The sequence below is a fragment of the Xenopus tropicalis genome, chromosome 2 (assembly GCF_000004195.4).
Source record: "Xenopus tropicalis strain Nigerian chromosome 2, UCB_Xtro_10.0, whole genome shotgun sequence".
Lineage (NCBI taxonomy): Eukaryota > Metazoa > Chordata > Amphibia > Anura > Pipidae > Xenopus > Xenopus tropicalis.
In genome coordinates, this window is record NC_030678.2 from 133,928,088 (window position 1) to 134,167,909 (window position 239,822).

General features: G+C 39.0%; 5 protein-coding genes, 1 non-coding gene and 1 pseudogene across 8 annotated transcripts; 3 read left to right on the top strand and 4 right to left on the bottom strand.

The window, feature by feature from the left end:
- Positions 1 to 6,193: 6,193 nt before the first annotated feature.
- tpt1 (tumor protein, translationally-controlled 1) lies at positions 6,194 to 10,087 on the bottom strand. 2 transcript variants are annotated; one of them, NM_001008073.3, is given in 6 exon segments: positions 6,194 to 6,814; positions 7,187 to 7,303; positions 7,438 to 7,543; positions 7,738 to 7,928; positions 8,170 to 8,243; positions 9,872 to 10,087. In NM_001008073.3, coding segments are annotated over 6 exon segments (519 nt in total). In that variant the 5' UTR covers positions 9,900 to 10,087; the 3' UTR covers positions 6,194 to 6,811.
- LOC116409375 lies at positions 6,884 to 7,014 on the bottom strand. Its single transcript, XR_004221816.1, has one exon. It is a non-coding gene; the product is annotated as a small nucleolar RNA SNORA31 (small nucleolar RNA).
- Positions 10,088 to 20,440: 10,353 nt separating the features above from the next.
- Positions 20,441 to 20,615, bottom strand: LOC116409059 (annotated as a pseudogene).
- Positions 20,616 to 21,945: 1,330 nt separating this feature from the next.
- On the top strand, positions 21,946 to 39,204 carry slc25a30 (solute carrier family 25 member 30). Of its 2 annotated transcripts, XM_012956665.3 has the most exons (11): positions 21,946 to 22,088; positions 22,931 to 23,000; positions 25,339 to 25,428; positions 26,969 to 27,116; positions 29,052 to 29,146; positions 29,896 to 29,981; positions 32,569 to 32,664; positions 33,167 to 33,291; positions 33,727 to 33,865; positions 35,197 to 35,277; positions 36,681 to 39,204. In XM_012956665.3, exons 3-11 carry the CDS (start codon positions 25,365 to 25,367, stop codon positions 36,720 to 36,722), a joined length of 876 nt encoding a protein of 291 aa, XP_012812119.1. In that variant the 5' UTR covers positions 21,946 to 22,088; positions 22,931 to 23,000; positions 25,339 to 25,364; the 3' UTR covers positions 36,723 to 39,204.
- Positions 39,205 to 44,277: 5,073 nt separating this feature from the next.
- cog3 (component of oligomeric golgi complex 3) lies at positions 44,278 to 71,487 on the top strand. The gene is made up of 23 exons (XM_002940967.5): positions 44,278 to 44,619; positions 46,931 to 47,077; positions 47,980 to 48,041; positions 48,998 to 49,163; positions 49,337 to 49,411; positions 50,043 to 50,135; positions 50,314 to 50,439; positions 51,238 to 51,318; positions 52,127 to 52,170; positions 52,600 to 52,726; positions 53,289 to 53,380; positions 54,589 to 54,728; positions 57,191 to 57,351; positions 57,535 to 57,643; positions 58,127 to 58,251; positions 59,159 to 59,248; positions 61,385 to 61,505; positions 64,604 to 64,692; positions 64,783 to 64,917; positions 66,301 to 66,376; positions 66,593 to 66,720; positions 67,387 to 67,485; positions 69,340 to 71,487. The coding sequence occupies exons 1-23, from the start codon at positions 44,470 to 44,472 to the stop codon at positions 69,367 to 69,369; spliced, it is 2,466 nt and encodes an 821-aa protein (XP_002941013.3). The 5' UTR covers positions 44,278 to 44,469; the 3' UTR covers positions 69,370 to 71,487.
- An 8,860-nt stretch (positions 71,488 to 80,347) lies between these two features.
- Positions 80,348 to 141,341, bottom strand: erich6b (glutamate rich 6B). The gene is made up of 14 exons (XM_018091671.2): positions 141,164 to 141,341; positions 128,784 to 129,120; positions 127,870 to 127,939; positions 126,507 to 126,634; positions 122,365 to 122,421; positions 121,093 to 121,163; positions 119,786 to 119,911; positions 115,174 to 115,328; positions 110,564 to 110,628; positions 109,372 to 109,532; positions 96,742 to 96,824; positions 95,279 to 95,434; positions 81,986 to 82,214; positions 80,348 to 81,056 (listed from the first exon to the last, which is right to left on the bottom strand). Exons 1-14 carry the CDS (start codon positions 141,170 to 141,172, stop codon positions 80,781 to 80,783), a joined length of 1,923 nt encoding a protein of 640 aa, XP_017947160.2. The 5' UTR covers positions 141,173 to 141,341; the 3' UTR covers positions 80,348 to 80,780.
- A 23,264-nt stretch (positions 141,342 to 164,605) lies between these two features.
- Positions 164,606 to 166,855, top strand: ttll3 (tubulin tyrosine ligase like 3). Its single transcript, XM_002940966.3, has one exon. The coding sequence runs from the start codon at positions 164,606 to 164,608 to the stop codon at positions 166,853 to 166,855; it is 2,250 nt and encodes a 749-aa protein (XP_002941012.2).
- The last annotated feature ends 72,967 nt before the right edge of the window (positions 166,856 to 239,822 follow it).

Genomic DNA, 239,822 nt, shown 5'->3' on the forward strand with positions numbered 1-239,822 from the left:
CTGACAGCTATAGACTTGGAACAACTGGAGACAATCACACTTACAGGAAAGTCGGGTCGGCATTCAAGCTCTGCCTCGTGGGCCCGGAGTATTTATCTATAAAACAATGTAACATTAGACTTGCTTTCAGCAGGCAGAGCGCAGTCTGAGTGGTGAGCAGACGCAGCTAGAAGCGTTATTGTGACTTGCACTATTCATTCATCTGGAACTGCAGCCAGTGATTATGCAGGCGCTGAAACAAATACTAAATTATATTATTTTTAAAAATAAAGTAAAAAAAAAAAAGCAAGCAGAGTGGGACACTTGGAATGAGAGGCAGGTAAATTGATTGTTGAACATTTAAATGTATTTTTCTTAAACAACTTAGAAACCATTGAATAAAGGCTTCCTTTTTATTACTCTAATCCAATTGGGCTGGTTGACCTGAATGTAGGTTCAGAACATAAAATTCACCCCATGGTAGTAAAAGATCTTCAATTTTTAAGTACCAGAATTTAAGAATATCTTTTGTAAAGGTGAACCATTTTCTCTATTTAAAATATATTCATAATTTATCATTAAGATAGATACCTAGGTAAGTAGCCACTCTCAGCCTTACAGGTCTAAACGCTCTGTCTAAAGTTTGAAACATTGCAGCACAATTAAACAATAACGTACATGCGCTTCATCTTCATGTCTAATTGCGTATCAGTGAACTGATTGGCCAACTCGTCTACTGTTAGCAGCCAATCGGATCAAGGACATGCTAATGAACATGAAGAGAAAGTGTCACAGCATTGCAGGATTGAAGCCATAGACTGGTGTGTGTAACCCACAGGCGGCGGGATCCCTGAATCAGCCAGGGTGTCGCCGGTCCCATACAGCCGGGGGGTGCTGGGATCTGCAGGTTTGCAGACATGCTATGTAATAAGGTATCTAACTTTTTAACTATGCAATTGTTTAATTACAATAAATTGCAAATATGTTTTATATGAGGAAACTAATTGTTTAACAGTTTGTGTTAAAAAGGTGAACATCCCCTTTAATTGTTTTTTTTTTTTTTTTGAGGCTGGACAGCAAATTTGCAAATTAACAAATGAGGTTCAAGGTTCAAAAACTTTTTTTTTAAAGGAGACATATTGGATAAATGGGAAAAACACTAATTTTGTAGGCAATTATGAATAATATAAGGTGCGGGTTTCCCTTTGTGCTAAAAATTAACCCTATCTGTAAAAATGGCCCCTTTACTGGAGCTCCCTATAGATCCTCTCACTTCTCTGTCTGTGTTTGAAATGAAGGGTGGGCGTGTTGTAATGGTCCCTGTCAGAAGCACAGTAGGAGGGAAGAGCCAATCACAGCCCTGCACTCACACAAGCAAAGACAGGATTCAGTTCCCTATCAGGTCAGTCTAGCTGCTGATTGGTTCCTATCCTACAGTGCAGAGTACGGAGGGCCGCCGGCTCCCCAGCTCATCCAGAGAATTCAGCCAGCAGGAAGTGGCACAGATGGGCGGGACTAGTGGGGTTTTTGTGGAATTTCTCAATAAATCAGTCAGAAACACAACTTTTTAAGCACAATCCTTCTATATCTAGAGGAGTATAATTCACTGGTACAGTCTTAATTTTTATAGGATATGTCTCCTTTAAAGACACATTATGGCAGTGATCCCCAACCAGTGGCTCATGAGCAACATGCTCCCCAACCCCTCTGGTGTTACTCCTAGGGGCCTCAAAGTAGGTCCCCATTTTTGCATTTCTGGCTTGGTGTCAAGTTTTGGAGGCATAAAGACTATCTATACAGCCAAATAGAACCTCTTGTAGGCTGCTAGTCCATGCTGGGCTATCATATAGCCAATCACAGCCTTTATCAGTCACCCCCTAGGAACTTTTATTACAGGCATTGCTCCCCAATTTTGTTTTATATTTAAATGTTGCTAACAGGTGAAAAAAAGTTGTGGACCCCTGCATTACAGTTTCAAGGCTGAAGTGGAAGCATAATAGGGGGAGAGAACATTACCAGATGTACTTAGCATTGAATATTCTACTGTGCAGCGCTGCGTACATAAGTAGCGCTTTATAAATAAAGATATACATACATACATACAATATGGACTGCTATACTATTTAGAGTTTAAGTATACTGATAGCAGGGGGTATTTTTTTTCCAATAGAACAGAACAAAAGCCAAAAGTTCACCCCTTCAGACTTAAGCAACAAAATGTTAAGCTGGCGATTTGCGATCTTTCGTGCGACCATCGTTCAATCAGCCACTAACCGTTCAGGGCTGAAACGGCAGATAAGGAGGTAGAAACAATAGGATTTCTACCTCCTTCTGCCGATTCAGCCCTGATGGCAGATTTTGCTCAGGCGCCTTCTATGGCGCCCAATCAAAATCTTTTAACCTGGCCGATCGGTGAGTCGACCTGCGATATTGGTCGACTCGCCATACACGCAACGAATATCATGCAAAACAAGGTTTCGTACGATATTATAGCTGCGCAAATGGCCCGCTTTAGAGTTAAAGCAGCAAAAAGGGTGTAGTTGAATGGCTTGGGTGACTACACTGATCTACAACTGGTTTTCTATATGTATTTGCATTCTCTTAACATGCACAGGGGTTGAACTTCATGGATTGTTGTTTCTGTTCTACTAGAGAGGCTTCAGGTTCCACACAGGGTCGGACTGGGACACCGGAAAAAAACCCCGGTTGCCCCTGTTGGCGGGGGGGGTTAGGGGGGATGTGGCCGGCGGGTCACCTTGAGGGTGTGGGGCCCCTGGTTCCACAGAGGATAGATCAGCCTCTAGTAACTATTCATCTGTAGCTAAATTGTGCTGGAGGATTTGGGAGTGTAGTTTGGCAAGGAAACAAACTCCAGATTCTATAGGACGTAGCATACAGGCGATATGGCCACCTTTCTGTTGTTTCAATCATTGTGCAAAATGTACAAACAATTGGAAGAGGTGGACCTCCACTTCAATTCTTTATCAGCTGATGTATAATACACTGCCCAACATGGTGCATTAGCAGATAAATGTTTCAAATCTGCCCAATCCCTGAACCAATATGTATGGCATAGTGGCACAAGAGCTTATATAGTTTGGCCAATAGTTGGCTAACACCATGTATTTGTTCTATAATGGCCCTGGTGTTTATACACAGTAACACAGAGTACTTCCAAAGCCTTTCCCCTTTAATGTATGACATGGTGGGGGCAGTGATTCCAGAGGGGAGTGTAGCAATGAATAGAGGGCTGTAACTGCTACAGACAGAAAGCGACTGAATGCATCTCATTCAGTATCCAGTGCTGCATATGTGCGGAGAGTGGGAGGTGCACACTGGGGAGGGGGTGATAACATTCATGCAGAGAAGTCCCTGGGGCCTGAGATAAAGACTGCTGTGTAAGGGCAACACTTACCACTACTTGTCTAACACTGATGCCCTATACTCACTAGGGGCATGGCTGAGACTCTATCTACAGACACAGACTGGATCCAAAAAGCTTCTCTCTCTGGCAGTAAAAGGGATGAAAACTAAAAAAATAAAAGGAATAATTTGCATTGATATTACTTCTTTATATCCAATTCTGAGATCCTGCCTACACACCAGCAGTTTTTGTACATTTGATGGGTGTTTTTTAATTGCATCTAAAGCCATGGAGCAATTCATTTGCATTATATTCTGCACTTTCAGCATTTAGATCCATGTTATGGCACAGTCGTATAAGGGCTCATTCACATCCACACAGTCAGTTTCATGTAACATTACTTTCATTAAAGGTACTTGTGTCAAAATGTGTATAATTGTACTCTGTGCTCCTTAGTCCATAATACTTAATCAAGCCTTACTGCACCTATCTTTTGATTTATATAGCACAGATACATAGAGCTTCAGCCCGGCATTTCTCAGGCTCTTAAGTCAAATAAGTGAATGTCTGAAATCAGACCGATTGGAATGCTTGCCCAGGGGGCCAATGATGCTCATTATACAGCGATGCTATGGAGGCTGCCACACTGCACTGTTAGATAGGAACCAATCAGCAGCTAGGCTGACCTGATAGAGGACTGCAGCCTGTCTTTGCTGCCTCCTACTGCCCACCCCTCATTTGAAACACTAAGAGGGATTGAGCGCTCCAATAAAGGGGCCATTTGTAAAGCTCATGATCATTTTAACCCAGAGTGAAACCAGCACCATATATTATTCATTACTGCCTTCATGACAGGGTTTTTTTCACACATGCAATATGTCTCCTTTTTTAAAATTCATAACATAAAGTTTTTGCCCCACGCAGAGTGGTTAGGCTGCTTTGCAACACCCCATGAAGGTTCTCTATTCTCCATCCATACTCCAAAATCTGATCCCTAAATAAATAGGTCTAAATGCATGTATAGATTTTAGTGATTTTTATAAGGTAATGCGTTTGCTTGTAGCATGAGCTGCCACTTAGAAGATAATACAGCAATGTTACCTCCTTATTGCACTCGCCACTTAGCTCTGCTTGTTCCCTCCCTGAGCAACATTATTGGACATCTGGCTGCTCAGCCATTACTTGCTCCTTTAGGTTCACAGCACACTGCTGGGGTTATGTAATAAAAAATGCAAAGTATTTAGGACCCTGTGGGTCTCTGGGAGAACTATGGATTCTGGGGATTTCTTAGTAGTCAAGAAATTAGCATCCAAATTTGGCGCTTTACACTTTTTATAAATGAGCCCTATTATTTCCTCTCTCTGGGCTGTTTTGAGGCAATTGGACACTGGGGATTTCTTAGTAGCCAAGCATGTCATATTCCTCCTAAGGCAATACACCATACAGTGCTTGTAAGTTACTTTCAACCAATTACCAGATTAATGGCTGCCACTCATTTTAGTAGCCCAATGTGCTATTGCCCTTCAATACACACATCGTTTTTGGTGCATCTTAACAGAGCTCTTACCAGAGTGAAATCTCAGAACTCTCTGATTAATAGGATTCTACAAATCCTATACAGGTGAGAGCTGGGGAATTACCCTCTGATGAACTATATATACCCCATTGTGTTCAATTAAAGGATTCAGAGCACACACACATTTATTACAGGAGGGAACATAAATAAAAGGCCATTTTAAAGGGGAAGTAAACCCATATATAAAAAGCTGTATAATGAGAACAATTTTTTGCGCAATCCAATACAAATTTTGAAATATCCCTTGCTATTCCTTCCTCGGCTGGTTCTGCCTATGTGTACTATTTAAACGGTGCAGTACTGAAGTTCCCACAGTCCCTTGTATGCTTCTGTGATTCTCCATTTTTACAGGTAGGGTAATCACAGAACATGTTAATGAAGCCAAGCGAAACCCATACTGAATTTTTTTTTTTTTGAAGCCCTGAGGCGTTTTGCTCTATATGACAAGTAAAACCCATATATAGAAAACCCCTGGTCTCAAGCATTCCATATAACAACATTTCTTATATATTACTAAATCCCATTTTATGATAAATCAGCAACTTAAGCCACTGGAAAGCATTTCTAAGGCTAATGCCACACGAGGCGTAGGGTGGATATTTTCAGCAAGCGGAAAAGTGCTTGCTGAAAGTTTTGCCCTACGCATCATCCTACATGTGCCTGCACCCGAATGAACGAGATACGCTTGGGAGCAGGCACATGTAGCCGATAAACACATACAAATGTGAGAAAATGGGCGGCGTTTTCAGCAAGCGTTTCTCCGCTTGCCAAAAATATCCACCCTAGTTAGGAGGTTTCTGCTGATCCAGTGTCCACTTTCCAAACTTTAATCCATTTATAGAGAATTTGTCAGCTTTATGCATCCTGACATTTTTTTCTTCTAGAATACTCCTAGGATCAGAAAAAATAGCTCACAAATCGCTTTATATTTTATAGGCCAGGGCACAGCACAAACAGACTCCAACCCATTTTGGAAAAAGTCAATAGCTAACTAGAAGTTGCCAGGCTGTGTGTCTGCAGTTAATTAAGCTTGCCTTAGCTGCCAATCTCAGGCTGGCTACGAGCTTCCATTATAAAACTTTTCATTGCCCACCACTTGCATGCTCAGAAGCAAGAAATTGTGGTTTTTAAGTTCTAAAATGTTGCATACAACCTAATAATGATCATTGGTTGAAATGCTGTCCATTAGGTATGAAGTCAGACTTACTGTTTGCAACTGAATTGTAAAGTTAAGAATTTTACCACAGATGAATTGTCATAGAGAGGGCAACGACTCATAGATACATTGTTTAATCTTGTTTTTATTTAGGATCAGTAAGAAAAAAAGGGAAAGATCTTCTGTGATGGTAGAGCCTGTTAACAGGCAACAGTCAATGTTCCAAATCCAAACATGTTCTTGTGCAAACAACCTGCAGTGTAACCAACCCCTTCACAGCCAGAGGTATTTGCAACACTGTTGAAAGGCCTTCTGGCAGTGGAGGAGTCTAAAAACCTGAAGCCGAGAGGCAGATTGAATACTTTGGCTGTTTCCTTAAGTGTGCAGATTGTCCACAAACTGAAGGTCCGCTTCTTACAAAATGTTCTGGCAGTCAGTCTGATAAGTCAAAGCTTTTGCGCAACAAATCTTAAATGCACAAGACCCAGTCTTCAAAAGTAATTGCAGATCAAACCAAGAGGCAATGTCTACAGTGGAGAATTATGGGCTTTTATTTACTCTAAATGACAAACGGATTTCAATTAAAAAAACAAAAAAGCCTCCACTTGAATAATTTAGGGCCATGAAGAAACAAGCTCAATGTATCATCAGTCCTTTAGGAGTCAGTAAGATCTTGCTTAGACCTGGTGTTCATGGATGAAAAGCAGCAGCCAAGATGGAAGAACCAAATTGAATGTTACTGTAAAGGCAAGATTAGAAAAGTTAGTTTCCATCCTACAGCCAGCCAGTTACGGCAGCATAAGGCAGCATTTGTATTCCTCTATTCAATCTGAAAAGCCACATATTAAGACAGACAGAAAGCGCGAGGAATTATTCTATTGCATCTCTGTGCAAACCAAAAAAGCTATTACAGAGCTCACGGTCTATCAATGGATGCGTAAATGCTCACTGCACGGTTTGCCATAAAATAGAATCGGTCGCTTCATCATGAACAAAACACACCCAGGCCCAATTTTAGAAATTAAGCAACCAGAGGCTAAACTGGCCAGTTTACTCTCCCCATGGGTAAAAAAAGCAGCTTGGAATAGTATTGGGCTTCATTTCAACTTACACATTTCTCACTGATCAAGCCATCCTTAAAGAAAATCATAAAAGGTGTTACACCATCCTCACGGTAATCTAGCAGAGCCACCATACCATCTGGGTTCATTCTTTCTCCAGTGTAAAACTAAAGAGTAGAGAAAAGAGTGAAAACATTGCATTCCTAAATGCCACTACTTCTGCACAACCAGCACTAGATAATTAGATTAAGGCTTTGCTTTATTTCAATTCCAACATGAAACCCATCTTTTCAGAAGTTACCTGATAGTTTTTGAAGTTTCCAAGTATGAGTTTTACTCTATCTTGAATTCCTTTCATGAAGGGTTTTACTCTGTCGGGATCAGTCTCCTCAAGTTTGGCCTTGACTCTACAAAAGTAGAGAAGATTTACATTAATCACCATTATAATGCAGCCCTCACATTTATTTCATAGGAACCAGTTCTTCAAAGTTGTTATAAGATGAAAATCAGCAATAGCCAACGGTAATCTAGGCACATTTGCTTTTAAAACAAAGTCAGACATTGCTTACAAAAGGACGGTACTAAGTTTTGCAGAACTTACAGTTTTACATAATCCTTAATGTAATTCTTGTAAGAGTCCTTGGTGAAACCAGTTTCTTGAAGTTTGTGATTAATCACTATGTCCACCCCGCTGACTGTTGTTGCACCACCAATGTCCTCCTCCTGGCACTCAGCTGAAGCATTTCCACCAATAAGCGCATCATCAATTGCACCTTCTACTCTTTGGATGATCTAAAGAAAAAAAAACACCACATTAACAATGCGTGATGGAATGACTGGTAACTTTGCTTGTATAGCGAGCCAGACACTCACTACTCCCATGGGCTACAGAGCAAACCATTTAAGAGGTACAAAAAAACCCCAAACTATTAATTACCAATAGAATTACATCACTAACTGCAGCATTAAACACTACACACACTATCCATAGAGATATACCCTTGCCAAGCAGCAGGCTGGGCGCTGGACTCACCTTCCCTTCCACTTCAAAACACATGCCGTCGGGGGTTTCGGCGATCTTGTAGATATCGGAGAACATTTCATCCTCTGAAAGAACATATATAACTTGAATTAATCGTCAGAACACACAGTACAGCCAAATTACGGAATGCCCGTCTCCCATAGACTCCATGTTAATCAAATAATTTAGAATTTTAAACCAATTTCCTTTTTCTGTGTAGTAATAAAACAGTACCTTGTAATTGATCCCAACTAAGATATAAATAATCTTTATTGAATGCAAAACAATCTCATAGGGTTTAATTAATGTTTTATTGATTCTTTAGTAGACTTAAGGTATGGGGATCCAAATTACGGAAAGACCCCTTATCCGGAAGCATTCTGGATAACGGGTCCTATACCTGTACAACCAAATCCCTGGCATTTTATTAAAGGGAAAGTCAATTAAATGTAATTGTGGTTTTAGTTATGTTCATTTGAAGTGTCTACTTTGCCTTACACCAGCCTAAAAAAACACCCCACTGTGTGACTAGAAGGCATCACTGAGCCCAGGAAAGCCCAAGTATGCATTAGTACTGATAACATCTTTAATCACCTGACATTTTAGCCAGTTCCTATTCCTCTACCAGCCCAGCCCATGGTGCTATGAACTGTGGGACCCTAGCAATCAGATAAAGCCCATTTAGGGCAATAGCACTGAATAAAGACTGAATGTTACTATAACCCCACGGGAATGGCATAAAGCGGCAGTGAGGAGGATATTCACTGAGGACAGTGCCAACTCTGGGCAATATATTCGCCATCACATGAGTGCCAGGGAACAGGGCAGACTGGCAATAGAGTTTATAGGGAAGCGGATGGCGGAAGTGCAGTGATGGGCCCAAGCCTACAGAAGCCTCACACTGGCAGCCGCACCCTTCCCATGCAGGCATACAGCGGCCCGACACGGGGGAGGCGCTTCTACAGAACAGAGGGAAGTCTGGCCGCTCACACGCAGCTGCTGCCGATAAAACAACTGAATGCGGAGCATTAAACGGGCCGCGAAAGGCGCCAATATAACAGCTGGACTCCCCCGTATAGTACGGAATATATATAGTACGGAATATAGTACGGAATATAGTGGCTCAGTCCGGCCCCCTCCCATCCGCATCAATGGGACAGCTGCAGCACCAAGCTCCGCCCCTCCGCCAATAAGTTTGCCTAGCAACACCCCCTCCCCCTGGCTGCAGCCCCAGCCGCCCATGACGCAGTTTGAAGGGGGGGAGTGGGTGGATTTGGGCAAAATTGCGACACGCCGAGCGGCAAGTCCTCGCCTGCCGACTTAGAAGGAACTAGGTGGAAGCAAGAAGGGATACGGTCCCGGAGACTAACTTCCCACCCGTGTAACATACGCTCCTCCTCCAAGTTCCAGGCTACCCGCAGCCTCTCAGCCCAAGCAGTAATAGCCACCCGCCGTAATCGCCAACAATGAGAAGTCTAATACTCCATGCTGAACCCGGCTGCCTTTCGTTCCAGAACTTTGAATGTAGTCCCCCGGGGCCGAACGCGGGGACAGTGCCGGAATGTTCCAAAAGTTGGCGCTCAATCCGCCCCCCCCCCCACACGGACACTACCAATAAATAAAATCGTCCGCCTGCCAGATCTCTTATTTTCCAACAATCTAGTAAAACATGATCTCAGGGGCCGATCGGATTGCAAGGGGAAGCCTAACTCACCAGTGACGGTGTCCTTGTAGATGATCATGTTGGCGGCCTGGGTGTTGTAGTGCCGGAGCACACAGGGAGGATCAGTGCCGGCGGAGGGTGGGGAAAGAAAAGGAGCGAGTCAGCGCCTCACTCGACTCATATAGAGCGTCGCAGCCCCTGTGACGCAATTAGAGCATGCGCGTTGCACCAGGACGAGATCCGTACACGCCATGCTCTGACGTCAATTAGTGTGGGAAATGATGCTGCGGTGTTTCGGGGAGGCGCTATGTGCGGGGGCGGAGCCTGGCTTTTCGTCAGCTGGGCTCTTCTTTGTGCGGCTCTCAATGTAGCAGCGGCCTCTATTGGTCGGTGTGGAAATGACACGTATTGTTTGCACCCAAAACCATTTTTTTTCATAGTGAGAAAATGCCAAGCAACTTTCCAATATACATTCAGTAAATAGGTTCATTGCTTTTATGTTTTAGTCATTTATTCATGTTCACTTTTTTGTAATTGGTGTAATAAGTATTATTTTTTGAAAGGTTACATTCTATACGCTGCTAGGATTGCAGCTTTTTCTGGAAAAAATACTAGCTATCCTGGTTTGTATTTTTCCTGTTGATAGCCTTGGTGGTAAGTACAAGCTTGGTAATCCTATGCACTGCTGGTACTGACTACTGAAATAAGGCTGCTTATTAAAGGAACAGTAACACCAAAAAATGAAAGAGCTTTAAAGTAATAAAAATATAATGCACTGTTGCCCTGCACTGGTAAAACTGGTGTGTTTGCTACAGTAACACTACTATAATTTATATAATAAGCTGCTGTGTAGCCATGGGGGCAGCAAATCAAGCTGGGAAAAAGGAGAAAAGGCACAGGTTACATAGCAGATAACAGATAAGTTCTGTAGAATACAATAGTGTTTTATCTGTTATCTGCTATGTGCCTGTGCCTTTTCTCCTTTGAATGGCTGCCCCCATGGCTACACAGCAGCTTATTTATATAAATTATAGTAGACTTTCTGAAGTAAACACACAGCTTTTACCAGTGCAGGGCAGCAGCACATTATATTTTAGTTACTTTTATACACTTTCATTTTTTGGTGTTACTGTTCCTTTAACAGACCTCAAACACTTTAGAAATGTGTATACTAGAAAGTCCCAAAAACTGTGGGGATTACTCCTATAGGAGCCCCATGTTGGCATCTTCTGCTGGTTTGTTTCTCTAGGGCACCTGTGTTTCCAGCTAATGAAGCAGCAGTCCCAACCATTTTTGCACCACGGACCGGGGGTGGGGAATAGTAAAACAATAAACTAGTGCATAGTATACAATTTAATAAGTACATATATAATGTAAATGTATTTGATAATACCATTTTATTCCTATTATACACAGCTGGTGTCATGGCAATAGGGTTGCCACCTTTTCTGGAAGTAAAAATTACCGGCCTTCCTATAATTTTGCCTTTTTTCCCTATTAATAACAAGCATCATATTTACCAGCCAGGCCTGAAAAATACCGGCCAGGTGGCAACTCTACATGGTAATGATGTGTCATACGTGTGATGCTCTTTAACACATCGGGGAGCTGGGATCGCAGGTTATTGGGGCCATTTTCATTCTCTTTAAAGCTATTATAGGATGCATCTGGGAGCAGAGGCAGCCCGGTTCTGCACAGCCCATGGCGTGGCACAGGTCCACAGGCCGGTGGTTGGGGACCCCTGTAATAAAGGATCCACCAAGAGAAGGTTGATGACATGGCACTCTTACTGTAATAACCTGGGCCGGTGCTGGTATCCAGGGTCTCAGGCATACTTCCCAACTGTCCAAATTTTCGCCGGACAGTCCCTCTTTTGACTGCTCAACCCGCAGTCCTGGATTCTTACTGAAAAGTCCCTTGTTTCCCTTTGAACTCCTGCACTGAAGGTAAAAAAGATACAAATTTAATTTAAAGTAGCTTTTGGAAGAGAGCCCAGATATCTTAACAAGCATCACCTGCACTTAGATACATTGTTTCTCGCTTTTAATTAAATAAGTGGGCTTTTGGCAGAGAGCCCAGAAAGGTAAAAAGCCACACCTGCACTGAGATACAATTGTAACTAATAAGCTAAAAAGGTCTCTGGGGGAAACTGAGACTTTCAACTTAAATTTCACCTTTTTCAGCAAAACTGTAATAACATATAAAACAGGACCCCAAAACCCCCAGAGATGTGTTCAAACTTTAAATAACCTGCCAAATGTAGTCAAATGGGAGTGGTATTTAGGGGGTGTGGTCACAAAAATGGGTGTGGCATTTGTTTTTGTCCCTCATTCCGTTTTCAAAATGTTAGGAGGTATGGTCTTAGGTAACCAATAATAGTTGGGAAGTGCCTAATAATCCCCCAGTGCTATTGAAAGCACTATGTACCTGCCCCCCCATGAACTACAGTTTCTTTGTGCTTTAAACGTTCCACAGAAATAATTTGAGGTCACAGATTCAGGGTCGGACTGGGGTGTGAAGGGCCCACCGGGGCTCCCGTCCCAGGGGCCCTGCAGGTGCACTCATCCGGGCACGTCCTCTAACCACCCCTCCCCCGTAGGGGCCTCCCTAACCCCCCTCGCAGGGCCCCCACCCGACGTCTTCCCCCAAGCGCATAAATTTGATGCATCAGGGGAGGAGAGTTCGGTAGGGGGAGCGCCGGCAAGGGTTGGGTCTGGGCCACCGGGGCCCACCGGGATTTTTCCCGGTGTCCTGGCGGTCCAGTCCGACCCTGCACAGATTTAATTTATGGCAGTGTGTTTGTTAGATATAAACGAACAAAAGACCTTGTTTTCGCACACCCTCAGCTCTCCAAAAAACTTCACAGCTCGGTGCACACTGCTGGAGGGATCGGCACCCTCCCAAACAGCCCAAATAGAAACAACAGCACTGGCACTCAGGAGCTGCATACGGGACTAGCCCTTTAGATATCTTTATTACGGAAATGCAACGTTTCGGGGCAAAAGCGACCCCTTTGTCAAGCATGGGGCTAGTCTCGTATGCAGCTCCTGAGTGCCAGTGCTGTTGTTTCTATTTGTTAGATGAAATACATTGGTAGAATCACCATAAAATTAGAAATATAAATACTAAATATGGCACACACAAGAAGAATAGGGCAGGCAGAGCATGGCACACACAGGCTGCATAGGACAGGCAAAGTATCACACACAGGCAGGGTAGGGCAGGAAGAGTATGGCACACACAGGCAGCATAGGGCAGGCAGAGCATGGCACACACAGGCAGCATTGGGCAGGCAGAGTATGGCACACACAGGCAGCATAGGGCAGACAAAGCATGGCACACAGGCAGGGTAGGGCAGGCAGAGTATGGCACACACAGGCAGCATAGGGCAGTTAGAACATGGCACATACAGGCAGCATAGGTCAGGCAGAGTATGGCAAACACAGGCAGCATAGGGCAGACAAAGCATGGCACACAGGCAGGGTAGGGCAGGCAGAGTATGGCACACACAGGCAGCACAGGGCAGGCAGAGTATGGCACAAACCGGCAGCATAGGGCCCTATGCTGCCTGTGGGAGGTGAACCTGGCAAAGGTATGTTCTGGAAGTTGGTTAGCAGTTGGAAATAGCCTTTGAATTGTCCCTAAGGTGTGTAATTATGTGCTGGGGGTTGCTCTGCTATCCACAGGGGAAGGGGAGGAGGCGGAGGCATATGGATTTAAGGGTGTATCTTAATATGACATAATGTAATTCTTTCACATATGAATGATGGTTTATATCTCTGCAGTGAGGACCAAGAATTTGGGTTTTTGCCCAAACTGGCTCTAATTATCGGCCCTCCACTATGTATGCTAGACAAATTCCGGCCCTCTGCACCACAGAAGTTGGACAGCACTAATCTATTTGATTGCCTCAAATCATCCAAAGAACGGCTTCAGAAGCACACTGAACAGCCAGGAAATATTGTAAAACTTGGTCTTTATTCATATCATTAAAACCTTGACAGCTGACGCACGGTTTAAATAGCCCATTAATTAGTGACATCACACATTATATAAAAACAAAAGAAAAAAGAAAAGGAAAAGGAAAAATGGATTGCCCCCCTCCCTCACTGATGTAATAGTCTTAAAGGCTACAATTCTAGCACTGAGGCATTAGCATACTACTGCAAAAGGAAATGGTGGGTTTAAGGTAGTGTGCTGTGTGCTATATATTCTATGTCATCCAAGGAGGCTTCATATTTATGGATTGTATGCCCAATTTCTAACCTGGCCTCGGGGACATCAGGAAAATCCAGGTAAGGTAGAGTACTTAGGCTTTCTTAAGGTCCCCATACACGGGCCGACTATAGCTGCCGATATCGGTCCCTTGGACCAATTCGGCAGCTAATTGGCCCGTGTATGGGGAGAGCAGAGCGGCCTGGCCGACCGATATCTGGCCTGAAATTGGCCAGATCTCGATCGGCCAGGTTAGAAAATCCGGTCGGATCGGGGACCGCATCGGCTCGTTGATGCGGTCCCCGATCCGACTGCCCCATTGCCGCCCACATAATCCGATCGTTTGGCCCCAGGGCCAAACGATCGGATTATTTTTTTTTTACCTAAATGCTCCCCGATATCACCCACCCGTAGGTGTGGATATCGGGGGAAGATCCGCTCGCTTGGCGACATCGCCAAGCGAGCGGATCTGCTCGTGTATGGCCACCTTTAGTCTTTTAATCCTTTAAATCCATTTAATAAGTTTGGTCCTAGCTGCTCTAAAGAAATGCTTAGCCTGAAAGTTTGTGTCAGTGTGAAAATATCTTTGTGTGTGGAAAGAGAAAGTTATCTATTTATATGCTAATTAACTACTTAACAGAAGTGTAAAGGTCCCCATACACGGGCCGATTCTAGCTGCCGATATCTGTCCCTTAGACCGATTCAGCAGCTAATCGGCCTGTGTATGGGCACTACCGGCGGGCCTGCCCGACCGATATCTGGCCTGAAATCGTGCAGATCTCCATCGAGCAGGTTAAAAAATCTAGTCGGATCGGGGATCGCATCGGCTCTTTAATGTGGTCCCTGGACCGACTTTGCCTATACCCGCTGTAATAATTTGATTGTTTGGCCCCAGGGCCAAATGACTGAATTAGCCTGGATTCTCCCGATATCGCCCACCCGTAGGTGGGGGATATCGGGAGAAGATCTGCTTGCTTGGCGACATCGCCAAGCGAGCGGATCTTAAGGTGTATGGGCACCTTTAGTGACTGTAACTAAACCCTTTGGCTGCTAGAGTAGAGTCTAAGGCTAATGCCACACCATGCGTATGGTGTATATTTTCGGCAAGCCGAAAAATGCTTGCAGAAAATACGTGCCATGCGCTCCTCCTACCTGGCACATGTAGCCGAAATCCGCATAAAAACGCGAGGGAATGCAAAGTCTTGCTTTTTATGTGGATATTGGCTTCATGTGCCTGCATCTGAGCATACTTCAGTGCTATAATAGCATTAGTAAGGATGCAAAATGTATCAAAGGGGACCTGTCACCATAAGAAATATCCAAAATAAACTTTACTTACACTATATAAACTACTTAAATCTTGTCGCCTTCAGTCTTGGAATTCACAATCACAGCAAATAGACAGCTGGCATTTTGTGAAAATTGCTAAGTCAAGTTTTGCATCATTCCAAAATATTGTTTATGCACCATGTTGTGAAGTTTTAACCAGACCCCTTAAAGGAGAATGCAAGTCAAAATTTAAAAAGCATACTGCCCAATAGTCCTCCTATTGTTTAGTAAAAACGCCACACTTTTGGCTCACCTAATCAAATATTTACTCAGTCACACTTACTTCACATTTTCTAGAACAGGCAGCCATCTCTAAAAAGGTATTCTCCCTTCCTTTCCCTCCTTGCTTCATACTGCACATGTGTTTCATTCCCTCCCCCCCCTCCCCTCTGGCAGATCCGCTTCTGATTGGCTGGTGGGCATGTGTAGCTCAGAACAGCAGACAGGATCAAGTTACACACATGCTCAGAGAATAGGAAGGCTGCCGCTGGCACCTACAGGAAGGGGAGAGAGATGCAGTGATGTCACTGTAGTCTTCTGTAGCACGGTGGATTATATTTTGATTTTATAATGATTTACAATAATATATACATCTGCTTTGACATATGAATCAAATCTTAGGTTTGAGTCAAGTAAAAGCAGCAGATTTTGGGACATCTATTGTCCAGGTACAATGTCTTTGTTCTATGTACAGTGGTGTGAAAAACTATTTGCCCCCTTCCTGATTTCTTATTCTTTTGCATGTTTGTCACACAAAATGTTTCTGATCATCAAACACATTTAACTATTAGTCAAAGATAACACAAGAAAATACAAAATGCAGTTTTTAAATGAGGGTTTTTATTATTTAGGGAGAAAAAAATCCAAACCTACATGGCCCTGTGTGAAAAAGTAATTGCCCCCTGAACCTAATAACTGGTTGGGCCACCCTTAGCAGCAATAACTGCAATCAAGCGTTTGCGATAACTTGCAACGAGTCTTTTACAGCGCTCTGGAGGAATTTTGGCCCACTCATCTTTGCAGAATTGTTGTAATTCAGCTTTATTTGAGGTTTTTCTAGCATGAACCGCCTTTTTAAGGTCATGCCACAACATCTCAATAGGATTCAGGTCAGGACTTTGACTAGGCCACTCCAAAGTCTTCATTTTGTTTTTCTTCAGCCATTCAGATGGATTTGCTGGTGTGTTTTGGGTCATTGTCCTGCTGCAGCACCCAAGATCGCTTTAGCTTGAGTTGACGAACAGATGGCCGGACATTCTCCTTCAGGATTTTTTGGTAGACAGTAGAATTCATGGTTCCATCTATCACAGCAAGCCTTCCAGGTCCTGAAGCAGCAAAACAACCCCAGACTATCACACTACCACCACCATATTTTACTGTTGGTATGATGTTCTTTTTCTGTCTCGTCGGTCCACAAGGTATTTTCCCAAAAGTCTTGGCAATCATTGAGATGTTTTTTAGCAAAATTGAGACAAGCTTTAATGTTCTTTTTGCTTAAAAGTGGTTTGCGCCTTGGAAATCTGCCATGCAGGCCGTTTTTGCCCAGTCTCTTTCTTATGGTGGAGTCGTGAACACTGACCTTAATTGAGGCAAGTGAGGCCTGCAGTTCTTTAGATGTTGTCCTGGGGTCTTTTGTGGCCTCTCGGATGAGTTGTCTCTGCGCTCTTGGGGTAATTTTGGTCGGCCGGCCATTCCTGGGAAGGTTCACCACTGTTCCATGTTTTTGCCATTTGTGGATAATGGCTCTCACTGTGGTTCGCTGGAGTCCCAAAGCTTTAGAAATGGCTTAATAACCTTTACCAGACTGATAGATCTCAATTACTTTTGTTCTCATTTGTTCCTCAATTTCTTTGTATCTTGGCATGATGTCTAGCTTTTGAGGTGCTTTTGGTCTACTTCTCTGTGTCAGGTAGCTCCTATTTAAGTGATTTCTTGATTGAAACAGGTGTGGCAGTAGTCAGGCCTGGGGGTGACTACAGAAATTGAACTCAGGTATGATAAACCACAGTTAAGTTATTTTTTAACAAGGGGGGCAATCACTTTTTCACACAGGGCCATGTAGATTTGGAGTTTTTTTTCTCCCTTAATAACGTAAACCTTCATTTAAAAACTGCATTTTGTGTTCAATTATGTTATCTTTGACTAATAGTTAACGGTTTTTGATGATCAGAATCATTTAAGTGTGACAAACATGCAAAAGAATAAGAAATCAGGAAGGGGGCAAATAGTTTTTCACACCACTGTATATTGCTGGGTAAACAGTAAACACAGGTATTGTTACCCAGCAAATATCCTTGGAATAAACAAACAGACAGCATATAGACAATACACTTTATGTACAACTTATTTGAGAAACAAATAAGGCTTTCTACAAAGTAAATTGTCTAGTTAGGTTTTGTTTATGACAAAAGTTTGTACACAATATTGCACAATAAGTCAGCACTTGGTGTAGGGGGTTTGCAAAGACCTCTGGTATAAAAGGGAGCCTCCACCATGTGTCAGTAGCTTGGTTATCGGGAACCTGAAGGTCTTGGACCAAAGGTTGTGGGGCTCCCCAATTGTGCAGAATTGATGCAGAACTGGCTATGCTTGTAACTATAATCATACAAAGATAAGTAAATCTATTTGATTCTATTATTACTTGTGTGTGTGTAAGTTATTGCTCACTAACAGTTTATCAGAAGGTTTAATCATTGATCCTGCATATTTATTAATATTTGTCATTAATGCCAATTAATACAAATTATTAATATTAATAAAGGTTCACCCCCTTTATTACATCTTCACACTGCTGTAGGCTGGCGGCACCATATCTCAGAGAAGCAAGCAGGGATCTGGGAATTTAGATATGCAGTAAGTACTTAAAAAGAATGCCTTTAGCCTTACTTTTAATTTATATTAACCTTTCATTGTCCTTTAAGGACAGAGATGTTGATGTTGCTTTAAAAGAGAAGTTTATTGAAGTTTATGTGGAGAAATGTAGAATATACACTTCACCTTTAATCCTTGAAGGTGTGAGGTTTTATACCCTTTTTATTGTTACTCTGATAAGAGGGGGCTCATATCTCACATGATCCTGTCACTATAATAGTAAACAAAATGGGAACAAAATATGCTTTCTATAACTCACTGACAGTATACTTTCCATGTATGTCTCCATCCAACACATAACAGAGTCCTTTACTAAGTGCCAAATGGATGCTTGCATAAAAAAAATTGCTATACAATGTACTATTAATCCTAATGCACACTGAGCATTCCTTGAGGGGAGGTCTGTCTGTGCTCCATATGCTTCACATGTATTGCTTTTGATTCAATAATATTAGCAAAGGTCACAGGCAAAGCGGTGTTTTGGACAGGTCTGGACTGGGATTCAAAGTAGGCACTGGCATTTCAAGAACATAGAGGCTTAAACAGCCCCCATCAGCCCAATAAATAGTACAGAAGCCCCTCTGGCATTTTCCAGAATCCACAGATTGTCTGGGCCTGGTTTTGATCACCACTGCCCTTTTTTATGCCCTTACAAATACAGGAATGGCATCTCTTTATCTGCAGTTATCCACAGATACTGTATCTAAATTACTGGAAGGCCATCTCCCATAGAATACATTTTAAGCAAATAATTTACATTTGTAAAAATAATTTCCCTTTACCCTGTAATAACAAAACAGTACATTGAACTTAATGGTAGATAAGCTGCATGAATCCATATTGGTGGCAAAATAATCCTCTTGGGTTTATTTAATGTTTAAATGATCTTTAGCAGACTTAAGGTATAGTGATCCAAATTACAGAAGATCTGTTATTTGGAAAGGTCCCAATCATTCTTAATAACAGATCCTATACCTGTGAAATATACTGAGCACCTTTTATGTATACCAGAAACCCCAAACAGTAAAGTAACCAAGATAAAATGTATATATGCAACGTCCCCATCCACACCCACATGCCAATGACTGAAATAGTCAGACAGTGCCAGGGCACAGGATTCAGGTCTTTATTGTGCCCCCTCTTCCGGTCGCAGGGTCTGCTGCTTGCTTGTTACACTACCGCCATCAGTGTGTTATGTGACTTTAACATTTAATAAGGCCTTGCTGCATTAAAAATTCACCGCAACAAAAAATTTGCAGAGAAAACAACCACCCATTGAAAGAGATTTCTCCATAACCTGTGTGGTATGGTCACTATCAGGAAACCTGGGAAAGTTCAGCTTATATATCTCCCAGGTTCCTAACAGAGTGGTTCCGGGACTACTAATCCAGCAGGCATCTCAGGTAGACACAATTGGCAGCTTTAGGCTAAGGGCAGTGGCACACGGGGAGATTAGTCGCCCGCAACCAATCTTCGTTGTCGTGGGCGACTAATCTCCCACAATGCCATCCCACCGGCTAGAATTTAAATCTCGATGTCCCAAAGTCACCTAAAGTCTCAAGAGAACTTCGGGCGACTTCGGGACATTGCAGCAATGCGTATGCCATCCCACCGGTGATTTACATTATAGCTGGTGGGATGGCATTGTGGGGAGATTAGTCGCCCGCAACAATGAAGATTTGTCGCGCGCGACTAATCTCCCCGTGTGCCACTGCCCTTAAGTAGAGAGCTCCAATCTGGGATGTAAAGCCTGGGGCGCTATCTCGGGCTCCAGTCAAGTGCCGCCCCTTTGGCCAGAGGACCAAGTGCCTCTCTACCTCATTCAACAGTTGGAAAATCCTATACCTCCATTAGCTAAGAGGTATCCACCTGCTGATAAAAACAGATCCTATTGAATCATTGCGTGTGAGTCCTACCCGAAGGCATGGGCTCCGATGCTCATGTTTCCAAGGCTGTCGCCAATGAACAGCATGTGCAGGTAGATCCACCTTCGCTAAAGCTAGGGTGAGACCCGCCAAGTCTTGGCCTGGGGTCAAGCCCAGAGGACTATGACACCCATCCAGGGTGCACATATCAAACACAAAAAAGGTGCTGAAGTGTGTGAGTGCAATGCCATTGATTGCCTTGAAAAGGCTGGGGTGGCCGGAAAGAAAAAAAAAAGAAAAATACCTCCTGCCCACCTAATGGCTGGGGCAAAAAAAGTGAAGCATGATTAAGCAGAAGGAGCATGTGCAAAGCCCCTGACTAAAATAAGCCAGCAGCTCTCCCTTATGGCAACACAGCTCCTCCACTTTCATAAAGCTTCCGCTTGGCAACCTAGAACCAAGTGTTTCTAAATTCGATACTACACTTGATCTTAGCCAAAAGGCCAAGACGCGATAAAATAAAAGCATTGCCTTACATACACTTTGCAGACAGAACACCAACACCAAATTTCCTTTTTCCTGCTGTTCCCACACTCTCTTATCTGTCCCCCTTTTCCTGGCTCCTGTACAAAATCCAAGATTACTATGCATTCTATAGCGGAACGCACAGCCATCTTGAAATTTTTTCTCAAGGAGATAAGATTAAAGACAAGCAGGGCAATATGGGACATTTTAACAACTATCTGGGACAGTGGGCTATGAGCAGAAACATGTTGGGAGGTATGCAAAATTCCAGGGGGGAGCACCCTCCTTGCCCCTATTTGCAGCCCATACCAGTAATCAGAGGTGGGCCAAGTCGGTCAGGAACCCTAGGCCAACCGGCCTGCCACCTTGCCCCCAACCGCTCCATCAACCCCCCTCCCCGCGTGTGCTTGCAAGCATGCAGCGGAGATTCCGGTAGTGGAGGGAGCGCTGTACAGGGAGGGAGCACCGATAAATGAATTGTCTGGGTAAGAGATCCCAGACTAGGGGTGGCAACAGAGGTACCTGCCTAGCGCCCCTTCACTGTTGCGCCCTAGGAAGGTGCCACTTCTGCCTGCCCCTAGTCCGGCCCTGCCAGTAATGTACAGTAAGACAGAGGAATATAGGGCTTTGAATATTAGCTGAAGGATTTTGTATGCTATACTTTGTCTTACATTGGGCAGATCTCAATCAGGCAGGTTTGATTTTCCATCGGATTGGTGACCACATCAACTCATTGGTGCAGCCCCCGATCTGATGGCGCCTATGCTCGCCGTTATAATTCGATGGTTTGGCCTTAGGGCTAACTGAACTAATTAGCCCGATATCGCCCACTTTTAGGTCGGCATATTGGGGAAGATCCGTGTGAGAAGATCTGTGTATCTTCCCCTGTATGGCCACCTTAAGGAGAGAGCAGGAGGATTCCAGCAGCAGATGCCTGTGGTATCCCCAATACAGTCTAATCATGCTTTCAGTAACTAACTAGAACTTAAATGAAAGTTCTTATGATGCATTTTGTCAAGAATGGTTGGTAAATAATGGTTTTGTCATTATGCTTTATTTATGTATAAATCGTAAACTGGCCAGTCACGTGATATGGTTTGATTATACTTGATTGTAATTGTCTAATCCGTCTCACTTTGTATCTCAAACAATTCCAAGTACGTCCCACTAGCATCGCGATAGGCGACAGAGCCTTATATAAAACAGTAGCGCTGGGCACCGCCCCCCCACCTCTTAATCATTCGCGCACCACGTGTTCATGCCCATATTCAGCCAATCCTATTATTTAATTGGCGGCGTGGGAGGAGCTAAGCGGGTCGGAGACTGGGAGGTACTATCACAGCCATGGGAGGTCAGACAGTAGGAGGGGAATCCTCAGTGGGTCACCTAATTCTTCGGTGGCACTCCTTCGTCACTTCTTTGTTGCTTGAGCCTTCTGTTTGAAACTGCTCCTCTTCTCAAAGGTAGGTGCTAGCTTCCCCAGTGCTGTGTAGCAGCAGTGGCAGAGAAAATGTCGCTTTGCAGGTTGCTTGCTTATTTCCTACCCCCCATTGAGAATCCGGCTGGCGGACGTTGTATTAAGGAAGGAGTCTCGCTTGTGTGTGCCACATGGGGAGCGTGTGTGGGTTTGCGGTGCAGCGGTGAGCCCGGAGCCTGCGGCAGTGACAGGGGCAGCGTGTAGCCTTATCGTGTGCTCGGCTCTGAGCGCTGACACAACCAGGAGTGCTGCCCTAGCGGAGGCCTTCATGGCTAGGGGTACCGCCACTAGCTCTTCCCCATAGAGCGGCTGCCTGGGCTGGCAGGCTTACACTATCATTCAGATAACATGGCAATGTGTTGCTCTTACCTGCATGTTCCTAACTTGCCTGTCTCCTTGCAGTTAATATTATATGTTACTCACAGCAATGCAAAAAGTGTGTGTGTAATTGTGTCTTTAAAGCTGGGGTGCACAATCTCTTGTACAACTGCAAATCCTATGACTAACACAACTCACACTCATGCTGCTGGTATATTGATGTTATGCAGTTATTATATATTAAATAGTGCAATTAAAATGCACAAAACATTCTCCTGCCTCCTAGCTTCTTCAGAACAATGGTGAAAGGAACTTTTGTTCTAAAGTTAAATCACTATTTGATTTTGTGAGACACTGGTTCTGTTAATGTAATTATCTTTGAACCCCCCATTCTTGTATATTGTCTCCATAGACCTGATTATCATCAGGCAGCAGTTTAATTGGCCATCCCATTCACAACTGTCGCTTTGTCAACAGTCACCTTTATCTGAAATATGTACATACCTACAGGTCCTGCTCTGCCAGTTCTTTGATCTTATTCCTTTACCAAAAGATGGCCTAAAGTAATTTCAGCAACAGGGTAGGTACCTCTCCAGTACTTACGTATGTATCAGATAACCCCCAGGGCACCCCTACTAATGACACTGTAGTTTGCCCATGAAGAAGTGTTTAGTTTAGTGGCCAGGAATTTAAAGGGCACAACCTACTGTAAATGACTAGGCTTTGAGAGGAGCCCAGCTGCTCTTGACAAATGCAATGTACTGTTCTTTTTTTTTTTTTTTACGGAGGGTTCTTTGCATGTGTTTGTGCTTATGAATGACAGCTTGTGTATTCTTCATAGGCCAGATTGCTAGATCTGAGAATTATAGGCCTGGCATTTTAACAGCACCTATGTGATTATGTTTTTTCCGGTCCTTATCAATACTAAGCAGTTAAATGATGCAAGAAAGGGCATTTTAAACCTGATATGAATCTTGAGCAAACACAAAACAGTGCAAAAAAACAGATTGCAAAGTACTTTATCAGCATTGTATGGACAGGCTGCGGTTTGATGGTTTTTAGTAATAGCTAGTTAAAAGGAAAAATGCATGGAGACAGCACCATTATCAAGAGCCTCTTCTAATGTAAAGGGCAACATATTCTGTTTTATAACTAGACTTTAATTTCCTTTGTTTCCCTGGGATTGGTATTCATGCATGAAGTCCGTTTATTGCAAGGAACAGAATGTTGTTTAGAGTGCAAAGTGCCCCCTTTCTACTTTCTGCTGGCAGGGTGCTGAAATTACCCAGCAGGCCACATAGTTGTGCATTGGGTGCTAGAAATTGAGAATGGCATTGATTATCCATATAAGAGAATTTATGGACTAAAGTAGCAAGAAGCCACCATTCTATTAGTGAGGCAGCAAACTAGATGAAATGTATTATTTAGCTTTTCAAAAGACATATGCACCCTTTGTTACACAAAACTGAACTACTACTTGGCTTAGAATGTACTGGAACTTCTGGATTCATTTACATACAACTTTTTTTTGCCACAACTGGCTAACAACATGGACAGGGTCTCAAAACTCCTAAATGCCAGCATGTCATGGACATGTTCTTATTAACCTTGGTGAAGGGCAGCAGCATTCCTTTGAGTTATAACCTTATAGTGCCTGCAGGGCTTCTAACAGCTAGAGCAGCGCTCCCTCTGCATTACAATAGTAATGGTATTTCATATTATAAAGAGCCTCCAGAACTTATGTTACATTAAAAAAAAGTGTTTTAATTGTATTCACAGAAGGTGAATGAATTGCATGAGGTGATCCTAATATTTATAATTCACAGTACTAAGTACTTGGACTTACACTGCATCAAACTTTCTAGAGAGAGAGAAAGGGTGCTTAGAATCATGTTTTGTTAGGAGCCACTGTCTTTGCGCATGTGATGCCTATGGCACATAGGGATGTTTCGGGTAATAAAAGGGAGGCATGGTCTATATCGTAGTTGGGAGAATAGTTTTTGAAACTGTGTGTGCAGAGAGGTGAGTGTGTCAGATTAAGGGGAAAATGTGTTTTCACACACAATTCATTTTGCAAATGGCAATATGTTGCCTGTACTGGACTCAAAATGTGGGTTTGCTCACTTCTTAGGGCTGTGGCACACGGGGAGATTAGTCGCCCCCTAAGGGGCTTTGTACTGAGCGCCCAAGCTAATTATTTACATACAGAGGAATTCCAGTAACAGTGGAAGGGGTACTCCATGGAATGTTTGGCTGGTGTCCTATTTCAGGTGCTAAATATTCCTCCAGGGTATTGCTCATTGTTACCAAGAATAACTTAACATTTTAAATAGGTTATTGGAGAAACAAGGACCATGTTGGTGCTTTATAAATAAATGTTAATAATAATAATAATTCATTTTCATTATACTTAAAGAAGCAGTAACACCAAAAAGTTACTTAAAAATTCATTTGACTAGGTTTATAACAAACTGGACATTTTCTGGCTGTGCTGCCTGTCCTTAATTATGAGCAAGTTTCTGCAAGTATAATGAAAATTAATTATTATTATTATTATTATTATTATTATTATTCTATGTAGCAAATAATTATCTCTGAGGCATAAGCCCAAGGCTTATCGTCAGGCAAAACCCAAGTGGTTAATCACCTGTCAAACAGTACCTTCCTAAAGTAGCAAGTTTCTGTAACTTAAAGAACTTGTATAGGAGGATTTCTGGCTAAACACTCAGTTGCATGTTTTGGGGCTACCTATTCTAGTGATGTTGGCAGATTTCCATCCAGCAGAATACAGCGGTTTACATACTTCTTAAAATGTTTAAATCTAATCATTTAAGTTAAGTCTATTCTCTAAACTTTGTATTTTTTCCTGATTTCAGTTCTAAACAATCTTTTTTTTTTTTTTTTTTTTTATCCCACAGGCAAAATAGAGACGTCTAGGGGGAATATGACTGCTCTTAACTGGAAGCCCTTTATATATGGGGGGCTAGCCTCTATCACTGCTGAATGTGGTAAGTCTTTTATTATTATAATTATTATTATTTTTATAAGAAAAAGTGGACATTGGCTTTGTTGGACAAATTTATCCTAATGCATATACAAAAAAAGTTTTCTCCAGCTAGTTCAACAACTGTATCAATAGATTCCACACAAGAAGATTTAAAGTTAAATTCATTTGGGGAAAAAAGGCTTTGCTAGAATTTGAAAATGGGCTATTATCATGCTTTTCTCATGCAGAAGGCAGTGGCGGTTAAAATCCAGTGCCATCAACTTGTTACCTCATTCTGTACAGAAACTTGCTACTTTAGGAAGGTACTGTTTGACTGGTGATTAACCACTTGGGTTTTGCCTGATGATAAGCCTTGGGCTTATGCCTCAGAGATAATTATTTGCTACATAGAATTAAATTTCATTGATCTCTTGGGGCTGTAATAGAGTTCTTATTCATGGGATTTTTGATCAAAGGTTTAGGTTAGTCTCTGTGCTTATTTGGTTAAATCCCCATGATTTACATTGTAAAACCGATTCTGCAACTTTATTTGGGTTCTTATGACAAAATGGTAAACACTGCCTTAGGGAATTGTACATCATATTTTTCTTTCTTCGTTTTTTTTTTCTTTGCTTGTAGCTAAGTAGAAACAGGTTTTGTTGTTTTCTGTGTGGAAAGTAGCCAATAATGCCTTAACAGGAACAATAAACCTATTTTAAAAGTAGAAGAGATTAGTCTGCCCATGTGACATTAGCCTTAGGGCTTTGGCACATGCAGTGTTTTGCCTAGTGCTACATGTGGTGATCAAAAAATCCCCCTATACAACCCTGAGCTACTTGTCAGAAAGCAACAATGAATACACTTTAAAATGCTGTATATATATATTATATTATATTATAAAAATTTTAAAAAAGATATTTGTAAATGTAATTGCTATAAAGGGCTATGGTTTATGGGAAATTGCGGTTACCGTGGGCAACTAATCTCCCCAAAATGCCTTTCCACCGGCAATTAAGTGAATTGAGGAAGCTATATGTGTTGCTTCTTTTACCGAAGTTGCTCAAAGTTCCTGCAGGTAATTTCACTGACTTCGGAAAACCAAGTAACATGTATGCTTTCCCAATGCCAATTCACATGGTCCTAAGAGAAGTGTCTGTCTGTTTACATTCTCTGCGCTCCTGACTTTGACTCCTGAAACAGTTTTTCAGTCCGGCTGATTTAAAGACCTAAGGAAGATCTGACATTTTTACACTGTTAAAGAGGCAGACCTGGAGGACAGAAAGTGGCAGACAAACATAGTTTTCAATAGAAACTACATTTACGAAGTACTTTAAAATCGCTAAAAAAAGGTGGAGGACCTTATTTTTGTTATTATTGTAAGCTCTTGTGAGCAGGGCCCTCTGATTCCATTTTTTTTATTGTGTAATCCTTGTTTGTCAAATTTTTATAAATCAATGTAAAGCGCTGTGTAAGTTGCTGGCTCTGTATAAACAAAGACAAATTCATATTTTTAAGCTTTACAACATGGGTATTTAAATCTAGTCCACATTCTCCTTTTTAAGGTACATTCCCCATAGACTTGACCAAAACTCGTCTCCAGGTACAGGGTCAAGCTAATGATGCCAAATATAAGGAAATCCGATATAGGGGAATGCTGCATGCAATTGTGAGGATATGGAAGGAAGAAGGCGTGAAAGCACTTTATTCTGGGTAAGTGCCAGCTACTTTGGTTTGAAAGTGTGACAGTGGTAACAGTATTTGAGGGTTATACCATACCAGCTGTGCTGCTAATAGGCTTGCCTAATCTATGCCTCTATGACTGGCAGTGAGCTATGCCATATTCAAAATATTTTTCAGATTAACACTTCATTAATATTAATAGGAAACTGTCCCACTTTTTAGTTATTTTGCTACGCCATCTACTGAAGTTCTTGAATTGCTGACAAGAACAATTCAGATATATCCACCCCTGTCAAAAGAAAGCAAATGTTTTGTGTGCAGGAGCCAGCACAGTGTTTTTATTATAGTTTGTTGTTACTCAACACACCCGAGCATGTCTCATGTTAGTAGTAATTATAAAAACCTGCAACAGTAAAATGCTGCATACCTTGCCTTTCACCCACCTCTACAGTTTCAAGATAAAAATCTGCTCCTGATAGACTTAATGCTGTAAGACAACATTGGGAGTGGGGTGACAATAAAGCATTTCCTTATGCTGCTTTTCTGTTTTGTGACTTTGGCACAGTTCCCATGTTCCCCTGTAGCAAGTGATGGCACTGTCTATCTGACACACCTTTAAATGGAGATAAACGTGTTTTTTTTAATTGTGTGCTGATGAATTAATTAGTGGGTGTAATGACTAAGCCATCTGAGCTGAATATGGGTTTATAGTATACAAAATAACTTTTTGTGGCTGTTTTTAATAATAGTTCTTTACCCTAAAGGTCCCCATACACTATAAGATCCGCGAGCGGATCTTCACCCGATATCTCCACCTACGGGTGGGCGATATCGGATAGCAAGTAGCTTAAAAAAAAAATAATCCGATCATTTGCGGCCATGGGGCAGTCGGTTCGGGGACCGCATCAACGAGCCGATGCAGTCCCCGATCCGACTGGATTTTCTAACCTGGCCGATTGAGATCTGAGATTGATTTCAGGCCAGGTATCGGTCAGCCAGGCCGCTCGGTTCAGCCCATACACGGGCCGATTAGCTGCCGAATCGGTCCAAGGGACTGATATCAGCAGTGGCTGCTATTGTAAACTGTATACAGAGTATGCCTCTTGGTCCTGAGCAGTTGTGAATTGTAATATTCTTTGAGGCTCCTACCAGTAGGAAAACTATACCCCAAACAATGTATGTCTGTAAAAAAAATATTTTGTATAAACAAGCTCTTATATAAAACTTTGATTTATCTAAATAAACCATTTTCATTAAAATATACTTTTACAGTAGTATGTGCTATTAGGTAATCCTAAATAGAAAATTGCCATTTCAAGAAATGAGGGCTGCCTCCTGGGATCATAGAATTCACAGTGCACACAAACAAGCCAAGGCACACATACATGCTAGGCCCCATCAGCCAATTAATGGACAGAGTTCTGCCTTTTGCTTCCACACTACTTCCTGTTACAGTTAGAACTGAATTATTTCTGGTCATGTGATCTCCGAGGGAGCACACAGCCCATCTCTAAATGGTGGCTCAAGGGAAAGGATGTAAAAGGGCAACATGATATATATCAATACTGATATATATATTCCAGTTTGGCGAGATTCTTTAATAGGCCACTAAATATTATATACAGTAAAATATCTGTTGGTTAAGTATTTATTCTGGGAGTATAGGTTTCCTTTAAAGAATAAGTAAACCTTTTTTTTTTTATTAAATTGCTAAAATTACTTTCTACAGCCCCCAGAATAACATAAATTTGTCCCTGCAATCCGATATATTTTGTTTCCCTATTACTTTAACTACAGCTCTAAGTTACTTCCTTGTGTAGCATAAAGCATCGCCCACTTTTGCTTTCAGAGCCCTCCTTCTCCCTCCGGCTATAATGACCTTAAAGAGGTGCCTGCTGCGCATGCTTGATTGATTTCAATTGGCATGGGAGATTTATTCTATAGTTATATTCCCTTTCTTTGCAGAATAGCACCTGCAATGTTACGGCAGGCGTCGTATGGCACCATTAAAATTGGCACTTACCAGAGCTTGAAAAGATTGTTTGTTGATTGCCCAGAAGGTTGGTAAATATGACTCTCTTCCTATTAATTCTGGAAAAAGCCTTGAATTTTTCATGCAGTATTATTGCTGTTTACAGTTATCCTGTTATTAATTGTGTGAATTGGCATAAAAGAAATAGGAAAGATGTAGTTCATCATAAGCTTTTAACTTATGTAATCTGCTTAAATGTATTTTTTATTGTTTTCTCTTGTAAATTAGTATTCTAATAGAATATTTTAGAAATGTATGTCATAAGCAACAGTAACTCCAGGTGGTAGAGCTTTCCGTTCCCAGTAGTTTGAGTTTACAATGTTGAAGATATTAAAGCAGAAAGAAAGGTAAAAACTAAGTAAGCTTTATCAGAGAGGTTTATGTAAATACAGCCATAAGCACTCACAGAAACGCTGCACTGAGTCCCGTGTCAAAAGATTTGTTGTGTCGGTAATTCCTGTGCCAGAGACATGCAGCTCTTTCCTCTCTCCCCTCCTGCTCCCCCCTCCCTCAAGAATGCTAAGAACTCACCCCAACCCTTTAATATTTGCTGAGTGGAATGGCGGCTTTTTTTTTTTTTTTTTTTTTATTTTGCTCGTACAACTGTTACATTTGTAAATTAACATTTGTGATGTATACATATGTTGTTCATCTTTAGCTTTATACATGGTTGAATGGCGGCTATATTGATACATTTCTGGGATGGAAAGCTATATTTTATTAGACAGCTTCTTTAAACGAATATGCTTTAACTAAATTGTTTCTTTTCACCTACAGATGAAACGTTAGTCATCAATGTATTCTGTGGTGTACTGTCAGGGGTGGTTTCTTCCTGCATTGCCAATCCTACAGATGTTTTAAAGGTATCATACAAATTGTGCTTGTTCTTGCACTTCGGGCCAAAAATATAAGCTTCTTGCTTAATTGGTTTCTCTGAAAGAAAATTTAATAACTGCTAATGTAATGTAGAATAAGTGGCCTAATAAAGAAAGTTATCAATTTAGGTGATATGTTCAGATACAGTATTCCTTTTACAACCTAGCAAGCTATCATACCTGTATAACGGGAGTCCCCAACCTCTCTTAAACATAAGCTGTATTTAAATGTAAAAAGTGTTGGGAAGCCTTACAAATGTTAGTTGCCAAATAAAGACTGTGATGACTGCAGGTCTGCAAGAGGCTCTTTTTGGAAGTACACTTGGTCTTCATGCCGCAAAGCCATTTATAAATTCATTCATCTTTTAAAAATGTTTTATGCATTATTCATATACAGTTCAGTGTGAAAGTTTGGGTACCCCTGGCCAAACTATATATTTATCTAATTTTGTAAGTGAAAAGTAGAATGCATCTTCTTCATGAATTAGTTTGTTAAAAAACATATTTGTATGTTAATGTACATTTACATGTTATTTAATAAACTTTAAGTTATAGGAACAAAAAACAAAATAGTAATTGTGACATGTGCCAAATTTAGGGCACTCTTCCACTTGCAGATATTCAGAATCACTGTTTTTGAAAGTTTTCTGACCATAATTATCTTATTAGGCTAATGTCAGACAAAAATCGCTTTCCAAAAATAGTGCCATACACCTCCTACCTGTGCCTGCACCCGAATGAATGAAATTCCATGTCTGGCATTAATCTTAGGCCTTAATATCCATTATAAGTTGCCACCTGTTGACAATTGCAGATCTTAATTGAAATCTGACCCACCAAATGACCCCCATCCCCCACAAAACCACATTGAGCTACTTGAGGAAAAGAAAGCAGAAGGTTTTGGAATTGCCCTTTACAATTACCTGTGGGTAGATCTTAAATATACAAGTAGGACCAAGAAGATCTGCAAGAAATATTAGAATTGATCTGCAAGGAAGAGTGGGCAAGAATCCCTACAATAAGAGTTGAAAGCTGGATACAAAAGTGGTTACAGGTTATGATCTGTGCCAAAGGGGGTGTTACTAACTACGGACATCCCTAGGGTGCCCAGACTTATTCATATGCCACAATTTGTTCTAATGTTTTAAAGTTGGTGACATAAAATGTAACGGTTATTAACATTTGTAAATATGTTGTTTTTTAAACATTGATCCCTGCTGTAGTTGTTTTTTCATTTGTGGAGTGGGTGCCTAATATGATTTTTGTAACATTTTGCATTGATTTCTGATTATCTCTAACATGTGGCTGAAGTGTGTGGAGAAATAATCCATGTGTTCCTAATTGCACAAGACAGGCTGACGTAATGTCCTAGGTGGCATGGGAACACCATGCACATAACATTTTGTGTGAGTACAGAACACGTGCTTAGAAGAGCAGCAGGGTGGCAGGCAGCCTAACAGACAGAACATTCTTTCCCGGACTTTAAAAATAACATCTTGGTTAATCCCTGACCCTTTAGTTATATGGATGTGTTGAGTATATTTGTCACTCTAAATATAACTATGACTCCAGTTACCTGATCTACTGCAGATATTCTGTAGGAGGGAATCCCGGGATCAAGTAGATCATTTTTCAGGCTAATGACACTCTGACCCTGTTGGCAGTCCCAAAAAATTAGACTATTTGATAGATGACATGTCTTTCTGACCTGTTCCCTGTTGGATTTAGCTGGCACAACTGTTACAACCCACTTTTATTGACACTGATAACATTCTGCATAACTATATCCATATTTTTGCAGATTTAATTCAGAAAAAAACCTACTTATCACTGCCTGTCTGGTATAGGACCTTAAATTAGTGGTTTTAAATTAGTATTTTTTTTTAAATTACATATGAATTGATTTGGAATGGGACTTTACAGATTTCCTTTTTTTGCTGCCCCAATGCTGCCTGCCTTCACAGCTGAATTGTTACTGGCAGCTTGCCTGGCAGTTAGTTTCATATATCTTCTCTATATAGATAGCAGCTGTCTTAAACCCCTATTAATGGACAGCTAAATCCACATAATAATGTAGCCCACGCAATGGTACATTTGCAATAGAGCTGTATGTAACAACCTATAAGCCCTAAAACAGGAAAGTGATTTTACCCCAAAGTTGTCCCCTAGATAAGTACAGCGTTGCCCCCACCATATATTTAGCCAGCTTGGGATGTGCCTGATGTCTCAAGAAGGCGCTGGCTGAAACCCAAATGACATATTAGGGCTCCAGTGGACTAGTTTGGAGGAAATTTTTATATCTCTGGACTGGTACAGAAGCTTTTTGACAAAGGTACAGCAGATTGGGCACAATTTATGGAGCATTACTCCCCCTTTAAAGAGTGATTTTTCTGATTCCTTCATTCTGTTATCATTTGCATATGCTGTTTTTAGCACATCACTACTTCCACAAAATGCCCGTAGTCTTAGAAATAAATATGGGGAGATGAAGCAGGTATTTTGGTTAACATTGAAAACATTTATTATGTGGTTGTATTTACATCTTTGCTTTCTTGCTTTGTGTCCCAACTTAAAGATAAGAATGCAGGCTCAAGGCAGTTTAATCCAAGGAGGAATGATTGGAAACTTCATCAATATTTACCAGCAGGAAGGGACCAGAGGACTGTGGAAGGCAAGTTATAGAAGACAATGTTCACATGTGTCTTAGCATATCATAATAAAAGTTAATTTAAAGGTGAACTACGCTTTTAAGCTGCCGATGCATTTTGTTTAGGGATAAAGGTAACTACAAAATGTATTGGATGTTCACCTCATTTTCAGGTGTTTGCAACAGAGCTTGCACTCTTTTGTTTAGAAAGTTAGATAGGACATGTTTAGTCCAAAATGAATTGAGCACCTGTAATCGTTTAAGGAGCTGCAGCCTTAAATGGAATTGGAATGGAATGAATGAGACATTCACTACGACTTCATATAGTCCTTTACCTTGCAGACTTTTTGTGTTCTCTTACGCCTGAATGCTTAAAAACCAGAATACATTGTTGGTTATGCTATTGCTTGCAAATGTAGAATTTAGGGTCAACTATCATTTCCCGAGTGATTACTTTTTTAAACAATACCTTTTGTAACGTATATACTTGTTTCTACTACACTCTCTCAAATCATTTTTATTGCAGGGGGTATCTCTCACTGCCCAGAGAGCAGCTATTGTGGTTGGTGTGGAATTACCTGTATATGATATCACCAAGAAGCATCTGATACTTTCAGGACTTATGGGAGACACAGTCTACACTCACTTTTTGTAAGTAATGTTAAAATTTGTATACCTTTCTTAAATATTGTACTGAAAACCTGTGCGTTTCTTTAAGGAAAAAATAACTTCCTACAAAATTATATATTACCCCACAAGTATTCATCACTTTTACTTAAATGTCATTCACAAGGTAATGTATTTACACATTCACTCATGATTTTCTTGACGCTATTCCTGCAGTGGAACTGTTATCATACATGGAGTTTATCTTTGTCGGTCAAGCCACTTATTAATGAGAGACAGTGCCATACTACAAACCGTGAACTCCCTTATGTAGCCAAACTCCATATCCCATGATGTAGGACACCTGTTTTGCAACCAGTATACCTTGGCACTGATCAGATGCAAAGTTTTGTTTGAATGAGTGAGTCCGACCTGTACTTTGTAACAGATGTAAGCATTGTGACATTTGCTTTTGTTTAGAGCCAGCTTTACTTGCGGATTGGCTGGAGCTTTGGCATCAAATCCTGTTGATGTTGTGAGAACTAGAATGATGAACCAAAGGTCAATACGCAATGTGTCAAATTCAAGTTACAAGGGCACTCTGGATTGTTTATTGCAGGTATGTATATGCACACAAACTGCAGAAAAATACACCTGAAAAATCAACAGCTTAACAGAAACCTCTTGCCCTTTTTTTTTTCTTCCTTCAAACATTGCTTAGGTAATATATTCCACACTAAGTAAAAATATAAAATTTTTCATCCTGGTAATAGCGTCCCTGCCACCTCCTCCCACTGCCATGCATAGGGATTTTCCTGCACTGGATTACACTTCAGTGGTTTTATTCAATAAAACTATTGACTCGCCTCACAGCACACATTGCCTTGGTCTTTCTACAGTCAAAACCACATGAAAGTATTTCTCACAAGATTAAATTACATAGCATTCTAATCTTTAAAGGAATGTTAAAATCTGTATACGATTTCTATTATATGAAAGACATCAGGGTTGGACTGGGCCGTCGGGACACCGGGGAAAAAACCCGGTGGGCCCCGGCGGCACAGACCTGACCCCTGTCGGCGCTCCCCCTTGCCACAGGTGGACCTCCCCTGATGAGTTTGAGTTTCACTTACACGCGTTCATGGGAGGACATTGGGCGGAGGGGGGGGGGGGACGCGGCCGGCTGGGGCACCTCTGGGGGTGCGGGGCCCCATTTACTAAATTGTGTAAGAGCTTGTTAAGAAAGGTGAGTTTTGCACTGCATTTAGCCCAAAGTATATGGCACTCTGGGAATTTTCTCAGCCAGGGTTTTTTTTTTTCCATGCTTTTTTGCCCTGTAACCTATATGTTTAACATATATAACTATTTATTGTACAGTGCTGCAGATAGTGCCAGGCGCCCTAGGCAACCTGGTCAGCTTGGCCTGCCCACCACCTTGTGTGCACTGGCGCAAGCGAGCACACAATGTGCACACACAGAGCGGCAGGGTTACTGGGGCGCTTCAGTGGGGGGAAAGGGTCCGGAACCAGTGGTAGGTGAAAGAAGAGGTACCTGCCTGGTGGCCCCCCCCCTACTGTTATGCCCAAGGCAGGTGCCTCTTCTGCCTACCCCTAGTTCTGTCCCTGGCTGCAGAATTGTTGCCCTTTATAAAGCTTTTATGGAGCATTGTACCTACAGCTTGTTAGTTTACTGCATTTCCCTTTCTAAAACCTCAGTACTAAGCCAGGATTCTGCAAGTGTCTTGTAACCAGAGTGCAAACATATAGGGTACAGTAGGATATTTACTCTATACACTTCAGCTAAGCTTTGTTAGCCTTCCTTACTATGTCTCCACTACCTGCAGAGGATAGAATTTCTGTGTTCCAGGGCAGGCTACATGTATTGGGTTGGGCTATGGGTAAACTTTCATATCAATGCTTTGTGTTAATTATTCCTGTTTTTCGCCCCAAGACTTGGAAGAATGAAGGATTTTTTGCGTTGTATAAGGGATTTTGGCCTAACTGGTTGAGACTGGGTCCTTGGAACATCATTGTATCCTTTTCAAAGTCAAAGAACAGCAACGGGTTGACCTTAAATAGTAAAGTTATTGGCTGACGCCAAATATGATATTACAATTACTTTGGACTGGCTGACACATATTTTGTACTGACACAATTTATGAATAAAAGGTTCAGAATAGTTACCTAATTTCTACTTTACAAAGTGAAATACTGGAAGTAAGAGATCATTGCATGAGCTTTCATCTGTAGATCAGTTTTAAATACATAAAAACTCACCCATGTTCTGTTCATTGCTATGGGTTTTTTAGTAACATATTTATCAATGGGTAAAAGTTAGATCTCACAATTTGATAAATTCGCTTCTAAAAATCCATTGGTAATGAATATAACATGGGTGAGTTTTTATGTATTAAACTCTAAACTCACATTTTGGCAAATCTGCCCCTGAAACTGGTCTGTAGTTGAGATCTGATTAGCATATTCCCTAGATGTACTGTAAAATGTTACAGGTGATCAAAACTGGCTTTTCTTTCCCAGGATTCCCTCCATTTCACTGTAAAGCAAATTTGATTTGAAACAAATGCCTGGTATCATATATCAGTATTATAGTGGGCCTAAATGGAATATAATGCAATAAAAAAATAATAAAACTTAAAGGGGACAAATTGGATAAATGGGAAAACCTCTCATTTTGTAGGCAATTATGAATAATATATGGTGCGGGTTTCACTTTGTGCTATAAATTAATCCTATCTGCAAAAATGGCCCCTTTATTGGAGCTCCCTATAGATCCTATCACTTCTCTGTCTGAGTTTGAAATGAAGAGTGGGCGTGCCCTAACGGCCCCTGCCAGAAGCCCAGTAGGAGGGGGAGAGCCAATCACAGCCCTGCACTCACACAAGCAAAGACAGGCTTCAGTTCACTATCAGGTCAGCCTAGCTGCTGATTGGTTCCTATCCTACAGTGCAGTGTATTGCACATCCAGAGAATACAGCCAGCAGGAAGTGGAACAGATGGGCGGGGCTAGTAGGGTTTTGGTTAAATTTCTCAATAAATCAGTCTGAAATACAACTTTTTTTTAGCACATTCCTTCTATATCTAGAGGAGTATAATTCACTGGTACATTCTTAATTTTATAGGATATGTCTCCTTTAAGCTGTACAATTAATTTTGGTTGAAAATCTGCATTTTCAGTTGAGGCTGGAAAGAGGCAGAGTTAGACAAGTAAATTGTGGAAGTTAATTTAATTAGACATTACTAATCTGGCTATAAAAATGCATTTAAGTTAATTTGCCATGTCTCCCTTCTGTGCCAGACCTCTCGGTTATTGTGGGAAATAATTAGGATTTTTGTCTATTGTCTAAAAGGAGGATTTCTCTTTCCCAGTAGATTGTTAACACTGTTCTTCATTGATTCCTTAATATAAAATTGCAGTTCTTCATAACATATGAACAGCTGAAGAAACTGAACCTGTGATGACGGGAGATTTGGTTCTAGCTGAGCAATTTTGAAAGTTCAGAATCCTACTTTGTTCAACTACTGGACTTCTCCACTATGACTTGAAATGTTCATTACAGTACTGTAATGTACCTGTTGCCGAAAGCCTGAGTGTAACATGTCAGGGCGCCCCATGATACTGATACAGTGTTTTTAGGAATGTCACTTTGATTTGGAAAAGTTGCATCCATAGATTACACCCTCAAGATGTTACGAAGCGGAACTCGTAATGGGAATCCACCTACAGAGTGACAAGAAAACCTTTAATGGTCTGTATTTATCCATAGAAATATCATTTTTACCCAACAGTTGGCCAAAAATATGTAAGTCTCTGGAATTTGTGTATTTGGGAGTAAAATGAATCAAGCAAGATTTACGTTAAAACTGTGGCTTTCGACTGGTTAGGTGTCTGTTACACCCTCTTTGGCTTGAACTTTGTTATGTGGTCTGTTACACCTTCCTTCCTGAAACATATTCATATTCAGCAATTTTTAGATTTTTTTTTATAAAAGTATAAATCTAATTTCAAAACCAAAATTATATATTTATATAGAAAACCTATATATATGTGCTTGAGTCATACTTAAATTTCCCAGGCCCCACTAGAAGGGATTTGTTGCACATTTACACACTGTAATGTGTAAGCCAATTTTTTTTGTTTTGCCTTTTTGTATGAAGACAGACTCCAAAAGACAATTATGTGTGCAATAACCACAACACTCTCAGAATTTTGTTCCAAAAAAAGAAAAAATTCAGAAACAAGGCACCTTCCAAACACAAAAACCAACCGATGGGCACCATACGTCGCTTAGTATTATAATGAAAAAAAGTTAATTTTTTTGAGTTTTTGTTTTAATGCCATAGAACGCCCACCAAAGTTAGAGTGCTACTGACAGAAGTCCTTTTACTTCAATGTTTTTTTTAGTACATTCCACGTACACATATGTACACATATTTATTGAAAAATGCCATTGCTGGTAAAATGCTCTAATGCATAGTTTTTATGTTTATGTGCACAAGACACTTTTGCGTTTTTCTGCCACTTTTCTTGGTATTTTGAGCAGCTCTGTGTGCTTTCTGGTGTGTGAAATTCGTAATGTTTTAGTTCAACTCTGTAAAGCTGAAGGTTTTCCAACTTGCCCATTTTCTATTTCATTTGCAGTGGCATGTGACAGGATACCGACAAAGCTTCTATCACTTTCGTTTTCTAAGCAACATGAGTTAAATCAGAGCACAGCCACAACGCAGAAATGTTAATAGTTTTTAATTTTTAGTGCCCTTTTATTAAGTAAAACTTAAATAAACATCAGCCCTTTATTAGTATCAATAGCGGTCCAAATGATAAAAATCTGTTACAAGCATGCATCAATTGGTCATAGCTTGTAGGTCAAAATCTGATGTGCGCACACATGCATATTAAAGACTCGTATGCATATAAAAAGTTTCAGGTTCAAAATTGTCAAGTTAACTAAATTCCATGTAGCTAGCTATGCTGTGCATTATTTTGTGTTTGAAAGGGCAGCAAAAAATTGGCAGAATTGCTGTGTCAAGGCTTTAAAACTGGGCATACACAAAGATCTGCTCATTTGGTTGCATAACAAGCAGATGCTTGCCACTATTCAACCAGCCATGCAGATGCTTGCCACTATTGAACCAGCCATGCTCTGGGCCAATCCAGGCTGATCAAAGTGTCTGACCCCTCCCTCATGATTGGATCATTATGCAGGCCTGTCAGAAGCTAATGCTGTCTCCTAACCTGCCAGATATGTGTCTGCAGGCCCCAACCACAGGCTCTTAAGTTGCTAACTTGGTCAAGAAATGCCAAATCAGCATCTTATATCAGCCCATTGATAACCATAAATAAATTGCATTTACATTCCTTCAGAACAAAAGATACATTGTTCCTGTGAGAGAGGACCTCTCATAGCTGGCCTCTAAAACCCTACTTTCAGTTGGCAATTCCCCAAGAACTGGTTAAAATGAGTCCATTGCATCATGCTATGGCAAAAAAAGCCCAGCTTGTCACTTGCATACAAGGTTTGATACAATGGCTACACTAAGGGAAAGCTAAAACTTTATTAAATACATTATAACATTTGAAGCCCTAGGAGAATGATAGGGAATGTGAGGAGTCCCACTGATCTTTACTAGTGAAGGGTTCCAATCAGGCTTTGGTAACTGCTACCAATGGGTTTTGATTACAGTTTAGATTCATCAATGTCTTACAACAGGTTGACTGTGGAAGCTTGTTTGCAGAGTTACATTTCATCCCCAGAATCCTTGTGCCTAAAATGCTTAGAAAGCTGTGTAAATACTTGTATAATAGTTGTTGTTATTACTAGTTTCTGTATTTATTGTACATTTTCTATAAAGTGTGATGTTGCATTTGCTAGTTTTCCTTGTGCTTTGTGGTTGTTTCTATCATAACCAAAGAGGCTGCTAATAAAATACAGAATGTATATCCCAAGTTTTCTTTTTTCCCCCAGTAATATGGGGAACCAGCACTGTTATAAAGAATGAACCACTAAATCTGTTTCACAAATAGTTGCATATTTATACAGTATATTTACCAATTTATCTTTCAGTACCCCCCCCCCCCCCTACCATTTACCCTAGCTTCAACATGCTCATGTAATTGTGACTAGCCAGAATTCCATGTGTGCCACAGGCCTTATTGAAAACCTGAAATCAACACAATTATATTTTTATTTTATCTTAGTGCTCCCTGACTGCCTCCATTAACATCTTCATTTCAGATGCAGCTTTGTGGTTAGTGGCTTTTCTGCCTGCACCCTTATTTGAATTTTGTGTTTTTTTTTTTAATGCACTTCTTGATCTGTCCTGATGGGGCAGAGAAACACTTGGGGTGTCTGATGAATACGGTGATCAGTGTGGGTTGAAGGCACTAGTGTACTTTTTACACACTCGTTTACACACAAGCCGTTTTTGCACCAGCTTTAAAGAAATGTTTAAAATCTGGCTGATGGGTTGGGGCTGCACACAGCCACTTTTTCTATTTTATGCATTTATCTATTTATATTTTATTGCAGTATGTCACCTGCACTTTATTTTTATGGTTTCTTTTTTTACTTGGTGCAATACGATCCATCCAGGTCTATTAATTTATCTAGGGGGAGGTGTGACCTGACCACCACCATGGCACAAAACTTTGAGCATAGGCTTTACTAGTTTAACAGTGTACGCACATAGAGATATCTGTTCACAGCACCGAAAATAAGGTGGTTCTGTCTTCAAGGCCATGGTAGTAGTAACCAAGGCTAGCTTTTGTCAGGGGGGTTCCGTGGGTGAATCTGAACACACAGAATTTATTCCTTATCACTACCTTCCCAATGTTCTGCTGATCCAACTTGCAGCGCAGCAGTAAAGTGTAACTGAAGTTTATCAGAGCAAAGGTCACATGGCTGTGGCACCTTAGAAGATGAAAAACATGGCTAGCCCCATGTAAAATTTCAAAAAAATAATAATTTTGGTTCTGTACATTACCACAGTGAATTTTAAATTAAACAACTCAGATGCAGGTGAAGTGCAGACTTTCAGCTTTAATTCAGTGGGGTTAACGAAACGATTGCATAAAAATGTGAGGCAACTAAAGCATTTTTTTTTTTCAACACAATCCCTTCATTTCAGGGCTCAAAAGTAATTGAAAAAATTAAATAACTGGAAATAAAATGTTCATTTCTAATACTTGGTTGAAAACCCTTTGCTGGCAATGACAGCCTGAACCCAGATGCTGGGTTTCCTCCTTTTAATGCTCTACCAGGCCTTTACTGCAGCGGCTTTCAGTTGCTGTTTGTTTGTGGGTCTTCAAGTGAAATTTCCACTTCTTTGCTTTAATAAACTCCTGGGTTGATTTGGCTGTGTGTTTTGGGTCATTGTCCATCTGTATCATGAAACGCCACCCAATCAATTTGACTGCTTTTAGCTGGATTTGAGCAGACAGTATGTATCTGAAAACCTCAGAATTCATTTGGCTGCTTCTGTCCTGTGTCACATCATTAAGCACTAGTGCCCCAGTGCCACTGACAGCCATGCGCGCCCAAGCCATCACACTGCCTCCACCGTGTTTTACAGATGATGAGGTATGCTTTGGATAATGAGCTGTTCCACGCCTTCTCCATGGTTTTTTCTTGGCATCATTCTGGTATTCTGAGTTGATCTTGGTTTTATCTGTCCAAAGAATGTTTTTCCAGAACTGTGCTGTCTTTTTTTTTTTTTTTAGATGTTCTTTAGCAAAGTCCAGTCTATCCTTTATATTCTTGAGGCTTGCACCTGCAGTGCACCCTCTGTATTCACTTTCATGCAGTCTTCTCTTTATGGCAGACTTGGATATCGATACACCTACCCCCTGGAGATTGTTGTTCACTTGGTTGGATGTTGTGAAGGGGTTTCTCTTCACCATTAAAATGATTCTACGATCATCCACCACTGTTGTTTTCCGTGGACGTCCAGGTCTTTTTGCATTGCTGAGTTCACCAATGGTTGCTTTTTTTTCCTCAGGATGTACCAAATTATAGATTTTGCCACTCCTAATATTGTAACAATTTCTCGGATGGGTTTTTTATGTTTTCGCAGCTTAAGGATGGCTTCTTTCACCTGCATGGAGAGCTCCTTTGACAGCATGTTGTCTGTTCACAGCAAAATCTTCCACATGTAAGCACCACACCTCAAATCAACACCAAGCCTTTTATCTGCTTAATTGATTAATGACATAACAACAGACTTGCCAACACCTACCCATGCCTTTGAGTCAATTGTCCAATTACTTTTGAGCACTTGAAATGAAGGGATCGTGCAGCCAACATGACTAAGAATAATGTTGTTAGACCAAGCAGGCTTCCTGCACAGGATCTGGAGCTGCTCTAAGATCCAGGAATTCTTGGTAGATATCACCACCCATATGTAAGCCAAACTAGCCTATCCTCCTCTCCTCTCACTACATACTGTTCTACTTGGGATTATGGAGGACGAAGTGGAAGGCTTAGCCTCCAAACTATTCGCCCGATCACTACTATGCCAGAAAATATATTATACTCCGCTGGATGGGGCAAAGCCCCCAAAAAATAAACAGTGGATCAAGCTAATTATTGGGGACTTACCCTCTATTAAACTGATGTTTATAGAATGTCCAGCAAAGTTCAACAAAATATGGCAACCATGGCTAGACACTGAGGGGGATCCTTTGCTTGGAATAGGAGATACTTGAGAACTACCAGATTAAATGCCTAAGCCTTACTAGTTCTAATGCGAGCATGATATGTAAGCTTCGCTACCCTTTTCTTCCTTTTCCCTCTTTCTCTTCTCTCACTATCTATACTTTGTTTTGTTTAAAAAAAGCAAAATAAAAACAATTTAAAAAAAAAAGATAATGATAGTGTTGTCAAAACAGTATGCATTATGAACATACAATGTTACAGGACAATGTACCAACATTCTGTATTGCCGATTTTCTTTAAAACCAATAAAAACTTTAAACTTTAAAAAAAAACAAAAAACAGATTTCAGTGCAGGATTCTGCTGGAAAAGGTCTATTAACTGATGCATTTTGAAAAAATATATATATTTTCCCTTTAGAAACTGAATTTAGAATCCATCTTTAAAGGAGATAGATCAGCCACAATAGTGCAAGCTAGAACACTATATTTATTCTGTAGAAATGTTTACCATACCGGAGTAAAGAACCATAGAAGCTCCCTCTGATTGTTTTAGATAGCAGCTGCCATTTTATCTTGGTCTTAGTAACTTTTGTGCTGCAGCTCGGACTGCTGGTAGCTCAGATTACCCAGCACATTTGGGAAAGGGGAGAGGGAGAGAGGCGCAGACTCGGGCTGTGCCCTGAAGGATTTTACTGAGAGAAGGAAGTCTGATACCAAAGAACATGTATACAAAAAAGAAAAAAAATCCTGTTTCTTTTGACAGAGGACTCAGTGCAGCATTACTGTAAGTGCTTATGGCTATATTTACATAGACCTTTCTGATAACACTTAGTTTTTACCTTTCCTTCTCCTTTAAAGAGTTGGTTCACCTATTAGTATGTTATAGGATTGTCCAATTGGTTTTTATAGTTTTTAAATTATTTGCCTCTTAAATGGGGGGGAGGGTCACTGACCTCGGCACACAAAATCTATTGCTCTCTGAGGCTACAATTTCATTGTTACTGTTACTTTTTATTACTTCATTCAGTCTGTTCAGTGCTTTAGCTTTTCATATTCCAATCTCTGATTCAAATCATTGCCTGCTTGTGGGGGTAAATAAGACACTAGCAACCAGATAGTTGAAATACCAAACTGGAAAATTACCCAACAAAAAGCCAAATAACTGAAAACCATGAAAAATAAAACCAATTGCAAATTGTCTCAGAATATCACTGCATCATACTTTAGTATAGTAGATAGCTCATATAATTCAGTAGTTAGATTCACTAGCCTTAAGGTGGCCATACACTGGCACTGCCAATCTGGGTCCTTCACACTAATTTGGCTGCTTATCTGCTCATGTATGGGCAACCCCCATGGAGGACATCTTTGAGATTAAAGTAACAAGGTGCAAAAAATAAATACAAAAAATGTTTTATAGTGGGAGTGATCTTTGGCTTAAATGGGAAACATGAAGAAGTACAGGTGTAAGTGCTTTCCAGCCTGACCCAGAGTACTCACACCTTTGCTTCTCTGCTTTCCCAAGTCAATGGAAGCCACAGGAAGTGGCTGTTATTATAAATGTACCTTGAACGTACTTAAAACAAAATCTGTAATTATCTGTTCTTTACCCACCTTCCTTAATCTGTTCTACTACTCAACAAAGTAATTCTGGTCATCCATCCTGACTCCCACCATACAGATCCCACCCATTCTGCCCTGCATTTATATAGACCCTTACATCACTGCTCTGCTCCCTCCCCTGCAGGCCAGTAAGGTGCCAACTAGTGATCAGCAAATCTGTCCCATTTCATTTTGCCAAAAGGGCAAACATTTGTGAAATGCGTTGAAATCAATGGGCAGTTATTTGTGGCGACTTTTGTTTAAATGGCCATTGAAATCTATGGGCATTTTTATGTTGTGTAACCTGAAGAAAGATTTCACTCATCATTGGTGCCAACCTGGGTTACTGCCTTAACACAAAAAACCCAAATACTGGCCTTCCTATCATTGTATGTGTTTTCCCCAATAATAACACTGGCAAGAAGCAGCACTTTACAGGCTAGAAGGCCACTCTAGCGCCAACACTAACAGAGGCTCTGACTACGGAACCCTCACACGCCCATGCTTATTATTCTTTATACAACGGATTCACCTGCGCTTTTACTTATGGCATTCCAGTCAGTCCCTGCCCCAGTGGAGCTGACACTCTAACGTTCCTTTCTAACATACTCCCACATTACACTGACTCCTCCCGACTACTGTAGGACAGGCGGAAGAAGCGCCTGACAACTCCAATCCTGCTCACTCCCCGCTCAGCCCGGACACCCTGCCACACCTGCCTGCGTGGAACATTAAATAAAGTGCCATCCCTGTGTCCCGCCCACAAGCCCGGCAGCTGAGGCCAAGGGGCGGAGCTAGCTGTCAGCCCTTTGCGCTTCCCTGCAGTGTTCCTTGCCGTTCCGGGTCAGATGGACTCCGCCCCAGAGCTGCGTTGCCAGGTTTCAGGATCCCGGAAGCGGATCTGAGCGCAGCTGCTGTTGTGGCTGCTTCTTTCCATGGTTTGAGAGCCGATGATGGCGGGGCAGGAAGAGCAGGAAGCCCGGGACAGGCTCGCACTATGGGATCGCGGTCCCGACCCACTGGCGCTGCTTACAGACAGGCAGACCGACTCAATACTAGAAATAAAGGCTGCTGCTGAGGATCTGCCTGTACCTGCGGAGGTGAGAGACTCTGACAGACTGACAGCTCCCCCCCTGCTGCTGTCAAGGGCAGTTTGTGTTGTGCAGCACAGCTGCTTCTGTTAGTTATTACCCTCACACCATATTAGTATTGATCACTTACTGTGTGCTGGCATCCATTAAATGCTTTCATTCCTGGGCTAAGGGTCAATTGGGATATTAAGGCAAGAAATGCAAATTGGAATTATTAGGCGTAGAATTCTGACTGCTAAATCCTTCTGCTGATATGGGTGTCATGCTGCTGATATGTGGGTGTCATGCTGCTGATATGGGTGTCATGCTGCTGATATGGGTGTCATGCTGCTGATATGGGTGTCATGCTGCTGATATGGGGGTGTCATGCTGCTGTGCATTTGCTATTAGAAGTGGGGTGCTCATCCTCTGGGTGCTGACCCTAAAGTTGTAGCTTGTTGACATTAGGTTAGGGAGTCGCTTGTGGGAAGTTTTATTTATTAAAGCAGAAATAAGGTTGCTGTTAATCTCACTGCTTTTAACTGTTACACTAACTCATTTTGCCGCCATTCTGCTTTCTGAAAGCTCAAATGGTCCTGGTGGGAAGATTTGCCACTAATCCCATCCTCTGCAGTCAGCTTTGCCTAAATCTCTGGTGAATCAAATGCTTGCGGATTGTCGGAGTATCTAAGTATCTATATGTTTCACTTGTCCAAAACCTTTTGCCCTTTATCTCTGTATCTCTGTATTGTAAGATTGTACAGTGCAAGGTATAATATTAATCCTATAAAAATAAAGTTATATATACATACATGCGCTTATTTTTACTTAAGCTGGCCCAGTAACCGCAGCATGGATTCTGCATTCTGTAACTCCGGTGTCTTGCTTTTGGGCCTACAACTTTTGTAATGCAGGGAGCTGTATTTTCTGTTGCTTGAGGACCAAATTTGTTTATCGTTAATTTAAAGGACTAGTGAAGTACTTATATAAGGTAGGCTGAAGGCAAAAAAAGATTACAGGCTGCTGGGAATTCACATAGGTCATGCTGGGAGGAGAGCACCAAGGGTGCCAGTCCTCACTGGAATTTGCATGGGTGTACACATGGGAGTTGTTATTGGCCTATATAGGCAACTAGACAGCTTGCACAAAATAATTATCAAAATGTGAGATTAGAGCTCAACACAGAAAATTTTACCCACTTTCTATACATTACTATGGGATTTTTGGAAGGTGGGTGAATTTGGGCTGTAATCTCACATTTTGCTAAATTTGCCCCCATGCGTTTCTTGCTTGCCATTGTAACCTGCACATTGCACATTATTAAAGCTGGCAGGTTACATTTCTATCAAATTGTCATTCACAATCCTGGATAAAACATGTATTGCTTGTCTTTTCTTGACACTTACAAACCCAGCAGTTTGCCACTAGTGACATTTTTTGCAGGTTTTGCTGTAAAAAAAGCCCATAGATTCCAATGTATTGTAGAAAAAAAAATGCATTTTACGCTACTTGGAAAAAGTCTCAAAAAATGCTCAATGGCTTCAATGTGTTTTGCAAATTTTTAGCGAAGGGAAACTGGACAGATTCATCCATCACTATCTGCCACTGCTTTCTGTTATTGTGCCCAAAACTTTGTGACTCAAAGTACAGAATTGTCAAAACATCTCTGTACAATGGTACAGTGTAGCTTTAAGCTTTTGATTTTTATGTCACCACATTCCCAAGCCCAAATCATGGAAAACAGACCTAGGCCATTAGGCATGTAGTGTTCTCCTGGCTTCTGTCAAGTCCAAATTTTCCTGTCAATCTGCTACATTGTGGATAGCCAACCACTCCAGCTTATGCCTGACATTGATTTTGTAGAATATTTAGAAGTGGTTTCTGTTTTTCCCTAAAATGTTTTGAGAAACATTTAAAAAGCAAAGACTGGGCCTAGGTGGCCTGCATCTAAACTCAGTCAGATCCACTTTACATGCTGACAGCAGCAGATTGATGGGTGTAATTAGTGCTTAGTACAGTAATCAGGCAGAGTGTCTAGCCTTTTAGTATTCTGAATAGATAAATAAGACAATAAATGTGCATTCAATGAACTGCATCTAGCCTGAGTGCATGATAACAGATGAAAATAATATTCAAAGGCAGTATTCTCTCAAAACTCTAGCACACAGGCAATGCTGGAAACATTCTTTTTATTGTACATTATAGATAATGATATAACCTCTTTGGTTAGTGCTGTTGAATTTGTGGTACTATAAGAGAGCAACAGACTCCTCTGTCGGTCTGGCTGTTTCTGTATCTTGTGTTCTCTCTATCTGTTTAATGTTTATTTGATTTTATACAGCTTCCAATTGAAGATTTATGCAGCTTGACATCCAGGTCATTAACGGTAACACTGTCTGCAGCTGTTCCTGAATCTACAGAGGACATCCTCAAGCAAGGGTTTTCTATGTTAGGGATGGAAGAAGACAGAATTGAAACTGCACAGCAAGTAAGTTATAACAGTGATCAGTTTGTCTAGATATGCTTACTAACATCATTAAGTTCCGTCTCCAAGGAGTAATGCACCATTAGTCTAAAATATATAAACAAGTGACTTGGTTATTATAAAGTAGGGATGCACCAAATCCAGGATTCAGTTCGGTATTCGGGCAAGAGTCAGCCTTTTTCACCAGGATTCCAAATCCACGGCCCTGGCCGAACTGAATCTGAATCCTAAACAACACGTTACTTTTTGTCACGTAAATACGTAAGTTGAAATTTTTTTAACCCTTCCAAAGCCTAATTAGCATAGCTAATTAGTATTTGGATTCGGTTCAGTATTCACCCGAATCAGAAAAAGTGGATTCGGTGCATCCCTATTATATAGTGAATAATGTACCCTCTGTTGTAAAATATAAGGATATTATAGGTCACTGAGGCATTTCATGACCATTAGTGATGTGCGGACTGGTCCGAAACCCTTGGGACCCACAGATCAGGGCTTTGGCCAACATTCACACATTTGTGGGGCAGGTTAAGGCCGAGCTGTTTCTTATGCCCACAACCTTACTGTGCCCTGCTACAGCCTCCAGCAGCCTCTATAGGCACGTGCCTGCCCCACCTCTGCCCCGTTGGGACATCAGAGATGGGCCGAATCGGGTACAGGTCTATAAATAGAGGTGGATTGGCAGGTCAGGTTGGGAGCAGGCTGGTTAGGATCAGGTGCGGGCTTTTGTCGACCCGCATCCATATTGTAAATTGCAAGAAAATCAGAGATCAGGGCTTTATATTCTGTGATCCATGAATGTGCCTACAGTTATATAAATTATACAAGGAAACGCATACAGTACCATTGTATTTGAGATGATCTGTTACTGTTTCAACAAGTTCTAACGCTACGCTTTGTCTCAGTTCTTTTCATGGTTCGACAAGCTGCAGATCCATATGGATCATGATGGGAGCGCAAAGTACAGGTACAGTTAGTTGATTTCATTTTACTTTGTTAAAAAAATTCCTGGATGTAAGATTTATTATATAATTGTAAGCAAATATATCTAAAATAATTTCCATTCCACTAGTTCTTTTATGTCACGTGGGAGGTTTCTGTATAACTTTTCAAATAGTCAAAAAAGTTCTACTTTCTCAGGTGTTTCATTTTTTTGAAGGGGTGGTTCTTCTTTATGTTAACTTTTAGTATGTTATAGAATGGCCAATTCTTAGCAACTCTTTTTTAAACTATTTTCTTGTGACCCTTTCCAGCTTTAAAATGGGGGTCACTGACCCCAGTAGCCAAAAACTATTGCTCTCTCAGGCTACAATGTTATTGTTATTGCTACTTTTTATTACTTATCTTTATATTCAGCCCCTCTCCCATAGCCCCTCATATTCTAGTTTCTTATTTAAACCACTGCCTGGTTGCTAGTGCATTTTGAAGCCTAGAATCCAGATACCTACTGAAATTCTAAACTGGAGAGCTACTGAATAAAAAGCTAAATAATTCAAAAAGCATAGAAAATAAAAAGTGAAGACCAGTTGCAAATTGTCTCAGAATATCAAGCTCTACATCATACTAAAAGTTAATATGAAGGTAAACACCCCCTTTATGTTAATGTAAAGTATTGATTGTGTGTGGTGTGTATCAGCAAAGCAATAAACCACATGGCATTAAACAGCAGGTTCTTTTTTAGGGTAATGCTTTGTTCTTATTTTCATAGTCTGTTATGTGTCATCTGAGGGATGTTTTTGTGCTTTAAGACAATTTCCTAATAAAATAACTAAAGCATCACAACGTAAGCAACATGTTTTTAACAACAGAGAGGCTTTAACTCACAAAGAAACTTTTGTAAGTTTGACTGGGCTGGTGATTAACAATCGCAAAAAAACTCACAACATAAATTCTCCCTGTTTTGTTTTTTTTTGGATTATCCAGAGAGATGCGAGATTTCTTGGCGGGGTTTCAGGAGCAGTGCGATGCAATACTGAATGATGTTAACGTGGCACTCGAGCATTTGGAGTCTCTCCAGAAACAATATCTTTTTGTGTCAACCAAAACAGGAACACTCCATGAAGCCTGTGAGCAGCTCCTGAAGGAACAGGTATGCCTTGCTACATTGGCCTGTGTTCAGGTTATCCTTTGCATTCCAAGTGTGTGCACAATACCTTATTATTTTACTGCCATTTAAGAGAAAATAAACTGATATTAACAGGGAAACCATTTTCTCATTCACAGTTCTTGTGTACTGATTTTTTTTATGTTATTTATCCACAGTCAGAGTTTGTGCAGCTAGCAGAAAACATTCAGCAGAAACTCTCCTATTTTAATGAATTAGAAACTATAAATACGGTGAGTATACATTTCTGTCACTTGCTTTTGAATGAAACATCATAGAATGCTTCTGTATGCCATACAATAATGTTTTGGAACAGGAGCATTCAGCTTATTTACTGAGTATTTACTTTCAATGTATATGATTTACCTTTGTTTCATTACTAAGAATGATAAATAACCTTGTTTAAAATGAAATAGAAATAAAAAAAAAAAAAATACCCTAGCATTTATACATGGTAATTGAGAACATATGTATCCGGAAATCCTTTTTCAAAAAATCTCTGAAGTACAGGAAGGCATCTTGCATGTTATCTCCAATATACCGGTAATATTAATTTTAAAAAATGATTTTTTTAAAATGATTTAAAAAAATACATTTATCTGTAATAATTAAACAGTACCTTGTACTTGATGCCAACTAAGCTGTATGAATCCATGTTGGTGGCAAAACAGACCTATTGGGATTATTTTATTAAGAGGAACCCAAGACAGTCTGGCTCACAGTTTAGACTGTGTTATTTTTATCTGAGAGTACTTAAAATATATCCGTTTTGTTTTTGGAGAAAAGACTTAATCAGTCTAAACTTCCTAAGAGTTGCTGTATAATAAATTAATTCTGTGCTTGTGTTTTTTTTTTTTTTTCAAGAAATTAAACTCCCCTACATTGTCTGTAAATAGTGAAGGCTTCATCCCCATGCTGACAAAACTGGATGACTGCATAACGTATATTTCTGCACATGTAAGTCTGCTGACTATAAAATTTTGATTAACAAATCCTTATAAAAGAGCTGTGCATTACTCACTCACTCTTTGCTTTACACTATTTGAATTTTTTTATTTTTAACTTGCTTCTGGTATATTGCTGTACCTGCCCGTTGCTGTATTTATAACCATTACATTTTGTAATTTCTTTTTAGCCAAACTATAAAGATTATCCCGTTTATATGGCAAAATTTAAGCAATGTCTTTACAAAGCTATGCATCTTATGAAGAATTACACTGTGAACACAATGCAGAACCTCACCTCGCAGTTGATTAAAAGGGTAAGTTGCTTTGCAGTGAGACTGTTTTCAGATATTTGTATTGAAAGTTTCTTTCTTTATCATTATTATAATAATTATTGTTATTTATTGTTATTATCATGGTTTTCATCAGAAATCCTTGGTGCGTTTAATAGTTAAAATGCCAAAATGCTGCTATGCTCCAAACAATAGCATCTGGCCAAATTGACAAAAATAATTTTTACAGTCCTGTACATCCTCTGCAGAGAATTTGTGGAGGAAGTACCATACACAGGCTGACTTTTATGTCTATAAACTTCCCCATTCATGCCCAAATTCTGCCCTCCCCGAGGCCAAGCATTTAATTATAAAGAATAGCATTTCTAGTCTGGTCCGGTGTTTCCCTCATCAAACAGAGTCAATCAATTTTATGCACTATTCTCTGAACGGTCGACTCCTTCAGAAGCAGAGTAGATTCTATCCACAAACAGCACAGCATCCAGTGTAGATGAGAGCAATGTGTCAATTATATAATATACATTCATATGTGTAATAAGCCTGAGGTTCATTTTAAAGATGGTTACAAAAGTACAAATAGCATAAGTTGATGCATGAATTTTACATTTTAAGAAAGTTGAATTTTTGAGGAGTGATTGGGTTCAGCAGTATTGATTTGGACTTGCCAGGGTAGCACGTAATCTAAAGGGAGGAAAGGAAAAAAAAATGATTGGGATCCTAAGATAACTAAGCAATGTGCATGCTTGTGGGATGAAAATCTTGCTGGTGGAACAATATTGATCGTAATTATCAGAAATACAAGTTAATATTTTATTTTAACAGGATTCATCAAATGCATCAACTACTGACAATGCCTTCACCCTGTTTTATGTCAAATTTAGAGCAGCAGCACCCAAAGTCCGGGTGAGTATTCTCCGTCTCTACTGAATGAAAATCGTTAAACAGTTTGTGCATGTATGCTGATTTTCTGAATGGATTTGGTTCATCTCTAATTGTAACTGAATCTGAGTGCATTAATTAGAGTGTATGTGAGTGACTAAAGTTTGCTGAAATGTTCAGCCTTTACTTTACATGCCATGTCCATTGCTTTGGACATTACACACTGGTCTCACAGTAATGTTTATTGTTTTGGTACCAATTTCAGAAAGGGTTCTGTGAGCCCTCAAACATTTCATTTTATTCATTTATTTTACCATATACAATTTGTTTCATGTAATGTGACTTTACTGCAAGACTTATTAGCAAACTGTGGGTGCTGCAGGCTTATTAATATAGAATATATATTTTTATGGTTCTCCCATTATCTTGTGTGCACAGGGCGCAGAACAGAAAAAATCAGAACTCTTTTTGTTAACTATGAGAGCTATGTCAGGTAAAGCCATACTTAGGGGTGTCCAATCTATGACCCTTCAGTTACCCTGTTGCTGAACTAAAACTTCCAGTATCTTCAGCTAACAACTAGCACAGAGTGGAATATGTACTCTGTTATTTTTTTACCAAGAGGACCTCTATGGTGCTGTGGCAAAGACAGCCCCTTTCTGTCTTTTTGTCCCACTGAAAAACTGGCTGTGTAAATTTCTTGTGAAAAGATGAAGTGGGTAGCTGGAGCTATCAGGTGGGATAAGCTCTGTGCTCAGGTGATTGGGCAGCTTTAGGCTCCAGGACCTTGCAGATAACACAGAGTTGAACATTGTTATTATTTTTTTTGCAGACACTAATTGAGCAAGTAGAGCAGCGATCTGAGAAGATACCTGAGTAAGTAGTTTTTATTTGTTATTGCATGATCAAAGCTATAAACATGTCAGCATCTCCTAGCTCACTGGTATACATGCTAGACAGTATGTTCTATAATGCTGAAATCTGCTTTGTATGAAATTATATGTAAGGTACAGCAGGAGGTAACCTGTTTACACAGTTCAAAGTATTAATAGAATAAAATGTTTTATGAATATGGTGCTGTTTGTGTGCTGGGGTTAGCTTTTGTCTGTTTAGGGAGAGGAACCCTTTAAAGATAAAAGTTTGGTTGTATATAGATATTGGGTTTTTGTTGACACTCCAAAAAAATAGTACAGTCATAAAAGTTCTAGACTTTGATCAGCAGTCAGAACCAGTGACAACAAGTGAAGGGAATCGTGGAGTGCATGCTGATAAATAAGGTGTTTTTTTTTCTTTTTATTATCTAAGGTACCAACAATTGCTGAGTGAAATACATCAGTGTTATTTGGATCAGCGAGAGAGTCTACTGAGTCCAAGCATTACTACTACAATTACAGATCTTACCAGCCAGAACAACAGAGATCACTGTGCATTGGTAAGGCTTTCCCATCTTACACTTCTTAGTTAACACTGGAACAATGATTAATGATTTATGCTGATGTGAAATAACTCACGTGACTTTATTATCCCAAGCTCTGACCATGGCCGTGCAATGTAGTGACAGTATATATGTGTTTTTTTTATATATCAGTTAATGAGGTGGATGGGCAACAGTGTACCCACTGCTCGAATTCTGGCAACAGCTTGTAAACGCTGCCCTACCCCTCATAAAACTTACCTATGAGACCAGAGGGGCACAAGGGAAATTTGAAAAAATTTGGGGCATGTGGTGTGAATCAAACAGGTCTCTTATCACTTAAAATGGGACCTCGTCCACACCAACACCACGCAACAGAACTGTACTCAACACGATAGATCTGTGTAAATAACCTGAATTGTGTAAATGAACCATGTACCAATCATTCATATCCACATATGTAACCTGTTTACTCATGTTAATATTTTATTGTTGTTATCAATAAAAGGGAAAAATAACCCTTTAAAAAATAAAAAAAAAACAAATAACTTGTTAAATGCATTTTCTTTTTAACTCTCAGGTACGTAGTGGCTGTGCGTTCATGGTCCATGTATGTCAGGATGAACACCACCTTTACAATGAATTTTTCACCAAACCAACACCTAAATTGGAGTATGTGGTAAATTTGTATGTTTTGTCTTTATCTTGCTGGTTGTTAGAAAAAAACACTAATAATGGCATTGTGTTGCACCTTTTGTCAGATGCGCTGGGCACCTTGTTGGTGGCTTCAGTTTGGTGATATTTTCCTTTTGGTGTAATAATAGTTTGATATTCTCAAAATAACAGAGTAATGACATTTAAATCTGATTGCCTAGTTCAAAGTTTTGCATTTCTAGTCTAGAGTCTATTTTCTTTTAAAAAATAAAATACCTAAACAATTATGTGGAAAACAGTTTCACTCCCTTAAAGGAGAAAAAAGTCATTTTAGCATTTGACTGCCAATAGATTCGCCACATTAGTGCCACCTAGAACAATATATTTATTTAGCAGAAAGCTTTATTATAGCTGAGTAAAGAGCCCTAGAAGCTTCCTCTGATAGCAGCTGCCATTTTAGCTTGGTCTTGGTAGCTTCCTGCTGCAGTTAAAGCTGTTGGAAGCTCAGATCACACATTCCTTAGGGTGGGGGAAGTGAGTTCTTTTGCATTCATATTGGAGGGGGGAGCAGGAGAGGGGAGGGGGAAAGGAAGAGAGGAGAGAACTGAGCAGACTCAAGCCCCAAACCTGAAGGAGCCCTAATAGAGAGGAAGTCTGATACCGAAGAACATGTTCTCAAAAATGAGACAAGAACTCAGTGAAGCGTTTCTGTGAGTGTTTATGGCTGTATTTACATAGACCTTTCTGATAAAGCTTACTTAGTTTTTACCTTTCCTTCTCCTTTAAAGATATTTGGCATACCTGTATCTTATTGTTGTTTATGTTTTAGTCACTAATTACAGTAAGGAAAACCATTAAAACAAGAATTGTACTTCGCAATTGACCTTTTATCACAAAATCTGCACAAATATATATCCTCTTATTCTGAACCACTTATATAGATAATAATAATAAATGCATTATCCTGGGGTCATTAAAGATGAAAGATTAGCATTTTATTCAGGAGCATTACAGCAGGAACCAATAAGCTGGAGGGCCCAGGTCACATTGTTTTGCTGAATAAAATAAAAACATCTTTCAGGTTGAGTTGCTTTCTCTTATTATGGTAGTTAGTGTAGTGTAAATACATGTTACAGCAATCTAAATGTTTTTGTACTATATATTTCTTTTAAAATCATTGAAAAGAAAATAATTTCTAATCATTTTTACTTTTATCTTTTTCTCAGTGTGCTTCTAGAGAAACTGTGTTTGTCTCTTTATGATGTCTTCCGGCCACTGATCATTCACGTTGTCCATTTAGAAACATTGTCTGAGCTGTGCGGAATCCTTAAGATTGAGATGCTTGAAGACCATGTACAGAACAGTGGTAATTTTGTGTTATATTGTATGAGATTTAGGTTCTTAACTGGAGGTGAGCACCTGCTGTTTTCACTTCTTATTTCAAACCCATATTTTGACGCAAGCAGGCCTTGTTGCCAGTTGTGGTGCACACACAAAATTCTGTGTGAAAACACATAATTTCGTTTTTAATCTGATTCATGCTCTTAGCAGCACACAGTTTAAAAGGGGCGTATTCCCTCTAAGTTTATTTTTTGTATGTTATAGAATGTCCTATTACCAGCTCTGTGAGGCTACAATTTTACAATTTTATTGTAACTGTTATTTTGTATTACTTATTTTCTTATTCAGTCTCCATGCTATACTTATTACAGTCTCTCATAAAACCAGTTTGGGTGCTAGGAAAAATAAGGCCTCAGCAACCTGATAGATGCTGAAATACCAAACTGGAGAGCTGCTGAACAAAAAAAAAAATGAAAAACCATAACAAATAAAAATGAAGACCAATTGTAATTTGTCACTGTCTACATCAGTGCTGTCCAACTGGCGGCCCGCGGGCCGCATGCGGCCCGCGACCCCCCTCTGTGTGGCCCCCCACCTGTCTGGCTGCTTTGATGGCTTACCTTTGAGTAAGCATTAAATGGTATCAGTACTGAGATTAACTGGCCCCCTGCATGGTTCCCACCTCAGATTCAGGCTGTAATCCCCCTGTATTGTTTAAAAATGTAATCCCCTGTGTTTTTCACACCTTTTAGTTTCTGCATTGTTCAACCCCTGCAGTGTTCACACCTCAGGCTCAGACTGTAGTCACTCCCATTGTTCACTTCTTCACACCTCAGACATAGGTACTGTAGGCAGAGTATGGCACATACAGCCAGCATAGGGCAGGTAGAGTATGGCACATACAGGCAGCATAGGTCAGGGTGGGTATGGCACACAGGAAGGGTAGGGCAGGCAGAGTATGGCACACACAGTCAGGGTAGGGCAGGCAGAGTATGGCACACACAGGCAGCATAGGGCAGGCAGAGTATGGCACACACAGGAAGGGTAGGGCAGGCAGAGTATGGCACACACAGTAAGGGTAGGGCAGGCAGAGTATGGCACACACAGGCAGCATAGGGCAGGCAGAGTATGGCACACACAGGAAGGGTAGGGCAGGCAGAGTATGGCACACACAGTAAGGGTAGGGCAGGCAGAGTATGGCACACACAGTAAGGGTAGGGCAGGCAGAGTATGGCACACACAGTAAGGGTAGGGCAAGCAGAGTATGGCACACACAGGAAGAGTAGGGCAGGCAGAGTATGGCACACACAGGCAGGTTAGGACAGGCAGAGTATGGCACACACAGACAGCATAGGACAGGCAGAGTGCTGCCTGTGTGTGCCATACTCTGCTTGCCCCATGCTGCTTGTGGGAGGTGAACCTGGCAGGGGTTTGTTGTGGGAGTTTGTTAGCAGTTGGAAATAGCCATTAAATGGTCCCAAAGGTGTGTAATTATGTACTGGGGGTTGCTCTGCTATCCACAGGGGAGGAGGAGGCATATGGAATTTAAGGGTATATCTTAATATGACATAATTCTTTCACATATGAATGCTGGTTGATATCCCCACAGTAAGGACCAAGCATTTGGGATTTTGCTGTGCTACCACCATTGTGATAAAATGGGTGTGGTTTGAAGTGGGTGTGGTTTCAAAAAGGGGAGTGGTCAAAACTGGCTTCCATTAGCGGCCCTCCACCATGTATGCTAGAGAAATTTCGGCCCTCGGCACCGTAGAAGTTGGACAGCACTGGTCTACATCATTCATTCATTCAAAGGTGAACTACCCCTTTAAAATGTGCACACAGTTTTATAATTGCACACAAAAGATATTTTTGCACACAAAGGCAAGTAAAATTAAAGAGAATGTTAATTGTGGAATTCACTTAATACTGATCTAAAATAGTGTCTGTCCATACTTTCTGCTGCTCTTACGCATAGCATATTTGCTCAACACTAATCAAATGTAGCATTTTCTTGCCCATTTCAGTAGCAGTATGAGTTTCTGCCCAACATGAAAGGAGCACAACAGATGGGGGTAGAATTCTTAGTACAAGACGTTTTAACACAGAAGAAATCTCACACCCACACAGTTGAATTTTAGTCATTTGTTTTGCTAGAAGCATATCCAATACCATAGTACACTTTTCAAGATTCAGTATCAAATACATGTATATCTGAGATTTGTCATATTTTTGCATTGAAAGTGCTTATTTTAGTTCTATAGCAATAAGTTATTTACTGTATGATGGAAGCAGTAACAAATTAAAGTTTTAAAAGAAAGAAACTGTAATTTTAACCAATTTCAGTCAGCGCAGAACAGATATAAACTCACAAGTCCCCGATTCTTACTGGTCTTTTGCCAGATTAGGCATTGGTGCCTCTGTAATTCTAGCTGTATTGCTATATGCTTTACTCAGGAGCTCACCTTCTTTTCCTTTCTGTGTGATAAGTGGAGCATCTTGGAGCTTTCGCGGCTGTGGTGAAACAGATGTTAGAAGATGTTCAAGAAAGGCTGGTCTACAGGACGCACATATACATTCAGAGCGACATCTTGGGTTACAAGCCAGCTCCAGGAGACCTTGCATATCCTGACAAGCTAGAGATGATGGAGGTACAGTTATTTGTTAGACACTCAGATCATTTTTGTATGACATAATGAGGGACAAACAACAAAACACTCCTGGAGCAATTACTCTAGGTTCTTTTTTTGTTTGTGAGACTAATTGCCTCACAAATAACATGCAATTTGTTGCATGCATTTTTAAATACAAAAATATCTTGTTTTCTTCCTCAGAAAATTGCACAGAGCATCAAAGAAGAACAACAGAGATTACATTCTACTGAATCCTCCTTTTCAGATGTCCACCTAGAAGATCCAGACTCCAATAATCTTATAAAAAGTGGTGAGTAGTTATAAATACATGATTATGTTCTGCCCTGATCAGCAGTTTATTAATGTGTAGCTTGTGTTGAAGGGCTGAAATGTTAAACTTTCCAGACACCTACTTTTGTAATCCCATAGCAGGAATATATCTGTTCTGTAAATAATAGCATGTTAGTTCAAGGGCTGCTTGCAAGTGCTTGGTGCAAGAGCCTGTAAATGTGACAGTCCACTTGTTTATAGAAAGTTATTGCCTGGATTTGTGCCATGTGGACTATTGCCCTATGGAATGTCTTCACGCTTGGAGTCCTTAAGGCTGTAATTGCTTATGTTATCTGTGTCTAGCAGCAGCAGAACATGATTCTTCTAATGCTTCTTCTGTTGCTCCAGTATATCTTTCTTGGGTTGAAACAAACAAGCTTAATTATGTATGGTCTGGTTTTGCTCATTATTAAATCTGTTGTGACTAATGTAAGATTTTTTGTTCTTTTTATCATGCACTTAGGAGCTTCAGAATCATTGAGCCAAAAGCCTCAGAACACAGTGTCCCCTGCTGACCTACATGGGATGTGGTACCCTACAGTCAGAAGGACACTCGTGTGTCTTTCCAAGCTTTACAGATGTATTGATGTAAGTGCAACACTTGATCAGTGGCTTTTCTTTTTCAATCCTCCATGTATTGTGTTTACAACCTTTTTTGCAGGGCAACCTGCTTCTGCATGAAGATATCGCTCTTCTATGAGATATTCATTAGTTCAGGTATAGGACCTAACCCTAAAATGCTTGGGACCTGGTGTTTTCCGGATAGGGGCTCTTAATTTGGGTTTCCAGATAAGGTACCCCATATCTGTATTGATAAATAAATTAAAAAAAAAGCGTAAACCTCAGTCCTTCAACAACTCTTGCAGACTTTGCCTGTCTGGGCTGCTATCTCTTATACCAGACATTTATGTAATAGATTTTTTTATAGATTTGATCACCACTATTTTTAAAAAGTTATGATTGTGCATCTATTCAACTTTTATTAATTACCTATTAGCCAGTTATGAGTTCTGCACCTAGGGGCTTTTGGGAATTATATATTCTTTATTGTCACATAGCGGCACCAGTTGCAGTGGGCAATTTTTCATTTCAGTCTGATTGTTTGGTTTCCCTTGTATAATGTTGCCCTCCATGACTGAACATTACCAGAAGGGTGCGATCTGCAAAGATAGAGTTTTCGGATTTTCTAACACAGAGGTGCTAATTTACGCTCAGTTGTGCCTCTGTGAGTGGGGGCTTCAGGGATCAAATAGATAGAATTTGCTTAGTATTAAGTGAGCCAAGCAGCATGGTGAATGGCCACTCTCTGATTTGAAAGGGTGGCTTCCCTGCTGTGGGGGCTTCACCTCCTGCCAGCGCTACCCCTTCTCCGATTTTTCTGCTGTTGAAAGAAATTTTTTTTTCCTCCTCACATCATTTTTGATTTCACCTTCCTGCATTTTTGTTTTTGCAACCATAATATTTATACATGTTCTGTCTTTCCTGTCATCTCTAGAGGGCGGTGTTTCAAGGATTATCCCAGGAGGCCTTGTCAGCATGTATCCAGTCACTGCTTGGAGCATCTGAAGCCATCACCAAAAACAAGGTCTGATGAATAATAGGGACTGAGTTAGTAAAGTTACTATTAAATGGGTTTCTCAACTTTACCTGTGACCTGTTACATTAACTGTGTTGTAAAATGTCCTGTTTGTAGCATCTTTTCAATTGGCCTTCATTATTTATTTTAGGAGTTTCTAACCCCACCACCCAAAAATACTTATCTCTCTATTCAGGTCCTGCTTGCTTGCTAGGGTAAATTGAACCCTAACAACCACATAGCTGCTGAATTCCAAACTGCGGAGCTGCTGTGCAACAAGCAGCTAAAGCTAAATCATTTTTAAAGACCTAGTAATTTATATTATGTTATTTTCATACTAATGTGTTCCCTTCCATTTCTCCCATAAGTGTTTTGTGTTGCTTTTTTTGTTTAGCCACATCTGAAGATGTCCCACTCTGGCTAAGACAAATAGCTTGAGTAAATTGCTGCCATCCTCACAGCTTCTACTGATTTTTGAGGAGGACTGCTGAATGTGTCGGATGTAAGCTGACCTATAGAGGTTTCTGCAACTCTGAGGCTTAAATAAAGCTAGGCCATACATTGGCAGATTTAAACTTCTAACTTGGTCCCTTCAGACCTGGTCGGCAGCTTATATGCCCGTGTGTAGAACCTCCCTACCTGCTTTCCCAATAGATACCTTGCCACACATCTGTTGAGCAGGTGAGCACTGCATAGGAGCAGTGATGTGGTCCTTTCCTGTCTGGACTGCATAAATGGCCATTATGATCTGTGCATTAGACCCTGGGCGAAACAGTTGTATCAAGCCTTTGTGGCCCAGCATGTAGGTGGCCAAATTGGGCAAACATCCAACTCGTTTGGTGTCCTCACCAAAAAAGCAGATATTAATATGTATGGCCAGTTTAGGGCATCTGTATTATCAGCTCATGTCTGCTTCCTCTACATTGTTACTGACCAACTGCTAATAGTTGCCCCTTTGCTACTTATCTGTGTTTAGCTGTTCCAATGATGGGTATTATTGGGTTATTCTTTTTTGTCTGTACAGGTATTGGACCCATTATCCAGAATGCTCGGGACCAAGGGTATTCCAGATAAGGGGTCTTTCTGTAATTTGGATCTCCATACCTTAAGTCTACTAAAAAATCAATAAAACATTAATTAAATCCAATAGGATTGTTTTGCATCCAATAAGGATTATATATATCTTAGTTGGGATCAAGTACAGGTACTGTTTTATTTCCACATAGAAAAAGGAAATCAGTTTTAAAATTCTGAATTATTTGATTAAAATGGAGTCTATGGAAGACGGGCTTTCCGTAATTCGGAGCTTTCTGGATAACGGGTTTCCGGATAAGGGGTCCGATAACTGTATTTTTAATGTACATCAGTACATTTGAAAGAATATAGGTTCTATCATAATATTCAAAAACATTTTTACAGTGAGAACTGTAGTTTTAGAATTCTCATTCTGAGACTGGCAGATACATTAGATAGTCTTTTGAAAGGATTGGGTGTTTTTTTTAGCAAGTTAGAAAATAGGTTTATTGAAAATAGCTGTTAGTACAAGTTGATCCAGGGACTGGTCCAATTGCCATCTTGGAGTCAGGAAGGAATTTTCCCCCATTTTTGGTAGCAGTGTTTTACCTTTTCTACTACTAACAGCAGGGATTTTAGCACAAATACCTGAGGCCAATGCATAGCAATAACTCACTAAAGGTATACAGGCATCTGTGCATTAAGTACCCAAGGTGCCGTTGGCCCTGGACAGTCATGCAGTAAGTGCCCCAAGGCCTGTGCAAGCTGTGCCCACACAACAGGAAGGAACAGGCTCCTAAAATAAGCAAAATCGGTGGCTTTCTAGTTTAGTAAATGATCACCAAATACGAACAAGGTGTACTCACTGTTGTAATAAACTGAATAATATTGTCCTGGTTTCCTGATGTTTGCATTGTGAGGGATGTTTTATTGTTTAACAGCACTTGCTATTTGTATCTCTTTGTGCCAATATCATTAACCTTCAGCAAAATGGAGCAGAACATATGGCCACGTGCTGTGCATCTAGTTGCTGGGAATCTTATGGCTGTGTTTATTTAATTAGATTTATTTTAAGTGATAATGTTTTTGTGACTCCCACTAATGAGAATGCTTGACTTTTTGTTTCATTAGACCCAGATTGATGGGCAACTGTTCCTTATCAAACACCTTCTGATCCTCCGTGAGCAAATTGCTCCCTTCCACACCGAATTCACCATTAAGGAAATTTCCCTCGACCTCAAGAAAACAAGAGGTATCTCTCACTGGCAGCTGGGGGGCCTGGGGGTACCTGCCCTACAGCCGCCTCGTGCTGTCATGGGTCTGTCATGTTCACCTGCAATTCTCTGCATGCTGGGCGCTTTACGAATGCCCTTGCCTTTTGCACTAACTCTGTTTGCAATGCTTACTTTAAGAGAAGACTAAACCAATGTAATTTTTGTGGCCTGGATATGTAACTTTGTTTAAACACTTTAACGGTCATCATAATGTATGTATAGGTGTATAATATACATGTGTGTTTATGTATTAGTGAATAAGTGAAAAAATATTTAACATATTGTTTGTATACATATATAAAAATGATATTATTTTCATGATAGTTTTCCTATAGATTCACTGTGGCACTGATAACAAAGACATTTATGGGATTATGTAATAAAAGTCACTTAGTTTGCCCAGGAACTACTTAATTACTAAACATGGAATGCATGCCTTTGGAAGTGCATGTGTTATGTCAGAAACGCTATTACTATTACAGACTTGTTGGCATTAACATTTACTATTAACTGATATCTACTATTTTCTGATAAAAGTGGTTTTCCCAATATAACTGAAATCTGCATGATTCTCTCTCTTCATCAACCAAGTAAGAGCCAAACACCCTTTCTTTAGGTGGCCATACACGGGCCTATTTTAGCTGCCGATATCTGTCCTTTAGACCGATTCGGCAGCTTATCTGCCAGTGTATGGGCACAAATGATGGGCCTCTCAAACTGACATCTGACCTGATATTGGGTAAATCTTGTTCGGGCAGTTTAGATTTTTTGTTGGATTGGGGACCGTGCCAGCTCATTGATGCGGCCCCTGAACCGAAGGCGCCTATACACGCCGTTTTAATTTAATCATTTGGCCCTAGGGCCAAACGCCCCAAATAAGGATACTGATTTGTTTCGGTATTCGCCCAGATCTTTCATGAAGGATTTAGGGTTGGACCAAGTTCCAAAATAGCGGACTCGGTGCATCCCTAGGAACTAGGAAAATGACCTACTGATTGAAATACAATACATAGTTACACTGTGTGAAGTTTCCTCAAACACCAGCATGTACACAGTGCACTCCAACTTTAAACTGGGTGTGGGGGCTGGGCATGTAGAGTAAAGAAGAAGTTGTTGCACCGATCTCCTTAATTGCTTCACTGACTGTCTAAAACTCTGTTAATGTTCCTCAGTTTATCTTTCTTGGATCATTCCTTCAGTAACAATAACATTTTATTGCATTTGAACATTACTGAAACCCTTTAGTGATGCTGTTATATGAGTGTTGTGGTCAGTGGGTAAATATGTCCTTCCTGGCATTTTGAATTGGCTGACAGAAGAAGTTGCTCAAATATTTATTAAATGAGTACATTTCTGTGCCAGCCAATAGGTGTGGGGAAAGGTAAGTGTTATAAAGGTGGGTCATTATTGTTATACCATTAAGGCTGAAGGCAGATGAGGACAGGAGTCGCCAGCATGAAATCTCTTCAACCGCAGGCATCTCCTGAAAATATTTTCCCACTTGCGATCAAGTAAACTGTTGGTGGGAAACATATGCGTCATTTCAGCCCAAATTAGCCTCGCAAGGAAGCTTTAGGCTACTTCACAAAACCGAAGTGGTGCATATGTATTCCCAACACAGATTTACATTATTGCAGGTGGGGAAATATAAGTGGCAGAAGATCAGTTGCCCGCGGTTGTGGGAATTTATCATTGACGACTAAGGAAAATTTTCTCCTCTCTTTCAAAGAACCAGTAAAACCAAAAATGTAAGTGTTTATCTGCCCTAACTTACTATTTATTTCTGTGCTGTACATTTAAGGCTTATGGTACGCCCGCCACTTTCTCTGCCAATGGAGAAATGTCATAAATATTTAATGGCAATTTGTCTTCGCCCTTAAGCAATAGTCCTGTATATTTATTGCAGCAAGTTTGTTACTAGCTGTGCTGTGTCTAGCCATCTTTTATCTGTTGTCTAAGGGCTGAGGCACACACTGAGATTAGTCGCCCACGACAAATCTACCTTGTCGCGGGCGACTAATCTCCCCGATATGACATCCCACCGGTGAGAATGTAAATCGCAGATGGGATGGCATACGTGGGGCCGGTGATTTGCCGAAATCGCTGAAGTTACCTCGAGAGGCAACTTCCGTGATCGCAGGGCTGCGCATTCCATCCCACCGGCGATTTACATTCTCGCCGGTGGGATGTCATATCGGGGAGATTAGTCGCCCGCGACTAATCTTAGCGTGTGCCACAGCCCTAAACACAGCGCTACCTGATCTGTTTTGTGCCGAGGAGCAGAGATTTGTTTTAACTCTATGTGATTGCCGTACTAATAGTACTAATGGCAGCAGATGTGACTGAGCTTTGAGCAACTACACAATACAGAGCCAGCAATACACTTGAGGGCTAGAGAGACACCAGGGGAGAATAGTGTTTTACTGGTGTCCTGATGTACTTTCCCTTAGTGAGGCAGGGATAGAGGTGAGGTGCCCTAGATTAGTTTAGTTGCTCACCTAATGACTCTGCAGTAATAGGTCCACACATGACTAAACTAATGTCTCTGAGCAGGGTTTTTAACCTTATGGGATTTCTGTTTGGTGTCTGGTCTAATGGACTGAATAGCTGTTTTTAATTCAGACTATTAAAAGTTAAATTTTACAGTACCAAATTCTGCTCTCTCAATAAGTACTTAGTAATAGCTGGGTAGGGTGGTGTCAGTATGGGTTTTTCTTTTGATTTTGTTTTGTATATTACTAAGTAAAGGAACTCCATGAACAAGTTTTTCCCAATGCCCATTTCCAGTAATAATAAGTCAGCAGCCCCTATTGGCTGGGCCTGATTACTTACTTGAGCAGTTCCAGGTATTCACTCACCTACTAATTCCATGTAAAGATCACTACATACAACCAAAACATTGGTTAGTATGGCCATGCGAATAAAAACTTCTTAAAAAGGTAAATTTGGAAATTGCATTTATTGCTTATACTATGTAACTTTTTCTAGTGGTTGCACCCAAGTAACCATGGAAAGCGGCTATTTATGGCCCTATGACAGCAGTTTGGTGCTTACAGCTTTGTACATCTTTTTGCAGATGCTGCATTTAAAATTCTCCATCCTAGGACAGTTCCCAGGTTCTTCAGGTTGAACAGCAATAACGCTCTCCTGGAATTCCTGTTGCAGGTAACATCTCACTTTTCCTTTAGGTCTCCTGTGTGAAGGAGTCTTCTGAAACATGTGATTAACCCCAGGCTTCTGTTATTTACATGGCAGGGAACACCTGAAATCAAAGAGCATTTCATTGACTCCAAGAAAGATGTTGACCGGCACCTTAAGGCTGCATGTGAGCAGTTTATCCAGCAGCAGAGCAAGATTTTTGTAGAACCATTGGAAGACTTCATGACAAAGGTAATTCCACATCCTGGCCTGCTACTCCCCAGGGCACGAACTCTTTGCAATACACTGTCAGCCTTTTATTCCTTGCAGTTCTTATGTACAGCTCAGTTAGCAACATTTGTAATTATCTCACTGTGAAATGTAGCATAAAGCAAATGCTAACCAGGCGCAGATGTACTCTATTGACTTACTTGATAAATGTGCTACAAGCCGTATCCGCATCCGTAAACACAGCAACATGTGCTCCTGTACTCTAGCTGATGGGCCCATTACTTTCCGTTTCTGTTGAAATCTTCCTCAGACTTCACTTAGCTGTTTAATGCATAAAGGTGTATATTGTGTATCAAAACAAGTCAGTTTGTGTCATTAGAGAAATCCGTGAATAATTGTTCCTACTTCCCTTGATCAGTATGGCATTAATGTTCCTAGTAGGTGCAAATTTTATGTGACGTTTCTTAAAGAGACAGTATACACCCCTTTTCAATGTAAGTTGAATGAATAGGGCTTGCGCTGAACAGACTTTTTGCCTAATGTTTTAATTAAGAAATATCTATGATTTCTGTTGTTTCTGGCACTAAAAAATATGAAGCCAGTTTCATTTTAGCACTTCCTGATCCCAAAGAACTTCATAGGAGCTAATAAAACTATTTACCGGACCACAGAGAAGCTCCACATAATGACCTGCTCAAAGGCTGCTGCTTAGAGACGAGAGGGGTGTGTTTGTTCAAAGGTAGATAGGGAGCTCTGAACAAGCTGTCCTGTTTATAAATTGGGGGGGGATTTAGTGGAAAAAGGCCAACTTTCAAATTAGTGCTTGTATACTGTCCCCACCCACAGAATGCCAAATTGGCATATACTTATATGTAAATATTGCCCTTAAGCCACCATTTTGTGTGTGCTCCCTTAGAGATCATGAAAATGCTTTATTTTACATAAGGACTGTTAATGTGATACATTTTTCTAGAGACTTGTAGTGTTTAGAGGGTATGGTGAATTGCTGTAATCTTATGGGAGATGTTAGCATAGTTTTAGACAGTTTTATACTTCTAGGCAGGCTTCAGCACAGCAGCTCTCATTGAAGGCCCAGAGTGTCAGTGGCCCAATCTGCCTCTGCACTTCCTGAACCATCTGGTTGCTGACTCCAAGCTGAGCCAAAAGCCTGATATTATGGGTCTGAAAATGCAAACAGCTTAGAATGGAAAATGAATGTAAATTGTGCAAATGCTTAGAGATGTATCAGTTCAGCAGCACCATATTCATGGGGGTGGCTGCACATCTCTGCACTCCATTTTGAATATGAAAAATTCTATAAACTGTACTTTGTCAGCAGCTTTACAGAGTCTGAAAAGCCTCACCTATAATGTTGTTTGAGTTGCCTTTCTTTGTCGTCTTCAGGTCACTGCACTGAAAACCATGGCCAGTCAGGGGGGGCCAAAATATAGTCTGTCACAGCAGCCTTGGGCGCAACCAGGTTTGTTACATTGCTTTTTGGTCTAAGTCATATTTTCACTTTATTATTCCTAATCCTACGAAAACATCCACCTCGGCCCTTAGTGCTTTATAGTTTGGCACAGCATCCCAGGGAACTTACAGCAGGAGCCTTCATTACTGTAGAACTGGGTATTGTGTGGCCAAAATGACAGGTTTGTCGTAACTGGATTTCTCAGATGTGTTCTTTTTTCTCCAGTGAAGATAAATGACCTTGTGTCTTCCACCTACAAGACCATGAAAACCAAACTACCGGTGACACTTCGTGGCATGTCCTTGTATTTGGCTAACAAAGATACAGAGTTTATCCTCTTTAAGCCAGTCAGGGTAAGTGCCGGCCATGTATCAGCATTCCATTATTTCATTTTTATTTGCAATTGGTCTATTTAAAGTGCCTAAGTCTGTAAGGGCCATATAACAGAGTGCATGTAGCCCAAGAGTGTACAGATATTGTCATATAGGCAACTTTTTTGTGTCATACCAAGGCACTTGGGGTATTTGCACAGGACTGGCTGCAGTTCCAGTCGATTCAATTTGATTGTAGTCAGTCAATTGCGCTTGCAGCCAATCTCTTTCCTTATTGTCCGTGGAACATGTGTGGCTTATAGGACCCAAGGATAATTGTTGTTAAAGATCCCTGTCCCATCACTTTGGCTGCTGCTAAAGGAGCCCACCAAAAAAACTGCTTGAGTATAAGTGATACTCCCTACAATTATATGACTGCTTTCCTGATTGGGTCATGCAACAGAACTGCAGCCTGCATTACCTCAATGTTTCCAATAACACAAGTTTGCTAAATCTAATAGTAACTCAGTCTGAACCATACATAGCTCAATACTAGTTGTTATTATATGCCCTTTCCCACGTTCACATGAAAAAGTAGTTGCGTGTAATTTCAGTCTCTAGAAGGCTGGGTTGCTAAGGCAGCTATCTGTCAGTCTGACTGTCTTTTATCTTGTCTGAGTAAGTCATACATGTTTTATTTTATTGTAGAGCAATATACAGCAAGTGTTCCAGAAGATTCATATGCTACTGAAGGAAGAATTTGCCAGTGAGGATCTGCAGATCATTGCTTGCCCTTCAATGGAACAGGTACAATAAATAGTCAAGTAGCTTGTCCGTGCCAGAAAAGCAGTCATGAGAGATGTAGGAATATATGTACATATTGCTTTAGACAATGCAGATCTCACAAAACAAACGAGCAGTTTCGAGCAGAATTCAGCTTTGTCTGTCTGCACCTGGGGGGACGCAGTGGCTCTGGGTGAAGGCACAACAATAAGATTTTGAAAGCGTAGGGATGGATTCTCAGCCTCCGTTTAAGCTGGCCATACACGCACCAATACTATCGTACGAAACCTCGTTTCGTACGATATTCGGTGCGTGTATGGCATGTCGGCGAGTCGACCGATATTGCAGGAAGCTGCTGATATCGGACGACTCGCCGATCGGCCAGGTTAGAAAATTTTGATCGGGCGCCATAGAAGGCGCCTGACCAAAATCTGCCGTCCGGGCTGAATCGGCAGAAGGAGGTAGAAATCCTATTGTTTCTACCTCCTTACCTGCGGTTTCAGCCCTGACGGTGTGTGGCGGATCTGACAATGTTTTGTGCGACCGATGGTCGCACGAAACATCGTCAGATCGCCACGTGTATGGCCAGCTTTATTCACAAGATGAAAATTTGCCATGTGTGGCTTTAGCCTTACCTCCTGGTAACCAATTTCCTTGCTGTTAGTTTGCCCCTCCCCTAAGGGGATATAAACTTAAAATTAAAACTTTACCTAATAAAAGAAATTGTAATTCAAAGCAACCATTTTAATATACAGTACATTCATTACATATGGGATTTAAAAGTTATTTGTACATGTAACTGCTATGGAAATCAGTATCTGTCTGTCCCTTTCTGCTATGCTGATTTTGTCATTTAAAGGAACAGTAACACCAAAAAATGAAAGTGAATAAAAGTAACTAAAATATAATGTGCTGCTGCCCTGCACTGGTAAAAGTTGTGTTTTTAGTTCAGAAAGTCTACTATAATTTATATAAATAAGCTGCTTTGTAGCCATGGAGGCAGCCATTCAAAGGAGAACAGGCACAGGCACATAGCAGATAAAACACTATTGTATTCTACAGAACTTATCAGTTATCTGCTATGTAACCTGTGCCTTTTCTCCTTTTTTCCAGCTTGAATGGCTGCCCCCGTGGCTACACAGCAGCTTATTATATAAATTATAGTAGTTTTACTGTAGCAAACACACCAGTTTTACCAGTGCAGGGCAACAGTGTATTATATTTTTATTACTTTAAAGCTCTTTCATTTTTTGGTGTTACTGTTCCTTTAAATCAGAAATCAGTCTTGCATGCTTGTTCAGTCTTTTAGCCACTAGGACAGAATATAGAACGGGACAGAGATGGTTTTTTCAACTGCAATTATATTTACAAATAACAATTTGTAATGAACATATGTTGGAAAGTTGCTTAATATTACACTCTCTCACGATGCAAAATGTTGTTTTGGGTTTACATCCCCTTTAACACCATACTCAGCATCGGTAGGCAGTGTAACAACAAAGTGCAGACAGGAATGCACAGCTCATAAAAGTAACTGTTAGGCCAATGCCCGACAGTGTTTATTCTCAGCCCGTGGATAAACACAGGGCAGGAATCAGCCCCTACACTGGCATCAGCATTTTTGCTGTGTTTGCACCCTGAAACATTGGATCGGCCTGGGTGCAGACACATAGAGTGGATTTTGGTTCCCAAAACATGCAAGTGTGCATTTAAAATCTGCTCTGTGTGTCTGCACTGGGGCCGACGCAATGGCTCGGGGTACATGCACAAGGAAATGCTGAATGAATATGGCAAAATGTAGGCAACTCCTGACAAAAAATGCTTTGGCTTTTATAAAGTTTTCTGACTGTTCTATTACTGCCCTGTTTTCCCTCTCAGGTGAATCTGTTGCTGTCTGTGACTAAATAACCTAAAGAAATATCTGACTCTATCCCTGCGGTACTGAGAAAGTGAAGCAGAAATACAGGAATGACTGCTCTGCAGTGTGCAGGCTGTTACAGGCGCCCATGTCTATGGGAAGGAATGTCCGTCCTCCAGAAGCAAAGAAACCATACCAAAGCATTACTGAAAAGCAAACCCAATACAATGTTTCACTCAGAGGTGGAAACAAATGAAACCCATTTCCATTTATTCTTGAGTTTGCCAGGATAGGCTGTTCTGCAGCACATTGCACAGGATGGGCGCACAGAATAAACACATCTTAGGCTGCAGCAACAGCAGGGGCTGTTTTGTAGTGGAGATTTCATAGTTTGGAATAAAATGTCCCTTTTTATCCAATCAAATATGAACTAAACATCCGACATGCACAATATATCAAACATTTGATTAATATTTGTTGTAGATCTCGCTCACTGGCCCTGATATCTATGTAAGTGGCACAGTGAGATAGAGGATTAAGTAAATGACTGGCTGCAGTACGTAAATAGTGGCCGGGGGGAGCTGTTGGTTTGCCTGTTTGTCTATTCATTGGTGCTGTGATCCCTGTAGCACTGTGCCAGCCTGTGGGGGAGCAGGTGTAGCGCAGCTGAGTGAGAAATCAGTGAAAAACCCATATACATTTATACGTATTTATCCCGATAAGCCTCCATTCATCTTAATGAACTGACTTTAATTAGAGACCTTTTAAAATCAAGTTTTCAGCTATGTGCAAGTAAGTGAGAATACAGTAATTCCATGCAGTAAGTGACATGGCATCCTGTTCTGTTTTGCAATGCTGTGAAAATGAGAACTACAAATCAAATTTATATATAAATTGCAACCCATGCTATTGAGTCAGGTTGGAAGTTCTGAAGCTCCATTGCACATAATTTATTATTTGGACCCTTTTTTAGCCATTTTATGTCTGACTACTGAAGGGTCTCCAGAAAATGTCCATATTGTTGCTAAAAAAACACCAAACATGTTGGGATTTTTTTTTGCTTGAAATCTGGCATTCTGATTATTTCCTTAGAATTTCCAGATTTTCCGTTACTTTGGCAACTTTAGAATCTTTATATTAAAAGAGAAGGAAAGGTACAATCACTGTGGGTTGCCAAAATGTTAGGAACCCCCCTCCCCACCCCAGTGATTATAATCGCTTACCTGACCGCCCAGGTATGTGCTCCTGTTTACTGAAAACTGCACTGTTCTGGGTAATGCTGTGTGGGAGCAACATGTCGGAATCTCCAGCAAACAGGAGCGCCAGTCCATGGTCTCAGGTGATCCATTATAGTTGCGGTGGGGTATGGGGTATGCCCTCCCCCCAGTAATTATGCCTTTCCACCTCTTTTAAGGATAGTTTAGGGTTTAATGGGATTTTGGGTGTTGTGCATCTCTTTTAGATCCATTTACACTTTGTGCTTCTCTTATTATTCTGTTGCTTTAAAGAATATACTAAGGACATCACAATGGACAATATTCATTTCCTCAGTCTATCAGCCTGTATATTCTGTTTCAATATAGATATGCAATTACACACCAAATAGGTATTGTGTGGGGTATGCTTCACAATTGACATGCAATCCTTGTGTTTAGAATTGAAGGAATAAATGGGAGAATAGTTCTTTTAGAAGTTGGGTTTATATAAAGTACAGAGCTTACAGGTTACAATGAGATTTCTCTTCTTTAAAGCTTCAACTGTAACTGCCTAGTGCCTTGTAACATATGTATATTTATCTTTTATATTAGATTTAGGCCTTTTGCCACCAGAAAAGCATTTCTGGAAGCGAAAAGGTCACCAAGTGATTAATGTACATAAAACGTTTTAACACCCTGTACAGCATTATAATCATTATGGTATATATATATATTAAAGTGGGAACCTGGTTTCATTCTCTCAGTATATAAAACAAATTGGAAGATTTAAAATATGGATTCATGGTGAAAGATTGATGGCAAATTGTAAAACAGCTCGTTCCTCTATGTACAGTTCACAGATTTTAGGTACAACATTGTACATAGCATAGTCAGAAAATATTTAAATTGCTTAAAATCATCTGAAGAAATTTGTTTTAGTAACTTTTTATAATAAAGGTTTTGCCTCCTTAATTGTGTGAGTTTTGTGTAATCGAATCCAAAGGGGTGGAAATAGGACATAAACTGACTGATGTGCAGTATTACATACACAAAGGTTTCAATATTTCAGATCTAAAACAGGAAAGCAAAGCTCGTGGGGCCCGTCAATCCCAGCGTAACAATCACGGTGTTAATAGAACTGTACCACAAATCTGTATCATGGGGAAGGGCACCAGTAACCGTAGCTGGTTCTCGCATCACAGATAGGATGAAAGTATATATTTGTGAATTATTGCTCTAATACAGGAAATCATGCCAAACTATCAGATATAGATATATTTTAGATACAGGCAGTTATAGATACTATAGTTACAGGCAATTAAGTATAGAGATTCCAATGAGAAAACTGGCCCCTAATATTTTAATCTATTATATGTTAAACACTTGATTAATACCTGTTCCAGATCTCACTCACTGGCCCTGATATCTATGTAAGTGGCACAGTGAGATAGAGGATTAAGTAAATGACTGGCTGCAGTACGTAAATAGTGGCCAGGGGGAGCAGTTGGTTTGCCTGTTTGTCTATTCATTGGTGCTGTGGTCCCTGTAGCACTGTGCCAGCCTGTGGGGGAGCAGGTGTAGCGCAGATGAGTGAGAAATTGGTAAAAGCCCATATACATTTATATATTCCTGTCACCGATATTCCTTAATGAACTGACTTTAATTAGAGCTCTTTTAAAATCACGTTCTCAGCTATGTGTAAGCGAGAATACAGTAATTCCATGCAGTAAGCGGCATGCAATACTAAAAATAAGGACCACAAATTGAATTTATATAGCGGTTGCCATACTGGCTGATTATACTAGCACCAGGCTGTGGCTGTGCGCTGCTGGAATGAGACACTTAAGACAGGTAAATCTCCCAGCAACTCCATATCAGAGCAGCCCTCCTTGCTGGATTTTTTTTAGATGTATCCTGGAATTTTCAAATCATCTGGTAACTACCATAGATTGACCTTGTCTAGCATTATAGTAGGGAACCGGGCACAGGGTGTGGGGTTGGATCAAGAGTCTTGTTGGCGCAATAGTTGGCCATACCTGGGCCAATAATATTAACTTACACTATATATATATATATATATATATATATATATATATATATATATATATATATATATAAATAAATATAGAATAGAATATATATTTGTCATTGTCACATAGTAAACAACGAGATTTTAAAAAGAGAAGCAAGCAACAACTCAAAGCAGTGGCGTAATAATAGAAAAATCATTCTACTGTTTCATATTTAAAGCCATAATTGCTCTTGGATAAAAACTGTCTCTCAAACGATTAGTTCTGGCTTTAAATGCTCTATATCTCTTCCCTGATGGCAAGAGCTGGAAGAGACAGTGGCCAGGGTGAGTTGGATCGTGTACAATGCCCAGAGCTTTTTTCTGACAACGGGAGATTTAAATGTGTTCCAGGGTTGGGAGCGGACAATCAATTATTTTCTCTGCTGACCTAATAACCCTCTGAAGTGCCTTAGCATCTTTGGAGGTACAGGCACCGAACCACACACATAGTCCATACGTAAGTATGCTTTCGATGGAACAATGATAAAAGGCAAGAAGCAGATTTTTAAGTAGATGGTTTTTCCTCAGAACTCTCAGAAAGTACAGTCTTTGCTGCACTTTCTTTAGCCCCTTGGTGTTTACACTCCATGTCAGATCATCCTCCAACTCCATACCTAGGAATTTAAACACAGAAACCCAATCCACCTGCATTCTATCAATGATGAGTGGTTCCACGTTGCTCTTTTTCCTCCTAAAATCAATGACCATTTCCTTGGTTTTTGCAATGTTCAGGAGCAGGTTATTGTCTTTACACCACTCTGACAGCCTTTCCACTTCATCCCTGTACTCCATCTCACTCTCTTCTCCAGAGATAAGTCCGATCACTGTAGTATCGTCCGCAAACTTAATGATTTTATTGCCAGAGTGGGTAGGAATACAATCATATGTGTATAAGGTATATAATAGCGGACTTAGTTAACAACCCTGGGGTGAACCGGTACTTAAACATAGAGCATTTGAGATGTGTGAGCCCAGTCTAACCCTCTGAGAGCGACCGGACAAAAAGTCCAAGATTCAGCTACAGGTAAGTGATGGAAGTCCCAAAACTGCCAATTTGGACACTAATCGCTGTGGAAGTATGGTATTGAACGCCGAGCTAAAATCTACAAAAAGCATAACTCCCCCCGTTGCTCCAGATGAGTCAAGGTAGCATGAAGAGCTGTAGCCACGGCATCCTCAGTAGTTCTCTTTGCCTTGTAAGCAAATTGGAATGGATCCACATCAACTGGCAGGCATGCAATGATATGATTCCGCATCAGTTTCTCAAAACACTTCACAATAACAGATGTAAGTGCCACTGGACAAAAATCATTCAAGCTCTTTGTACCAGATTTTTTTGGCACCGGAACAATGATGGAGGCCTTAAGACGAGATGGAACAAAAGCCTGGGAGAGGGACTGATTGAAAATCTCCATAAGTACTCCGGCCAGTTGCTCTGCACATACTTTCAAGACTCGTCCAGCCACACCATCGGGTCCAGCAGCCTTCCTTGGATTTACCTTCCTCAGTACCTGCCACATATCCGCCTCCCCCACCGTAAACACCTCTACAGTATACATATACAGTATACATACAGTATATATATTTAACATGGCTGCCAAGATCTATAATGTATTTTCCTATTTCTCACAGGTACAAAGACAAGTGAGCCGGTTGCTTGACATATTCCCCTGTATTGCCCATTCCAATTGGCCACAGAATGTTGGGAGGGGATAGCAGGTTCTTTATTCCTTTTCTTTTCATATATACAAAAAGTATTTTTCTATGGGAGTTCCTTATCCACTGGAACACAGTATGACCAAGCGCAACTTTATGTCATCCAGAAAGATGTAGATGATGTTTTATCCAAAAAACATCAGGCCCCTACATGCAGTGATCCTGTATATCTAATCATGTTCAAAAATGATTTCTTAAGGTATAGAGTGCAGCAAGGCTTTCTGGGATTGTCCCCTCATCCTAGAAATGGCCAACAACTGCAATTTGTTAAAATTCTGTTCTCCTTTCACGCAGAGTGCTACCAAATGCCACAAAACATGTACCTAGGAGTTATCCAATGTTCTGAGCTTCAGTCTACTAAATGTTTATTTCCCAAACTACATGCCTTCCATCTGACCAATCAGAATGCTACACCATAGTATCATAAAAGAATAACTTTGTTGTAAAGGAGAAAATGTATGTAGGGGTTTTCAAGAGATTTGCCATCTGTTTACCCCAAATGCCCCACCTGATGCCATTCCATAGTATTAGGGAACTACTCAAAAACCCAATGTGACAAAGGCCCAAACATGAACCTTAGGGATGAGCTTCAGTCTGCCATGCATTTACCCCATAATTACACATTTGTCCATCTGACCAGATTCCATCATTTTAGCAGTGGATTGTAACAAATGAGAAAATGTCCACTTAGGGATTTTCAATGACAGTTATGAAAATAACCTGTTATACATTACACATTTCATATTATATACATTTCCCATACTGTATCAAGTAATATGCAACATATAGGATCTGTAACATATTTATTTGCTATAGTTTATACATGAGCAGTGGTCAGCTTCATGTGTTAGGTTCCATCCAGTCAGCTGATCCCAGTGGAGCCAATTAAAGGTCAACTGTTTCGGGAGGGGGGAGGGTTAAAAACAAGCAAATTGCAGGTAAAAGTCCCTTTGTTAAAAGTATATTCAAGCAGTAGAATTCCTAATGAATTGCATAAAAGAGTGTAGGACTGGCCAGACTGGGGATGACTGACGCAGTTGGCCAGCTTGAAGTATATTGCAATATTCACCATAGTATTATCGCATGCGATAAGTCGCCATTTTCGCATGCGGTATTTCTCGCGCTAGTTTTACCGCATGCGTTAATTTCCGCACTGAAAAGAATACGATCGCATGATTCACTATAACTTTGGCGCGCTAAATATCGCATTCGGCTATGCGAAAATTAACTCCTACTACAGGCAGGCGAAAAATTATAGAAAAGTACAGTAAATGAGTTTTTGCAATAAAATATGGACTTACAGTGTTATTTATTCAAGTGTGTGTCTTTTTACTCAATTTCACTAAAGTCTTGGCATGTATGGAATTTTGCTACTAATATACAGTACTATAGCGGTGAATATGTTGTCGCCAAAATATACAGTACTATAGCGGTGAATATTTTGTCGCGATAATGTACTGTACTGGTGAATATTTTGTCGCGCAAAATACATTACTATGTATATTTTGGCGATTTTTTTTTTATCGTGATTTTGTAATCTCGCGACTTGCGGACATTTTGTGGCGATTTCGTAATCTCGTGACATGTGCGACTTGGGGCCATTTTGTGTCATTGAGCCTGCAGCCACCAAACTGAGAGGACATGCCTGGGGTTTCTGACTTGCTACCAGGGGATAGGCGCTACATTATCAGCGTGCTCCTGCGTGCAGGATATGACCACCCACCACTGGGGGACTTAGGGGTCCACGAAAGGAAGAGAGCCATCCTGCGCGACCTCCAAGCCGGGTTGCGCGGGGGCTTCCGAATTGATGTGGACCCCCGCCAGCTCCAGCGGCTGTGGTCTGACCTGAAGCGCAGGAGCCCAGAACTGGTTGCTGAAATTGCGGAAGGTAATTATTGTACTTTATTATGCTGTTACAGTATACGTTCAGTGAAAGATTTAGCAAGTAATTTGAACTAAAGGTAAAAATGTAAGAAATGTCAGGGATGATGAAAGTAACATAGTAACATAGTAAGTTGGGTTGAAAAAAGACATACGTCCATCACGTCCAACCATAATGCCAGTGAGGAACTGAAACGTTGGTCACAATAAACCTCTGAATATTATTTCACATCTTTGTGACTCCTTGTGAAAATCCTGTGTGTGCCGTCACCCCATGCCTGTCTAGATTTTGTTTTGCCACAGGCACCCAGGTATTATTGTTCCTTATGGTGTGCAGCTTCCCAGCACTTCCTATTATATATATATATACACATCTATTTTCAAATACATATGCATAAATAAATTTAAAGCAGGGGGGAAGCAGCAGGGAGCGGCCCATAGTATGAGTCATTTGGGGAAGGGCCACGAATGCTTTAGGGGGCCCTGGCTAACAATGTCTGTGTGTCCTTTGTATTGATGTGAGGGTTCACAGGGGGAGGCCCAAAAAATGTTGTTGTGAGGGGACCCGTTATTTATGATGGTGTATGAATGTATATATATATATATAATATATTACACAAAATAACATCTTGCAATACTATTTCACAGAACTTCAGCTGGCGCCTCCTCCCCAGGCCCAACCCCAGGCCCTCCAGGTTCTACCGGCCCAGCAGGCTCTACCGGCCCCAGCGGCCTGACTACCAGCCCCAGCGGCCTGACCACCTGCGGCCCCAGCGGCCCGACCTCAAGTGGCCCCACCACCGGCCCCAGAGGCCCCAGGACCCAGCCAGGCCCCAGGACTGAGCCAGGCCCCCGAGGCGGAGGAGGCCGAGGAGGCCATGGAGGCCCCGGACACCCCCCCTTTACTCCTCCCCCAGTTTGCCCCCAGTTTCCCCTGCCCTTGAGTTCCCCTCCCAGCCCCCCGGATGCCAGCCACCAGGTTCTCCTGCCGACGAGGGAAGATCACGTCGGTCCATGCAGGAGGACCTGGACAATATGAAGGCCGAGCTGGCCCAGCTCCGGGGGGAAGTTGCTGAACTGAGGAGGGATGTCATCGAACTCAACGGAAGCAAGCCCTAAGTTTCCCCCCCCCCCCCTTTTTTATTTTAAGTAAAAGTTTTTATTAAGTAAAAGTTTTTAGTTTTATACTTTTGAACTAGTAATGTCTCATTATTTATCCTTCATTGATATGGTATTCTATACTTTCATGTAGTTTCCCCTACACTCTTACATTTATCAGTAACACATCAATATGCTATATGGGTTAAATGTTTGCAAATATTCTGCCAACAATTTTGCCTTTAGCCCATTTTGCTGAATAGTAAAACTTGCGTTAATTAGTACGTAGCGTATTTTCTGGCGAGTGTGATAACTGCCAATCCAATGTTTTGTTGCCAGAATAATTGCAATATTATATTTGTCCCCATTTAATAAAGTGCCCATAACATATTTGCAGTTATTCTGTGTCTAAAATCTCCCACTTAATTTAAGCCACTTTAGCAAACGGACCCCTAAGTATTTGGCTAAATATTCTTAAATGCCCCCCCCCATTTTATTATCTCTAACACTTCTTTTTTTTTTCTTACTTAGATTTTTATTGTTTTTTTGGGGTTTTTTTGCAAATAAACATTTATACAGCAACTCTCTAGCACTCTGTGCTCTCCCAGGGCAAAATGTCGGCATTTTTATGCTGCAGATTGTCGCGACAATTAGTGCATGCGATAAATAGCGTGCATGCGGAAAATACCGCGCACGCTATTTATCGCGACAAGAATATCTAATGAAATACCGCGCGTAAAATAGCGCAAGTGTACTAATAGTGAATCGTGCAAAAAGTCGCCAAAATTAAGAAGCAGTAAAATTTTTAGCGCACGCTAAAAATAGTGCACGTTATTTCGTACTTTAGTGAATCAGGCCCAGAATGTCTTAATGTCCTGTATATATTGATAATGGGTGAGTGCAGAGGATCTCTTGGTTTGCAGTTATCAATCCTGGGACCAGCAGTCCCTTTGTGATGAAAGTAATTTGATTTTTTTCACATTTTACAGAAGTCCGGTCCTCATTAGGACCTTTAGGGCTCTGGTACACGGGGAGATTAGTCGCCCACGACAAATCTCCCTGTTCGCAGGCGACAAATCTCCCCGAAATGCCATTCGGCGGCGGCGCGATTTCAGTGAAATCGTGCCGCTGCGTATGCCATCCCACCGGCGATTTACATGTTCGCCGTTGGGATGGCATTTCAGGGAGATTAGTCGCCCGCGAACAGGGAGATTTGTCGATTTGAGATTTGCCCTTATCAAGGAAATGTTGGACTGTATAATGTGAGAAAAATCAAATTGTTTTTCACAAACCGACTGCTAGTTCCAATATATATACAGTATATATATTAAAAACATAGCAGACAGAAATAGGGGATGTGATTCAGCTATCAGAATAGAAATGCAAACTCCTTTGTAAAAATCCTGTGCGTATGCCTGGATAAATTCGCTTGTAAAAATGTGTTCTTTTATTTTGATAGCAATAATTTAGCAAGAGGTACTAACTGGGAGCAAGTGACCCAATGATTTCACAGCCTGTATCACTTCTTCAACAGTAAATATTTTTTTAAATGATCCTCTGTTTATATTAAAAGACAAAAAGTATCTCTGTATCCAAACCAATTCCTCTCCTCTCATGGCTTGCGGTGCTGTAGTTGAACTTCATTTCATTTTTGCTGTCCAGATGTCTGAAAACCACTTCTGTTGGGTTATTAAGTAGTTCAGTAATGAGCCCAGACAAGCCCATTAAAATATTGCACTCATACAGTGTGAAGGGGAGTCCTGAGAGTGTAGCTGTCTAACACATGTGCCATTAAACATTAGCCATTCATTTCCAGATATTCTCCTCCTCACCTGCATCCACTTAAATATGCTAACAGCAAAATAGAAACAAATGTTCCATAATTACAACTAAAATGTCAACATATGCACCTTTGGTACCTGTCACAATGAAATATATTCATTCCAGTGGAAGAATCCCAGTTCTTTGTGTGCCTCCTGGCTCTAGCCTCTCTCCTACATGATCCCTTCTCTTTCATGAGGCACAGCCAATGCATTATGTTCCGTAGTTATTGTTTTATCAGCGCACAAATGTTTTACAGGGAAAATAACCTATAAAAGTGTAAGGTGAGGGAGGGAGGATACAGTCATCCACATCAATAATAATAATACTGCATGGGAGATAGTGACAACACTGAGATCTCTTAATAGGTAGTCTTAAATGATCATTAACTCTACAATAACAGTTATTCATCTCATAAAATATATTTATCCAATTTTAGAAGCAGAATTTCTGGGTTTTCTTTGTGGTGTGTTTGCTTCAGCTGTTCAATAGAGCCCTGTCCCCAAAAGCTGTGACATTCTTAATGACATTCAGTAAAGTTGGCATATTTAAAGGAAAACTATACCCCCAAACAATATAGGTCTTGATAAAAATATATTACATAAAGCTGCTTATATGTAATGCCCTGCTTCATATACTTTTTTTTAGTAGAATGTGCTATTGGGTAATCCTAAACAGAAAAGTGCCATTTTAAGTACAAAGGGCCGCCCCCTGGGATCATATGATCAGGGTGCACACAAATGAACCAATGGCACTCATACTGTACATGCTAGGTCACATCAGCCAATGAATGGACAAGGTTCTGTCTCTTTCTTCCTTCACTACTTCCTATTACAGTTAAAGCTGCATTATTTTCTGTTCTGTGATTTCAAAATTTGCAAAAACACAACAGGGCTATTTCAGCAGGATATACCTGCACATGGTTTGCATTAAATCAACTTATATCCTGCTGAAGCAGCCCTGTTGTGCCAGTATGTTTGCAAATTTGGAGTTACTTTGCAGGGTGCCGATCTCTCACCAAATACTGAGCACCAGGTGAAATATTAGTGGAAGGGCCAGGGTGTGCTGGTGAGAGTTCCAGATCTCTGAGGAAGCACCCAGCCCATCACTAAATGGCGGCTCAAGGGAAAGGATGTAAAAGGGCAACATTTACTGATATGTATATATTCCAGTTTGGCGAGATTCTTTAATAGGTCACTTAACATGATATAAACTATCTGTTGACAAAGTATTCATTCTTATGTATTCATTTTGTAAAAAATTTATTGAAAACCTTCAATTTTCCAGGTGTTTTAGAATAACAACTAACATCCCACTGACAACACAGCTAACCTGCTGGTAGGGATTCATCATCTTCCGAATAGGGTTGCCAACTTTTCTGGAAAAAAATACCAGCCTTCCTATACTTTTACCTTTCTACCCTAGTAATAACATTACCATCAAGCATTATTTTTACTGGCCAGACTGGTAAAGTAGCGGCCGGGGGAAACCCTACTTCTGAAGCCCCCCTTGCCCTTGGGACAGAAAAAAAGGCCTGAAAAATGCTGGGGAAAATGTAATATCATGTTGTTGAGCCAGTAACATTCTGCACCAAAACCCAGCCCCCAGCACAATGCAGCCCCACCCAAATGAGCCTCGGGATGTTTGCGTTTTCTTCTCGCTACCAGACTGATGGTGTCTATTTATTCCCCTGATGACACTTCTTTGAACCTTTCTGAGGAATTCCTTGTTCATTTTTATTGCTGCCAGTAAGTTTTCTAGTGTATCTAAATGTTTTATGTAGTTGTGTGATAAAGTCTTGGAAATCTTTTCTTCCACAGTGATTAGCCAAGTGCCTTACTAAGGTACTGATGTTCCTCAGGAGCCTATAGATCTTCTGCCTTATTAAATAAAGGCACTTCTCTTCCTCCCTGATCTTCTGCTTCCGTAGAATTATTTTCTGCTCATCCTTTACCTACAAGGTATTAAATGCAAGTTAACCTCCTGTCATGTCATAACTTATCATTTTATGCCACTTATATTAAAGACACAATGTATATGAATATTAGTATTTAGACTGGAAATTGTCTTTCAATTAATTAAAATTAGGACTATCATTTCAAGATGAAGCACAATACTAAGGGGTTGTTGAAGCACTACAAGGTTAATTAACGATCCCATGGCTGACACGTGCAGTACAGTGAAAAGTTTGTTACATTTCGGGCTTTTTACTCTACTGCACATGTGCAAGCGGCATGAAGACAGAGGAAGGAAGAGGATCACTTGCGCGCAGGTACCCGGGGCCAGTGCAGTTTTCTCCTAACAGAAGCACCAGCCCGGCGTATCAGGTAAGTGATTACACTCACTGGGGGGTGCCTAACATTTTGGAAACCCCCAGTGATCATACCTTTCCTTCTCCTTTAACTGTTCGTCCACCATTTACCACCAAATTGGTAGGAAGCACTTTTCCCAATAAAAATGTCATATAAATGAATAAAACATGCTTCTACACAAGTTCAGATTAGCAGTAGAGAAAAAGAGAAACAATGAGGACAACCCAGGCTGAAGTACTTCTGCTCTAAGTTTGTCTAGAAGCAGTAGCCCATAGCAACCTATAAGATGTTTGTTTTTTAACAAGTGATCAGTAAATGCTACCTGCTAATTGGATGCAAACTTAATGCATGTTATTACATAACCCCATTACTCTCTTTCCCCCCATGGCCATTTAGGGCATTCTGTATGTCCTGAACCCGGCATTGGTTAAGTGCATCATTTTAACTACAAATATTTTATGAAGTAGCCATTTTTAAAAAAAAAATAAATTGTAAAGTATTTTTTTAAGTCACAAGTTTATGACCATCAAAGTAAACCCCCAAATTATTATGTTACCCTTGGAAATCTTACCATTAGCTTTGATCCCACATTAAAAGTCACTCTCTTGTCCTTACTAGAGAATGTCAGGTAAATGTTCTCTTGATTTATAACTCTGATCTCTATGTTGGCATTTAGACTCATGGTGATTGGTTGAAATGGAGGGGCATGGACATGACGGCTAAAGTCCCACCAGCTCCAGTCTTTCTGTCGTGTTCCATTCTCATTAAAGTAGGAACCACCAAAGGGATCCAGAAGTGTCCTGTAGCACATATATAAAGGAGAGAAAAAAAGCAGAGATCATAACATATATTTGCATGATTTTCCTGATTTTGCAGAAATCACATGACACCGGTAGAGATATCAGGGATCCTTTACAAAAAAAAATTTTTTTTTTGTGTGTGTGTGCTCTAAAATGGACATAAGGTTTAACTGTACCTATTGATGCAGGGAAACCTGCCACCCTAGACCTGATAATAGTGCCATGGTACCCCAAGCAGGTTGTATCTATATATGCACCATAACAGTGCCAAGTGAACCAGATCCAGGTATCTGATCAGTGTTCACTGCCTCAGAGTCCCTATGCCCCATCCTGGCTTCCATGTGGTCATCTTAAATCTTGGTCCAGCTCTCTATCAAATGGCATTTCCTTGGGAAAATCTAGACAATGTCACCTTACTATTTAAAGACACAACTGATAACATCTGCAAAGGTCTCTTTAGATGCAGGATCTGTCATCAGTTGCACTGTGTTATCCATGGCAGCGCACAGATCTCTGTGGCTTAAACTGTGGTCTTTTATTGAAAAATCTCTAAAATCATTCCCTTCAGAGGAAAACTTCTCTTTGGGCCAGGTTTGGACAACATCATTAGTCAAGTTATGGGGGGAAAATGCTCTTCTGAGCAAGCCTGGCTCCACATTCTGACGGGGTGCTTTTTTCGTTCCCCGAGGAATTCCAAGAGCTCATATTCTAGGCACTACAACTTTCAATCCATGAGATCCAAGTCCCATTTTCAGGGCAAGTTCTAAAGCAACTCCCTTGCAGTCACCTGTTAAATGCAGGCTGATACTGTTTCAAGACATTTGACTGCAAACCATTTGGAATTTACCTCCATTCCCCATTTCGATTCTTCATGTCCAGGATTCCCAGTGAACCCTAAAATGGGAATCCTTCCATTCCTTGATAAAGAACCTGTTCTGGGAAAACACCATTGTTCCAGTCCCTCCAAACTAAAAATTCTGAGTCTTCAGACTGGTATTGGACCGTAAACAGCTAAATACTTCATACTATTCATCCAGTAAACTTCAAGATGGAGTCCTTGCATTTCTATCACCCCCTACCTGGACGACATAATTCTGAAAGCACCATCCCAGCACAAAGCACAGAAAACCCTAACTCCAACCATAAATTGGTCATCAACACAGCAAAATCCAAAATGATCCTTAGTCAAAGATTGCTTTTCTTAGGCATGATATTCAACATAACTCTCCAGAGAGTCTTTCCCCCTGACAACATTCAATCCCTGGTCAATAAACTTCCCGTCCCTTTTAATACAGCTCAAAACATTGTTTGCCCTTGCAGCTGCTGCCTGGCATTGCTTGCTACAGCCAAGTTTATTATCTACAAGGACTCAAGGTCCTTTCCAATTATAGTTTTGCCCAACACAGTCCCATTAAGGGTATAAGTGGCTGCATATTTTTACACCCCTGGTGAATGATCTTATATTTATCAACACTGAATCTTATCTGCCACTTAGCCGCCCAGATTGCTAGTTTTTGTTAAGATCCTGCTGCAAGGATGTCACATTCTAGATGAAATTAATTGGGCTGCATAGTTTTGTGTTCTGCAAACACTGAAAAATAACTTACAATACTCTCCCCAAGTAAATTATAATAGTCAAATTATAAAGGAATGTATGTTATGTATGCATGCACTCAGTTATTCCTTACAGCTAATGTAAGTTGAATATTTAGACTAATTTCAAACCAGACACTATATGTAAATTGTCCGGAACTGCCAGTGCCTGTGTAAAAATGCTTCTGTGGGTATATATTGTCCAAAAACGCTGAAATGCATTGGCGGAGAAATCGCCTGGCCTGACATTAGACTTTCTTAGTCTCTAGAGGAAGGAAAGTTTGTGAGGGAAATTAACTTGAAATAGCCGGGCACGTTTATCAGCATGCCAGATTGCACACAGCCTGATGGGAATTCATTGCTGTACATACATGAAAAATTGAGATAATATTGTCCCACTGGCATCACTATGGCAATGATACACATTTACTTTTAATAGAGAAGGAGATTTGGTAGAATATCAAATAATGATTTTAATCTAAAATTAAATCTAGCTAAAATACGTTGTTTTTTATTTTTGCAATACATTTCACTAGACAATGATTTTTGGGGCCAGTTAATGAAAATGATTATAGAATCTTTTCAATTCTAATCAAATATATCAATTCTAGGTGCTGTGTTAGACAGAGAATACACTGGTTGAATAATTGGTTAGAGGAAATAAAGTAGAATAATACTTGGGATGAAAGAGAAACAGTCATGTAACTAAAATTTGGCAAAAAGAGGCATAAAACCAGCCAGCATGAAATGTAATTTAACTTACACTTCTTTGCCTTTCTAGCACAAGGGAGAGAAATCATGTCTACAAGGGGAGAATATGACTGAGCCCGAGCGGAGATTTTCAACGCTTTATTGAAGGTCAATCTCTCTGGAGACCTTAGGATCTTATCGCTAATGAATCCGGAAGACGAGGAGAGGAAGACATTGATTTTGGTGTGTGTGGCTGCTCCTGATAATGCAGCACCGACACGGAAATATTTTATTTGAACAGAGATTCACATGACAGGTAGGACTTAGCATAAATTGCAGGCTGTATCCCAAAGGAAGGCTTAATTCCATCTGTATTTACACAAGACCCAAAAAACATTAAACAAGAAGTTAAATAAAATAAAAGTATAAGAAATTGATAAGTAAACTAGAAATCTGTAATGAGGACAAATGACATGTGAACAGAATGAGCCAGTGTGTGGTTTCCTGTCTCTTGATCAATAACAATCCCAGCATGCTTAGAGCTGTATTCAAGTGCAACAGCAATAATGTTTGTATTTTGACTAGTATATAATTAAAAATCAATTGCTTTCTGAACATATACATTTCAAAAAAACACTTTTTCTTTTGTATCAAGTCCCTGTGAGTGCGGCACTCTGTCTATTATATTTTTGTTTTTGACCTGCACCAAGGGCATTTGGACTTGTATAGGGTGTTCTCCTCCCTAGAAAATGACTTGTGTATGGTAATATGAGAGGGTAAGATATGGCTCACATTTGCATTAGCTGGGTAGTTTAAATGTCCTTTCTCTGTTCCAAGGAATCTTGATGCAAAGCCCACTAAACCAGTTAAAGAGGTAGTTTGCCTTTAATGTAACTTAGTATAGTTACATAGTTACATAGTTACATAGGGTTGAAAAAAGACCTGTGTCCATCAAGTTCAACCCATCCAAGTAAACCCAGCACACCTAACCCACACCTACCAATCTATACTCACATACATAAACTATAAATACAACCACTAGTACTAACTGTAGATATTAGTATCACAATAGCCTTGGATATTCTGATTGATCAAGAACTCATCCAGGCCCCTCTTAAAGGCATTAACAGAATCTGCCATTACCACATCACTAGGAAGGGCATTCCATAACCTCACTGCCCTCACCGTGAAAAACCACCTACGCTGCTTCAAATGGAAGCTCCGTTCCTCTAATCTAAAGGGGTGACCTCTGGTGCGTTGATTGTTTTTATGGGAAAAAAGAACATCCCCCAACTGCCTATAATCCCCTCTAATGTACTTGTACAGAGTAATCATGTCCCCTCGCAAGCGCCTCTTTTCCAGAGAAAACAACCCCAACCTCGACAGTCTAACCTCATAGTTTAAATCTTCCATCCCCTTGTTGTAGAATAGCCAGTTCTTAGCAGCTTTTCAAATGGTCTTCATTTTTTAATTATTTCCCTTCTTCTGCCTACTTATCTTTATATTTAGACCTCTCCAATTCATATTTCAGTATCTCATTCAAACCACTCCCTGATTACTGTTGAAATACCAAATTGAGAAGATGCTGTAAAAAAAGCTAAATAATCTAGAATCAACAAATAATGGAAAACTGAGAACAATTTCAAACTGTCTCAGAACATAACTAACTAACATAACTAACTAACATAACTAACATAACTAAAGAGTTGATTTAAAGGTAACTCTAAGGTTACACTAAGGGGGAGATTTACTAATCCACAAATCCAAATTCCGTAAGGGAAAAAATTGGATTGGAAACGAAAATTTTGCGACTTTTTTGTCGCCGTTGCGATTTTTTCGTATTTGCCGCTATTTTTTTTGTCGCCGCGACTTTATCATATTTTGCACGACTATTTAGTCGGTGTCGCGATTTTTTTCGTATCGAGCTCTTGTAAACGGCGGAAAAACCAATCCGATTTTTTCGCGACGGTGACAAAAAAGTTGCGGAAAATATACGAAAAAGTTGCGACGGTGGAGAAAAAGTAGCGGAGCATACAAAAAAGTTGCGACAGCGACGAAAAAGTCGCAAAAATACCGATCATTACGAAAAAAACGCATTCGGACGCCTTCGGATCGTTCGTGGATTAGTAAATCTCCCCCTTAGACTCCCAATAACTTGACAGGGACTGTAGGTATAAGAAAAAAAGGAAAAAGCACACAAAATGATTTGCTATCAGTATGTCATTACTTGAATTAATCAACCATGAAGCCCTAAGAAATACCCTAAGATTTTGGTCAAACCTTTACTGTTTTTTGAAAAACCCTAAATACACTGAGGCAATGTAGTGTGTTTCCTACCAGAATTTCACTCAAATGACATTGCTTAGTCCAGTGTTTTTCAACCTTTTTTGGGCAAAGGCACACTTGTTTCATTAAAAAAATCACGAGGCACACCACCATTAGAAAATGTTAAAAAATTTAACTCTGTGCCCAGCAGCAGTGCCCCCCTAGTACATTGGTGCCCAGCAGCAGTGCCCCCTAGTACATTGGTGCCAAGAGCAGTGCCCCCCTAGTACATTGGTGCCCAGCAGCAGTGCCCCCTAGTACATTGGTGCCAAGAGCAGTGCCCCCCTAGTACATTGGTGCCCAGCAGCAGTGCCCCCCTAGTACATTGGTGCCAAGAGCAGTGCCCCCCTAGTACATTGGTGCCCTGCCTACGGCACACCAGGCAACATCTCGCGGCACACTAGTGTGCCGCGGAACAGTGGTTGAAAAACGCTGGCTTAGTCTATCTATTCTATCATTTTTCAGGAATCCCAATCAATAACTCATTTGTACAGTAACTAAGACTCTAGTAGTATAATGTGCCTTTTGTTCTTTTCTGCGTTTACAACATGCATCCATTTGGCTGCCCTCCCAGCTTCCCATCAAACACAAACTGTACTTAGCAAGCTTTGTTGTTTCTAATTGGACCATTAGTTAATGGATCATTTTGAGGCAGTATCATTATTAGGGTCCTTAAACACAGGTGTCTGAATATGTACCTATTGAATTCAAAACCATATATTGTTTTTGCAAACAGTTTTCTTCTCAAATATGGGTGTTTTTATGCATTCAGTATGCATTTCTCTATTTTAACCTAATTCATACAGCAGCATGTTGCATATAAAAAAAATGTGATGGAATGCAACTAAAATGCAGGTCTGAGGGGTCGTGGGTACAACCATGCAGAATAAAATGGAATCACGTTTGACTTATGTATGACATGAGCAGGTTGCTATAGAGTACTGTGACATAGCATCCCTTCTACATAGAAAGAACATAAAAGCCCAGTACTCAGCCTAGCTCTGTAGCACACTAGAGTTGGCCAGCTGCTACAAGCAGAACAATGCCAGTTCTCAGTCTTCAGTTTGACCTGCTGCTGGAAGATATATCCCACCTACACTTCATTTTTTAAACAGTAAATACAGAAACAAATACACATGTATAGGCAGACTGAACCCGAGGCTTGGCAATCGCTGATTAAAGTTAGTTTTGTGTTCCTGTGTGCATCTGTGACTATTCTAGGAGAGGCTTTAACTGATTTATTAGGGTAAGACGCAAATGAGTTGAACCATCACTAGTGCTCACCAACACCCTTATGGGGTATGAATTTCTGCTACAAAGGCAGTAGAGCCTAAATAATCTTAGGCTAGAGTAGGAGATGCTCTAAACAGAGAGGAGCCACAAAATATACAGGCACACCCGGGCCTCTGGGATAGATTCACTTGTGCACCATCATCTGGGGAATTAGTTTGCAATAACCAGTGCCACCATTAGCAATCCTAGGTTCCCATGCTGCTTAGTTTGTGGGGCTCGTCCCTCAGGGGTCCCACACAAACTGTTATAGTTCACAGACCTTGTTTGACCCACCCATACAGAAACAATAGATTGTGTAGTTGGGACAAGGTAATGCTGTACTGATAATTATTTGTATGTACAACAATGTAGTTAAAGAGGAGACACCTCCACCACCAGCTACAGCAGGGCTCTATAGAGTGGTGAATGTAACTGCACTCTCTACACTAAAAAAACAGAATTTTGGTTAAAGAACCAGTACTGTAGCTCACAGTTACCAGAGGTAGCCTTTTTTCTGCGCCTGAGGCAAGGTTCTAATCTTGGCTTATGGCAGAATCTGCACTTTTGGACACACACACTAACTCTCATACACCAGCAGAAATGAAATACAGATACAGGATGATGAAAGGAAAGGGTTAAAATAAGACCAAGGGAAAAATGAAGATATTTAATATATAACTTTTATCATGCCTGGGTAATCTGATGGCCATACTTTACCTGTGCAGAATAATCAATGTTCTAACTTTATATATTCTCAAAGTTAAATGCCCCATTTTATCCTTTGAGTTTTCCCTTTAATCTTCAGCAGAGTTTGCTCTTATTCTGTTATTTATGTAGTTCTGCTTACGTTAATGACTCTTTTATGTAGGTATCAGTTGGCAAGTGAATATGTTTTTCGCACCCTAAATATTAAAGAGAGCCCAGAAACTTTCTGTTGACGTTTCCAAGTGCATCTGTTAGAATGGTGATATACAGATTTAATCAAATTAAAGGGGTTTACCTTTGGGTTTATTTTCAGCATGTTAAACAAATGACTAATTATTAGTAACTTTTTAATTGGTCTTAATTTTTTTTTTTATAGTTTTTAAACTATCTGCCTTCTTTTTACAGCTTCAAATGGGGGGCAGTGACCTCCAGCAGCCAAAAGACTATTGCTCAGGGGGACTACAATTTAACTGTTAATGTTCTTTTTATTACTTTTTTTATACTTTATTTATATTCCAGTCTCTCATTCAAACCAACGCCTTGTTACTAGGATAATTTAGACCATAGCAACCAGGTAGGTGCTGAAAATTCCAAACTGAAGAGCAGCTGCACAAAAAGCTAAATAATATAAAAACAACAAATAATGAATGATGGCCAATTACAAATTGTCTCAGAATATGACTCCATACATCATCTTATTTTAAGGTGAAAACCCCTTTAAGGGGTAGGTTACCTTGATTTTACATTTTAGAACATGGTAGGTAATCAATCATAATGTTTTTTATGGTGATTGATGGGGTAAGTAAAACATAAGTAACCCCCCCAGGCTTATACCGCCATCCCTTCTATCCCTAGGGTGAGGGTAATGACATACATTTATTTTTATCTTGTCCCTTCCTAAGGGCACCCTCCTCCTCACTTTTCTTGGTTGGATGCCCTGATATAATAAAAAGTACCCCTTGTATGACAGTTGGCTAAGGGCTTAGAGGGGGCACCCTATTCCCATAAATTCCGGTTTGTGTCCAAGGAGTATCATTCAATATAATTATTTTTTTCACATAATCAGCCAAAACTAATAGTCACCTATTCCACTCCAAAAGTAAATAATAAAAGTGTTAAGCCAGACAAGAGGCACAGAATTTCACTTCTTTTGCACATTTACAACTGTGCTCTAGCTGCTGATATATCAACACATGACAAGGAACTACCCCTAATTGCCCCCAATTACTGATCTGCCCAGCATAGCTGAGTTCTTGTTGGAACTTGCAATGAGTCCACCACAATTATTCATCTACCCAGGGTGGATAGGATCTTCTCACTACCACTTATTGCCCCAACAAATCTTCTTTAGCTGTGGGCATCTGGGAACCGCTAATCTTTTCCCACTACCACAGATCTACCCTTTCCAGCTCACATACTCCCACCAACTTTCACTAATATGCAGTGTTGGACTGAGATGCCCAGGGCTCACCAGAAAACCTTGGACCATGGGCCCACTCTCTAAACTATTATTCCTCCTTTGCTCATTTAATCTTATTACCCTAGTCTTTTTGTTCCTCTTTGTTCTCACACAAGAATAGGGACTAGACATGAAGCAGGCCACTGGCAGATTTCCTGGTATCTCGATGGACCAGTCCAACTCCAACAAATAGCTAGAAACAAGAGGGCCCACTGACACCTGGGCCCACGGGGAGTTTCCCTGGTAACCTGGGCCAGTCCAACACTGCTAATATGCCCCAAGAAGATGATGTACTCTGTTCTGGCACTGCCCCCTCCATCTGCAGTTCCACAGGGGTACTTAGGAACACTGCCAGGAACTTGTATGTAGGTAGCTGAGTCCTACAGGTTCTAACCAATTCTCTTCATTAGATATGAGTATAAATTTACAACTTAACTTGTAAGAAAAGAAAGAGCATATTTAGAGGTTGGGAAAAAAACACAATTGAAGGGTAACTTTAATTGTAAATATCGATTATTTTAAGGATGAACAATTACAGCTCAAGTGTTACTAAAAGATCAGATTTTAACAGATCTTTTAATGATTTTTTTTCTGCAGGTTCCTGTTAGGAGGAGGCAGAACCATAAAATCAATTTGAAGTTTTGCTACAGCATACAAAACAGGGTACGGCAGGATTTATTCCAAGAAACGGAAGGCAAGAACACTATTCAACAGCAGCATTACCATAGCTTTTACTCTTTTACCAGTTTTATGCCATTAAACATAAGACAAATTCAATAATCGAGTTAATCATTTGCTTTTCTATTCTTCTACTCTACAACCATACATTTTCAAAACCTTTTAAATGCTGATTTTTTATATATATTATAGTATATATATTATGCTTATATATTTTAGCACAGGCACTTACTTCCCTGTTGATTCTCCTGCCTGACATTCAGCCTTAGAATTCACATAAAACTGCAGGGAAAAAATCCAAATGACTGTAGAAAAAAACATTCACCCCAAGACACCAGGAAAATTCTTGACCTTTCCAGGGTCATAGAGAGCTCTTATGCAGTTTAGCCCTATGTTAATAAATCAAGCCCTAACAGTTCACTTGTTGCATTGCCCTAGGAAACCTTAATCTAATTCTGCCTTTTGCAAGTGCTATTATAATGTTACTGCTCATTTACCTGAACGTTGATCATAAAACTGAGCGCAGTATGGGTAACAGCAAGAATGTTCATCATAAAAATCTGACACTGAGAACTACTGCTGGGAACTCAAGTTGGACATTGATGTTAATGTTAAGTTCCCTATTTATAATGGTATAATATAAAACTAAAGCAATGGCACACATATCTCAGATCATTTCCCATGAAACCAACAACAAGATTCTTATAATACATACCCACAACCATCTCCCACAGACTTCAGTGTGATAATAGCTCACATGAAACATAAACCCACTGATTCCATTTAATTATACTGAGAAATAGGAAGGGGTTACTGTGTGTGCACTGACAAACAGATGCCAGTGGACCAGTGTTTTCTATTAGTTTATTTACACATACGGAGAAATTGCCATGAGGCCCATTTATCAACATTCTTATTTTCTTGGTTTTAGAGGGTTTTGAAACCACAACTAAAGTCATTTCCATGAAAACCATTAATGTCTACAGTAGTTATTTATTAAAAGATCTGAATTGAAAAAGCACAAACAAAAAAAGGCGCAGAAAAAAAAAGAAAATCGCAACTTTTTCACATTGCTGCACAAATGCAAGTGCCAAAAACACCCAAAAACCTCTAAAACCATGAAGCAAAGTAAATGCCCCCATGTGTGATGCTAGCCTCAGGAAAACAAAGTAGCATAAAGGTTTGAATACACTAAGTTGGGACTGTCCCACTGGAGGCCCATGGGCTAAATGTAGTCATTCAAAGGCTTATTATGACCCCCAGTCTGCTTCAAGTCTCCATACAATTCACTGTATGACATTGACTTTTTAAAAATTTGACCCTCCAATATGTTATATGTGACATTTGCCTAAAACATATAATAACTTGCACAGCACTGCTCTAAGTACTACTTTTGCCCCATGTGTGTACTGACGGATGGATACCGTGCCAGTCAATGCATATTAATAGTGATGAGCGAATCTGTCCCGTTTCACTTCACCATAAAATTTGCGAAATGGCAGGAAGATTCGCAAAACGATGAAAAATTCGCAAACCACATATGTTGCGCTGTTTTTTTAGTCACCCATGGGGTTTTTGTCGCCTGCGCTTTTTTTTACGCGGCCACACCCTTTTTTTTACGTGACCGCGCCCAATTTGCTGCACGCAGACATTTTTTCTGGCCCACGGCTAATTTTTCCGCAGCAAATTTTCACGCAAGTTTCGCAAAACAATTCGCCAATGGTGAAATGCAGAAATTCGCTTCGAATCCATGCCTGGCAAAAAATGTGCTCATCACTACATACTAAAGATAGGACGAAAAGCAGTGGATTCTCTACCGGCTGAGAAAACAAAGCTGCGAATAGGTTCGACTACAATATTTCTATGTAATTTATCGTTATTGTACATCTTAGTTTCATGCTTCCATATTATCAGGCCATAGGCTGTTCTAGTGCATGTGAACTCATTAACAAGTCGAATTTCTCCTACCTGCATGGTGTGGCATTCGATTAAGTGCAATCGGCACTTTGTGCCTCTGGGACCAATCTAAAGTCATTGCAAAGCCTTGCACTTTTAGTTTAGAGATGAACTTAGTTTGTGATTTATACATTCTTTTCCTCCTTTTCCTTTTTTTTATTATTCAGTTTCTATGCATTCAAAAGTCATGGATCATAAGAGGGAAAAGAGTTCTGTTTATGACATCCCGTACATTGATAGTACACCCCAGAGAGAATTAACCAGGCTTTTCAAAAATCCAATTTTCACATTGAAAATAAGCTCTGTACAAGTATTCCAGCTATTCCTAATGGAGCATGCTTCTGTCTGGGCGAGGATCTTGACTCAGTGAAATGATAGATGGTTATGATGGTGCTTCATTGGGTCACTAGGTTCGGACAATAGAAATAATTAGCTTTCTTTCTAAATCAATTTAAATGCTGCGAGTAAAAGGACAACAGTAGCTCTCAGAGGCCAGTCTACACTCATTTCATGTGTGAAATATTTTATTGTCTTCTGCATAGGCAACTATTGTGTGTGTGACGTGCTTATACTCTGGCTGCTTATCATTGTAATGTGACACAGCGGGAGTGCCTGGGGGGATGTATGTGACCCCTGAGTTTCCCGCTGGGTAGGAAATAATTCACAGAGTGTTGGAGCACAAGCAGACTAGCAATGATTTGGGATGTTTTATGTCTGTTTCTTGATTTTTTTTTCTAACCAGCTCTCAATTTCTCTGAAAACTGGAATCATAAAAATAATAGCCTTGGAGAAAATATAAACCCCTAACCCTTGAACAGTTTGTGGAGGAGCAGCAGCAGAAGACAGCAGTCTTAGTCTTCTCCTCTTTTGTCGACTTTATTGTAGTAAAAGTATTGAACTGGATTGATTTTACTCTGTATTAGGTGGAAACAAGTCATGAAATATGTTGACTTTATAGAAGATATATGAGATTTATTCTTAAGTCAGCTGTGTTGATGGAATCCCTCTTTGTGTTTTTTTGGATGGACTACTAGGCTGGAATGTTCTAGTTCAAGTGTCTTGATTAGCTGGCATTCTTCCTTGCTCTGCCAGTCTCTGTATAGTTCTCCTGAATGTAGGAGATTATATCAATGGCGATACAATTCCCTTGGGTGGCACTTTTATTGCCTGTGATTGGGCAAAAAAAATTCAACCAATCGGACATCACACAAGCATGCTGACATAGGAGTCAGACACAGAGACAAGTAGAATTACTTTCTGACAGGGATTTGTACATATAATTATATTATATTTGTAGCAGATGTTGGAAATGTTGTGTATTTGCAGGCTTATGGCACAAGTTTCCAGGGGCTGGCAATAGGACACGAAACAAACTATTTTATTAGTACCTTCAACTCAATGGAAAATAGGATTTTTATATTAACCCTCCTCACATGTCAGAAGTCTGAGTGTATTGGGTTTGTGTTAGTTGCATTAAATTACCAGGAGTAGGAGTGGTACAATAACATTACCAGTGCGTCCTCACCCAAGTAGGCACTACCATTAAACTAAAAAGAAAAACGTACCTTAAAGGAGAATGCAAGTCAAAATTTAAAAAGCATACTGCCCAATAGTCCTCCTATTGTTTAGTAAAAACGCCACACTTTTGGCTCACCTAATCAAATATTTACTCAGTCACACTTACTTCACATTTTCTAGAACAGGCAGCCATCTCTAAAAAGGTATTCTCCCTTCCTTTCCCTCCTTGCTTCATACTGCACACGTGTTTCATTCCCTCCCCCCCTCCCCTCTGGCAGATCCGCTTCTGATTGGCTGGTGAGCATGTGTAGCTCAGAACAGGAGACAGTATCAAGTTACACACATGCTCAGAGAATAGGAAGGCTGCCGCTGGCACCTACAGGAAGGACAGAGAGATTTCAGTGATGTCACTGTAGGCTTCACACTGCTGTAGGCTGCCAGCACAAGCTATCCTGAATTTATTTAATTTTTATTTTGACTTTCTGAATCTATAACTAAGTTGTGACCTGACGTTAGGGAGAGATAAGTTGCTGCGTGACAAATCTTCGTTGTCACGGGCGATGCCATCCCACCACCTAGAATGTAAATCGCTGGTGGTATGGCATACGCGGCGCCGCAATTTGTCGGAGTTGCCTGAATTGCCTTGAGAGGTGGGATTCATGATCCTGGCCAAACCGAATCTGAATCCTTAAAATCATGTGACATTTTTCACCTAAACACAGGTTTGCTCTTTAAACCTTCTGTATCCTAATTTACATATGCAAATTAGGATTTGGATTTGCTTCAGCATTCAGTTGTATCTTTTACAAAGGATTCCGAAAATAGTTTATTCGATGCATCCCTAGTTTCAATATACTAAAGAACTTACCAAATAACGCCATTCTGATGGTAGCAGACTGCATGGCCATTGCTTGTGAAAACTGCTTGTATCTGTGGTTTTGGCTGAGCATCTTCCAAGATGATAAACGTGTATTGGGCAGGGCTGCAGCTTGTCATCAGGATACCCGTATTTCCAGATGGATAGCTGATTAAGGCTGGGTTAAGGAAAAACAAAATCCTACAATACTTACAGAACTTTACTAAAGTGTTTTTGTCATGGAACAATTAGTATACTTACACTGCCTTATACCCCCCATATTGTCATATAAGCAAAATAAAATGCTGTGCTCAGTGGTGTAACCTGTGCTGCTCTCCCTTTCAGTATGCTCAACACATTACCACAGCATTTTACAAATTGTTTTTTTAATAAGAGAGCCAACACTATTATAATAGATCTGTTTCACAAATAATCTTTTTTCATAGTTATTTATATATTAAACAATTCTAACATTCTTTAGTCGCAATCAACACACCGAGACGCTGACAGATTTCAGGAGCCCTAACTGTCGGATTCCAGCATTAGTCAGTATGATATACCCTACCGCTGTGTGTTCCATATGCATGAATTGTTTTCATAAGGAAATTAATGTTGGGTTAAAGAAGCTAAATCTAATCTATAACCTTTCGATGCCAAATAAAAAGTATACATAAAGACTACTTGTAATAAGTGCAATGAGTGATTTTTTTTTTACCAGACTTTGCCACAAAAAACACCCATAGACTCCAGTGGCCAAAATAAATTGGAAAAAGTCACAGAGAAAAAACGCCCATTGACTTCAATGCATTTTGCAAAGTTTTGTCATTATGCAAAATTTACGGCAAAGCAAAATGGGACAAACTGACTGATGGAGCAGATTTACTAAAACTCTAACATTTATAATTTTTTTCATTTTTAAAAATTGGACTAAACCCATTTCCATGAATGCCTGATATTTACTTAAAAATTCAAACTGAAAAAGTGCAAGATGAAACTACTACTTTTTCAAATTGTCTCCCCGAAATCGCAAATTTTTCAAATTGTTGCACAAAAGTCCGAAACCTCTAAAGTTTCGAGGCAAAAGAAGGATCTTTCAAAGAAAGGGAAGGGACATACTGTATGCCAATGACTTCTATATGATATCAACAAGTATTAGCTGGCAAATTGTCGGATTTGGATTTTTAGCTGTTTGAACGCATAGTAAATCTCTAAAAATTCACAACTTTTTTTTCCCCACAACTTTTAGCACTGAAAACCCAAGTTGAAAAAAATTAAATGGCCCCTTGAATGTAAATATGGCTTATAAAGCAATCCACAGCCTCGTACCATAGAACATTAACAGAACAAACAGAGGGTCAATACAATAATAAAATATAAATACAAAGTAGAGTTACATTACGATCAAGTGCTGATTATTAAAGAGAGAAGAAGGAGCTTACAATCTATCCATTTAAAGGAATATATGCTTTGGATACAAGATCTGTCCTGTTCCATCTGGGAACTGAATAATACATTTCTCAGCAGTTAAGTCGAGGTTTGAGGCAATTTCACAACATTTCTGCAGATGGAAAAGAAAAGTTGAAGATTTGTATCACACAATTACTACAGAAAGCAATGGCAATCTGTCAATTCTGTTGGTGTCTTTAGCAGCTATTTGTGTTAGGGGCTACTTATATTTTTAATGGATTGAAATAAATGTGTAAATTTTACAATTTTTTCAGTGGTATTTGAGATTTTTTCTTAGTTGCTCTATACCTCACTGATCACTAGGGGGGGCTCTCTTTATACCACTCAATATAGTGTTTACTATTCATAGTATATTGGTTTTTGGGTTTTGATTCCTTTAGTGGAGTGTTTAGCAGCCCAGACACACAAGCCAAAATTGTTGAAATTGCCTCCATTGTGCTCTGCAGTATTCACCTTGCAAGTTAGGGTGCTGGAGCTTTCAAGAGATTCTTACAGGGGACAAAAGAGGGCAATTTCAGCAATTTTTACAAAATCACTGTTATTGACTTGTGTTATAGTGCTCTTAGAATCCGCTACATGTTTCCAGGCCAGAAATATAACAATATTTAATGGGTTTACATAAAAGATCAGCTGCACATGCAGCAATAAATCATGAAAATGCATATAATTTATGCCTTACTTTAAGAGCTAGATTTAATTCCATTCATCTCCAGATTTCTTCCGATATTTTAATTGTTTTTTCATGAGAAAATTTTGCACAAGTATTTGCTAACAAATATATGCATATATACGCAGTTAAGACAAGTGCAGGAAGCAGAGATCACACAACTGGATATGGCTCAGTGTAAGTGACTTGTGCATGGGGCTCTAAGTGCTGCAATTTTGTTGACCGTAGCATACATAAACTATATACACAACCACTAATACTAACTGTAGATATCAGTATCACAATAGCCTTGGAGACTATGTTTGAACACGCATAATATCCAAGGCTATTGTGATACTAATATCTACAGTTAGTATTAGTGGTTGTGTATATAGTTTATGTATGTGAGTGTATAGATTGGTAAGTATAGGTTGTGTGTGCTGGGTTTACTTGGAAGGGTTGAACTTGATGGACTCTGGTCTTTTTTCAACCCTATGTAACTATGTAGCTCCTCTGCACTCCTCTGCCCAGTCCTTCATAAATAAGTCAAAATGAAAGTAAAGCTCCTTCATGTGAGTTTTCAGACAGTACCCTTAAAGCAAAACCAGGGCAAGTGAACCTTTCTAGAGATAGTTTTATGGCCCTAGTAGATTAGCAAGGCAGCTATTCATAATTCAACAACAGGAATAAATCCCCTATAAAACATATTGACTGTTTTAGCACTTTTGCTAATATTACAAATGTATTGCTTTTGATATTATGCTTTTATATTGTCCACTAAAATGTGGCTTGGAAAAACATCCCTTATTAAAACAACTATAGATTGGTGCAACAGTAACTGCTCTTTGCCCACATTTAGGCTTTGTATGGACATGTAACTTATTCTGTACTAAAGATATATTGATTTTATTATGCTCTGTTAAAATTTGATTGATTATGTGCCTGCCTATCTTTGCATTTAAGGTTTAATTCACCCCTTTGGCTGTAGGTTTGAGCCTGTGGAACAGTGGTTTCTTTGCCCACACACTTTTCTCAGGGCAACATGGTGACGCAGCAGTTATTAAACTGACAATGTTTATTACATTTTATTGATTTGTTTCTCTTTCAAGAATTTCCAAATAATTAAAACAAGTTGTCTTAAAGGACAATGAAAGGTTAATATAAATTAAAAGTAAGTCTAAAGGCATTCTTTTTAAGTACTTACTGTATATCTAAATTCCCAGATCCCTGCTTGCTTCTCTGAGATATGGTGCTGGCAGCCTACAGCAGTGTGAAGACTACAGTGACATCACTGAAATATCTCTGTCCTTCCTGTAGGTGCCAGCGGCAGCCTTCCTATTCTCTGAGCATGTGTGTAACTTGATCCTGTCTCCTGTTCTGAGCTACACATGCCCATCAGCCAATCAGAAGTGGATCTGGCAGAGGGGAGGGGGGGAGGGAATGAAACACATGTGCAGTATGAAGCAAGGAGGGAAAGGAAGGGAGAATACCTTTTTAGAGATGGCTGCCTGTTCTAGAAACTGTGAAGTAAGTGTGACTGAGTAAATATTTGATTAGGTGAGCCAAAAGTGTGGCGTTTTTACTAAACAATAGCAGGACTATTGGGCAGTATGCTTTTTACATTTTGACTTGCATTCTCCTTTAAAACCTAGAAATAGGAGATATTGAAATGTTAATATTGAACAAAAATAACTGCCATAGAGGACTCTGAATAAGGACTGAAATGAACTGGAAACAAGCAGAGAATTAGAATGTTCCCACGGTCTGTTAAGAGCCAATGATAGACAGCTGCCAACTCCTATAGCAACAGTGAGAAGATGTAAGATGAAGTCATTTCTCTATGAAACAGAATTTATATAGGCAGTTTGTGTCTTTAGCTCCTTTCCTTCTGAATGTGAATTTATTATTTGATAGTTTTTATTTTATGGTAGCGCAGCACTCTAGACAAATAATTGTTGGCGGCATGCCTGGAATTTGTTTACTTGTGTTTGGCATGACCTGTTTATATAATAACTAGCTAATTTAAGATATATAATTGGCCCATTACCCCCTTGATGACAAACTGTGATTTTGTTGTAAGGAAATCTCTTCTCAGTGTTAAAGCTGATGAATAAACACAGTTGAAATCTGATGTGAAAATCATATGGCCCACGTCTCCTTTATAAAAGAAGACTGATGGACTAGAGGGAGATGGGTGTTGCCCAAGTGGATCTTTAAAACTGACAATCTGATAATTTGGCCATAGGGCCCTATGGCTTTAAATCCCTACAGGTTCAGTTCCCTTAGTTGCTGGGCAGAAGGGAATGTATCTAAGTAACTTCAATAACATATGTGTGCTATTGGCTAACAGGTATGGTGACCACATCCTGCCTCACTTTGGTATAGTGCTGGGAAAGGAGTGGCATCTTCCTGTTTGCTTCCACCCGAGGAACACGGTGTGTGTGTGTGCTGTGAGCCCTGGGCATGAGCCCAAGCCCAGTTTAAGTTGGGAAACAGGGCCCCGTGAATGAGGTAGGTGTAGTGGTAGGTGTAGCTCCCTTTATAGTATACTCTAGGAGTGTAAGGCAGTTAGGGTTGAGCTAGTTCTGTGCTCCTACATAGAACTTGCAGTTTTGGAGGTATCTCCCAGGCCACATTGCCTGTAGTGTAGGGATCCAAGTGAATAGGGAATCAGGATAAAGAATTCCTTGAGGTGATCCTCTAAGGGGGGGGGGGGGTACGTGGGTCTCTGCACCCCCCAGTCCTAACCTGTATCTACATATAATTTTCCTATTCCTAACTTCCCTCCATCTCTCATGCCAATGAGGATTCTGATTTGTTTAAGCTACATTGCTCTAGAGCTGAAAACATTCTAAGCACTGCAGCAGCTCTTCCTGGTGTTGGCAATTCGTTTTGGCAAAAGAGCTGTACTTTTGGAGCTACTGCAACCTGAATATTTAGCACCAACATTTCACAGAGAACCAGATATCATCATTTTCTATGTGAGCAACCTGATGTCCATTGCTCCATGAAATATCAGTGTTGTATTCCTGGACTGCAGTAGCCAACAAAATACAACTCTTTAGCTGAAACTAAGGGCCGTTCCAAGGACGTTAATTATTTGTTTACAATGAAATCTATGGGAGATAACTGTCCCATAATTCAGAGCTTTCTGGATAATGGGTTTCCAAGTAACTGATCTTATATTTATACTTATATCCCAGCTGTTTTCCAGCAGCAGGATATTCAGTGACTGGTCATTCTAAGCAACTGTGCCAGAACACAATGGAAGGTCATCACAGCCCCTAATCATTTGGTTCACTAATTACTTTTTATAATTAACTATTAAAATAAAATCAATGTATCATTTATACATGCTTGAGAATTTTACCATAAAGGCTATTAATATTGAGCAACATTCATTGCTGAATGGCATTATGCACAATTTTCCAATGCTGAAGCCCAAGAACACTTATTCCCATCCACTGTAGCTGATTTCATACTAATACATTAGCAGAAAGGTCACAGCTATAAAGGGAGCAGAAGCACAAACTGTATTATTAATAATAATGTTGCACTTTAAGAGAACTATTCATTTAAAGATTTCCAAGCAATTCACAAACCAATTAACCATGATTAAAACGATCTGGCTTATGAACTTAAAGGGTAAAAGTGGAGCACTGGCATTTCTAAAAGGAATTTTGTCAAAGCTCCGCGTGGTCGCACATATTCAACTGATTGTATTCCTCAGCAAAAAAGTAACAAACAAAAGACTTTTCAGTTACATTGGCTTAATACTGTGTTGTATGGTTTTAATTTTATTCATTTAGAGCTAATTATGAGTACATTATAGGTATACAGATTTTTGTAAAAGTGATGTGTTCAATAAAACAACATGACTTTTTTTTATTTTTTATTGTTGGTAATGATAGTGTTGGGAGTTTTCTTTTTTAAGAATATATTTAAAAAAAAAAATCAACTAATGGCTAGATATTGATTACCGTATATACTCGAGTATAACCTGATCCAAATATAAGCCGAGGTACCTAATTTTACCTAAGAAAACTGGAAAAACTTATTGACTCGAGTATAAGCCTAGGGTAGGAAATGCAACTGCTACTGCTAAGTTTCAATAATCAAATAAATAACAGATAAATAAATTGGTAACTTTAGGGAAAGAAAAATGCTACAGCAGCAGACCCCCCATCCTTTCAGAGCCAGTGACACGGGGGTATGTGCCAAGCCTCTGGCTACTCCGGCAGTGATGGTGAATGGTAGATGGTGAAGATGTAACTCACTCAGCGCAACCAACCCCCCCCCGCGCCCCCCCGTGGACGGACGTGTTCTGTTCCAGATCCTAACTGCTGCAGAGAGACCTGCAAAGAGTAAAGCTAAGGGAAGACGTGTAACTGAGAAGAAGAGAAGCATCCCCTCGTAGATAATTAGTGAAGCCAATGTAGAACAAATACAACCCTACCCATCATGTGAAACAAGATGGTTGACAAAAAATGTTGATCTTCCTTGTACTGTATATTAATAAAATGTATTCTTAAATGATCAGATCTTTGTAAGGCACAAGAAATATAATGCAAAGTACCTCGATGTCCGTGCGCCCCCACCCCCATCCATTCTCAGTCAGGGACATGGGACTATGTGCCAAGCCTCTGGCTACTCTTGCAGTGATGGTGAAGATTACATGAGTCCTGCCGAGCGCGTTACAGGACGGACACAAAGTGGAGGTAGGGGGGAGGTATACTAGAGTATAAGCCGAGGGTTACTTTTTGAGCACATTTTTAGTGCTGAAAAACTCGGCTTATACTCAAGTATATACGGTAATCAGTTTTACTTCAAGCAGAACCTCCTACATGCCAGCAGTCCTCATGGGGCTGCCAAATAGCCAATCAGATCCTTTTTAGCTTCCTCAATGAATTTGAGTGTGAGTGTGGCTCACAAATATATAGTTAAACCACTGATACAGGTCAAAATCTTCCAGGCCAAGCATAAAAAATATCCATTTTTAAAATACAAGAATTTCATTTTCAAAAACAGACAATTCTCCAAATAAATTGATACTACTAGATTTGGATAGTCTTGGGCATGGCTCACACATGGCCCTATTCATTACAGATGTACCATAAAGCATATTATGATTTTTTTCACCTTTGCAATTATAAAGGCATGCATCTTATCCAGAAAATGCTCTGAGTTACTGCAAAAGTTCTGGAATTAATAAATAAAACATATGGGGATATTCTTTAGCTGTCTTGAGGTTCAGTCAGTTGGAGGTAATTGCAAGTACGGTCTATTATAGCTCTTAACAGCATTCGAGAAGGTAAAAGAGTTTCCCTAAAATGCTACGTTTCATTAAATTTCTGACAATATCAAACAGGTCTTTGAGAAAAGGAGCACAGATTTTTCAAATTTCTCCAACTAATGCAACAATAGATACAAGCGCAGTGCATTGTGTGAACCATCCTATAGCAAAAGCTGGTGGAAGGGCAAGGACAAACATGCACAGCCAATGGGAAAGAAGTTGTAGGATTTTTTTGAAATTACATTCTATAATTCGCTACATGTGAAATACAGCTCATATAGAAAAAGCAAGCAAAACCAAATCTTATAATTCATTGTGACCTGATGCTATGATAATTGGCTAAGTAGATTAAAAAATGCAAGCTTTTGGGACTACTTAGGTCCCTGATTAAGGCATGACCTGTACACAGTACTACCTAGAACCCGCAAACGCCCACCCCCTGCCTGTCTGCTTTCCCCACTCCCCGGCTGCAGGTAGGAAAGTGGCTGGGGATGGGGGATTTCTACTGCTATAGAGTAAGCAGACCCCATGGTTCAGGCCCCCTTGTCCCATGAGTACCCCCCTCCCGGAAAGCTCCCATTTTTTAAATTACTTAGCTAGCCAATTAAAGGTATCTCCTACCCTATATATTCTGGTTTTGTTCTATGGCTAACACTGTGCAACGCTCTATGAATATCTAAACAAAAGAGACACAAAAGGTGCATATGTGATAAGCCCATTAATAAAGTATAATACAATTATTTCTGAGGAATGTTGCTGCCTTGAGATGCGCCTTCTAAACATTTATTGTGAAACGCTCTACTGACTATTCGGGAATCAGCTAGAATAAGTCTTTTATTTACTGCATCCCAGCCGCAGAGACTTATAAAATGTGTCTGTGTGGTCCAATCTCTTTGATTTACCTTAAGTATGAAGGTTGCGAACAAGCTGAAAAATGCGTATTTTATATTCCGTGTTAGAATATTCTTCCAGGTACAGAAATCTTTTTTATTGTCTCAATCTACAGCCATGATGACACTGCAGGCTATATGAAGCGCCATAAAAACAAGAAATTCAGAAGAAGTACTTTCCCCCCAAACTCTGTCTACATTTTTCAAATCAATGTGCATTGTGTGCCATGCTGAATATTGTACCATGCCTGATAGAAACAGTCTTTATGGCACTCATTTTACTGATGGATTGCACTGGAACTCAATGCAAGTCAATGCTTTCAAGCTGCTCCTGAGAGTTGGCCTACTGTTTCATTTGGCATTTCAATCCCAATAGACCAATGTTTAATTTAGCAGTTGGTATCAACAAGAAAAAGTGATGAACAAATTAAAATAATGTGGGTTAATAGTAACTCCAGTAAAACTTCATTTGACAATTGGCTTCTGGATGAAAGGTTTGCAACAGCATTAAAATCTGGGATATACAGGGATAAACTTGGATATGCTTGGATAAATTAGGATAAGCTTAGCTATACTGAGATAAGCTGGTTGTGCTGGGGAATACAGGTATAGAAATTGTTATCCAGAATGTTAGGGACCTGGGGTTTTCCGGATAAAGGATTTTATCATTTAGACATTAAATAAACCCAATAGGATTGTATTGCCTCCAGTAAGGTTAATTATATCTTGGTTGGGGTCAAGTGCAAACTACTGTTTTATTATTACAGAGAAAAAGGAAATTCATTTATTTTAAAAATCTGAATTATTTTATTAAAATGGAGTCTATGGGTGATGGCCTACCCATAATTCAGAGCTTTCCGGATAACAGATGTTATGGATAACAGATCCCATAATGGTATACACTAGGATAATTTGATATCCACTGGAATAAACTGTCTTTTCCAGTGAGAGTTGCAGAAGTTTTTCACTGGGCTACACTTGGCTGATTGTACTCTTAAATACATTAGATAGTTTCAAGAGAGCGTTGGATGCCTTTTTTGCAAGTGTAAAAATGATCAAATCTGATACTAAAGGGTAACTGTTTTTTGATTAAGGAAAATATAATCCTAAACTACTTTCCAATATACAATAATTGCAAAATCTCAATGGATCTAAAGATAATTGTAAAAGTAATTGTGATTGAAAGTAGTTTTGTCTGTCCCTTTCTATTAGCAGAACTTGTGATTCTTGAAATCATGTACCATTGCAAATGCTGGCTAATTAAACCATCTGTGAAGCAACATGCAAGGTATTCTGGGAAATGGAGCCTTGGCAGGAGGAGAAATGGCTTTGGCCACGTTGTTTTAAGAGTCAGAACCATCAGTCCAGGAAGGGGCAAATCAATCCTGCTTTAAATTGCAATTATATTTAAAAATAACTTTAAAACTATTGACCCATTGGCATCACGGACACAGGGCTATTTTAAGTGGTACAGTGTTTTTGGTGTTGTACGTGATCCTTCTTGTTCTTGACTTTCCATACTTCCCAACTGCCTTGATTTTCGTGGGACAGTCCCATTTTTAACAGCTCAGCCCACAGTCCCGGATTCTTATTGAAAAGTCCCTTATTTCCTTTTGATCTCCTGCACTGAACGCTAAAAATGATTCTCAACAAAGTTTCTCAAACATAATTAAATAAGTGAGCTTTTGGCAGAGAGCCCAGAAAACTTAACAAGCAACACCTGCACTTAGATACAATTGTAACTAATAAGTTGGGGGAACTGAGACTTGCAGCTTAAAGGGCAATTTCACGTTTTTTTAGCAAAACTGTAATAACACATTAAACAAGACCCCAAAAGCCCCAGAAATGTGTTCAACCTTTAAATAACCTGACAAATTTTCTAAAATGGGAGTGACATTTAGGGGGTATGGTCGCAAAAATGGGCGTGGTCAACATTTTCTTTTCGTCCCTCTTTACATTTTTCAAATGTTGGGAGGTATGCTTTCCCTGTAAATTACTTTGTTGATATTGGACTGTTTTTGACCCTGGCTTTTATGTCTCCCCCTTTCCACTACACTTGACTGCTGCTGTTCTAATTTGACCTCTATGTGACTGCTCTGGAACCTTTAACATCAGGGAAATCTTCTTGCATTCCTGCAAGCTCCAATTCTGTTGTAATCAGCTGTGCGCTGATTGGATCTTTTTTCTTGTGGCTTCTCCAATCAGAGCACAGCTCTCTTGACAGACCAATCAAGACACAGATGTATGAAGGGCTGAGGAGATATTAGAAACTGAAGGCAGTGCAGAAATGCAGACTCATAAGAAGGATCTACAACCTGTAACTTTACCCAAGAACCTCACCAACTCGGAACATTTGCTGCAGATTTCATCCCACTCCCACAGGTACTATACTGTATCATCCCACTCCCACAGGTACTATACTGTATCATCCCACTCCCACAGGTACTATACTGTATCATCCCACTCCCACAGGTACTATACTGTATCATCCTCCCACTCCCACAGGTACTATACTGTATCATCCTCCCACTCCCACAGGTACTATACTGTATCATCCTCCCACTCCCACAGGTACTATACTGTATCATCCTCCCACTCCCACAGGTACTATACTGTATCATCCTCCCACTCCCACAGGTACTATACTGTATCATCCTCCCACTCCCACAGGTACTATACTGTATCATCCCACTCCCACAGGTACTATACTGTATCATCCCACTCCCACAGGTACTATACTGTCTCATCCCACTCCCACAGGTACTATCCTGTATGTTCCTCCCACTCCCACAGGTACTATACTGTATCATCCCACTCCCACAGGTACTATACTGTATCATCCCACTCCCACAGGTACTATACTGTATCATCCCACTCCCACAGGTACTATCCTGTATGATCCTCCCACTCCCACAGGTACAATACTGTATCATCCTCCAACTCCCCCAGGTACTATACTGTATCATCCTCCCACTCCCACAGGTACTATACTGTATCATCCTCCCACTCCCACAGGTACTATATTGTATCATCCTCCCACTCCCACAGGTACTATACTGTATCATCCAACCACTCCCACAGGTACTATACTGTATCATCCTCCCACTCCCACAGGTACTATACTGTATCATCCTCCCACTCCCACAGGTACTATACTGTATCATCTTCCCACTCCCCCAGGTACTATACTGTATCATCCTCCCACTCCCCCAGATACTATACTGTATCATCCTACCACTCCCCCAGGTACTATACTGTATCATCCTCCCACTCCCCCAGGTACTATACTGTATCATCCTCCCACTCCCACAGGTACTATACTGTATCATCCTCCCACTCCCACAGGTACTATACTGTATCATCCTCCCACTCCCACAGGTACTATACTGTATCATCATCCCACTCCCCCAGGTACTATACTATATCATCCTCCCACTCCCACAGGTACTATACTGTATCATCCTCCCACTCCTCCAGGTACTATACTGTATCATCCTCCCACTCCCCCAGGTACTGTACTGTATCATCATCCCACTCCCCCAGGTACTATACTGTATCATCCTCCCACTCCCACAGGTACTATACTGTATCATCCTCCCACTCCCACAGGTACTATACTGTATCATCCTCCCACTCCCACAGGTACTATACTGTATCATCCTCCCACTCCCACAGGTACTATACTGTATCATCCTCCCACTCCCACAGGTACTATACTGCATCACCCTCCCACTCCCACAGGTACTATACTGTATCATCCTCCCACACAAATGTGGAGAACCCGTCACAGAAGTGCATGTATGAATACTTTTACATCCTAAACATTTTAGGGTAAAAAAGCACTCCCGCCCATACTTTTGGACAGTAACCCTGGAACCTCAAGAGGCATTTGGGAGGTTCATTTTTTAAGTCAGCAGTGAATGCACTAAGTCTCACATTAGCTTTAGGTCAGGCTATGTATGGCCCATCTTTAGCCTCCCCAAACAAAAAGGTCACCCTCCGCCTATGCCTCTATCTGCATGACAATTAGAATTGAATTTCTATTATACATGTCGCTGTTGTGCTGACAAAGTTCCTTCTTGGGATGGCTTGGAACAGTGCACCGAGTAAATAAAGCTCCTGCTTTGACATAAATTACATTTACTGCATAATGTTTGCTGCAGCAATAAGAAGATTTGTTTTATTGACAGTGCATAGCAAAGCACCAGTAGCAGACTCTATTATAAGAAATCTTTTACTAAACTAATTCATAGTTACTGCATAGGATGATACATAACAAATGATTGTTGTTGGGATAGGAGATGCTGACTGATGTAAGAATACAGGGTTCTGCAGTGTACTGCATCATTAGTGACACAATTATGCAGTTGTGTCATATGCAGCATTATTTTAGGCAACATAAATTTTGTGCAGTTAAGCATCAGTTATTTGTGTACAGTATTTTATTGTCATATGAACCTCAGCAGTTTAAAACATTGGTTCTTAATGGGTTGCCGTGCTTGCAGTTTATGTGCTTTAAGTTATTCTGCCTCTCTCCAATGGAATTGAAATGTGGTTTGGTTCCAGAAAACAGATTCAATTAGCTAGAAAGACTAGATTTTTTCATTATTTGCAAACATTTAGATTTTTGCTTAATCCCTTCCTGTATATATATATTCATCTTCTAGTCATTAGCCACTGTCAGGTTGCAGAGGTTCCTTTACCCTAGCAATTAAATTAAATGCCAAAATAAATAAATTGTGATGATCCAAATGCCACATATTAAATTAAAAACAAGTGTGAATTGTCTCCCTATATCCAAATAAATATTCATTTTAATAAACACAGCTAAAATAGAACTCTTTGCTCTTTGCTGGGTGAACAAGGGCCCAGACTAGGGGTAGGTGAAGAAGAGGTACGCACCCCCCATCATTGCTCCCTAGGCATGTGCCTATTTCCGGCCTTGATAGAGTCTGTTATGCAGAAACCTGCTATCCAGAAATCTCCAAATTAAGGAAGGCTATCTCCTATAGACTCCATTTTAATCAAATAATTGAAATTTTTAAAAATGATTTCCTTTTTTCTCTTTATTAATAAAAAACAGTACCTTGAATTTGTTCCCAGATAAGATTGAATTAATCCTTCTTAGAGGCAAAACAATTCTATTGGGTTTATTTATTGTTTAAACACAATATATAATTTTTTGCCTAATAAAAGAAAACAATTGATCACCAAACTGAAAGCTACACTATTGGTCATTCAGTTCTGATGTATCATATTTAAAACATTAGCCTCATATAAGGTTTTTGCAATGATGTCAGTTCCTATTGCGAAATGAATTTGCACAAGAGACCCATATGTAACCTTTCTTCCATGTTTTAACTATTGGCTTGTTTGTTTATTGAATGTTAATAAAATATGTACTATTAAGGAGATATGATTTACAAGTGACCACAAAAGTTTTTAAAAAATTATCACAATGGTTTGACAAATTGCAGGCCAATGTATTAATGCCAGAAGCAACAGGTCTCCAAGGAATATTTGTAAGCGTCTTATGCATCTTGGGTGGAGGATACAAAGTTTTTATTTTAGGTTGCTCATTAAACAAGAATCCAAACTCATTATTGTCAACTACGTTTTGCCAGACAACCTCAATATCAGTTTCTCCTTATATAATCTGTCCTGTTGAGTGCCACAATACTTCCACCTTTATTAACTTTATCACAGTGTACTGTACTAAAGTTTTGGTGTTCATCAATCTCTTTTATGGATTGCATTGCTTAAAAAGAAACCTCTCACATAACTGGTAAAAAATTGTTTTAAAAAATACCTTATAACGATCATTGCACACCATAGGAATAGAAGTGAATGCAATTTTGGCATCAAAGTCATCAGGGGAATAGGAATATTGATCATCTGTTTGGATGTATTTTAAGATGTCATTGTCTTCTGATGTCAGTGTAAAAGAAATTGTCTCCGTCGCAAAAAGAGCTGAAACAGGAGGAGAAATGTTAAGATAAAAGATGAAAAGACATTCATTCATTTGGCAGGCCTTTTATGAGCTGAAGACAAATTATTTTAAAGTAAAAAGAGCAATGTGTTTGAAAAGATAATGTCATGCAGTCTTGGCTAAATAGTAGACTGTGCAATATAAGCAGCCATCACCCGCTTTCATTCAAGCTCTAATACATCTTTTAGGGGAAGGGTGCAACCCCACAAAAGATGTATTAGGTCTAACTGTCAATCAAAATCTGACTCTGGCTCCCGCATGAAGAGAAAATAAAGAGAGACAAACGTTGAGAGTCGGAGATTGAAAAATAGAATGCTCAAAGAGCAAAAACTAAATCTGATTTCTCAGTACAAAAGAAAAAAATACAGTATATATAAGTAAATGGATACGTATCTATATGAATAGATGAATGATCAATACGCCATATATACAAATTATCATGTTAGAAAGTATATAACTGAATTATATATCAAGTAATTAGTTGAGACCGGGTGTTCAAAACCCCGAGTCTATCACTTAAAATCCAAGGGGAAATCTCATATACGGCTTTCAAATCAGAGAAATCAATGTGCTCACCAAAGTCCAGTAGTGGTCCGGGTGCTCAAGGCCCCGAACTCGCAGCTGAAGGGAGAAATCACCAATATTAAAGTGGAACATCAAGCACTCCGGACTCAGAGAATCTGCTAAAAAACTCGGTCTTTATTTCTTCATGTTAAAACCAAAAAATGCCTGACGCGAGTGCGTGAACGGGGTGCTTGATGTTCCACTTTGATATTAGTCGGAGATTGAAGACTAACTCGATTATTTTAGAAAAGCACAGAATTTTTAATTGATTATATTTTGAAAGTTTAATTTTCTTGATAGCTCTACATTGCACCACATATATATTTTTCCAGTTCAGGGGTAGGGGAAGTGACAGTTGTTGACTTTGATCACCCTTGAGAGGACCTTGCACATCAAAATTGCCTTTGTACCATTTGCTTAGTATGGCCTTCACAGATCACATACTTACATCCAAATTGGCTCAGGTGTCTTGCGACTGAAGATATGTAGTCCTCCAGATCTTCATTTTGCAACCTTGAAACAAAGTTTTAAACATAAGGTGAACAAATCACCATAATTATAAACCATAATTCTAACAGTATAGTTTGTATATGTGGAGTGCTCTCTTTTGTTTTTAGACTCAAAGAAGTCTCCATGGGAATAAGGCAAAGAAAGAAAAAGGGGATGGAGAAAGTCAGAAGTCAGGGAATCCTGCAAAGTGGTGTGGAACATTAGCAGTATTGATTGCAGGAGCAGCATCTAATACACAAAGTAACTTCATATATGCAGAAACTCTTTTAAAAACATTTTTGTTTGCGAGTGCAATATTTTATTGTGATTTTACACATGTGAATGTACACTTGTCCCATGGTCCACAGTATTGGTAACTGAAAAAAGTGTAGTTCTACACAGTCAAAATTAAGTTGCTATTATTTTATTTATTAGGAGGATATATCAAGTGTGATATACTAAATCTATAACACACAGAAAAATTCACTAGTGTATTTGCAGTATTTCCAGAGAAAAAACAGTTTTATTGTATGGAGGATTGTTTGTTTGTTTATTACTAGTGAAGCAGAGTGTTATTGGACAATTATCCAATAACACTACACTACAGTATATTGTTTTTTCTTTTTCTCTGCTGTCTAATAGCTGCAAAAGGCAGTAGAAGATAATGGTAAATGCTTTGGAATAACAATGTTACTCTTACTCCATGTTGTCATTTTCCCATCATTTTGAAGTTGTGTGATCTGTCACATTGCCTCGTGGGAAGATAACAAGCACTTTCAATGGGAATTAACAGCTCTCAAAACAGAGATTTCTCTTCTTAGCAAAACATCACGACTGCAGTATAGAAGAGAAGAAAGTGACATTTGCAGCAGAGAGGGCAATTAAGATAAAACAAAGTATAGTGACCTTTCGATTCAGCGGTCTGGTGGCCATTAGCTTCTTTACTTATCTCTGCCTCGGCTGAGTAGTTAAATAAAGGAGATTGCTGAAACCATGAAGGTGAGATTTGATATGATTAATAATACCCAGGAATGACTAATAGTGCAACAAAGGACCCAAGAATATTCACTAAAAAGCGACTTAACCAGGGGCATAAATCGAGCTGCACAAAAAAAAAAAAATATATATATATATATATATATATATATATATATTTGAAACTATTATATCACAGGTTTGGTTTTACAGACACGAGGAGGTGATATTATAGCTACATTTCCCAATTGCTCAACTGTCCTGACTTTATGATGGCAATTGGACCAGTTTCTGGATCAGCTTTGTGCTAATAGGTAAGTTCAGTAACCATGTATTCTTTTTTGCTTTTTTTCCCATTTTTTCTAATGTACCTGCCAGTACAATCACTTCAGGGACAGACTTCCACAGAGACTTTGCAGCTCTCACAGTAACAAACCTTTTTCACATCTTAGAATGAAACTGACTTTCTTGTAATCTGCATGGAACATTGTACTGGTAAATAAAGCATCATAAAGTTTATTGTATATGTACATTTATACATTCTCAACTTGGCCAGTCTTTCCTCATAACTGAGACTTTCCATTACTGTTATTAACTTAGTTGCTCTTCTACACTATATACTATATATACTATACTTTTTCTGTAACATTAATATACTTTTTAAGCACTAGAGACCAAAACTGCACCGTATATTCTAGATGAGGCCTTGCCAGCACTTTGTAAATAGGAACAACTAGCCTCTCCTCCTGTGAATCTAAGGACAGTATTCTGAAGACCCTTTGTGCTGCTGATTTTTGCTACAGCTAAGTTTTATGTTTACAACTACCCTCAGTTCCTTCTCCATCACCTTATTTATTTAAGAGGATAAACTGCTTGCATATTTTTAAATCCAAAATGTATAATCTTACTTTTATTAACATTGTATATCATCTGCTATAAAAAAAAGCTATAGAGGAAGCGTGTGAAATAAGAAACTTCCTTTTTGGACTAGATCAATTATGAGAAGACAGGGCAAATGGGAAGGCTGGTTTTGGGTAGGTGCTAGTTCACCTTGGTAGGTAATAGCTCACCTCAGAGGTGAGAGGCAGCTAGGCTATACAAAGGCAGCTTGTAGCCCTGACGAGAAGTTAGTGTGTGGGGAAGGACCCAGAGGTGAATGGCTTGCATAATACTGATACACTATTAATGATCAAAATCAGCCCAATACAGAATTCTTGGGCTTGTTCAGGGGCATATATTCCTTTAAATATTATTTTTTCTTAGGTTTTATAAAATGTATTGTTTTTTGAGCAATAAATTGTCTATGAATAGGCTTCCTCCACTAAATATTTTGTCCTACTGCAAACAATTTAAGCATGCTGTGTGTCAGTAGTGCCTTTTGCTGGAAGCAGCCAGTTAGGGACAGTGGAATCTGTCAGCGATTCACAGCATGAGGGTGCTGTTGATGCCAGATAGAAAGGTTAAAATAATACTGTCATGGGAAAACATATTTTTTTCAAAATACATTAGTTAATAGAGTTTCTTCAGCAGAGTCCTACATTCATATCCGTTTTTCACAACAGATTTTTTATAGTTAATTTTGAAATTTCACATTGGATTAGCCATATTTTTCATTTCCCAGGGTGCCACAGCCATGCCACTTTACTGCTGAGCTGCAAGTTGGAGTGATATCAACCCCCTCCCAGCAGCCAATCAGCAGAACAATGGGAGTGGAGCAAGATAGCAGCTTCCAATGATATCAAAATAACACTCAATAGTAAGAAATCCAAGTCACATGGGTGTAGAGAACCAATAGGTTACCTGAAAACAGTTCTAATGTGTAGCGCTGGCTCCTTCTGAAAGCTCAGCCAATTCACAATGCACTGAGATGGCGCCTACACCTTAATATTATAACTAAAAAAATACAGTTGTCGGTTCAAGAATAAAATTTTAAATGGTAGAGTGAATGATTTGTTATGTAAACAGTGTAATATAAAAATCAAAAGTATACCATAAAAATCATGACAGTATCCCTTTAAGGAACTAATAAATAGATCATTAAATATCTAAACAACTATAAGGAAATATATGTGAAACTGATGTATTAAGCACCAGTAAAGTTTACTGGATTTATAATAGCTTAAGCTCCTTAATGTACTGTTAGTACAAATGCAGACTGTGGGCATTTTAATGCATTCAAAACTATTCAATTATCTTTCTCTAGTGTCTGAATTTTTCAGAAATATAGGCTGAAATGTTGCTGGGTGCTTGCATAATATCAGCAACAATGTCATTTTGCATAATGTTCTGCTAGGCAAGCACTAACATGCCAGAAACCCCGGAGGTCTTTTTGAGGGCACTTTGCTGACACACCACCAAGTTAGAGAAAAAAAAACAAAATAAAAAAAATATATATATATATAAAATATGTATACACTGTGTAAAACAAGAACATTACCTTTCATTTACAATTAAAATTAAAGGGTGTCAAATCATTTTTTATATAATAATCACTCAACATAAAACCCAAGAATAAAAACTTACTTGATTGGGATCATGAAAAAGCTTTACTCTTAAAGTTAGTTCTTTTATGATCCTGAGCACTTTTGTAATGTACATGAATATTCTATTTTTATCAGGCCTTTGTCTCAACTGAGAGTCATCAACTCTAGCAGTTAACTTAATAAAGGTGGCACATAGAAAGTGCATATACAAGGTAATTTACACCATGGGCCTTTAAAAAAGCCTAGCAGGATAAAACTGCTTATATCTCTGAAATCACAAAAAAATTAAAGTTAATGTAAACTGCAAGTGTTCAGATGACCACTGACTATATTTAAATAATTTTTGTGGACTTTAGATACCATTTAATGTTCAACTGCTGCCCAAAAGCCTTTCATTTTAGGCATATGAGGGAATTTTGTAGCATTTTGTCTTGCTAACCAAACTACTAGCAAACTATCAGACCTATAATACCCTTTTCCCTTGACTTCAACAGGAACTGCTTGTCTCCACCAGTAAAGGTGGATGAGGTTGGTGGTTGAGTAAAAAAAATGACAGTACTAGCAGTATTTAGTGGTTTGTATTGTCAGTAGGAAGCAGTAGTTTTGGAATATTGGGTAGTTTACTTTGAAGTCAATGGATGGCAGCACTGTTGTCAAGAGTTGCCTTAGACAAGAGCCTTTACTAATCAAAGTATTCATCTCAAAGCACAGGCAAATTTATTTTCAGATCTCATCCACCTTCTTAAAGCAAAGAAAATATGCCCAGAAAGACAGGAACTAAAGGAAAGAAAATGTAAATCCCATCTTTCAGAACCCTGCACAAGATAAATTTCTATTATGGATTCTGTTCAAACTGACTGTTGAAGTGAATGTTATTGAACACATGCGTTTCAGTACCATTGTGTGATCTAGATGACAGCATTCTTGTCAAAGTGCCATTGCATTAGGTGTCAAGGCAAGAAATCATCTACTGCTGAAATGCCAGCTGTTTATTCCAACATCACAGAAAGGCTTGCTACAGAAGGTAGCCAGGAGAAGCACACACCATGCTTGCGAGTTTTTTCAAAAGAGCTGATTTAAAAGAATGCTAGTACCGTTTCCATTAACATACTTTTCCCTCAGTTTCTGTGCTGCCTTTTCGTCAGCCTTAATGGAAGTAAATAAATTCATGTTTGCAGCTTCATCTGTTTCCTCTGAACTTTGTGACTCAATGATTTCTGAGATAAGATGCTGAAATAATTCTTGGAACTTCGGGCAGCAAAAGAGCTAAAGGCAAAGAAATATAAATGTTTAAACTAAAAACAAGCTAAATAATGCATGAAAGTAAATACAGGACAAATCATGTATTGCTAAAGCCCTTTAGCAGTAAGAGCTCCTTTATAAGCTATAAAGATTCATAACAAGATTAAGATGCTTATGTATATTAACCAACACTTATAAATGAGGATATGATTTTCATTTGTTTCTGTTTTTCTTGGCAGTTTATTTACATAATTCCTTCCAATATTAGGGCAGTTCTAATGCTAAATCTTATCAAATGATATTCATATTTTTTTTTTAGATTTTGGAAACTAGTGGACATGTTATACATGTCCAGCATTGACTGACATAATTCTTATATGTGTATGGCATCCCTTATCCAGAACCCATTATCCAGAAAGCTCTATCTCCTATAGAGTGCATTGTAAGCAAACAATTCTAATTTTCTTTTTCTCTATAATAATAAAACAGTACCATGTACCTGATGTTAACTGAGCTGCATGAATCCAAATGGGTGGCAAAACAATCCTACTGTCTTTATTTAAAGTTGAAATAATTTTAGCAGACTTAAGGAAATTAGATTTAAATTAGATATAGGACCATTATCCAGAAAACCCCAGGTCCCAAGCAGGTATGGGATCTGTTATCTGGAAACCTGTTTTTCAGAAAGCTCTGAATTATGGAAAGGCCATCTCCTATAGACTCCATTAAAAGCAAATAATTATAATTTTTGAAAATGATTTCCTTTCTCTCTGTAATAATAAAACAGTACCTTGTACTTGATCCAAACTAAGATATAATTAATCCTTATTAGAGGAAAAACAATCCTATAGGGTTTAATTAATGTTTTATGAGTCAACGGAATCTTTAACCAAACTAATTTACCAAGATGTCTAATCAAAATCTGCTTGATTTGGATAATAAACTATTGCTAAAGCCAGATTCTCACACCGCCAGACATTGGCAGATATGAAGCCAGTTCGGTAAACAGATGGAGCAAATGATGTGCCTATGTGTGGTCAGCTTTGAGAGAGGGAGAAGCTTGTTATATGTAGATGTTAACACCTCTATCCTCTTGCGACTTTAAATAAAAAATATTTTGTTCAATATCACAATTTTTGCTGTGATGTTCTTATATTGTGTGAAAATTTTGAAAATTCTAAATATTGGCATATCTGCCTTACAGAATGAAGTTCCAAATTTTAAATTTTAAGACCTAAGTACTGAATTCCACATTCCGCATTTTGAATGTGGAACTTATTATTTCTAAAATAACCAGCTTTAAGATCCAACTATCCCTTTAGAATACATTAAGGGGTGTATTTATTAACACTGGAGGCAAACATCACTGGTGATAATGCCCAAAGAAACCAATCAGCAATTGTCACAAAAGCCAAAATCTGATTGGTTTCTATGGAAAACATCACCGGTGATGTTTGTCCTCAGTTTTAATAAATACTGTACACTCCATTCAGTACGCTTTAAAGAATAAGTAAACCTTTTTTTTTCTATGAGTAAAATTACTCTAAACAGCCTCCAGAATTACGTACTTTTGTCCCAGCATTCTCTCTGACCTGTTTCCTCAGTTAGAAGGTATTCTTTTTGGTTGCTTCCTTGTGCAGAGTGAAGCCCCGCCCCCACTTCCTGTTCAGTTCTCTCTTCAATTAGACAAGGTTGTCGGAGTGGAGAGCCTTCTGGGCATGCCTGGAGGCAGCAGGAGCCAGTCTGTGCATTAGCTGTTTTTTTGTTTTTTTTTATGAGAGACCTGAACAGGAAGTGAGGGTGGGGCTTCACTCTGCACAAGGAAGCAACGATAAAGAATACTTTCTGGCTGAGGAAACAGGTCAGAGAGAATGCTGGGACAAAGGTAAGTAATTCTGGGGGCTGTTTAGAGTAATTTTACTCATAGAAAAAAAAAAGCTTTACTTATTCTTTAATATGTGCATAGCATAGAGATACACTGAATCCATGGGCGGATTTGTAAGCTGACTGCCCCAAGGCCGCCCCCCCCGCTCGCGCATGCACACCCCCACCCACGCATGCGCAAACTTGCGATCGCGGGGGTCTTTACAATCGCATACAGAGCATTGGGGAGAGGACCCTATTGCTCCGTATGCGAGAAAAACTTCAATATTTTGGTGTGGCGTGGTGGCATGCCACCCCACCCCCCCCCATTTGTGCCGCCCTAGGCCCGGGCCTTTGTGGCCTTTCCACAAATCTGGGCCTGACTGAATCCAGCATCTGGCTGTATTAGTATCTTGCAATACTTGGATTACTCAGATTTAGTGATGGGCAAAATTTTTGCCAGGCATGGATTCGCGGTGAATCTCCGCGTTTCGCCATTGGCGGATTGTTTCACTATCAAAAGAAGTCTGGTGAACAGCTGCTAAAAAATTAACCAGCAAATTAACGGTTTTCCATTAAAAAGCATCAATTCTAAACCATAAATATACATTTATTAAAGCTATATCATATGATAAATGTCATGGGTCAATGAAATGGAACTTTGCTAAAAATAACATTGGTATAGCAAAACTGAATGCAAAAGCTATTTGGAAAAGAGTAAATAAATGGTAGAAAGAAGACAATAACTTCTAGCGGCTTTTGGTTGACATATTCCAATAACAGGCAATAGACACAAGAGGCAACCTAGTAAGAAGCAAGAAGAGTTACTTGCTAAGAATCCCTATGAGACAACTGCTGTCAGTTAAGTGACTGTTCTTTTTCCCCATGAGGACTCTAAACCTGTCAGGTACATTAACCACTGGAACTAGGGGGCATTTAGGATTACAAAGTAACATTTCTAATATCATTTTATAGTAGAATGTGTGGAGGTTGTAAAAACATACATAGCATTATATATATAGAATAGTATAACTGCATTCCAATTTACACTGTATGTATTTTGTGGATTTTTTTTGGTTTATTATACTACCCTAAAATTGGATAGACCTACAAATTAAACAGCTAATTCTAGGAAAATACGCAATAAAACTTTCCTAAAACAAACATATTTTAGTAACTGCACAGAGGCCGTATAGGTTCTATTGAGCCCTGTAGGTTCTATTGAGCAGGGCCCTCTTTACCTCCTGTATTAGTTCTCTTTGTTTAATGTATACACCCATCTGTGCTGTAGGATTTTTGGCACTTTATTAATTTGTGCTAATAATAATGACATTCTGCACTAAGGATGCACAGAATATATACCATTTTAATTAAACTGAAAGAAACCTTGCAAGTTCTCGTCTATTTGAAATTTTTTCCAGGATCGGGTGAAAATCTGTAAAACTGTCCCTTAGAATTCGGAATCTAGACCTGGAAATTATAAGTTGGACTTTAGAACTCAGAATTGATAACTTGAAACATAGAATTCAGAATTTAGAAATTAGACCTTGGAATTTAGAGGTTGGAATTTCACACACAAAACCTAACCTGCTGGCCAAGAAAGGACTTAAAGACCAAACCCTCACTCCCCTTCATATGACATCAGTGATAATATCAGAGAGGTCCCACCAACAAAGAGGTCAGATATCGAGAGCCCAGACATAGCAAATGAAAAGTTCTTTGTGCTGTGCTGGCAATGTTTTCTGGTGCTGCAAATTACAAGGACAGTTCATGAGTGGGATGTAAGGGGCCTCTGGCTGTCCCCTACTTTGCATATCATTCAGGATGTGCAAGGCCAAAGCACCAGGAGACACAAGGCAGAAGTTAGATTCAATGCCATTAGCCTAACTATTCAGGACTGGGGAATCTGATTTATTAATGTAGTCTGTTGTGGAGTTAAAGCAAAGGGAGATACATGGATGTACTGAGAAAGGCTGTGGAGACAGCCGAAACATTAGCTTGACACAATAAAAGTTTTCGCTAAGACCTGTGAGTGCGACATATGTTCGATTTATATATATATATATATATTTATATCTCCTTGCCAGGGGCGGGCCAAGCCGACCGGGCGCCCTAGGCAACCCGGTCGGCCAACTCCGCCCACCTCCCCAGGAGGCGGTGCAGGGGGGGCGGGGCGATTAGATCGGTCATTGCCTCCGCCGCTAATGACAAGCGGCGGAGGCAATGACAAAGTAGCACTAGGGGTAGGCAGGAGAGGCTCCTGCCTGGCGCCCCTCAATCGTTGCGCCCTAGGCAGCTGCCTCTTCTGCCTACCCCTAGTTCCGGCCCTGCTCCTTGCTCAAGATCCCCAAGTGGGACCAAAACGTTGAAATCACAGTATGATGGTGAAATAAAAGATTTGATTGTTCACAAATTTTGGAGTGCTGGTCCCCTACTTTGATATTTATATATATCTGCCAAGTTGAATAAGTTGCAATTTTCATGACTTTTCTGCAACATTTGTCCGCACTTGATTTTTCACTTTTTTGTCTAACATTCATATAAATGAGTTTATTCAACGTTTCACAAAAAAAAATACAAGTGAAAAAAATTTGAGTTTTAGTAAATCTGCCTCTTACCGTGTCCACAGGTTCAGAAGCCAGTTGTTCAACTCCTGGTAACGCTTTTTCTGCTTTGTGACAGAATGCACACAATGCTTGGTCTTCGCTTTCCTTTAGTATATCCTCTTTATCATCTAGTGGAAGCTGGAGCAAAATAAAAAAGTGATATGTATGTGTGTGTGTACACTCATATATTGTATTTTGTATGTTTTTTGCTGGAAGAGTGCAAAATCCTGTATTTCTGTAAATGCAAGTGGGTGCAGGCAGGCTTTTAGGATATTGACGAGGGCTGTAGTGTCTGGTAAAGGACACCATCTTGGTAAGAATAGTGGAGTGAAGGCAATGGTGAGGGGTTCAGAATTCCTTATATCTGCTGTTGTCTGGGACCATTCGTTCCCCCTCTCTCCTCATTGGCTAGGGGCAGAGAAATGAGGGGTGGGGGGATATAGTTGTGGCTTTAAAAGCTGCCTCTCCACTTCCTGACCCCAAAGTGCCCCAGGATGCAGAATCTATGATCCGTGACCCTTCAGTACTTTTATTTGCATATTGTATATTGAATAATATGCGACTTTTAAATATTTGAATTTTCCACCCATATAATTTGTTTATGTCAGTTTTGCTGGTGTTAAATATTGTTTTGGCCTACACGGATCAACTAGTACTCATTCATGGGTATGTAAGGTACAACTAAAAAGGCCTATACTGCTAATTTCTACAAATATTTTATAGTATATAATAAAGTAAAAATATTCTGCTACCTGCACAAAGTGGCAAAGTTGTTGTACTGAAAAAGCTCTTGGAGTGGTCAAATGTTTTCAAAAAAACTCAGAAACTCCAGTTGCTTTAGACTTATTCCTAATAGATACTGTCCATTTGCTGTTGTTTTTTTACTTCACTCATATATTTGTATATAATACACAAGAGCCATGAATATCCTGTTAATTATATACTTATAAATGGTGCTTGGTGATGTCATTAGTTATAATCAGAGCTCAGTGTTGTAATTTTTGTCACATGACCTACTGGAACTTGTGTATTATAATAAATTATGCACCCCCTGTTGTAAAATCCACTTTTGTAAAATATGAGGATATTAGAAGTCACCTCTGGGTTCCATAATCATTATTTTATATGCTCATGTAAAATTTATAATATTTTTATATTTTACAATTGGGTGTACATTTTTTACTATATAGTCAACACTAACAGATACCCTCTTTACTTAAGATGTTAAGATAAAAGCATTGCATATAAAGGTGTTAGTAACTATAAAACATGCATTGATATAGAAATACATGTAATGCCAACAAGATCTAAAATTGTACCTCTGATTCTCCAAGTTGCCCCTCACATTCTGAATCCAGAGACTTTATTTCAGATGTGTTTTCAGAAACAGCTGTGAAAATAAGTCTAAAAATTAGCTATATATTTTACCAGCATCATCACAACCACAAATATAGATTTTTTTTGAACCAGGTACCAGGTCAAAACATATACAGGTATGGGACTTGTTATCCAGAATGCTTTGAACCTGGGGTTTTCTGGATAAGGAGTCTTTCCGTAATTTGGATCACCATGCCTTAAAGGTGGCCATACATGGACCGATTCTAGCTGCCGATATCGGTCCTTTACATCGATTATGCATCTTATCGGCCCATGTATCGGCACAAACAATGGGCCTGCCCTACCGACATCTGGCCTGAAATTGGTCAGATCTCGATAGGACAAGCTTGTTGATGCAGTCCCAGAACCAACTGTGCCTATACTGTGCAGACAGATACAACCGGATTAGCCCAATATCGCCCACCCATAGGTAGGGATATTGGGAGAACATCGCTCACTTGGCGACCTTGCTAAGCTAGCGGATCTTACTGTGTATGGCCACCGTTAGTCTACTAAATCAGCTTTTTTCAACCACTGTTCCGCGGCACACTAGTGTGCCGCGAGATGTTGCCTGGTGTGCCGTAGGCAGGGCACCAATGTACTAGGGGGGCACTGCTCTTGGCACCAATGTACTAGGGGGGCACTGCTGCTGGGCACCAATGTACTAGGGGGGCACTGCTGCTGGGCACCAGTGTACTAGGGGGGCACTGCTGCTGGGCACCAATGTACTAGGGGGGCACTGCTGCTGGGCACCAATGTACTAGGGGGGCACTGCTGCTGGGCACCAATGTACTAGGGGGGCACTGCTGCTGGGCACCAATGTACTAGGGGGGCACTGCTGCTGGGCACAGAGTTAAATTTTTTAACATTTTCTAATGGTGGTGTGCCTCGTGATTTTTTTCATGAAACAAGTGTGCCTTTGCCCAAAAAAGGTTGAAAAACACTGTACTAAATCATTAAAATATTAAATAAACCCAATAGGATTGTTTTGCCTCCACTAAGGATTTATTATATCTTAGTTGGGATCAAGTACAAGGTACTGTTTTATTATTACACAGAAGCTACACCATGTTTGGTCCTTTTAAGGTATTTAAGGTGATGAAACCAATAGGCAAAAAGTATGTTGAGCACAAGCCCTTTTCATTGAACTCTTGTTAAAGAAGTGGCTATACTGCCCCTTTAATTATGTGAATTATAAAGCTTTAGTTACTTACATTGTCTTGTCTCCTTTGCTGTTATAACTGCATCATTATCTTCAGTTTCAGAGCTTTCTGAAAGAGACCAGCATTTAGCATTTATTAACAACAGAAATGTGTATTTTTATAAAGGCATTGACTTTCAAAGCCATAAGAACATAAGCATATTAAGAGGTAAATGTTACTACTTTCTTCTTTTTTTATCCACAATATTTTGCTTTTGTTTACAATGTATTTCAGTACTTGTCTAATGGAAATACTAAGAGGTGATGATTTTATTATATTCCCTTACATAAAGCAAGAAGAAGGTGTTATCTAGCAACCCAACAAATGTACGTATACTACTACATATACAATTACCATAGCTTTTATGAAGAAACAAAGTGCAATGAGACACTCTCATAACTTTTGTCTACACTCTGTCAGACCTATATCCATGGCAGTAACTGCATTTGAACAACCAGTTTTACATACCAATTCATGTTTTATCCACTGATTTGCAAGTCTGTCACTTCTGTCTTGGTAGGTTTAGGTCTTCAGCAGTATAACAAATACTTTCAACACATGAATCCTGATAACAGGCATTGGGAGTTGTCTGTCTTTCTGAGAATATTATGCTAATGCAAGCGTAGGGGAAAGGTTTTGCTAACCTTAATTACAAGTAGTCCCAGAAAGGTTTTGGCTAGCTAAGTGTTAGTCCTTCTTTACATTTTGGAGGGGAAGTGTTTCCTTTTTCCAGGTCAATGTATTTCCCTGGCAATTCACTCAGCATTTCCTACTCTATAAAAAGGGAAGTCACCACATGTTCTGTCTCTTTTAACCCCCACCTGCTGGAGAAGGTGGTATGTTGAAGGGACTAGGCGGAAGGTAGGTCTCAGTAGGCATAGTATATGTTAGTAAGTTTTGTAATAGCTAGCTTTAGGTCTGATAGGGAGGATCAGGGTAGTTAGTAGAGCAGTCAGAGGCTCCAACAAGGAGGCAAGTAAAGTGTAGTACACTGCATTGTCAAATCCGCCAGTATAGGAACTTGGTTAGGCTCAGCGATTGGGGGTTCCTGACACGAGGTATCACAGTGAGCTTTACCTAGTGCTGGGGATTGTTTTAACAAGGCAGTGAGTATTTTCTCTGGGGTGTTGTTAATACTACAGCTGAAAAATAATTGTGAAGTGATTGATGTTCCATAAGATCTGGACCAGGCAAACAGATGTGAACCTTTTCAATGAATAAAGAGTTTTCATTTGTTTTAGGAATAACTGGAACTCATGTTATTTAAAAGATATGTGCATGAATTCAGTGTGGTTAACTCTTCCTCCCACAGTACAGTGAGGGCCCAACTGAGAGGAAAGAGTCCATGTAACCCATGCTCTACCAGGAGTTGCAGGGAGTTATAACTCACCTGGCCAGGATTAATTCAGACCCATTTCCTAAACAGTGTTACACAAGAAAACAAACTATTAACTAACTAACTAATAATCAGATAGTAAGATTGGGGAATGAATTTCTCCATAAAACAGTCTACAGATCACAGTGGTTCGCTCAGTTTACTTCTAGGGGCACATTTACTAACCCACGAACGGGCCGAATGCGTCCAATTGCGTTTTTTTCGTAATGATCGGTAATTTTGCGATTTTTTTGGCGTCTTTACGATTTTTGCGTAAAAACGCGAGTTTTTCGGCGTCTTTACGATTTTTGCGTAAAAACGCGAGTTTTTCGGCATCTTTGCGAAAGTTGCGCAAAGTCGCGATTTTTTCGGAGCGTTAAAACTTGTGCGAAACGTCGCGCCTTTTAAGTTTTAACGCTAAGAAAAAGGCGCGACTTTGCGCGCAAGTGTTAACGATACGAAAAAATCGCGACTTTGCGCAACTTTCGTAAAGACGCCGAAAAACTCGCGTTTTTACGCAAAACTCGTAAAGACGACGAAAAACTCGCGTTTTTACGCAAAAAAAAAAAAAGTCGCAAAATGTTCGTTTCCAATCGGAATTTTTCAAATTCGGATTCGAAATCGTGTCTTAGTAAATCAGCCCCCTAGTCTTGATGCACAATTACACTGGACAGTCAAAATATTCACATTGTCTTTCAAAGCTATGTTTGACATCTAAACATAGAGATTAAAGAATGGATGAGCAGGACTCCTAACTATATCCAATCATAATATTTTTCTAATATGAAAAAAAAAATGTTTTATTATTTTACTATTTCAAGACAATTCGATAATTGTCAGATTTTTAAACATGAAGCAATGTTATTTTGCTATTGGTTCTGCATGGCAGTGTGACTATACAAGAAACACTATACTTGATGCTGCCTGAGAACAGGCTTGTTGATTAGTTGCTTATTCATTTAAAGTAATTCCCTTGTGGTTAGCTGGGCATGTCCTTGAAACCTTCTCGTTGAGATGGAGGTTGAGTAATACTGCATTAGGATGTTTTCTATTTTTTTCCCTAAGAACTGGAAGTGCTCTTTAGTTTTCAATAAGGGCCTCTACTCACTGATATCAAACCCATGCTGGGAAGAAAATGAATTGCTTTTAGCCATTATATTAGGATTTGTATTTTCTTTCTGCAACACACTGCTAACAGCAAGGCAGCTGTGAGCTAAACGAAAACTTCAGAATATGTGAAGGGAAAGAAAGAGAATAAAATACACAGTACAGTGGAAAAACATAAAAAAAAAATCATAGAAAGTGCTTGTTTTTTCCAGGAAGAAGGTTGAAAGTGAACCAATGGCCAAACTGTCTCTTTGAGAATGGAGAAATGTGAAGCTAGGGAGATTCTCTCAGATTGTGACACTCTACTTTCAGTATAGTAAACCATCACATATAGTTTTTTTTTTTTTTAAAAACTTTGAGGTGGCTTTCTATAATAATACTATAAATGCCTAGAATTCTTAGTCCAACCTGGGATGAATCCAAAGGTAAAAAAAAAAACAAGTATACTTTTGGATTCATCCAAAGGTAAAAAAAACCCCAAGTATAAATGCAGCCCCAGTGAGCCCTGCACACCCCAGTCCAACCCTGAATGAAAGTAGCTATCGCAAGCGATATGTAACTGTAACAGCTATTACAGATAACATAGCATAATAGTAGCATTTATATATAAAATATTGAGCTGGGAGTTCCCAACAGTCCAATATTTTGTTCTATTTATTTAACCTTTCCTGATGGTCTGGAAGGTTTTTAATGCTACCTGTGTCAATTTATTAGAATGCGTTTGAGTGCCTTGAGTTTTGAAGGCTATTTTGGAAACACTAATCCTTAAACAGTATTTTTTGGCATCTGAGGGGCAATTATACAATGTTGTTGTGTATTGTTCTTTTAATAGGGCTTTGGTTGGGGGGCTCACATTGATATCCTTGGTTAGAGTGCAAAACAACCTTGGTCCAGCTGTGGATAAAATGTACATGTAAAAGTAAATGTACTCTGTGTATTAAAACACTTATGATAACTGGCATTCATTAAATCAACTGGAGTCTGTACAGGCATTTGATCGTGTAGTTGGGGTACATTATAATACCCTCAGATAGACAAGCATGGCATAGATAAGATGTGCTCTAAATATTATATAAATCCAGTAAAAAAAACATACATGAAATGGTATGTACAGTATGCCATATAGCTTCTCAGAAAGAACAGAATATAGTATAGGAGATGTGCATAGCATCATATCAATAGGGTAGCATACAGTACACCATATGGTCCATTACTCCACCACCACACGATAGTGATGGGTTAAGTTATAAAACAGAAAGCAGTGTGCAAAGTTCTTGGTGCAAAGCCCAGAATTCTCTGTGGCGCAATTGCTTGTTGAGTGAGCACTAATTGGTTCTTGCACCCCTCAGCTTCCAAGAAAAAGGTATGACCCCTTGGATCTGTGTATTATAAAACCAAAAAACCAACATACAGTGCATAAAATAAGATCTGTGCAGTATATTATTTCATGCATCTGATGCACAAGTATATAATACCTGAGATGGCCTCTCTTAGTAGAGAGACACATGGGACTGGGAAGTATTTGGAGGTTTTAGAGGCACATACGATCCAGCTGGAGGCTGAGAGTAATAAGTATAATATTCTTGTAAAATAGTGAACTTCCATTATTTTTACTGTCATGTAAGGTTGCATTTTAAAAAAAAAAATAATTTGGATGGATAATCATTCTTACCATTCTTACTAAAGCTCAGTGAGGGCATTGTATGCCAGCTCCAATCTGTTTGTGTCTTAACACTTTTAGCCATTAATCTTTTCTTGTGCACAGCATATTCTTTCACATCAGCTGCAGATCTGTCGATTCTGCAAATACATTTCTACATTTCATTCAGTTTAGTTAATAATGCCTGAAATGCAACAAATGGGTATAAGTTTATGAAAGTTCCACTTTATTCAGCTCAGCTGCACCAAGCTGTTTCACAAGATGGATTCATTTGGCATTGCACATACCTACAGATCAATGCTTACATTTCCTTTTAATTCCAGGTTAATAAAAAGCAATTTTATTCATTTTAACTTCTGATCTTGTGTACTATTTCACTGTATACAGATTCATCAGAACAGACATACTCAATGTAAATGTCAATAGGGAACAAAAGAATGAGCCGTTTAAAAGGAAAATTATGAGATTCATTAGCTTCAAGATGGTACATTAGCTTTTGCATGGTTTTGGCCACTTTTTATTTATACATTAAGTGCAGATTGCAATATTTTATGTGGGAATGAAAATGTTCTGCATATTTCGTGCTGCATCTCAATAACTTCATTTTTGTTAACATAGATAATGCATAATAAATATGTATTTATCAAAAATCACAATCAATATATAAATGTGGTTATTTTCAGTGAACGCACATTATAAGTTATTCAATAATGCCAGACACAAGCATTATGCAAACTAATGGTGCATCTCTGTATTCGTTTTCTATAGGAGATAACAGCAATATATTAGCTTATTCATAATTACAGTGTTCTTGAAGAAAACATTAGTAGTTACTCCATATGGGTAAATTATACAAGGAGACTTAAAACAATTGAGGGGAGTAAATATTTAAATATCCTATTTAAATAAACAATTTAATATTTTTTTACTGATCTGTTTTTTCCCCACTAAAAATAAAACAGTACCTTGTACTTGATGGTAACTAAGCTACCATGTTGTGCCATGTAAGCAATCCATGTTAGTTGCAAAATAATAATAATATTATATAGAAGCCCTAAATGACACATAAACCCCCCACAAAAAAAAAATAAAATCAGTGAACAGCCTCTTTTAAATCGTTAAATACCTGCCACTCTGTTTTTCAAAGGTTAATAGTAAGGCTGCAGCATCCCCTTAATAGTTTGGGATTCCTTCTCCTTCTCTAATCCGCTTGGCCCCCTCCCTTAGGAATTTACTTTGGCTTTTGGCTACTGAGCATGCTCAGTTCTTCTCAACTCAGGTTACTAAACAAACTTCCACTTGTTGCAACTATAATTTATACAAAGTTGAGTGCATCAGTAAATAACTACAAAGGGCAAAGTAAAAGAAAACATACCTTTCCTTCTTTACTGCTGAATAATTTGTTGACACGTTGATTTTACTGTCTTGTGCTTTGCTCTTATACTCTAGTTAATGGAAAATAAATCAAGCAGTGGAACACAAGTGGTAGGCCTATATATACTGAAGATACTACACACCACACCAGTATTTTTGGAGGTTCAAGTTCAACTGTAAAAGCTAAAAATGACATTTCTGTATGGGTAATTAATAATCAGATCACGTGTAAATTGCAGACATTTTGCTGTAGACAACTCCCATTAACTTCTACATTTACTTGCAAGCTTTTCGATGGCGGACATCGAATTTTGAAAACTATAAGTTTGGGGGTGTTCTTTGAAAAAATTTGAAATGAGGAAAAAAAAATTCAAATTTGAATGTTAATAAATTAGCCCCTTAGTGTATATTTATTCATCCTCATTAAATTAGTCCAATTAATTTGACTTGCTGATTGGGCAGATCCCACTTTTTAGCCCTGTTTTAACTGTGTCACTTCAAATACCAACCATCCAGAGCTATCTGAGCTATGGTTGTCAGGTTTGAGGAACAGAGACTAATAATTAAAGTGCGATGATACTTTTACTGAAACCATTAACATTAACTCCAGAAATACAAGTACAATAGATGGGCTACATGAAAATACCTTTATAATGATCAAAAGGAATTCAGCTATTACAATTTTTTTTCATAAAGCAAGAAACTGCAGTTCTAAGAACTCAGTGGTTTTAGAGCTATTTTCATGTAATAGCTACTGAAAGAAGTATTCCTCCTTATATATTCTTAACACTGCTTGTTCTGAATCTTGAAAATTGTATTATTTATTACATTTTTAGTTTGTCATTTCTATAGAAGTAAATACAAAATCCAAAATGAATAAAATAAAACAGGTATAAGAGCAATATACAAATATACCTTCCATATGGGGTATTATTTCCATTTGTACTCTCATCTGCACATTTGACTTTTGGTTTTCAACTGAATGTACAGGAATTGCTTCTGGTGATAATGCTGCCGCTGTGCTTTTTTCCCTATCCTGAGACAACCACTGTGACACCATGATGTACTTTTCCGCATCATCTCTTTGAGAGAGAAATCCTTCTACAGATTGATACTCAAGCTCCAGTTTTGTAACGTTTTCCACTGTAAGATGTAAGGCCTCTTGGTGATTGGGACTGGTTGGTGCCATCCCATCAGATGCATGATCTGCCATATCCTCAAAAAGATAGTCTCCCTCTGTGTTCTCCTTGTCCTTCGTATGAAATTTAGGAGATTTTTTGGTTTAGCACACAAGTCATAATTGAACTAATATTAGCATTCTGTATAACTGTAGAATATTAATCCAGTATTAATATTTTAGTCCCTATGTCAGTAAAGGATTAGAAAAGCCTTACTTATAAGAACTCAACAGGCAAAGATTATTTACATTGCTCTCACCATTATCTGCATGATATTATTACAGTCATTTTCTAATCTATGCTTTAGGGCACACTTGTCTTATTATTATTTTAAACTGCATTTTGAGTTGTTGTCTGTACTTACAATAACTATAATATTAAAACATTGCCCACTCTAGGAATTTGATCACCGCAATTTTTCCTGAGAAAAAGTACAGCTATAAAATTCAGTATTTCATTGCACAGATGGAAAAATATACACACATAGGGAAAATGAGATGCTGTGTTAGCATTGTACAGAGAACACAGTAGTTATCTCCAATCATTTATTAAGGTGCTCAAAGAACTTTAACCTCCAACCATTCCTGCCAAAGAAATACAAATAAAAGATTGAACATTTGAAGTTAATTATGATAGGGCCAAATAATCAGATCAGTCTGCTATCTCCAACTTTAGGTGGGCAAAGAACCGTTTGTTTGGCAACCTCACTAAAAGAGAGGATCTTCACATTTTATTAACATTTATTATTATTAACATTTATAAAGTGCCAACATATTCCACAGCACTGTTCGATAAGTGGGTTTCATACACTGGACGTACAGAGTAACATATAAAGCAATCAATAACCCATACAAGAAGTAACATTTATGGTTACTTGGTAACAATATAAGACAACATAAGGGATCAAGGCTTTGTGGATGTGATTTTTGCTGTTTCTTTTTCTCAGACAATATTGTTGCCACAAACATTATACCCTGAGGGGAACTTTATATTATCTAATAATATCTTAGGTACAATAAAAGTAATTTTTATTAAAATATGGTGTGATAATATATGAAGAACACATTTATTGATGGAAAGAGATTTATTAAACGGCTTCCTTTTTTGAAAGGACATTCAATTAATGTTTTAGCATAATTTAGTATCCAAATTCGCTAGCAATACTGCAACACCTGTCATTTCTATTGTTTTTGCAGTAAGTACAGGAGCACTAAGGGGTGCACATTTGTTTATTCACTCTGGGTAGGGGCAGTGTTCCACTCTGCACCTCTAGTCAGATTGAAACTCTGGTGCATGGTACAGGTACAGGAAAACACAGGTCTGTGCACTCTGTTTTGTAGCTCAGTGATTTGTAGCAATTTATTAAGTGTGCAGAGAAGGGTATATAGTACAGAAACATGGCGCATTTCACCATTTTTGCACTTTACATTTTGCTTTGCATGTAGTTAATGACCTTCTAATTTCCTTAAACCCATTCATCCCCACCAACATTTAGTCACCATGGAAAACACATTTTATCACTGCATTGCAAGCTTTATTGGGTTTATTACAGTTTTCAGATCTCTACCATAGCAATTATTCTACTGCTGGAAACTGTGGGATATTTTGGTCCTCCCACAAGTCAAGTCAAGAAGAACCTATGCTTAATCCAAACTCATTCAAGTATCTTTAGATCATGAAAGTACCAAGGCATATCCACAATCCCTAAATGAGCATAAAAGCATAAAAGCTAGCTAAGGAAGGTTGTTAAAATACTGTATTTGGGTCTAGGTTTCTATTGGGCAAGGCATATCTTGTCTTAAAAGTACATTATAGGACATACCAACCCAAAAAATAATGTTTTGCCTAATAAAAGAAAACTTTAGCAACTTTACAATATACATTCATTACAAATTTGTAATTGGTTTTAAGCTATTTTTATATAAAATTGCTATTAAAAGCAGTGTTTGTCTGTCCTTCTCTATTCTCTGCCCTGGTGGCTTTTGCTTTTGAAATAATGTAACACAAGCAAGACCTGTCTTGCTGGAGGAGACTGACCTTTGCAACTTTGTTTAAAAAGTCATAACCAGGAGTTAAACCAATGTTGCTTTCAGTAGCGATTACATTTACAAATAACTTTTAGAACACTAAAAGTGTTTAATAATTATTGGAAAGTTGCTTAGAATTATGTTTTCTTTTAGTAGGCAAAAAATTCTTTATTGGGTTGACATATCCTTTTAGCCCTTTAGGATCTACCGTTCCTACAGAATCAGTCTGTAATGCATATACAAAATCTCCCAATATTCAGTCCAGCAGTCTGTCCTATCACATTGACAATCATGCTAGAAAGAATTAGAGTGGACATTTAAAATGTATTAAGATATAAACTTTAATTAGCCATTTGCTATCTAATTAGATTGTACTAACACAATATTACTACAGATCAGATATACATTATAGTGTATTATTTTCTACTAAATAAACTATTTTCAATCATAAAAATATATTTTCTTTAGTAGTATGTGCCATTTGGTAGTCCTAAATAGAAAATTGCCATTTTAAGCACTAAGGGCCGCCCCCTGGGATCATACGATTCACTGTGCACACAAACAAACCAAGGCACACGTACATGCTAGGTCACTAGACTTAAATGAGTAATTCCAGTTGTCTTCATTTTTTATTTTGTGTTTTTTTCACATGTCAACTGTAATATGCAACAACTTGTGACTTTTATTGAGATGCACAGGTCCCTAAAGTAATAGTAATAATGAAAATAGAACAAAGTAAATTAGCAAAAGTCTGCAAGTTTTCCAACTACTCACAACTTTGGTAATTCCTAGGGAATCAGTCAAGAAAAGAATACGTAGCATCAGGTTTTGGTCCTCTACATCCCTATTATTTTCCTTTTCTGGCTTCTTGATTGTTGAAAACAGTACTTTTAAACTGAAAAATAAAACTCAAAGGCATTGAATTTGTAGCCTTCTCATCATTTTCAATGGGTCTACAAACTATTTTGTTTTGGACAATTTTCATTGACTGTTACATGAATGAACTTGCAAGCTTTTAGTTGCCAAAGTCTTGCATTCCAGTTGTTAAAATTTTTTTGCTTTTAATATCGAACCGTAATTTAAATTTGTGAGTTTTTGCACAAAAGAATTTAAATTACGGAATTTTTAAAAAAATTTGAACATTGATAAATCAGCCCTTAGGGGCACATTTACTAACCCACGAACGGGTCGAAATGAGTCCGAATGCGTTTTTTTCGTAAAGATCGGTATTTTGCGATTTTTTCGTATTTTTTGCGATTTTTTCGGCGTCTTTACGAATTTTTCGTTACCAATACGATTTTTGAGTAAAAACGCGAGTTTTTCGTAGCCATTACGAAGGTTGCGTAAAATCTTGCGATTTTTCGTAGCGTTAAAACTTGCGCAAAAAGTTGCGCTTTTTTCGTAGCGTTAAAACTTATGCGAAACTTCACACCTTTTAAGTTTTAACGCTACGAAAAAGGCGCAACTTTTCGCGTAAGTTTTAACGCTACGGAAAAATCGCAAGATTTTACGCAACTTTCGTAATGGCTACGAAAAACTCGCGTTTTTACGCAAAAATCGTATTGGTAACGAAAAATTCGTAAAGACGCCGAAAAAATCGCAAAACATACGAAAAAGTCGCAAAATGTTCGTTTTCAAGTCGGAACTTTTCCAATTCGGGTCGGATTCGTGGGTTAGTAAATCAGCCCCTTAGTCTTTAGTTCTCAGTTTTTTATCATTGTAATTTATTATTATTTTTAAAATATTTACACCTTCGCAACAACTTGATCTCTTAATTTTATTTAAGAAGAGATATTATATGAGCATTTTATCGTCATACGATCACATAATGTATTAACCATTGTCAAAAAACAGAAATGCAACAACTGAATGTTGCAGTTCAGAACTGAACAATAAAAAAAACAGTCAGCAAGACAGTCCAAATACCAATTCATAAATATATAAAAAAAACTTTATTTATATATAGATACATATTGTTACAAAGGGTGGGAGTTATATCATGGGGCACCCTCCTCCACCCACCCTATCTCAAGGGCTCATTTTCCCCAGTACCAAAGCTCTCATCAATCTGCACTGGGACTCCATACTGGCACTGTGCCAGTCCTTCTCTGTGCAGCCTAGAATTGCACTGCTATATTCCAGCACCGGATTTCTCATCCGGGCATCCAGAAGCCGCCCCCCCCTTCATCATCTCCCCACCCCCCCGTCCGCGCTGCGAAAGCATGCGCGAACACCCCCGCGAGTACACATGTGTGGAAATTTAAACTCACATAAGGAGCAGTGGGGAGAGGTCCAGTTAGCCAATTTGTTGCTCTGCTATTGCATATGTTCTGTTTGTTATTGGTGGGCATTATGTGTTTCTTGGTTGCCAATGGCAGGAAGAAAGATAAAAGTCTAGGAAATGAAAGAAAAAGCTGGAGGTGTACAGTTTGCAAGAGAAGCTGAGAAGTAGAAAGAGCAGGGTGAGCCAGGGACTTTGCAAACTAAACTGTCAGAGGTTTACAGAGAAGCTTCCTAGAGAAATTACAAAGGGGATAGGAAGTGCAACTAGAAAGACATCTGTTTAAGAATTGGCTTAAGGTACTTTCAAGCTCAGTGAGAAAGCAGATTCTGAAAGAAAAACTGATGCCACGGCTCGTGGGCAATTTACTAAGGCTGATATTTTGATTTTTGCCTGCACTGACAAGTGTATGCTAATTTGTGGGTGGCTGCACATCTTTGAAAAATGCTGCATTATAAGTAAAAAAGTAACATGGAGATGCCAGCCAATATTTGGTAGCATACCCATTATATGTTAGTGTTCAACTTCAGACTAAACTGCAGACATAGTTTATATAGTTCATAAATTCTATTGTGAATAATAAAGTAAATCATTGGAGAGAATGTAGCATTTTCTACCTTTCCGCCACCTGCCTAAATGGCACAGAAAGCAGTCATTTACATTTTGCTGAATTCCCATGTCACAGTTCTCAAAGAAATGTCTTGTCAAAAATACACATACATATCTTTAAATGCCTTCTGACCTTTTCAAATTGAACAGCAAAGTATTAAGAATGTGATGGATTTTAATGGGAATTGTACAAACCTCAAATTCTATTTTATGTTACTCGGTTTCTGATCTTTTTACTTTGGTAAGAGATTGGATTTCAGCATTTAGAGAACTAGAAAGCAAGTTTAAAGAAATACTGTCCTGGAAAAACATGTTTTTTTCAAAATGCATCAGTTAATTGAGCTTCTCCAGCAGAATCCTGCATTGAAATCTGTTTTTCAAAAACACACACACATTTTTTTATATTTCATTTTCAAATTTCACATGGGGCTACCCATATTCTTCATTTCCCAGGGTGCCACAGCCATGTGACCTGTGCTCTGATAAGCTTCAGTCACACTTTACTGCTGTGCTGCAAGTTGGAGATCACCCCCATCCCCACAGCCGATCAGCAGAACAATGGGAAGGGGGCAAGATAGCAGCTCCCAGTAGATATCAGAATAGGACTACAAATTTTGTGTTTTTTGACCTAAAACACATTTTTTTGTGCAAAATAAAGCAATTTTTTCACAATTTATTAAAAAAATGTAAAAATATACCATCTAAAAGCTGTCAAGGTCATGTAGAAGCCAATGGAAGCCGTCCAAGGCAATATTTTTTTACTTTGAGGTATTTAAGTTTTTCATAATTTTTGTGGGAACTATTTGTACTATTTATTTGATGTAAAATTCACGATTTAAGGTTTTCATGTTTTTTTTAATGAACTTTGGTGTTCACCTTTTTTGTTGTGATTTTCAATAAATAAGGCAACATTTGTGCTCTTTTCGTTTGTGAGTTCATTTGTGTAGAAAAAAACTTTACAAACTCGAATTTTGATTAATCTACACGTGGTTGCCTGTGGTATCCTGTCTATCTAGGTGATTAATCGAAATCCACCATGCTCAGAGGAAAAAAATCCATCATTGCCAGTGGAGATTCCTGTTTGGCTTGCTTGGAATAATAGTTCTTGCACCCCCTAATGTTCAAACCAAAATAACAAAATCTGTCTTCTACATATTTGAATCACCAAAGGGAGTTTTGTCCAAGGACTAAACAAATGTTATGTTCCTTACTTTGCCAACATATTTAACCAGAGTGTTTCTGTTTACTTTTAGCATTTAGCAACACATACATTAAGCCCTGATAACCTGAGTAGAACTGGGATGATTCTCACAAGGCCCTTCGTTTCTGTGTATGAAAGTGTAATTGACCAGCACACAGATGATGAATAGATGGAAACACATAGGGGGAGATATACTAATCCACGAATCCGAATCCCGAAAGGGAAAAAATCGGATTGGAAATGAAAATTTTGCGACTTTTCCGTCGCCATCGCGATTTTTTTCGTATTTTGCGTGACTATTTCATCGCCGCCGCGACTTTTTCATATTGAACGATCGTGAATGGCGGAAAAACCTTTCCGACTTTGCATGATTTTGGAAGCCTTCCATAGGAATAAATGGCACTGTGCAGCTCCAACCTGACCCAAGGAAAGTCACGATACCGAAGCTTGAATGAATCCGAAACTTTCGTACTCGTTGCGACAATACAATTTTTCGCGATGGTGACGAAAAAGTCGTGGAAAATATACGACAAATTCGCGACGGCGACAAAAAAGAAGCAAAAATACCATTCATTACGAAAAAACGCATTCGGACACTTTCGGTTCGTTCGTGGATTAGTAAATCTCCCCCATAATGTTCATATGAGAGAATTTGTAGCTGAATGTACAAGAAAGAACATGAGGAAATTCCCTGAGGATCACATGGCAGCTGAACTGAAAGCTGGAAAATATGTTCAATAAAAGAATTTGTCTGCTTGATTTTGTAGAATTCTAATTTAAAGACTGTGAATAAATACCATTATGCATCGTATTAAATTAAAGATACAATGAACAAAACCGAAAAATACACTTTCCTCACACTGAGCTGAAAAGGAATGTCTCTCTGTAGCTTGCACAACATTTCTTTACTGGCTCTTTGCATCAGTAAACTCCTCTAATTCTCCATGGCAATCACAGTTGACGTGTTTGTTGGAATCAGCAGAAGTACCTTAATTTATCAAAGTGCAGGTTATGTTCAGGGCAGCTCTGCCGCAAGGAATAAATAACCTGCCTCCCACAGATGGTGGGACTCTTAACCCCTTCACTGATTCACAGCACATATAGTAATGTTGCTTTAAGAATCTTAAAAAAAAACTGTAAATGTAAATACTAAAAGCACTGTATATAACAGGGAGATGTCACTAGTCATGACATTTAAATTGTTTGCTTTATGCCATTAAAAAATGTTAAGGTTTGTGTGATACCTTGTGGGCTAATTTGGAATATAATCTTTCAAGGAATCAAAGTTTTTCCTTCAGGCATTTTATATAAGATGACAAACACTGATGTCCCAAAACACGTTTTCCTTTTCAGTTTATAGTGGAACCTCCATCAGGGTGGACTGGGCCGAGAAGACACTGGGAAAAACCCATTGGCCCTCTCCCCGCCTACCGAGACTTGCTCACAGCTCCATCCCCACCCCCAATTGCACCCACAAGGAGTAGGTAAAAGGTACAGTGCATGGGGGTATTGAAGGATGGTGCATGGAGTTAGGAGTTTTTGACCTCCACCCCCCATTTTACATTTTTCAATTATTACATTTTCAAATAAAAAAAAAGCAATGTAAAAGAGGTAAAATGTAAAATTGAGGTGCCACTGTAGTTTGTAGCTAAACAGCTGAAAAGAATGTGTGTTATGTAAGATGTATTGTCTGTTTATATATATATATTATATATATATATATATATATATATATATATATATATATATATATATATATAAAATCTAAACTGTGGGAGAAAGGTTAGGCAACCTTTGTCACTCCAGATATTACGGACTACAGTTATTAGGTTATGTAGTACTGGAATAACTGGAGTTGCAAAGAATGACAATCCTTGTTCTGCAACTCACTGTATAAAAAATGAGAACAGAAAAGAAATTTCCATGAAGCATTTGATAAGATTTTCCATGAACACTGCTTAACTTCTTGCCCCTCTTCTATTATTTTCCTCATGCACTTAGTAACCTTTTGTTGAGAATGATCAAGATGAATATAAGAGGTCAATGTAACAGACACTCTATGGTGTTTGTTTACCAAGGTGTGATAGACAGCTTTAGTGACCTGTGCCAGAAAAAATACCAGCAAAAATGCAGCAGGTTTGCTAAAATGTGAGCACTTCTGTCAATGCAAATTTTCTTGTGCACATATATATTATTGCCTATCATCACATTAATGATTATTGCCAGAATTGTCGCCAATTTTTATCGCCCCCTTGAGAGTAGCATTATGTGAAACAAAGGCAGAAATTGTATAGAGGGAAAGATATAAAGTCAGTTTTTTTGCCTGAGCAGTGAAAATTAGTGATTGCACTGGGGAAGAATGTATATATGTAATAAGTGTATTATTAGTGAATTCATTAAGAATAATGAATAAAATGTAAGCATAACTGATTACCGATATTACCTCATTGGCCATAATTATATTTAATATTACATTTATAAATTGCTAATAAATATTATTATATATAAACAATTCATTAGTGGGGACACTGGCAGTGGTGCTAGAAAAATCCACAAGATTTTAGGCAGATTATGCAGTTAACCTAAATAAGCGTCCAAAAGCTCACGTTAATCACATTAAAACCAACTGCTACACTTGCGTAAATAACACCATATCGCAAATTTCATCTCATCACACTTTAGTAAACATGGGAGTGGTATTAATTTTGTAGCAAGAATGTTCCCAGCAGTAATGGCAGATAGATTACAGACAATTACTACAAACTTTGGTAAACAGACACCGATATATTCTAAACATAAATGGAATTATTTTTGCATCTTCTCTTTGTGTGAGAGAATAAACTGTGGCCCTGCAAAGTTTGTCTCCATTCTTTTTTCTTTATTAGCAAAACCATAATGTGGCATATTCTCTCTCTGAGAATGCAAGGTTTGCAGGTTTTTCTATTTCAAAGAGTTTTTTTTCTTTGACTCCCTTGCCAAGAATTTGATATATGCATATGCCTATTTGTAGTGATGTCTCTTGGTGAAGGAGATCTGTTTGGTGGCCTTGCTTTCAAGCTTATATTTGTATGAAGTGCCTTGAGAATATACGGTTGGCATAGCTCTTTGTGATTGTTTTCTGTGGGCTTAAGTTTTGTTCTGTGTCCAGCATTTGGATTTATTCCTTTTTATGCGTAATAGTTTGTGTGCTCTAGTGTAAAGGCTTTCACTGAGAGAATGCTGCATATACATCTGATGCCTGGTTTGCTTCTTTTTTAAAGGAAAGTATATACTTGAGCAGGTGCAGTGGTTATATTATCCGTTATACCGCATTATCAACACACATCACTTATCGTTTTTTTCTGGAGGAGATTCTTTTCCTGTGTTTATGGGAGATAAAATTGTCACTTTATGCCTTAGGACTGGCTAAATATTCTACCTACTATTGTAACAGAACAATTTGCATTCAGATATGTACTCTATAGTCTCAGATGTTATTATATATCAGTGTTGGTAATCCATTCCTAATTAGCCTTAATGAGAGTTCAGGTACCTGGCTTTTGTTTTCTGATCCCACCCTAAGGTATACTTTTGGTACTTTCTGTTAGTAATGGATGACAAGGGGAATAGCCAGGAAAGTAAAATCACAGTATGAAATAAATTCCCCCTTTTTTTAAAGCCTTTTCAAACACATTTTACCCTTGGAGACCACATTTTTATTGAATCAGGGGGCAGTAAAAATGATGAAAAAGGGGGAGGGGCGGTTCTGATATTTTATGCCACAGTGCTTTTGGCATATATACATTCTATGAAATAACTTATTTTCTGTTGTAAAGCATTTGGTAACAAATTAGGTCTATTTTACATTTCATCGGACGCTTATGTTTTACAGGTCATAAATCAGTTCTAGGTTCAAAGTCATTGCTCATAAACCACATTCAATGACAGCTTTTCAGCATAAAAAATAGTAAGCATTGCACCTATACAATATCACAATAACATTAAAAGACAAGTCAAGTCAAATTCACTGGAGGACTTAGGCACCAATGTGTTTGGCACCCCCTGAAAATATAAAGCAGGAAAACACACTTATTACTGACAGACAAGAACAATTTACTATTATAAGCAGCTTTCACCCTACTTATACCAAAAAAGGTTTACCGTATAGCCAATTGCTGAGGGTCAAAATAATTATGTCACAAGAGTAGTGTGTGATAAAGGCCTGGACTAAACGCCCCAAAATTTAATCGAACGTAGATACAATCAAGCACTCGTTAAATCCCTCCAATAGAGGGTTAAAGCAATATGAGCAAAGTAGTATCCTGTAATGTTAAAAAGAAAATATACACACAGACCCCATGGTATTCTCCCTTATGCTTTTCATACTCTCTGGTACTTAATCATAGGCTGGGTATGAAATGCTTAAGGGGGAATACCATTTGATCTGTTTGTATATTTTACTGTATATAATAGTCAATAGAAAGAATGGCAGGGTTCCTTTAGTGACTACTTACAATGCTAACTCAGATTGCATCAGGACAGGAGATTTTATAAAAGAATGATACGTTTGGTTGGGTGCTTAAAAATAAACCACTATTCTCAATTCAAAGATCCCAAACATGGGGGATATACCAATAAAATCAGGTTTACTGCCACCTACAAATAAGCAACCCACATTTTTTAGTAACACATGGTCTGGTACATTCCCATGCTTATAATTGGGGGCTGTGACAGTTTATTTAATAAAAAGGAATTTGCCACTTGCACCACCACTGGGTAATTTACATGTTGAAATCTCCCTGTGGAGATTTAGGGACCCATAGGGTTAACAATCCCTAAGGTCTTATCCCCAACCACATCCTTCTTTGCTGTTACTATGCAGAATCACATGTGTGCGCACAGAGCAGAGTGGATCGGAGGTCGGCCTGGAAAACACAAAAAGTGAACAGAATCCGCTTCTCTCAGCCAGGCAGAAAAATGCAGGGCTGAGAGAAATGGATATATGCTTTGTCTGTCTTCGCCCTAAGTGTAACCTCCCTGGTTCAAGTCAGTTGTAGGGATCCGGGCCATTTTAGGTGGAGACTTTTCCACATCAGTCTCTACAGTGGTGCTACAACACTCTGCCTTTATTTTGACTGCACCTGATATTCGCTATTATACTTTATTGCAATGAATATTTGATCTGCATATGTGCCATTTCTTTGCTATTTTTATGGCTGTCCAGGAAAGCAAAGAGGATCATCAGCAGAGATGGTAGCACAGTACTCACAGTATATCACCCTGGTTTAGTGCACATTTCAGTAAGTTTAGAGTGGCAGCCAGGGGGGTGGGGGGGGGGGGTCGTCTAACACTTTTGCTAGTGAATTTGATTTTGTTCTTTAAAATGCTCTATGCAACTAATATTTTGTTGAGCGCGATGTTCCCTTGAATCTGTGAGCTTGTGCATGCACACAAATTGTGGTGGGCACAGAAAATCTTGTGTGTAAACTCACCCACCTCTCCGTGAGTTCTTTTTAAAAGTGCATATTAAAGACATTAAATTAGAGGGATTGCTGGATAAGTGCTCTTTAAGAATTGCTACATGAAAATATCGTATAATTCACTGTTTTTCAGAACAAATTGCCGCAATATATCTGCTCTAACTCCATTTTCCTTGTAATAATGTGACATTCAGAAAAATTAAGATCATTTGTCATAGAAGAGAAGAGCGCCAACATTTCAGCATTGCCAGAGTAAATCATTTAAATATTGCATTACATATGAGGAGAGATGGCTAGGTCATTTGCTGCCCGCAGCTAACATTCCAATCCATTATTACTCCAGTTTAAGGCTAAAGCCATTTGTGAAATGGCTCCCTGATACTGCACAGAGACATAACTCCATCTTATGGTCCATTTCTGAAATATTTTAGTCTTTTTTCTCTTTTATACACCCAATGCCAACATGAAATTAGATATATTCTCATAATTTACTGGTTTAAATACTTTGCAAAAGGACAGTGCCTGGTAAGTGAGTCTCACCTGCTGCATATTGTAACAGAACAGAATGTGCCGGCACTCTCCCACGTCTCCCAGACTGCTCTTCCTGCTTCTCTGGTCCTATTTACCTCTCCTCTGTTGTGCCTTCATTGCCATAGCAACAGGTATACTCCTACTAGATCACAACTCTTTCACTAGAAGCTCCGGATGTCACAGGAAAACACACACACGCCATATAACATGTAATGAACTGCAGTTACCTTGTGCAATCTGTTCTATTCTTTAATCCTTTCAATCAAGAGGTGTGTACCTGTTGTTTAGTTCAAAGAAGCAAACAAATTAAAAAAACTAGTGAAAACGCAGGCGTGTTTATTAACCTCTTGCTGTATAATATCACATTAAAAAAGATGGGGTAAAAGCAATCACTTAAATCTTCCTTTAAATAGGTGCACTTATAAAAAATGGATTGTGGATTAGGTGCAAGCAAAGGGGTGTAATAAAAGCAGGTAAAAATGTGCAATGCAAATTATTGCTTTGTTTGAACACATTCAAACCTTTGCAGGAATTTAAGAAAAGCCCAGAAAGTATATAGTGACCCCATGCAGAAATGTTATAGTTTGCACACATATAATTATAATGCACTGGTTAAAAGTGCAAAACAACCCCACAAATAGCCACAGGCCTCTGTGCTCTTTTTTTGGAGAACAGAGACCTTTGGCTTCCTTCCTTAATACAGCGATGGCAGTGTTAGTCAGTATTGTATTAGTGAGGGGTAGGCAGGGGTAGGCATTTAGGTGCCCAGTTCAGACAACTGCAACCCCTGGGGTGCAAGAGCTCTGTAAGTAAGAACTAAGGGGCACACTTCACTTCCCTGTGGTTCTTAAATGACCCCTATTATGTAATACAACGTCTATCTAAAAACATAATTAGGGCTCATGTACACCCAGAAGTGCAGTTACAGCACTTTCCCCCAGTCAGTTGTGTGTTAAACCACTATTATTAGGGATGGTTCACCTATAGGTTAAATTTAATGGCCTATTCTTAACAACTTTTCTATTGGTCTTCATTTTTTTTTTATAATTTTTGAATTTGCCTTCCTTTTCTGACTCTTCAGCTTGCAAATGGGGATCACTGACCCTTGCAGCCAAAAACTATTCCTCTGTGAGGCTACAATTTTATTATTGTTGTTATTTTTATTACTTATCTTTCTGTTTAGGCCCTCCTCTATTTATATGTATTTCGTTCAAACCACTGCCTGATTGCTAGGTTATATATGACCCTAGCAACCAGATAGCTGCTGAAATTCCAAAATAGATAGCTTCTGAACAGAAAGCTAAATTTAAAAAAAAATGCAAATAAAAAATAAAGACCAATTGCAAATTGTCTCAGAATAGCACTCTCTTCATTATGCTAAACATAACTAAATGATGAGGATGGTGCTGATGATGATGAATTACCCCTTCATAGGTGCTTGCATCAAAAAGTGCTCCTTGCATTTTCCTATATTTGTGCTTGATGCTGCTTAGTCCTTCCTGCCTTCCATTCTAAACTAAGAGCTGCTGTACCTATTGAGGCAGGAGAACCATGGAGTTTCCGCTATCTCCTGACCAGGAGGTAGCTCCAGGGTTTCCTTCACACCCAGTGTCATTAGGTACACCACACTTGTGCCTCGAGAATTAGGCACAGACACCACTTGAACACAGTATACCAGAAATGGTGCATCTTTTTTTGCATCTTATTTGTGACGAAAAGTGTGCACAGTAGCCAGAACTGGGTGCAACTGTGGCATGTGCAGTGCAAATGCATCAAGCACATTGCATCCTTGCGACCACAATGATCCTAAAACTCTGGGTAAAAATGCTGCATTGTGGGAAAAAAAACCCATTAACTGTGAGTGACATTGCACTTATGGCCGTATATGTGCCCTCTCATTTTTAGTAGGTCATACGTCTAACAGGGCCTTTAGTATGTCTCCTTTTAAATAGGGCCTAAAATTATAAATAATACTTTTGCAATGTAAACACCAAATAAAGAATACCACATAAATGCAAATTTTTGTTCTTATGAATTTTACACAAAGATACACATTTGCTATCATACAATGAAATTTATAAATATATACATAGGTTTGCTGTCTTGGCTCTCCAACTTACTTTCAGATAATGTAAGGGCTAAACACATCGCTATCACATGTACCGCTTTACCATTCAGAGCTGTCTCCATCCTTAAATGCATTTGAAGGCACCTTGCTCCTCAAACTAAATTTCTGTCAGTACAAAACATTAAGCAGAGATGTAAAATAACCCAAAATCTTAAATCCAATTTCTCTTCACTCCAAGGTCTGAAAAATGCCCAAAGTGGATTATTATCACTCTAATGACAGCGTTAGTGCACATCTCTGAAAACCCAAGTATTACACGAAAAGCCAAATATATTTCAAGTTTAGGGCAATGATTTGCTGAAAAGCTTGACTGCTTGTCTTCGGCCGAATGGTTTCGCATTACCTGCAGAATTACACATTCACTGCTTTTGTCTCTCTTGCAATTCCAATTGCCTTGAAGTAGGAGCTGTTATCACCTTAGCTGCAGATCTTTTAATGTCACACTAGAGGGGGTTCATCACACATTAAGTAAAGGCATCATAGGGATCGGACTAAGAGTTTGCACGGTGGGAGAAATTCTTGTAATTGATTTCTTTGAGCAGTCTTCTGATAACAATTACAGGGGTTGAGTTTAATTTGGTTTAAAGACATAAAGCTATATAAGGATTGCTGAGTAAAGAGATAAACATATATACATTATCTTCTTATGTATCTCTGGTGGTACAATGGTTAGCATGCCACCTTGCAACTCTAGAGTCCTAAGTTTGATTCCATCCAGGATGCTCAATGCAAAAAGTTTGCATATTCTCCTTATGCTTGTACAGGTATGGGATCCCTTATTCGGAAACCCATTATCCAGAAATTACGGAAAGCCCATCTCCCATAGACTCCATTTTAATCAAATAATTCAGAATTTTAAAACAGATTTCCTTTTTCTCTGTAGTAATAAAACAGTACCTTGTAATTGATCCCAACTAAGATATGAATAATTCTTATTGGATGCAAAACAATCCTATTGGGTTTAATTAATGGTTTATTGATTTTTTAGTAGACTTAAGGTATGGAGATCTAAATTACGGAAAGACCCCTTATCCGAAATACCCTTGGTCCTGAGCATTCTGGATAACGGGTCCTATACCTGTATACAGTAGGCTTTCTGCAGGTACTCCAGCTTCTTACAACAATCGGAGTTGCTGGTGAAAAGGCCTACATCTTCGGCTTTCTGAAATCGCACAAAGTTTCCTCCCACAGGCAACTTTGTGCCTTTCGACTGGTGATTCCTATTGTTGCTGGTGGAAAGCCATTTTAGAGAGGTTAGTCAACCCCAGGTGGAGGAGAGATCTATTGCTGGCGACTAACTCACCCCGTGGAACATTAGCCTTCATAGGTTCCTGATAAAAATTCACCATAGATTGTGATAGGGACCTCCATTGTGGCAGTGAATGATTTATAATCTCTGTACAGCTTTGTGGGAAAACATGCTGTTGTTGCAAGAAATATTTTTCTATTATAGATCTCTATTTGCACCACTACCTAGAACATGGGATTTCGGGTTAAAAAAACTTTAGTAACTGTAGGGATCCATAGGGTTAATAGCCCCTATGGCTTTAAATTCCTACAGGTTAAGTTCCCTTAGTTGCTTTGTAAGTCAGATAAGGCTGAACTAGAAAGAGCAGGTATGAGCTCTAACATAGGACTGGCAGTTTTGAAGGTATCTCTCCCAGGCCATATTGCCTGTAGTGTAGGTATTCCTGTGTATAGAGAATCAGGTCAGAGTAATTTCCTGAGGGGATCCAGGCCACTACGGGTTGTTGCAGAGATTAAGTGAAATTCCTGCCAAGTCTGTCCTCAGGGGGTGTCAGCCTGTATTGTGCTATGGATTTGAAATTGCCTGTACCACTTTTCTCTGAGAAACTGTGCTCTAAGTAAACCCTGTGGATGTTAAATAAACATTTTTTTTTGTTTGCAGGAAACTCTGGCGCCCGCTGTCTGTATAGCATTAAGAGAGGTGTAGTTACAACACCCTCACCTTACTCTTCTACTTAGTGAAGGCCCATTCTGGGTCTCTCTCTACTAGTACTTGATGCTAGCAGGGTTCTCTGGGATTGATCATCACATAATGTGCATGCCTGGGCTTTCACCAGCAGGGGGAACACAAGATGTGGAACTGTGAAAGCATGAATCCTCAGTGTTAAGGTTAACTGTATCCTGAGATATGAGACTGAGATATCAAATATTGGACCAAGTGTTTTGTTATGATTCTCTGAATATTATTTGCAATATTGCTAGGTAGAATTCTCCTAATCCAGTTGTTCATTCTGTAAGCCATGTAGTCCATTCTCTCATTAGAAGGGTGCTTTCCAGGTAGGTCAATGAATTCACATATAAATCAGGTAATCATTAAGCCTGGCTTTCAGTCTTGCGTGCAATATTTATGAGTTTGCTCTAGAGGTTGATAAGCTAAATCAATCATTGATTTAGCCCACACACACAGATGATAAAAAGTTAATTACTACACTGTACATGAGATTTGAGTTATAGAAGCAGTGCAGGTATTGATCCCAGGAGAACCACACTGTCTTGTTTTGGTCAGGAAAAAAATTGTCCCCCTTTTGGCCCTTTATGCTAATTATGCCTCAGAGTATTTGGTTTTGATTAATATAATATTGCTTAGTGCTGCTCGAAAGAACTTTTCCCTAAATCCTTAGGTCATTCAAATGTATACCTAGGATAAATGTTTTGTGTATTTGGCATACTTCATTGCTACCAAGTAATGAATGCAAGAATGTAGAGAACCTCTGGCGTTAGTACAGAATGTAGATCAACAATCCAGTAATACTTAAACAAACACATAACCTAAGTCTATTATAAACACTAATAAAAACATAAGGAAAGTAAATCAATGCATTTATAATTTTAACCAGAGAAAAACAAAGAATTCTTTTTCATTTCGCCCGAGGACATTATTTTTCATTGATTATTTTTCCCCACAAGTTTCTTTATGCATTTGTATTTCTGTGATTTACCAACCTTTTAACTAAGTCAACATTTAATTAACCAATTACAACTATCATCATTATTATTATTATTATGTTGATGGCTATTTCTCTTTCCCAGCAAAATTTTGAGTAATATGTCATAATATTTGTTGTTGTAATATGGTGATTTTTTTAACTGCATCTTTACTTTCATCTGGCACACAAAGGGGCGGATTTACTAATCCACGAACGGTCCGAAGGCGTCCGCATGCGTTTTTTTCGTAATGATCGGTATTTTGCGATTTTTTCGTAAATTGACGCGACTTTTTTCGTAGCCATTACGACTGTTTTGCAAAATGTTGCGACTTTTTCGTAGCGCTACAACTTGCGCGAATTGTCGCGACTTTTTCGTAGCCTTCGCGCCGAGTACGAAAGTTTCGGATTCATTCAAGTTTCAGTATCGTGACTTTTCTTGGGCCAGGTTAGAGCTGCAGAGTGCCATTGAGTCCTATTGGAGGCTTCCAAAATCATGCAAAGTCTGAAATTTTGCCCCCAGTTTACGAGCGCTCAATACGAAAAAGTTGTGACAAGATATGAGCAAATTGTAATGGCTACGAAAAAGTCGCAACAATTCGCGCAGTTCGTAATAGTTGCGAAAAAGTCGTGACAATTTCCGAAAAGTCGTAACGGCGACGAAAAAAACGCAAAAAATACGAAAAAGTCACAAAATGTTTGTTTTCCAATCGGAATTTTTCCAATTCGGATTCGAATCCCAAAGTGTTTCCTTGTTATGAAGAAACTTGTAGTACTTGCTTTGAGTGATAGCATACCACAGTAAAGTGCCATATAATGTATAGGTAGCAACAATATTATGTAAGGGTGTACATCTCAAACAAACAGAAAACAGCAAACTGATTAAAAAGGAAGGTGAAGAGCACCCTGCTCATGAGAGCTTACATTTGCAAGGTTATTGTATCATTTGAAAAAAGCTAGCTATCAGGGCTGCACTGATTGAACCTAATATATATGCAAGCAATTTGCAATCAGTCAAGCCCTGCAAATTGCATTCATTAGAAGTGCTTCTGATTTCTAAATGATCTGTTAACCTTACTGTATTAGATTCTGTTATTAAAAAGGGCTAAACTAAATGTGAGAGGCATTGAGGTCTTAACATGATGTATAGCCCTGCTTTCCTCTGGTGCCAGGGATTTTTAAATCACATATTTTCAGAGCAGCATTGAAATCTTTCTTAAACAGTACAGTCTGTGAGTACATAACATGGGCTAGGGTTTCATCACAGCACTGATCCTACATCACACACATCCTGCCTGCTATTGACTTTAAGAAAGATCCTCCTTTCTACTAGTTTCTTAGTAGAAAATGGTACTGCCAATTCTGCCTTAAAATGTCAGCACTATAGGATTAACAAGGGTATTGCAGCAAGGAGTAAAATAAAATCCAAAATTATTTTTTTTAAATGTGTAAATAGTAAAAAATTAAGCAAGAAGGGGTGGGACCTTTATTAATGAGCTTCGCTCTGTGATTGCCAAACCTCTTCACTGTGCAGAGAAAGAATTGCTAATGTGGCGATTGTAGTGTTTAAATGCAGTTTTGATACAGCCATTTGAGCAGAGCTGGCAGCTGGCAGCAGTGCTGTGTGTGAGTGGGTCAAAACTTTGCAGTGATGCTATTTAAAAAAATGCATCCCGTTCTCAGCCTGAAAAAGATTGGCCTGTTAGCTTAACATCACTGGTAGGAAAGCTGAAGGGGGTAATAAAGGATAAGATGCTTGAATACATTGAAAATCTCCATACTATGAATTTGTGCCAGCATGGTTTTATGCATAATAGATCTTGCCAGGCTAATTTAATTGCCTTGAGGCTAAGGGGAGGAGAACAGAAACCTAGACTAAATATATAGATGGCAGTGGATATATTCTTCTTAGACTTTGTAAAGCTTTTGATACACTACCACACAGAAGGTTACTGGTTAAATATTGGCCTGGAACATAATATTTGTACTTAGATAGAAAACTGACTGAAGGATAGATTACAAAGAGCTGTGTAATTCTAGCCAATGTCTTTTAGTGAATACTAAAGCAAATAAAGAACTGCTTTGCATAAATAGGGCATTAACATGGGGCATGAAAACATAATTTGGCCTATATAGATCCCTGCTGAAGCCTTACCTTTAGTATGCAGTGCTGTTTTGGGCTCCAGTCCTTAAGAAGGATATTAATAAGCTGGAGAAAGTGCAGAGAAGTTCAAGTCGACTGGTAAAAGGGATGGAGGATTTAAAGTGGACCTGTCACCCAGGCATAAAAAACTGCATCATAAAAGCCCTGTTCACATTAAACATCCAAATTCATTTTTTTTATTACCACATCCATACCCATTATAAAAGCATTAAAAACTTCTAGCTGTCAATCATATATTGCCTGCCCCGCCTCTATGCCTACAATTACTTTTACTTTCCATTCAGCACTCACTTTCTCCCACCCTCCTCACTATCTAATTGTGTAGCCAGTGCATGGCCATTTGCATCAGGTTCCCCATTCTGGCACATACACAAGATTTTGGCATGATGCAAAGCTTTTCTTATTAACAAAATGGCATCTGCCTGCTTGCTGTGATTGTGTAATTACAAGACTGAGGGAAACAAGATTAAAATAATTGATATAGTGTAAGTGAAGTTTATTTTGCTTGACTAACTCAATAAGAAAGAATTTGTAATGATTTATTAGGGTGACAGGTCCCCTTTAAACTATGAGGAAAAACTGTGAAGGTTGGAGTAGTTTTCACTGGGGGGGCATGATTACTCTTTACAAAACAATTTTCCTATAGGAAAGTACAAAGCACAGAACTTTTAGTTGAAGAAGGGTAGGTGGTTGTTCACGTTGACAGTAGTGAGATTGTAGAATATCCTACTGGGTGATGTTGTGATGGCAGATTCTATTTATGCCTGTAAGAATGGCTTGGATGGTTCTTTGACATAATAGCATAATATCCAAGGCTATTGTGATCTTAAGATTTAGATCTTAAGAGCTACTGTTAGTTATAGGTATTGGTACTGTATATAGTATATAGTTATTTATGTAAGTACATCAAAAGGTCAGTATAACTACTGTATGTGTATACTAGGGTTCATTTGGAGGGGGAACTTTTTTCAACCCAACTTGGGATCCCTTATCCAGAAACCCATTATACAGAAAGCTCTGAATTGCAGGAATGCCATCCCCCATAGAGTACAATTTAAGCTAATTAATCTAATGTTTAAAAATGTATATTTAACAATAAAATCATAATAAAAATAACAGTACCTTGATAGTAACTAAGCTGCATGAATCCATTTTGGTCGCAAATCAATCCTACTGGGTTATATTTTATGTTTAAATGATTCTTAGCAGACTTATAAATAACAAAAGATTCCAGATAATAGCTCCTATACCTGTAAACGTAAACAAAATTACTTTTGAATGTTAGATTTATTTATCATTCCATTATAATGGTTCACCAGTCATGCTGTGGCTCTCCATGTTCTCTTTAGTCAAAGTCTGACCTGGCTCTTGGTATCAGTAAAATGTATGACTGTGGCATTGTCCCAGTTGCCTTTCCTTAACCACACTAATACAATATACAAAGCTTGAGCTACACAGGACTTCTAAACACATCGGTTCAGATGCTATGTGCATGTGATGGCATAAATTAAGAAATAATGAATAACTGATTTATTTGATAAAATTATTTTCATAATCAGATCAACACTTCATGAGCACCCCACAAGGTCATACCATTTAATACAGAATGAAAGGGTCCCTGTCTCAGACACATTCTTTTTAATCATTCCACTTATATTCTATATCTTGAAGTTAGAAACACTTTGAATTCTTGATGATTACTTTCTGAGTACTTTCCACATGTAGCTTGCAATAATTTCCTATAGTTTCTACACATTATTTAGCCTATAACTTTTCTAATAGCCCAAAAGCCATGATTCAAAATGCCTGCAATCTAAATCCACAGATGCATACCTTAAGAGACACTGTCTTGTCACAAAGTTTGATACATTACCATAGAAGCAGTATGTACTATGAAAAACAAGATCATAGAATAACCCACTCTTCACATTAGCAGCAGTGGCTCAGGGCTGAAATCCAGCTGCTTAATTTATGAGGGTATTTCATGGTTATCCATAAAAATCAATCATGGTGAAGCAAGTAAAGTTGCCTGCTGTATACCATTAATTATTATTAGCTCTAGAAGGAAAAAATACCCAAGCCAGTTTCCTCTTTGCCTTATTGTCTTGACCTGTATATTGGAGAGTGCTTATGGCTGTGTCTTGGCCAGAGATGTGGCCCCAAAATAACAGAAATAAATTATATCTGCACATTATTTGTAAACCCCCCATACAAAGTGAAATAAATAATAGTTTACTGTTATTAGTGAATGAGTCCTTCTGCCACTTCAGTTTTTATACAGCAACTGCTATAGGACTAGTTGTGTGTATGCTGTTTGTCCCAAGTACATATTTTCTACAAAAGAAATTATGGCTATTTTTTTTGCATAATTCATTCTGTTTTATTACATGCATTTTGTACATGAAAGACAAAATACACTTCAAAACATTACAGAATGCAGTTTGTGGAATTATAGTATCCTTTTGTACTTTTGTAGAAGTGCGATTTTATATTGTTTACTATTGAATATGGCCACAATTACATATTGTGTATGCCCTGAGAGAAATTCAGTTTGCACATGGGGGATATTTTTCTACACAGAATGTATTGTTTGTAAACAAAATGTATTTGGGACAATTGTCACCCCATAGTTGTGAGCCCTAAAGGAAAAAAAAATTGGATGGTAATCTGCTGTGGTTTTCAGGCAATGGTGTATATAGATCTTTTGCCTTTCTGTTAATATTTCCCTGCAAAATGTATTACCCTGCATTGTTTTGCAGGCAGGCAACAAAATGTATTTTTATATGTCATCATGTTCTTGGCGACACGCTGACAGTTAAATGTGGTCTTCCTAAAAGCAATACAATCATAGCTATTTGACACAGGTGGCTGGAAAATGTATTTTATGTTATTAGTCCAAGTCAGAACAGGCTTCTAGGTGATGTTTTAATTTCTTAAAAGCTTTTTTCATGTCTTTGAGGCATGTGCACTCATCTTCTTTGCTACTGAATCAATCTAACCCAATTAAGTGCTGAACTCTTGAGATATCGCTGCCCGCAGAAATAGTGCATGCAAGGCAGGAATCTTAATTTGATGGGAGTGGAGTTCAAGAGGGCCCCAAATATTAAAATGTTAAACTATAATTGAATTTATTTTTTTCTCAATTCCAAAAGTAACTGTACAATGGTGGATTGTACTGCTAGCTAGAACGACCTTGAAACTGGGACCTTATTATTCATGCTTTACCTTGTGTTTGGATTAGTTTAGGAAATTAGATTCTTGCAAAGCCATAGCTATTCCAGTTCGAAAGGTAATAACGTCTTCAAATTAATGCCGCTGCAGTCCTTATATTGTTTCTATGTTTGAAATAACTTGTATAGGAAAATAGAAAACCTTGTGCACCAAGATTCAACAATAACAAAACCTATTTTCTGAATAATTCATGTTTGCATACAACAAACAGTTCTTATGTGTGGTATTCTGGTTTTATGACTTTTCAATTCAGAGCTGTTGTCTTGGTTGCTCAGTGTGAAAAATGTAATGTTTACTCTTATTTTTTTTTTTACCCAAAATGTCCCCAGGCTTTCTGCAATGATCTATTCCTTTCATTTAAGCACATGCTTTGAAGATGCTTTCAAAAAGAATTTGGCCATTTAAAGGACTGGAACAGAAATATCCTTCTTCTAAGGCACCAAGTGGTGGTAAAGGCTAGTTTTAGTGTGGCCTGTAACATTTATTAGTTGTAGTTAAATTGTCCAAAGTTTTTTAAATCATTAAATAGCATCTTCTTAAAGGGAAAATAAAGCCCTTAAGAACCTTGCTCTAAGTACTCTATGCACTGAAATACTGCATCCGTTCAAAAGTACAGCAGCCATTGCCAGTGAAGATCAATGCTGTACTGAGTATCTCCTTATTCTTCTTTTCTTTGACAACCTACCCTTTACTATTTAAGGCTTGCACATGCTCAGTGTGCTCTGGGGTGCCGTATTTAAGAAAAGGTAAGAGGTGATTGTAAAACATTAGCAGGTAAAATCCATCAATTTAATCTAACCAACCAACCAAACTCTGTTGGTAGCTTGTAGAAGAAAGTATTTTAAAACCCTCTTATAGGTGCCACCTGACACCTTTACAACTGTATACTCAGTGCTGGATTTGTTGTTGGGGTGCCCCGAGGCTGCCCCTATTATTTTTCCCAACTCAGTGCTGGGACTGCTCCTTAAAGAAAAAGAGGGATTGGCTGGGGTGGGCCCTAAACCCATTGGTTCACATGGAAAGCAAGAGGTAATAATCATGATTATTTTTCCAGTGATACAGACCACATGGCAAAATTGTGGAAACTGTTAAACTGGCCAAAAATATCTTTATAGCTATTTTGGCATCTCCATATAGTTGGCTCATATTTAATTATTTTTATTTGTATTAAACAAATGTATGAAAGTCAATGTAAAATGTATATAAATATGTTACCTTATAGTTGACCAATTCTTAATAGTATTACTAATTAAGCTATCATAAAATAATAGTAAAACTCAGGGCTGCTTCAATCTCTGTAAATCTGTGTATGTGTACAATAAAATTAACTCAAAGGGGCAGATTTACCAAAACACAAATTCGAATCCCGAATGGGAAAAATTCGGACTTTATCATGACTTTATCGTATTGAACGATCGTAAACGGCGGGAAAACCTTTCCGACTTTGCATGATTTTTGGAAGCCTCCCATAGGAATAAATGGCACGCTGCAGCTTCAACCTGGCCCAAGGAAAGTCTCCCATAGGGCTCAATGGTACTCTGCAGCTCCAACCTGGCCCAAGGAAAGTCTCCCATAGGGCTCAATGGCACTCTGCAGCTCCAACCTGGCCCAAGGAAAGTCTCCCATAGGGCTCAATGGCACTCTGCAACTCCAACCTGGCCCAAGGAAAGTCACGATACCAAAGCTTGAATGAATCCGAAACTTTCGTACTCGGCGCAACATCGCGACTGCGATGAAAAAGTCACAAAAATACCGATCATTACGGAAAAAAACGCATTCAGACGCATTCAGAGCATTTGTGGATTGATAAATGTGCCCCATAATAAGAGTGCCCTTTTTATGACAATATATAACTTTTATAAAATATCATTATAAAAGCATAAATAAACGCCCCTAACTAATAAATGTTTTAATAAGGGAGATCTTTTCATACTTTCAGTTTTTCAGTCAGTAAGATATGGTAAACATTGGTGAAACTGAGGCCTTGGTTGACACATCTTTCATTTATTCACTTTTTCCTCACTCAGCAAATTTTGTTGCTGGGAATTTTTGCAGCCATTGTAAAGCCCTGGCTTTATTAGATTGTTGATCATCTCAAAACATAGCACTGTTCTGTTGCTACGAGAGGAGAAAAATGTTGTCCATCAGGCAGACCTGGTAAGGATTTGTATTATACTCCATGACAACTGTATTTACTTTTGAATGAACCATCACTCAGTTTCTGAGGTTTCTAACGGAATGATCTACTTCTGTAACGTATTACAAATGAATGTGTGATGGGGGTGATGATTCCAATGGTTTTTAGCATACCTGCATTATTCTACCTTAAATGCTTTTGTCTGAGGTCACCTAATAAGAACATAAAAGGGGGATGGATGCCTGGAGCCTTAAAGAGGACCTGTCACCCTAAGAAATAATTCCACATTGTTTTCTATTGTGTTTGTCAAGTAAAATAAACTTCACATACACTATAAAAATTATTTTAATCTTATTTTCTTTAGCCTTGGAATTCACAATTGCAGCAAGCAGGCAGGTGCCATTTTGTGGACACTGTTTCTTTGTATCTTGCCAAAATCTTGTTTCTGTGCCAGTATGGGGGGACCTGATGCTCATGCCTGTGCACTGGTTACACAATTACATGGTGAGGAGGGAGGGTGTGAGAAGTGCAGCAATATCTAATAAGTTCTGCAAAGAACTTCTTAGTTCTGCAAAGTTCATATACAATCATGGACTGCACCCAGGCAAGCTTTCACCTGGATACACGAGTGCATATGTATATAAATCAATGTATGTATATATATATATACACACATATTCAAACATCAAGGGGGAATCACATTTGAGATTACATTTTTTCAATGTTTGAGAAAAGCACAGTAAAAAAACTCCTGAATTTTAATTTCCAAACTCGAATTTGGGAGATTTATCAATCGAAAAATCTTGAAATTCAAATGAAAAAAATAGGTGGTTAATGTTGAGCTTCTTTTAAAGTTAAAAAAATTAAAAGGTTTATTTTCAACATTCAAACTTTAATTTTTAATCTTTTGTCAAATTCTAATAATAAATGAAACAATGTTTTTTTGCTGCAATCAGGTTTTTCAAAGTTGAGTTTTCATGTATGTGCTAGTGACTGATAAAGAAAACTTGTGTTTGAAAAAAATCCAATTAAGTTTAACCAAAATAACGTTTAGTGATTGAATTTAGAAAGAAACTAATTAGAAAACTAATAAATCTGCCTATAGTATGGGCCATAAATGAAGAATTGTATAGAGTTTTAAAACCGTTCCACAGATAGCTTTACAATACAAAGTCCAACCTTAATTTAAGATGGAAAGAATATTACATCCAAAGTCAAGATTGTGTTCTGTTAATGTTCCCATCTGACAATTTAAAACACTTTGTGACATACTTACCTTAATTAAGGGATTTCAAGGAGAAGCACTGGAGTAAGTATTAAGGTCACATTCATAACTTAGCTGGAAGCTAGGAATTTCAGTTCTCTCATACTGAGCCACTTTATGGACAATATCTATCAAGATGCAGTATAAAACTGTAGTCTGACCCATCATTTTTGTGATTTATTTGTGTAAGTCTGTACTAGATCATTTCATCCTATTATGATCTACATGTAAATGTCAAAAGCTAGAATTGGTTGGTTTTGCTTCATCAGAGGATAAGGATGTCAGGAAAAAATATTGAACTAATAGTGGCAGTGATGGTCAGGAAAGAAAAGCAATAGTAAAGCACAATACATATTTCTTTTCATACCTCCCTCAGTTCTCTTTATCAGCCTTTTCTTCAACCTCATAATGCATTTTGAAAATGATAAACTGATACAAACATGATTTTACACATTTTTAATTCTCTTTTTGAAAAAAGCGCATTGCCCGGGATATGTCAGTATCTTTTTGAGAATGATTTATGATGAAATAATCTTGCTTTTATCTCTGCACAAAAATGCACTCAGGATTTATATAAAACCTCTTATACTATATATATATACTATAACTATATACCCTTTTATGCCACCATGACATCTTGACAGGTACACAGTATGGTCTCTAAAACCATAAATTCATGACCAGGAAACAATAAGGCTTGTGCAAGAAATTAACCTAAATTAAAAGAAATGGGAAGAAATTCTGCAAATACAGTTGTTGGTTGTTTTCTGACTTGTTTGACTATTATTTAGGTTTGTTAACAACTGATATTTAGGTATTAAATCCTCTCTAAATGTATCTGAATTCCTTTGCAGCAATACAGGAAAAGTGCCTCCAGGTAAGTGGAAGATCAATGGAGAAATATTTGCATTAACTGAGTGCAGAGATCAATACTTCGGCATACATAATGATCAGTTCACCAACCGCTTGGATGAGTCCAACAGTGAAACCACACTGAGAATCTGAGCTGAGAAAAGCGGGGTAGCACCACCTTCATTGTTATGTTGGGTTGAAAACCCCAACATACAGTTCTTTGAATTCAGCTTATTCTTCCATTTTTTCTTCTTCTTCTTCTTAGCTCCCCCCATTTTCTAAACGCTACTCCTCATACAGTTTTAGGGGTACAACACCCAAACTCTCCACACTTCTTCGCCCTATAGCGGAGCAGGCTGCTTGCGCTTTTCTAAGCAATCCCGCCCCCAGTCTTTTTGTGGCGCCGCTCCGAACACCCCAATTTTTTCATTGACTTTGACAGGGAAGATTTTCAAACTGCTGCCACAGCTTTGAAGCTATACCCCCCAAACTTGAATAACATAATCATGGAGTCACCCGAGTGATACAGCGACATTTGTTAATTACCCAAAGTGGGAGGGGCCAACAACAGCCAATCAAATTTCACCTATTGACTTTAATGGGGAAATTGAAACTGCTGACAAAAAATTTAATCAGCCGGCACAACAAGTAAAGTGCAAGCGGGGCAAAGCCCCTGCGTGTTTATTCAGAAATTGAAACTACTGCCAATCCTACTGCTTTGAGGCTACACCCCCCCAAACTTGAATCATATAGTCATGGGGTCAGCCTGAATGAAAATATGATGATTGTTGGATGCCCACAAGTGGGTGGAGCTGTGAACATCCAATAAGATTTTACCTATTGACTTGGCGGAATTTCAACCTGCTGCCATTCTCACAGTAATAACACCGGGGTCCCCAAACTTTGCAGAGTTAGGCACCAGGTAACTGTGGTTCAAGGTTAGAAAAAGTGGGCAGGGCCACCAACAGCCAATATGAATTTACCTATTGACTTTCAATGGGGAAATTCAACCTGCTGTCATTCTCACAGTATTAGCACCAGGGTCCCCAAACGTTTTACAGTTGGTGGCTAGGGACTGCAGTTTTAGTTTTGAAAAAGTGGGTGGAGCCACCAACAGCCAATCAGATTTCACCTATTGAATTTTATTGGTTTGATGTCAGGGTTCCCAAACTTTGCACAGTCAGTCACTGGGTGACTACATAGTCAAGGTTAGAAAAATTGGGCAGGGCCACCAAAAGCCAATCACATTTCTTTCATTGTTTTCAGAGGGAAATTTTAACTGCTGCCATTCTCACATGTTTAATGTCAAGGTCCCTAAACTTTGCACAGTTCGTCACTGGGTGACTACGTTACAAGTTTAGGAAAGTGGGCGGGGCCAACAACAGCCAATCAGATTTCACCTATAGACTTCATATGTTTAAATTTAAACTGCTGCCATTATTTAAATATTAATACTAAGGTCCTCAAACTTTGCAGAGCTAGTCACTAAGTAACTGCAGTTCAGAGTCAGGGAAAGTTGGTGGAGCCACCATCAGCCAGTCAGATTTTAACTATTGATTTTCAAAGGGAAATTCAGCCTGCTGCCATTCTCACAGGATTAACACCAGGGTCACTTGGGAACTGCATTTTTAGGTTTTAAAGAGTGGGTGGAGCCATCAACAGCCAATCAAGCTTCACCTATTGAACTTTTTTGGTTTAAATTTACATTGCTTTCATTTTCACACTATTGCCAGGGTGCCCACAGTTTGTCACTGGGTGACTTTGACTATTAATCCTAGGGTCCCTAAACTTTGCAGAGTTAGTCACTGGGTAACTGCAGTTGCAGGTTAGAAAAAGTGGGCAGAGCCACCAAGTGCCAATCAGATGTCACTCATTGGCTTTCAGTGGGGAAATTTAAATTGCTGCCATTCACTGTTAAAAACAGGGTCCCCAAACTTTGCACAGTTGTATTTACTATATAACTGTGGTCCAAGGTTAGAAAAAGTGGGCGGAGCCAACAACAGATTAGATTTCATTCAGTGACTTCAAGTTTTTCAAACCAACATGAAGTAACTGGTTTATAGGCCCTTCACATCAGCTTGTCGAGATGGACTGCGTTACCCTAGTCCGTCACTGACCCCTGAGTTTGAAAGGCGCAGGAAGGGGGATGCAGGAATGGAGCGGTGCTGGTTGTGACACAGTAAAAACATCCTGTACGCATCTAATCCTCCCAGTGAACAGGAATGAAAACCAATAACCAAAGACTTTAGACGGCACCATCTGAAACCAACACCTTACTGACAGAGTTGGAAAAACAGTGGGCAAAAACTTCATTAAGGACAAAGTTGGATTTATATTTGATTGTACATTGATAAAGGCTAAGTGCAACCACGTCACAAAGACTTTATGGGCACATTATGGGACACTGACTTCTGGGCAGGTAAAGGGCCAACAAGTCCCACAAGGCCTTGGTGGGCCCTGGGCAAAAATCCAAATAGTGGGGCCCTATTATGCTGCTCCATGCAGCATGGCAACATTTTTTTTTTTTTTTTAACTATGCCAACTTTTTGGCCACACCGCTAAACACCACACCTGTTTCACCAAAACATAACCCAGATGTGTCAGAATAATTACCACAGAGGATGGATACTCAGTAAATTTACCTAGCCGTGCCAGTATAATTAATACGAAAAATGTTAACCCCAGCTGTGCCATTGTAATGACTATAAAAATGGCCAATCGCCATAAAATGGCCAATGAGCACCAAGCCAGACATGCCAATAAGACCACTGAAAAATGATCAATAAGCACCAATAATGCGAGAGAAAGGAATACAGAGAAGAAGTTCCTCTATAAGGAGAATTACTCAGCAGCACTAGTAGCCTCCCCTGTAATATGTTTTACTGTGTCACAGCCAGCACCGCTCCATTCCTGCATCCCCCTTCCTGTGCCTTTCAAACGCAGGGGTCAGTGACCGACTAGAGTAGCGTAGTCCATCCAGACAAGCTGATGTGAGAGGCCCATAAGCCAGCTTCTTCATTTTTCCACAATTATCACACGGCTCTGTTTCACAAGTACACACACAGGCACACAATTCAGCAGCTGGAGGATGGCAGGTGTTATGGTTTATCTTTCCACTTTTATTCTCTACTTCTCCCTTCTTCTCTCTCTCTCTCTCTCTCTACTCCTCTACCTTTATACCACCCCTCACCATCACTGAAAATCATTGTACTGCTTCATAAGTGCACCTTATTTTTCAAAGTGATGCACTTTGTCACCATTTTTTTACACAGCATAATAAATAGGCCCCCTCAATGTTTTCCTGCTTCCACCTGGCTGCAATTGGTCTTCATTTATTTTATCCTTTCATTTATTTAGGTTTCTGTTTTTCACTTCTACAGTTTGGTTTTCAACAGCTATCCGGTTGCTAGGGTCTTATTTACACTAGCAACCAGGCAGTGGCATGTCAGAGACTGGTATATGTATATATATATATATATATATATAGGTTAGGTAATGAACACAAATTAACAATAACAGTAAAATTGTAGCCTCGCAGAACAATTGTTTTTTGGATGTTGGGGGTCAGTGAGTGACTCCCATTTGAAAGCTGAAAATAGTCCAAAGAAGAAGACTTAGTTCAGAAAGTATTCAAATAGAACAAAAAATAGCAATAAAGCGCAATGGCAAAGTTGCAAGGAATAGGACATTCTGTAACATAGCAAAAGGTGAAGCACCCATTTAAGCCACGAGCATGGGGAGTTCCCTGTAGGCTCTGCAGTGCTTGTGCTCACCCTGCGCAAGTGTTTTAGCTCCTGCTGATGTTGCCTCTTACCCGCAGGCCCGAACACAGCACCTTTTCATTGTGTCTTGTACCTTAGGGCTGTTCTCTGTTACCTACAGCACAGGCGCAGCAAACCCCCCCCAGTTTGTGGATATTATTATCCTATTTTTGAACATGAAGGACTCCTAGTAGTTGTGAAAGTTGTCAATAAGCTGGCCTTATATTACGCCCCAATGTTGCTTTCATTTAGTGCATTGTATTTATTGGTGTGTTTAATAAAGTGTATAAATAGTGTGCCTTTTTCCTATATAGGCCCCTAGAGTTGTGAATAAAGAAAGATGGAGGTCCCTTGTCTGTGGGGAAGCTGTAGCAGGTTGTATTTTGCACAAGCGGCTGAATAGGATTGTCAAGAAGTCAAGAATGCTGAAAGATTAAGAGTTTACTTAACGTGGGGGGGGGGTTGGGGGGGGCGGCCAGCATGTCTGAGGGGAGAGACCTTGAATTGCCCATCCTGTTGGCCTTGTGGAGAGTAAACAAAATGGTTGCCATTTTCAGTGCACAGTGTTGTGCGTGTCATCAATATTACTCCTGCGTGTTCCTCAGGTTTCTTAATCAAAGCTTAAATGAACATATTTCTCTCTTTGTAATGGACTCTTCCACCATATGCAAATGAGCTAGCAGTGCCTCCAACGGTTGCTAGGCACCTCCTTGCCCAGTAGGACAGACAGCTCTGCTGCTGCTGTGGGAGAGAGAACTGTTATTTAATGGGGGGGGCATCACTACTGGCTGCAGGTTTAACTACTGTATATTGAATGTTTTACAAAAAGTTTTGATATTCTATTCAGCTGATGAGCCCCAGTTTAGGTGCATTGTCCCCAGAGTGTCCCTGTCATTTAGCCAATTGTCATCTTATTTATTGCTTTGTGTTCAATTCCTGGGGTTTTATTAAAAATCCAACATACTGTTCTTCGACTTATTCTTCCGCTTTTTCTTCTTCTTCATCTTCTTCTTCTACGCGACCCCCATTTTCTAAACGCTACTCCTCCTAGATTTTTACGGGTACAACACCCAAACTCCCACACTTCTTCACCCTATAGCGGAGCAGGTTGCTTGTGCTTTTCTAAGTGATCCCGTCCCCCATCTTTTTGTGGCACCGCTCTGAACGCTACAATTTTCCCATTGACTTTGACAGGGAAGATTTTCAAAGTGCTGCCACGCTTACAGCTTTGAAGCTACACCCCCCAAACATGAATAACATAATCATGGGGTCACCCGAGTGAAACAGCGAAATTTTTTAGATTACCCAAAGTGGGAGGGGCCAACAACAGCCAGTCAAATTTCACCTATTGACTTTAATGGGGGAAATTGAAACTGCTACCAATCTTACAGCTTTGAGGCTACACTCCCCAAACGTGAATCACATAGTCATGGGCTCAGCCTGAATGAAAATATGATGATTGTTGGATGCCCAAAAGTGGGTGGAGCCGTGAACAGCCAATCAAATTTTACCTATTGACTTGGCGAAAATTCAACCTGCTGCCATTCTCACAGTATTAACACCGGGGTCCCCAAACTTTGCAGAGCTAGTCACCAGGTAACTGCAATTCAGAGTTAGAAGAAGAGGGTGGAGCCACCAACAGCCAATCAGATTTTACCTATTGATTTTCAATGGGGAAATGCAACCTGCTGCCATACTCACAGAATTAACACCAGGGTCACTAGGGGACTGAATTTTTAAGTTTTAAAAAGTGGGTGGAGCCGCCAACAGCCAATCAGACTTCACCTATTGAATTTTTTTGGTTTAAATTTAAAACGCTGCCTTTATCACACTATTTATGTCAGGGTTCCCAAAGTTTGCACAGTCAGTCACTGGCTGACTACGTATTCAGGGTTAGAAAAAGTGGGCGGAGCCACCAACAGCCAATCCATTTCCACCCATTAAATTTAATTGGTTTATATTTAAACTGATGCCATTATTTAAGTATTAATTCCAGGGTTGTTGCAAAGTGAGTCACTGGGTATTTGCTGGTAGAAAAAGTGGACAGACCCACCAACAGCCAATCCCATTTCACCTATTTACTTTCAATGGTGAAGTGTAAAATGCTGTCAGTCCCACAATTTTTATGCCTCAGTCCCCAAACTTTGCAAAGCTGGTCACTGGGGGACTGCAGTTTAACAATAGGAAAAGTGGGTTGGGCCACTAACAGCCAATCACAATTTTCATATTAACTTTTGTTTTAAATTTAAATTGCTGCCGTTCTTTAACTAGTAATTGGAGGCAGTGAGCATGCCTAGTTGGCACCACTTTTAGGCCTTCATAGTCAGAGAGAGTGCTCAGAAAGCAAAAGAGAGCTGAGCTTCACGTGTGACTAGGAAGTAGCAGAGAGACCTGAAGTTGAGCTGCTTGTGATCAATGTTCCCTCTAATTTTTTTGGGGCCATCCTTTTTGTACAACTTTTAAGGGCCATGGATATAAAAAAAAATAATAATTAAATAATAATAAAACAAAACACTCTCCATTACTCATTTTGTTTTTATAGGGTCCAGCAAGAATAACCATATCATTAAAAAAAATGGGGCTAGAACTCTGTATTTAACATACAGGTATAGGATCCATTATCCAGAAAGTTCTGAATTACAGAAAGGCCATCTCCCATAGGCTCCAAACAAACGATTCTAATTTTTAGAAATTATTTTCTTTTTCTCTGTAATATTAAAACAGTACCTTGTACTTGGTCCAAACTAAGATATAATTAATCCTTATTCGTTGCAAAACAATTCTACTGGATTTAGTTAATGTTTAAATTATTTTTAAATTATTTTTTAGTAAACTTAAAGCATGGTAATCTAAACTACGGAAAAATCCCTTATCCGGAAGACCCCAGGTCCCGAGCATTCTGGATAACAGATCCCATACCTGTACTAAACTTACGTTACTAGCTGTACTTTATAATGTGTATTTATAAACACATTATTTAATGCATCTGTACATTGGATGTACAGATGCAAATAGTTCAAATGACTGGTAGGGAATTCCCCGGTATTTAAACTCTTGATGGTAGTAGAGTCACAGACATCCAATCACAATGGTTCCATTGAACTTGTTCAGTTAGGTGTTAGCTGAAACTGACAGGTGTAAGAAAAACTCAGAAAAGTCCAGTTGTTTTAGACTTAATTCTACTAGATACTGTATATCATGACCTGGATGAATGAGAATCTTCATAGACATGATGCATAAATAAAAATCATTTGTTTAACTACAAATTGGAGTGCGGGTTGTTTGAAAATTTTGTATACCGTTTTGACCCTGCGGCTGCTAGCCCCAGATTTATAGCTTCAGAATGGAGTTATAGCACCTGACTAACATGCAAGCCACCCACCTAGATCTTTTGCCCAACCGACCTGCCATGCCAAGGAAAATTAACCTAAATTACCCATCACACTCCCCCACCCATCGGTGCAAAGGCCGCACAGACATGAGCGCTAAAACCGTAAAAAAATACTTTTGGCCAAAGGGTTATTAAGCCTGCCACCACGTCAAGGTAGACTCTTTAAGCAGGTACCTATTCTAAACTGAATTAAACTTAGCTTTAGAAATCTTCTGCTTTTCTAATGTACAAATAAGAGCCATATGGTTTTACCCCTTGGTCAAAAAATAACCAGTCCTAATAAGGGCAATGGATGGTGAAAATTTGCCTTCTGCTGAAAATCTGCTCTATTAGTGCAGCAAATTACTTAAAAATAACTTCCCTTTACTAAGGTGCCTAATGTATGCATGCAATTATTGTACAATGCTAAGGAATATGTTGCCATTTTTTATTGCCCTTTACAAAAAAATTAAAAAAAATAATAATGGCCAGGGTCCCCCTGCAAGTACCCCAACTAGACCTCCCACACTAGGAACTTCCCACACGGTGCAGGTGGTACAATGCTTGTGGGGGTAGTTACAGTATATATAAAATAATATTGTCTCCCTCCCCCTGCACCAGGGTGCAGGTAACAAATTTGGTAAAATCTGCACCCTTTAAACTGTCATCAGGTTTCAATGGCAAACAATATGTTTCTTCTGGTTGTTATCATTTTGTTTTAGCATACCTTAAGAAAACACTAGAAGCTGACCCAGTTCACCTTGGTTTACTATTTATAGATTTTAACATTTTTGCTACTTTTACAATTAAAAAAACAAAGAAAAAACTAAATAAAACTGTCTTTCTTTTTGAAGCAGAGTTTTTTTTTTCCTTTATAAGTGTGGTGACTGTGCCTATACGGTGATAATAAAGAAAAATTTGTAAAAAAAAATAATTAATAAACGTGTTGCAATATATATCTGAAAACTGATCAGCTTCATAAAGCTTTTTCATAGCCCTCCTTCTTATTGCTTTTTTTGGTCATTGTGATATCATCAAGTTTCCATGACAATTATCTCCTATCTTTGTTATTGTTGTAATATCTTATTGTGATGTCATCGTAATGAGATATAACTATGTCATTTCCATAACAATGAGATAGGACAACAACAAAGATAGGAGAAAATTGCTATAAAAACGTGATGACATAACAGAGAGTAAAAGAAAAACAACAACAAAGATAAGAGATAATCGCCATGGAAACATGATGACATCACAATGGGTAAAAGAAAAGCAACAACAAAGCTAAGAGATAATCGCCATGGAAACGTGATGACATCACAATGTTAAGAGATAATCGCCATGGAAACGTGATGACATCTCAATGCTAAGAGATAATCGCCATGGAAACGTGATAATCGCCATGGAAATGTGATGACATCACAATGACCAAAACTAAAGGCTTGATCAAGCTCACTTGTCAGTTAGTATACCTTGAGAAAGGACTAGAGACACACTGTGAGTTTCATCCAGTTGAGCTTTAGTCTACACTCAAGTTTAATCCAGCTAGTTTTTAGTGTACAAGCAAGATCATTGAACACTTTTACTAGCTAGATGGAGAGAACTATACCCGGGAAGACTGTTAGAACACAACAAAAAAAAGAATGTAATTCAGACACCAAAACCAAAAAACAGCCTACAGCTAAGGACAAACATGATGTTTCTCCTACAAAAGGACATGTATCAAAAAAAACCCATACAAAGAAAATCAATCCGGATTCCCTTAAACAGGCTAAATTATTGGTAGAAAAAGCAATTCAGGAAAATAAAATATTTACTATCCAAGGCTATTATCCTTACATACGGAGTGGCCTGAGAAGCAGAGGATGGGTGGAGAAAAACTTTCATAAGAGCCAACATGATTATTTTGATGATCCAGAAGGTATCTGTGATCTTACATCAAGGCTTTTACGTAATCAAGATCCCAATTTTGTCTGGGTACCAACATATAACTCCTTGGACAGCCGCTTGTTAAAAAATGATCAGATTATAATAAATCATTATTCCAAATCTGTGTTCACAACTAAGGTGGGCCTGTGCCTCAATTTAAGAAACCTGCATTGGTTTGCAGATGCTGATCTAAATTCCTTTTTCCCACGTTGCTACAGACTGGGAGTCAAAGAAGAAAAAGAAGCATTTATTGAGGATTTCCGGCTCACTGCTGCCTGTAGCATTCTAAAACTTGTTTCACGTGAAGGAAAAAATATGCCTAACAGAAGAGACGTGAAAAAAGAAATCACTGCTGCACTTCTGTTAAAATATTACAAGAAAGCCAAACCACTTATAACAAGTGTCCCAGTTCAAATTATCAAAACAGCTCTCAAGGCGTGCAAGCAATACTTGAACACTTCGGAGCATAAAGATATTGACTGGAAACTGGGTTCTACTAATGCCATTACAGAAGATGAATGGAAAGAATTCCTGCATGGATATTATCAGGCGATCCATAAAAATATAATCATAAATGAGGCTGAAAATTATGTAAGCCAGTGCCAAGATATGTTACAAAAACTGAAGGCAGTGAAACCACAGCTGGACATTGACGGGGAAAGAAATATATGGATTGTAAAACCAGGAGCTAGCAGCAGAGGAAGGGGCATAACCTGTATTGATTACCTAGAGGAAGCCCTTAAGTATGTGGACTGTGATCCACTGTTTATAAATGATGACAAGTTGGTGGTGCAAAAATATATTGAGAGGCCACTACTAATTTATGGCACCAAATTTGATGTACGCCAGTGGTTTATGGTAACCAACTGGAATCCACTAACTATCTGGTACTACAAGGAGTGTTACCTGCGCTTTTCATCGCAACCGTTCTCCTTGAAGAACCTACACTCTTCTATACACCTGTGCAATAATGCCGTTCAAAAGAACTACAAAATTTCCCGGAGCCGACATCCACGGCTCCCAAAAGAAAACATGTGGTTCAAGAATCAATTTCAAGATTACCTCCAGATGACTGGAGCAACCAATGCATGGAAAGAAATAATTGAACCAGGCATGAAAGCAGCAATTATTCACACCATGCAATGTTCCCAGGACATGGAGGAGGGAAGGAAAAATAGTTTTCAGATCTATGGTGCAGACTTCATGTTTGGAGAGAACTTCCAACCCTGGTTGATTGAGATCAATGCTAATCCCGATATGTCACTGTCTACATCAGTGACCAGCAGGCTCGTTGTTAGAGTCCAAGAGGACATACTACGCCTTATCCTAGACCGGAAACAGGATGCTGACGCTTATGTGGGAGTATTTGAGCTAATTTATAAACAACCTGTAATAAAAATCCCTCTATGTGAGAGAAAGCAGCTGTTAGTTAAAGGGAATCAAATAAAAAAACCACTCCAGACCTCACCATTAATGACTGATGAAAAGAATCAAATGTTCAAAGGAAGTATTGCTAAGGGTGAAAGGAACCCTTGCTTATTACACAGAACAAAAACCACGGCAACCTGGAAAGAAATAAAAGGAGGGAGAGAAACATCACCTTCTAAGAAGATTGAGCATATCATACTTCCTACTATTAAACAGGGACTGGAGAAGAGAAAAGAAGGAGTTAACCAGTATCAGCTACCAAAATTGTGTGCACATGAAAAGACCATTAGAAGGAAGGACCCAGCAAGGACTAAAAATGAAGCCTTTGACCATCAGAAATTGCCCAACATAGATTCTGGCCAATTACAAGTAATTGGTCATTTAACAAAGATACAAAAACCTGGATCATTAACCAAGTCATTGTATAAAGGAACTCACTCTTTAGCATCTCCATATCAAATGTCATTGGCAAAAAGTAAAAGCTAATGATAATGATGACCTTTGCAGTTCCTAAAGAAAGCCTCATGTAGATATAAAGAACTGAAGAAGAGGGGAAAAAGAGGGCATGCAAATTACATACCTAGCAGAACAGAATGCAAGAACAAAGAACTGTGGGGCTCATTTATCAATGCATCGCAGCACACAAACCGATGCACAGGGCAAAAGTTTTGCCTCTGCAACTATTACAGTGCTGCGATGCATTGGTAAATGAGCCCCTGTGACTTTTAGTATTGATTCATTTTAAAGACAAAGTCAGGGTGGGATGGAGGGTGGGGGCACATAATGCGAGAACTTGCCATAGCTGGATATATCCAAAAGTCTCACAAAAATCACCCCCCAGAAGTCTGATGTCTCAGATACAGAAAATTTTAAATGGAGAAGATTTGGAAAGAACAGTTGTAATAGAAAAAAAAAAGGGTCTGGACCCTAAATTTAAGAAACTCTGTAATAACGCAAAGCAACCTCTGCTTATAAGCCCAGATTTGGAGAGTGACTTTGGTAATCATTAATTTTGAAGAAAAAGTCATAAACACTGAAAGCAGCAAAGATGTTGATTCTTTTGCGTTCTTTAGGAGTTTTCTAAATGGATTTATCAGGGTGGGATGGAGGGTGGGGGTGGAGATATATCCAAAAGTCTCACAAATATCACCCCCAGAAGATTGATGTCGAAGGTACAGAAAATTTTAAATAGAGAAGATTTGGAAAGAACACTTGCAATAGTCAAAAAAAAAGAAAGGGTCTAGACCCATGCATTCTAAATGGATTTTTCAGGGTGTGATTTAGGGAGTGGAGCATAAAAAGAAATGGTCAGGACATAGGTGGGCATGTCCAGAAATCTCACAAAAATTACCCCTAGAAGTATAATGTCTCTCACACTGAATATGTCAGAGTTCGGCTGTGGCCAATGTTTGGCGCATGCACGTTAAATCACACGCTCATACGTTCAATGTCAAGCGCCTACTCGCACACGTAAGTGTTCGCACACGCAATTTTTGACACAAGCCCATATTCGAGCGTGCGGACACATGCAGTCGCGCGCAGTTTCAGACGCATGCGCATCTAGCGTAAATAGACGCCGAGGCCTACACTCCAGTGTGAGGTGATCGTCTCTGACTGACACTGAGCATTCCTGTACTTCTGATTATTGATGCTTGGACTTCTGATTACGGCATTGTTTCTTGACTACTCTTCAGTTTATCCTTTGGCTTGACTTCTGACGTTGATCTTCTGGTTCTGCCCCCGGTCTGTTTTGTGACTTTCTCCCTCTGCATCCGGTGCCTGCTATTGTGTACCTACAGATGAAGCGCTGGGCATCCCAAAAGGTGTCTGGTTACAACAGTTGTGATATCTAGAGATGTTGCGAACTGTTCACCGGAGAACTAATTCGCACGAAAATCAGGTGTTCGCAAGTTCGCAAACTTTTAGCGATGTTCGCAATTTTGGGTTCGCCTTAGCTGGAGCCAAATTTTGACCTCTCACCCCAGAGCCAGCAGATACATGGCAGCCAATCAGGCAGCTCTCCCTCCTGGACCACCCCCGGACCACTCCCTTCCATATATAAACCGAAGCCCAGCAGCCATTTTACATTCTGCCTGTGTGTGCTTGATGTGTTAGCATAGGGAGAGAGCTGTGCAGGGGTTTGAGGGAGAGTTTAGATAGCTTTGCTGAGTCTGACTAGTGATCTACTTTCTACTGCTCTGTATGTAGCTGCTGTGGGCAGCTGTCCTGCTGATCTCATCTGCTGTAACCCAATAGTCCTTGTAAGGACTGCTTTTATTTTCTGATTACTGTTACTCTTCTTTTCATTGTGTACTGCAGCTCCGTCTGTGTGTGTTGGAGACAGGTGTGCTGCTCATAGTAGTGCACTAAGCACCAACCACACATTCACATCATTTTTTTTTATTTGTGTTTTTTTACTTTGCTACTGTAATTTATAGAGCCCAGTGCTATTAGTCTAGCTGTGTTGGGGACTGGTGTGCTGCTCCTAGTAGTTCACCCCCAGCACCAACCAGAGATCACTTTTTTTTATTATTACATTTTTTTTTTTTAATTTTACTTACTGTTCTTTAATGTGTCCAGTGCTGTTTGCTGTTATTCATAGTAGCGCACCAAACATGTTACACATAGTAGTGACATTGCATTGCAATAAAATCACCTGAGCGATGTTTTTCCACCAGCAATAATAAATTCCGTATCCACTACTGCGGCGTTTTGTCTTTGCGTGTGAACCGGCTGTAACCTTTACACGACTTGATTGGCATGTAGACGCCGGACGTTTTAAAGCAGTTTATTACACAAGTTTAGAAATGTAGTGTGATTTCTGCCCTTTACAGCACAAAATGCTGTGTCAGCAACGTATTTTTCAGAGAAATTTTTGCCCTTGATTACCCTCCTGCATGCCACTGTCCAGGTCGTGGCACCCTTTAAACAACTTTAAAATCAGTTTTCTGGCCAGAAATGGCTTTTCTAGTTTTTAAAGTTCGCCTTCCCATTGAAGTCTATGGGGTTCGCAAAGTTCGCAAAAGTTTGCACTGGGAGCTGGGGGGGAGCCGGAGGATGCTTGGGGGAGTGGAAGCTGGAGGATGCTGGGAAGGACTCTGGGGGGGAGCTGGAGGTTTCTGGTGGGAGCTGGAGGATGCTTGGGGGGGTGGGAGCTGGAGGATGCTGGAAAGGACTTTGGGGGGGAGTTGGAGGACCGGGGAGGGGGTAACTGGAGGATGCTGGGGGCCCTGGCTACCAATGTTTTATGGGACCCTGGCTACCAATGTTTTAGGGGGGCCCTGGCTACCAATGTTTTAGGGGGCCCTGGCTACCAATGTCTGTGTGTCCTTTGTACTGATGGGAGGGGCCATTGGGGGCAGGGCTTGGGAGGAGGGGGGCCCAGGGGGGCCCCGTGATTTCTAATGGCGGCCCTGAGTATGTGTGTTATAACCCTTAGAAGGCCCAGACTGGCAATCTGTGGATTCTGGCAAATGACAAAGGGGCTGCTGAGTATACTGGGACTTGTGGTCCCAGCTGAATCAGCTTGCCCAGATTTGGGAAACAGGAGTGATAAGCAAATTTACAATTGAATGGTGGAACAGAAAGACCAGCAAACTCCTTCCAAACACCCGCACTCTAATTTAACTCCATGCCATAGTCTGTTCTTCCAGACCTATGGGACATATATAACTAGCCAGTGTGTTGTATATCTATGTATTTCTATGTATCCTTGACTCTGCCCTGTTCTTCACTCCTCATATCCAGTCACTTATCAAATCATGTCACTTTCAAGAAATATTTCCAAAATACGATCATTTATCACCCAAGATGCTGCCAAAATTCTTATTCACTCTCTTATAATATCTCGCCTGGACTACTGTAACTGCCTATTAATTGGCCTTCCCTTCCAAAGACTGTCCCCTCTCCAGTCCATAATGAATACTGCTGCCAGGCTCATACACCTCTCTAACCGCTCCTCCTCTGCCATGCCCCTCTGCCAGTCCCTCTGCCATGCCACTCTGCCAGTCCCTCTGCCATGCCACTCTGCCAGTCCCTCTGCCATGCCGCTCTACCAGTCCCTCTGCCATGCTGCTCTGCCAGTCCCTCTGCCATGCCACTCTGCCAATCCCTGCACTGGCTTCCCCTACCATTCAGGATAAAATTCAAAGTAATGACTCTCACATTCAAAGCAGTTCATAACTCTTCCCAACCCTACATCTCTGAACTCATCTCTAGGTACCATCCAACCCGCTTGTTACGCTCCTCTACTGACCTGCTCCTCAACTCCTCTCTCATCATTTCCTCACACACTCGCATTCAAGACTTTGCAAGGGCTGCCCCCCTTCTCTGGAATTCGCTCCCACAAACTGTCAGACTTTCTCCCAATCTCTCTGCCTTCAAGAGATCTCTAAAAACACATTTATTTAGAGAAGCTTACCCTAATCTAGTTTAATATAACCTCAGTATGCTGCTAAAAGCAATACCCTGTGCCACACCTCTCACAACTCTGGTCATGCCCATTCCTACACCTTGTGTCTCAACCCTTTCTCCTTGTTGCCATGTGCAGCACTGATATCTGACCAATTTCAGTCCCTCCTGAGAGCTGACTGGGTAATATACCATCTATACTGAACGTATATGTTAAAACATCTTGGTGGTTCTCATGGGTAATATACCATCTATGCTGAATGTATAGGTTAAAACATTTCAGTAGGTAATATTCCATGTATATGTTAATACTGAATGTATATGTTAAAGCATTTGAGCGGTCCTCTTGCTGGGTAATATCCATTTAAACTGATATGTATGTTAAAACACATCAGTGGTTGGCTGGCTGGCTAAGATAACTAACAATTGGAATATATATGCTGGAGCAGTTTTGCAGTACTGTGGGTTGGAGGCTAAGGCAATGTCCATACTGTATTATGATTATTCAGTTTTGGGTCATATTGGCTTATGCAGCCTCCAGGTAAGTATGGGTAACATATCACTGATAGTGACCCTGTATCATGTTGGTTTAAACAACATTCAATTCTGTTAAAAGCTTGCTATCTATTAAAACGGGCTGTTTGGGGTATTGCTCACCTGGTGACTATGGCTTATGTAGAAGCAACAGCCAAGCTGGATAATGTAGTTTGCATGTTACTGCAGTCTCTACGCTGTATTTTATTTGTATTTCAGGTAGTGGTCAACTGACTTAAGGGTACAACCAAGCAGAATTGTGGCTGTATATGTATTATATCTGACAGGTGTGTTGCATGCAGGTATTATATATGTATAAAGCTAAATTCTGAAGGTGGTAGCACCACAGTGTATATGTATTTTTTGCTTCTTTCAATACAGAGACCAATACAAACAGCCAGACTGTGTTTAGGTAGGTTACAGTGGTCTGAAACCAGCATCCATCTTGGCCTTATATGCACTGCTATACTGTGTAGATGCTAAGGGCAACACATTTAGGGTGCAGACAGGTATTACACATTATATATGCACTGGCATGCAATAGCTGTTCAAATTATGTGTTTAATGTGACTAAACTCTGAGCTATAGCCTTACTGTGGACACAGTAGTCAGTGATGTATTACCCATACCTCCCAACATTTGAAAAATGAAAAGAGGGGCAAAAAGATTTGGCATGCGCGGCGCAGCAATTTTGACCACGCCCACTTTTGTGGTCACGCCCCAATTACCACACCCCATTTAAAAAAATACTCCTTTTATATAGTTGGAATGGTGGGATCAGACGCAAATGTGCTATACCCTCATACTGTACTACCTAAGGAAAACAATATAGCAACTCCTACATATAAAATACAAATATAGAGAGAAGGCAGTCAGTTATAAGTGACTATGTACCAGTTTTGCCCCCCATACACAGTACCCCCAATGGCCCAATAGACAGTACACAGTGGCCCCATACACAGTACCCCCATACACAGTGCCCCCATAGACAGTATCCCCCATACACAGTGCCCCCATACACAGTGCCCCCATACACAGTGCCCCAATGACCCAATAGACAGTACCCCCATACACAGTGCCCCCATAGACAGTACCCCCCATACACAGTGCCCCCTTAGACAGTACCCCCCTACACAGTGCCCCCTTAGACAGTACCCCCCATACACAGTGGCCCCATACACAGTACCCCCATACACAGTGCCCCCATAGACAGTATCCCCCATACACAGTGCCCCCATAGACAGTATCCCCCATACACAGTGCCCCCATACACAGTACCCCAATGACCCAATAGACAGTACCCCCATACACAGTGCCCCCATAGACAGTACCCCCATACACAGTGCCCCCTTAGACAGTACCCCCATACACAGTGCCCCCTTAGACAGTACCCCCATACACAGTGCCCCCATACACAGTGCCCCAATGGCCCAATAGACAGTATCCCCCATACACAGTGCCCCCATAGACAGTACCCCCCATACACAGTGCCCCCATAGACAGTACCCCCATAGAAAGTGCCCCCATAGACAGTACCCCCCATAGAAAGTGACCCAAAGACAGTACCCCCATAGAAAGTGCCCCGATAGACAGGTCCCCCATAGACAGGTGCCCCCATAGACAGGTACCCCCATAAACAGGTGCCACCCATAGGCTTCTATGCTGCTTTGCTTCTGATGTGGCGGTGACAGGCCCTTTTATAAGGTTGTGCTCGTACGTAATGATGTCACGCGTACACATGGGGCGCAACCCTATAAAAGGGCCTGTCGCGCTGCACAAGGAGAGGCATAAGAAGTAAAGCAGCAGACAAAGCAGTAACGCCCAGCACCAGCCAGTGTATCCCGCTGTGCTGGATAGTTCAATGAATGTTGGGACCTTCATTGAACTATCCGGGACAGCAGGATGCGCTATAGAAACCAGGACTGTCAGTTGGGGGGTATGTATAATCTTCCAGTTATGTTTATGGTTGTAGGAGGATATCCACTACTGCTGTGCTTCTGGGGTAAGTGATATAAATGTTTATCACTTTTGAACAAGCATTAGGCCAACCTGTCCACTACTGTGTGCTGGAATAAGACAATATAGAATGACTGATGGAGCAACAACTGACCTTACAATTTACTAATCCTATAACACGCTTATTAAACGAGATCAACCACAAATTTACCTCTACCTTTACAGCCACAGGGTCTTGTTAAACATATTCCTTTTTTCCCAAGAGGACATAAGGAATCAACTCCCTCTTCCTATAACTTTAATTATAGTACAGAGCTGGGTCACCTAGCTATGGGGCTACGCTCAACACTAATGTAAAGCATATGCATATCTAGTGATGTTCACAGAATCCCTCATACGAAATCTCTGCATGGAAATGTCTGATTCTTTATAACAGGGTACAAATTTCCTTATGCTATACACTACTTTCTCCACTCTTTGAGAAGACCACTTAGGAATGCCAATTTTACTGCATTTCTGCACAATTTAAAACCCTGTTGAGAAACTGTGTACTAAGTGAGACTTAAAATTCTGTCAAAATGCGGGTCTTAGTCTGTTTTCCTTTCTGCTTTGTTTGTTTGCAGAGAACTCTTAAAAATGTGACTTTTGCTTTCATATGAGTGAAGTGACAATTATAAGAACTAGACATAATTGGCGATAAGGTTTCTTAAATCTGCTATCTGAGAGTTCGTAATCAATGTTAGGCCAGAAAACCGAATAATATACCGGAGACTGACAGAATTCAAGGTCTCTTTAAATTGACCACTGATTCAGTGTGCAATTTTTACTTCTGTAGCACGTAACTGGATGAGTAAAATTGTCAATCAATAAAACTCATTAAAAATACTATTTTCTGTGTCAAAGGATCTGTAAAGCCTAATTCTCAAGAGATTTTGAAATATGACGGAATGTTCCCATGTTTTTTCTTTTTTTCACATATTAAAATCTGGCAGCATTTCTCGTTCACATTAGACTTAAATACAAAACCTTCTACATACAATTAAAGAATTTAAAGAGGAAAATGAATTTGTTAAAAACTGAGGTGGCTAACTATAGTCTTAAAACTTTTTTGTAGAAAAAATGATTCCTTCTGAATTGTATTACATCTGAAACAACACAATTCTGATAATCTTAGGGACCGATTTATCAAAATTCGAATCACGATTTGCGAAAAAAAACAACTAGAATATACTTGAGAATATTCTTAAGAAACAGGAATAGTCTGTATTTATTAAATAAAAAATTCTCGAAAAATCACCAGAAAAAACTTGGCAAGTAAATTCTGGCTGGTTCAATAGAAGTCAATGAGAATTGTCTCTCACTTATTAAAACATTTTTTAGCCTCATTGAAAATTAATGGAACAATGGGATTCTGCACAATAATTAAACATGACTGGCTAATAGACCTAGCGGCAGATTTACTAAAACAATTTATTATTTTTTTTTTTTATTTTCTAATATTCCCAAATGTCTGAAAAAAGTTGTGAAAAACTAGACTGTTTCAAATTGTCACTGCGAAAATCCTGACTTTATCAAATTGTTGCTGTGACAATTTGAAAAAGTGGTGATTTTCGGACAAAACCCAGTGAAATCTCTAAAGACAAAAGAAATAACTTCAAGGAAAGGGACCTCTGCTATTGACTTCTGCATGAACTTCTGCAAGTTTAATCAAGCGAATTGTCGAAGTCACATTTTAAGCCTTTTAGATGCATGGTAAATCTTGGAAAAGTCACAGCATTTTTTCTCTGCAACTTTTTCTAAAAAAATCTGAATCGAGTTTAAAATGAAAAATCGATGGTTAGTAAATAAGCCCCTGAATGTGCAAGGTTTTTGTGTACTCACAGATCACAGGTCTCTGAAAGCCCATACTCTATTTGACTATGGTAGAACTCGAAGGAATTGCATATCAATAACAGCAAATAATTGTACAGGTATGGGATCCCTTATCCAGAAACCCATTATCCAGAAAGCTCCGAATTACGAAAGCCTGTCTCCCATAGACTCCATTTTAATCAAATAATATAGAATTTTAAAACTGATTTCCTTTTTCTCAATAGTAATAAAACAGTACCTTGTAATTGATTCCAACTAAGATATAAATAATTCTTACCTGTACCTTATTTTTTGACTCTTGGTCCTTTAAAATGCAAGGATGTTTTTCCAGTCATGATATTCTAGGAAAGCTGAAACTGAGGGTAAAGGGGTAAATTAAAACCTTGGGATCCTGGATTCTCTGAAAGCACCCACTGAAATGACCAGGACTATTGATGAGTGAAATTATTCTCCAAGCATGGATTCACCACGCGTAAAAATTCACCACGTGGCAAAAAACTGTTGCCGGCGGCAAATTTTTTTTTTCTTTGCACGCAATAATTTTTTTTTTTTATTGCCGTTCCGCGAATCTTTTAAAAGACTGCCATATTTTTTGGCAAAGCAAAACAGGGCAGATTCACTCATCACTAACCAGGACCGATATATCTGTACAGTATGGCTGTTACGCTGAATAGTGCAAGTAACCAGGAACTAATTTGGCATTAAATAAATGAATGCTCATATTCTATTAACTGCTCAATAAATATATGGACTTCGGCCTCTTGAATCTAATGTCTTAATGCAAGTAGCATGAAGGGATTAATCATACGGACACATTTCTTTGTGGAGAAAAATATGAAAGCATTGTTAATACTTTTTAATTAGAGGTAAGCGCACTTACTGACGCTTCATAAAGCCCATGAATCCTTTGCTCAGTTGGCTGCAGTAGCCATTATTATACATTTATGATAGTGTTAAAGCAGCATATCTTATTAAAAATAAGATTATTAATACTAATTACAAAGCCACATATTTGTTAATGAACCAAAACAGAATTTGAGGGTCTTATTCTCTGTTTCTGCATGTGGTGATTAGAACTCAGTGTAGAGATGAAGCAAAAAATGTATGAAATTATATGAGCAAGTAACATAAGCTATTAGGCAAACAGTGACCTGCTTCTACATAATGCCATTGTACTTCAATGCGCGGCTAATTCACTGGGTGATGCCTATTGTTCAGCCTGGGGAGAAAACTTGTGCCGTGCCACTGTCTAAAAGGAGCAACAGCCTGGGGAGAAAACATGATTGAATTCACCGGGGGAAAGGAGTCAGGAATGAATTTTTTCCCCTCTGCGGCAAATTAGAGAGGCTTCAGATGGGGTTTTTTGCCTTCCTCTGGATCAACTAGTAGTTAGGCAGGTTATATATAGGCATTATGGTTGAACTTGATGGGCGTATGTCTTTTTTCAACCCAATTTACTATGTTACTATGTTACTATGATATCAATACTGGACACAATGTGGAGGAAGAGGGGACTAAGGCTAATGTCACGTGGGGCTAATTCTTGACCTGAGGATAAAAGCATGCAGAGAATCATCCTCTAAGCTGGCATCGGTCTTTTACTATTCCTGCACTCAGAGCCATTGCTTTGGTCTGGCTTTGGGGCCAAAATCTACTCCATGTGGCTGCATCCGGGCCAGCACAATGACTCAGGTGCAGGTACGTGCAGCCAACATCCGCCAACAAACATGAGACTTGGCACTTGTTATCTGCAGATTGACAATCTGCCCCGTGTGCCCTTGGCCTAAGGTTATGCTTCTTATTTTACTTCTAGATGATTTAAATAGGAGCATGGACTAGCCATTTAATAATGTTTTTTATGTTGTGATACAAAAAGAGTTCCAGAATATTTGTGATATCCCTGTTACAAGCTTTCAGGCTTCCAAATGAATGTTCCTGGCTAATAATTAGTTTCCTTTTAGAATTATATTATCTTTGTCATTTCTCCAGCTTCTGTTTATCCAGTTATCTTCCAGTCTTATGGTTGTGTACACCATAAATATCTATTGAACAAAATACCACTCACCACCAGCCAGACACAATATTCCATAATACTCCTATTTATGACATGGTCTTTACAGATTGATCTCATTTTAAATGTTAGTCTCTCTTTTCTGGCATTATAAATGTACTCACTGTTTCCTTTCTTTCATTGCCAGTGAGTTTTCTTATTACTGCCACATTCTCTGACACTACTTCCAGTTGTGTGATGGACTTTTCTTTAGCTTTTTGTCTCACCACACTAGTAAAGTGATACAGGTATGGGACCTGTTTTCCAGAATGCTCGGGATTTGGATCTCCATACCTTAAACCTGCTAAAAACAATTTAAACATTAAATAAACCCAATAGGAGGTTTTGCCTCCAATAAGGATTAATTATATCTTAGTTAGGATCAAGTACAAAGTACTGTTTTATTATTACAGAGAAAAAGGGAAATGTTTTTTAAAAATTTGAATTATTTCTATAAAATGAAGTCTATGGGAGATGGGATTAACGTAATCCGGAACTTTCTGGATAAAGGGGTTTCCGGATAACGGGTCCTATACCTCTATTGATCAATGATATGGAAAAATGGTAATGATAAAATAATGCTCTAGAAGTGTTTCTGGCCACATTAGCTGCTGATTAGGAATGCATGTGTAGCGGGTAATAATAAGAAAAATACATTGACAGATATATCAGTAGCTAGGCAACGATTCACACATCGTACACTGAAAAACACACAACAATCCATACAGTAGAAAAGGTACCAGCCTTCCCTAGCCGTACCACGAACAGTTGTGATCAGGCAACATAAAAATAGAAATAAGGGAGATAGTAACAGTAAAGGAGACAGGGGGGTACATATATTGTGTTGAGCACAGGCAAGACATACAGTAGTAGCAACTGCTTAGGAAGACAGAACATTCAGTGTAAACACGACAAGAGAAAACTCTGGATTTCTATGAAACCTTTCAAATAGAGAAATGTACCAATAACACAATCAAAATCGTTTCCAAGATATGTCATGTTGGGTACATAACATTCTGGTGTTTTTCTTGTTGAAAAGTAACTGCTAGAAAAAGAAGATTTGTCTCCTTCATTTCCCCTATAATTAAATGAATAAAGGAAATCTGCTTTTCAGGCTAGCTTTGTGCTGCATTCAGTAATTGATTGTCTGGCTGATAGACCTGGCTTTCAGATTACTTGTCACAAAAACCTTCATGATGAAAATCTTTAATTTCACCAATCTCTTAGCTATTTGGGTAGAAATACTAATCTTGTAGTCAGTCAAATTATTTTATTCTTACTGTCTCTTCTTGAAATTGTTGTTTTCAGAGCAAGATTGTCACATATTGTAATGCTGTTAGCCTTTCAATTTTTTTCTTAATTATTTCATATTTTTTCATAATCAAGCACAATTAACTCTCAATGGTTTTTACACTTTTTAAGATAATGTAGGGGCTTATACACAGTGTCACATACAATATTTTGTTAAGGGAAATGAATTGGTACAAGATCCATCTTATACAAATGTGAAAAAGATACAAACTTGTAGACCACAGAAGCTTCTAAAAAAGATTTCAGTTCTTTACATGATCGGATAGGATAAATCCATATTTCTTTCAGCCAAGTTTTCCTTACAGTATTTTAGTGGGTGGTCATGATAGCTTAAGCTTTAGCATTATGGTTGAGATTTCATTCTCTGTAGCTATGATAGTGACAGTGATGAGAACAAATATGATATAAAGCTAAGGCCAAGTCAAATCTACAATCTGTTGAAGATTACATTAGGTGTATGCAGTTAAATGCATAATAATACCATTGCAACAATATTATTTGTAAATCCCCTTCATATTTGCTCAAACCTCAAAGTGCTTAAAAAGGTATTTACTTGCTAGAATACACTTCTATAAATATTTAACAACTGGAAGAATAACATGGTGTTTTCTCTTCATGTTTTGTCAGTAGTCTGTCAAATCTGTAAAATTGAATATGTTTAAGATCAATCAAAGTCAAAATACAGTGTACTCAACATTAAAATTTACACTGAACATGGGCTTTAGTGACAGACATATAGTTAGACACATATCTATATACTGTATATATGTTGCTGTTTATTCTTTTAAACTAGTAGAGGTGCAAAGACTGGAAAGAAACAAGTGAGTCAACACAAGTGTAAACATTCTGGCTCACAGCCCAGGGCCATCAACATTAATTCATAATGACTTCAACAAATGAAAGAATTCAGCTGTCAAATATGACTCTAATAATCTCTCAGAGGTACCTCGGAACATAAAGATGACCTGCACATTGGAGAACACAGGGCAGGCAGTTCACACAGGGAAATAACTTGCTATTGTTTTTTTTTTCTTTTTTTACAACTTATTGAGTGACATTTCTTCTAAGTATAGTAGGAGGAGTTAGTAATAGTGCAATTAGCAAACCATCTCTAAAGCTTAACAAGAAAAACAAACCTTTCTTGTAAGCATGGTAGAATGTTTATGCCCATATACATTAGGAGGTGCCATATTTGTCTGTGAATTATGTTAACATGGTATGTCTGGCATGCTTATTGGATATTTTTCAGTGTTGTAACTGGCATGTCTGGACTTAATAGAGTGTTCACCGGCCATTTTTTAGTGATCTTGCTTGTCTGGGATGAATGAAGTGCTCATTGACAATTTCTTCCGGCACAGCTTGGGTTAATATGCTGATTATTGATTTTCTGTAGTAATAATATTGGTATGTCTAGGGTTAATGTGCCCATTATCCATTTTACTTAAGGATTATATTGGTATGTCTGGGGTTAAAATGCACATTATCCATTTTCTCTAGTAATTACTCTGGAACGTCTGGGTTAGGTTTTGGATGTGACCCAAATTTGGGTGTGGTTTTAAAACATCCTTGCCATGCTGCGCACAGCAGAATGACAGCTAGATTTTTTCCAGTGCCAAGGCCTTAAAATGGCTCTGAGTTGGTTAAGAAGAAATACAAAAAATATACGGTAAACGATCATTTAAACATTTACAGGGAAGGTCACATTTTATGAAGTGCTTACAATTGTGCAGTATTTGCATAATTAAGTATTTTTGTAAAGGGAATAATTTTAAAAATTGCACATATTCACTATGGGGCACATTTACTAATCCACGAATCCGAATCACGAATGGGACAAAATCGGATTGGAAACGAAAATTTCTGAAGATCGCAAATATCACGAAAATGCGTAAGAAAAAATCGTATTAGTCACGATAATATCGTATTGGCGATCCGAAAGTCACGAAATTTTCATATCGAACAATTGTAAACAGTGGTAAAACCTTTCCGATTTTTTCGTGCAAACGTCCAAAAAAGTCGTGTGGCGTACGAAAAAGTCGTGCGGACGCCCGAATAAATCGGCAAAAATACGCTCGGCGTGTTCGCATGAACGCTCGAGCGTTCGTGCTTTTGTAAATGTGCCCCTATGTGTATATAATTTGAAATTGCTTATCCACTTATTGGCTTTAGCAGCAGTCACATGAGGAGTAGATAGTTAACCCAATTCCCCACTACATTGATACAGAATAGGGTAGCATAAAATCAGGAGTAGTGATGAGCAAATTTTTTTGGCAGGCATGGAATTCCCACATTTTGCCATTGACAAATTGTTTCATGAAACTTCCACAGCAATTAGCCGCAGAAAAATTTGTCACTCATAAAAAAAGTGGTGAGGTTACGTAAAAAAACGCAATTGATCAAAGAATTGAACAACAAACACGTTTCGCTGATTTTTGCTGTTTCTTGAATTTTCCTGTCGTTTTCGCCAATTTTTTGGCTTATCACTAATCAGGAGGAGTCAAGGCAGCATGTGCTACTGTACATAAACCTCTCTCTCCCACTCGCTTGCAATCTAGCAGCCGATATGATTAATCCAATACAAATAAGGGGAAAGAAACAGGTGCTCTGACTTGCCCTGACATTTTTAAAAAATGTATCCCAGATATAAAAATACCAATATGGGCCATTACTGTTCTATTTTAAGGATCACTAGCACTCATTAGAATGAACTTCACAATTAAACATCTATGTTACAATTTCTACAATTCTAAATGGAACTTACACCATTAAACATAGATACAATCTAAACTAAAGCTGTTTGGTAAATGCTTTAATGCTTGTAAAATCTCTGCAATTTCTCTAGAATTCAACTGAGTTGCTTTTTTAAGCTGAGATTCTGTAGTTTAAGACTTTGATAAAGAAGTGCCATCAAAAACCATAGGGACTGAGGACCTTTTACTTACTTGACATTTTCAACGCAACTCATCTTTCCCATGGTGTAATTGGTTAGAGAATGCCAACATTAAAGAGATTTCAAATACACCACTTGAGAGCGTATTAACGTGAGAACATCTTTTCAGAACCCTGCTGCTGGTGAAAAATACGGATAAAGAGGGAGCCCTAACATATTATATTATTATTTCACTTAAAGGGACATTGCAGTTTCTGCACTGCGAAACAGTATTTTGAGCATTTAAATATAAGTTCCTTCATTTGTGTAGCGCTAACAACTGAATGAAAGAGTCTCTAGCAATATTTAGAAAGAAATAATGGGCCTGATTCACTAAAGGGCGATAAAAATTATCGCACGCTTTTTTGCGTTAAAATTATCGCGTGCGAAAAATCGCATTTTTGCATGGGTTATTTCTCGCACTAGTTTTACCGCATGCGTTAATTTCTGCGCTGAAAACAATACGATTGCATGATTCACTATAACTTTTGCGCGCTAAATATCGCATTCGGCTATGCGAAAATGAACACCTACTACAGGCAGGCGAAAAATTATACAAAAGTACAGTAAATGAGTTTTTGCAATAAAATAAGGACTTACAGTGTTATTTATTCAAGTATGTGTTTCCCCTAGAGTGACGCAGCCGCCAGTTTGCAGCGAAATGTTCATTTTTAATACAGTAATTTTCTGCAAGTATTGGCGTGTATGGCTAACATGGCGTGCGTTCATTTGCGCGACTATTTATATTTGGCTACAAGTGATGAAATGCTTCGCCAGGCATGGATTCGCAGCAAATTTTTGGACGTGCGTTGAATTTTTTCGCGGCGGATTTTTTCATGCGTTTCACAAAACAGTCCGCCAATGGCAAAACGCATGAAAAAATTCGCCACGCAAAAATTCACCGCACATACAAAAATTGATACAAGCGTCAAAAAATAATAGTCACAGCAACAATTTTTTTGCCCGCACAACATTTTTGCCGTTTCGTGGATCTTTCGAAAGATTTAGTAAATTTATACTTACCGTAATTTACTTTTCCCTTAGTCCCTTCGGCAGCAACGCTGAGATTTATTCTCCTCTCCCTTTTGGTAGGACAAGTGAACAATAAAGTTAATTAAAACCAACCTATAAAAAAGGGTTAATGACAACAGACCATAGTGAATAAACAAGAATACACCAGATAATGCTTAAGGATTTATTTTGGGGGGGTATTTTGCTGCCGAAGGGACTAAGGGAAAAGTAAATTACGGTAAGTATAAATTTACTAATTCCCTTACGTCCCATACGGCAGCAACGCTGAGACTTAGCAAGCAAAAAGGGCGGGATCCGGTCACACCGCCTTCTGGATAATCTTTCTGCCAAAGGAAGCTTCCTGAGAGGCTAAGACATCCACTCTATAATGTTGAATGAAAGTGTTTGGAGCACTCCAGGTAGCTGCTCTACAAATGTTTTCCATTGAGACATTCGCAACTTCAGCCCACGAGGTGGAAACATTTCTTGTAGAATGCGCTCTGACACGAAGAGGTGGCACACGGTCATCCTTGATGTATGCCATCTGAATGATCTCTTTAATCCATCTGGATAGTGAAGTTTTGGACGCTTTACAGCCCTTGTTTTTTCCTGAAAAGGAGACAAACAAACTTTCATCTCTCCTGAATTCTTTGGTGCGATCTGCATAAATCTTGATTGCCCTTCCCACATCCAAGAGGAGAAGTTGACTAGAGTCTTCATCTGTTGTTTGCGTGATGGATGGAAGAACAATCTCTTGATTAACATTAGTCATAGAGAAAACCTTGGGCCTAAAGGTGGGAAGAGGCCGGAGGATCACTCGATCTGGAAGAAAGGTAAGGTAAGGTTCTCTTACTGATAAGGCCTGAAGTTCCCCTATTCTCTTTGCAGATGTAATGGCAACCAAAAACAGGGTTTTAAACGATAAACATTTTAAGGAACAATCTTCTAGAGGCTCGAATGGACACTGGGTCAGGGAGTTCAACACCAAGGATAGATCCCAGGGAGGACAGGCGTGGAGTCTTCTGGGACGAATTCTAGAGATAGCTTTCACAAATCTCTTGATAAGGGCCAAAGATGACAAGGACTTGTTAAACAGTGCTGAAAGGGCAGAAATCTGAACTTTGATGGTGTTGACTGCCAGGCCTTTATCAAACCCTTCCTGGAGAAATTTAAGGACATAATTGATCGAAGACTGATCCTCCACTTGATTATTCAAGCACCACTTCTTGAAAGTTCTCCATACTCTGGCATAGACTTTATTAGTGGCCTTCTTCCTAGACTGGATTAGAATGTTATTAACATTTGGTGCCAGACCCTGAGATTCTAATATGGCCCAATCAGTCTCCAGGCAGTCATCTGAAGGACCTCCAGATTTTGACAGGTTAGGGACCCCTGTGTCAACAAGGAAGGAATCTGTGGCAGAATCCAGAAGTTGTTCCGAGCCATCCTCCACATGAGAGAGAACCAGCTCCTCTTGGCCCAGAAGGGAGCTATTAGAATGGCGTTCACCTGTTCCTGCCGGATTTTCTGCAGGACTCTGGGAATCATAGGCAACGGAGGGAAGATGTAGACTAGGGGAAAGTCCCACTTGAATGACATAGCATCCAGGAAGTCTGGCTGGTCCTTCCTGTATAGGGATGCAAAGGTCTGAAGCTTCCGGTTGCTCCTGGTTGCCATAAGGTCGATATATGGGAGACCCCACTGTCTCGAGATCTCCCCGAATATGTTCGGGTCTAAGGACCATTCCCCTGGCCTCGCGAAATTCCTGCTCAATGAATCTGCAAGAGTATTGAGTTCCCCTCTTATGTGTACTGCTGATATCTTGGGAACATTCCTCTCTGCCCAGGTGAGAATCCTGAAAATCTCTCTGTTTAGGATAACTGATCTGGTACCGCCTTGCCTGTTGATGTATGCCACCGTTGTGGCATTGTCTGATAGGACTCTCAGACCGTCTCCTTTCAAGTGTTGTTGAAACGCTTGGATGGCTTTGAACACTGCCTTCAGCTCCCTGAAATTCGATGACATGGAGCTTTCCATCGGATCCCAGAACCCCTGGGCCATCTGATGCTCGAAATGGGCTCCCCATCCCAACTGAGAGGCATCGGTGGTTAGTATCGCCCAATCCGTCTGCTGGAAGGAAAGACCTCGAGAAAGATTCTCCTTCTGCAACCACCATTTCAGCTGTATCTTTGTCTCTCTGGACAGAATGACCCTTGTATCTAAAGTAGAGATTTTCTTGTCCCACTTTGACAGAATTTCCATCTGCAGGGGTCTCATATGGAATCTGGCCCACGGTACTGCCTCTATGGACGATGTCATAAGGCCTAGAATCTTCATCAGATCCCTGAGAGAAGATGAACTGTGTGTCAGAATTCTGTGGACTTCTTCTGAAATCCTGATTATTTTGTCTGGGGGGAGAAAAACCTTCATCTCTACGGAATTGATGTGCAACCCCAAGAAGCGGATCGAGCGTGAAGGAGTTACTGATGACTTCTCCCAGTTGATTATCCACCCCAGACTCTGGAGCATCAAGACCGTTCTGGTCAGATGTTTCTTCAGTAAGGATGCTGAAACTGCCACAATTAGCCAGTCGTCCAGGTACGGAATCACTGTGATTTCCTGTTGCCTCAGAACTGCCACTATAGCTGCCACAATCTTGGTAAAGATACGGGGGGCTGTGGTTATACCAAAAGGCAGGGCTGTGAACTGCAAATGTCGTAGAACTCCTCTGATGTAAACTGCGATACGCAGAAATTTCCTGTGAGCACTGCAGAGAGGAACATGGAGATACGCGTCTTTGAGGTCTAAAGAGACCATATAATCTCCCCGATCTAAGACATTTGTCACCGATCTTATAGTTTCCATACGAAAGGATCTTTTTTCTATAAACTGATTTACGAACCGAAGATCTATGATCATTCGAAATTTGTCATTTGGCTTTGGAACCAAAAAAAAACTTTTGAATAGGTTCCTAGGCCCTCCTCTGTCTGAGGAACAGGCTCTAACACTCTGGAGGCAATGAATTCCATAATAGCTTCTTCCAAAGCTTTTTGTTGTATTTGTTTTAGAGGAGGCGTAATTCTGAATTTTGAAGGAGGAGTCGAGAGGAAGTCTATCCGATAGCCGTGTGAGATCAGACGAAGAACCCAAGGATCTGAAATTGTTTCTTTCCATTGTGGAAGAAAATAAGCAAGTCTCCCCCCCACCGGTAGGGAGTCTCTGGCGTCAGAAGGTGTTCTTTTTCTTTTGCGCGAGGGTCCTATCATTGTTTTTGTCATTTCTACCGGAGAAAGTATTTCTGAAGGAGCGATAAGGCCGAAACGAACCCTGTTCAGACCTGTTTCTTGGTCTTTGGGACGCGTTTTCTCTTTTCGGAGAATACCTTCTGGACCGAAAAAAGAAATTCCTCTTTCTGTTTGGCTCCTGTGGGAGACGCTTCCCCTGCTTAGAACCAGAAATGGCCTCCAAAAGCTTGTCTAATTCGGCACCAAATAAATGACCAGGCTCAAAAGCCATGGAACACAGGCTATTCTTTGAGATGACATCTGCCGACCAATTTCTGAGCCACAAGGCTCTCCTAGCTGCAGATGAAAGCGCCATAGCCTTGGCGGAAAGTTTAATGCTTTCAATGGTAGAATCACAGAGGAAATCCACCGCAGAACTTATCTGAGAAAGAGATTCTAGCAAGGTATCTCTGGACACACGGTTGTCTATATCCTCTCCCAGTTGCTTAATCCAGAATTTGGCAGAGCGAGCAACTCCTGATGCCGCCAGCGCAGGCTTACATAAAGCCACAGCTGTAGAATAAGAGCGCTTAAGTAGACACTCAACCTTTCTATCCATAGGATCTTTCAATCCTGACCCATCCTCCACTGGAATAAGTGTTTTCTTGGACAATCTGGCCACAGCAATGTCTACTTTAGGAGGTGCCTCCCAAATCTTAAGCTCCTCCTCCTGGACTGGGAAGAGTAATTTATGTCTCTTAGTTATGGATGGAGCTTTCTCAGGACTCTTCCATTCTCTAAGCATAAGCTCCTTCATGAGAGAATGGACTGGAAAGGCTTTAGACTTCCTTAATGGCTGGGATGAAGAAGCAGCATCAGAATCCCCTCCCTCCAGGGAATCTATGGTAGCTTTTACCCTTTTAATCAGCTTAGGAGTATTTTCAGCAGGAAAGAGATACAAAGCATCCTCTTCTTCGGAAGAAGAAGAATCCCCGTCAGAGTCATCCAGGGACACCACATTAGGGGCCATCTGAGCAATAGGCAGAGGATTAGTAGAAGGACTCTCCACAGTAGTATTCTGTCTGAACTGGGAGAACATTTCCTGCATGGTGGACTTTATAAAATCTTTCATCCACTCAGATGGAGGGCTAGGAGTATTTCCTCTTTCTTTATCAGCCAAATACTGCAGGCAGGTAACACAAAATCTCTTTGTATAGCCATCTGGTAACTGATCCTCACAAGCTCTGCATTGCAAGTGCTTATCCTTTTTATGTCTCTTAGATGGGGGCTCATTAGTAGTGGACATCTGTAAAACAATAGAATAAAACAGGGTTAATACCCTAACCCCAACAATAACTGAAGGAGGGCACTTGATCCAGGGTTTACCTTTAGCCTAACTCAGGAGGCTGCAGCCTTAGACAGAATAGCAACACTCTCAGTGTTAAAAAAGCACACACAACGTCTAATAGGCAAAGTCAGAAAGCAACTGACCGTTTAAATACCTGAAGCCCCATAGAACTGCCTCTGCAGCGATCACGGAGGGTGTGTGATGTCATCAGAAGGTGCCCAACCACCTTCAGAAGCACTCCCTTGGGTAGCGCGTCATCTCTAGGCGCCGCCTATCCACTGAAACTGCAGACGCACATCCAGAAGCGCCTCATACACGCGCAGGTGCACATCCGCGCTTCCTGAAACGTTGCTCCTGGAACGAGCGGCGTGTCTGGGGAAGCTCTCCTGTACTCTGTTCCCCACATGGAAGTAGCAGTCGGCCATCTTGGGACAGGCCTCATGGAAGCAGCGGTCGGCCATCTTGGGACAGGCAAACCCCCTGGCTGCATAATGTGGATAGCCTACCGAATACCTAAGGGCTTCGGCCCCCGGCACTTAACCCCTTGGGTGCTGTGCCTATGGTCTACAAGCCCCCTTGGGACCTGGAAAACCTGTAGAAAAAAGAAAAAAGAAAAAAGAAAAAAAGAATATTAGGATGAATACACTTGCCTACCGCAGGTAGGAAAAAAAACACTATGGTCTGTTGTCATTAACCCTTTTTTATAGGTTGGTTTTAATTAACTTTATTGTTCACTTGTCCTACCAAAAGGGAGAGGAGAATAAATCTCAGCGTTGCTGCCGTATGGGACGTAAGGGAATTGCTAATTTTTCACTAAAGATAACCAGAACACATTTGCTCATCACTAGTGGCTACTATTTATAAGCATCTACTATTTATATGATACCATTTATATGCTACCATTTATATGTGGCTAATATTTATATACACCATTTATATGCGGCAACAATTTTTATACACTATTTCTAAGCTACCACTCATATGCGGCGACTATTCGCGGGCGTAATTTAGCACATGTACCAGCAAATACCGAATTGAAATAGTCTTCGCGAGTTAAATAACGCATGCTTATCGCGCGGAAAAAAGCACGAGTATGCTTATAGTGAATCGTGCAAAAAATCGCCAAAATTAAGACGCGGTAAAAATTTTAGCGCACAATAAAAATAGCGCACGTTTTATCGCCCTTTAGTGAATCAGGCCCAATGGCTTGAGAAATAAATATATATATTGAGATTAAAAGGAACAGAGAGGAGCACTGCTCTTACCTACCTTGCAATTAGAAAACACTTCCTGGTACCGGTAAGAAGCAAATATAAAATTGAAAAAGATCATGAAATGGCATCACTGTCATTTTCTGTGTTTTGCAGATTTTTCTCCGTTTTGCGAATCTTTTCAAAGTTTTGTGAATTTTTCAGCGAAGCGACACAGGACAGATTTGCTCATCACTAATTCCTAGATCCAGTATGAATTTTGCAGCCAGTTGCTGTCACCCATTTTTTCCAGTAGACTGGGGAATTGGAATTTATAGAGCAGGAAAATAATTCACAAACAATTTTGCAGCAAAGATAAACTTTATATAAGAGATGAAATAAGTAATAACTGTAAATGCAACAATATAAACCCTGCTTGGGAAACCTCCCAGCACAGTCTCTTCCAGGACACAGTCCCACATTCCACTCCTGGTGGAAATACTCTTGCCCAGTTCAGTCTCTGGCAAAGTCCCTTCCCCAAGACCGCTTTTGTTTCCCTTGCACCATTCCTGCCCCAAAGTACCTTTCCCTTTGGATAGGCAATTGCTCCCACATTGAAGGCTCACGAGAAACACCTTACACAGAGAACACACTGGAGACTTACAAGTAGTTAAAGACATCCACCAGCAACTAAGCAGAATTATCTAATAGTATTGCTGGAGCTCAATGCTATTTCCCAAAGCAGAGCACACCACAGCCCTTTGCAGTGTAACTCACAGTTGTGTCACTTGCTTCTGCTCCTCCAGGGGCCCCAGTACTGAGCAAGGAACGGGTCTGGCTTTCTCTGGCTGGCACTGCAGCAGGGATCTAGGGGCATAGATGACCAATGTATACATCTGAACACTGTCATCAGTAAAACATTACATAGAAGTAATGTATTTAAACAAACAAAATCATGTTGGTTTTGTACAAAAATCATTAACCTAAGCCCAATAAAGCATCCCATAAAGCTTCCTAGACTACTGAAATACCATTATATTAGTGAAAGTGAACTTCATAGTAATCCATGAAACCCAGGACATACTATTCTCATCTATTCCCTGTGTCCATTAAACCTGAGATCCAACAGCTTCCCATGCTGACAAATCAAAACCTTCAATAACCAGCCTTTCTACATTGGCTCTCATGAGAAAATAATCTCTATAAAAACATAACTGGACAAAGACACTCATCTTGTTATTGCTGTAAAATATCCTAGAAACCCTTTCCTGGCCAACCCGTCTTTTACTTTTTATCACAAAACAAAATGCATCCATCAAAGCAATATGCTTGAAAGGCAAGTTTACTGACCCAAGAAAGATCCCAATAATTCACAAAGCACTACATGAGGCTATAGAAATTGAAAGCGAAAATTTACAACACAGCACATCATTTCTTTTATAGAACAAAAAGACACATGTCCATCAAATTCAATGCTTCTTTCAGAAAAGTGCTATGATATTGTATTGTTTATATTGTACAAATTAAAGAACTCATTTTCCTTTTTACTTTCCCCTGCAGATTGTATATTTAATGGTATGAGATGCTCAGCTCTATTCTGTTTACTTTTGAGGTATTTAGCAGTTTGGATATGTTTGAATATTATATACTGTTTTTTTCTTTTCATATTAAAAATGCAACAAAAGAAAGTTAAAAAAAAGAATGTTTAGGGTTACAAATTCAGTTTATCAGTTAGTTTCTCATTTGCTATTTTAGCTAACCTGATGCCACCTTAATGGCTTTTGCTACTTTGCAGTTTTTTGTTTTTTAATGCAAGTCTGCTCACCAATATCTGAATTTTTTTTTTATTACATAGTTAATATGTTCAAGTGTCTTTTGAATTTCCTCCTGAGTGATCCATGCATCACTTCATTAGCTGGCTCCTCAATTTTTTTCTGATTTGGCCACCCCATTACACCAGTCAATGTTTGGATAATTGAAGTCCCCCTTAGTTGTGAGGCCTCCTCCATTTGTAACGGTAGCTGGGCCTCATTCTCCTCACATATACAGGGTGGTTTATAGTATACACCAGGGATCCTCAAAATACGACCCGCGGGCCGGATCCACCCCCCCAGGGTAATTTACTTGGCCCCCAGCTGTGTCCTCACCCCTGGCAGCGCAGAGAAAGGACTCAACAGGGAGCGGGACGGGAGTTCGGAGAGGGAGGACAGACCGTGCTGGCAGAGAGAAGACTCTGCGTTGAGTGGGAGGGGGGAGCTGGGAAGACGGACGGAGCAGGGGGAGCTGGAAGAGGTAGGACTCGGAGGGCAGAGGTAGAGTTGACAGACAGAGTGGAGGGGGCCCATAACAGTCTGAGGGGCCATAAACTGGCCCCTTAACAGGACCCCTGTTATACACCAATGATAATTTTCTTTGTAACCTTTAGCCCTGCTGAAATCTCTACCCGAAGGTATTCCACACCCTCCCCGTTGCTTCCCCTCGTAACTTCTTTAGCACATGGCTAAATATTTTTTATATAAACTACAGAGTTCTTACTTTGCTATGCCTTTGCTTGTTTATAAGGGAAACATGCAGATGTTAAATGTGTTAAAGGGGACTCCGATTTTTAAACCAAAATTTGTAAAAGAGCCCAACACAAAATAGAAACCTCTAATATACCTAGCACCGAAACCTGTTCCTTCCTTTTTCAAGTTGAAAAAGGTCCCAAGATGTGACCGAAACGTTGATATTGCACATTAATTAATTTTTTGATTTTTTTCTACAAATCCTGTGAGTGCTGAGTCCTTTGTTTCTCTCTCTTTATATATATATATAATCCGAGAACACCGATGTTGTTCACCAAAAGTGCACAAGGATCCAGTTCGTTTGCCGGGACTCCCTATAGTATCAGGGGTGGATTCAGTGTTCTGCCCCTTAGCTATTATGTTGGACAAGGTATTGAGTCCTTTGATACAAATGGTACCTTCATACATAAAGGATACTGAACATTTCTTACAACGCTTGTGTTCCTTTGATGGTGTGAGGGAGGGGAATGTGATTCTGGCGACACTAGATGTGGCCAGTCTTTACACCTCGATCCCGCACCAAGATGGAATCCAAGCATGTGAGTAGATACTTAGGAAACAGGCACATTATTCTGATGAGCAAATTTCCTTTTTTGTCCAAGTTTTGGAGATCATATTGAGATGTAACTATTTCATTTTTAAGGATCAGTTTTTCCTTCAGGTACGTGGAACCGCGATGGGATCTAACGTCGCTCCGTCATATGCCAATGCCTTCATGGCTAGGTTGGAAGATCAGTACATATATCATGATGTGGACTGCACTGAACATTGAAAAATACAACCAGAGGTAAATAGATAGGACTGCCATACGGGGTTTACCTTGACGTGGTATGGTGGCTTACCAATCTTATGATCATAATTTTGTAACTAAAAACCCCTGTTTTTGTAAACACATGCACTAGCATAGACAATTTACTTATGAAACAGGGGACCAGGGAATGTGCATTGATCAACCCCCTCTCTTTTTGTATGCTTGTAGTTCATTTGGCCAGATCAGTCGCACTTCCATTGTATTTGTATACTCTATTTAGCCTTGGAGTGCTCCCACAACCCCTTTCTGTGTATCTATGTATTTTAGCAGAGTTATTCTGCAGGAAGAATGGCCAAACGTCCATGTGGGTGCAGCACCCCCACACCTGTCTCTTTAATGGTGGTCTTATGCCTTTAATAAAATGGGTGTTGGTTAACGGGCAGTCTTATCCTTTACAAGCCGCAAGTGGGGGAGGATTAAGCCTGTAGAACCGAGCTGTGGTCCTGGCAATCTCTCTTTATAAAAGCTGAAGGCATGGGAGTGACCAAGCCCTCTGACTCAAACCAGCCCCCAGGTCAAGAATGGCAACAGTGCACAGAAGTGCCAGCCTTTGAAAAATATGACCAGAGGTAAATAGATAGGACCGCCATACAGGGTTTACCTTGACGTGGTATGGAGGCTTACCAATCTTATGATCATAATTTTGTAACTAAAAACCCCTGTTTTTGTAAACACATGCACTAGCATAGATAATTTATTTATGATATATATATATGTGTGTGTGTGTGTAAATATAATATATATATATATATATATAATGTATAGCCCAATTAATATCTCAGTTACTCCTTTACACAGCTGTTGTTGTGTGGCTGCTCCTACATTTAAGAAGCCATAGCCTTTTTTATAGTTGCACAGGCCACTTAGCAGTCTAAATATTGCTCATGTTACTGTGTTGTTTCATACTAGATAAAAATAATAAAGGTTTTATTTACAAGGCAATAATATACCGATTTTTATATTCTTTGTTTCAAAGGGAACTAGTAATAATATCATTCATTTTTATGGTTTGTGTGAAAAACATTACAAAAAGAACTTTTTGTAATGTCAAATCAACATCTTGAATCAACATTAAAAAAACATGTATTTTTGTTGCACATATAGCTTTTTAGCATATTGCATATTGCATTAAAATGTTTAAAGAGCCCATCTTTTTTGTTTCTACTTTCTATGCTGTTTGACATATTTCACCATAAATTGGAGGCCTAAAGGACAGTTGTATATGATCGTATAGATTCACCCAACGCTGGCTACAGTGACTTATGTTTGTTTGAAGTGATTGGACTTGACAAGCAATTTCAACCTAATGTTCACAGCTATCCTTCTGATAATTTGCCATATGTAGGTGAGAAATCCTATTTTCTTGTGATGATAAAATAACGTGTAAAACTGAAGAAATCTGAAAAGTGTCTTTCTTGCTACTCTGGAGCTTGACCCAGACTGTTGGATATGATTACCCTCTTATTTAGAAGCAAGGTTATCTCAGTACATGGTTACACAGTGTTTAGGTCAGAGTAGAGCAAAAATGAAAGATGCTTTTTTCTGAATAATCAGTTTCTGGTATTCATAGGTACATGGAGATGGAGCAAGGGTAATTCCAGGTTGCCATCTTATGCATATCGGCTGAACTATTTGCTTAGCTTCATTCCAGTGTTAAATGGATTAAAATGGCTGAATATAACTGGAATTCTTCTGCGACAAAGGATACTTTGACTGAATGTACAGGTTTCCATCACTGGTTTACACTGGAATGATCTTCAGTCTAAAATACATTGTACCCCACATATCACAAAAGGCACAATAGTGTGTTGACCTATAGCAACCAATCATATGTATGCTTTTATTAGACTCATTTGCAGGATAGATGCCAAAACTGAATGTTGATTTAGAAAATACTTCCTAGGGCTAGAGGAGGTACTGGTGAGGATTTATTTCTCAACTTATATTCTATATGCACTCACCAGCTGATGCTTCCAGAAGGCAAGGATATGAGAAGCTTATTTTGTTAATCAACACAATTCAAAACTGGCTACATTATTACCTCATATTTATTATTTTGTTTGTAAAATGCAAATCTTGACTGCAAAAAAACTGGTGAAAACATTGCAAACAAAAAGAATAGACTTGCCTAATAAACGGGTTGTTTACCTTTAAATTAACCTAAAGTGTAACGTAGATAGTAATATTCTAAGAAAATTTACAACTGGTCTTTATTTTTGTAGCTTTTTTGTGGTTTTTCAGTTATTTTGCTTTTTGGGTCTTGAGTTTGGAATTTGGTTGCTACAGTCTTGTTTACCTAAGACACCAGGCAGAGGCAGTAAAGAGTTAATCCCAAGCTCAAGGCATACCTTCAGTTGTCTCAATAGTGCTCTTAAGTCTCCCCATATTTCACCTGTTCAGAAGATCTGAAGCCAAACAGGAAGAAAAAACACTGAGCTGTGTAAAGAAAGTTCCCATAATGCCTCACTCCTGTACAGATATGCAGACCAGTGTACATGCTCAGTTAGTTAGACTATGAGTCAGCTTCCTGCTGATTGGCTCAGATCCACATTCCTAAGGAAAGGGAGTGAGTTAATAGCATTCTTGAGGGAGGGGGGAGCAGGAGAGAGCAGGAAGCTGAAAGCTGTGTGTCTCTGGCACAGGAATTACAGACACAACTTATCTTTTTTCAGAGAAGTCAGTGCAGCATTTCTGAGAGTGCTTATGGCTGTATTTACATAGACCTTTCTGATAAAGCTTACTTAGTTTTTACCTTTCTTTCTCCTTTAAACCCTGCTTGCATGCTGCCCACCCTGACCTATTGCCTGGACTTGGTTGGTTAACCCTTGTGTGCCTTGCTGTGGACCTACCATTGCCTGCCTGTTTACCCTTCCTGTGCCAGTAGCTACCTTCCTGCCTTCTTTTTGCCTTGTTTAAATTGCCAGCACCTATAATAAAGTGTGAATATTATTTGCAACTACCTGTCCTTTATAGTTCCTGCTTTCTCATTGGTCTGCAGCTGTCTATAAAATAATGACATCATTATATTAGTGTTAAATAAATAATCAGGATTAAAAATAAGCAGGAGTTTGATTCCTGTTGCTGTTTTGTTAAACTCAAAAGTCATGTTGTCAATGTTTTTTTTAATAAACCAACTTTCTAGTGTTTATCTATAGCATCTATAGCATTTATACAGTTAGGTTGCTGCCTAATGACTTTCTGGTATGCTTTCTATCAACACGGGTCCAGATCTTCCTGATGGGTTCAGAAAAGTTTAATGATGGCTTACTGTCAAATATTGTAGGTGAAATCTGCAGGAATGTGTCTTGTACACTAGGTTGTATATATATATATATAGAAAATAATCATCTGTGGCCAGCACACCCTTCAATGTTTCATCAAAAAATGTTTATTGTAGGTATATTGTTAGGTTTTAACAATATATCTACAATAAAAAATTTTGATGAAACATTGAAGGGTGTGCTGGCCACAGATAATTATTTTCTATACAGACATAATTTTGGCTAGCACCCCGCAGAATATTGAGCCTTGGAGTGCGGACGCCATTTGGATTGATATATATATATATACAGCACTCACAGGTTTTTCATGAAGAAGTCACATAGTTTCATTAAATAAATGTGAAACTTTATTCAGTCCGACGTTTCAGCTTCTAACTGGAGCTTTCATCAGGGACAGTACCACCACAGTGCAGAGTACACGTTTAAAACCCAAAAAGGCGCCAATGTTGTTGCTAGGCAACCCCAAATAAACATACAAAGTGACAAAACAACATAAATCAATAAAAAAAATCACCATAAGTGCATAAAAGGGGTATAGAACAAGGACATAGGCTGATTTGGCCAATATGGTCAGTATTAATGGGTAAGCGTTCACACAAATCCAGGTGACCTGCTGTAATCGCAAAATCTCAACAAAGGTGCAAAAATGCGAAAGCCCCATATTTCAGCGTATCCCCCAGCGCTGGAAGGAAGTTGCGTGTCTATATGTCGCCCCAGAACCACGTGTTAGTGAGCACAGTGGTTTGACAGGTCACCAAACTGTGAAAAATTCACAAAATACATTGAAGTCAATGAGCTTTTTGTCTCTGCAAATTTTTTGATGTAGCAGATTTTTGATGTAGTTTTATTATATATTTATGTTTATAACATTCCTTGTTATCACATTAAGGCCAGCATGAACATTTATCTGTATGTTCTCAGAATCCATAGAAATGAGTCTTTGAATCTTTCTTGTGACTGACAGCTTATTTCTGAAATTTTATACCTGACTGTGCACATCCAGAAACTAATTATATTCTATGTATTTTGCTAGGGGAAAAGCTGTGACAGAAATGGACACAAGAACATAATGAACCGTTTAAGTGGCTCCAACCTCTCTGAGCATTAGCAAGAAGTTGTGCTGAGCAGTTTTATTTACAAGTTGCAAGAGCAGCAGTTCTTAAATCATTACATTTCTCAGGCCATTTTGACCATTTGACGAAATAAGTGTAAATCTAATGTGAACGGTAAAAGTTAAGTCGTTTAGTTCATTCCAACATTCCCTGCATAAAATGCACCCAGTTGCTGATGCATGTTCCGATTTAAAGACCATTTTCATCTTTTAACTCTTTGAGGCATTTGTATCAAAAACTGCAGAGACATGGTAAAAAAATCACAACTGGGAAATTTAGAACACATTAAGGTGCGGACAAAAAAATGTGCACAAAACTATGCTTTCCATGAACAGCTCATACACAGCCTAGGGTGAGTTTCATAAGGATCCAATTTACCTGATAATAGTATGCTATTAGAAACCAGGAAGAAACTATATTACACGTATTGTTGCATTAATCTGTATTACTGGGTTCCTGTAAAACATAACTATTAAAAAAAAGGTCTTTTGTGTTCTTTCCTTCTTCCTGAATTCAGTGTTGACTGATTTTTTTTTTATTTCAGCTTTTTCACCTTAATGCATTAGTTGCAATTTACTCTCTTCGCCCATAAAAAGGTCTTTTTTCCTTTCATCATTTTTATTCTTTTAAAGGTCATTTTTTAGCCCTTGCAAGACTTGCCAGACCTGCCACAACTGACTAACTTAAAGGTGAACTGAACTATCATTGATATAAGCACACACGTAGGGGCCCATTCACTTGTACGATTTTTTTGGGCTTAAAATCACGATATGGATTTCTGATTTACATATCCTTTTTTTTCACTGGTTTCCTTTTTTATTGTATATCTGTTACTGATGACAAATGTATGAACAACAATATAAAATGCCTCAATATGCCATGTTAACTTTGTAAGTGGAACAAAAAAATAAAAATTGAAAGGTACAAAAAAAAAAATCACGATATGGAAAAAATTCGGAGTAACCACGATAATTTGTAATGTTCTAAAATGTCATGAAAATATCGTAATTGCCTTCCAAAAGTCACGAAATCTTCAGATCTGAATGTTCATAAACGGCACAAAAGCCTTTCTGGCTTTGAAACCTTCAATATATGGTTTTGGAAGCCTTCCATAGGACTCAATGGCACTAAACAGATCCAACCTGGCTAATAGATAGTCACGATAACAAAGCTTGAAAAAATTCCGAAATGTTCGTAGTCTTTGCAAAAACTATGACTTTTTCGTGGAACTTAACGAAAACCACGAAAAAGTAGTGTAATTTTAATGAAATGATCGCGAACATTCCGAAATGTTCAATAAGTTAGAAAAATACGATTTTATCTCATAAATACTTAATCAAGGTTTTGTAAATGGGCCCCTTTGGGGCAGATTTAGCAAAATGTGATATTAGAGCTAACCACAGAAAAATTCACCCACTTGATATTCACTCCTATGGAATTTTTAGAAGTGTATATATCAAATGATGAATTCTAACTTTCACTTATTGATACATCTGCTTCTAAAAATCCCAAAGGAATGAATAGAAAGTGGATGAATTTTTCTGTGGTGAGCTCTAATTTCACATTTTGATAAATCTTCCTCTTATACTTTAGTGCAGTGATCCCCAACCAGTTGCTCGGGGGCAACACGTTGCTCCCAACCCCATTGGATGTTGCTCTCAGTGCCCCCAAACCAGGTAGTTATTTTTGAATTCCTGAATTGGTGGCAAATTTTGGTTGAATAAACACAAGATTTGCTACCAAATAAAGCCTCATTAATAAAAAGTAATCTGATAGTGTGCATAGAGGCTGCCTAATAGCCAATCTTAGCCCTTATTTGGCTCCTCCAGGCTGGGGACCCCCCATTTAGTGGATATTTAGTTTTTGACAAATAGATTTTATTATTTCTTTCATACAGTTTTGGGGATATAAATGTATTTATTTGTTTTTGTGCTTACTCAATGTAACATTTTTTCCAACCACAAATAATTCAGCCATGTTGTTTGTCAGTATTGAATTGTAAATAGCTGGCTCAGGCTAAAATAAGCTAATTAGTGTAAGTTCTTTGCAAAAGGAAAAAAATTTGGGTTGAGGACCAACACATTTTCAAATATATAAACAACGATTAAGAAAATAATATGAAATAAACTCTCTGCAAGATAGATTTAATGTTTAAATGCTGGCACGTGTTATTGTGCTTCAGGACTGCACAGTAGGAGGGCAATCTTTTAAAAGTTATAAATACACAAACTGTTTAATGAATATATATAGATAAATAGATCGATATTTCTATTCTATATTGTATGTTGAGTTTAATATTTTATTCCCATGTGAATGGAGATAAGCTACATTACATTTGCACATTACTTGACATATGATTTAAAACTCTCATATACTGTATATATTTAAAGGTTTAAAAAAAGGATTATGATTTATAGTGAAACCTTACAGTTATTAGATTTTCACACACCATTTTTTCTGGTCCTGTGAAAAATGTAAAATGGGGGGTTCTACTGTTTTTGTGATTTTTACTTTTAAGGGTCTACAACTATATACAAGTATGGGCATGTTATACAAATTGCTTGGGACCTGGGGTTTTCCGGATAAGGGATCTTTCCTAATTTGGATCTCCATAACTTAAGTCTGCTAAAAATCATTTAAATATTGAATTTATTACACCCAATAGGTTTGTATTCCCTCCAATAAGTATTAATTATATCTTAGTTGGGAACAAGTACAAGGTACTGTTTTATTGTTAGAAGGAAAAAGGAAATCATTTTTAAAAATTAGACTTGTTTGCTTATAATGGAGTCTATGGGAGACAGCCTTTCTGTAATTAGGAAGTTTCTGGATAACTTTCTGGATAAGGGATCCCATACCTGTACTATAAATTGAAGTTTTAAGAACAGCTATATGGTATTTATCCATATATATATATATATTATGTATTTGTATTGGTGAAGTTAGTCTTGTGAACTGGCCCTCTGAGAATAATGGTACAGCTTGTTTTAATCTCTGGGTGGGGTTGATTTGGATTGATCACGAGTCTATGGAAATTGTTCAGTACTGGTATGATAAAGGGAGTGGAAACTCTGAACTTTGTCACGCTGCAATAAAGAGACTGCTGCTTTTTTTTGTAAGTTTTGCGAATCAGATTGCCCTTTAAGCAAATACCTTATTCATTTTTTAAAAACAGTGGTGCTGCCCTTTGTTAACGATATATGTTGAAGCATGACTATGTATTTTTAGATACATGTATATGTATAATGTGATGGGAAAAATCTATATAGGCAGAGCTCACCCACAGAATTGTGGCCCCCCTTTAGTGGTTAGTGCTGTTTCAAGACTTCTGTGGTCAGTTTAGCCAAACCCTAGAGTTCAGAACTACAGTGTAACATTCTGAGAACAGTTTCTTATAAGCTTGTTTTTGTGTTCTGTGACCGTGAAAACTCTATATAAACAATGTCATTTCTTGTTCAGTGTTCTGACTCTTTGTGAATTCAGCATCCATGCAGCTTGTGTCAAATAAACTTTTACCTTAAGTGGTCTCCCGTAATTGAATTTCTAAATCAGAAAATGCTATATATTGAACTCAATGGATCAGGACTTTTGTGTTCTGACGTGACCTTCATACTTCTTGGCACAGAGTTTCTGTGAGGAAGATATCTTGAGAAAGGTCCCCAGGGCGACCAAAATGTTGGAAGACATAATGTACCATGATGTTTAAATAAACGTCACATTTGAACACAAACATTTTGCTATACTTATTTATAAATAGTGTTTATTTTCCATAATTTTAGTAATGTTATATTTATACACAGTGAGAATTGTGTGGATCAAAACAGCAATTTTAAGGTATTATACAAAGCATTTTGGAAAAAAAGACATCCATTTGCTCATAATTACTGGCAATGTTGAGTTTTAATGGACAAACTGTTGATGTCAGTCACCTTGTGGATAACCATGCATAAAATGAAATTCTACATGACATAGTCTTGATTGGAGAAACAATCAAAATAAAATGGAATTCTGATTCCTGCGGAAGATAACTAATCAGAGCCAAAGAAAGTAGATATGTGTAATTGCTTGTCTTTGAAAAGTAATAAAGAAGCTAAAAATGCCACATTAACATATTTTATGTAGCGTTTCAAAGCTGATTCTTTAGTTAAAGAAAAGCACTGTAATTCATATCAAACCTGTTTCTGGGTTTTTCAGAAGGCTGGATATGGGGAATCTCAAGACTGCATGTAGAGCATCTCAACAGGCTGTATGTACTGTAGGGTAGCTCAAAATTCTGCAAGTAGGATAACTCAATAGGCAACATGTAGGGTATCCTAAGGAGCTGTATATAGGGTAGCTTAGAATTTTTTATGCAGGGTATCCTGGACCAGTGTACCTAGTACATGTTATGGGGTTCAGCCAAGATGAACATTTGATATTTTTTCTGTCTTGACTGAAATATTCATGGCAAGTATCAAGACAATGACAATACAGGAAAGCCCTGGAGCTAAGAGTTTATGTTTAGAGTTTGGTAGAAACAAATGTAGCTGTGAGAAGGAATGAGTTACGGCAGGAGAAAGCCAGGTCGGGGAGGGGGGGCGTAATGAGAGAGGGATGTGATGTCAGGAGAAGAAGCAGTTCGCTTTCTTATCTTCTGAGCAGGTAGAAACATCCTAACCACCCTCCTCCTTTTTGCATATTTTGCAAAAATGTCAGGGTTTTTCTTCTTTGTGTTGTCATATTTTGTATTAATAACTGAATGTGGATGTTGAGAGGAGAATCGGCATTGTATTTGTTCATGTTAATTCCGAATGCTTGATCCAAGGAATGTTTCCGATCACCATTGGGGTTGGGATGTAATATTTTTGCTTTTGAGGCATTATTGGCATTCTCTTCAAGCCTTCTTCTGGATAAAACTGATGGATACATGATAATATAAAGTTTTGTCACAGCAGTGGTAGGACTTTGCCAGAGTACTGCACAGGTAAATTTAGAAAAGAGGGAGAAAGGAGGTTCTCTCCTGTGACTGCACCGAGGGTTGATTGATACAGATGCTACAGCTGCTTGTGCTAGGTGACAGCCTGCTTAGATTTCCCATCATTGAGAAACTGCATAATCAGGACCGGCAGCAGGGCTGCTGTACTTCTCTCATGGTGGGAGAGTTTAAGACCATCTTGTTGTAGGTAGAGGCAGCTTAATACTCAGTGGTTGATATAATCTCAAATGGCAACTATGGAAGTGAAACTCAAGTCTTCAGTGAGGTACGGCAGAGCATAGTAATGATCTCTTGTGGAATTCTGACTTTAAACTATTGCCTCGAATTAGGCTGTCAAGGTCCTATTTATTTAATAAAATGTGAATAAATTCTTTGGCCATTTTACCGCATTTCTGTTTCCTGGTGTTTCATTAAGGGTTCAGTGGGATGGCTCAAGGCGAAGGGTCAATTGAGGAGTCCATTTATCATGCCTGACACTGATACCAATCTAGCCCGAGTATGGAACAGGCAGACTAAACAGTGAAGAAAGGCTTGTGAGTCTAGAAGAAGCACAATGCACAATGTGGTCGGAGGGATCCAGGTTGCTATGGCAGCAGATTCACAGGAGGATAAACAGGCAAAGGAAATCAGCAAAAATAAAAACAGACCAACAGAAGGTTTCAGGACAACTGGAGTAAAGCTAGGCTCTGAGGATAAACATAGATAACCAAGCAACTAGCTGGTCTGTTTGGCAGACACATGCATGCATGAGGCATTAATTGTACACATGGCATCAATAAACAATGAATATACACTAAAATATACAGTGAAAGTCAGTTTTTGTTGTTGTCCATATATTGCAATATATTGAAGCTGGCCAACTACGTCTAAGTCATCCCCGGTATGGCCAGTCCTACACTCACTTTCATTTGATTTATTAAGATATACATTGCCCTACCTTATTTCAACTATGCTACAACAGGTATTCACAGAAAAAAGGGATTTAATTTGATTATGTAAAAGGCTAGGGGTGCATAACCATGATGCTGGCAGTTGTTTCTGCAATTTATCCAATGCAAAATAAGGGTTTATTTTAACATTTTATGTCCACAGTGAATATTATGCCAAGTGATTGTTCAGAGGCAGTAGGTTTTTGGTAAAGTTATTTTTATTAACTGACATTGCTGTTTGATGTAATACTGTTGAGTAAAATCTGATGCATAGAAGAGCAGTGAACCTAAGTGCCACTTGACAGAAATTCAAATCCATTAAAAACCTCTATCTTCACAACCACTTCCTATTTTCATACATGTAATACCATAAAAACTTGCATTAATGCAATGAAATCTGCAACTAGCATATGTGTCCACAATCATGGTACTGATAATAACTCCTGGGTGTGAGTATAAAGAAAAAATGCCTGAGCATACACAAAGATGCAGTGTTGGTATCAAATCCATCCATTTAAAACTTCTAATGAATGAAAGAAACAGAAGAGAAAGTTAAAAACAAATTGACTACTGAAAATAAAGGGAATACAGTAAAATAAAGGGAATATTGCAGTAATAATAGGTACTGAGACTGCCTCCCTCTATATGTATTTGTAGAAATAATACATTAGCTATGCTATATAATGGCACAGATCATTATGCTACCTAATGGGTGTAATAAAGACTATGGCATGCTGTAAAATGATATGTTGAGTATCAAAATGGGATAACGAGCACTCTTTGTGCACTGTCAATAAATACGAGATACTATAATATTGCATCTTGACAGTGTAAAGTCATTTTAATGATGATACTTATTATGCATGTTGGTTTCTATAATCTACTGGACTAGGGCAAACTTTCCTATATGTGTGTATAACACCTATGCACTGATATGAGACATTCTAAATACAGTATAACAGTGATTATGATTACAGAATGTTGGCAGTGAATTCAGTTATAATTAGGGATGTAGCGAACCTAAAAAAAAAAGTTTGCGAACATGTTCGCGAACTTATGCCAAAACCCGCGAATATTCGCGAACTTTGCGAACCCCATAGACTTCAATGGGAAGGCGAACTTTAAAACCTAGAAAAGCCATTTCTGGCCAGAAAACTGATTTTAAAGTTGTTTAAAGGGTGCCACGACCTGGACAGTGGCATGCAGGAGGGGGATCAAGGGCAAAAACTTATCTGAAAAATACTTTGTTGGCACAGCGTTGCGCAAAAAACGCAAGCTATTCTAGCGAAAATACGCTATGTCGCGCTAAACACCATGAAAACGGGATTTGCGGAAAAACGCCATGTGTGACTTGTGCAGCATATTGTACAATACTTTTGCGACGAAAAAAAACACGGCGGAAAACGTGGCGCGAACCCAAACTGCGAACATACGCTGAAAGTTCGCGAACGTACGCGTTCGCGAACACCCAAGGTTCGCGCGAATTTGTTCGCCGGTGAACAGTTCGCTACATCTCTAGTTATAATGTATGGTTTTTCTAAGAGTGAATAATGATATTTTGCATGGAGTACCATAACACTTCATTGCACCCAGTAAGATTATCCCTTTCACATGGTCTCTAGATGTACAACATTGCAAAATATTTTTTTAAAAAAGGTCTTACAATTAGGTAAACTTTGAGCATAATTTAACGTTAAATTGCCAGATTTTCCTTCTTCTGTCTATAATGTAAGTAAAATATTTTCTTCTCATAAATAAAGCAAGTGATTTAAATGGAGCATTGAAGCACCCTGTATGTTATTTAATTTAGTACTTTGGGTACATCTGCATATTAATAAACTATCATCAAATGCTAGGCACCTGGTGTTCGACAGAACACTAATTAAAATGCCGTTCAGATTGGTTTATGAGATTGAAAAGCATCTGAATAAAATTAGCAGTAACACTAATGAAGGATATGTCTGAATCCAGGGTTTTCTTGCTGTTGGGAATTAGTAATATCTCCGTGGAGAATAAATTGTTATGGGGGAGCGAATTCTCCCAGACATGCATTAATCACAATGCATTAGGGTTGTCAGCCCACTTTTATGGAAGATGGAAATGCTGCAGTAACCTTTTCTTCAAAGGGTTAAGGTGAGTAGAAATCTTTTCATGGTAGGCAAATGTGACAGCTATTGAGTAAACCAATATCAGCTGTATGTCACTGCTGACAGGTATTTTGGCAACTGGTGTTATCTAGAAGCAAAGGCAGGATAGCAACTTCATTTTTAATTTATATATTGCTTTGCTTCAATGTCCTATATCATCATATCAAAGTCTATTCATTTCAAGCTATTTTCACAGCCACTGCCAGGCTTAAGCCTACAGTGCTAATAACCACAATAAATGCAGGGATTTTTCAGCCTCTAAATTTCTAGTCACATTATATCTGTCAGTCAGAGAAGTGAGGGGTAACAGGCGATTAAGATGGCTAAACTTGGCAAAAGCCACTCATTTTGTCACTGACTAGATATAAAATGGTTCTAATTATATGGTGCACCGTATCAGTTTAGTCCAGTCCTTTGGCCAATGATTGGATCACAGGGTCTTCTGATCCGACTTGCAGAGGTTATTCTTAGTTGCCTAGTTGCCTAGTCCCACACAGCCAACAAGGGAGAGCATGAGTTTGAGCACAGGCCATTAGGCTACTAATGAAGTAGGTTGCAGTAATGTCGCCTATAATATTAAATTGAACAAGTTTATTTTATTTAAAGGGGACCTGTCACCCTAAGAAATAACTCCAAATTATTTTCTATATTGTTAGCTGAGCAAAATAAACTTTACTTACTTATATAAATAATATAAATCTTGTTTCATTCCGTTGTTGAATTACTCAATCAAAGCAAGCAGGCAGGCACCGTTTTGTGGACACTGTTATGAAGACAAGCTTTGTATCTTGCCAAATTTGTTTATGTTCAATTAAATTTCAAGTTTATGTGCCAGAATGGGGGACTTGATGCCCATGCCCTTGCACTGACTACACAGTTAGATGAGGAGGAGGGAGGAGAAAAGTGAGATGTGCAGTGACATCTACGTAGTGCTGAACGGAAAGCTAAAGTTATTGTCTGCCCCCCCCACCTCTATGCCTAAGGCATAGAGGCAGGGCAAGCAATATATGATTGACAGCTGGGATTTTTAAATGCCTTTATAATGGGTATGGATGTGGTAATATAAAAATGAATTTGGTTTCCATGTTTAATTTGAAAAGGACTTTTATTATACAGATTTTTATGTCTGGGTGACAGGTCCACTATTTGAATATAATTTAGCTGTATGTACAAGGATTACTTAGAAAAATCAGTTAGACCTGGCAGAATTGGTTAATGGACTGGTGCTGTAAATTCTGCTTCCATGATTTATATATCATTATTTCACTTAGAATCCTGCACTGTATGTGCCCATCATTTAAGAAGTGTATGCAGCATATTTATAGTCCAGGCAGTGAGGTTGTGGGAAAACTTGCTGGGTGATGTTATGATGGAAGATTGTATTAATGCTTTTAAGAGTGGCTTGGATGATTCATTTTACAAACATAATATCTAAGGCTATAGTGATTTTAAAGAGATACTGACACCAGGAGTTAAACTTTTTTTTAACTATATCATAACATTGTCGTTGCATAAGCTTTATAGTTTTGCCTTAAATGTATTTGGCAAATGCTTTACATTACCTATCATATCCCCATGTTTCTCTATGAGGGGGCTGCCATATTTGTGCAACAGGAGTCTGTTAGCATTAGAAGCTATAACTGACAGGCTGAGAAGGGACAGTCAGGTTGGCAGAACAGTCAGGTTTGGGAATTTCAAGTAATGATTACTTACAAAAGCAGCCTGTAGGTGAGAAATGATCAACACAACCTGTAGGTAACTTTTTATGTACATTAATATTTAGAAAAGTTGTTTTTTCGTGTCAGTAACACTAACTTCAGTTAGTTTAGGTATGTGTATATATATATACTTTGTCGTCTTTCAACCCAATTCAACTTTGTAACTATATAACTATATTCTAGCTTAAGTTACCAAACTTAAACTTAAACTAACTCACGCTAGGCGGACCCACCACAAAGACTCACCCTGGTACTCTCGCCTGAGCACCCCCAGATTAGGAATCTCCCATCTAGCGGTGACTTGATCCACCTACCTAGACACTTTGGGCCCTGATCTCCAGCAGATGGATTGCTGGGGGGTCTTAACCCCACTATCACTCCTGGAGGGGCAATGTCTGCCCTTTCGAACTTAATTGCCCACATGTCACTCCTGGAGCGACCTATCACAAGAACTTACTGTCTAATACCCAGGCCTGTTGCACACCTCTATCCAGAGGGGGTCCCAGGCAGAAAGACCTAACAGAACATGGCTGCATGCCCTTTTATATCCCAGCACCCCATTTAGTGGATGCTGGTGAGAAATGCAGGGGAGACTCCCTTTTAGCACAAAAACATCTAGGACCACCTTTAGGTGCCTGTCTAAGTGGGAACCCACCTAAGAGGCCCAAATCTGGGGATCCCTACAATAGGAACATCAAAATACATAGGCTCGAGTAAGAGATTGGGTTCTTATTATAGAACAGTAACCTTTTTTCCCCTCCAAGTAACTGTGTCTTAGCTCCATAAATTGTTAATAACACTAGTGTCTCTTCAGTGTTTATATCATGTTTCTTCTGGGTTATTCCAGAATCCAAGAATCCTAAATGGCCAGCTTTGTATCTTTCAATGACCAAAACTGAGCAAGCAATATGTATATTATAATCCATTTAGCTGTATTACCTTTATAGCCAGCAAAAAGCAAAACTATTCAGATTAGCTGTCTGATACTTCTGGGCCTCAGTCATTGTATTTCAACTCACATTGCACAGTGCGTGCAACCAACCCCTCTCTGGTAATTTGCCTATCCTTCACAATTTGCGAGGTGTAAATGCTCAGTGCCCCTTCTTGGCAATGGGCTCCCCCCTCACTTACACAAAAAACACATCTGACATGGTATTGAGGCCATTCCTCCAAATATCTGTACTTTTTGTGCAAAGCTGACAATCATTGCACTCACCCAGCACCTGACCAGGGAATCAGCACTTATATTGTAATGTCACCCACTGTGACCTACAGCACTTATACTGTATTTGCCTATTTGTGTCTGTAAGTTACCCTCCCATATAGATTGTAAGCTCTACAGGGCAGGGACCTCCATCCTCTTGTGTCTTTGACTCTTAACTTATTGCAACTGTATCTTGTATTTATTTGTGCTTATTGTAATACTTTGTATTTATCTATTTTAATACCCCTGTTTATATTAATGTATTCTACTGTACAGCGCTGCGTACATAAGTAGCACTTTATAAATAAAGTTATACATACATACATAAAATAAAAACAATACCTGCTTTAATCGTATTCTCCATACTCTATTTACATACATGTAGTTACTATCTGAAACAAAAATTCTAGAATAATTATTGAAGATAACTTCAATATTTCGGTAATGTGGTTCTTTCTTGCTTTTTAAAGTACATGTAAATATACAAATAATTGGGGAAGTGGCAAAATGATTTTACTTTTATGTTTATTTTTGGGTGAAAATATGGAAAAATATGCTGCATTAGGGAGTTCTAGTACCTAGAAACCCCTGATTAAACTTGGGGCCTTCTCTAGAACGCCTTACAAGAGAAAAATAGGTTCTTGCTTTTCTGTAGAGTACATGAGTAATGATATCATGTGAGCTCACAGAATAGTATTTCAGTGTAAGTACATGCTCCTTGACATCAGAAGCCAAATGCTTTTTGGAAACTCAACCAACCACAGCTGAGGTACTTTATGCAAGATACAATTTGCAGTAAACTGACTAAAACTTAGTGTTCCAGCATCTGTACAGAATGATCCCTTCTCTTACTCTGGACTAGATTGGTTTAATAAGAAAAGCATATCTCCTAATCCAAATTCAGATTTCCCCATAGACTTTAACTAAGCTTTCTTGAGATAATCATGAGATAAGATTTTCTCATTGAATTGAATCTGGTCCATTATATGTGAACTTATAGCATGTGAGCATATAGTAGAAAATTATGACCAAAAGTCGACTCATTCTATCAAACAGAAATTCCTGTACAGGAACACTGATAAATCAGCCAGACGTTTAATGAATTTTTAATCAGAATAGCCATTGCTTTTAAATAATGTATCATTTAATTGAACTAATGACGAATTAGCCAGTGTGGAAAAATGGAAAGGGGTTTTAAATCTTTCAATGTTATCGCTATTTCCAGTTAATTTTTTCCAATGGTCACATTTTACGGAGGTTTAGAAATAAGCAAATGTATTATTTAATATGTATTTCAACTTAGTCTGAATGAGTTTATGCAATATTTCTTCCTATCCGTGAATGTTTTGTTCTTGTTCTCACCTCTGGCAAGTGGTTTTTAAATTAGAAATTTGGGTTTTACAACTCATATCCTTGCCATTTTTTGTTGAAAATATTCCTCTATACCTGCAGAAATTCTACATTGTTTTTATAATAATCCTGTCACTTCTCTTTGATCCCTTCTTTGGGGGAAACAATAAAGGAAAACCATACCCCCAGAATGAATACTTAACCAAAAGAAAATGCTCCAAAAAAAACGACTTCTTACCAAATTGGAATGTACTGTATCTATTGGTAAACATTGCCTATTTACCTAGTTTACCTCTAGCTACCCTGTGATGGGCTGTGTGCTCAATCAGAGATCATCTGACAGGAAATAATGCAGCGCTAACTGTAACAGGAAGAAGGGTGGCTAATGTAATCTAGCATGTATGTGCGCCCTCATTTTTTTTGTGTGCACTGTGAATTAATTTCTGTTTAGGATTATTTAATGGCACATACTGATAGAAGAGTATATTTTTATGATAATGGTTTATATAGATAAAGTAGGGTTTTACATTTGTGTTGTATTATGTGAGACACCAGTGTCAGACTGGGGGGGCAGGGCCCACCAGGGCTGCTGCCCCTAGTGCCTCCGCCGAAGCCCCCACAACCCCCTTCTGCCGAGGGCCCATTAATTAAACTTACCTTCAGTTGGGAGGGAGATAAGTGGCCCGGGAGTGCTCCAGCCTTGAGAGACCCACATTTTGAGGGGCACAGTTTTGTAAGTCTGTAAGTCAAGATGGTGTATGAATAAAACCTTTAGATGCCCATGAGGTAATATTACTAGAATAATACATTTTTAATAAACATCATTAAATCAAACTGTTTCAAAACATGGGCTATTTTACATGATATGTTTTCACAGAAACCTACTGTGTTCAGAGAACAGTTTCCCTTGAAAACTACAAATTATACTTCTAATTTGTAACCTAAAGTGGATGCATGCTATGAGCATTCTCTTTCAAGGTCTTATATATTGAAATGATATATAGTTCTCCGTGTCCAGTAATGAAGATCAAAAATAGTAAACCTAAATTGTAACTGAATTGTACATTACAATCTGCTGGCAAAGAAGTTAAAGATGTGCATAGACCCTATCATTTTCAGAGTATTAGTAGTTCAACAAAAATTTTATGTGGTTATTATTTTTGAGCTTTTACATTGGTTATAAGTCTTTTGCAGATACAAACTTAAAAGGGGATCTTTACTAGTAATCTGCAGATTGAAGTTTCTTCGACTTTTGGGAACCGTAATCCACCCTAACACAACCCAACCTGCTACGCTGATTTATCTACCCAAGCATACCCCAGCCATTTCAGATGTCATCAGAGGGGGTGGACACAAGTATAAATATAGCAGTGGCAATCTGTGTTCACTGCCAGAAGTTGGGTTGGGACATGGCATAGCTGGGCTGGTTCTGAATATGCTCCATGACCTGCTGCAGGAGGCTATTTATTGAACAGAATTTCCCAGATCTGCAGGTTTTGGGCCAGCCCATGAATAACAAATATACTGTATATATCTATCACATCATCTTACTAAATTGACTTTTACATATCATAATTATTTCCTATCTTTTACCACAATTCTGTTCTGTGTGCTCCCCCACTATCATTTAAGAGTAATGTGCAAAAAATAAGATTTGTGTTCTAACTTTGGTAATTTATTGGTTAGAGCATGTAGAGCATGTACCATTTATCACTTATTAAGAACCAATCAGTGAATTGCTTTTTCAGACAGCTGCAAAGATTTTATTGGTTGTCAACTTGCCATAACTTACTGCTCAGGTTCATATTTGCACAGACGTTTTGCGAAATGCGGAATCCATGCTTGGAGAAAAAAATCGCTCATCACTATTTACAGTATATCAACTGGCAACAAATACTAAACCATAATCATGGTTAGAGTTTATCCATGGTATGAGTTTTGCAACAAAGCCGACAGATTAATGAGGCACATTATAACTGTTGACACTTCAACTCACTGAAACAAGAAACTTTCTAAATACTAACAATACTACTGTTTATGAAATGATAAAATTACTCCTTTGCTACCCCCTCCCCCCCCCCCCCCCTCAGCATCTGCCTCTTCATTCTCACTTCATGCAGGAGTTGAAAAGAGTTAACTCTTTCAAAATATCCATCTCTGAGGAAAATTTGGTTTCTCTACATGCAGGGTATGTGCCAGGGTTAGTAATTTGTTTGAACTAGAGTCAGCTATTTGTGTGAGCTCTAATACATCTGCTGAGAAAGGGTGCACCCTAAAAGATCTTTTAGACCTTCCTGTCAATCAAAATCTGATTTTCCTGCATGAAGAGCGAATGAAGAAAGTCCTATTGCTGGGAGGGGCACATACATCAAATCACAAGTTCAAATCCCGAAATGGGTAAAATTCGGATTGGATACGATAATTTCTGATGATCGCAAATATCAAGAAAATGCTTACGAAAAAAATGGAATAGTCACGATAATATCATATTGGTGATCCAGAAGTCACAAAATTTTTGCTCCGAACGATTGTAAAGAGTGGGAAAACCTTTCTGACTTTGATCCTTCTGTGCATGAATTTGGAAGCCTCCCATAGGAATCAATGGCACTCTGCAGCTCCAACCTGGCCCAAGGAAAGTCTCCCATAGGGCTCAATGGCACTCTGCAGCTCCAACCCGGCCCAAGGAAAGTCTCCCATAGGGCTCAATGGCACTCTGCAGCTCCAACCTGGCCCAAGGAAAGTCTCCCATAGGGCTCAATGGCACTCTGCAGCTCCAACCCGGCCCAAGGAAAGTCTCCCATAGGGCTCAATGGCACTCTGCAGCTCCAACCCGGCCCAAGGAAAGTCTCCCATAGGGCTCAATGGCACTCTGCAGCTCCAACCCGGCCCAAGGAAAGTCTCCCATAGGGCTCAATGGTACTCTGCAGCTCCAACCTGGCCCAAGGAAAGCCTCCCATAGGACTCAATGGCACTCTGCAGCTCCAACCTGGCCCAAGGAAAGTCTCCCATAGGGCTCAATGGCACTCTGCAGCCCCTGGCCCAAGGAAGCCTCCCATAGGCCAATGGCCTGCAGCTCCAACCGGCCAGGAAAGTCTCCCATAGGGCTCAATGGCACTCTGCAGCTCCAACCTGGCCCAAGGAAAGTCTCCCATAGGGCTCAATGGCACTCTGCAGCTCCAACCTGGCCCAAGGAAAGTCACGATACTGAAGCTTGAATGAATCCGAAACTTTCGTACTCAGTGCGACAATACGATTTTGTTGCACAAATTTTATCGCAAGGTACGAAATTGTCATGCAAAGTACGAAATTTTCACAGAAAATACGCTTGGAGTGTTCGTACCTTAATAAATGTCCCCCAGAGAGTAAAGATTAACTTGATTCTTTCAGAAACAGTACAGATTTTTTTAAATTGATTATATTTAGAAAATATCATATTTGCACAAGGTAAATCTTATATATTAATATATATTTTCAGAGATAGAGTACATTAGCTATGCTGAGTGTACTTTAATCAATAAGGCTTTTATTAGTGGTTCATTTACCTTTTATATTATATATTAATAGTGTGGTAAAAGAAAGTGGGCAGAAGAAAGTGCTGCAACCTTGTTCTGTAGGTGCCTTGGCTTAAACATTAACCAGCTACACTGTGCTCTCTGCCCTGACTTTTATAACTGTCAAAATCATCAAGAATACACATGATTATGACAAATCCTATAAGTATCAGCTGAGAAGAAGATAGAAATCCTAAAGGACTATTGTATCTAAAAGGCAACCCCCACTCCCATTTTATTAAGAAGCCACAAACCTCATTTCCCATGTGTCTGGCCATTCCTGCAATATATCCAAATCCCTTAAAAATGAAACAAAATAAAACTGTCCCTGACATTTGTTCAGACCCACTTTTAAATTGCTGCCAAACAAATGAAAAAGGAGTTACAGTTGACCTCTGACATGAGTCAAATTGTAGTCCATTTATAGCAAATCTCTGTATTCTATTTTTCAGCCAGTTATCAGTCTACAATCAGATGATTTCTTCTAACTGGCAACGTATGACCTGCTATGCTGCACAGTATGAGCTTTTTGTATAAAGCCAGCCACATAGCCTGCATTACATTTGCAATTTTCTTTTTTTCTAAATGACAAGATGATTCTCCAGTTTTACAAATCGCTTTTATTATTGTCTAGATTGTTTTCTTGAATGCAAGCGCTAAGTAGCAGGCTTGCAACTCCAGCCAAATTTACTGGCTTAAAGTTCCATGAAGGTATACTGCATAAATTATTATTACTAATATACTGTATCCTTTTCAGTTCAACAAAATGACACTTATGGCAGGAGTGAATTTTCTAGTTATCTGGAATGTAGTCACACTGGTCTCAATCCTGTATAATTATACCTATTGCTACATACAGCGAGATTTAAATTCATTGGCTTTCCTTCTTTTAACCATGCTACACTGGTAGAGATTTAACCACTTGGACCTAGTGGGAATTCCAGTGTTACCCTAGCAGGTTGCATTCATAGCCTCATAACTAATTTCAGCAAGTAATTGGATACTAATGCCATTGTTGTTGCCCTGCTGGGATTGCCACCATCCCACACAGAAAACGCTGTCAGGATCTATAGCCATTTTCTGTTGCTCTTCCCCTCATTCGCAGTGAAACTTCCATGAAAATTTGTCGCGAAAAAATTCATCATGCATTGAATTGGGCTCGGTCGCGTCCAAAAGGGCATGGTCGCATCAAAACTGGGTGGGGGACAAAAAATAGACATGGACGACAAAACAAATGTGAACAGATATGGAACAGATTTGCTCATCACTATTGGAGATGTTCCTGTCCAATTCTTGGGCTGCCAGAAGTGCCATCAGGGCGGCATGGACATACTACTTTTGAAGGTCCAGGTAGGGCCACCTAATACATGGGCAAAAGAGCTGTTTACCCAGGACACCTCTGTATAGGGTCTGTAGAGAGTGTCCCATGATTTTGCATATTATATAGAAAAGAAGAAAGATCCTAAATGAGGCTCAGCTCACAAATGGAGTCATTTCCCCATGATAAAATTTTTTAAAAATGCAGTCTTGAAAATGGATAAATTGACCTTCTGTTTAACAAAATTATTTGTGCGTGAATAAAAGTACAGGTATGGGATCCCTTATATGGAACCCCATTATCCAGGAAGTGTTGAATCATAGGAAGGCCATCTCCCACAGTCTGCAATTTTAGCAAATAATTCTAGTTTGTAAAAATAATTTCCTTTTTCTCTGTAATAATAAAACAGTACCTTGTACTTGATGGTAGCCAAGCTGCATGAATTCAAATTGGAGGTAAAACAATCCTATTGGGTTTTTTTAATGTTGAAATGATTTTTAGCAAACTTAAGGTCTGGTGATGCGAATTACAGAAAAAACCTCTTGTCTAGAAAACCCAAATCAAGCCAGATAATAGATACTATACCTGTACTTCAATTTACTAAAAATATTTTGTATATTATTTATTAATAATTTATATAGCACCACAAATTGCTGTTCTTTACAAGGTGAGTAACACAAACAGAGGTATATGCACTGAGAAAAAGTACTAGGGGGCAACTAAAACTCAATTGTTTTTGTGTTAAAAAAAAACGCATTTATTATGCGTCAAAATTGCGACAAATCCAAAAGTAAAAACATGCCATCAAAAAGCTGTTGAGGCCATGTAGAAGTCAATGGCAGCTGTCCTTGATTTCAACTGAAAGATCTTTCTTTGCTTTGTGGTAATAGAAGTTTTCAGTTTTTTTGGATGCTCCATTAGTTGTAAAATACCCAAAAAATTGGCATTTGTATTTTGGTTATTTTGTGGTTTTAAAGACCTCTAAAACCATGAAAATGAGAATGTTGATAAATGGGCCTCTAGGATTGCTAGGCGTTTCAGTACACAGTTGAGATGAGGTTCCTGCCCTGAAGAGCTTGCAATATCCTTATCATGCAGCAGTGCACAAAGCAAAACTACTGGAGTAAATATCAGTTTGTTAACGTGTTCACTTATGTATGTACAGTATGTCTTTGTTTATAAAGCACTTATGTACGCAGCGCTGTGCAGTAGAATAGATTAATACAAACAGGGGGTTATTAAGATAATAATAGATAAATACACAGTATAACAATAAATACAAATAAATACAAGATACAGTTGCAATAAGTTAAGAGTCAAAGACACAAAAGGATGGAGGTCCCTGCCCCGTAGAGCTCACAATCTACACTTATTCCATTGTTGTACCATAAACAGAGAATCACTAGAATCTGAGCTCATCATAAAAAGCTGTTGCTATTTTAGTCTTGCACATAAAACGGCCTAAAGATAACCATTATGCACCAGAGAAGTGAATATAACGCAGCAGTAAGGAAAGAATTTAAACTGATCTCATGGCGACCTCTTCATCATCCGAATGGTTTGTGAGTTAGAATTATTATTGATCTTTTTGAGAGCGCAATCAGGGAATGCTTTGTGTGCCTTGCCAAAGAGGGAGCAATAAACTCAGTTATTCTTCCAAAATGACGATTTGTTAACAAAACCGTTTTATTGTGCATTCTCTAGCTTTTTGCGGGGTACTCCATTTTATCTAATTGCATTTATCAGGCGCATATCTGATTGAGAGAGTGCTCACATCTGCAATAATAGCGACAGATTTTGTGTCTTACCTGACTTTTAACAGATGGATTTTAATAGAATATTTATTTACTGAATAAATTAATTCAAGACCGCATCTTGCTCAACAATTTGCATAATAAGCTTTGTTTGGAGCTGATGAGCTTGGATTTTTTTCCCCCAGCAATTGGGACATTTCAGTCACAGCTGCATCAAACAATGTGTGTGGAGATTAAGCAATTTCCTAAAGACTTGATGCAAATCTATTATGCAGCGTTAAATTATTAGAAGCGCATCATCTTTTAAAATACAAGTATTAGATCAAAGGAGCTTGTTACAGGCACGGCATAAGCCAGGATCACAAGCGTTTGTGCTTGCTTGCAGTTTAAGCATGTAAATCACTTTCTCTAACGACATAGATTGTTCTGCTATTTAACATTTTAATGTTTGCAAAATAGGAACACGAAGGCTAGAAAGAACATTATTAAAGTGTCAGCTGTTATTTTGCTTGACAGCTTGAAGTAGAATGACTTTCTCTGCGTGGCAAAATTCATAATCAACAATGGGTAAATTTGCATTACCTAAATTATTATTTCAATTGTAAAATATCATTATTTGACTATTTAATCAAGATTTCCCAGCATATCAAACTAATGTACGAGAAGGTATTGCCCAAACCTTTGACACTTTTCTCTAAAGTGCAGTACTCCAGTACAGGTATGGGATCCGTTATAAACCTTTTATTCAGAGCTTTCTGGATAATAAGTTTCCAGATAATTGATCCCATACCTGTACTGGAATACTGCACTTTAAAAAATGCCAAAAAGAAGACTGTCTCCCCAAATAATTTTCTTTTTACTCTGTAATAATAAAACAGGATGTATGTATGTATATCTTTATTTATAAAGCGCTACTTATGTACCCAGCGCTGTACAGTTCAATACATTAATTCAAACAGGGGATTATTAAGATAATAATAGATAAATACAAAGTACAACAATAAATACAGATAGATACAAGATAAATACAGTTGCAATAAGTTAAGAGCCAAAGACACAAGAGGATGGAGGTCCCTGCCCCGTAGAGCTTACAATCTATATGGGAGGGTAACTTACAGACACAAATAGGCAAATATAAGTGCTGTAGGTCACAGTGGGTGACATTACAATATAAGTGCTGATTCCCAGATCCGGTGCTGGGTGAGTGCTCCAAAAGGTAGTCTTTTAGTTTGGTTTTAAAAAGACTGGGGGAGGATTCTCTCCGGAGGAAATCAGGGAGGGCATTCCAAGTGTAAGGGGCAGCAACGCAGAAAGGTTTAAGGCAGGAAACCACAGTAGTAGTGGGGGGCGGAACCAAACGATTGCTGTGCGAGGAACAAAGGTGTCGGCCAGGAACGTACAGAGACACAAGGGAAGAGATGTAGTGAGGAGCAGAGGAATGGAGGGCTTTGAAGGTTAAGAGAAGGAGTTTGTAAGATATTCTTTGTTTATTAGGAAGCCACGATAAGGCCTTTAGCAGGGGAAGGGCCTGAACTCTCCTGGATGAGAAGAGGAGAATTCTGGCAGCAGTATTTAATATAGACTGTAGGGGGGAAAGATTGGAGTTAGGGAGACCGGTTAGTAGCAGGATACAGTAGTCCAGTCAGGATAGGATGAGCGCGTGCATGAGCAGCCTAGCTGTTGCAGTAGAAAGAAAGGGATGGATTTTGGCAATATTGCGTAAGAAAAAGTGACAGGTTTTGACAGTGGTGTTAATGTGGTCAGAAAAGGAGAGACTGCAGTCAAAGATCACCCCTAAAAAACGCGCCAAATCAACAGGGTTGATGAGGGTGCCATCAATAGAGATAGAAAAGGGGGGGGGGGTAGGACCAGGCTTAGGCGGAAAGATCATTAGTTCAGTTTTTGTTAGGTTCAGTTTGAGGTGGCGTTGGTTCATCCAATTAGAGATAGCCAGGAGGCAGTTAGAGATTTGACTCTCAGTTACACTGTTAACGAAGGGGTCGACAAATAAATTTGGATATCATCAGCATACAGATGGTATTTAAAGCCGAATGAACGGATAAGATCTCCCAAGGACAGCGTGTAAAGGGAGAACAACAACGGCCTAAGTACAGAGCCTTGGGGTACCCCCACATTAAGTACAGAGCCTTGGGGTACCCCCACATTAAGAGGAACTGGAGATGAGGTTTTATTAGCATAGGAGACAGTGAATGAACGGTTAGAGAGATAAGAAGCAATCCAGGATGCAGCCTGACTACGGAGACCAATCGAATGCAGAATTTGCATCAGGAGGGAGTATCAAACACAGCCAATAGATCTAGGAGGATTGGATAGATAGAAAAGTGACCTTTGTATTTGATCATAACTAAAATGTAATGAATACTTTTTGGAAGCAAAACAATCCTATTGGGTTTTAAGGACATGTGAACACCCCAAAAATTTTTTTTGCCAAATAATAGAAAACTAATGATGCTAAGCTGATGCAATGCAATGATTTGGCGCACATATGACAGAAGAGGTACGGGGACATGTGTCAGCATTTGATGCAGGCTGTGCCTAACCTGCTCATGACAGGCCTGCTGTAGAGGACTGAGAAACAGTGCGGCCAGTCCAGAAAGGTTCACTTTAAATTAGCAAGTGAATATCTCCTAAACAATATATTTTTTTCTAATGCTTCTGTTGGCACAAAAAAAGCCATATATACATGTTATTATAAAGGTGACCCAGACCTTTAACTCCTGGTTGTGACTTTTTAAACAGTGTTGCAAAGGTCAGTCTCCTCCAGCAAGTCAAGTCTGTCAGTCTGCTGCCTGTGTTACATTGTTTCAACAGTCAGAGTCACCAGGGCAGAGAATAGAAAAGGCAAACACTGCTTTTTATAGCAATAATATATACAAATAACTTAAAAACCATCACAAATTGGTAATGAATGTATATTTTAATGTTGCTTAGAATTATGCTTTCTTTAATTAGGCAAAAAATAATAATAATTTTTTGGGCTGACATGTCCTTTAAATAATTTTTATTAGATTTAAGGTATGGAAATCCAAATTATGGGAAGATCCCTAACTTAGAAAACCCTAAAAATAATATCAAAATGTAAAACAGAAAATAACATAACAGATTGATAATGATCGATACAGAAGGTAAATACAGTTTTATTCATGAGAGTTTACAATATAGAAACCTTAGAAAGTAAGTGCCACTGGGACAATGCCTGATGCGACATGTTGGTCTTAAATAAAGATAAAAAATGTGCCATAAGTAAGGCCATGTATAATGAAATCTTCCATATAATTTGAATAGGAATGTAATTGCTGGATAGACTGCTTTGCCCATATCAAAGGAACAACATTCTGCAATCATATTACAACCTAAGAAAGAACCAGATTTGATCTGTTATTGGGAACAGTCCCATTTAATTCTCTTAGACATTACTCAGTCAGACTTTAAAATACTCCTTTTGACTGGCATGAAAAGTCAAATCAATTAATGTAGTGTGAATAAGGCCTTAAATGCAAACAGATACAATTCACAGTAGTACAATATACAGCATATACCAAGCTATCCAAAGCCCATACAATATAACAAATCCAAACAAGTCCCAGTTTTAGATTTAGAAAATTATCTGTGTCGTAGAACCTCTAAATGTGTTCAGTCTTCATGGACTTGTGGGGTGCAGGGCAATGTTGGCAGGCTGTAAGAAAATCTTTAAAAAGAAAAAAAAAAGAACATAAATGCCTAAAGCATGGATGTACAACCTCCATAATTGCATGACCTCTGCTGTCCTGATAGATATAAACAGTCAGTGGGGTTTGTGATTGGTAATAGTTTAATCACAAGCAAGCAAGAAGCAGGTTTCAAATCCCTGATGTAAATACTAAAAATATCTGACAAAGATTTGACAGTCTAATAATATATTACATTTTAGACATGTTTCTGGCCAAGTGTCGTCTTCTAGTGAAGCAATACCTTAGCTGAGCTGCCTACAACCTGCCCAGTCAATCTCATACAACTAGAATTACGTATTGCAAGAGGCATACACTGCAGCGCCTGCTTAAAGCAGTTTATTCTGTCAGAATCAGAAATTTGTGTCAAAGCATCTGAAACTTGAGATGATTGTTAGAGGGCACTGGCAAACTGCTTAAGGGCATAAGAAAATAACAGCATCCAAGTGCCCTAGGACATAACTCACCTTAACCTTTGTGGTCACAGCTCAATAATAGACTTGTAGGCACAAACTGACTATATATCAACTAAGCAGTGCAAATCAATAATCCAATGTTCCAGTGACAAACTAGATAATTTAAGACTGTGTACCAAAAGATGTCGAATATAGCATGCATCAGTCATTAATTGATGCATAGATATTTATTGTATATACAGGAGAGATATAATCATACCATTCATATGGTATATAGAAAAGTGAAACCAGCCTTGCTAACCGCTGTCAATAATCAAGTGGTTTTTAATTGTTAATTATCATTATTACTTTTATTTATAAAGTTCCACAAATTCCACAGTGCTGAGCATAAGGGTACAGAATGACTAACAGAAAGGCAAACTGATACATCAGCAAATGAGGGCACTCCCCGCAGGGGCTTACAATCAATTGGGGCAAGGATAAGTAAGACACATTGTATAAAATAGGTAGCTGTGTGGGGACATTTGTGCTAAAGAAATATTAGTTCTGAATTACAATACAGGTACCTGTTATCCAGAATGCTTGGGGCATGGGGTTTCCAGTTAAGGGATATATTTTGGATCTCCATACTTCTAAGCCTGCTAAAACAAAATCATTTAAACATTAAATAAACCCAATAGGATTGTTTTGCCTCTAATAAGGATTATTTATATCTTAGTTGGGATCAAGAACAAGGTACTGTTTTATTATTACAGAGAATATGGAATGTATGGGAGACAGTCTTCCCGTAATTCTGAGCTTTCTGGATAATGGGTTTCCATACCTGTAATATGTATTCTAAGAAAAAATATAACACATAAAGCTTAACAACATATTATTAAAGCAGTCTTTCTGGGTCACAGCTAGGAGAATGTGACTTCATAATCCTTTCTTTGACTTTGGTTGAACGAGTTACAACATGCCAAGAATGCAATCAATTTTGATAAATGAACCTATACTAAAAGCTTGGTTTTCCATCCAAGTGAAACACTTTTTCCCAAATTTGGTATTAAATCAGGTTCACTTGATACTTATCAACATATGTGTGCTGAAAATGTTACATGTTATAATTTTTTCAAGACTTATATTAAATTGTTTCTATGTAGAAATTAAGGTTTTGGCCAAAATGTTTTAGGCTAGCAGGGGGGAAACCGCTGTGTTTGCCTTTGTTTAACTGAGAGATCCACAGAATGCAGAGGGTGTAGAGACTACTATTACAAGTAATGACTATTATAATAGCTTATATATTATTGCACTTAAAAGATAGATGCCCCCTGCCTTAACTGTCACTGTGTTATATATGTGAAGATATGGAGTAGTAGAATTATTTTAGATATTCTCTCTACCTTGATGCAGGCCCTTGGGTTCTCAGATACGGTTATGGAAAAGAATGAAAGTAATGGACTGGGAAACAGCACAGGCTAGAGCAATTGTAGCTGTGAAATGAATAATTAATTGTCGATCCTAACCATTATTCATATGCCATCATTACCATGCCATTCACAGAAATTAAAAGAATTAATCATAAGATGACTTGAACAAGACTTGGTTAATGTCCCCACGACAAATGAGAGAATTGAATAACCTTTATAAGTGTAGTGCTTTAGCGTAAAGATAGGCAAGTGTAGTATTTAAGCATCCATACCCTGTCACAATATTTTTTTTCTAATCAAATAGGAGCACCCAGAATAAAAAATGAAAAAAAAAAGTGTTACTAACTGAAGATCTGGTGTTTTCTGAGGGGGCAATGCTAAATTTGTACCACATACAGTTTGGAACTCTAGCCGAAAAGCTGTGTCTTGTCTCACTTGGCCAAAAAAACCTTTCCCACAATGCAGCTGGGTGCTTTTCATGCTTTTTGGCAAACGCCAAAGGACTTCTTGTACCACCATGCATCACATGCCCACTTTACGCAGAGCTTTTTATAAGCAGTATTGCATGCCAATGTTTAGTGGTATCTCCCTTCTGATATTGTCTAGCATAAAGAACAGTAGCATAAAAAATATAATATATTAAAGTGTTGTTTCAGTATAGAATTTGTTATTTGAGAAATGAAAACATTGGTCCAAGGTCTGAATAATCAGCTTAGAAAAAGGAACTGAAATGTTTTGAAAGCTTAATCACAGCAGTTGCTGTGTACGGACTCTTTTTGGGGGGAATCTACAAAAGTGGAGTAAAGTGAAAATAGAGTAAAAGATATTACTAGAGTTAAAAATATGTTTGCTAACAATTAACACAATAAATTGGACTGAAATTTTATTATGCCTATTGTTTAAATTTTAAAAAATCCATATTTTCCTATTTTTTAATAGGGTGCTCTGAACAAATTGCCCTATCTACTTTTGAACACACACCCCTACCTTCTTTAAAGGACATGTTAAGCCTACATTTACATACAATGTATATCAGTTGGGCACGTCTCCCCCACCCAAATGGCATTATTTGTACTGCATGTATCCCCTCCGCTTGCCAGCACCATCACATTTTCTTAAACCAAATAGCAGCTTTCACCCGGTGGCCATTTTTCCTCTGATACATAATCAGTTACATTTAAATCTGCAAACAGCATACACACACACAGACCCTTATTCAGCATACATTTCATCAAGAATACAGGCTTACACAGGCACAACTGTCACTAATAAAAGTTCTGCTTTGTTTGAGCACTGTAATGGTAAAGCTGAGCTCAGGAGAAAATAACTGAAGCAGACAGCTTGAGCTGAGTTTCTATGGGAACCCGCAATTCCATCTCTTCACTGGCTGCTAGACTGGGGGTGTGTTTAGTAATCTGAGCTTAGAACAACTGAGCATGCCCACAAGCCAACAGCCAAAGCAAATTCCTGAGGGAGGGGGCCGAGTGGGTTACAGGAGGAGAAGGAAATCTAAGTGATTAAGATGATGTTGCAGCCTTACTATTAACCTCTGGGCAACCAGTGTGACAGGTATTGAAAGATTTCAAAGAGGCTGTTCACTGATTAAATTTTTGTGTGTGGGGTTTACATGTCCTTTAAGCAGCAACCTTTATGAAGCTCATTATCAGGGGCTTGTCAGTGGATGGGTAAGTGGTTTTATCTGCTTCTGTGGGATCAGAAAGTGGCAGCAAGTGCCTAAGTACAACTGGCTTTATATTCATGTTTAGTTCCAGAAATAACTGAAACTATAGATATTTCTTAATCAAAACAATAGGCAAAAAAGTGTATTTATCACATGCCCAATTTGTTTAGCTAATGTTAGAAAGGGGTTTAAACTATCCCTTTAATGCATTTATAATCTAAGTTAGCCAATAAAGGTATCACATTGGACTAAGCTTTTATATAACACTGATACTTTTCCAAAGCCACGTGATCTGGTTTATTATCAAATCTTTCTTTTAAAATACATTCAATGAAGGAAGGCCATTGTTAAGATGCACTATAGTTGGAGGAAGAAATAGGTTCTGGTTTCTTGCTCACTCACGTTGATTTTTTTCATGCGATATAGTGTTATTGATAAAAACAGAACATTTTCTAATGCACTTAATTTGGGCTGACTAAAAGGTTATAGGGAGAAGTAAAAGCTCTAAAAAGCTAAAAAATCATCTTAAAAGTGTCAGCAGGAAACCACTACCAAAGTGCTTATAGATGGAGGACAAAATATATTTCCCAGAATTCCCTGAATCAATTACTTTCTCTGCAAGCAAGCAGCCTGAAACCAGGAAGAAAGATGGTAGCTATCATTGACATTTATGGTAAGATACTGCTTTATTAAAGCCAGAAAAACTTACTCAGCTGCATACTTCCTATTTATATAGCTGTAAACATATATTCATTTTGTCAATCAGCTCAATAGAACATCTAGTTGAAAGACAAATACTGACAGAATTGCAGCCCTAAGGTTGCCAATAAAGGAAGCATATCATTAGAACTTACAATTGTTAGAGTGTTCCAATCATTATGTTCACAATGCAGAACTTAATAATAGCCAGTAAAGGTTAACAGAGCAAAGATCAGTTATAAACCTTTCAGGTTGGATGGGAGGAAGTCATGAAGATTCATAGAGTGATCTACAGAGTGTAAACTGATTAGCAACATACCGAATAGCTAACTACCCATGTGATACTCATTAAGATGACAAGTCACAGCAATAAAACATCTCTGATAAATACTGTATAGAAACCGACACTGTACTGTCAGTAGACACACATTCATTGCCTTTAGTAAATTATGTTCCTGCATAGATTGTATTGCACTGTATAAATTAGTAAAGGAGTGAGAAGGAAAGGGTATAAAACATAGCCTTAACCATAAGTTTCACTATACTATTATACAAGTGCAAACCTATAGTTAAATAGAGTGTTGTGTGTGTGCTCCAGCAACTCACTTTAGAACATTTTTCATGTGACTCTTGATTTCAGGATGGGCACTCATGGAGTTTGGTGGAGAAAAGATTATATATATATATTGTATTTTCCACCAGGGTTAAAGGTGGGATACAAGTAGCATTGGGAAAAATTGGTTTTGCAACAGCTAATGCTGATTTAATCTTAGTGGCTTAGATAAATAAGAAGGAGTAAATGGAGGGTGAGTAGGATAGGTCCTCCATTCTGTACTTTGTTTAGTATTTTCAGTTGGCCAGCTGGGGTAGCTGTCTGATTAAGCTGCAGGTGAGCAGCAAATAAAAGAGTTCTGGGATTACAGAGGTGGGGGGGGGGGGGGGGGGGGGGGTGATTCACAGAGAAGTGTTGGCTGACAGAGTGGTGTTCACTCTCAGAGCAGGGAACAGGGCAGGAACCAGTGGGACTCGGAGTGCTGCCTGCCATTGCAAGGAGAAGAGGGAGTTATAACCAAGGGCCAGGAGTCACCCAGAGAAGTGTGTTCAATCTCAGAACAGGGCACAGGCAAGAAGGCTGCCAGAGGGGCTGGGGGAACAGCAGCAGCATGTCACAATATATGTAATGGTTTCCACTCTTGGGAGAGTTTGACTTTTCCTTTATCTTAAAGCACAAACTTAACTTTTAAACAGTGTGCACCTTGGCTTTTGTTTACTTAAATATATTTTTCTATGTATGAAAAACAAAATGAAGCATCAATTGCTAGACATAATAACACAATAACACAATGAGAAAGATAAAGGAAGAAAACAATTAAAAAAAAGAATCTCAGCAGTACATCTCACATTTTTTGTATGGCAAACATGGCTCAAGTAAATGAACCCACTTAGTATGGATCGGGGGGGACCCCCCCTTACGCATTTTTATTCTCCTTCACTAGGTTGAAATTGGGGACAGCAGGATGAAGGGCATGCACATCACACAAATAGCTTACATCCTTTTGTTAATATATGGGTTGACAAGGCAGATTTCTCATCAGCTGTGTTTTTTGAAGCTATAAACATCTATGAATCTATATAGGATTTGTAAAGTTTTCTCACTTTGTTTTGTTGATAAGCTCCAGCACTCGCAGAGATAGGACCTAAGTCAATGTAACTGCACAGAAATCCTTTGTTAAGTCCTCCAAAAAACTCCCTTATCTTGCGGTGTTGATTCACACTCAATAAATCCCACAGCATATTGCTGCCTAATCCATTCTGGACAAATACTATCAGACTATAAATTTAGATAGCAAGTGTATTCACTGTCTTCTAGGATATCTTTACTGAGGGTTCTTGTTTGCTATGTTTTGAAAATGCAACAGTCCATTTTGGCAGTGTTAAGATATTTAAAACCATTTTAGCTTTCTCAATCATTTTCAAAAACCTTTTTGAATATCATGTATGTATATATATATATATATAATTTATTTTCAGACAGGCACACCCTATTTAAAATTACAATGTCTTCATTGTGAGCACATTGTACAAAAATCCATCGTTTAGGTCCTCATTAGGAGAGGTCTGGCTTTTATTATACAGATTTTTATGTCTGGGTGCCAGGTCCCCTTTAAATTGCCAAATTGCTTGCTTTTTCCACATACTATATGGCCAATAAGAGATGAACTGAAAGACAAGGAAAGGTGGATTCGCTGAGTGTGCCAAAATGTTGAGCAACCTCATTGAATCCATTCGCTACATTTTCCCCATAGGCCCATTATTATATAGTATATAGTTAATATACTCGCACATACACAAGCTCAAGAACTGGGAATAAGGGCATCTTCATGGCGCTGAGTTGGGTTTTTTACCTTTGGCTGGTGCATTCTTTCCGTAGAAGGTGTTACAGCCCAGGGAAAAAGCTTAGCAATTGGGCTCACTGGGGTGTTCACTGGCACCCCCAGTAAATCACGTTACTATGCCTTTTAACTGCATACCTAGTAGCTTTAAATATATAGCACAATACTGGGGTATTCAGTTTAGCAGAATAAACAGTACCTATAGATAGAGATTCAGAGAGGTATTCTGAAACTTAGGGTACAAAAAGGTTCTCCTGCTTCAGACAGTTAATTTAATTCTTTTTAAAGCTCAGTAGCAAAACTGATTTGAAACACCTGATCAATTTGGTAATTTCCTGAAAAAAGAAGTATTGCATTACATTTATTGCAATGCAAGTCTATATGGCATTTGTTAAGGCATTGTTGGCATTTTTTATTTACCATGGTATTAACAAGTCAGAAAAAGCTAGTACTGCTTTTGTAAATATGCTAAGTGACAACTTTTTATTTCAGGCAGTTCAAGAACCTACTAGGAATGACTCTATTTTGGACCTGGTGATTTCTAATAATAATGAACTCATCTCTAACATTTGTGTGGGTGAGCATTTGGGGAACAGTGATCACAACATGGTCTCCTTTGAGATAATGCTGCAGAGACAGCTCTATAAGGGAGTAACTAAAACCCCTAGATTTTAGACGTGCAGACTTAGATACAGAAGGGTTAGATACAGAAGGAAAATTGGATATCTTTAAAACAGTGCTTAGCAGGTATACGGATCAGTATATTCCCCTTGTAATCAAAAGCAAAACCTTTATGGCTGAATAAAAGTGTTTGTGTCAAGGTTGGTAAGAAAAAACGTGCGTTTAAAGCATTCAAGTTAGCTGGGACAGCAGAAACTTTCATCCGGTACAAGGAAGCAAATAAAGCATGCAAAAAAGCTATCAGGCAAGCTAAAATAGAAATGGAAAGATATATTGCAGCTAGGAGTAAAAAGAATCCAAAATAATTTTTTTAATTATCTGAATAGTGAAAAAATGAAGCAAGAAGGGGTGGGAACCTTATTATCACGGGGGGGTAAGTTGGTTGATGAGAACAGGGAAAAAGCAGAAATTTTGAACACTTATTTTTCATCTGTTTATACATCTGAGGAGCCAGATAATGAAGGCTTCCCTTTTAATATGCCCAGTTCTAGTAATTTAGCTACTGACGCGTGGGTCCCTCGGGAGGAAATTCAAAAGAGACTTGAACATGTAAAGGTAAACAAAGGTCCAGGGCCGGATGGGATTCATCCCAGGGTATTAAATGAGCTTAGCACTTAGCCAAACCTCTTCACTTAATTTTTCAGGATTCATTGAGGTCTGGCATGGTGCCGATTGATTGGTGAATTGCTAATGTGATGCTGTTATTTAAAAAGGGATCCCGTTCTCAGCCTAAAAACTATAGGCTTGTTAGTCTGACATCAGTAGTAGGAAAGCTTTTGGAAGGGGTAATAAGGGATAGGGTACTTGAATACATTGCAGTTCACAATACTATTAGTTTGTGCCAGCATGGTTTTATGCGTAACAGATCTTGCCAGACTAATTTAGTCGCCTTTTATGAGGAGGTGAGCAGGAACCTTGATGCTGGAATGGCAGTTGATGTCATCTACTTGGACTTTGCTAAAGCGTTTGATACAGTACCTCACAGAAGGATAATGATAAAATTGAGGAATATTGGCCTAGAACATAATATTTGTAATTGGATAGAGAACTGGTTGAAGGATAGATTACAAAGAGTGGTGGTAAATGGAACATTTAATAATTTAACCAGTGTTGTTGGGGCATGATTGCTCTGTACAAGTACATTAGAGGGGATTATAGGCAGTTGGGGGATGTTCTTTTTCCCATAAAAACAATCAACGCACCAGAGGCCTCCCCTTTAGATTAGAGGAACGGAGCTTCCATTTGAAGCAGCGTAGGTGGCTTTTCACGGTGAGGGCAGTGAGGTTGGGGAATGCCCTTCCTAGTGATGTGGTAATGGCAGATTCTGTTAATGCCTTTAAGAGGGGCCTGGATGAGTTCTTGAACATGCATAGTATACAAGGCTATTGTGATACTAATATCTACAGTTAGTATTGATGTTGGTATATATGGTTTATGTATGTTAGTGTATACTGTAGATAGGTCATAATAGGTTGTGTGTGCTGGGTTTACTTGGATGGGTTGAACTTGATGGACCCTGGTCTTTTTTCAACCGTATGTAACTATGTAACTTTTAACTTAATATAAACACATTGGTATTTGTTATTTAACTTGGTAGAATCTTTTCACATTACCAGTGTAAAGGTGTCCATACACGTAGCACTTCCGTTCTTTCCAGCGACCATCGGTGGCAGGAAAGATTGTTCGTTTCCCCCACTGACATTCAGGGCTGAATCGTCAGATGTGGAGGTAGAAACAAAAGGAATTCTACCTCCACCTGTCAAATCAGCCCTAAACACAGATTTTGTTTGGGCACCTTTTGTCCGATTCAGCCCCCCCCTCCCCAAGCCCCCCTGACTAAGTTTAAGGTCAGAGAGCTGAAAGGAGAGTTCTGGCTATTATGTTAGATATCTGCTCACTCCAGCCTTTATAGATTACATTTTTGCCTAACTATCTATATTAGAAATATTTTTTATTTCGCAAAGCCTATCTATTTTACCCAGTTTTATTTTTACACTGAACTGTTCTTTTAAGTGTTGTGGAGATTCCTTATTTTCATTTGTACACATTCGTGAGAGCTGTGATACTACTTGTATCTGTGGAAAATTCCCCAAAGGTTTAACCAGAACAGCAACCCTAGAAGCCATGAATTGATAGTAGCGCTCTCTTCTAAGAAGAATCCCTAATCAGATCAAACAGTCTCTATCATTCATATGTATAAATATGTATTCATTTAAATCTTTACAGATCAAATGTTCTGTCCACACAGTAAGATATGCTCTCACATTCAATTGCTATTAAATGAATAACAGTAGCAGGATAATCCCTAGAAATCATTAGCATATATTACCATTATTTTCTCTCCTTTTCTGTGGGGAAAACATAGGTGAAGGCTAGATGCAATCAATTAATACAATGACTAGTTTATGATGCATTCCCATGTCAGTGATGCATTCTCTAGCAAGCAAGCCCTCGAATTCTAGTAAACATTTCCATTACAGTGAAAAAGAACCTCCATTCTACATCACCGCTTCCAAAGGGTTAAACATTTTCACAAATATTCAAAACTAATTTTTCAACACTAACCTGCAACAAAGAAAATATAATCCACTTGCTGCAGAGATACAGTAAATGGTCACAAGGAATATTGAATAAGGGTTCACAATTGATTAGACTGCTTTGAGCTGTCAGATTAAATGCCTTGCTATGGGAAATCAGTTGATATAATAAGAAAACGAAATAATTAATGTTTTTTATATATATATATATGTATATATATATCTCAAACTCAACAGCAGAAAGCACTCACAGCTACAGCATCAATCAGGTCAGTGATTTATTTCAGCATACCATCTACGCGTTTCGATCACCACAGGAGCGTCATCAGGATTCTTTACAAGACTATATATATATATATATATATATATATATATAGAAAAAGGCTGAGGCACACACTTATAGGGATTACAACCTGGGTGCAAATCAGATAAACAATGTAAATATGTAAAAAATGCTGATGCACACCAGGAAAATTTAATCAAAAAAATATACTTATTTTATTTAGATCGATGTTTCGGTTCTCACCTGGGACCTTGATAAAGGTCCCGGGTGAGGACCGAAACGTTGATCTAAATAAAATAAGTATCTTTTTTTGATTAAATTTTCCTGGTGTGCATCAGCATTTTTTACAGATATATATATATATATATATATATATATATATATATATATATATATATATATAATATTAATGATGAAATGAAAATTATATCAGAATAGTATAATATCTGCCATTGTTGTACATTTTGATGACTGTACAAAGTTGTACATTTCTATCATTTTCTCATAGATAAAAATGAAAAAAAAAACAAAAAAACAGGAAAAATGTATTTCACTAAAAACTGTAGCTTTTCTGAATTTATCCTATTATGAATTGTGTCCTAATGCAATATAATGATATTCATTTATTTTTATGTATGTTGTGTTTATTTTAATCCCTTGCAGGCAAAGAAAAATACATTGTTAAACAGGCATTAAGTTAACATTTTCCATGAGCAATAGGCATGTGTTTACCTGTTATCAAATGAATTGTTTTTAAATATGAAGTCAGTTTCAATCCATTATGTATATATACCCTTGTATGAAATATACACATTGTATTTAGGTTAAAGTGATAGACACCAAAAAACTCTTCAAAAATGAACGTGCATTAAAAGTTGCCTATAAGTCATGTTGATTGTTTATCTCTGTTAGGGCTGCTTTTGTAAGTTGTATGTCTTATATTGTGACATTTATATTCTATATATACAGTATATTGTGAGTGGGTCCCTAAGCTCAGTAACTGACAGCAGCACAGAGCATGTGCAGGGAATCAGCAGAAAAGAAGATGGGGGGCTACTGGGGCATCTTTGGGGGCACAGATCTGTATTGTTAGGTAGAAGCAATATACTTTATTTAGTAGTAGTTTAGTAGTTTATTTGTTTTCATTTTGGAAATGTTACCTTGTTTTTGCGGAGTTGTTGGTGAATGTGGGTCTTTTAATTCTAGCTCAGTCTCTCTAAGAAGAAAAGATCAGTGTAATAGTTGCTGGTATGCAGAGAGCTAAAATGCATAGTTGTAAGGAAGTGAAACTAAGTGAAGATGAATATTGATATACATTTTAAAAAATATATATTTTTTAAGAAGTACTTATATTACTTAAACATTTAACATAAGTTTCAGGGGTATTTTATGTTGAAATAGAATTCCTGTGCCAATTGTTTCACACAATTCTGCAAAAACATTTGTTTTTCATAGGGTAAAAAAACTGTATTGAAACAAGAATTGCAGCTTGGAACAATTTTCACTTCTCCCAAGTACATGAACTCTTTGAGAATAATTAGCTCAAAAATTAATAGTTTGAGAGACCATGCCATTTACTTTGCATTAAACCCTATAATCCAGTCATTTTTCATGGTAGAAGCTAAGCTCGTATTTCCCACCTAATGAGAAAATGAACAGAAGAAAAGATGCAAGTTGCAGCTGAGCTATTAGTGCACTGAGAAGTCAGTGGCTAAATGAATAGCTTTATTTGAATGTGTTAATTTGTCCTTAAAATTATAGGGTTTTCAGACAGTTATTTCTGTCCACTGGTTTAATTTGCCCTTCATTACTCCTTCATCTAAAAACGTTTATCTGAATTTCCTAGTAACACATGGCAGTTCTCGTTTGCTATACACCATTCCCTTCAAATTAACTTTAAATGGAACTATCATGAAAGTAAACATTTAATATAAGCTTTATTTCATGTAAATAAGAAACTTTCTAAATGTAATCAATAAAAATGTTGTTACAGTTTCTGAATGATCAAAGTCAGGATAAGGCAGGCAGGGTATGGCACACACAGGTAGGCAGAGTATGGTACAGAAAGGCAACATAGGGCAGGCAGTGTATGGCACACACAGGTAGGCAGAGTATGGTACATACAGGCATCATAGAGCAGGCAGTGTATGGCACGCACAGGCAGCATAGAGCAGGCAGAGTATGGCACACACAGGCAGGGTATGGCACGCAGAGTATGGCACGCACAGGCAGCATAGGGCAGGCAGAGTATGGCACACACAGGCAGCATAGGGTAGGCAGAGAATGGCTCACACAGGCAGGGTAGAGCAGGCAGAGTATGGCACACACACAGGCAGGGTAGGGCAGGCAGAGAATGGCACACACAGGCAGCATAGGGCAGGCAGAGTATGGCGCATACAGGCAGGGTAGGGCAGGCAGAATATGGCACACACAGGCAGGGTAGGGGAGGAAGATCAAGGGAGGGGGTTGCTTTGGGTACAAATCTCATCTAGAATGGCACTGATGATAAGTATCAAATTGTTTGTCATTATTTGGCTCCCAGTTTTACATTGCAAATTTATATATTGTAGCACAGTGTTGGTGAAAACTCTAAAGGAAAGGTACATATCACCCAGTATGCTCTACAAGACCCAGCACATGAGAAAAATTATTAGCATGAAGTAACTAGTACAGGAGCTGACAGTAATGTCATCCCCCGGGGGAGAAAAACTCTCTGCCAAGGAAACAGGAAGTAGCATGGGTAGGATTTGCTGTGTGAAAACTCCTATGGAGAGCCAGGTTTGGTAAACCTGTGTTCATTTGGAATAAATAGCTTAAGGAAGACTAAAGTTTTACTAAAAAGGCAAGTCCTGTGTATGCAGATAGCCAGAGATCAAGGCTGTAATAGATACAGGGCATTACCCCTTGAGTTCCTATATATATGTACTGTTCCACATGAAGTGTTATAAACACTCAGTAAAGTTACTCTGGATGTTGCTGTCTTTTACTTTAAGAAGTTATTGCCAGGCTACTATTGCGAGTAAAATCCCACAATATTTGCCAAAAAGACATGGAAACCTGTGGAAGCAATGAGAAAAAAAACCCGAAAACCATAATTGCATATTATTTTGGGTGATAAAATAACCAGGAAATTTCATTTAGAATTAAAGTGTCATGCAACAGTGCCCCCTGCCATTTTAAGGCAGAAATTAACCAATGACCTTTCAGTTTTTTCAACTGGAGTGCAGTAGCAACCATTAAATTGGCCCAATAGGAAAAAAGTAAAGGCAGATGATGGACGTGATGATGTAAGCATATGGGAATGAGGGACTTTTCAGTAAGAATCCGGGGCTGAATCAGAACTGTCCTGTGAAAATCGGGACAGTTGGAAGGTATGGCTCTGCTAGCACATTCTGGCCAGAGGGGAAACTGCTGATATTCCCCTGCTTCCTGTCATTGATAGGAATTGTGCATGACCATGGTTTTAGGATCAAAAACTATTAAATCCTTATAGTGGTTTACAGGTAAAGGTCAGTGGCTCGAGTGAAACTCCCTAGGAGAATTATTCTGCTGTACATACACCACAAACAAAATGCAGCTGGAGTGGAATTTGGTGCTGACTTCATCACAACCTTTTGAAGACTGAATTTAAAAGGTATAATCTTTTGTGTGGTTATAAAAGCTGAGAATATAAAAATAGTGTGATTCATAGATTGAAATAACAGGCTTCAGGCTGAGATGACTTGAGTTGCCAGTAACAACACACCTTCAAATGTTTCTTATTCCTCCAGTGGCAATATTTTCACACTTGGATGCCTCATTAGAATAATTGAGTTGATATTCCATGTTATTATGCTTATTAAGTCAATTAAACTATAAAGGAATGTGATACAGGGGAGCTGGGTGTCATCAGCTTTCCTAATTTGTCAATAAAAATTCCGCTTTTCAATTTGTTTTTTGTTTCATTTCAATATAGTTTAATGGGTATATTTTGTTTTTTACTACAGTGAAATAGTCGAAATACTAGACAAAAAATACCAACATCTTATCTTGTCATGTAAAAGCATTTGAGTAAAATGGAGAGGCGTAACCCACCAGTAGGAATGTAAACAGTTTGTAGAAACCCATGCTGTTATATTCACATTCACTGGCAGCTTCCCTATGAAGTCTTATGGAAAAAACACCTTGGGAAGCTTGAAATGAACTGTATCAGTAAATGACTGTCCAACAGGGCAAAAACAAGAACTAAGCTGTGCAGATCTGCTATTCAGGATGTCTTTACACTATAGTAAGTAAGGAAAATAAGGATAGGGTACAGCGAGGGAAATGATAAGAACTGTGAGGTTTTAGGCAACAGTTGTACTAAACAACACAGGAAGCCATGTGCCAAAACACACAGATAGAGAGGTGCACTTGGAGTCAGCATAGAACACAACAGTGTATCCAAGACTCACATGGGTCAAACCTTTTACAATGGGATTCTGATAACTATCTTAATCAAAGGGGATCTTTTACATTACAGCAGTTATTTGGTGGTCCTAAATATGAATATCACCAAATGATACTGCAATTTCAAAGTACCAGCATTTGTGTTAAAGAACTATTAACCCAAAAATGTGTTTAAATGACCTTCAAGTAACCTGTGTTCAAGCAACCTTGTGAGCAGCCTTTGATGTTGAAATATGGTAGCAGGGCATAGGTTTACTTAAACCAGTGCTGTCCAACTTCTGTTGTACCGAGGGCCGGAATTTTTCTGACCTACGTGGTGGAGGGCCGATAATGGAAGCCAGTTTTGACCACTCCCCTTTTTGAAACCACACCCACTTGAAACCACACCCGTGTTATCACATGACCATACCCATATTAATGGTTGTAGTACAGCAAAAACCTGCCATACTCTGCCTCCCCTACCCTGCATGTGTGTGCCATACTCTGCCTTCCCTACCCTGCCTGTGTGTGCCATACTCTGCTTGCCCTATGATGCCTGTGTGTATGGCACACACAGGCAGTCTACAGTGACACAATGCTGGCACTGCTCCTACAGTCTGCACAATAACTATATATTAAAAAACTTTTTAATTGCAGTACCACCTCAGTTCTTTTTGTAGTGTGCAGGGATTATTTGTGGGTTTCTACTGCTCCTGAGGTGTGAACAGGGGAACCAGATTCTTTATTCTAAGCATACAGAATTCTGCAACTGTACCATTTTGAGAACTTTTTATCACCATGGGTTTTTTCCCCTAAAGGTGCCTGTCTTTTTAATGGGTGACACCAGTTCTTATAGGGTGGGTGGAGGCTCTTCATAAGGTCATGTGGCAAGAACTACACTCTGATAAACCCATGCAATTACTAGCAAAAACATGAATCTTTATAAAACTGGGCTAGTTATTTTAATATTGTGCTCCAGCACACTAGAGTTTCTCTAAATTGGCCCAGGAGACCCCAATTCACATTTATAAACTGACCAACCATTGTTGTTCCAGCCTTTAGTTTTCTTTAACACTGGTCCACAAAGGAAACTTAGGGCCAGATTTATCAAAGATTGAAATCGGAGCTCACTGGAGTAAAATTCCACCACACTGTATTCATTCCATTGGGATTTATACAAATACTTCTCCACAGGAATAAATAGAGAGTGGCAGAGAGGTTAAGCACAAATTGCCAGATATCCATTGGCATGTGGGTGAGAAATGTTGCTCTGTGTGTCAGATTATAGTTATAGTTCTACTTGAAAATCTTATGAATAAAACATGTATCACATTTAATAAACACAGATGCACAGGTGTTCAAAAGTGACCTATATCTGCTCTGTTCTGTAATATTTCTCTGTCAGCAGAGCTGGAAAACTTGACTTAAAGGTCAGATTTCATTTCTATCCATGTTGATGTGTTGTCTGGAGCAACAATACCAGTTAGATGTCTTGACATGAAAATTGCACTGTTTCTACGTAAAAAGACTTTATAATTTAAGTTCCTATATTGTGTTTAGAAAATAGAGACATCCCGGGTATATATATATATATATATTGAATCCCATCCTTAAGATAAAACTGTGAGGAACTTCTTCCTTATTGAATTGAATCTGGCCCAAAGTTGCTTAGTGTTTCAGTACTAAGTGCATATCATAAACAGACATTATACAAAAGAGAGAAGACAGCTGATTTGCCATGAAAACATGGAATTCAAAAAGGCTGCCTCATTTCTGTTTTTTTTTTTAATTTCATGGCATTTTTTCACCAATATAAGTGCTTAAATTCAATGATATTGCCTTTAAACTTGGGAAGACTGGTAAGACACTGCATGTTGCCTCTTATCTGTGTTCAGGGTCCAGTGCAGTGCCATGGGTACAGGTCACATAGCAAAGAAAGGGCTGTTTTATCTCCAACACAACGAAACATATAAAAATATATGAGAAATATATATATATTTAAATCTAGATAAAGAATAAGAAAATAACTGCACTTGATTCAAAAGACCTTCATTTGTTTTTTTTCTGAGCTCACCCAGTTTTGCTCAAGTGCTGTACCACAGATTCATACATATTAGAAATATTAGAATTCACTTGTGCCCAGTGCCAGTGCTGTAGTGCATCTGAGTTGATTACTCCAGGATGCAGAATGAAGCCGATTCTCTGTGTAAAGGGAATTTGGCGCAAAGGTAAATACATGCTGAACCAGTAACTACTGATGAACCTTTTGCTGTACTCAAATTAGAGCCAGATATGGATATACCAAATGCCAAATGGTGTATGAATAGGATTATATTTTGCATCTCTTTACTGTGTTTAAGACAATATTGAGACAGCACATTCATTAGAACAGCTCATAATGCAAAACTTACTTATGTGAATAAAGCATTGTAATAAGCACCAACAAATTAAAGGGGAATTATCCCATTGTCCAGATGATGTATTTGAGCTGCCTTGCATTAGAAAGAGAGCCTGTATGTAGAGAGCAAAAAATTTGCAAGACTGCTAAAAAATTTGCCGATAATTTGTGAAACGCAGCTACTGCGTGACTTTTTTTGATGTGTGCGACTTTTTTGAATGCTTTAACTTATTTGACATGACCACAACTTTTTTTTGCTGCATCTGTGACTTTTTCCTCAGTTGGTGTATTTTAGTTTTTGCAGTAGTAGTGAATTTCGCTCATCACTAGTACAGAGAATTTGCTGAGAGGATTAACTTACTTATTTTTGAGTTTTTCTTAATACTTTTATCAGATGGAATGTTTGATTTCCTTTTTATTTTCCTCGTTATACTACTGTTTAAATGCCAGACATCATAAATAAAGGTGGCTTCTGGAATGAATGGATTACAGTGTATAGCAGTGATCCCCAACCAGTGGCTCGTGAGCAACATGTTGCTCTCCACCCCTTTGATGTTGCTCCTAGTGGCCTCAAAGTAGGTGCTTATTTTGGTATTCCTGGCTTGGAGGCAAGTGTTGATTACCCATCAACCCATAAAACCCAGTGTAAAGCCAAAGAGAGCCTTTTATATGCTGCCAGTCCACATAGAGACTACCAAATAGCCAATTATAGCTCTTATTTGCACCCCCAGGAACTTTTTTCACGCTTGTGTTGCTCTCCAACATGTTTTTCATTTGAATGTGGCTCACGAGTATAAAAGGTTGGGGATCCCTGGTGTATTGCGTAAAGATACAAATCTATAACCAGGGTATAGTGTTTAAACTGAATCTGCTGAGGGGGTCACCTGAGAATGCCAAGCGGTTCAAGATCCTGACAGCTATCCCCCATGTGGCCTGCTCTCTTCTGTGTTGATTTTTATGGTGTAGTTTTTGTTACTAGATTACACTATGTACACTGCAAACAAGTCAACCATTAAAAAATGTATCTTTGAACCAATGCATGTACCCTAAAAAAGTTATGTAGGCAGCCATCTCAGTACATTGCGCCTGATCCTGAGCTTTCAGAAAGAGCTAGCACTTTACAATGCAACTGCTTTCAGATAAGCTATTGTTTCTCCTATTCCTTGTAACTGGAGGAGTCATGAGCCCGACTTGAGTGTTTTACTATAGAGTACTTTTCTCACATCTACCATTAGGTGGGGCATAGGAGAATTTTTAGAAATGCAGGGAGCTGTTATCTTGTTACCTTCCTATTGTTCAGTAAAACCTATGCCATCTCTTCAATAGCTTTCCTGTGGGAATTAATAGGTACCATTTGTGCGAGCTGGGAACTAGGCAGATGCAGTCAAATCTCTCATGTAACTCTGAAATTGGGCATTCTTTTTTTCTTTAATACATGTAATAGCAGGCAAACACAATTGGAGGTTTAATGTTTACACTGTAGCCATGTGTTCATTTTACTATGTCCAGCACTGCTCTTTTAAAATAAATCCCAGAGCTTTCTACTGTAAAATGTTATTGTAACATTTGTGATAGAACTAATCCCAGACAAGTAATGTGAAAAAATGGAAGTTAAATGTACCACACTTTCTTATCTTCAGGCATTGCTGCATAAAATTAAGCATATTTATCAAAAAATGTTGTGTTTTTGTGCCTTTTTATTATGCAGCTTCTAATGCTCGAAGTTTTCTTGCTGTCTGCATTTTTTCCCAATCACTTTGATTGGTTATGTAAGGCTTGGGGTTTTGGATAATAATATCGGCATAATAAAAAAATTACACACCTTTATAAATGCAGCAACTAATCCTTTTTATAACTGATAATTTCAGGGACAGTAACAGATAGCGTAACATCATGCATATCAGAAAGTTTTAGACAGAAAGACAGTTTTATTTTTACAGACACATCTTTGATAAATAGAACATTGTTGGGGTTATGTGATAAAATGTGCTAAGTTTGCTCAGGAGCAGTAACCCATAGCAACCAATCAATAAGTAGTATGTACTTGTCACGTGTTTGAAAGCAAACATCTGGTTGCTATGGGTTACTGCTCCTGGGCAAACTTATGTAATTAAATGCACACACTTAGTGCATTTTATTACATATGGGGGTGTGTATAGTAGGAAATAACTGTGTATGCAGTTTTAGAGTATATGGGATGTATGTACCAAAGCACAATGCAGAAATCTGCTATAAAGCCATGAGAAAATGCTCAAAAAAAGTGCTATTTCTCTATTTCTGGTGATGTACCCATGTAACTCAGTTATTCCAGTATATTCCTATATTTATTACAGTTTTGTTGTACTAATGCATCAGAAAAGTAAAAACCTGCCTCACCGAGGCAATAAAAAAATAAAAGCATGATCAAAACAATAAACTAATAATATTTATTGTAGTGTGGACATTTTTTTAAACAAATCTGAGAACTGCCACTTTGCAAACTAAACTGTCCAAAACAAAAGATTTGAGTTAGAAAATATCTGAGAGTGTTTTTTTCTTGAGGAGTCTGCAACAAATTTGTTGTAGACTTTTGTTGGAGACAGTCCTATCCCTCACTGCCAGCACACATGCACACTGACTGGGATTAGGGTGATGGGACGGGAGAGGGGCAGTGCGGCAGGCAAGGTGGCAGCTGGGATGGTTAGGCACCACACTGACTGGATGTTATTCAGGCATGTACAGGTGAAGACCCAGATTCCACCTAGGCATTGTTCTATGTGTTTGGGTATAAGTTAGTTTGCAGAGTATCTCAGAATTTCACCCACATTCACTTACAAGGTTGATGGCAAGAGACCTGGTTGTTTTGCTGTGTGATTTGTTTCTGAGGCTAGGAGTCTCACAACTATAGGGGAAAAGCTGTTTTCAGGTTGCCTTTTTCTCAGTGTGTAAATAATTGATAACATTGATATGTTTTGACAACCCAATGGTTGTGTGAACATGGCAAATTGGCAATATATTGATTTTGTCATGCAATTTGTTGCATAGGAGCCAGTTAGGCTACCTTAATGGTATTCAATTTCTAAAGGGTTACTCTAGCTGGGTTTACTAGAAATTAGGTCTCAGGCACCCAAACTTGCCCTTTGAATTGTTGGATGTAGGCATCACCATTGTGTATATATTTAGTATATGGAGGTGGTTTCTCCTTTAATGTTAGCTCTCCCATTACTCCCATTCCTTTAAAGGGGATATATAGCATCAATTTTTACAATGCACAAAACCATGTAAAAAACTGTAAAATAGAAGGAAGTGCTTTTATTTTAATACCTTTGGGTTCGAATATGTCCATAATAGCTTGAAAAGTGTGCTCTACCCAGACCTTATGACATCTTCTGATTTAGACTCTTCAGTATGTGTCTGGGGCCCCCGGCTCTCATAGCTACTTAAAGTGAAGTGAATATGCATAGGAGGGCGGGGCTTAGCGATGTCACAGGCAGTCTGTTCCTGCTCTACTCGCTCCTCCCCACCCCTGGCAGCAGCACAAGCAGAGAGACACAGAAGGAGGGAGGGGTTTCCCTGCTGCTGCTGAGTTCAGCCTGTCAGTCAGTGCTGTGACCACTTCCTGTGGGAGACTGAAGAACACTCCCATGTTTCATTTTGCTCAAGCTTCAGACTTGAGTGGTTGTCTCTGCAGCTCTCATATAATGGCAGTTTTAGGAGGTCAAATGCTTTCAAATCATTTCCCATTTTGAGGGAGGATGAATATTATAACTGAATATGAACTTTATATAAAATGTCTCCTTTAAGGACTGCCCAATAGCTCAGCATTTAAGAGGGTTGAACAGAAGATATGTCTGCATTGCTTTTAAACTAGAGAAGGGCTGGCGCAAAGGGCTCTGCCTTGGCGTGGTGCGTCGGCTTATACATGTTCAAACAATGAGACCAAATGTGTCCTGTTTCTAACTGAGTGCCGGTATTTTCCATCAATGCTTGTAGGGTTGTTAATTCACTGTTTTCTTTGCATGCATTTATGCTATTTTATGTTTCCGGAGTTCTGAGAAAGTTTAAATGTATCCAGCTGGGTTGACTAGAAACTAGAAAATGGTCATAGAGGGACTGAATAGTATTAGAACAGTGAAAGCAATTTACTGATTCAAGGATCTGATTGCTAAATAAAAGCTAATAATGAACTGAGATTAGAGTTGAACTTGAAGAACATTTTATGTCTTTTAAGTCTTATTTAATAAAGAAGGAAAGAAGCAGGTAAAGAAAGATTTCACCTTCACTTTGGGC

Bases quoted from the DNA above. Each gene is read 5' to 3' on its own strand.
- slc25a30 (XM_012956665.3), top strand. From the start codon at position 25,365: ATGACTGCTCTTAACTGGAAGCCCTTTATATATGGGGGGCTAGCCTCT. The intron at 32,665-33,166 runs GCAAGTTATAGA...TTTTTATTGCAG, and splicing joins GGACCAGAGGACTGTGGAAG to GGGGTATCTCTCACTGCCCA. The intron at 33,866-35,196 runs GTATGTATATGC...TTTCGCCCCAAG, and splicing joins CTCTGGATTGTTTATTGCAG to ACTTGGAAGAATGAAGGATT.
- cog3 (XM_002940967.5), top strand. From the start codon at position 44,470: ATGATGGCGGGGCAGGAAGAGCAGGAAGCCCGGGACAGGCTCGCACTA. The intron at 51,319-52,126 runs GTGAGTATTCTC...TTTTTTTTGCAG, and splicing joins CAGCAGCACCCAAAGTCCGG to ACACTAATTGAGCAAGTAGA. The intron at 66,377-66,592 runs GTTTGTTACATT...TTTTTTCTCCAG, and splicing joins GCAGCCTTGGGCGCAACCAG to TGAAGATAAATGACCTTGTG.
- erich6b (XM_018091671.2), bottom strand. The intron at 115,329-119,785 runs GTAAGAGGCAGA...CTTTGCCTTTAG, and splicing joins CTTCTGAACCTGTGGACACG to CTCTTTTGCTGCCCGAAGTT. The intron at 109,533-110,563 runs GTAAGTATGTGA...CTCCTGTTTCAG, and splicing joins ACACCTGAGCCAATTTGGAT to CTCTTTTTGCGACGGAGACA.
- ttll3 (XM_002940966.3), top strand. From the start codon at position 164,606: ATGGAGAGAACTATACCCGGGAAGACTGTTAGAACACAACAAAAAAAA.